Source organism: Acomys minous (assembly GCF_964271855.1).
Source record: "Acomys minous genome assembly, chromosome: 9".
Lineage (NCBI taxonomy): Eukaryota > Metazoa > Chordata > Mammalia > Rodentia > Muridae > Acomys > Acomys minous.
The window spans coordinates 115097399-115385756 of record NC_140490.1 but is presented as its reverse complement, the minus strand read 5'-3'; the positions used below and the strand labels follow the sequence as shown (position 1 = coordinate 115385756).

At 43.4% G+C, this 288358-nt stretch overlaps 4 protein-coding genes and 2 long non-coding RNA genes across 11 annotated transcripts in view; 4 read left to right on the top strand and 2 right to left on the bottom strand.

The window, feature by feature from the left end:
• TMEM19 (transmembrane protein 19) overlaps positions 1 to 17826 on the top strand; it is a 23092-nt gene extending 5266 nt beyond the window's left edge. For 3 of the 4 annotated variants that reach the window (XM_084795159.1, XM_084795160.1, XM_084795157.1), the window contains 4 exons: positions 9895 to 10032; positions 10365 to 10619; positions 14380 to 14589; positions 16424 to 17826. In XM_084795159.1, coding sequence (XP_084651285.1) covers positions 9895 to 10032; positions 10365 to 10619; positions 14380 to 14589; positions 16424 to 16587 — 767 coding nt within the window. In that variant the 3' untranslated portion in view covers positions 16588 to 17826. The remainder of the gene's footprint in view (positions 1 to 9894; positions 10033 to 10364; positions 10620 to 14379; positions 14590 to 16423) is intronic. The other variant, XM_084795158.1, reaches the window with a different exon arrangement.
• Positions 17827 to 38200: 20374 nt separating this feature from the next.
• RAB21 (RAB21, member RAS oncogene family) lies at positions 38201 to 70283 on the top strand. The gene is made up of 7 exons (XM_084795161.1): positions 38201 to 38630; positions 53366 to 53425; positions 54327 to 54434; positions 57811 to 57874; positions 60731 to 60785; positions 61350 to 61438; positions 68098 to 70283. The coding sequence occupies exons 1-7, from the start codon at positions 38478 to 38480 to the stop codon at positions 68238 to 68240; spliced, it is 672 nt and encodes a 223-aa protein (XP_084651287.1). The 5' UTR covers positions 38201 to 38477; the 3' UTR covers positions 68241 to 70283.
• Positions 68662 to 72514, bottom strand: LOC311604929. Its single transcript, XR_014781746.1, has 2 exons — positions 69665 to 72514; positions 68662 to 69608 (listed from the first exon to the last, which is right to left on the bottom strand). It is a non-coding gene; the product is annotated as an uncharacterized lncRNA (long non-coding RNA).
• A 32484-nt stretch (positions 72515 to 104998) lies between these two features.
• TBC1D15 (TBC1 domain family member 15) lies at positions 104999 to 160283 on the top strand. Of its 3 annotated transcripts, none has more exons than XM_084795153.1 (18): positions 104999 to 105120; positions 117065 to 117163; positions 118127 to 118201; positions 119818 to 119956; positions 124703 to 124913; positions 135683 to 135785; positions 137060 to 137110; positions 137391 to 137588; positions 138540 to 138668; positions 139148 to 139251; positions 140450 to 140544; positions 144283 to 144399; positions 151411 to 151511; positions 154624 to 154723; positions 155218 to 155315; positions 156213 to 156329; positions 156818 to 156904; positions 158945 to 160283. In XM_084795153.1, the coding sequence occupies exons 1-18, from the start codon at positions 105091 to 105093 to the stop codon at positions 159161 to 159163; spliced, it is 2073 nt and encodes a 690-aa protein (XP_084651279.1). In that variant the 5' UTR covers positions 104999 to 105090; the 3' UTR covers positions 159164 to 160283. The 3 variants fall into 3 exon arrangements, with proteins under 3 accessions (XP_084651279.1, XP_084651281.1, XP_084651280.1); XM_084795154.1 differs by lacking the exon at positions 104999 to 105120 and adding an exon at positions 105609 to 105630; XM_084795155.1 differs by lacking the exon at positions 137060 to 137110.
• A 2815-nt stretch (positions 160284 to 163098) lies between these two features.
• TPH2 (tryptophan hydroxylase 2) lies at positions 163099 to 275696 on the top strand. The gene is made up of 12 exons (XM_084795156.1): positions 163099 to 165001; positions 174098 to 174509; positions 177159 to 177308; positions 179856 to 180039; positions 180159 to 180259; positions 185642 to 185709; positions 207184 to 207380; positions 212986 to 213121; positions 237926 to 238052; positions 264455 to 264550; positions 274351 to 274484; positions 274610 to 275696. Exons 2-12 carry the CDS (start codon positions 174405 to 174407, stop codon positions 274782 to 274784), a joined length of 1473 nt encoding a protein of 490 aa, XP_084651282.1. The 5' UTR covers positions 163099 to 165001; positions 174098 to 174404; the 3' UTR covers positions 274785 to 275696.
• On the bottom strand, positions 184357 to 188883 carry LOC311604932. Its single transcript, XR_014781749.1, has 3 exons — positions 188727 to 188883; positions 187152 to 187328; positions 184357 to 184920 (listed from the first exon to the last, which is right to left on the bottom strand). It is a non-coding gene; the product is annotated as an uncharacterized lncRNA (long non-coding RNA).
• Positions 275697 to 288358: the final 12662 nt, after the last annotated feature.

Here is a 288358-nt window from a genome sequence, read left to right as displayed (position 1 = left end):
GACAGGTGGGATCGCTGTGAGTTCGAGGCCAGCCTGGTCTACAAAGTGAGTCCAGGACAGCCAAGGCTACACAGAGAGACCCTGTCTCAAAAAAAAAAAAAAAAGTGAGCTATCAGAGCTATCTATGACTGAATTTCAGCATTACACATCTCAGTAATTTAACATCTCATTGCAGGAGCAAATGCCTTTAGAGTAGCGTACACAGTCAGCTTCGTACCTCATGTGAACAGGTTAACAGGATTGCCTTCTGTGGACCTTGACCTCGGTGTTTCTGTGCTTGCATAAGTCTCCTACTGGCAGGGTTACTGGAACACTCTTTCTAAGGTGTGAAATGGAAGAGTAAGAAAAATAACTTGGGGCCTAGAGAGATGGCTCAGTGGTTAAGAGCACTGGCTGCTCTTCCAGAGGACGAGGGCTCAATTCCCAGCACCCACATGGCAGCTCATAACTGTCTGTAACTCCAGTTCCAGGGGATCTGACACCCTCACACCTATGCACACAAATAAAGTTAAATAAAAGAAAGAAAAAAAGAAGAAAAATAACTTCTGGAAATTGCTACCAGTGATCTCAGACAGCTCAGTTCAAACCTATTGTTCTAAGTTATTTTTAGAAGTGAATTAGACACTGACTTTAGGTCATCCTTCTAACAAGTATTTGCTGAGCACTTACTGCTTGAGCCCTTGCTCTGGGAACAGGAAATATTCAAGCTGTAACCAAAGGCAAAGCTTCGCTTCTCTGGGTTGTTTTCTTTACTTTACTTTTTATTTGCCTTGTTGTGTTTCTGAAACAGGGTCCTACTGTGTATCCTGGCCTCAAACATGGAGTCTTTCTGCATCAGCCTGCCAGGAACTTTTACTGTTCGGGACCATGGGCCATTAGATAATAAGTAAACAAAATGTATGACAATCTCAGATAACGCTGAAGTTTATGAGAAAAAATGAAAATATAATAAGCATGTGTGTTAGAAGATACAGGCATCCCCCCACCCCCAGATGTGATCCTACAGTTTTCTTTAAGAAGGCAATTTGAGTGCTAAGGATTGTGGCGCACACCTTTACACATGGGAGGCAGAGGCAGGTGGATCTCTGAGATCAAGGCTGACCTGGTCTACTGGACAGCCTGTCCAGGACAGACAGGGGTGTTACACAGAAAAACCCTGTTTTGAAAAAGCTTCTTTTTTTTTTTTTTCCGAGACAGGGTTTCTCTGTATAGCCTTGGCTGTCCTGGACTCACTTTGTAGACCAGGCCGGCCTCGAACTCACAGCGATCCACCTGCCTCTGCCTCCTGAGTGCTGGGATTACAGGCATGCGCTACCACGCCCAGCTGCTGAAAAAGCTTTTTTTAAAAAAGCAATGTGCCACCGGGCATGGTGGCACACGCCTTTAATCCCAGCACTCGGGAGGCAGAGGCAGGCGGATCGCTGTGAGTTCGAGGCCAAAGTGAGTCCAGGACAGCCAAGGCTACACAGAGAAACCCTGTCTCAAAAAACCAAAATAAAAAAATTAAAAAAAAAAAAAAAAGCAATGTGAACCAAACAGTGAGAATGGCCAAGAAGCAGTTCCAGGCTGACAATAGTACCTAAGCCCTGACTCACAGGTCTGACTTGTTCAGGTGTAAGAAGAAAGCACAGTCAGGCGAGCGGTAGGAAGCACGGGGAAGGTCATGAGAAAGAAAGCTGGAGAGAGCCGCCCGTGGTGGCGCACGTCTTTAATCCCAGCACTCAGGAGGCAGAGGCAGGCGGATCGCTGTGAGTTCGAGGCCAGCCTGGTCTACAAAGTGAGTCCAGGATGGCCAAGGCTACACAGAGAAACGCTGTCTCGAAAAACCAAAAAAAGAAAAAAGAAAAGAAAAGAAAGCTGGAGAGATAGGTTAGGCTGCCCTGTTCCATGCAGGCTAGTGTCCTCCAGTGAGGATTTTATCTCAAAGCAGGGGCGTTTCTCAGCCTCAGGTCAGAAGACTGGTATAATCTGCTTTGGCCAGAGTCCTTGAACAAAGCCTTCAAGGCATCAGGTCACTTGGATTCCCCCTAAATACTTCCGATAGGATAAAGATTAGTCAAGTTAGTCTTCCTTGAAGTTACCTGGATAGCCTTCAGAATGCTTCTGCCCTGTTGTCCTGTCAATACTGTCTCCCCTCTGTTTATACAGAAGTTAGTGTTTGTAAAGTTTCGTAAACTAGAGTGGACCGTCACAGAGGTACAATCACATGATTGGTAAAAAAAAAAAAAAAAAAAAAAAAAAAACAAGCACTAAACGCCAGCAAGGTCAGTGTGAATAGTGACCCTGCCTTCCTCCCTGTTTCTTGTGCGTCTTCAGCGTCTCAGCTGGAGGACATATCAGAAAATGAATGAAACATAAACACCAGGCAAACTCACTGGCCAGAGTACCTTCCCAGGGCCACGGCAAGAGCCCTAACACGTTATATCATGGGTCTAGAAGTAAAACGTTTGTGTGGCCGAGTCCTGTCCCATGTCCCCCCAGCCCCACTCCCCCAACCTTCCAAAGGAGATCCACACAGATGAGCAACTTTGACTTGCAGCACAGTGAACCTCACAGGCACAATAGGAAACCAGCCCAGTTTAAGCCTCCTCAGCCTGGGCCACAATAGATTGTGAGCAGTGATCATCAGCAAATGCAGTGACTTGAGGTGTTACGGTTAGAGAACAGTGACATCTCTCTACCCCAAGGAAACAGCTTGGAGTGTGTAAACATGTTTCCCGTGGTTGCCGTTGCTAGGCCAAGGTTGCTATGACAATACCTTTTCTTTTTTTTTTATATATATATTTTTTTTTATTTAATTATTAATTTATGTGTATTGGTGTGAGGGTGTCAGATCTTGGAGTTACAGTTGTGAACTGCCATGTGGGTGCTAGGAATCGAACTCGGGTCCTCTGGAAGAGTAGACGGTGCTCTTAACCACTGAGCCAACTCTCCAGCCCGACAATACCTTTTCTGTAGTAGAAATATACCATTGAACTGGGATAGAGTGAGGTCCACAAATGCCAGATGCAGGGTCCAGCAGGCAAACTGTCCGGATCTTTGTCATGTGATAATTCAAAATAACCACGATTGCAAAACTGAAGAGTTTGCCGTTAGCTAGAAAGTCCCCCACTTAGGTCCAGTGGGTGGTCCACCTCAGTTTCCACCATTCATCCCACTACACGGACACAATCGAATGGCACGGTTCCATTTGACAATCTCTCCAGGGTGAAAGTGGTTTAACAAGCTGGGTGTGAAGGGGCAGGCAGTTTACGTCACTTTTGTTGCACGTTGGAACTTGGATCAGTAGGGGAAGATTGAATTTGGCCACCCACCGGCTCGCGAAGGCCCCAGAGGATGATGGGTCTGGTCATGTTTCTCTGGAGGGTCTAATACTAACTATCAAGCAGCCTTCTGAAGGAGCTTCCCCGTGGTCTTGGAATCCTCAGGAAGTTAAGGGGATCGGACGTAGAGGAGAACCAATCAGAGTCCTCGTTAAATGAAGTTGCTCGTCTGGAAGACTTAGAAATATTGGTCTGGGCAAACAAGCAGCTGCCCACTCTCCCCGTGGGCATGGGTCCCTTTAGGAATCTCGCCCATCCTGACCTTGGAGAGGACTTTCTTTCTCACTATTCTGAAGAAACTGTTACCTTGGAGAACCTGGAACTGTATCTGAATGACAACCCAACCTTCATAGCTTTCCCTTTCAGCTGGCTCTCGGCAGCAGCTGTTAATCATGAGTACTGAGTGCTTCCTGCTCAGTCACCTTCCGCCTTCATTTGTCACTGGAGGGCCTTCCTTCTTTATTCAGGTTTTTTGTTTCTTTGTTTTTGTTTCTGTTTTTTCGAGACAGGGGTTCTCTGTTACCCTGGCTGTCCTGGACTCTTTGAAGACCAGGCTGGCCTCGAACTCACAGCAATCCGCCTGCCTCTCCCTCCCAAGTGATGGGATTAAAGGCATGTACCACCACTGCCAGGCTTTTATTCAGTTTTTTTTTTTTAATGTATACAGTGCGCATTAGATCACATTACAGATGGTTGTGAGCCTCCATGTGGTTGCTGGGGATTAAACTCAGGACCCCTGGAAGAGCAGACAGTGCTCTTATCCACTGAGCCATCTCTCCAGCCCCCTTTATTCAGTTCTTAAAGATGCTGAGACCAGACTGATCCAAATTGCTGGTCCCTCACAGTGTTCAGAAATAATTTTTTGTAGCTCTATTTATATATTTATGTAGATATTGATTGATATAAAGCAGATTTATAAAGACTGCATTATCTGGTAATGAGCAATTATACTCATTTTTTTCTTTTATTGAAAATTGATTTTTTTTCTCACATAATACATCCTGATTATGATTTCTCATCCCATCTGGATCTACTTCCTCTCTGTCTCCTCATTAAAAAAGAACAAGCTTCTAAGATATTAAAGGAAAATGGGGCTGGAGTGATGGTTCAGCTGTTAAGAGCACTGGCTGCTTTTCCAGAGCACCCTAGTTTAATTCCCAGCAACCACATGGCAGCTCAAAACTGTTTATAACTCCAGTTCCAGGGGTTCTGACACCCCACAGGCATCATGTGGGCAAAACACCAATGCACATAAAATACAAATAAATAAATAATTTAAAAAGCATATATAACAAATTATTTTAATTCTATAAAAATAAGGTAGAAGTTTTCATTTCTAAATTTAATGGATAGTCTTCTGTTATATAAGATAATATGACAGTTTGTTTAAAAATTTGGCAGCAAATTATGAAGTTATTAGTTTAAGGGACAAGGAGGATAGTTAGATATGTTTCTCTTAGCAAAATGTAGGCCAAAATTTTTCTTGCAACTTTTCATATACATTCCCCTTACCGGTTGTCAGGTGCTTACAATAGCATAGGCTCTGCAGGTACAATTTTTTCTTTAACTTATTTTGAAATGTAAATTTTAGATATTCTTTTCACTCAGAGTAAATATGGATTTTTGTTATTGGTTTGGTTTGGTTTGCTCTGTGTTAAGCAGTCAGGTGCAGAATTTACTCCCTCCATTTAAGAATTTGCTAGTTCAAATATTAAAAGATACTGTGTTCAAATAACTTTACAACCTGAAAGTACATCTAGAAATTTAAAATCCCAGTAATTGTATTTCTCTGATGAGCTCTGAAGCAAAATAGTTGAATGTAATCTTTGGGTGTCAGGTTTTTTGTTGTTTTTTTGTTGTTTTTTTTTGGTTTTTCGTGACAGGGTTTCTCTGTGTAGCCTTGACTGTCCTGGACTCACTTTGTAGTCCAGGCTGGCCTCGAAGTCACAGTGATCCACCTGCCTCTGCCTCCCGAGTGCTGGGATTAAAGGCGTGCACCACCAGGCCTGGCTACGGGTGTCGGGTTTTTGAGACCTTTCCAGAATAAATATGTTTTCTTAACTTTGGGGGACAGAAACATGGTCAAAGTTTTGTTGTTGTTGTTTAGGGGGTGTTCCCATTTCTGAAAGTTGCAGATACACAAAAAAATCTTGCAAATAAATAACACATAAAGATACACATTAGAGGTAATGCCTTAATACCATTTCTTGAGGAGGTTGGAGAGATGGCTCAGTGTTAAGAGCAATGCCTGCTCTTCCAAAAGACCCAATTCCCAGCACCCACATGGCGCTCACAACTGTCTGTAACTCCAAGATCTAACACCCTCACACCAAGGCACATAAATTAAAAATTAAATAAAATATTTTTTTAAAAATACCATTTCTTGAAAAAATAGTTTCTGAACAACAACAGCAATAAAATCTTTGGATCCCATCTGTTTGATCTTGACAGCTTTCTTTGACATTATGCTTGCTTTTCTTGGTGAAGTCAACAGGGAAAGGGAAATGTCCTGGCCTGTTATCAGGTAGCCGGAGTTTCGAGTTTCCTAGCATAAGCAGACTTCCTGAGAAGGCGGCTTCCATCCACCCTGATGTGGCTGTGCTTGCACAGTGTGCCAGGGGAGGGGGAGTTGCTAATGAGTCATTCATTACTTTGCCACCAGCAACTTGCCAGATAGTTTGAATGAAATTGGCCCCCATAGGCTCAGGATGTGCCACTACTAGGAGGTGTGGCCTTGTCGGAGTGGGTGTGGCCTTGCTGGAGGAAGTGTGTCACTGCGGAAGGGGGAGGCTTTAAGGTTTCAGATCCTCAAGCTAGGCCCAGTGTGGCACTCTGTCCTGCTGCTGTCTGCCTATCCAGTGTAGAGCTCTCAGCTACCTCCCCAGCACCGAGTCTGCCCGTGTGCTCCCACGCTTCCTAAGCAACTGACTAAATGTTGTCCTTTATCAGAGTTGCTATGGTTGTGATGTCTCTTCACAGCCATAGAAACTCTAAGAAAGACTAAAAGAAGGAAACACGCTCTTTTTTGGTTTGGTTTGGTTTGGTTTTGGTTTTGGTTTGTTTGAGAAAGTGTTCCTCTGTGTCACCTTGGCTGTCCTGGAACTCTCTTTGTACACCAGGCTGGCCTCGAACTCACAGAGATCCACCTGCTTCTGCCTCCCATCTGCTGAGAATAAAGGTTTGGCTACCGTGCCCAGCATGCCCTGGCTAGAAAACATGGTTTTTGTGGGTTTGGTTTTTTTGTTTTGTTTTGTTTTGTTTTTCTTTTTTCTTCAAGACAGGGTTTCTCTGTGTAGCCTTGGCTGTCCTGGACTCACTTTGTAGACCAGGCTGGCCTCGAACTCACCTTGATCCGCCTGTTTCTGCCTCCCGACTGCTGGAATGAAAGGCATGCGCCACCCCCACCCCTACACCCCCACCCCAGCCCCGCCTAGGAAACAAGTTCCTAATTTCTTTCTTTTTCTATCTTCTTTCTCTTTTTCTTTGAGACCCAGACTTTATATAGCTCAGGTGAATTTGCTCTCTAGCTGGGGATGAACTTTTTTTTTTTTTTTTTTTTTTTTGGTTTTTCGAGACAGGGTCTCTGTGTAGCCTTGGCTGTCCTGGACTCACTTTGTAGACCAGGCTGGCCTCGAACTCACAGTGATCCACCTGCCTCTGCCTCCCGGGTGCTGGACCTTGAACTTTTAATCCCGTCTCCATCTCTAATACTGAGACTTCAGGCGTTCATGACCATGCTCAGTTTTCTACTGGAGACTGAACCCAAGACAGCGTGCATGCTGGGCAAGCACTCCTCCACCTGAATTCTGTCTTCATCCCACTAACTTACCAAGTCCCTTTTCCTTCTTTCCTTTTTTTTTTTTTTTGAGACAACGTTTCTCTGTGTAGCCTTGGTTGTCCTGAACTTGATTTGTAGACCAGGCTGGCTTCAAACTCACAGTGATCCACCTGCCTCTGCCTCCCAAGTGCTGGGATTAAAGGCGTGTGCCACCACGCCTGACTACTAACTCCATTTTCAGTAGTAATAGCTAAGTTGTAAAGTCAAGCTACAAAAGCACGTGTGTTTTTGTAGAACGTTCTGGTGCTGTGATGGGCTGCTTCATCTGTGTGGGATAAACTTAGTAGACGATACATTCGCTAAGAACCAACAGTTACATCTCGTGTTTCTTTGGATAATGACTGCCACAAAAAAACGCATGTTCAGGAAGTAAATAGTGAATATTGACTTAAAAACCTTGGCTCATTTCCTAATCTTTTCACTCTATGAGACCTTTCTCTTTGGAGCTTTTCTTCCTGTAAGGATTAAAATGGAGCATTGATGTGAGGTATATCATAAAAGCTGGAAATAGTTCTTAGCACATGGCTGTCAGTCACTTGAACTTTCCATGTTACAACGTTCCTGTCTGTAGAAAGGAGTTATGGTTGCATACAGCGCTGAGTTATCAGGAGTTGCCCGTGTTCATGCCTCACACGCTGCCTGCCACACACCGTTTCCTTCCACTTTACTATTCGCAAGCCCGTGACATTTTTATTAATATTTGCCATACATATCGTGCTATTAGTGTACTTGTGATTAGGATGGAAGAGTTACAGAAGATCCAGATAGTTAGAGCCTTTGGTGACACAGAGATACTTAGTGTGTGGAGAGGACACGGAACATAAGGTATATTCCAAAGAAGCAGCCTCGGGACGGTGTTGGGGAGGGGGAGAGGAGGGGCTGGACTATATACAGGGGACTCAGTCCGCGGAAGTGCTGTCCGGTCCTTGTTAGCATAGCTCTGTTCTGTCTGATCATGGACAGCTTATTCGGCCTTTGACTTGGCCAAGTTTCAGTTTAATTTCATTGGCCTAACTATTAGACGTAAAGATTAAACCTTCGTTTTCTATAAATACTTAGTGAGGAGGGAGCCCGTGTGGCAGGCGCTTGGTTCTAGGCACTCAGGACATTGCGACATTGGTAGTGGCAAATGCCGTGGATTGAAATGCATTCATAAAACGTCCATTTCTCATCATGGAAGATAGATAACAAAGACAGATGTGATCCCGTCAGAGCCCTGCCCACCTGGAGGTGCTGGGAGCAGAAGACAAGGCCAGAGGCCTGGCGAGGCATCAGGGACGGCCAGCCCTGCCCGGCAAACTGTGATCTTACCTGCTCCATCACTGTGCTCAGCGCTGGCTCGTCTTCCTGAAGTAGAAGCCAAGAAAAGAGGCTGAGAGCCGTCGTAGAGATTAACTACCACTTTATTTTATTTTATTTTGTTTTTGGTGTTTTTGAGACAGGATTGACTACCACTTTATTAATCAGCTGAAATGTGGGACAGAGATATAACCCGTCTGTCCAGCAAGCCCTGTCCTTGTAGTAAGTCTATATTGAGAAGTCAGATTGCTACTAGACGCTGTTAGGATGAGCACAAAGTGTGAGAAACCTGACCTTAAGTCTGCAGGTTAAGGTCCCGGCCCTTTGGCAGGGCTCATCAATTGTGCCTCAGCTAGTAACGCCACTGGCTCCAATGCAGTGCTCTGAGGGAGCTTATCCTCCACGTGATGTCTGGGCCACGTGACATATGTAACCCCAGAGGGACCATAATGATCCATCAAGTTGCTCAAGGTGATAGGCATCCTGCGTGGTTTGCTTGCTTGCTTGTTTACGACAGCTAGGACTGTGGCCATATGCCTGGTCACTGCTCTTTAAAAAGTGGAGTGATTGTAACCAACAGTGGCAATGCCAAGAGAGGGAAAGGCCTTTAGAAGTGGCCCATTGTGCGACTGTCTTCCGGCACAGTCTCTCTTCAGCTGGAAAGAGGAACTAGCTCCTTGGAACCCTGAGTGTCCATAGAGCCCTTTACGCTGATATAACTCTGATGGTCACTTTGCTTGATTTTCTTTATCCTCATATCAAACACCTCTTTTGGGTTCTGTCTTTTTATTTATAGGTGGCTTTTTTTTGTTGTTTTCTTTTGGTTTTGGTTTTGGTTTTTCAAGATAGGGTTTCTCTGTGGAGCTTTGGCTGTCCTGAACTCACTCTGTAGACCAGGCTAGCCTCGAACTCACAGAGATCCATCTGCCTCTGCCTCCAGAGTGCTGGGATTAAAGGCATGCGCCAGCACACTGGCCATTTTTCCAGCTTTTATGATATACCTCACATCAGTGTTCCTTTTAATCCTTACAGGAAGAAAAGCTTCAAAGAGGATCATAAAGATGATGAGGTCAGCCTGATCTACAAAACAATTTCTGGGACAGCCAGGGCTACACACAGAGAAACCCTGTCTTGAAAAAAAGAAAGAAAGAAAGATCAAAATATGTTTGACAATTACCACTTAAAATAACGTTAGTTAGCCGGGTGTAGTGGTGCTTGCCTGTCTCAAAAAAACAAACAAAGAAACCAAACAAAAACAAAAAGCAAAATTTACGTTCAGTTTCCTGCTCAGTGACAACTGAGCTGGGATCATGAACATGTATTAGAAATGCATATCAGATTGTAATTTGAAAATAAATATTAAGATTCGTTTTTTCCCCAAACCATCAATTGGTGGGTTAAAGTTAATTCTTTGTTTGTATTTGTTTCTTCCAGGGCTGGTGGTTGGATTTATTTTGACCATTGCAAATTTCAGCTTTTTTACCTCTTTGCTGATGTTTTTCCTTTCCTCTTCAAAACTCACCAAGTGGAAAGGAGCAGTGAAGAAGCGTCTAGATTCGGAATATAAGGAAGGTAAAACTGCTTATGGCTGCCATAACTTCTCCTAACACAAGCTTAGATCAGAACGGCTCAGGCTAGAAGAACAGATGAGTTTTATTTACGAATTACTTCTGTTGCCTATTTCACTTCACTGTTTCTTTTACCACCGTAACAGAAAGCTGAGGAACCTTAGTGCAAGTCTGTTGTTAACTGTTCTGGCTTATTAATAGCAGTATGTAATGTGGACATATGCCTTGCCACTTTTTTTTTAAAGCTGTTACTCTTTTCTGAAACATAAAAATATATGTTCCTGTAACGTCAATTTTTATTTTCCTTTCTGTTCTCCATCTGCTTCCTGTGTCCAGGAGGGCAGAGGAATTGGCTTCAGGTGTTCTGTAATGGTGCCGTGCCCACGGAGCTGGCGCTGCTCTACATGATAGAAAACGGCCCCGGCGAAGTGGCCATCGACTTTGGCAAGCAGCACACTGCTTCCTGGATGTGCTTATCTCTCTTGGCTGCACTGGCCTGTTCTGCTGGGGACACCTGGGCTTCAGAAGTTGGCCCAGTTCTCAGCAAAAGCTCACCTCGGCTGATAACGACCTGGGAGAAAGTTCCAGTTGGTGAGTGTGTGTGTGTGTGTGTGTGTGTGTGTGTGTGTGTGTGTGTCATTCAGAAGCCAAGAGTCGGACTTGGGTGTCCTTTCTAAGGAAGCCATCCACTCTCTTTTTTGAGACACTGTCGCTTGTTGGCTTAGAGCTTCCAAGTAGACTTACTGGCTGGACAACAGGCCAAAGGGACAAACCTGTCTTATCAGAACTGGAATTACAAGCACATGTTACCACACCCAGCTTTTATCTGGGTTCTGGGAATTGAACCAAGGTCTTTATGCTTGCATGGCCATCACCTTCTGAGAGGGCTATCTGCCCAGCCCCAGCGAGTGAGTCTTGTTTTGAGTTTGCTAAATACAAACTAAAAACAAAACCCTCACCGGGCATGGTGGCGCACGCCTTTAGTCCCAGCACTCGGGAGGCAGAGGCAAGCGGATCACTGTGAGTTCAAGACCAGTCTGGTCTATAAAGCAAGTCCAGGACAGCCAAGGCTAACACAGAGAGACCCTGTCTCGAAAAGCCAAAGAACAAAACAAAACCCTCTTGAGTTAATGTTTTCCTTAAGAGCCTTTTAAAGGTTGTATTCAGTCTTCTTAATTGTAAAATTGCTGAAAAGACTATTAAATCAGTGGTATCTTTAGAGAATATTAATGAGACTTAGATACATAGTAAAGAAACGTAGAGATTGACCCCCAGGGCAATGGAAAAGGAAGAAAGAGGGATGATAAAGTATTGAGGACCAATTTTGTTTTTAAGGAAGTTTGCTCTCCAGATCTATGGATTTAGTCAACATTGGATTAAACATTCTTAAAGAAAACAGTCGTAGGGCCCTGGGAGATGGCTTAGCAGTTCAGAGTGCTTGTTCTTGCAGAGGACTTGGCTCGGTTTCCAGCACCAACATGGCGGCTCTCACCATCAATGCTTCCAGTTCTAGGGGGATCAGAGACCCTCTTCCAACTTCCCAGCTCCACGTACACCCATGGTACGCAGACATGCATGCAGGCAAACGCTCACAAGTGAGAAATAAAAAAGTTTAAATGGCAGGATGCTGGAGAAGTAGCTGAGTGGTTTAAGGGCACAGGTTGTTGCCCCCAGAGGACCCAGGTTCGATCCCCAGCACCCACCTGGCAGCTCACAACCATGTGACTCCAGTTCCAGGGGATCTGATGCCCTCTTCTGGCCTCATCTGCCATCAGGCACAAGGTGGTGCGTACATGTGCATGAAGGCAAAACACTTACACACACAAAATAAATCTTAAAAAAAGAACAATTTTGTCTCTACTGTGTTGAGGAATGTTAATTCAGAACATGGCTGTTCTGGTAAGAGATCACAAACAAAGACCTTCTAGGTCTGTGTGTTAGAGCTGGAATAGAAACACATCTTCAATCCAGGAGACAGAGGCAGACAGATCTGAGTTCAAGGGCAGCCTGGTATAGAGCAAGTATCAAAGCCGGCCGTGGTGGCGCACGCCTTTAATCCCAGCACTCGGGAGGCAAAGGCAGGTGGATAACTGTGAGTTCAAGGCCAGCCTGGTCTACAGAGAGTCCAGGACAGCCAGGGCTACACAGAGAAACCCTGTCTCAAAAAAAGAAAACGAAACAACAACAAAACAAGTATCAGGTAAAGGAAAATTTAGGTCCAGGCATGGTGGTACATGTCTTTAATCCCAAACCAAGGTAAAGTTAGTTTGTATAAGCACTCATGGATGCCCTACTTTCACAAGAAGAGAGAGGGAAGGGAAGCTACTTAAGAGGTCGTTTTACAGAGAGAGGAGGCAGTTTTTACCAGGACAGTAGCAGAGAGAGACCTCAGGTGAAGATGGAATAAGCCAGAAAATAAGAAGGAGCCAGAAGATTAGAGCAGATTGCTGAGTTAGATTGAGGCCAAGCAGAGCAATTCAGAGGCTGAGAGAGAAGCCAGATTAAATAAGTCAGCTGGGAGAAGAGTTTGAGCCAAAACAGCTGAGTTGAACCAGGCAGCCCAGAGCTCAGAAAGAACAGGAAACGGTGAGTTTATTAAGCAGTAATTCTCAGAGGCCAAGGTTAGATTGTATGGAGGTTAGAAGCTTCTAGGACTCAACCTAGGTTAGCAGAAGGAGGCAGTGAGCCTCCAAGATGACAATTGAGCCAGGAGAGTAAAAGTTACTTTTACCCTACTGTACACTTACAGTCCTTTTTTATGAGTAGTCACTAAACAATAGTGTATGGTAACTGTTTGCACTGTGTCCTGGCTGGTTATGTGTCAGTCTGACACAAGCTAGAGTCATCAGCGACATAGGAGCCTCAATAAGGCATTTTCTCAATTTAGTGATCGATGGAGGAGGGGCAAGGCCACTGGGGCGGTGCCACCCCTGGGCAGGTGGTCCTGAGTTTATAAAGACACAGGCTGAACAAGCCAGTCAGCAGCACCCTCCATGGCCTCTGCATCAGCTCCTGCCTCCGGATTCCTGCCCTGCTTGGGTTCCTGTCCTGACTTCCTTCAGTGATGAGCAGTGGTGCAAGAGTATAAGTCAAAAAAACCCTTTCTTTCCCGAGTTGCTTTTTGGCCATGGCTGAAACCCTAAGTAAGACACGTTCTATTAGTCATTTTTTTTTCTGAGACAGGGTTTCCCTGGAAGACTAAGCTGCACCTTGAACTCCTCCTGCCTTTGCCTCCTACGTGTTGGTATCAAAGGTGTGCGCCACCATGCCCAGTGTAGTAGTCATTATAAGTAATCTAAAGTATGTGGAAAGGAGGTTGTCAGTAGGTTATATGTAAATAGAATTATCTTCTTCTTTCATTCATATTAGGATACAAAATTTTGCATATGTGTGGTAGTCTCACTTCCTGTTGCAGTGGTAAACTATCCTGAGAAAAGAAACATAAAGCTGCAAGGGTTCGTTGGGCTCTCAGTTCCACATTACAGTCCACCATTACAGGGAAGTCAGGGCAGCAAAGAGCCTGAGCATCTGGTCACGGCACAGGCTCAGTCTAAAAAAGGGAACCAAGCCTCAATGCACGCCTCTGGTGTTCAGCTGGCTTTCTCTGCCCCTGTACAATACAGGATCCCTGCCAGGGAATGGCTCGGGTCCTCCTGCCTCACCTACCGTAACCTAGACAATCCTGACAGACTTGCTCACCACCAGCCTAACCTAGACAGTCCTTCATCAAGGTGCCTCCCGGGTGACTCTAAATTTTGTTAAGTTGACAATTAAGACTAGCCATCCCACCTCTGAGCCACCTCCCAGGCCAGAGGCCTCTTGGCTAGTAATTACAGCGTGATTTCACACGTGCATTATCTGGTAAAAGAGTTGATTTCACGGAAGTTGAGGATGGAATGGTGGTTAGCAGAGGCTAGGGAGAGGAGAGGGAGATGAGGAAGGGGTGGCAGCGGGGCTCAGCGGACCAGAGCCAGATTCCGGTAGTGCAGTCCAGAGGAGGTGGCCGAGATGGCTGAGGATAAGTACAGGGGTTTGGTTTTGTTTTGTTTTTGTTTTTGTTTGGTTTTTTTGGTTTTTTGAGACAGGGTTTCTCTGTGTACCCTTGGCTATCCTAGACTCACTTTGTAGACCAGGCTGTCCCTGAACTCCAGTGATCCACCTGTCTCTGCCTCCCAAGTGCTGAGATTAAAGGCGTGCGCCACCACGCTCAGCTGAGAGTGTTCTTTTCTTTAATTTCATTTTAATTAAGCATGAACCAGCATGAGAGGTGTTTTGTTTTATTTTGCTTTTCTTGGTGACCTTCATGTGCTGATCGCTAACCGGATTGATTTGATATGTGTTTCTCCTTCAGGGACCAATGGAGGAGTCACAGTGGTGGGGCTTGCCTCCAGTCTCCTGGGCGGCACCTTTGTGGGCCTGGCGTACTTCCTCACGCAGCTGGCGTTTGTGAATGAGTTAGACGTTTCTGCTCCCCAGTGGCCAATTATTGCGTTTGGAGGCGTGGCTGGGCTACTAGGATCAATTGTGGACTCATACTTAGGAGCAACAATGCAGTTTTCTGGTAAGAGAGTATCTGCTTTCTTTTAAGAAATGGGAAAGAGCTGGGTGTGGTGATGCACACCTTTAATCCCAGCATTCGGGAGGCAGAGGCAGGCAGAATCGCTGTGAGTTCAAGGACAGCCTGATCTACAAAGCAAGTTAAGGACAGCCAAGGCTAACACAGAGAGACCCTGTCTCAAAACACCAAAAAAAAAAAAAAAAAAGTTAAGAAATGGGAAAGAAATAGGAAAAACTTTAAAAAATGTACCAATGAATCCAACCCCAAGGGCTAGAAGTGACAGAGAAATCACCCTGTAATTTTGACTTGGATTTCTAAAGTCTAAGGAGCAATGTTTATAGCTTTGATTTTGAGCTGTCACCTAACCCTTGGGCAACAGGACAATTGGAGCGGATGGTTTTAGCGTCCCTCCTTCCGTCTGTTTCTGCCAAGTGCATTTGGTAGTTGTTATACTAGTCAGACTCCATGAGTGCCCTGCTTCCCCACAGCGACTAACCCTCACCCCAGGTTCCTGTTACGTTGCCCAGGCTGGCCTTGAACTCCTGGGCTCAAGGTCTGTTCCTGACTCAGTTGTCTTAGTAACTGGGACTATGGGTGCTCCCCATGCCATTAGGTGCCAGCATTAAGTTTTAGCTTACATGGGGACAGAGTTGCCTCAAAAGTTAGGAGTGTTTGCTGATCAATCAATCATAGGACCAAAGTCCAGACCCCAACACCCACGTCAAACTGGCTCCACCTCCAGCTGCAAAGGATCTCACTTACTCCTGTTGCATCCACGCATGCCCACACGTGTGCTCTCGAAGACAGACAGGCCCATGCTCACACACACAGTCTTTAAAAGAAATGGGTTTTAGTGTGCCTGTGTTTTATTCTGTCTGTGCTAACTTTTAAAATGCTGGAGTAGGTAGTGCATCGAGGGCAGAGACTAAGATCAAGCCCTTAACAGATGCAGGGTCCAGTGATGGCTCACCGTTTGCTTCCAAGCCAGCACTTGGCTGCGATGCCATCCTGTGGGCAAAGGGCCTCGCAGCCTCCTGAGGCCTCTTAGCCCTATGCACAGGAGTGCCGCTCTCAGGCTTGACCACTTCCCCCAGCCTCGGCTCTCAGTCCTGAGTCTTCATTACAGCGGTCCTTAACAGCCTCCATTGCAGCACCACCAGCCGACCCTGCCGTCCAGTTCTGAGGCTCGATCACATCCCAGCTGTCAGACCTCACATGCTGGTCCTAGACAGGAACCACTGCGAAGCCAGGACTTGTGTTTCTAAAGGAACTCCAGAGAGATGAGCGACTGCTACTGAGGTCTTGTAAAGTCCACCTATGCAGGAAGGCCTTTTATACTCAAAGTCGGTTTTGTTTTGTTTTGTTTTTGTTTTTGTTTTGATACACAGGGTTTCTCTGAGTAACAGCCTTGGCTGTCCTAGACTCCCTCTGTAGACCAGGCTGATCTTGAACTCACAGAGATCCACCTGCCTCTGCTACTACTTCCCAGCTATAATCAAAGTTTTAAAATGAACTCACAGAGATCCACCTGCCTCTGCTACCACTTCCCAGCTATAATCAAAGTTTTAAAATGTAGCACCATAAAGGCACTAAGAATCTTGCAAAGATTGTCTGCTCTGGAGGAAAGTGCTTCTCTTTTTTCTTTTTTCTTTCTTTCTTTTTTGGTTTTTCAAGACAGGGTTTCTCTGTGTAGCCTTGGCTGTCCTGGGCTTGCTTTGTAGACCAGGCTGGCCTCCAACTCCCAGGGATCCGCCTGCCTCTGCCTCCCGAGTGCTGGGATTAAAGGCGCGTGCAGTTCTTTATATCTTCCGCATCATTTGCTTCATTTCTGTTTCAGGCCTGGATGAAAGCACTGGCCTGGTGGTCAGCAGCCCCACCCGGGAGACCAAGCACATAGCAGGGAAACCCATTCTGGACAACAATGCTGTAAATCTGTTCTCCTCAGTTGTGGTGGCCCTCTTGCTCCCAATGGCTGCCTCTGGGCTTTGGCCCAGTGAATGAACTTCCTTCCCTTCCCAACTGGTTGATACTGGTGAGTCCAGCCAGATTTGTAACATGAAGGTCTTTTCTGGTGAATAATAAATTCACCAGCTTTGGGAATGCCAGCTCCTCCCAAAGTCTATTGTAACGGGATTTCACATCTTCCTTTCAGATCCTTTAAGACTGATTTTTTTTTTTTGAGAAGTGAAAGTGCATAAAAGGTATGTGCATGTTTTTCTTCCACTGGATGAAGCTTCTTAAACAATGGAGCAGTTATTTCCCTCTGTGGCTGGATGTTGAACTGAAAGGTCTGTTTATATGTTCTCTGTAAAAACGTTATTTTCTTCAGCTTCTGAGAACTGAGTGTTGACAATTTAAAATGGTTCCCACTTTTAAGGGATGTACCATTATGGGGGCTGGAGAGATGGCTCAGTGGTTAAGAGCGCCACCTGCTCTTCCAGAGGTCCTGAGTTCAATTCCCAGCAACCACATGGTGGCTTACAACCATCTAATGAAATCTGATACACTCTTCTGCATATAAAGCACTCATATGCAATAAATAAAATAAATAAATCTTAAAAAAAAAAAGAGAGAGATGTACCACTATGACAATTGCCCAAAGTTATCCCTGCTTCAAATGACATGGAAGCCCACATAAGTATACTATCCTGAGCTCCTCCCATTCTCTCTGGAGTCACAACCGTGAAAAATGCAGGCCTTTGTACCCCACACTTTAATTCCTCTCCCACTCAGTAGTGTAATTGTTTGGGTGAATTTATTTTTCATCAGATTAGAAAATATGGGGACAATTACCTTTTGCCAAAAGAAATCATATAAATGTGCACTTTCAGGATGTAGGGGTAGCTTGGTTATAGCACGTGGCCTCAGATGCACGGTGCCCTGGTGTGGCTGCCCAGCACGCAAGGAAAATCACCTTATGCATTTTTATCTTTGAAATACCCATATGACTCTGGTTCTGTACTGCCGTGTGGAACAGTTAAGGAGCCGCTGCAAAAATGCTGTAATTAGTTTCATTTTAATTTATATTCATCAGGGTCGGAGAGATGGCTTAGAGGTTAAGAGCACTGGCTGTTCCTTCAAACATCCTGAGTTCAATTCCCAGCAACCACATGGTGGCTCACAGCCATCTACAATAAGATCTGGTGCCCTCTTCTGGCCTGCAGGTGTTACATGCAGGTAGAACATTGTATACATAATAAATAAATAAATCTTTTTTAAAAATAAAATATAAATAAATAATCTATGTTCATCAACTTTGAACTTAATTTTGCAAGTGCCTGGAAGTGCTATGGCTTCTCACTGTGAGCCTTCTCAGCTGTGCGTCCCTGTAGCTTCGGCCTAAGAGAATTCCGCTTGGGACTGTGTTCTTCACCTGGTCTAACCATGTATGAAAGATGTTTCAAAGGAGTGGGTTATTAAATATATCCTAAAATTTTCCCTGTGTGACTTCCCTACCTTTCTTCTCCATTCCCGTTCTTTTTTTTTTTTTTTTTTTTTTTTTTGAGACAGGGTTTCTCTGTGTAGCCCTGGCTGTCTTGAACTCACTGTGTAGACCAGTCTGGCCTCGAACACACAGAGATCCACCTGCCTCTGCCTCCCGAGTGCTGCCCATTTCCACTCTTGACGAAATCAAGGGAGACATCCTTGAATAAACTGATACCAGCGTGAACACCACTTATTTTTAGTAGTGTCTACTGCTATAGGTTAGTGACTTAAAGCTTGGTTGGGTCTGGAGAGAAAATGAGCTGTTGACCCCCTTAGTCGCGAGACCATCAACTCAGCCAGCGCAAGCACTGACTTCCAACTTCAGGTGCCCCGCAGCAGCGCCTGGAAGTGATGTAGGAAAAGTCCTGTCTGTGGTACTGCTCCAGAACTGAGCTTTAAAGCTTTTCATGTGAGCGTGGTGTCCAGATTTTCAGACACTGTTGCCAAGGTGCCCTTTATACCAGGTAGGTCAGACAGCCATGCGCTCTCCTTGTAAGTGGCCTGTTCCACACTAGAGTCTTTTTTTGAAAACTCTGTTCATTGTCTAGTAAGGTTGAGAATGTCCCTTCGGAAGAATAGGGCTTCCCTTTTAGCAGAACAGCTACTAGCCAGAGTGCCATACTCGCCTAGTGTGGTGGCGCACGCCTTTCATCCCAGCACTCGGGAGGCAATGGCAAGCAGATCGCTGTGAATTCAAGGCCAGCCTGGTCCACAGAGCAAGTCCAGGACAGCCAAGGTTACACAGAGAAACCCTGTCTCAAAAAAAAAAAAAAGAAAGAAAAATTGTTTTCACAGTTTTTGAAAATAACATTTACAGGTACAGAATTGTTGTTCTGTGGTTTCTTGAATCCACAGATACTCACATATTTTTCCTTAGCATCCTTCCTTCCTTGGCCTGATTTCGTATCCCCAGGCTGGCCTTGGACTCACAGTGTAGCTGAGCATGGCTAGGAAGTCCTGATACCCCAGCCTCTACCACCCACAGGCTGGAATAGTAGGCATGCACCACCATGCCCAGTTCAGCATCTTTCATAATTAAATGTTAAGTCAACCTACGGTTCCTCTCTGCTGAGCTGGCAGTTGTATCGTGGGACAACATCCCAATAAGAGTACGTGCTGCCTGCCTGCTGTTAGGCATGGTGAAACGGTGATGAAGCTGGGTGTGGCGCTTGCTCAGCTCCTAAGGCCCTCAAGCGTAGCGTGGTGAAAAGCGTAGCAGACGGAGCCACCAGGAAAGCGGTAAATTGGCACAGCAAGTCATTTTGTTCTTAACCTTTCTCGTTTCTTTACCTAGTGCCCCCCGTGTGCTTTGTTGCTAGTTGCCATCTACATATGCAGGGTACTGGCTATAGAAATGGCACCCCACCTCAGTCACATCCTAGTCTAATAAAGTGAAAAGTCATGTGACATGAGGTGTCTGGAACTCTGTCATCATGTGCCCACAATAAGAACAGCTGCCTACTTCTAAGCATGCAGATTCTAGGATCTGTTCATCTGTCTTCCTGATGTTTTAGCTCATGTTCCAGGGTCATTGCAGTGATAATAAACCGTCCTAGCAATCACATCCCAGATGAACTGCAGCATACTGTAAAACCAAAACACACCAGCCAGGCATGGTGGCACATGCCTTTAATCCCAGAACTAGGGAGGCAGAAGCAGGCAGATCGCTGTGAGTTCGAGGCCAGCCTGGTCTACAAAGTGAGTCCAGGACAGCCAAGGCTACACAGAGAGACTGTCTCGAAAAACCAAAAAAAAAAAAAAAAAAGAAAGAAAGAAAAACCCAAACAAAACAAAACACACCGTGTAGCTTAATCATTCATTTGCTTACAGAGTATCTGTTACCTTAACTGCTACTGGTCCTGAATATTTTTAAAATACAGAAGAATTAAAATTAATTGTTGAGCCAGGTATGGTGGCGCACTCCTTTAATCCCAGCACTCGGGAGGTAGAGGCAGGTGGATCACTGTGAGTTTGAGGCCAGCCTGGTCTACAAAGTGAGTCTAGGACAACCAAGGCTACACAGAGAAGCCCTGTCTCAAAAAACCAAAAAAAAAAAAAAAAAGCCGGGCATGGTGGCACACGCCTTTAATCACACACTTGGGAGGCAGAGGCAGGCAGATCCCTGTGAGTTTGAGGCCAGCCTGGTCTACAAAGTGAGTCTAGGACAAGCTACACAAAGAAACCCTGTCTGGAAAACACACACACACACACACAAACTGCCCCACTGCTCACACGGTAGATGGGAAAAGGCATCTGGCTCACTCTGCAAGGGAGCTGATGTTTGTGAGAGGCATGGCCCGGCCCTCATTTCATAATATGCACAACAGGACTGAGAATAGCAGGGCGGTGCAGTTTCTTCCACAGCCTTGCAAAGGCGGGCATATGCCTAGCATAGCAGGTGCACTAATTGAGGACAGTTTTTGTTGTTGTTTTGCTTTTTTGAAACAGGCTTTCTCTGTGTAACAGCTCTGGCTGTCCTGGAACTTGTTCTGAAGACCAGGCTGGCCTTGGACTCACCAAGATCCCTCTGCCTCTGCCTCTGCCTCCCAAGTGCTGGGATTAAAGGTGTGTATCACCACCACCACCACCACCACCAGGCCTTGAGGACAGTTTTATAATCCTACCTCAAGCCCCTTGCTCCCTGGCTGACTCATCAGGGGAGTGCAATTTTACAGGGGACTAGAGCTTCTCCTTTCCTCTGTCATTTACACTTGTCATTACCCCCGAGTCCCCACATCTTATTTTATAAGCCCCAAAGTGCTGGGCGTATGCGTGTGGGTGGTCTGGGGCCATGCACCGGAATACGGGAATCCTGTCAGTGGCTGAAGCCTCAGAGAAGAATGACTCGCCCTCCCCTAGACACTGAGCCATCTGGATGGCCCCACACTCAGTCCATGGCTCGCCCACTGCCTGGAGTGGCACTACTAGGTGAGTATCAGCAGACCCTGACTGGCCCCAGCATTCCAGGTAGTGCCTGGGCTCTGGTGGACAGAGGAAGAGAAGGGTGTAAGAGATGTCAAGGGAAACACGGATACCGCGCTCCTCAGAGATGTGCAAGTCCGAATCATCAGTTGCCTCTGTTTCCCTCCTTGAATAGGCTGGCGGCTGAGTTCTCAGATGGGCCACTCTCTAAAGAAGGTGTGTTTTGTTTTGTTTTAAAGATTTTATTATTTTATTTATTATTTATATAGTACTCTGCCCCCCATGTGTGCCTACAGGCCAGAAGAGGGCACCAGATCTCATTATAGATGGTTGTGAGCCACCTATGGTTGCTGGGAATTGAACTTTGGAAGAACAGACAGTGTTCTTAACCTCTGAGCCATCTCTCCAACCCTAGAAGGCTGTGTTTTAAAGACTCCATTCGTGCTTCTGCTTGTCAGCATGATGGACTCCAGTCCCAGCAGTTTTAGCATCTCCACTGGATGGCGGGGTCTCATAATGACTTTGGCTTGGTGTGGCTTTTGGTCTGGTTTGATTTGGATTTTGGTGTGTCTGCTGGTTGAACCTTGCTATGTTGTCCCAGTTCCCAAGCTGGCTCGGGACTCCGGCTTCTTCCTGTCAAAACTCCCCCAAGTAGTTAGGGCTGCCAGCACTTGCCACCATGCCAAGCCATCTCTTTTTGTCCCGGTCAGACGGGTTTTTCCAAGTAACATGTCCTGGCAGTTTCTGTTGAGAGGAGGACTCCACATATCAGGCCGCTGGGAACTTAGGTAGATAAGCCTTTCTGCTCTCCCTTTACCTGGCACACAAACTGTCTGCTTCTTTGCTTCGCTCTTATGTCAGAAGCTCGGATTTCCACCCATGTGCTTGTTTGCATCTCCCCTACCACTTTGTACTTTCCTGAAGTAGAGATTGAAGAATAAAGCCTGAGGCCAAGCGTGGTGGCGCACGCCTTTAATCCCAGCACTTGGGAGGCTGAGGCAGGCGGATCGATGTGAGTTCGAGGCCAGCCTGGTCTACAAAGGGAGTCCAGGACAGCCAAGGCTACACAGAGAAATCCTGTCTCAACAAACCAAAAAATAAAAAAATAGAAGAAGAAGAAGAAGAAGAAGAAGAAGAAGAAGAAGAAGAAGAAGAAGAAGAAGAAGAAGAAGAAGAAGAAGAAGAAGAAGAAAACCTGAATCTTGCAGGCCGTTTTAGCTTAGTCTTCTGCTATGAGGTGGGTGCCCAGTGATCTGATTGCAGGCTATGAGAGAGGTGCTCTGTGAGTCTATAATTAGGTCTCAGGCTTGGAGTGAAAATCAGTTGGGTATTTCCACACCGAAATGCCTTGCGGGTGCCATAGCTGGGTACTTCCCTCACCCCCCTGGTCAGGTACTTGTTGGTAAAACACCAAGTACTTTAGGCCTTAGGAAAACAATTTCTTTTGAGAGAAAGCCTTATTGAGAAAAACAGAAGTTTAGGGCCTACTTCAAAAAAGTCCCATAGAAGGGGTTTTTCTCTGATCTTACACAGATTACTTGATATGGCTCATAGTGGGGGATTTTAGGAAACGTAGTTGTTCCCTTAAACATGGGCCCCCTCAGGAGGCTGTAATCCCAAACTAGTCTACCCTGAGCCTCTAATAATGAGTCAGTTACTGTGGCTTCTGCCCCAGGGTCTCTCCATGAACACTATGTTTCTCTATATCATGTGTCTTTCCAGTTTTCTGGGCAGCAGTTGGCCTCATGACATCATTTGCATGGTGGCGCACACTTTTAATCCCAGCACTTGGGAGGCAGAGGCAGGTAGATCGATGTGAATTCAAGGCCAGCCTGGTCTACAAAGCAAGTCCAGGACAGCCAAGCCTACAACAGAGAAACCCTGTCTCAAAAAACCAACCAACCAACCAACCATTTTTCAAAGTAATCTAAAAAGGCTATCAGTGTAAGGCTTTTGTTTTGTTTGGGTTGGGTTTGGTCCTGTAAGACAGGACCTCATGTAGCTCAGTCTGGTCTCAACTACCTCTGTCACAGGGTGTGACCCTGAACTCTAATTCAATTCCCAGGTTCTGTGATTACAGGCATGTGCCACGGGCCCAGATAAATTTTCACTTTGCCTAGCCTGTTCATTGTTTCAAGGATGGACATGATGACTTCCAAGTCACATGCCAGACAGGGAGTCACCATGGTGGTTTTAATCCTGATGTTACTGTTTATGAACTTTGTGGTAATGAGCCGCGGGGTCTGTGTGAGTCAACCTCTTAGTCTGGCGGAGGAATTCAGTGAGCGGAGGCGGCTGCATTTCTTTGGTAAGGAGCTGGCCGTGCTCCAAACGGTAGCGTAACCTAAAAGAAAGATGAGCACCCCTTCACAAAAGTTGAGCCAAAGCGCTGCCTCTTCTCTCCTCTTGTCACTTGAAAGCTAGCCCGCTTCAGCTTCTAATATCCTCTGCACTCGGCCATTTCTGGTTCCTAAGAACACATCCCATTAGCTAAATTCTAAACAGGAGACCATCGATTCAGTTTATAGCTCTACAAGATTGCTGTCTAGAGAGGCCTCACCTACTGGCAGTCTTCCTGCTGGGCGGAGTCCTGGGGAAATGAACACCGTGAGGACAGTCTAAGCTCTCTGGGTGTGTGTATCATTTCCTGTCTGCCCTCACTTTTAGCATCTATTAGGATTTGGTTGTTTGTTTTTTTCCACTTTCGCCACCTCGCAAAGGGCCCTCTTTCTAAACAGTGGAGTCAGGTTAAGTTCCCAGCCTCCCAGTACCTCACAATCAGGATCACATTTTAGCAAGTCCTGGGTGACAAGATCCAGCTACAGGCAAAGCTCACAGTTCCTAATGTTCATTTTACGTTAGTATGCAGTGAGGTCACTGGTGCCCCTGAGACTTGTATTACATCTTTATTTTACATATCTGTATTACTTTCTTGACCTTCTTTTTTTATATCTATAGTAGCAAATAATTTCTTACTAGAAAGTTAACTGGCCCGCAAAAACAGAAGAAATTAGCCTAAGCTCTGTCTTACTCCATTATTAATTACCTGGATAATTGGAAGCACCCAAAACTCACAGCTAGTTTCCTTATCAATACTACAAGCAATCTGGACCAGATATCAAAGATTCTTTTTAGCCGGGCGTGGTGGCGCACGTCTTTAATCCCAGCACTCGGGAGGCAGAGGCAGGCAGATCCCTGTGAGTTCGAGGCCAGCCTGGTCTACAAAGCGAGTCCAGGACAGCCAAGGCTACACAGAGAGACCCTGTCTTGAAAAACAAACAAACAAACAAAAAGATTCTTTTTAATGCTCAATATCTATTTTCAGGGTGCAGGGGTGCAGAGTTTTGCTATGTAGCCCAGGCTGTACTAGAACTCACAGAGACCCTCTTCCCTCTAACTAGATGTGCTGGGATTAAAGGTGTGTGCTATCATGTCCAGCTAAATTTCAAGTTTGTGTTTCTTTGTCTCCTGAAACAGGGTTTCTCTGTGTAATACTGGCTGTCTTGGAATTTGCTCTGTAAATCAGGCTGGCCTCCAACTCACAGAGGTCTACCTGCCTCTGCCTCCTCAGTGCTGGGATTAAAGGCATACGTTACTGCCCCCCAGCACCACCCAGCTAAATTTTAATATTTTAATCACTAACAATATTAATCTTAACAATTTTCATAAGCTGCATATAGGACATAATTAGACACAAGGCATTGAAACACAAAAAGAAGAGAAAAATTAATGAAGTTTGTAAATTACTAGGGATTAACAATTAACTCCATGCTGTGATAGAAACCCTGTGATTGGTTAGGATGGTTTGAATGGGACTGCCCCTCCATAGGCTCTGGGATTTGAACACCCTGTCCCCAATTGGTGGTGCTGTTGGGGAGGTTTAAGAGGTGTCACCTTGAGCCGGGTGTGGTAGCGAAAGACCACCTTGTGCGGGGGAGCTTGATTGTTGCCAGCTGAAGAAAACCCATGACCAAAACCTCTGACCAGTCTCTGCGGGGGGGGGGGGGGGGGGAGCTATATATAGGAGCCCAAACAGCAAGCAGAGGCTACTGTTCTGGACACTGGAGATGGTTTTGACTGTTCATGGCTCCACTTCGAGACGCTCCTAGAGAGAACTACTCGAGGGAAGGCTTCGGGGCTCCAGACTCTGGCTGAGGTTATGGTTGAGATAGGTTCCTGGAGAAGAAATCCTGCTAACTACTCCAGTTCCTTGGAACTGATATCCTTAAGGTTTCATTATTGTGTTCTTTAATCTCCTTTTCCTTTTGTTTAAGTTAGTCGTGTTATAAGGAAGGTACACTCAGTTAATAAGTTTATAATAAAATATAATTGTTAAGAAAATTGTGCCTACAGGGGGCTCTCTCTCTCTCTCTGCTTTGTGTTTGTGGCTCAAGGTGTGAGGGAGTTCCTGCAGCAAAACCTGCAGTTCACTGCCATGCCTTCCCACCACGACAGATTCTTTTGTTTTGTTTTGTTTTGTCATGTTTTTTCATGACAGGGTTTCTCTGTGTAGCCTTGGCTGTCCTGGAATGACTTTGCATACCAAGCTGGCCTCGAACTCACAGTGATCTGCCTGCCTCTGTCTCCCGAATGCTGGGATTAAAAATGTGCACCACCACGCCCGGCTCATGACAAATTCTTATCCCTTGAAACCTAAGTGAAATAAATAAACTCTTTTTTCCCATGAGTTGCCTTGATCTCGCATTTTATCACGGTAACAGCAAAGTGACTAACACATAGGTGTGGAGTTATTGTAAAAGAACCACGGTGGGGCCCGATTCTTTTTGTAGGATGCTGAAGTGAAGATCCCTGTCCTGTCGGGGTCTAGGGAGCAGGAGAGAAGGTGCGCTCAGAGGCAAGGGCCCCAGGAGGCAAGGCCCCAGACCCCGGTGAGCTGTACTTGGTTGTCAGAACTTCCAGGTCTTTCTCAGAGCAAGAGAAACTTCCAGGAAGCTTTTATCCACTTCCTTGAATGTGAGATGAAGCTCCCCTCTGATCTATCTTCTTTGCTCTCTGTTCTGCAGAACAAGCCTGCTGAGGAAGTGAAAGGGCTGTGGCTAATGCACCCCAGGGCCAGCCTGCAAACACAGAATCCTGTGTAGGGTGGGGTTGACGCAATGGCCTTCAGGACTGCCGAGGGAGTTTTGAACTCGTTGTTGTTGTTCGAGACAGGGTTTCTCTGTGTAGCCCTGGCTGTCGGGTGGACTTGCTTTGTAGACCAGGCTGCCCTCCAACTCAGAGATCCACTTGCCGCTGCTAGGATTATAGGCATGTGCCACTGTTGGAGGTTGGCCTGATGTATTCTGATGCTAGTTACTGCTTGCTGTCTCTGTGCCCCACATTGTACCTTGCCTAAGAGCCTAACCTGTTTGACCTATAAAAGGCCATCACACCTGGGCAGGGCGAATGGGGTAGGCATGGCTGAGGGTCCAGGGCTTGGGGAGGAGAAGAGGGAGACCAGAGGAGGAGAGAGGAAGAGGCTGCACCATGGGTCAGGTGGAGAAGCACATGGCCGGCAGGGATGGAGACTTGGCCCAGATGATGACAGTTAGCAAGTGTTTGGGATTATGGATGAGAGGTAGCTTGATAGAAATTATTAGAAGCAGATGGCATGAGATACCTGCCTCACTATGGGAAGTAATTTAGGGGGTTAATATCTGCCCTGCCCCAGGTTAACTAAGGCGATTTTAAAATATAACAAGTGTCTGTGTCTTGATTAATTGCTAGCGGGTTAGAAAATACTGCTGTAATAATAATTATAGGCCTAATAAGAAGCATTATTAGGCCATACTGGTAAAATGACTGCAACACACCACCATGCCCGGCTTTGAGTTTTGAACTCTTACTACCTTCTTTCTACTGTGAGATGTTCGCCCTCACTGGTTGAATATCAGGAGGCAAGATGCTTTATGAAGACAGAGCCAGGTGGGCAGCTGTGCTGCGGGAGAATGGAAAGGTGGACTCCAGATGTAACAGACAGTAACCAATACACAGACTTTGTTTTCTGTTTTCAAGCCAGGGTTTCTCTTGTAGTCCTGACTGTACTGGATTCGCTTTGTAGACCAGGCTGGTCTCAAACTCGTAGAGATCTCCCTGCCTCTGCCTCTGGAGTGCTGGGATTAAAGGCGTGCATCGCCATGCCTGGCAATACTTCCACTTTTTACAAAAGATTTATTTATTTATTATGTATACAGTGTTCAGCCTGCACAGCAGAAGAGGGCATCAAATCTCATTACAGATGCTTGTGAGCCACCATGTGGGTGCCGGGAATTGAACTCAGGGCCTCTGAAAGAACAGCCAGTGCTCTTAACCACCGAGCCATCTCTCCAGCCCCCAGCCTTCCATTTTTAGGAGGGAAATTTATGAAGCAAATATCCTTCCTGATAAGTGTTCTTAGAGCTTCCCAAACATGTAATTAATATAAAACCCCACAAGAGCAGGACGTGATGGCACACACCTTTAATGCCAGCACTCGGGAGGCAGAGGCAGGTGGGGTCTCTGTGAGTTCAAGGCCAGCCTGGTCTACAAAGGGAGTCCAGGACAGCCAAGGCTACACAGAGAAACCCTGTTTCGAAAAACAAAACAAACAAAAGAATCCGTGCAACGGTGAGGGAACTGAGGTGCAGAGTTTAACTAGTTTGCCCAAGGCTATACCACTGGGGAACAGAAGAGCTGGTATTTAAACTCTGGAGATCGGGCGCCAAAGTCTCAATTCTCACAGGGCCCATTGCAAACCCTTTGATCCTGATGTCAGGAGAAAAGTCCCAGCCTTCCCACTTTCACCATGGCTAGTGCAACTGTAGGAAAAACTTACTGCACTGTTCGTGGCCTTCAGAAAAAAAAAAAAACTACACACACACACACACACACACACACACACACACACACACACACACACACCAGACCTGAGTCCTAATAAGGTAAAAACCAAAAACAAGCAAAACAAAACAAAAACCCCAATAATTGAAGACGGTCTGTATAGTAGGAGCAGAAAGAAAAACCATGAACAAGATAATCTTACCGCAGTGAGAATAACTTGAAGATCTTTAATTAAAATTTTAATAAAATTCAAGTCCTATAAAGACAAATAACTAGAAATGTAAAAGACATTAAATCCTAAGCTAAATGTCGTGATAGCCAAATTGAGAACTTGATCTCTGTTGTGGCTTCCGAGGAACTTTCCAGAACAGCCTATTTTTGTTCCTCTTTTCTCCGAAAACATGATGTCCCTCAGAATGTTACTCAGTGAGTCATACTGCCCAGAGAAGTCTACCACAAAGCTGGCTTCCTTTCAGGGCTCCCCAGTGGGAGCCCAGCTGGGATTCGTGTGAGACTCCGTTTGCCCCAGGCATTTTCTGAATCACAGAGAAACCTTTCCATAGTACATCCTAGGCTTTCCTGCTTATCAGTAAGGAAGGCAATCTGCTTAAAACTCCACCTTTTGGTGTGTTCTCTCCCCAGACTAAGGTCATTGATAAAGCTGTAGGCACGGGTGTGGTGGTCAGAGGTTGCCGAATGCTGTTTGAAGTGGTTACATAGTTTCGATCTTTGTTATCCCCACCCCCCAGGGAGCCCCACCCCCACCCCATTGGTTATTAGTGATCTGCTTCCTAAAACTGGTGCAAAAAGCAGAGTGTGATCGGACAGAACCCTGGCATCTGGGTGAAGCGGAAAGGCTGGGTTATTGCAGGGTGGGGGATACCAGGGACTAATAGCCTGAGGGTATTTGATGGGAAAGCAAGAGTGACAAGCTGACCATAGCTAATGCCCCTGTGACCTGCGCAGATTCGGTTCTGCTTACGGGGACTGCGGCAACAGAGTGAACCGCGGAGCAAGGCTGCCCCAGCATCTGAGAGGAAGCCGTGGCACAATGTGAGCCTGCACTGAAAAGGAGGCCTCAGATCTAGGGACAGGAATGGGCAACACCCAGGAAGGACAGAACAGAACATTTTGCTGTCCTGAAAGGAATAGGGCATTCAAGGATGGGACCAATATCTCCAAACCACCGCAGGAGGCCACAGCACTGTCCTTCCGTCAAGATAAATGAAGAAAAAATGAAGCCACTGGCTTTTGGAAGTTTGGGGGGAACACGATGACCCATAGTGCTGTGGGGGGCAGTGGGGCGGGGTTGGGGGCTTGGGGAAGGGCTTTAAGCCATTTCCGGTGCTGTTGACAGTGTTTCCCACTACTAAGCGCATTATAGATGTTGATCGCTCGGCTATTCCTCTGTCACACCACCACCACCTTATCGTTGTAATATCGTCGTGTGTGTGTGTGTGTGTGTGTGTGTGTGTGTGTGTGTGTATGTGTGCATTAGATTTATTTTATGTGTGTGCATATTTTTGCATGTACACATGTCCGTTTCTGGTGTCTACAAAGATTAGAAGGGTCAGATCCCCTGGAACGAGAGTAATGGATGGTTGTGAGCCACCGTAAGGATGCTGAGAATCCAAATCCTCTGAAGAACAGCAAATACTCTAGCAGGTGAGCCATGGTCCCAGTCCTAAATATATTTCAGTTTTTATTATTTGTGGTATGTGTGTGCGTGTGTGTGTGTGTGTGTGTGTGTGTGTGTGTGTGTGTGTGTTGGGGGTAGTGGGGTGGTAGGAGAGGGAGAGGAGAGAGCCGTGCTCCAGTGCGGCTGTGGAGAGCAAAGACAACTTTCCCAGAGTCTGTCCATTTTCCACTACGATTCCAGGGATTGAATTCAGGCCATCAGAACGTCATGGCGCACATTTTTACATACTGAGCCATTTCTCCAGGTCCCTGTTTCTGATATTTTAACAAGACCTGTTTATTTCTGTTCATGTCTCTGTGTTTGTATCCATGTGGAGGACAGAGGACAAGCTGCAGAAATGGTTCTCTCCTTCCACTGTGTGAAACTGTTATTACTCTTTTCTTCAGGATTTTGATAAAATTTCACCAGTGAAGCAATGTGGGGTGGGCCATAAATTTTCTTTGTTTAGAGTTTACAAAGTATAACTCAATTTTATTTATCTGCTATAAGGCCACTCATATTTTCTTTTTCTTTTTGTTTTTTTTTCCAAGACAGGGTTTCTTTGTGTAGCCTTGGCTGTCCCATACTTGCTTTGTAGACCAGGCTGGCCTCAAATTCATAGATATCTACTGCCTCTGCCTCCTGAGTGCTGGAATTAAAGGCCTGCGCCACCATGCCCAACTTCATATTTTCTTTTTGAGTTAGTGCTAATTTGTATCATTTAAAAAAGTTTCTAAGGCTGGAGAGATGGCTCAGGGTGTCTTCTGCCTTTCCAGAGGATCTGAGTCTGGTTCTCAGCACCCAGGTCAGGTGGTTCCACCATCTGCAACAGCAACTCCAGTGGTTCTCACGCCCTCCTTTCTGGATCCAAACACAGATACATAATTAAAAATGGGGGCTGAAGACATAGCTCAGAGGTTAGGAGCACTGTCTGTTCTTCCAAAGGTCCTGAGTTCAAGTCCCAGCAACAACATGGTGCCTCACAACCATCTATAATGAGATCTGGTGCCCTCTTCTGGCATGCACGTATACATGGGGGCAGAGTACTGTATAAATAATAAATCTTTTAAAAAATTAATTACAAATGAAGTGAGTCTTAGGTAAAAATTTAAAGAATTTTTTAAAATTTAAAGAATTTTTTCATTTCTCCTGCCTGAAACAGCCCTCCCCGTGGGAGGAACAAGTATAATTGCTGTGAATTATATCTGCGTCTGTAACATTAGAAACGTGGTAGTCTCTTTGTCTCTATCTCCCTGTCTCTTTCCTTTTTCTGTTCTTTTCTCTTATCATGGCAGAGTCTTGCCAGGATGGTCTGAATCTTAAGTACTAGGATTATAGGCATATACCTGGCTTAATTTTTGAAAGACATTTTTCCACAGTAGAGAACTGTCTTAGTTTCTTTTCTTTTTCTTCTGTTGCAGCCGAGGAAATATTCTGATGAAAGCAACTTAAGGGAGAAAGGGTCTTTTCTGGCTCACAGTTCACGCTGGGCAGTCGAGGCGGCAGGAGCCGGATGCAGCCGGTTACACTGTATCCATGGTCAGAAAACAAAGAGCAGCGAGTGAACCTGTGCCAGTGCTCATCTGCCTTCCTCCATGCAGGCCAGCTTCCGGGGGCAGGGAACGCCCCCAGGACGATCTCACAAGAATCTACAAACTGAATAGTTGTTCATCACTTTAAAATCTTACTCTACTGTGTTATGGCCTGCATAGTTTCTCATGAGAAAAATGTCACTTAAAAAAAAAATTATTGGGCCAGGCAGTGGTATTGCAGGCTTTAAACCCAGAGGCAGGCAGATCTCTGTGAGTTCGAGGCCAGCCTGGTCTACAAAGGGAGTCCAGGACAGCCAAGGCTACCCAGAGAGACCCTGTCTCAGGGGGAAAAAAGTATTCTTCTAAAGAAACAACAAGTAATATCAGTTATTGGTAAATGGCTTTCAATTACTTAATGATTTAGCAAACTGTTTTTGATGCCTACAGAACGAAAAAGGTACTACAGGAGATGACGAGGGTCCGGCTCAGGTGTTAGGGTTTAGCATGCATCAAGCAGACAAACCTCTTACCTAGGCCCGCTTCTGCTGCTGTAATGAAGACCGTTGTTTTCATGGCCTGAAATACAGATTTGCTGTCTTACAGCTCCCTAAGAGAGTCGCCACGGGCTTTCCTGGCTGAAGCTGCCGTATAGGAAGGCCGCACACCAGTCTGGTCAACCCACAGACACACCCTTTTCCAGCTCCGAGGGATTGCCCACATTCTTTGTTTCATGGCTCCTTTCCTGTATCTTTGCGCTGGCTGGTGCCTGTGGACCACACTGCCCCCTGACATCACTGCCTCTCTCAGCCTCCCCTACGCACCCTCATGCTTACTACACTGGACCCTCCTGAATAATATCTCTATTGTAAGATGCAGCCATGAGAAAAAAAAAAAAAAAAAAAAGATGCAGCCATGAGGCAGGCAGTGATGGCGCACGCCTTTAATCCCAGCACTCGGGAGGCAGAGGCAGGCAGATCGCTGTGAGTTCAAGGCCAGCCTGGTCTACAAAGCGAGTCCAGGACAGTCAAGGATACACAGAGAAACGCTGTCTCGAAAAAAAAAACAAAAAAAAAAAAACAAAATAAATAAATAAATAAATAAATAAATGAGATCCAGCCATCAGGAGCCTTAGTCCCATCTGCACTTGAATTCCCCTCTACTGTGTAATCCGGAATTCACAGCTTTCTGGAATTAGGATGTAACTCTTTGGGCTGCAGAAAGGAAGCAGTGTTAACACCGCTCTCTACAGCAACCTGTAGGTGGATGACAACAGAAGATGTCTCACAAAGTAAATGAAAACGAAAATGCATGATGCCAAAATTATGAGCGCTTAGATGGATGTGACGTCTGTGACAGTAAATACATATAGCCAGCAAAACATTGAGATCTTAAATCGGTAAACTAGGTTTTCCTTTTTTTCTTCTTCTTCTTTTTTCTTTCTTTCTTTCTTTTTTTTTTTTTTGATTCTGTTTTGGATTTGATGTGGGAGGGGTGCACTACAACCATGGAGGCCATCTTGCTCGTCCTTGATTCTGATTTTTTTATTTGTTTTTTGTTTTTCAAGACAGGATTTCTCTTGTAGTGCTGGTTGTCCTGGACTTGCTTTGTAGACCTGTCTGGCTTTGAACTCACAAAGATCCACCTGCCTCTGCCTCCCAAGTGCTGGGATTAAAGGCATGCACCACCACACCCAGCTTTAGGATTATTTTCTTAAGAAATTGAAAAAAGAAGAGCTAACGAAACCTCAAACAAGCAAAAGACAAGAAGTAACAAATGGTGAAAATTAATAAAGAATTGAAAAATGATGGAGAAAAAAATGATTCCTAGAAAAAAAATTGACTAGACACTCCAACCAGACTAACCAAATCAAGAGAATGCAAAAGGAAATTAGCATCTGTACACACACACACACACACACACACACACACAAAAGAAGTATACTGAGAAAAGCCCTGACAAGTCCGTCCTTGTTTGCTGCAACAGAATTTGTGATGAGAGCAACTTCCGTGAGGAAGGGCTTATTTTTGTCTGAAGCTGAAGCGTTAGTCCATCATGGCGAGGTCTAGCTGCAGGAGCGTGAGGCACCTGGGCACACGGAGTCTCCAGCCAGGAACCAGAGCGAGGGGGACAGTCTTGCCCGAGGACCCTTTTCCTTGTCATTCAGTCTAGGACCCCAGTCCTGGAATGGAAAGTTTATTAGTCACTTTTCTCATTGCTATGACAAAAATAAATGACAAGAACAATGTACGGGAGGGTTTATTTAATCCATAGAGAACACAAGCCGTCACTGTGGAGAAGTCACAGCACCAGATGCAAGAGGCAGCTGGTCACATTGTGTCCGCTGTGCGGAAGTCGAGCGAGACAAAAACTATCCCCTCAGCTCCCTTTGTCCTTTCTAGCCAGTGTCCGACCCCAGCACAAGTAATGGTGCCCCACACTTAGGGTGGATCGTCCCTCCCCTGGAAATCCAGGCTAGAAATCTCCTCACAGACATGCCCAGAGATTTGTCTCCTATGCTGGTCTAGATTTGTCAAGTTGCCAACGAGTACCCATCACCGTAGTGATTCAGGACCAGTTTAAACAGGTCTCTGTATAGCTCTGATAGGATAGTACACATGAGTGAAATACCCCCCACCCCCAGTTTACCAGAGGACTCCTACAGCTGATAAACACCTTCAGCAAAGTGGCTGGATACAAAATTAACTCAAAAAAAAAAATTAAGTAGCCTTCCTTTATACAAATGATAAACGGGCTAAAAAAGAAATTAGGGAAACAACACCCTTCACAATAGCCACAAATAATATAAAATATCTTGGTGTAACTCTAGCCAAGCAAGTGAAAGACAGTGTATTAACGACAGGAAATGGCCCTCCAACAGGCTCCAGACTGACTCAGTAAAACTGAGTTCTCAACTGATTCCAGTAATTTAGAAACTCCCACTTTGCAACAGTGTTGCTAATAATCACCCAATAGGCAATATAGTGTTTCCATCTTAAGTAATTAGGTCAGTTTAATGCTCTGGTTACTTCAAAGTCGATTTAAGTTACTTTAGTGTGTCCAAGTGAAAGCAAGAATGAGAGGGGGAGCCCGGCATGGTGGCTCATGCCTTTAATCCTGGCACTTGGGAGGCAGAGGCAGGCAGTTTGCCGTGAGTTCGAGGCCAGCCTGGTCTATGATGTGAGTCCAGGACAGCCAAGGTTACACAGAAACCCTGTCTCCAAAAACCAAAAAGAGAGGGAGGGGGGAAACAGAGGAAGGGAGGGGAACACACAACACACAGAAAGAGAGAGAGAGAGAGAGGGAGGGAGGGAGGGAGGGAGGGAGAGAGAGAGAGAGAGAGAGAGAGAGAGAGAGAGAGAGAGAGAGAGATCCAAGAGATCCAAGGAGGCCAGGGGCATTGGATGCCTTGAGCTGGATTTACAAGCAGTTATGAGCCACCTCATGTGGGTTCCAAGAATCCAAGGGCCCAATCTCTGACCTTTAGCCACAGAACCATTTTTCCAAGCCCCTGAAAATAGATTTTTAAAGTGGCACATTTAAAACAAACATTTTGGAATCTTACTTTGTCCTTTTTTTATTTTGTTTTTTATTATTTTATTTATTTGTTTATTTATTTATTTATTTATTTATTTTGGTTTTTCGAGACAGGGTCTCTCTGTGTAGCCTTGGTTGTCCTGGACTCACTTTGTAGACCAGGCTGGCCTCAAACTCACAGCGATCCGCCTGCCTCTGCGTCCCGAGTGCTGGGATTAAAGGCGCGCGCCACCACGTCCGGCCCCTTATCCTCTTTTTAGTCCCTGACATATTTTAGAAGAAACTGGTAAGATCTGAGAATTCTACTGTTGAGTTAAATTCCTTCTTTGAGAAGAAATACTTTTCTCAGAACATCTGTCAACTTAGAGGTAAACAAATGGCTTAGGAAATGGATTTTCTTCCTCCTTCCATCCCCATGTCTCTAAGAATATTCTCTTTTTTTCTGAGAATATTCTTGTCTTCTAAAACTCAGAGGAAGATCTTTGACAGTTTCTTTGTTTTTATTCTTAAAGAACCTTGTCAGTGCTAAGGCAATCTGAAAAGGGTTTTGCCTTTCCTTGCTAAATTTTATTGAGCTGCTGGTGCCCTCTGGTGGTCAGCGCTCACACTTGCAGCTTAATTGTTTTTACTAGTGAGATGCAACAGTAAGCCGGAAGAAGCCTCTGAGAAGATTCAAATAGACTAGAATCTGTAGGTTCCTGAGCTGCCCAGGAGGGGATGATGCAGACTGGTGCCTGATTCTGATTGGAAGAAGAAAGGAAGGGGCTGGAGAGATAGCCCTGGGGTTAAGGGGCCTGAGTTCAATGCCCAGCAACCACATGGTGGCTCACAGCCATCTATAATTTGATCTGATGCCCTCTCTTGTTCTCCAGCCATACATACAGGCAGAGCACTGTGTACATCATCATCATCATCATCATCACCACCACAACAATAATAATAATAAATAATAAAATTAAAAAAATTTTTTAAAGAAGAAAGGATGTGTAATTCTGATTGATATTAAACACATCCACCATATTCTAATTCCTTACCTGTTGCCTCCCACACTGCAGGATGGACTCAGGAAGGAAGGAACACAGTCTTGCAGTGAACACAGGTTGCTGAACAACTGCACAAATGAAGGAAAATATTGATTCCTGTTGGGGTTCATGTTCGTCCACTGCCATTACTGTCTGTTTTTAATCACTCTTACTAGGTGCTTCCAATAGAGAACAATTTGAGAAAATTGCATCTACCAAAACCCCATAAGTACAAAAGAATTTCTGAAAATTTATGTCCAAAACATGGGGTCTTTTATAGCCTGAGCCTTCCCTCATCTGCTTCAGTTCGTCCATATGAATAAAGCATTACATTGCAGAGCTCAGGGAGGCAAATATTTGATAGACATGGTGCTAGCCCCGTGTGTCAGTTAGGGTTTCTATTTGTGTGACAAAACACCATGACCAAAAAGCAAGTTGGGGAGGAAAGGATTTATTCAGCTCGTACCTTCCAGATCATGGTCTATCATTGGAGGAAGTCAGGACAGAAACTCAAACAGGGCAGAAGCCTGGAGGCAGGAGCCATGGAGGGGTGCTGCTTACTGGCCTGCTTGCCCTGGCTGGTTCAGCTTGCTTTTTTCTAAAAACTGGGGCCACCAGCTCAGGGGTGGCCCTCTCCCATGAATTAAGAAAATGCTGCTGGGGCTGGAGAGATGGCTCAGCGGTTAAGAGCACTGTCTACTCTTCAAGAGGTCCTGAGTTCAATTCCCAGCAACCACATGGTGGCTCACAACCATCTATAATGAGATCTGGTGCCCTCTTCTGGTATGCAGGCAGAACACTGTATATGTAATAAATAAATAAATCTTACTGGAAAAAAAAAAAAGAAAGAAAGAAAACGCTGCATCGTAAGTCAGCATCTTCTCCATTGAGGTCCCCTCCTTTCAGGGGACTCTAGCTTGTGCGTCAAGCTGACCTAAGACTGTAGCCAGCAGAAGTAGTAAGGTAGATAATGTGATCTCAGGCACATTTATGAAAATATTTGTAAGACAATCTTATAGATGATTGATCCTAGATAGATATAAGTAATTTCCTCCTGCAATTTTCTAACTGCAGCCAGAGTAATTTTGTAAAAGGACCCGATAGCATTCTGTTCATGATTAAAGGCCATTTTTGAATTGACTCCTTGATTCCTTGTAAGTATCATCGTAACTTCTTTTCTTCTTCTCCTCCTCTTCCTCTTCCTCCTCTTCCTCCTCCTTCTTCTTCTCGTCATCATCATTATTATTGAAACAGGGCCTTGCTATGTAGCTCCAACTAGCTTCGAACTCAGAACGCAAAACAGGGTGGCCTTGAACTTAAAAGTGATGTTCCTGACTCTGATTTTTTTTTTTGTCTGAATTTTTGTCACACTTTAATTGCTCAATGTTGTGTGCTTCTTCCTACTTCATGCCTTTCTTTTTGGCCTAAGATACCCTTAACAAAAGGCAGCTTTTTCCAGGAAAGCTTTTCTGGTATGCTAACTCGGCATACCAAATATGTTTGCCAAATATTCTGAACCACTTCAAGTTAAAAGTATTCGTGCGTAATTGCCCATGTCTTACTTCCTTGGTTAAAAATGTAAGCTGAGAACAGAGATATTCTATCTAATGCAATACAGAGAATGACAATTAGTGGGCGTAGTCACACATTGGCTGCCTTTTTTGTTTGTTTGTTTGTTGTTGTTGTTTTGTTTTTTTGGAGACAGGGTTTCCCTGCGTAGCCTTGGCTGTCCTGGACTTGCTTTGTAGAACAGGCTGGCCTCGAACTCACAGTGACCCTCCTGCCTCTGCCTTCTGAGTGCTGGGATTAAAGGCGAGTGCCACCACGCCCGGCACGCCTTTTATTTTTTTTTAAGTTGAAATATAAAATAAGTCTGATGAAATAAAAGTATATCTTAAATGGCACCAAATTACAAAATTTCAGAAATACCGAGTTGCTTTCTTGGGAAGTTGTATCTTATGAAATAAAGTGGAGGCACAGGAAGAAAAATAAGCAATCAAATAAACCAGACCCATCATAGAAGACAGAAATCCCGGGGGAAGCAGGGCTTAATGATTTAAGAAACACTATTCATTCTTAGCCTGGCTTTTAGGGTTGGAAGCAGAGCTAGGTTAAGCCTTCTGCAATCCTTGGCCTTAAACCTACAGCCTACTAGGAATTCCACCGAGTGTGGTAATCGCTGATAAAGAAAGCACCCCATTGTTGGGAAATATCTTAGTGAGGAAGTGAGTAGGAGGGATGGAAGGATGTGGGAAGGTCTGGGTGGTCAGGGATGCCTTTCCGGTTTAAGCTGAGACCTGGAAAAAAGGGAAGACCTGGCCGTGTGGACAAATTGCAAAGTACAATTGCCCAGATTTGAGATCCCCATAAAAAGACTCAAGGGCACCTTGGCCTGACTGGCCGAGCGATGACCCCTGGTGTGAAGGCTGTCTCCTTGGTGAACACTCCTCGGGCAAGGTATTCTGTCCCACTTGAGCGGCGTCGGCTTCCACACATCATCACCCTAGGCTTCCCGGAGCACCGAGCCCATCTCTGTGCACACAGGAACAGGCCCAGGCTCCGCCCGCCGCCGGCCCCGCCCCCTCCCCGCGCCCCGCCCCCCGCCCGCCCCGGGCACGTGACGCGGAGTGTGACGTAGGAGGAAGGAGACGCCATTAGAGGGAGGAGAGGCAGCTCTCCCCTGGCCTCGGGTTCCTGACGTGGTGGTGGCCGGGGCCCTTCATTTCTGGGACTTTCTCGGCCCTCTCAGGCCTCGCCCGCGGAGGACGCGGTGGGCACCGGGCTCGGCGGAGCGTGAAGAGCCGGGCCCGGGAGGAGCGGGCGCGGCGGCGGCGGCGGCGGCGGCGGCGGTGCGGGGCTCGGCGCGGCGCTGGGCTCGGGCGGCCGGGCAGCGGCGGGATGGCTGCAGCCGGCGGCGGGGCGGCGGCGGCGGGGGGCCGAGCCTACTCCTTCAAGGTGGTGCTCCTCGGGGAAGGCTGCGTGGGGAAGACGTCGCTGGTGCTGCGCTACTGCGAGAACAAGTTCAACGACAAGCACATCACCACCCTGCAGGTGCAGACCCCGGGGGAGCCGGGCTGGGGACCTGCGCTCGCTGCTCTGCCTCTTGGCCTGTCACCCCCTCCTCCCTCCCTCCCTCCCCAGTGCCTTTCCCAATCGCCTCGGGGACACGCTGGCTCCCGGCAGCCTGTAGATGTCAAGACTGATTGCGGGAAGGAGAAGGGTAAGGGGAAGGACTCGGAAAAGTCCCCCAGTTCCCGGTGGACGCTGCGCAGGTCCGGGAGTCCCCCATCTGTCTGTGGGCTAGTTTTCCCCTTTGATGCGCTTCCGCTGGGGCACCCCAGGTGTTTGCACTCTGTGGTCAGGAGTGTCAGCCCGACAACCCCACCCCCCCACCCCCCCTTTGAGAAGTAGGAACTTAGCTGCGGATTCGAATTTGCGAACGAGGTGGTTTGTAACTTCAGAGTGTCCTGATGACTAAGTGTTGATGCAAGTTCCATTTTGTCCTGTTTTCAAGTAAATAGGAGTGGTAGAACAACCATGGTTGGAGGGTTTTTTTTTTTTTGTTTTTTGGTTTTTTTGAAACGACCGCTTGTCGGTTACGCAGTTTCATTGCAGCCGTCTGGAGTCTTAACGTGCGGGTCACTAATTCTGAGGTTCTACCCATGTTGAAACATCATGTTGCAAGTAGGCCTGCGGTTGGTCTTCAGACTGAAAACCTAGGCACAGCCGCTACACGTTTCGTTACTGTCCTGAAAGGCTGGCTTTCTTCTACGGTTAGGTTGGAAAGAGTGTTACAATGTAATTGAAAGTGAAACCAGGCCACTGAAGGAGCTGTGGTCTCCTTGTTCTCCTTTAAAAAAAAAAAATTAGTTTTCAGGTGTTAGAGGAAATGTATCTGTTAGTCTGAAAAGGCTTGTGGACTTGAGCTTGGCTGTGTGGGTTCATATCCTGCGTCCATTTATTGCTATAGCCCTGTGACCGTGGGTAAATTCCTTAAACCGGCGTATCCCTAGGTCTCTACTGCTACTGTAGCCATCATGACTATATCTAGTACACAGGGTTGTCAAGGTAAGTGTGGAAATGCACACTGCTCCGACTTGTACAATAGGTCTTAATTAGTAATTGTGAAGTGTGCTAGAACACAGACACCGCTGGAATGCATAATCTAATGGGTGTGACATTTGATGTTGGGTGCTATTATTAAACTACTGAGTGTAGAGTTTACAAAGATGCTCCGGTTCTGAGTCCATGTTTTATTTTTACTCTTCTGTTTTCAATTCTATATAAAGCATAGCATCTAGAGAAGTGAATGTCAGGGGACGATGCCCAAGTCAATGGCCCAATGGAGCCGATGCTCAGGCCTGACTAGATTTTGAGCAGTTGTGGTGCACTGCCTCTAGAGATTAATAAACAATTCGTTTTACACTTTCCTTTGTTCTACAGTGTAAGAGAAAAGAGAAAGTTATGGCAGTTAAAATCTTAATTGAAAAAAATTAATTTAGCTCTTCAACCTAAAAATTGCGCTTGGGAGTCCTGTGTGGTGGCACATGTCCTTAATCCCAGCACTCAGGAGCCAGAGCAAGCAGAGATATCTGTGAGTTTAAGGCCAACGTGATCCGAACAGCAAGTTCCAGGACAGCCTGCCTCAAACAAACAACAACAAAAATTGTGCATAGATTATATATTTCTAAGACATTCAGAGCTAAAAATGATGAAAGATGTTTTGGTTTTTCGAGAGACAGGGTTTCTCTGTGCAGCCTTGGCTGTCCTGGTCCCGCCTTGTAGACCTGGCTGGCCTCAAATCCATACCTGCCTCTGTCTCTGCCTCCCAAGTGCTGGCATTTACAGGTGTGCACCACTGCACTTGGCATTATGAAAGATTTTGAACTATGTGAAAGAAGCCACTTTGAACTCCACAGGGAAGGTGAAGTTATTGTGGATCTCAACATCAGTAGCATCCCTGTGGGTTTTTATATAACTCACTGTAAAGTGTCTGCATTACATTACAGAAGGGAAAGTTTTGTTGTATGCTAACACATGGAAACAACGTTTTCCTTCCTTCCTCGTGGGTAGCAGCTCACCTCAGTGCTTTCCACAGTGCTTTCCTCCCAGAGAAGGGTCATTTGTATCATCTATGAGACAACCTTGTGTTGTTTTAACTTCCAAAAGCAGGAGATCGTGCGTTAGAAGGTGGTAGGGGAATACCTAACAACCGACTTACCGTCTTAAAGTGCTGTGTATTTAAAGCGCTCTTTAAAACACTGTGTTTTTATTAAAAAGTGTATGTGAAACAAAAAATTTCAGGACTGACCAGAACCATAGGTAGTGAGCAGCTCGCTGTTCTCAGCCGTTGTTGAGCCACTTTTTTTTTTCTTTTCATTTTAAACATCTTACAAGCCACAAACTGGGCCTAAAGCTGAGTGGTAGAGAGCTTGCTAACAAGCCAAAGGCACTGGGTTCATTTGGAGGTGGAATGAACTGACACCATTGAAAATAGAAAGCTTACTATGCCTGGAGGTTTCCCAGGTCGTTTTATGTCTAGTGTCAAACAAGTTTTTCTCTTTGTAGAGCCAGAATCTGTTTTAGTCTTTGTTCTGCCCTCTGAAACTTGGATATGCGATTCCTTGAGATAGTTGAGATGGCTTTCAAGACCTCTAGAGTCTTGTCTTAGGTAAATAGCTCCCGTCCTTTAATTGGGTCTCTGGTGGCAGTTAACATCCATTCTCACACTGTTCTGATAGCCGGGCACTCAGAAGTCATCCTCTTGCCTTTGTTTCCCTTTCTTTCTTTCTGACACGACTTTCACTGTTGCTTAACTGATCTGAAACTCATGATCCTTCTGCCTCAGTCTCCAGAGTAGCTGGAATTGCAGGTGTCCTCCCTCGTGCCCTGCTGATGTCCTCCTTCTCTTAAAGTGGCATGCTTTGAGCTGTAGAAAAGAGGGATTCCAGGCTGGCTTGGACCGAACAGAGAGGTACAGGTTGTCACTTCCCCCTTCTTTTTCTGACACGGAAGCAGAAAAGATTCCGTGAGTTTCTGGGCTACTTGTGACATTGGTTAATACTGGATTTGCTGCCAACTAAGTATCTTTATCTTAGTTGCTTCAAGAAAAGCATATAGCCTTTATATTCTCTATGACTTTGTTATAAAGCATTATTCTCCAGTGTGCTTACCTGTTAAAGTTGGCTTTGGTTTCCACTGGTGTTAAAGCCTGCCACTTTTCTTTTCTTTTCTTTTCTTTTATTAATTTATTCTTGTTACATCTCAATGGTTATCCCATCCATTGTCTCCTCCCATTCTTCCCTCCCTCCCATTTTCCCCTTATTCCCCTCCTCTATGACTGTTTTGAGGGGGATTTCCTCCCCCTGTATATGCTCATAGGGTATCAAGTCTCTTCTTGGTAAAAGCCTGCCACTTTTATTTTACTGTTTTTTAGAAAGATTTTATTTATTATGTATACAGCGTTCTACCTGCACCTGCATGTAATCCATGCAGGCCAGAAGAGGACACCAGATCTCGTTATGGATGGTTGTGAGCCACCATGTGGTTGCCAGGAATTGAACTCAGGACTTTTGGAAGAGCATCCAGTGCTCTTAACTTCTGAGCCATCTCGCCAGCCCTTATTTTACCATTTTTTAAGGATGGAAAGGTTTTAGTCCATAGTTTGGTGAAACAGTCATGGCAGGGGACATGGTGACAGGAACTTGAGGAGGTAGCTGGTCACATTGCATGTACAGCCAGGAAGCAGACACAGATGAATTGTTAATATCCTTTTAAGACTCAATTTAATCCCCCTGCCAAAAAAATTATTTGGGCCCTTTTAGGCCAGGGTTCTTTGCTGGGTTCTGCAAAGAATGAGATGTAGAACCTACTGCTGTGTTAGCTGGTTTGAAATGTTCTCACTTGAGGCTTTCGTATTATCTTCAGTGTTCTCCTCAGTTAATATTGAAAGTCTTTGAAAAGACAGAGGAAGGGGGCCAAATGCAAAACTCCAGTGCACTCTGGGGCTCCATGGCCAGAGATCAGTTTGTCTTTAGCCCTGCAGTGTCTTTGGACTGGGTGTCCGCTCCCCCCACCCCCCATGATGCCCCTCCTCTTCTTGAGGGGAAACAGTTGCTAATGGAGTTTTCCTTTATGGGCTACTACATACAGTAGTCACAAATCCTTTAGCTTAGTGCAGCTTTGCCAATTATTCAGCTTCGGTGCTCTCCTAACCCAGTGCATTAGCCTTGCCCATACAGACTGTCATGGGATGCTTTGTCAGATGCTGTCAGATGTAGATAACAAAATACCGTGTGAGAGAGCAGCAGCCTGTTCTGTGGGGCAGTCGTGTGATGCGGTGGGGAGGAAGAGCAGGACTTGGACGTTAGAGTGAGCTACAGAATGGCCGTGGCTGTGGACTAGCCACCTGTAAGATGGGAGTGTTTCCTTTACGAGTCTCTTTAGCGTGGATTCCAGGGCAGGTACCTAGCCTACATGAAGCACAGTGTCTTTTCTGTTTGTTTTAATTATTTTATTAAGTATACAGTGTTTTGCCTGCATGTATGCCCGCATGCCAGAAGAGGGTACTAGATCTCATTATAGATGGTTGTGAGCCACCATGTAGTTGCTGGGAATTGAACTCAGGACCTTTGGAAGAACAGGCAGTGCTCTTAACCTCTGAGCCATCTCTCCAGCCCCCAGCACAGTGTCTTAAGCACTGTTTGGTTCTGGGGATCAAACCAGGGCTGCAGCACTACTCCCTCCCTCTCCTCCCTCTGTCTACTCTCTACTCCTTTTACTCTTCCTCTCTCTGTCTCTGTCTCCCTCTGGGGTATCCCTCTCTCCCTTTTCTTTTTCTCCCCATGCTCATTTAATAAACCTCATATAACAACAACAACAACAACAACAACAACAATGGCTGCACTAGGCAAGTACTGAGTTATAGCCCCATCTCTGATACATGTTTATTTAAGACATGTTGAATGTTGCTTACTGTTGAATGGATATCACATACTTAATATGTTTCTTTAATGATAACTCAGATAGGTAATGGGGATGTTGACAAACCCATATTGTCTTTGAGGAGTCGCTACATCTATAGGGTCTGGGAGGGGAGCTTTAGTCAAGCCTGAGTTCCTGAGTTTGGGTCCTAATACCCTCACAGCACTTGCCTGTAGTCCCAGTGCTGGGGAGCCAGATGTGAGAGAGTTCTGTTGGCTTGCTGGACAGTTCATCTAGCTGAATTAGTAATTTCCAGGCTCAGTGAGAGACCCTGCTTCAAACAGCAAGGTAAACGGGCTAAAGAGGTATCAGGTGTTCAAAGCCCCTTCTGGCCTGGCAGAGGATGGGAGCACAGTACCCAGCACTCATGTCAGGTGTCACAAATGCCAGTAACCCCTGATTCAAGGCACCCAACAACCGTTTCAGGCCTCCAGGGCACCTTGACAACCCAACACATACACACATACATACCTTCAAAAGGGTAGAGAAAGATAAAAGAAGACATCCAAAATTAACCGCTGGTCTCTAGAGCATGCACACACATGCATGTCCTGCCCCCAAAACACACAGAACGTGGTGTGTGTGTGTGTGTGTGTGTGTGTGTGTGTGTGTGTGTGTGTAGCTGATTATGGTGACACATTTGGATCTCAGCATTCTAGAGTCTGAGAGGCAGGAAGATAATGAGTTTAAAGCCAGCCTGGGTATAAAATAAGAATCAATCACTCTGTCTGTCTGTCTGTCTGTTCCTTTCCCCTCCCCTTCCCTCCTTCCCTCCCTCCTTTCCTCTCCTCCCCCCTTTCCCACCCCTCTTACACACAGACACAGGTTAGGAATATAGCTCAGTTGGTGTAAACTGATTGCGTTATTCACACAAGTTCCTGGGTTTCATCCCCACATAAACCAGACATATAGTATCTATCACAGGCCTGCGGATGGTGGAGATCAGAAGTTCAAGGCCCTCCTTGACTACAGACCAACCCTGACTGCAGACTGCTTCTCAGCAATAAGAGATTAATGGAAAAATAATATATATTAAAAATTAAAAGTATACTTATTCTAAAATATTGACTGGGATTGACATGTCTAGGATTCAAGGATGTTTGCTTGCTTGCTTGTTTGTAATCATGGTTTTTGTCATGTTTTAGTATTGCTGTTTCCAGAGCTTTGCCCTGGGTCCTTAACAGTTGTAGAGTAATTGTATAGCTAAGTTCTCTGGAACAGTTGAATTTATGGAGTCTCCTAGCTTTTTTTGTTTGTTTGTTTTTTGAGACAGGTTCTCTCTGTGTAGCCTTGACTGTTCTGGACTTGCTTTGTAGACCAGACTGGCCTTGAACTCACAGTGATCTGCCAGCCTCTGCCTCCTGGAGTGCTGGGATTAAAGGCGTGGGCCACCTTGCCTGGCTGATTTGAATCTTTAGTAAACTTGACACAGAGAAGAAAGACACTGCGTGGGAAAGTTAAATTGTTCCTATGAGATATATTAAGAAAATGCTGTTGACACTACAGACTTAAATTCAATACTGTGTTGGGGGATGGCGGTGCATGCACATGTGTGTGGACATGCCTTGTGCCTTTCTGGAGGTCAGAGTACAACGTTTAGGAATCAGTTTCTCCTTCCACAGTGTGGGTTCTGGGAATCAAGCTCAGGTCATCAGACTTGGCAGCAAGTACCTTTACCTCCTGAGCCATCTTGTCAGCTCAGGAACTGTTATTATTTTGTACCTACTGTGTGTTAAACATTGTACTAGCTGGGAATGTAAAATAAGAAGGCACTGTGCTATCAGCAGCTTCCTCTGCTGTTTGAAGGATTGCGTCATTTCCACAGTTGTCACCCATTTCCGTGGAGATTACTTCTGTTTCCTATGTGGTCTTTGTATCCTCCTGCTGACCACTTCCTTTTTTTTTTTTTCTTTTTTCCCTTTCCCAGTTGTACTGTGTGTGTTCTCATTGAAAGTACTTAGTGAAGATTATGCACCCTAATTTAGGCGACTTTTATCAGTTTTAACTAATCTATAAAAAGGAGCAATGTATATCATGTGCCCTGATCAGATTTTAACTGTGGGATACCTTTTGTCTAGTCCTTCAACTTTAGCTTAGGTCCCTGGCTTTCCTGCGGGGAGGGTTTGAAGCAGGGCTTCTCTGTGTTACCTTGGCTGTCCTGGACTTAGACCAGGCTGGCCTCAAACTCATAGAGATCCCTCTGCCTCTGCCTCCCCGAGTGCTGGGGTTACAGGCTTGTGCTACCATGCCCAGCGAGGTTCCTGGCATTTGACTAACAGGGTAATGTTTTTAGGATGGCTGAGCAGAGGCTGATCCTGGCAGCTGAGACAACTGAGGCTTCAGTGGAACTGCTGTGCCACTATTGTTAAGCCAAGGCTTGCTAATTGTACCTTCCCCTCTTCAGTAACCGTGGCGTTCGGCTTCTGCAGCTTTATGCGGTGTATCCTACACGCTTGTCTAGGAATCTTGTTTTTCTCTGAGATTGTTTTGAATGTGTGAATTTTTAAAAGTAGCTCTCAATGCCATGTGGCTGTCTTTTAGCCAATCCATTATAATAACTAACAATATTTAAAGTTATTATAGCTACATGAAGGTCATAGAAGATTGGGTATTCATTCATTCATTCATTCATTCATTTGTTAATGACAGTATCTTACCTAGTAGCCCATATAGGTCTCTAACTCATGGTTGTCCTGGTTCTGTCTCCTGAGTGCTTTGATGATTTTTGTTTGTTTGTTTGTTTTGGAGACAGAGTTTCTCTGTGTAGCTTTGCCTGTCCTGGACTCACTGGGTAGATGAGGCTGGCTGCAAACTCACAACATCCGCCTGCCTCTGCCTCCCAGAGTGCTGGGACTAAAGGCATGCGCCCACGCCCAGCGAGTGCTTTGATTATTAATGGTGTGGTCCCATTTTCAGGTTGGTGTTTGTTTCGTTTTTTAATTGAGAAAAAAAAAGTGGGGCTATAGACCAGGCTCAGCAATTAAGAACCCTGGCTGGCTGGGTGTGGTGGCGTGCACATATTTAATCCCAGTACTTGGGAGGCAGAGGCTCGCAGATCTCTGTGAGTTCGAGGCCAGCCTGGTCTGCAAAGCGAGTTCCAGGACAGCCAAGGCTACACAGAGAAACTCTGTCTCAAAAAATCAAAACAAACCAAAACAAAACCCTGGCTGTTCTTTGGGGGACTCTGCCTTGGGCCCTAGCACCCACATGATGGCTCACTAACGTCTGCGACTCAGGGCACCAGGGGATCTGACACCCCCCTCCTACCTCCAAGGGCACCAGACACTCCTGTGGAGTGTGTTCATGTGTGCAGGCAAAACACACATCGCATAAATGGTGTTCTTCTGTCTCGTGGTCAGACATTCCTAGCACGGAAGGATCTCACATCCGCCATTTTCTGCTTTGTGCTTTAATCTGCAGATTAGACATCACTTTTTTTTTAAAAACTTGTTTTTAGATTCTTTCTTGCGTCTGTTGTTTTGAAACAGGGTCTTGCTTTGCAGTCCTGCTTCAGTTTTCCTAGCTCCAGGATTATAGCATGTGCCACGATATGCCATTACTTTATGTGGAATAACTAACTCCCTGTGAAAGTCCACTTGGTACAATTAATTTGCTATTCGTGATTAGTCCTGGGTTTCTGAGACCTAACAGGTTCTGTCTGTCAGTCTGTCTGTCTCTGTCTCTCTCTAAGAAAAAGAAATGGAGAATGTAAAAATAGTGAAGAACAACGGTCACTTTTCTCATAGTTCCTTTTCTTTTTTTCTTCGAAACAGGGTTTCTCTGTGCAGTCCTGTCTGTCCCAGACTCACTCTGTAGATCAGGCTAGCCTCAACTCACAGTGATCCGCCTGCCTCTGCCTCCCTGGGTACTGGGATTACAGACATGAGTTACCATGTCTGACTCTGATAGATAATTTTTATTCTCTTGCTATGGAAGGGTAATTATATAAATTGCATATTTGAATTCTGTCCAATCTTAAGTTTGGGAGCGATAATAGTTTATCCTGAGGTCTACAGCAGTATTATGGATACAAAACAATGTGGTAAGTTCAGTTTATAGCCTAGTCAGCAAATAGAAATGGTCATATTTGCTCTTAATTCAGCACCGTGCTTTCAACAGACGGTTTATGCTTAGTGGAGGATAGAAAGAAGCTTGTAGACACAGTAAAGAACGTGAGCATTGACCAACAAGTTAGGAAAGAATCTCGTTTGGCATTTTATTTGTTCTTGTCATTTACCCCCTACAGTTCATGGGTTGTTTGTTTGTTTGTTTGTTTTCTTCATCCACTAGGTTTTGGGTAGCGGTAATAGGCACAGGTAAAAGTAACAACCTGAACTAATGAGATCGCTAATTTTTGATACCTCTAAAGTTTGGAAGATGAAATAGTTGAGATTAGAAGACACATGGGATACAGAGGAAGAGGGTGGAAAACATGCCATTGCTTTGGTCTTTGCTACGTTTTTCTACTCTCAGAAGGTTTAGGGAGGTGAGTTGGTGTCCAGGAATACTTACTGTCCAAGTGGAGACTTGCCAGGGTGACAACAAGCCTGTGTGGTTTTGGCTAGACAGCTTTGTGCAATGGGACAGGCGTGATGGAGTCAGGCAGGATCCCACCCACTGCCGCACCCATCCTAATTATCTGGCCTTGGCTGAGTCACTATTTCTATAAATCTTAAATTTATAACTGTAAAACAGGGCTCATTACCCACCTCAAAGGGATGCTGCAAGCACGGAGCTTGACACAGTCTATAAGCCCCACCCTCAGGCCTAGAACCTTGTGAGTTACTACCGTTGGGTACTCTACTCCTGTTCCTGCGGGTGGTGCTCGGGATGTCTTGAGGAGCTGGCGGGGAGGCACAGCCCCCTGGGAATGTTGCACTTGTTCTCAGCATGAGCAGGATTCTTAAGTCCATGACTGTGTCCTCTCGCCTTTGCTACCATGTAACAGAGTTAAGAAATAGGTACCCCAGGATTTTACAACTATAAAGGACGTTTAACTAATCTGGCCCAATTAAGCATATAGTTTTATAGACCTGTCAAGACTTTGGTTATTTGCTGCTATTCTGATGTCACATTAAACCTACAACTGTATTTTTTAAATTAATTAATTAATTTATTTATTTTATGTATATGAATACTCTATTTGTATGTACACCTGCAGGCCAGAATCTGGATCACATTACAGATGGTTGTGAACCACCATGTGGTTGCTGGGAATTGAACTCAGGACCTGTGAAGAGCAGTCAGTGCTCTTAACCTCTGAGCCATCTCTCCAGCCCTACAATTGTATTTTAAAAACAGTGTTTGCTCTTAAATAATACTTACAAAATACTGAAAGTTTAAAATGTGGTAAATTGAAATGAGTTATAGTACAGAAAGAACCGCTGCACAAATGGGGCCTAACTGGAAAGGAAAAGATGACTTTGGTAACATGCTTTACAAGTAGGTCCTGTATTTGAATTGTGATAATTTAGTCCATGGGTCAGCCAGGTGACTCGGCAGCTAAAGGCACTTATTACACAAGCCTGGCAACCCAAGGAAAGGTAGGAGGCCTTGTCTCAGTATCATATAAAGATACTCAGGCCATGGCATGTGTGCCCATACATCGTGTACACACAGTAAAAGTAAATGTAAAGTTTGGTTTATAATGAAACCTCTAGGAGCACACTTCTTACATAAACTCTGTTGTATCTTCTCCAATTTTCCTGGAGGTGTTTCTCTACACTGCTGCCTGACTGTTGAGAGTGGACGTTCTCTGCCTCCCTCCAGCCCCATATTAGAGCAGCGTTGGCTCGGATGTCAGTCGAGCAAGTTTGAAGTCTTGTGGTTGTAATCTGTTCTTAGACTACCTGGACTATAGCTCTTGCTCTGGGACTTGTGTGATCTAGGGCACAACAGTCCCCTTGAGTCTCAATTTCCATGCCTAAAATATTTGGGTAGTGATTATTTCTGACTCACACGGTGTTTTGAGAATTAAATGTTAATATTTGGAAAGCTTATTAAGTTTTATCTATTTATTTTAATCTAGAAAGACTGAATGAAACAAACGTAATCTAGCTAGTAAACTTATATCCTGAGAAGATAAGTTATGGTGCAAGACATCATCTTTTATTCCTTACAAGTGTAGAATAGAGAAATTCAGTTATTACATGTGAAGAGTGTAGGGGGCACAGAGAAGAGAACTTTGCATTCAGGGCATGGTCAGACGATAAGAGAGACCAGCGGACTTGCTGTGAGGCCAGGGTACCATAGAACCCTCAGAAAATGTGAACACAAGACCTACAAAGGTTTTCTGGGAGGGATATTGGCTGGCAGGGAAGAAGATAATTCTAAGATTGTAAACCTTAGAGATAGCTGGGCACAGTGGTGAGCCTGTAGTCATGGCCTCTGGGGAGTCTAATCAAGCCAACCTGTGGAGTATAGTAAGACCTTGTCTTTAAACGTGAGCACACACGCACACACGCACACACGCACACACTGGGCTGGGAGTTCGGGGATTCAGCTTTGGTGACTTGAAGAATGTGGTCAAAATCTTGAAGTTGGAAAGCAAAGTTTGCTGGGGAGATCAGTTAACTTAGTTTTAGATATTTGAAAAAGAATCTCAGAATTTGGCTAGGATTCAGAGATTGCATTTCTTCTTCAAGGCATTGATATTTAAACCATATTGGGAAAGATTGAATTCAGGTAAATTGTATAGATATAAGGAGCAAAGCCGAGTTTCAAATTAAAAATCACTTTCTTAGGCTGGGCGTGGTGGTGCACACATTTGTTCATTCATTCATTTACTTATTTATGGTTTTTTGAGACAGGGAGTCTCTGTAGCCTTGGCTGTCCTAGACTCACAGAGATCCACCTGCCTCTGCCTCCGCCTCTCGAGTGCTGGGATTAAAGGCATGTGCCCCCATGCCCTACAGTCCTTTTCAGTATGATCTATTTCACTTAAGCCATACTCAGTAATATAGCTTGGCCCCTAGAGGCAGCTGTTCCTGTGTTTATCACACCTCTGCCCTTTATCCTCTCTGTGGGCGCCTCAGCCAGGCTGTTCTTGGTTCTGATTTTCCTCCGTGTGCCACAGCACACTTGAAATCCACATTTCTTGTCCTTGCCAGAAACTAGCCGCACTACCTGTTTTGCCTGAGTCTGTGCTCTGTCATCCTTGCCTTGGCTCTGCTTGGTTTGGTCTTTAACTCTGTAGGAGTTCTGTTTTCCAGTCTGCTCCTGTCCTTAGTCCGACCTCCAATCCCATGGTCATTCTCTCACAAGGTAAACGTGTTCCCGTGCTTAACTGCTTCACACCCTCAGTCCTCTTTCTTACAGTGCTGCTTAGGGTGAGTAGATGTTCCCCTAGAGAAGGAGCTGCTTACACTCAGGAGTGAGAGAAGGCAAATGATTTAGTGGAATAGTTGTGTAAATGCCCCTGGCCAGCCTTTTGATAGAGTTGTATGTTCATGCATTTTATGAATATTCAGAAAGCAGTTTGTAATTTTTGACAGATACCTGACCTGTGTGTGTGTGTGTGAGGGGGGGGAGGATCTGGTATTTTTGAAACAGGTTTTATTTAATTTATTTATTTTTATTGGGCTTTTGAGACAGGTTTCTCCTGCCTCTGCCTCCTGAGTGCTGGAACCAGTGGAACAGGTTTTATTAAGGCCTACAAGAGGGTTAGAATGTGATTCATTTGGCAGAGTGCATGTCTGGCTTGCTTGAAGCCCAAGGTTTGATAATTAGCACTGTATAAGCCAGGGTGATTGTTGCATACATGTCATGTCAGCACATGGGAGATTGAGGCCGGAGGATCAGGAGTAGTTGAAGGTTGTCCTTGGCTACATGGTGAGTTTAAGGCCATCCTGGAATAAATACTGGAGGCCCTGTTTTAGAAGAAAATAAAGTTCATGCTCATAGGATCTTTTTTTTTTTTAACTTGCTAAGATTTACTTTATGTATGTGGGTGTTCTCCTTACATGTACATCTGTGTTTCACGTGCATGCCTGGTGTGCATGGAGGTCAGAAGAGGCCACTGGCGCCTCAGAATGGGAGTCATAGGTGGTTGTGGCTTCTGGGAATTGGACCCCATACCTCCATCAGAGCAAAGTGCTCTTAGCCACCAAGCCATCTCTCCAGCCTCTTCATAGGACTTTTCTGGTTTTTCGAGACAAGGTTTCTCTATGTGGTCTTGGTTGTACTGGACTCGCTTTGTAGACCAGGCTGGCCTTGAACTCAGAGATCCACCTGCCTCTGCCTGTGCCTCCCAAGTGCTGGGAGTACATGTGGGTCTTGGGGATTGAACTCAGGGTGGCAGGCTTAATGGTAAACACTATTATTTGCTGAGCCACGATCTAGGATCTTTTGATTTAGGCTTAGCTTAGTTATGCAGTCTCACTTTGGCATTAAGTGTGACAACTGGAGTTCTCCTGGGCGTGGTGTGGTTTAGGCTTCAGTGGCTTTGTTTATGGTTAGGAAAAACTCTAGCTGCTCCTAATGGAGGGATCGCTCCTTACCTTCCTCCTAATGGAGGGATCGCTCCTTACCTTCCTCCTGAAGCTGCCTTTTACCTCATCCAGGCAAGGCCTGAACTTGCTTTCTCAGCACTCCCCTTTTAGGTGTACTTGACAAGATCCTCAGTGTAACAAAAAACTGTGTTCTCTTTACTCATGTAGACTATAGCTGTAGACTATAAGTTCTTGTTGAAAGCTTGGGGCCATGTCCTTTGTTTTCTGTGACAGAGTTACATGTTAAACAAGTGAGTTACAGGCAATGTGAGGCATCTCAGGAGTCTTCTAGATATTCCTCTTCATCAGTGAATAAGGAAGATTATATTAAATTAAATGCTCTAGGGAAAAATTTGTTCCATTTTTAGAAAGGGAAAAAGGAATTAGAAAAAGCAAGCGCTATTATCTTGGTGTGTTTTATTATTTTTCAAAATGTGTGTGCATGTCTGGGTATGGTGGCACATGCATGCCTTAAGTTCCAGCATTTGGGAGGCAGAGGCAGGAGGATCACTGTGAGTTAAATGTCATGCTGGTCCACAAGGTGACTTCTAGGTGGGCTAGGGCACACAGTCTCACATTATTTTAGAATGTGTGTTTGTGTCTATTGTGTGCACGCATGTGTGTGTAGCACAATGTATGTGGGAGTTAGAGGAACCATTCAGATAGCATCCTTGGCTTCCACTTCCTCTGGAGTTGGTGTCCAGGGAGGCTAGGATCTTCCTGTTTTGAATCCCCATCTTACCTTAGGTGTGGCTTGATTGTAGACATGTATGCCACTGCTTGTGCAAGTGGGTTCTGGGAACAAGAATTCAGGTCATTATGCTAGGTCCTCACATTTACACGAGAAATGCTTGACCCATTGAGCCGTCTCCCAGTGTTTCTTGCTGTTTGTCTACCACCAAGCTACGTCCTCAGCTCTTCTTATAGGTACCCTTTTATAGTTTTGACAACTTGTGTTTGTAGAACAAATTCGCGTTTTCTCACAGTGTGAATATTTTTTTCTTTAGTGAAAATAATAGTTGGCCATAAATGAAAAATTCACTGATTGCTTTTTCTTTCAGACAACCTAAGTTTGATGCTGAGATGATTCATTTATTCTTTTTTTTTTTTTTGGTTTTTTGAGACAGAGTTTTTCTGTGTAGCCTTGGCTGTCCTGGACTCACTTTGTAGACCAGGCTGGTCTCGAACTCACAGCGATCCGCCTGCCTCTGCCTCCCAAGTGCTGGGATTAAGATTCATTTATTCTTGAATGGTTAGAATGAAGAACATTATTTTATGCAAAACATTGTTTAACATGTATTTCTTTTATTTTAGGCATCTTTCTTAACAAAGAAGTTAAATATTGGTGGAAAAAGAGTAAACCTTGCTATATGGGTAAGTATTCAGAAATCTTTTCTTTGTTTGTTTTGAGATAGGGTCTCTCTGTATAGCTATGGCTGTTCTGGAACTTGCTATGTAGACCAGGCTGGCTTTGAACTCAGATCCGCCTGCCTCTGCCTCTTGAGTACTGGGATTAAAGGTGCACGCCACTGCCTGGCTTCAGAAATACTCTAATAACTAACTCACTTGAAGAATAAGAATTTGCATTTCAGATTTGTTTTTAAAAACTAAATGTATTAATTTACCAAAACCATTTCCTTAATTTAAAAGTTCCTAAAATTCAGTTAAGAAATCTCTTTGGAGCATGGCTTTATATCTAAATATTGCTGTTAAGAGTTTCTCAGTTGTAGAAGGGACAGGGTGGGTGGGGCAGACTGCCTGCCATCCCTTCCTGCATGGACCAGGAATAGCTAATGGAGCGTAAGCATGTGTTAGCCAATGGTCCTGAGGTGTGCCCCCTTCTGTCTCTTCTGCATTCCGAGGATCCTCAGTTTAGGCCAGGGTCTGTTCCTGCCTGCTTTAGCCATGGAGCGCTGAAGTGGTCTTGCAGTGGGGATGGGTGATTGCCAAGGAGCAGGAGCTGGAGGAAGGATCATCGTGCATACAGTAAAGCATCAGACGATGCTTTTTTTTTGGTTTTTTGAGACGGGGTTTCTCTGTGTGGCCTTGGCTGTCCTGAACTCACTTTGTAGACCAGGCTGGCCTCGAACTCACAGTGATCCGCCTGCCTCTGCCTCCCAAGTGCTGGGATTAAAGGCGTGCGCCACCACGCCCGGCAGACGATGCTTAAATACCTGTAACTTGTTTTGTTTCTTTTGATACTGTTTTTGGGCTTGTCTCTGTAGCAGCCATATGCTTTTTTCTTTTGATCTAATAAGCATTTGCTCTTTATTAGGATACAGCAGGTCAAGAGAGATTCCATGCTTTGGGTCCAATTTACTACCGAGATTCGAATGGAGCCATTTTAGTGTATGATGTAACAGATGAAGATTCTTTTCAGAAGGTAACTGTTCACCTTGGGCAGATGGCTTGATGAGAAGGGCCATGAAGATCTATGTATTCATTTATTTACGGCCTCCCATTGATGTGTCTGCTTTCACCAGTGACTGGTTTATAAGTAGTAAAGCATACAGTTTGAGCGCAAGTGGTGGCCATTATTTATCAAACTATTTAGTTCATATTGCAGTACTATTGGTTTATTATGGCTTTCTCAAATATTAGAAAAAGGGAAGTAATTAAAGTTAAGCTTCAGAAAAATTTAGAGACTTTGGTTTTTACCTTTAAATAAAAACTACATGCACTAGATTCCATTGTCCTGGGCACCTAAAACTTGGTGCATCTTTGCATGGGCTCTTGTCCTCAAGAAGGGGAAAAAGTAAGAGCATACTGAAGTCAAGGACACCCCCGGGAGCAATAAGCTTTAGAAAGACAAGGTTGATTTTTAAAAATTATTCTTTTAGCCTCTCTTCAGATTTATACTATAAATGTACAATATTTCTCCTCAAGGCAGAGTCTCACTATGTAGGCCTGGTTGGGCTCTTTCAGAGATATACCTGCCTCTCCCTCCTAAGAACTGATTAAAGGCATCAGTCACCATCCTTGGCCAAATGTAGGATTTGTTTGTTTGTTTGTTTGTTTGTTTGTTTGTTTTTTGAGACAGAGTTTCTCTGTGTAGCCTTGGCTGTCCTAGACTTAGTTTGTAGACCAGGCTGGCCTTGAACTCACAGCGATTCTCCTGCTTCTGCCTCCCAATTGCTGGGATTAGAGGCATGCACCAACACCGCCCAGCTCAAATGTAGAATTGTAAAGCTTATTTTGGGACCAAAACTAGATCACCTGTGAATTTCCCATAATCATGATGAGTTTCTTATGTGACCTTTCTTGGGTCAGGAATGTGTAAGGGGGTAATTTGCAAGTCAGAGGCTTTCCTTGTATTGAGTTACAAGCTAATGCTTATTGAAATGACTTGTAGTTTAGTTTTGTTTCTGTTTTTCTTCTCCCCCCCCCACTTCATCCCCCACACTTGTCAATTGTACTGAAGCAAATAGAAATATATAAATTCTGTTTTCGATTATTAATGATTTGTGAAAATATCCCTGGGAGTTAAATATAACAATAGCTTGCTGATTTTATTTTATTTTTTTGAGTTATTTTGAGGCTGCTGTTTGATGCTATCTACCATTTCTTAGCTTTTTGCATAAAAAGCAGTGGCTTAACTGTTTAATTGGTTAAGAACAAGTTGAGTCTTTTAGGTTGAAAAGTGGTCAGTTACTGACACTGAACGTAGCCCCAAGCTTAGCATGCTGACTAAGCACAATGCCTCATCACCTCTCGTGGCTCTGTGGCTTGCCAGCAGATCCTGCACTCTCTGTTGTGACATTAGAGTCCCTCAGAGCTGTGCTGTAGTGGGAATTTGACGGAGGCTGGAAGGCCCAAAGGGCTGGTCCTTCTCCAGATGGCCCCGCTTCCGCTGGTCCTTTGCCTATATGTTCTTGCTTCATTTCGCACGGTAGTCTAAGCTTTTTATATGACCATTAGCTTCCTGTAAAAGTAGAATCCACCAGCCTTGTTAACCTTGAGTCCGCAGAGGTCACAGATGTCCCTCTGCCGTGTAACGTGATCAAACAGGTTATAGGACCAGCCAGAATTTCACCTGGTAGAAGGAGGAGACCAGCTTGACCTCATCTCGAATGCATGAGGCTGAAGATGAGGAAACCCATGGAGAATGATCTGATTGGGGATGCTAAAAAATGTTAAGACATGTATTGTGGGCTGGAGAGATGGCTCTGCCATTAAGAGCACTGGCTGTTCTTCAAGAGGACACGGGTTCAGTTCCCAGCACCCGTCGGGCAGCTCACACCTGTTCCTCGTTCTAGTTCCAGGGGATCTGATGTCCTCACACGGATGTACATGCAGTACACACCAAGTACACCTCACATGGATGTACATGCAGTACACACCAAGTACACCTCACACAGATGTACATGCAGTACACACCAAGTACACCTCACACGGATGTATATGCAGTACACACCAAGTACACCTCACACGGATGTACATGCAGTACACACCAAGTACACCTCACACGGATGTACATGCAGTACACACCAAGTACACCTCACACGGATGTATATGCAGTACACACCAAGTATACCTCACACGGATGTACATGCAGTACACACCAAGTACACCTCACACGGATGTACATGCAGTACATATGAAGTACAAATACATAAATGTAAAAACGACGACAACAAAAAGACACGGATTAGTAGATGGTGTTTTGTTTTTGTTTTTCGAGACAAGGTCTCTCTGTGTAGCCTTGCCTGGACTGGATCTCGCTTTGTAGAGCAGGCTGGCCTCGAACTCACAGCACCTGCGTCTGCCTCCCAAGTGCTGGGATTAAAAGCATGTGCCACCACCACCCGGCCAGATGTGTGTTTTTTTAAAAAAAATATTTAATTATTATTATGTATACAGTGCTCTGCCTGTATGTACACCTTCAGGCCAGAAGAGGGCATCAGATCACATTATAGATGGTTGTGAGCCACCATGTGGTTGCTTGGAATTGAACTCAGGACCTCTGGAAGAGCAGGCGGTGCCCTTAACCACTGAGCCATCTCTCCAGCCCCCAGAAATGTGTATTTTTAAAGATGAGTATATATGCTTTGTGAGACTTGATTGTGTATAGATTAAATTTCACTGTAAGAATTGAAAGCAGGTGTTCTGGTTTTCCTTTATCATGCTGGTTGATTGTGATTCCATTATTGTAATATTTAAGACTAGTATTGTTAATTCCAGTTTATATCCAACTGTGTCCAGAGCTAAGCGTCTTCCTTAGTGGACAGTCCTTGTTACTGGAATTGTCCTGTATCAGAGGTTCTCACCATGGAACGATGAAAATGTGGAGACATCTTTAGCTGGCACCATGGGGTTGATAAGGGCCAGAGATTCCCTTAAAATGTCACATATTACACACGTGTGACCTCATGACAAAGGGTGTGTCAGCCACACTGTCAATAGTGCCAACCTAAAGCTTTTGCCAGATACTAAGTAGGGAAAATGTATTTTGCCATGTACATTTCTTAATTTTTCTCCTTAAGTTTATAACATAGAAGTGTCTACTAGGAATCAGTTAGGGCTTGATCAAACAGACCATGGTCATAGTGTCCTATTCCAAAACGACTCTGTTACAGGCGTCCCAGTGCCAGGGACTGGGCTTGACAAAGTTTTGTTCTGGCAGATAGCTTTGCTTGGATGTATGAAAACTTTATAAAAATCTGTAACGAGAGGTGTGTTTTTATATACCTGTAGGTTTAGATGTTGAGGGACTACTTCCACTAGGATTTGTTGTCATGTTTGCTCTTTTGTGTACACAGGTAAAAAACTGGGTCAAAGAATTACGGAAAATGTTGGGAAATGAAATCTGTTTGTGTATAGTTGGTAAGTATCAGTACATGTTTGTTTCCTAAGACAAACAAGTCATTCTTTTAAAAAGAGATATGGTAGGAAGGAAGAATTATGACCATTTAGTTTTACTGCTTTAGACTGGGGTTAGTTTTCCCGGCAGACTCAAGCCCTATATTTCCAAGGCTACCCTGGGAGGCAGTGAGGGCCCCAGGCCTCCCTCAGCCTTTGCCTTTTCACCAGGAAGTTTAGCTTTAAAAAAAAGAAAGAAGAAGGAAGAGTGTGAGAACTGCTCTAAGAACAGCAGTGCTCTTATGCAGTCACTTCATGCGAGATTTCTTAAACCGAGAACAGCTGGACTTCAAGTATACAGACAGGTCATGGTCTGGGGTGACAAAGTAAAAGACCGCTAAGACCAATCTCAGACTGTCAGGCTTTCTCTTTGGGTCCCTTCGTCTTTACATTGTTTCTCTAACTTGACATTTACTGAATGGGGAAAGTGTACTCGGTAGACACTATGTCAGCGTTCTTATAGCCCTAAGGTTTTACAGGAAAGCACAGCCCTTGGCATTAGGGGGCAGGTGGAGGGGGCGGGCATCCTGCATACCCGGTGTCGAGCAGCTGACAGACGATGCTGACTCCTCCCTTTCTTTGTGGCTGATAAGACCAAGCTTGGAAAACTAGAATAGTTTTTTTTTGTAGTTGTTGTTTTTCCCTTGCTTGCTTGCTTGCTTTTTAAAGAGACAAGGCCAGGCAGGCATGGTGGCACAGACCTTTGTTTAAAATTTTTTATTAAAAAAAAATATATGTGTATGGGTGTTTTGCCTGCATGTATGCCTAAATATCTCATGTGTGTCTGTGCACCACGTGCGTGCCTGGCACCCGTGAATGACGTGGATCCCCTAGAACTGGAGTTACAGGTGGCTGTGGCCACCACGTGGCTGCCAGGCGTTGCCCCTGGGCACTCTGGAAGAACAGCAAGTGCTCTTCACCACTGAGCCACCTCTCCAGCCCTGAAGCCAGGATAGTGTAGTGGAGGACAAAAGACGGTGCTTGTACAGGGGAACTGAAGCAATGGAGTGATGTGTGTGTGTGAAAATACTGCTTTTAGTCCTAGGGACTTACTTATAACTGGAATTTTCTGTTCTTACATCTTGTTACCATTAGATTGGTAACTGTGTAGTCTCATACCAAAATATTAGTCTGAGGGAAGAGAAGAAAAAATAATTTGTTCCTTTTTTACTTTAGATACAAGGAATTTGTTCAGCAGAGATATTTGCGACAAACACTAGGGTATTAGATAACATAGGTGTTTGAGGCCAAAGTTGTAGTTAGTTATTAATGAGATTTGTGTGGCTTTGTGTAATATGTGGGGCCTACCATGTTTAGAGAGACTACGGTAGTAAATAACTGAAGGTAAAAAATTATTTTTGGTTTTTTGAGACAAGATTTCTGTGTGTAGCCCTGGCTGTCCTGGACTAGTAAACTTTGACAATCTGTACCAGTTATACCTAATTTAGTATCTTTAATTCAGAAGTTCAGCATTTTGGAAGGACCATGTTGCCTTATTGTGTCCTATGTTCTGTGAGGCAGCTTGCACATCAATTGCTTTGGCTCTCTTGTGATTTCACTCTGATCTTACTGAGCAGCCTGTTCATAAGGGCTCAGTCCCCATGGTTACTGTAACCCACCTGACACCAGGGGGTGTTTCTAGTGTTTGCAGGATAAAGCAGCTTGCGTTCTCTTTGATTACTGTCTAGTGTATTGACTCTAATATTTATTGTGTTAAATTTTTATGGAAAGAATATCATGTAGAAAGTGAAATTAATATAGTACTCAAAGCTGAGTGGATCTGTTCAGAGAGCAGAGTTCCTTGCTGACTTGTTTCAGCTTCCATCAGCTCACTCTCAGATTATTTGAGCTCTTCAGTATGGATGTTGAGCCTTGTATTCTCCATGATAAACATTTCATCCTGATCATGTGCTTTGTTTATTACTCTGTACGGTTTATTTTATTCTGTCTAGAAGGTAAAAACGGAAGAAGTGAAACTACTTGTTTAAAGTGTGCCTCCTTAGTTATTACCCACCCCCTATTCGTACCTGTTTGTTGTTTCTTTGACCTTTACCCCGAGTCTAGCCAATTTATCTTAACCCAGTCCAGTACTCAATAAGGGGTCTGGTTTGATTTTGTTGTTTTGTTCTTTGCAGCATCTTAATTTTGGTTCTGCTTGTTTCTTAGCAAAATCTTGACTTATCTCCATTGTTTAAGGAAAACTACACAATTTTAATTTTAAATCTATATGACATATATATACATATATACATATATATATTTCTAAAATATCACCAAAATTGTTTTCTAATTAATATACTTTTAGTCTCTCTGTGGTAGAGGACTATTTAAAAAGTCATACACTAAAATTTTTACTTTAACTTCATGTTATAAAGAAAAGAGTTCCCTTTTAGGGCCTAGGATGCAAGTATTCTGTATTATACTTAATTGTAGTTAATTATTGATTGGTTTTAAGTTGATTGAGGAATAGAGACTTTTTCTTTTTTCTTTTTAAAACTATGTATATATATGTTAATAAAAAAATCACCATGCTTTCTAGTCCCTGTTGTGACTTATATCAAAGAATTCTCTTTGGAAGAGATATTTCTTTGCTCTGACAGGCTGGAAGTTCAAGTGTTTACATTGGCTTGTTTGTAGGAGGCTGAGACAGAGGCCTTGACTGTGAACAGCCCTCATATCTTTGTGATTAAGACATTTAGAACTCTGATGGGGATTACTGCTATTTTTTAAAATAATTAGTTACACTTATATATTTACAATTGTCTAATTTTATTTTTAAAAAAACAATATTAAGATTAGTGTTCACTTTTGTCACACTAGGTAATAAAATAGACTTGGAAAAGGAGAGACATGTTTCCGTTCAAGAAGCAGAATCGTAAGTGCCACGCTTCCCTGTTCCTGTCGCGCCACCCCCCCCCCCAAGGCCAGCCCCTCACTTTGTGCCTCGATGGTTAGCTCACACCCATGTGCACCTCACGCTCATGGGGAGGCCCCCCCCCCCCAGGCCAGCCCCTCACTTTGTGCCTCGATGGTTAGCTCACACCCATGTGCACTTCATGCGCACGGGGAGGGCTGAAGTCTCGTTCTCAGGAAGCGAGTTTCCACTTCAAAGTGGCGGACAGCTAGCAAGACTAAGATATCAAGATATTCCACTTGCGATTTCTCTTGATTTCACTAAAAATGAAAGAATAATGTGAGAGAAAGCTAACAGGATTGAATGGCAGGGATCACAAAGATGTTTAAAGTATTTGAGTGTATAAAAATTTCAAATCCTACCTTTTTTTTCTTTCTGAATTTGATTCAATATATAGAGAAACTAAACAGCTAAATAGTCGTAATCTAACTAAAATTGGATAAGTTAGTAAGCCAGTAAAGGTAAATTTAATCACTAAAATTGCTATTTTAAGTATATCAATGACTGATTTTTTTTCTTTTTTAGGTATGCAGAGTCTGTGGGAGCAAAACATTATCATACTTCCGCTAAACAAAACAAAGGGATTGAGGAGCTCTTTCTTGACCTTTGTAAAAGTATGTATATTCACATTAGGACAGTTAAAGATAGCTTTAAAAAACTCTTACTGAGCTTCTAGCCAGGGTAGTGCCACACACTTTAATCCAAGCAGTAAAAGGCTGAGGCAGGAGGGTCTCTGAGTTTGAGGTTAGCCTGGTCTGCATATCATTGAATTTTTTTTTACATCTGTAGACGGCAGTACAGGGGAGGGGGAGGTGAGCGAGACTGGGGTGCATGATATGAAATTTACAAAGAACCAATTAAAAAAAATTTTAAAGCATCTCTTTCAGAGATGCTTATTAAAATAATCTATGAATAAAATGTATCTGGGACTTGATTCAAAATTATGGTAAAGACATGTAGAATGTGGGTAAAATGAGGGGATGGGGTTTTGTTAGGTTTCTTTTTTTATTTTTACATGTTTAAAAAATCTCATGTTAAGAGCTGGAGAGCTGGCTCAGAGGTTAAGAGCACTGGCTGTTCCTTCAAAGGTCTAGAGTTCAATTCTCAACAACCACATAGTGGCTCATAACTGTCTATAATGAGACCAGGTTCCCTTTTCTGGCCTGCTAGCTCACATGCAGGCCAAATACTATATAAATAGTAAATAAATCTAAGAATCTCATGTTAAAAGGTTTTCTAAAGAGAAAAAAAAATCAGGTTTCTTAACAAATATAGCCTGAAGTTCATTTCTCCTGTTGCCAATACCTTGGTTATATTTAGGAGACTGCTAGTCTATGGAATAATAGCGAGTGATTGTCAAGTAGCAGCCTTTAAACTTATGGACCTCATTCTATTGGGAATTTAGTGAAACTGGTTTTGCTGTCTAGGAAAAAAAATATGTACATGAACTTTGGAGTAGATTTTACCTTGAGACTCTGAAGTCATTCATAATTCCTTTAGAAGAATGGGGCCTCCTAGTAATTAACATTAGCATTACTTGAGAGCTCGGGGCAGTCCTACACCCACTGAATCAGAGTGTCTGCAGGCAGCAGGGTCTGTGCTGTAGAAGACCTACATGTGATGGTGGTGGGACCGCCAGGTCTAGAACCAGTGCTCGCTACAGCCATGAGAGGCTCTGCCCCACACTGGGACATAGGGCTGCTATAGCCTGAAGCTCACATTTCTACAAGCACCCAGTGTTGTGCTTACAGTTCTCCAATCACACTTCAAACACAAAGTTGTGTCAGGTACTAACCAGTGTGATTAGTCTCATGCCTTAGAAGTATTTAGAGTATTCTCCATATACTCACTTAAAAATCCTGTAACGTACAAGTACTAATGTAAATCAATTTCTTGTTTTTTGTTTTTGTTTTGTTTTGTTTTGTTTTGTTTTTTTGAGACAGGGTCTCTCTGTGTGGCCTTGGCTGTCCTGGATTCACTTTGTAGACCAGGCTGGCCTCGAACTCACAGTGATCTACATGCTTCTGCCTCCCAAGTGCTGGGATTAAAGGTGTGTGTCACCACGTCCAGTGTAAATCAGCTTCATACATTCTAAAGCATACCCAGAAATGGAGAACTTTAGAAGGCTGAATAAATAAGGAGAAACAGAATCATTATTTCATCTTATTACAGTGTCTGGCACACCCCAGCTTGAGCTGTGCCCTGAACACAGACTGAATTCTTACTGTTTTAAAGACTCCCTCTCTGGGGCCTGGCATGGTGGTACACGCCTTTAATCCCAGCACTCAGGAGGCAGAAGCAGGTGGATCTCTGTGAGTTCGAGGCCAGCCTGGTCTACAAAGCAAGTCCAGGACAGCTAAGGCTATGCAGAGAAACATTATCTTGAAAAGAAAGGAAAGGAAAACGGAGACATAACAACAGACACTAAAGAAATACAAAGAATCATAAGATCTTACTTCAAGGGCATATATGCCACAAAATTTGAAAATCTAAGGGAAATGGACGATTTTCGTGATCAATTCCACTTGCCAAAATTCAGTCAAGAACAGATAAACAAGCTAAATAGTCCCATTTCCCCTATAGAAATAGAAGCAATCATTGATAGTCTCCCAACCAAAAAAAAAAAAAAAAACAATGCCCAGGACCAGATGGTTTCAGTTCAGAATTCTACCAGACCTTCAAGGGTGAGCTAATACCAATACTCTTCAAGCTACTCCAAAAGATAGAAATGGATGGAACATTACCAAATTCATTCTATGAGGCCACAGTCACATTGACCCACATAAACCTCACAAAGACCCAACAAAGAAAGAGAATTTCAGATCAATTTCTCTTATGAACATTGATGCAAAAATGCTCAATAAAATATTCACAAAACAAATACAAGAACACATTAAAGATATCATTCACCACGACCAGGTTGGCTTCATTCCAGGCATGCAGGGATGGTTTTATATATGGAAATCCATCAATGTAATCCACCCTATAAACAAACTGAAAGTAAAAAACCATATATCATCTCTTTAGATGCAGAAAAAGCATTTGATAAAATCCAACACCCAGCCAGGCGTGGTGGCACACACCTTTAATCCCAGCGGAGGCAGGCGGATCACTGTGAGTTCAAGGACAGCCTGGTCTACAAAGCGAGTCTAGGACAGCCAAGGCTACACAGAGAAACCCTGTCTCAAAAAGGAAAAACAAAAACAAACAAACAAAAAAATCCAACATCCATTCATGTTTAAAGTTTTGGAGAGATCAGGGATACAAGGCACATACTCAACATAATAAAGGCTATATACAGCAAACCAATAGCCCAAATCAAATTAAACAGGGAGATACTCAAGAAAATTCCTCTAAAATCAGGGACCAGGCAAGGCTGCCCACTCTCTCCATATCTCTTTAATATAGTACTGGAAGTTCTAGCCAGAGCAATAAGACAACAAAAGGAAATCAAGGGGATCCAAATGGGAAAGGAGGAAGTCAAATTATCCCTATTTGCAGATGATATGATAGTGTACATAAGCGACCCCCAAAATTCCATCAGAGAACTCCTATAGTTGATAAACACCTTCAGCAAATTGGCTGGCTATAAAATTAACTCAAAGAAGTCAGTAGCCTTCCTGTAAGCAAAGGACAATCGTGGAAAACTACACCATCACGTAGCCTCAAGCAATATAAAATATCTAGGAGTTACTCTAACCAAGCAGGTGAAGGACTTGTTTGAAAAAAGTTTCAAATCTCTAAAGAAAGAGACTGAAGATGACATCAGAAGATGGAAAGATCTCCCTTGTTCGTGGATTGGGAGAATTAACATAGTAAAAATGGCCGTCTTACCAAAGCAATGCAATCCCTATCAAAATACCTACACAATTTTTAAAAGACATTGAAAGGTCAATTCTCAACTTCATAGGGAAAACCAAAAAAACCCAGAATAGCTAAAACAATCCTGTACAATAAAAGATCCTCCAGAGGAATCTCCATACCTGATCTCAAGCTGTACTATAGAGCAACAGTAATTAAAACAGCATGGTACTGGCACAGCAGTAAATCAAAGACCCAAAAATGAATCCACACACATATGGTCACTTGATTTTTGACAAAGAAGCCAAATCTATTCAATGGGAAAAGGATAGCATCTTCAACAAATGGTGCTGGTTTAACTGGATGTCTATATGTTAAAAAAAAAAATGCAATTAGACCCATATTTGTCACCACGCACAAAACTCAAGTCCAAGTGGATTAAAGACCTAAACATAAAACCAGAGACACTAAATTGGTTAGAAGAAAAGGTGGGGAAGAACCAGCAGACAACTTCCTGAACAGAACACCAACAGCCCAGGCCTTAAGGTCAACAATTAATAAATGGGACCTCATGAGGCTGAGAAGCTTCTGTAAGGCAGGAAACACTGTCAACAGAACAAAGTGATAGCCTGCAGACTGGGATAAGATCTTCACCAACCCTGCATCTGACAAAGGTCTAATATCCAAAATATATAAAAAACTCAAGAAATTAAACATCACCAAACCAAATAACCCAATTGGGAAATGGGGCTCAGAACTAAACAGAATTCTCAGCAGAGGAATATTGAATGACTGAGAAACTTAAAGAAATGCTCAACATCTTTAGTCATCAAGGAAATGCAAATCAAAACAACTCTGAGATTCCATCTTACACCCATCAGAATGGCTAAGATCAAAAATTCAAGTGACACCACATGCTGGCGAGGATGTGGAGAAAGAGGAACACTCCATTGCTGGTGGGAATGCAAACTTGTACAACCGCTTTGAAAATCTATATGGCGCTATCGCAGAAAACTGGGAATAGGGCTTCCTCAAGACCCAGCTATTCCACTCCTTGGAATATACCCAGAAGATGCTCCAGCTCACAACAAGGACATATGCTCAACCACGTTCATAGCAGCCTTATTCATAATAGCCAGATCATGGAAACAGCCTAAGTGTCCCTCAGTTGAAGAATGGATAAAGAAACTGTGGTACATTTTCACCATGGAATACTACTCAGCTATTAAAAACAAGGAATTCCCGAAATTTGTGGACAAATGGATGGAACTAGAAAGGATGATAATGAGTTAACCCAGAAGCAGAAAGACTCAAATGGTATATACTCACTTATAATTGGACACTAGCCCAAAAGGGATGTCCCATGAAAGTCTTCACTTAGAAGGAGATTGGGATATATGTGGGGACTTCCTATTGGAATTCTAGGTGAGAGAAGTATGGGAGAATGAGGAAATAGAAGGATCCAGAGGGTCCTAGAAACCTATAAGAACAACATTATGACAGGTGGATATGGGCCCAGGGGTTCTGCTCAAACTATGGCACCAACCAAGGACAGTACATGCAGTAAACTTGTAACTCCTACCCAGATCTAGCCAATGGACAGGACATTCAGCACAGTTGAGTGGAGAGCGGGAACTGACTTTCACATGAACTCTGGTGCCCCATATTTGACCATGTCCCCTTGATGGGGATGCCCAGTGGCACTCAGAGGAAGGAAACAGGCTATCAAGAAGAGACTTGATACCCTGTGATCATATAGAGGGGGAGGAAGTCCCCCTCAGTCACAGACATAGGGGAGGGGAGTAGGGTGAATGTAGGAGGGAGGGAGGATACAAGGATGGGATATGAATAAATTAATTTTTTAGAAGTCAAAAAAAGGAAGAAAGGGTGGTGGAGGCAGTGTGTGTGTGTTGGGGCGGGGGGATCACAAAAATCTCCTCTTCCTCTGAGGGAGAAAATCCCACTTAGCTCAGATTAGCCTTAAACTCTGTATGTAGCTGAGTCTGTCTTTGACCTCGATCCTCCTGCCTCCACCTCCCAAGTAATGAGGTCACAGGCACCTGCTGCCAGTGTCCCGCTGTTGACGTCATGGTCCATGTGGGTTGCGTGTTATTGTGTTATGTCTCACCATGTAGCTCTGGCTGTCCTGGGACTTACAGAAACCCACCTGCCCTGTCTCCTGAGTGCTGGAGTTAAATTAGTGTACCACTACACCCAGCTCATGTAGTTTACACTACGCACCATACAGAAGTATATTTGTCTCTTTTACATATACATATATGGTTTTTTTTTTTAAAGATTTAATTGTGTGCACACACAGGGAGGCCAAAAGAGATGTAGTCTTCCCTATCATTTCTACCCTTTTCCTTGGAGTTAGGAGTCTCTCTGAACTTGAAGCTGCATTTTTTTGGCCTGAGCCATCCTCAGTCTCCGTCCCCTTCAAAGCCAATAGGCCTCTATTGGGATGATGCCCTCTTTCCATGAATGCTGGACTCCAGACGCCAGTCATCGTGCTTTTGGAACAAGCACTCCTTGCTGAGCCATCTCTCCACCCTTTAAGTTCTTTTTATTCTTTCAAATGCCATTTGCTTTAAAATTTCCCCCTGAAACAGGGTCTCTCTGTGTAGCCCTGGCTGTCCTGAATGCACTTTATAGATCAGGCTGGCCTCGAACTCACAGCAATCTGCTTGCCTCTGCCTCCTGAGTGCTGGAACTAAAGGCGTGCGCCACCACGCCCGGCTCGCATTTGCTTTCATGTAATACTTAAGTTATTTTTAATTACACATGTTTGTGTAAGGATATGGGTGGGGATGTGCACATGAGTGAAGGTGCTGGGAGGAGGCCAGGACAGTTGTTGACTTTGGAGGTGGATGTTGGGTCTCCTGTAAGAGTGCTGGGCACCATTAACACTGAGCCGTCTCTCTCGCCCCTCAAATCCCGTTTTCCTAAGTCCTGTGCCCTAAGTGTAACCCTCTTAATGCTAGGAATAACTTGAACTTTAACCTATTTCTGATATCTTTGGAAAATCTCGTGGATTATACTTAGTGCACACAGTGTGTCTATTCAAACATAAAACAACTGTTTTCCTCTATTACTATTACAAAGAGCAGTGGCCATTATAATGAATGTGGGTGTCACACTTTCTAAGTTCTTTTGTTGTTGTTGTTGTATTTTGAGACAGGGTTTCTCTGTGTTAGCCTTGGCTGTCCTGTACTCACTTTGTAGACCAGGCTGGCCTCAAACTCACAGTGATTCGCCTGCCTCTGCCTCCCGAGTGCTGGCATTAAAGGTGTGCACCACCACACCTGGCCTAAGTTCTATTTTTTAAAACTGTTTTTCTTGAGTTGACCTGGTGTTCATTCTGTGCCCTTGAGAGACCGCTGATGGAAAGTTGGCTGTCCCAGCAGAATGTTGAGGTCGCAGAAAGACTCCGAGGGCTGTGAGTCCGCTCACGTTTGCTTCCTTCTTTCAGGAATGATAGAAACAGCGCAAGTGGATGAGAGGGCAAAAGGCAATGGCTCCAGTCAAGGTGGGGCTGCGAGGCGAGGCGTGCAGATCATTGACGACGAACCTCAAGCTCAGAGCGGCAGTGGAGGCTGCTGTTCTTCTGGGTAACTGCTCATGCCTCTGAAGCTCAGAACAGAGCAGAACTGTGGATCATTGCCCTGACCTTGAAGACTGCCATATTCCAAGTCACATCATTTTACCAATGGAGTTAGAGAATTAACAGTATTTTCAATTACGTTTATAACACTGCAGAGACCTTAAGTGCTAAACTTAGTGGAGTTTGTGACCAGAGAATGGGCATTTTCTACAAATGTTAACAAAGCAATTACCAATGGCCTTTCTACACATCTTTTTTCTTTAATGAGGAATAATATGCATGTAGAAAAGACCTACTTAAAGGCTTCATTTATATTCTTTTAAATCAGATCTTTATTTAATAACTTATATATGATGTTGGAATGGTATACATTTTTGCAGTCCTTTGTATTTTGTGGTAGTTTGAATTGTATCACTTCTAAACAGCATACTGTTTTGTTTTTGTTTTTTGATTAGCAGATACCTGAAGTTCTATTTTTGCAGGGTTTGCACAGGCCCCTAACTGTCTACTACTTTGATATAATCTATAAACATCCTGTATGCTGAGCTGATAAAATACATTGTAAATTACATATTAAATATTTTATCTGCTTTTACAAGCGCCAGGTGCAAAAGTATATACAATTGTCTTATTGATGACTGTAAAGTGAATTAACCGTTGGTGATAATAGCTAGGCTTTTTGACTCTGTTGTAATGATCATCACCCTCCTTCGCTTTGTCTTAACATGAAAGTGGGGTGTTTAAATTTTCACATACTTTACTTGAATTATTACTATTGTCACTTTCTTTTTTCTTTCTTTTTTTTTTTTTTTTTGCCTCTCAGTCTTAGTGATTGAAAAGCAGCATTTGCCTTTTTATTACTGTTATTGTTATTGAACACCGTTCCCTCTGCCAATCTTGTTTTAGAGCAGTTACCCGAGAAGCGTTTGAGTGGAGCCTGCCATGTTTCACACGTGCACCAGTTTTCTGTCGGGCTTCCCATAAGGTGGTTCACAGGCCTGAGAAGAGGGTCCCGGATAGGAGCCGCTGACCAAGGCTGTGTATAGAGGGTGTGAATGGCACCTTGCCCTCCTGAGGCGCACTCCTGCATCCCTTGCAGCCATGTCTTCTTGGTCATGCTTGTCAGGAATGAATATAGAAATCTGCATTTCACCTTATAAGAGTTATTCTGAGTTTCTGTGTGAAGAAGCATTTTGTAATGCAGTTTCAGCAAACACTGGAAAGATTTGTTATAAAATCATAATCTTGTTTATTTTGTAATTAACCCCACATTAGATTGTTTTTCTTTAACATTGAACTAAAATTTGTTTATTTAAAAAAGAATCAGGCACTGCTCACAGAAAAAGCAGATTGTGGAAATTAACATCAGTTGTTCTTGTCTAATTATACACACACACACACACACACACACACACACACACACACACACACACACACACACACACACACACACACACACACACTCTTTTACCCCGTTTCTGTCATGCTTGGTAAACTAGTAAATGTTGTGTGTAAGATAAGATGGACTGTCCCTGGATTTACTTCTTCTAGGAAGTAGAATATAGTAGCATAGTAAGCATTTCTGAAGACACAAACAAGGTGGTGATGGTCACTGAGCAAAGGCTACCACATTCTTAGGAGTAACTTTAGCCCTCCCAAATAGCCTGAAAGTTGAATGACTTCCACCTTACTATCTAAATAATAAGAATTTAATGTAGCATTGTGTTCTCGGAGCTCTCTCTTCAGATTATGTACTTACTGACCTCTTTGCTGTGCGCCTAATGATGATCAGAAGGGAAAGCCGAGGGAGTGAGCCACAGCTGTGTCCCGTTAGGGAGTGACTATGCTGTGCCCTGGGTTTCCTGTGAAGAAGCTGGTGTCCATGAACGGGCAGCAGAGAGCAGGAGCCACTGGAAAACGTGTCCCTACCCTCTGGCCTTTTCAGGAGTAAAGACTGCTGCCAATTCTACTGTTGTAGACAGGAAATATACTCTCCTTGTTGGAGTAGATACTGTTTTTACACTAGAGATGGAATTAAAATGAGTTCGACTTGACCGATGGAGAGCTATCCTTGAGTTTTTCACTCGGTTGTATCCGTTCCATAGAGGAGCCTGGGATGTACAGTTGCGGGTAATTGTTGCGGAGGTGGGATCTGTCCTGCCTCTTCTTTTGTCTCTTCACACATTTCACTCTTATACCCATGCTAATTCAGTAACAGGTGGGTGACGAAGCATAGAAGAGCTTAAGTTGACCGAGGTCAAAGAAAACTAAAAGGACCAGTCAGCGGCGAGGACAGACGCAGCCCAACTGTTTCCCTGGTACTTTTTCTGTCATGTCTCTGTGCTCCTGTCCTGATAACTGTGCTCTTAGGGGAAGGCACACGGCATGCTGTGTGTAGTTGCCAGGGACTCTCCACAGGTGTAGACATGTCACAGAACTTAAAGTTGCTCTAAGACAGTCATCAGTGTCACCGTTGTTATGTTAAAGTGACCGGCCACTGTTCCTATAGTGTCCTGCTGCTTGTTTTATGTTTATGTTTAAAAGGAATCCTTTTAAAAATGTATTCTGCAGCAGTTCGGGGGTAAACAGTAATCTGAAAAGAAAAGAGTATTATGTTATGTGAAATATCCATGCTTGTGTTTGGCGTGTCTCCTAAAAATACCCTAAAGTTATGATTGTTGCTGTGCCGGAATCTTTTCAGCATATCAGCCCTAATTTGTTAGGGGTTTCTTAGTTTAGTTTTCTTTCTTTTTTCCTTCCTTACTTTTTTTTTTTTTTTTGGTGTTATAGTAATGTTTATCATTAGGCCTATAATTATTATTAAAGCAGTATTTTCTAACCCGCTAGCAATCAGTCAAGACGCAGACACCTGTTATATTTAAAATAGCCTTAGCTAACCTGGGGCAGGGCAGATAGTAATCCCCTAAACTACTTCCCATAGTGGGGCAGGTATGGAATCCCTACCCAATCCCATGCCATCTGTTTCTAATAATTTCTATCAAGCTTCCTCCCATCCATAATCCCAAATACTTGCTAATTATCATCTGGACCAAGTCTCAATCCTGGCCAGCCATGTACTTCTCCTCCGCCTGACCCCGGATGGCACAACCTCTCCCCTCCCCTCCTCTCCTCCCATCTCACTTTCCCCCACCCCTCCCCCTCCCCACCACCAGTCCCCAGTCTCTCCTGGATCGCTCCTCCCAAGTCTCTCAGTCTGTTCAAACCCGGGAACCTTAGCCACAGCTATCCCATTTGCCCTGCCCAGGTGTAATGGCCTTTTATTGGTTAAACATGACAGAGACAGCAAGCAGTCATTAGCATCAGAACACATGAGGCCAAGCTCCAACAGTGCTCTTTTCTCCTTCCTCCCTCTCCTCCCCTCTCCTTGGTTTCCAGTAATAAAAGATACAGTTGAGGAAATAGAGATAGAAGCCACTTACATAAAGCTCTATACCAAAACAATCTTTATAAACACTTTGACATGCTTTTTATCAAATAGTTTCTAGATAAGGCAAGATACACATTATGTACCAAATAATTAGAGCATTTAAAAAGTAATTGTGAGAGGCAGGTGGATCTCTGAGTTCAGGGCCAGCCTGGTCTACAAAGCGAGTCCAGGACACCCAAGGCTACACAGAGGAACCTTGTCTCACAAAAACAAAAAACAAAAACAACAACAAAAAGTAGATTGTGATATAGTTTATTTTTTTTCTTTTTTTGTTTTTGTTTTTGTTTTTTGGTGGACAGCCTCTGCCTCCCAAGTGCTGGTGTTAAAGGTGTGCGCCACCACAGCCGGCTTGTTTATTTATTTTATGATATAGTTTAGAATTTTCTGTTTTATAAATGCTATCAGGCTTCTATACCATGGATCTTTAGTATTTATTTCAAGATAATGTAGGTGTCATTTGGAGAAATTATGTTATCTCTTGATGTAGTTTGATCCTTTATCTTCCAAATTTATCTTTGACTTCTTTGTGACTATTTTGAATCTGGACATAGTCTAGGAAAAGCAGTAGGTAGTAATGACCAATAGGAAGCTGGCAGTTGTATAGAAAATTACAAAGCACATGGTCCAGGCTTTTATAATCAGATCGTAAATTCAGAGTTGCATGTACTGGGTTTTCTCATAATATACATGGTGTTACCACACATGCTACATTTATGTCTATGACCTTTCTCTTTTCAAGAAAGCCAGTTACTTAGTTTTGAGCATATTTTTTCTGATTGCATTTTAGCATTATAATATCAAAAAGGGGAGTGGAACTGGCCTCAAACTGGCTATGTAGCTGAGAAATGGTCCTTGGGAAATCAAACCTGGAGCTTTGTGCACGCTAACCCTTCAGCTGAGTTTCACACCTTATCCCCAAATTACGAATTCTTTCACGAGGCCCCCGTTTCCAACAGAAATGCTTCTCTTCTATAAAGAGATACATTTGAGCACAGCTTGTGCTAACCTAGGATGTGTTGGGCGCCATCTTTGCTGCAAGGCCGTGTGACCCCCCTCCCCCTTCACAGCTCTTCTCACTTTGCATTTGTTTTCTTATTTTGTATGTACTTTGTGGACACCTGTAAGAGTCACTGACTTACGTAGGAATCAGTTGTCTCCTACCACACGGGTTCTGGAGATGGAACCCAGTTGGTCAGGTCTTTACTTGTTGATCAATCTTGCCAAATAGCTTGCCTTTTAAAGTTTGTAAATGTGTCTGGGTGTTCTGTTTCCATGTATGTCTGTGTGCTACATGCATGCCTGGTGCCCATGCAACTCAAAAGAGGGTGTCAGATCTTCTGGAACTGGAGTCACATGTGGGTGCTGGGAATTGAACCTGGGCCCTTCACAAGAACAGCTAGCCTGGGCTCTGTGATACCCTTCCTCAGATCCCATCCCCTGAGTGGAAGATAGTGGTTGACCCTTTTTTTAAGATGGGGCATCTCTCTGTACAACTGGCTATCCTGGAATTTGCTGTCTAGACCGGGCTGGCCTTGAACTCATGGATCCACCTGCCTCCCAAGTGCTGGGATTAAAGGTGTACACTACCACAGAACTGGAGTTGCAGGTGGTTATGAACCACCATGTGGATGCTAGGAATTAAACCCCAGCCCCCTGGAAGTACATTCCCTCACCACTGAGCCATCTCTCCAGCCCTAGTTTTCTTCTCCTCCTCCTCTTCCTCCTCCTCCTTCTTCTTTTGAGACAGGGTTTCTCTGTGCAGCCTTGGGTCCTGGACTCACTTTGTAGAGCAGGCTGGTCTCTAACTCACGGCGATCCACCTGCCTCTGTCTCCCTAGTGCTGAGATTAAAGGCATGCGCCACCACTGCCTGGCTAGATTTTGTTTTACCTTTTTTAATGTTTTTCTTCTGATTCCAGGAAAACCGACCCAAAAGAATCTTGTCTATTGGGTGGACTCATTAATACACAATTTAAATGCAAGTGACTGCTCAGAGTACGTCCTTTAAGTGTGTAAGTCCAGCAACTAGAAACCAGCTACAGTGCACATGCAGTTGATGACTTTGGGCCTAGGGCGTACTTGGAATATGGTTTCATTTGAAGGGTGAGGTGAAAGGGAAGGTACAGCTGGTGGGAAAGCAAAAGCAAGTATATGATTCTTCATGCACCAGGACTTCATGCTCTCAAGTTTCAACTTGTTTGACCCGAACCTTTCATATAAAATAAAAGATAAAATTCCCCTTTAAGATTTCTCTTTCCCACGATCCCTACTTACCTCTTAGAAGTAATTGGCAGTTTGGTTTGTTTGTCTCACATATCAAATCATGTGCTTGAACTTGACCTTTATAAAACTGGTTTCCTGAGTGCAGTTTCTACGTTGTGTCCAGTTCTATCCTCAGCCTGCCAGCTTCCCCATGAAAACCAGCTTGGGTGAGAGGCATGTACGTCCATGAGCCATATACCAGTGTCCGTCTTGCCTAGCCTTGCTTTTCCTTCCCAGGGCAGCACTGCTATTGTCAAGGCTGTTGCTCACATGAGTGTTACACACAATGTGTGTGCTTGAGGAAAAGCAAACGTATTGTTTTAGTGGAAATTCCAAAAGCAGGTGTGCATCACTGACTGTTTCCTCGTATTCTTTTTAAAAATGTTTAAAGGCCCAACTAATCTGACTTCTGTCCCTTTCATTTGAATGCCTTCCCTGTGTCAGTGTGTATTCAGCAAGGGACCCAGATGACCACAGTGCTTTTCTTTTTTAAAAAGATTTTATTTATTATGTATACAGTGTTCTGCCTGCATGTACACCTGCAGGCCAGAAGAGGGTGCCAGGTCTCACTATAGATGGTTGTGAACCACCATGTGATTGCTGCGAATTGAACTCTGGACCTCTGGAGGAGCAGTTGGTGCTCTTAACCTCTGAGCCATCTCTCCAGCCCTGTTTTTTTATTTTAGAAGATGTTTCCTCATTATTGCCGCACAGTAACCCAGAACACAATTCACTCGAGTCCAGCAGGCCTTTTTGAAGATTGTAACATAAGAGAGTTTGTGTATTTCTAAACTTATTTTCTATTTTAAAATGTGGATCTCATTCTTTCCTACCTGAATTTGAAGGCATTGGTCAGAAATAGTTTAACTGATCCCTGGGTTTTTCTGTTCATTGTCTAAAAGTGATTGTTATGTCTATGCATGTTTACCTGTGTGTTGACACACGTGTGAGTGGGTGTTGTGGAGACCTGGGGTTGACATTGGGTATCGCTCCCAACCTTACACAGCAGGAAAGAGTATCTCTCCCAGAGCTCACCAACTCAGCACCTTATGAGTTAACCTTTCTTATGATGCAGTATTTTTTTTTAATGCGTTTAAGGAGCTGAGGAGATGGCGCAGTGCAGAAAGCTCTTGCCACACAAGAACACAAGTGTTTGCGTGTTTGCTCTTTGGGGGAGGACCTGCAGTAAAATGCCTTTATTTTTCTTTAATGCTTTCTAGTAGCTAGATGTTGAGAAGTAACATAACTTACTCATCCTCATTCTTACTAACTGAAAAAACGGGAAATGACTTTAATGATGTCACTAAGTCCTTCAAAATGTGTAAGTCTTCTGAGGGGAAGCCCAGTAAGAACAAGACCTTTGGAGGACTTGTGGCAATGTCGTGGGCAAGGAAATGTTCCATCTTGTAAAAAGCGATTCTGCGGCTCTATTGAATCATTGCTTTTTTACAACCTGAATATGTTCCTTAACTGCAAAATTGGCATGAGTAAGTCCTCAGCATTAGAAGCTTTTGTCCAATAGTAAAGGCACAACATTTAAGAAGGACACTTTGGGGCTGGAGAGATGGCTCGGAGGTTATCCAAAAGGTTATCCAAAGGTCCTGAGTTCAATTCCCAGCAACCACATGGTGTCTCATAATCATCTATAGTAACCTGTTCTGGCATGCAGGCACATGTGCAGACAGAATAAAAATAAATAAATCATCTTTTAAAAAAAAAGCTTACCTCTCCCCCTCCACCTGCTCTACCCACTCTCTCTCTCTCTCTCTCTCTCTCTCTCTCTCTCTCTCTCTCTCTCTCTCTCTCTCTCTCTCTCTCTCTCTCGTACCCTTCCCCCTTCTCCCCCCATGCTCATTTAATAAACCTCATATAATATTTTTTTTAAAGGACACTTTACTGAAAGCTGTCAGACCACATTGGTAAAGGACAGGTCAGGTTTGAGTTCTAGGTTCTAGGCTAGCAAAGCTTAGCTTGTTTATCTTTGATATGTGGCCTAGGACTTTTTCTTTTTCTTTTCTTTTCTTTTTTCTTTTTTTTTCTTTTTTCTTTTTTTTTTTTTTTGGTTTTGGGTTTTGACTGTACAGCAAGTTCAAGGCCAGTACCAGGTGAGAGCTATATCTTTTCAAGTTGTTGGCCAGTGAGGTCTCAGGCCCCCTCCCCCAAACACTGCAGTCTATTGTGGCTGCTTTTGTTTACTCTCCATAAATTGATGGTAGGTAATTATTGATGAAGGCCACACACTTGTGTGACAGAACACGGGGAAAAGCCAGGCCAGTGCTGACCTGGAATCTTCACCTGCAGTAGCCAGCTTCATAGGGCTAGGACGATCTGCTCACGCTGACTTGGGAGAAAAGGAACCAACAACCTTAGCCAGCAGTGAGCCCTGTGGACTACAGTAATGAGTGCTCTGCTAAGTAGACATATTAGTAAACTGCCCCTGTGTGTTAGTGGTGGTTGCCTCCTTTTTTGACATAGGACCAGGCTAGTCTTGAGCTCACAGAGATCTTCCTGCCTCTGTCTCTGCCTTCTAAGTCCTGAACATTATGTGTGTGCCGTTATACCTAGCCTCCCCATGTTTTGTACACCCGAGATCAGCCCATCTCTCAACTCAGGGAGTTGAGGCTTCTTTTTGTAGTATATGAATGCAAAATCTACAATCAGTCAATGGCGGCGAATAACAGACTGGGGTGCTCAGCTCTAAATGGAACATCTATAATTTGACACTGTTATGTATACAGTCTTCTGCCTACATGTACACCTGCGCTCCAGAAGAGGGCACCAGATCTCACTATAGATGGTTATCAGCCACCATGTGGTTGCTGCAAATTGAACTCAGGACTTTTGGAAGAGCAGCCAGTGCTTTTAACTTTAACCAGCCTTAATTTGACACTTTAAATAGGATATTCAAGGCAAATCATAGCACATGTAAAGTCGAGTGACCTGTTAAGACATTCAGTATACATACAAAGAAATGCTAGAAAGAATCCCAGGTTAGACGGCCATCAGGAAAACAGGCTAAGCAGAAAAACAACACTGAGGCATAACCCCAGATACTGAACACTGTGAAGGGATGTGGACCTTTTAAAATACACAACTGAGACTTCTGCTACTTGTTTCATTTTCAGAACTGTAGTGAGGAGTCACGCTCTGGTAGTACTATGATCTCATCAGTCAGAAGTCCAAGTCTCATGTCAGGTGTGGTGGTGTTTGGTGGCTCACGCCTTTAATCCCAGCACTGGGAGGCAGAGGCAGGTAGATTGCTGAGAGTTCGAGGCCAGCCTCATCTACAAAGCAAGCGCAGGACAGCCAAGGCTACACAGAGAAACCCTGTCTCCAAAAACAAGCAAAAAAGTCCAAATCTCAGCTAACTGCCCACAATGGGATGGTTTGAATCTTCAAACCAGTGCATTTGGGAATATATGCCTCTTTTAAGAGTTTTAAGTGAGGCCAGGCATGGTGGCACATTGTTGTTATAATGAATGGAATTCCCAAATTATTCAGGCAGGTGTGGTAACACATGCCTTTAATCCCAGCACTCAGGAGGCAGAGGCAGGGGGAATCTTTGTGAGTTCGTAAACCAGCCCGGTCTACAAGGAGACACCAGGACAGCCAAGGCTGTTACACGGAGAAACTCTGTCTGGAAAAAAACAAAAAGAAAAAAAGAAAATCCCAAATTATTCAATTATACCAATGAAGACTCAGGAGACAATATGCTGGGGTGAAAACCTGCTAGCTCAGAGGCAGAAAAAGCACCCAGCTGACCTTCCTAGTCTGCTCATGTTCTGATGGAAAAGGCCCAAAGGGCTCACCCACTCAGCTGACAGCCCAGGAAGAAAAGGCCAAAGAACCCAGGCCAAAAGGCTTGTTAGCTCAAAGCTCAATAGGCCCCGAAAGCCAAAGGCCAAGGAGCTGAAGAGCTCGGGAGCTAAAAAAAAAAAAAAAAATGCCTTCTGCTTCTACACACTGTCTTAAATACCAGTCAACTCAAAGTCTTTCCTACTCTTTAATCCCTGTCAGCTGGTTTCTTCCTCCACCTCTTGACCTAGGGCTAACTTTATTAAATCCTGTGTGCAAAAAGCCCTTGGATTAAAGGTGTATGTTAGGGCTCAATCACGCCAAACAAAAGACAGGCTTTACAGTTCACAATCTCAGGGATCACTGTGGGATCAAATATTCTGCAACACACTGGTTCGCTGTTGTTCTCCACCATGTTCTGAGATGCTAGACATTGGGTAGATAGTTTTATCATAAAGCTCATTCTTTTCCTTCTGTCAATTTATCCAGCGATGCTAAGAGCAACCAGGCAACATCATCGTTTTCCTTTCCTACAAACTGCCAAAGCTTTACATACAGAATCACTCAATCTGCTGCCTCTCATAATTGGTGAATCAAGATAATCAAGTGGATTTGTGAATTATTTCACACCAGCGAGGCGCAGTGGCACACACCTGTAATCCCCACACTCTGGGAGGTAGAGGCAGGCAGATATCTGTAAGCTGAGAGCAGCCTGGTTTACAAAGCAAGTGCAGGACAGCTGAGGCCCAAAACAACAAAGTTCACACCATGGGCTTTCAGTACTATCCAAGCTCCCAGGAGAGCTTCAGTAACTGTAGGTGTCGGCAAATTGAAAATACTATTCCAGATACTTAAAAAAAAAAATTCATCCTTATACTCTTATTCTAGAACTGCTTCTAGATATTTGCATTAGTCTGGGTTCTCTAGAGGACTAGAACTTACAGATTGAATGTGTGTGTATATATATATATGTGTGTGTATGTGTGTGTGTGTGTGTGCGTGCGCGCTATGTATATAAATATATATTCAATCTATATGTACATAAATGTATGTATATAGATTGAATATATATTTATATACATAGCACATATATATGATTTATTAGATTGGCTTACATGCTGTGGTCCAGATAGTACAATAATGGTTGTCTACCAACAGAAAATCCAAGAACCCAGTAGTTGTCCAATCCACAAGGCTGGGTGTCTCACCCGGTCTTCAGTACCCATCAGAATGAAGAAGTAGGCTCTAATGCCAGTGAAGGAATGGACTTGCCATCGACATGTGTGGGCAAGCAGGCAAAGGGAAAGCAAGCTTCCTTCTTCCACGTCCTTTATGTAGGTTGCCCACAGGAGGTGTGGCCCAGATTAAAGGTGGATCTTCCCATTTCAAATGATTTAATCGAGGAAGTGGCCACCTCCTGTAGCCATACTGGACTTCCAGTAGAGGGAGGCGGTCATCAACCCACCTGGTCTAACTTGAGTTGCACGGCAAGAGAGTGCACCAATGACACCACTAAGAATATTCTGCTCTGCATGCAGACAGGAGGCTAACATCACACTCATCTGAGTGCTTTACCAGAAGCTGATGAATACAGATGCAGGGACCCACAACCAAGCTTTAGGTGGAGCTCTTTGAATCTCATGGAAGAGGGGGAGGACGGATTGAAAGAGCCACAGAGGCCAAGGACAGCACAAGAATACCTACAAAATAGACTAACCTGGACCCACAGGGACTCACAAAGACGGAACCACCAACCAGAGAGCATCCATGGGATGGATCTAGACCCCACACACATATGTAACAGATGTGCAGCTTGGTCCTTATGTGGGACCTCTAACAGCAGGAGCAGGGGCTGTCTCTGACTCTGCTGCCTGCCTTTGGATTTCTTTTCCCTAACTAGACCGCCTTGTCTAACCTCCAAAGAAAAGGCTGAGCCCAGTCCTACTTGATATGCCAAGGCAGGTTAATTCCCATGGGAAGTCTCCCCTTCTCTGGGAAGAAAGGGAGGCAGGGGAAAGGATGGGAGATAGGAGGGAGGGATTGGGAGAAGAGGAAGGAGGAAAAGTTCCAACCGAGATGTAAAGTAAATTGATTAATTAATGAAAAAAATTCAAGCTGGGCAGTGGTGGTGCACACCTTTGATCCCAGCACTTGGGAGGAAGAGGCAGGTGGATTGCTGTGAGTTCAAGGCCAGCCTGGTCTACAAAGAGACTCCAGGACAGCCAAGGCTACACAGAGAAACCCTGTCTAAAGAAAAAAAAAAGAATTCAAAAGAGAGACAAAGAGAAAGGAAGGAGAAAGACATTCTCACAGGTGGCCTTGCCATTTAGATTTCAGTTCATTCCAGATATAGTGAAGTTGACAACCAAGGACAGCCACCGTCACATTCTGCTTTTATAACTTGAAGGGCATAAAGAATGATTTCAATTTTGTGCAACTTCGGAGCTCCAAAGAGCCCAGCAATAGAATTTAATAACAATGGTCTAAGGTGTCTAAGGTACCGTCATCCATCAACGCTCTATCACTCAGTGAAGTTCTTCAGAAGAGCTGTACAGCTAAAATGCATTCCAAATGACCATGTAGACCAAGGATGCTGAAGAACTCCAAGGACAGAGCACAGTGTACACTTCCCGGTGCTGCATGTGCCTTCGAGTCATTTGGGCTAGGTAGCTCTGTGGTGCACTGGACAGCACAGTGGACTTACAGAGTCATTTAACGTTTCTGGACTGATATTGGTCCATACTCCCGGAAATACTGGCTGGGACTAGGGCCAAAACTGTATATAGTTTAAGATTTTTCAGATGGTCCTAATTGGCAGCTAGGGTTGAAGATAAGTAGGACAGGTAATCCTTGAGAAATGAGGTGGGCTACGTTATAAAACAGAAGCAAATCTGGTAGGAGAAATGAGTGTCCCAATCACTTAAGGCTCTCAGTAGAACTGGGCATGGAAAGTCACTGTGATTGGTTTTGTTGTTGTTGTTTGTAGCCATAACCATTAATTGGAGGCTGGCCGTGGTGGCGCACGCCTTTAATCCCAGCACTCGGGAGGCAGAGGCAGGTGAATCATGAATTTGAGGCCAGCCTGGTCTACACAGTGAGTCTAGAACAGCCAAGGCTACACAGAGAAACCCTGTCTTGAAAAACCAAAACAAACCAAAACAAAAACCGTTAACTGGCTCAAGACACATGAAGGACAGCAGATGAAGACTACATACTTAATGCTTAGTTTATGGGATTTGAATAACAGCTTTAAAAAAAAAAATCAAGAAAACATCCTTCCTTGAAGTTTTCTAAGAGATTAATTATCAACCAGTCTCAACCCTGAAATTACTTTCTGAAAGTAAATTAGAAAGAGGGCATGAATTTCGTTGGGAGATTGTGGTTCCACTGTTTCTTCTTATTAAATGGCACCCTGCTGTTCATGTTTCACCACCAAAGGCTAACTTTGACCCTTGCTCTGGGCTTGCCATAGTGAGCAATCTCGGATAAGTGCACATAGAACAATAACCTTTATAACAGCCACAAACCAATGCAAAGAAAAAGTCTTTCTTGAAATGTAGTTTTAAATTCGTAAAGTGAAGTTTGATACCTTGGCGTTTCATGGAGCCATATTACTTTTCCCAGAGGACACTGCCAGTGTTCTCTGATCCCATGATGAGTAAAGACAAGCACATCCTCCTGACCCTATCTCAGTCATAGGAGCAAATGTCGTAGCTATATTTTGTTTGCTAAAAGTTAAAGTTAAGTATGATTAATCAAAGGTTATATAATTTCAGTCAAAGGCACTTCATTTGTTTTTGGTATTCTCTTTATGAAGAATACATTTCAATTATAAGCACCTATGTAAAGAAGGACATATTTTAAGCTGGTTCATTGCAGAGAATAGCACTGTTTTCATAGACTCTATGGCAATTGGTCCCTTCAAATTAACTGGTCCCTGTACATAAATTGATGAAACAGTGTGCTACAAGAATTGCCTCTGAAATTCCCAAACAAAAGCATTACATGAATGCCGACTTTAACAGAAATGGCAATGGATGTTGCATTTCTTCTATGAGTGCCTGCGCTTTCTGTCATGATTTGTGTTCCTCGATAAGCTCTCTCCCATGCTTCACTAAATTCAAGTGTGAGGGGCCTTTGACTGTGTTCACTGTTGGCAATTTAGCATTAATTGTAATACTCCATAATCCAAATTGCAACCTGTCATTTCCAGTCAAACCGGGAAGATTGTAATTGTATTTTAGAGTTCTGCCGTCATTGATCATAGTTACCTCATTTGTGTTTTAATATACCGCGACGGATTTGTGAATGGAAATACAATCTTGTAACAAGCCAAGAAACAAGTATTGTTCTTGTCTCTAATAGCAGCAGAAAATTATTTCCTAACAGATGAAAAAGAGAGACAGTAAAATGTTAAAGGAAGGTTCATTTAAAGGCAGAAAAGCCACACACACACACAAAGACTTCCTATTTCTAACATACATAAACTAAGTAAAGCAGGGATTTTTTTTTTTTTAAAAAAGAACAGTTGAAAGGGTTATTTTGTTTTGTTTAATAACAGTTTCTCTGTGTAGCCTTGGCTGTTCTGGACTCACCAGGCTGGCCTCAAACTCACAAAGATCCTCCTGCCTCTGCCTCCCAGAGTTCTGGGATTACAAGTGTGTATCACCCTGCCCAGCTTAAAAGATTGTTTATATTTATTTACTGTCATGCAATGGGGAGTGCATGATCAAATGTGGAGGTCAGAGGGCACCTTAATTGACTCTCTTCTTCAACTATGAAGGTTTTGGGGGTAGAACTCACATTACTAATTTTGCTGACCAGCATCTTTACCAGTTGAGCCATTTTGTCTGTCTGACAACAGTTTTATTTTGATTTTTGAGACAGGGTCTCTCTGTATAGTCTTGGCTGTAGACCAGGCTGGCCTCATACTCAGAGATCTGCCTGCCTGTGCCTCCTAATGCTGGGACTAAGGGCGTGTTACATCACTGCTCAACCTGAGCATCTTTAAATACATTTTTAAAAAGATGTATTTATTTTTATTGCATGTGTGTGGGTGCTTTGCTGCGTGCCTGTCTATGCACCATGTGCACGCACTGTCTGATGAAATCAGACAAAGACTTCAGATGCCCTGGAACTGGAATTACAGATGTCTTTGAGCCTTGATGCGGATGCTGGGAATTGAACCCAGGTCCTTTAAAGAGTAGCCAGTGTTTTGTTTTTTTTGTTTGTTTGTTTGTTTTTGTTTTTTGAGACAGGGTTTCTCTGTGTTAGCCTTGCCTATCCTGGACTCACTCTGTAGACCAGGTTGGTCTCGAACTCACAGCAATCCTCTTGCCTCTGCCTCCTGAGTGCTGGGATTAAAGGCGTGTGCCACCACCGCCCGGCTCTAAATATTTATTTATTTATATGTATACAGTGCTCTGCTTGCATGTACTCCTGCAAGCCAGAAGAGGGCACCATATTACAGATGGTTATAAGCCACCATGTGGTGGCTGGGAATTGAACAAAGGACCTTTGGAAAAGCAGGCGGCGCTCTTAACCACTGAGCCATCTCTCCAGCCCCCGTACCCCGTAGCCAGTGTTCTTAACCTCTGAGAAATCTCTCCTGGCCATAAAAACATTCTTTAAAAATTACCAAATACTTTATTATTATTATTATTATTATTATTATTATTATTATTTTGTTATTGTTGTCATCATCATCGTTGTTGTTTTGAGACAGGGTTTCTCTGTGTAGCCCTGGCTGTCCTGGACTCATCCTGTAGACCAGGCTAGCCTTGAACTCAGAGACCTGCCTGCCTCTGCCTCTCCCAGTGCTGGGATTACAGGTGTGCGCCGCTGTGCCCTGCTCACACATAATTCTTTGAGTGGAACACACTTTCTACAGAGAGTGGGCTGAAGATCAAGTGGCCGGTGCTCTTGATACAGCAGTGGGAAACTTGCTCCAATGAAAGCTACCCATTCGATCGCACTTCAGCCAAGCAGCACAGCTGACCTGACACCCCTAGACAAGGAAAGCCTGCCTTGGTAGTTTTGTGGGCTCTGTTTCTAGGTTTAAGCATCCCAGCCATAATTCCTCTCATCCATACATCAATATGTAACTGAATCTTGTCCCCAAACGTCCTTACCTCTTACTGCTACAATATGAGACCGTAGTCTCCTGTCCTACTATGGATCTCTTTTCAAATTGTCAAATTTAATTACTTTGACTTTGTGTGTGTGTTTCCTGCATGTCCAGTGACTCCAGAGTCCAGAAGAGGGTGACAGGTCCCCTGGAACTATATAGATGGTATAGATGGTTGTGAGCCATCATATGGTTCCTGGGAATCAGACCTGGGTCTTCTGGAAGAGTAGCCAATGCTCTTAAGCACTGAGCCATTTTTTCAGCCCACGTTTTTTTTTTTTTATAGAACAAATATATCCATCAAAACTGCCATACTCAAGCCGGGTGGGTGGCGCACGCCTTTAATCCCAGCACTTGGGAGGCAGAGGCAGGCAGATCACTGTGAGCTCAAGGCCACCCTGGTCTACAAAGTGAGTCCAGGACAGCCAAGGCTAACACAAAGAGACCTTGTCTTGAAAAACAACAACAACAACAACAACAACAAAACCCAACAAACCAACAAAACAAAACAAAACCTGCCATACTCTCCTTCCCCCATTTTCACAAAACAGCCTGTAGATTAAGCGACGCCAAGTTAATTGCTAGCTCAGTAAAAAATGGTAACCAGTAAAGGGTAATGGTTTGATATTGGGATGGAGAAGCTATGGGCAGATATTACTAATTTGATTAGGTTATCAGAGTCCTGAATCAGATTGGAGAAAATTCATGTTTTAGTAGATTATTATTGGTAGAAACAGGAGAGTATTGAAGTCTATTGAAATCTTTTTTTTTTTTCTGAGACAGGGTTTCTCTGTGTAGCCTTGGCTGTCCTGGACTAGCTTTCTAGACCAGACTGGCCTCGAACTTGCAGTGATCCTCCTACCTCTACCTCCGTGAGTACTGGGATTAAAGGTATGCATTACCATGCCTGGCTAATATTGAAGTCTTTAAAACCAAATGCTGGCCTGGTAAATGAGAGGTTGTCCATTTAAACAAGCCATTGTCCCAAGATATGGCTTGCTAAGTTGTTCCACCTCAGTCCTTAACCCTGTTAACCTGAGGCTCACAGGGGGGTGTTTCCAGTCTAGACTCTTAAAAACCACAAATACAGGGCCAGGGAGGACTTTATCTTCAACTTGTCTTTGGAGAGAAGAAATGTTTCTATTTTGGTGTATAGGTATAACGAGCTCTTTTCTGAACAAATGAAAGAGAACACCTTTCTTTTCTTTCTTTTTTTTTTTTTTTTTTGTTGTTGAGAACATTTCAAAGAAAAGTGGAAGACAGATTAAGTTAATTTCTACTATTATAATAAGGTATAATAATATATGATTCTAATGACCACCATTTGAATATTGTTTAGTTCTGATGATTTTATTTCCTTTGTAGTCATTTCTACATTTTAAAAAAAATTTTCTACAATCAATGTATATTACTTTAGGAGTAGAAACAAGTTAATCACAGAGAAATTCTATTTCTCTCCATAGTTAATTTGCTCCCAACATTTTACAAAGATTGACTTCTTTTCCTATTGTAATTACATTTTCTGAGTGGTTACATATTTTAACTCTGAAAACATTTAGATAATGGAGTACAGAAGAAATTAACTTTCAAAACTGATGATAACATATCTGCTTTTCTTGGCATTATTACTCTTGCTACCAAACAGTACATAACATACATTAAGTGATTATTAAAAGAGGTTGATTTAACATACAAGTCAGAACATATAAAGAAACCAACCCCACTATGACTTTACCCTTGGACTGTCGTAGAAATGGTAGTGAAGGCATGAGATCACATCATGGAAAAATGAGACTTCATTTAAATAAGATTAGGCTAAAGTCTTTTATTTTTAGCAGCTCATTTTAATTGTTTCTTTATCAGGTCATTGATTCATTATATCCAGGGCAGATCGTTTCTAGTGGCTTCTACATGAGAGCAACATATTCTCAAATGGACTGAAAATGAAAAATCAGACCATAGCACCTGAAAAGGGTATTGTGCTTCATTTGTGCAATGGTAAAATTGGGACAAATCTTCTTCTTTTTTTTAAGTGTCTATATTTTATCAGTTGAAAGTAATGGGCCTAATGAGGCCTTACAAAATCACACACACTACTTGGGAGGGAGAGGCAAACGGATCTCTGTGAGTTCAAGGCCAGCCTGGTCTACAAAGTGAGTCCAGGACAGCCAGCGCTACACAGAGAAACCCTGTCTCGAAAAACTAAACAAAAACAAACAAACAAACACAAAACAGCAACAACAACAACATCACACACACACACACACACACACACACACACACACACACACACACACACACACACTTTCATAGCTGTATATGATGAGCTGATGAGAACACGTGGCCTCCCGATGCTTCTTCCTGCCTCATCCTGTCTGTGGGAACAGTGGCCAAGCTGCTGACTTCCTCCATGTACTGCTCAGCGTTTCTCCCAGTGTGCTTGATTCCCATGACTGTCAGCACAGTGTACTAACGCAGGGGGCGCTAACTAACAAGAGTAATGAGTAACTGAGTGTATATCTATATTCATTTACACTGAATATTTTAAACTCATTTGTTGATCATTCACACGTGTACCTTGATCATATTCACTCCCCAATCCCCCCCCACTCCTACTCCTCTTGGACATTTCCCACATTTCTTCTGCTTCACCTTCATGTCCTTTTTCTTGTTCATAACTTGCTGGGCTCAGTTAGTGCTGCCTGCTTGAGTGTGGGTTGGGTGGGGTTGTCCACTAAAGCACAGTAACCTACCAGTGGCCACGCCCCTGAAGAGATGACTTCCGCTTCCCCACAGGCTGTCAAGGGCCAGTAGCTCCTAAGCAATGGGTGGAGACTCCGTCTCTCTGTCTCTCCGTGCTGCGATGTTGACTGGCCTGAGCTGCTGTTAAGCCTTGTTCAGGTTATCACAACTGCTGTGAGTTTGTTAGTCACAACACCTGTGCCATGTTCCAAAGGCAGCATCTCATGGCCCTCCTTCCTGTGCTTTCACATTCTCTCTATATCACATGTTCCCTGAACCTTGTTGATACGGTTATGTCCCTTTATCCTTTTTAAGGCTGAGGACTCAAAAGTCACTTCTTCTCAGCACTTTGGCAGTTATGAGTTTTTCTTTTTCCTTTTTTATTTCTTTCTTTCTTTCTTTCTCTCTTTCTTTCTTTTTCTTTTTCTTTTTTTTTTCAAGACAGGGTTTCTCTGTGTAGCCTTGGCTGTCCTGGACTTGCTTTGTAGACCAGGCTGGCCTCAAACTCATAGCGATCCACCAGCCTTCCCAAGTGCTGAGATTAAAGGTGTGTACCACTGAAGGAACCAGTCCCCCCTCCTTAAGGACTCCCATTAAGGCCAAAGTCTGTAAATCTCCTCTGCTGCAGACTACTTTAACATTTCCCTTCTCTGCCAGTAAAACAATTCTGAGAGGAGCCACAACTGATAACTGACCCTAGCCACCTGCCAGGGCAGAGTGACCCAAGAGTTAAAGAAATACACTGTTTAGACCAACAACACAGCCAGCTCACCTCAAAAAAGTCCAAACTTACTCTCTACTAGTCAAGCTGACCAGCAAATGATCTATAACATACAGCATAACAACAGCAAATTAGGGGAAGCCAGGCCAAAGTTCCTACAGCCCCCTGTGACTGCTTCAACCAATCTTTTCCATACGTCAGCTTGCCCCCCCCCATTACCCAACCATGAAACACCAAGGCTTGTAGCTCCCTGCTTGCAGCTTTTCTGTCCAAATGCCAACAAATTACATACTGTAAATCTCACTTCTTTGTCTAAAACCTATAAAAAACCCTACACATGTGCTGTTCAGGGTCGCCTCACTCCGATGTGTGGGTTTCAGTGTACTGGAACAATAAACCTCTTGCTTTTGCATCGATCTGGTCTGTGTCTCTCACTTGAGGGCTTCCAGGAATAGACTCTCCCCGCTAGAGTCTTACACCACCACCACCACCCGGCCATGAGTTTTTTGAGTTTTTCTTAGTGCAAAAATAAGCTTCTCTGAGCGAGGCTGAGAGCGGCAGTAATCTATGGGTATAAACATAAATGTGTAGGTAGCACTTTGACAATATATCCACTAAGCAAAACAATGGTAGCAGTTCCCTGTGGAGAGTCTATGACTGTCCCAGTCAGGGGATTTGACTAGATTCACAGTACCAGGCATGGGACCCTTCCTGGGGAGCAGACCTCAAGTTAAGCAGAAAGTGGGTGGCTATCCACATAATAACTATGCCACTATTACACAAGGAATAACTTGGCTTTAATGACACAGCACTAAATAAACAGATTAGATTTCTCTGCATTCCCATTTTTTGAGTAAGATACCCAGAGCGATCCTGTCAAATGTTGGCTGGAATAAGTGGTCTTAAGTATTTGGGTACCTCAATCTCTCCGTGTTTTTTATAAAAGAAGGCATCAGCAGAAGCACTGGGCGTAATGCTTTAAACATACCCTACTTCTTGATGACTTTCAGCATAACGTAACATCGTAAGCCTTTCTGAAGTTTTTTTCCATTCTATAATCCTAGGAGAAATGGTGGTTTTCTTGTAGGAAAAGCCATCAGGGTTGAGGTAAAGGCTCCACAATAGCCATTGCTTTCAGGAGTGGGGCAGTAGCACATAACATGCCTGGCTCCCCAGATGTTCATCAGGGCTTCTGGTTGGGAGGTCTTCATGGCACTACTGGCCTCCTGACTCATACCTTCAATTCACACGTCACGTAAGTGAGTTGCTTGCCTGCACTTACACTTGTAGTAAGGATTTGCCCAAGATTTACCTAGTACTGCTCTCGGCTACCCTTCACCACAAGAAATATGATATCAGTGTATACGAGGAAGAACTGTTTAGCAAGGGGGCAGGACTGGGGGAAGCAATACCATGTGTGTTAATGTTTCAAACAGCATTAATTTCTTAAAGTAAGCCAAGTGTGGTGGCGCACGCCTTTAATCCCAGCTCTCTGGAGGCAGAGGCAGGCAGATCTCTGTGAGCTCTGGTCTACACAGCCAAGCTACACAGAGAGATCCTGTCTTGAAAAACAAACAAAACAAAGTGCTTAAAGTAGTGATAGAATTCCTTATGTGCTATACGTTTAGAATTTGGTGTAGAGTCTACATTGCAGACCCTTGGGTTTATATTATTTTGCCTTTACCGCATAGGAACATCTGGTATGTGGGAAAATAAACTCTTTCACTTAAATAGTTGGGTCGAAGACATTCTCCTCCCCTCCCCCCCCCCCCCACCGCCGCACCCCAAGGCATTCTTAAACTCCAGTAACAGAATGAGGTGTGACTGCTCCGTCTATCAGCTAATTGGATCAGGGCCATATGTGCTGTGTATCCTATCAGCTAATGGAATCGGGTTTCCTGGGTATTGCACCCCCTTTCTTAATGTGTGGTACTGACTCAAGGTTAGAGAAGTGATTAAGGAGAAGTACATTAATCATGCACGTGATCTTTGTGAAGTCGAGAACGCTCCTATACAATGCATAAAATGACTTTTGTAGGGAAACAAAAGCTGCCCAGTTTTGGGCAGAATGGTTACACAGCAACAGCTGTCCTGTTCAGGGATCCAGTTTATGCAAATGTTTTCATTGGCTGGTTTGTCTTCCATCAGGGCGAAAATGCTATAGATTCACACTAATATACTTCCTAAGCACTTCAAATAGCTTACACACTTCCTTTTTTCTTTGTTTATAGAAAGTTTAAAAGGACACTTTGAGTAAAGCTTGATACCATGGGAGCAGAGGAAAGTGTACTCAAGTTAGCAATGAAGCTGAAAAGGCACTAACTCATCCTGGGGACCTCTATGCTTGGTAGTGAAAAATGAGACACCTCTATTTCTCAGTAGAACAATGAGACACCTCTATTTCTCAGTAGAACAATGAGACACCTCTATTTCTCAGCAGTTCTATTTGCTGTGATTCAGAGAGAAATGGAAACATCATCGGATGAATAAGGAACTATTCTTGATGATTTCTCTCTTTCACCTCTAACCAGACTGAATCCCAGCACTGACGAAGGGAAGCGAAGACAAAGTCCTATTCCTAACCAAGATACTGATTGCAGTTAATATCTGGGGGGAAAGGAAATCAGTGTTCTCCCATGGAGTGACCCTGAACACGCCAACCACACTCCAGGCACGCCCCACGCTCAGAAGTAGTTGGGGAAAATAAAACTCTGTGTGTGTGTGTGTGTGTGTGTGTGTGTGTGTGTATGCACACATGCATGCTTTTTGTTTCAGTTTGCTTTGGCTTTTTTTGTCCGTTTTTTACTTGTCTGTTTTAATTTTCTCTTCCTTTTTCTTTTTTCTTTCTTTTTTTTTTCCTCCTTTAGAGGAAGAACTTGAAGTTGGGTTGATATGGAGATGGGAAGATGTGCGAGAAGCTGAGGGAGAAGAGGAACATGATCAAAATATATTGTATGAAAACTTAAATAAAAAGTATTTTCAGCTGGGCAGTGGTGGCACATGGGAGGCAGAGCCAGGAGGATCTATGTGAGGTCGAGGCCAGCCTGGTCTACAGAGTAAGTTCCAGAACAGCCAGAGCTATTACACAGAGAAACCATGTCTTGAAAAACAAAAACAAACAAACAAAAATATAAATAAAAAGAAATTAAAGAAAGAAATAAAAGTATTTTCACTCAAAATTTGCATATATATGTATGTACACACACACACATATACCATGCCCTAACTTTGAACTTTTAAAACAATTCAGCAGTACATTATTTTTGTTGTTGTTGTTGTTGTTATTGTTGTTTTATTATACAGGTCACAGTTCTGTCCGTGGAGACTCCTTGCCTGTGACTGTTATTCTGGAAGGAGGATTGTGTAGAATGAATCTCTTTCTAAAGCAGAAGAACAGAGGCGATGCAGACTTCCCAGAATCATATCCCTTAATGCACACCTTATTCTAATCCATTCGTTTTCCATATTCTAACTGAGGTCTTGCTTTAATCATCTCATTCTCATTTGAAGAAGTAATTTGATTTTTTTTTTGAAAAACTGTTTTATTTCAGAGTCATTTGTGTGGTCAGGAAACACTAATCCCTGAAATATTGTTACTGGAGAGGCACTGAACGCACTGTGGATCGACTTCATTACTGGACACCTGAGAGAAAACAGAGTCAGGCATGAGATAGGTCTTAGAAGGAGCCACCAGGGCTAGAATCTGTTATCAGAGGCCAGGAGAGAGACTCAATGTCTGGGCTCATTCTATGTTTGCCCTTTGAGATAGGATCCCACTATGTAGTCCAAGCTGGATTAGAACTCACTGTCTAGACCAGGAGGAGTTCAGCTTTGTAGAGGTCCTCCTGTCTCTGCCTCATGGATGTAGGAGGACTTTACTAGTGCTACCATACCCAGATCCAGGCTGCTTTCCTTCCTCTTTTTTTCTTTCTTTCTTTCTTTCTTTCTTTCTTTTTTTTTTTTTTTTTTTGATTTTTCAAGACAGGGTTTCTCTGTGTAGCCTTGGCTGTCCTAGACTCACTTTGTAGACCAGGCTGGCCTCGAATTCACAGTGATCCGCCTGCCTCTGCCTCCCGAGTGCTGGGATTAAAGGCGTGCGCCACCACACCTGGCTATATTTTTAAGTAGGTGTATGTGTGGGTGCATGTGTTTGTGTGGAGATATATAGACTCTGGCAGGATATTTGATCATACTGTGAATCCCGAGATTGTGCTGTTTACTGGAAAAATCTGTTTCTAGTTGTGGTGTGGCTCGGCCCTAGCACACACTTTTAATCCAAGAGCTTCCTGCTTGGATATTGTAAACAGGGTTGAATAAAGTCTGCCATAGGTCAAGAGGTGGAGCAAGCAACCAGTTGACAGGAAGTGAGCATAGGAGGGAAAAACCAGAAATCATAAGAGTAAAAGAGGATGGACAGCAAGCTAGATGCACAGGACGTAGAAGGGGGGGACGTTCAGTTTGAGGGGTTTGTTTGTTTCTTTGTTTGTTTGTTTTTGAGAGCCATGGCAAAGGAAAATTTTCTTCTTTTGGGATATTGGCTGAGGAGGAAGGTCAGCTGGGTGCTTTCTCTGACTCTCTGACCTAGCACGCTTTTACCATAGCATTTGGCTCCCAAGTCTTTAATTGTAAAATCGAACAATTGAGATTTTATGCATATATGTGTATGTATACATATACACATGTATATGTATACAGAAACGTGAGTGAAGGTGCCTACAGAGTCCAGGGGCATTGGATCTCCATGAATGTAGCTCGTAGCCGTTGTGAGTCACTCTACATGAGTGCTGGGAACTGAACTCAAGTCCTCTGCCACAGCCATAAGGCCTCTTAACCACTGAGTTACGCCTCCAGGCCCTGGGTTGACTGTTGAAGAACTGTTCCCTACCTGAAAAGGGTAAGCTTGTGGATGCGTAGAAGGACATCTGGGCTGAAGAGCCCTGCTAAGCAAAGGAAGAGTGAGCTTAGTTTGGAGTTGTTAAAACATAAGATTCTATGGGGAATGGTGGGAAACAGGCTGAACTGTTAAGACCAAGAAGGGACCTTGACTTACTCTCATAAATGTTGCCGGATCTTAAAGAGTCAATGACAGTCATGACTGATTAAAGTAAGGGCAAAAAGATCTTCTGCTTCTTTCTGGAGAAAGAAAAAGAAAACAGTAATTGGCTAGGTGTACATGGAAGTTGCTGCTCATTGCTGTGAGCGATGACAATGGTTTTGTATACAATGGGTTAATAGAGTACAGCTCTGCAATTGCATTAGAGTTAAGAAAGCTTTTAAATCCCAACCGTTCGTGTGGTTTAGCACATGTAGCGTGTTATTTACCCAACCTTCACTCTGTCTTCTTTGTTGTCCTATTTCTGGTGGTGAGCAACCACTTGCTGTAGGAAAAACTGGGTGCCTTTAGTCACAGTGTGTAAGTCTGGACAAGGCAAGGCTCAGCCAGAGTTCTACTCAGAATAGGAATGAGACTGAGAAAGAATTATGGCCAATGAGAAAATAAATAATTTGATTAAGAAATAGGCAGAGGCTGGGGGGGGGGGTGGTGGTAGCCCAGCACTTGGGAGGCAGAGGCACTTGGATCTCTGAGTTTGAGGCCAGTCTGGTCTACAGAGTGACTTCCAGGACAGCCAAGGCTATGCAGAGAAACCCTGCCTTGAACGCCCTGTCATCCCTCAAAAAAAAACAAAGGAAGGAAGAAAGGAAGAAAGGAAGGAAGGAAAGAAGGGAGAGGAGAGAGAGAGACAGAGAGAGAGACAGAAAGAGAGACAGAAAGAGAGAGAGAGAGAGAGAGAGAGAGAGAGAGAGAGAGAAAGAGAGAGAGAGAGAGAGAGAGAGAGAGAGAGAGATGGGGGGGGCAAAGATTGTAATACATATTTCCCCAAACATGACAAGAAATACATGTGACACTTTGAGTTCAATTTGCAACACTTCAAGAAAAAGAAAACAGCAACATCACTAATTGTTAAGAGACACAAAATTGTGGGCTGGAGAGATGGCTCAGTGGTTAAGAGTACTGGCTTGCTCTTCCACAGCACCCAGGTTCAATTCCTAGCACCGACGACATGTTTCTGTAACTCCTGTTCCATCTGACCCCCTCACAGGGTAATTCTGGCTAAAGTAATTATTATTTAAAAAAATAAAGGGCTAAATTCAGGGGTAGAATGCTTGCTGAGCATGCCTGAAAAGCTACATTCCATCCCAGTGCTGTCAGAAAAAATAAAAATAAAAAAAAAAGAAAGAAAATGATTGAAGAAGCCAGGCATGCCTATGATCTGAGCCCTTGGGATGTGGAGGCACAAGGATCAGAAGTTCAAGGTCATCCTTCGCTGCATGATGCCTTTGAGGCCATCCTGGGCTACAAGACATCCTGCCTTCAAAAACAAAAGTTAAGGAGTAAAGGTTAATAAAGATACACAGAGAGAAAACAAAAAGGAATTCTTGTTTATTATAGGTGACAATATAAGTAAGTTCAGAAATATAAATTATACTTTATATAGATAGATACCTATATGACAGTTCTTCAAAAACATCAGAATAGAATTACAACAGCACACACCTTTAACCGTAGCACGTGGGAGGCAGAGGCAGGTGGAGTCTGTGAGGTCAAGGCCAGCCTGACAGGACAACCAGGGTCACGAAGAGAAACAAACCCAGTCTCAACATCACCTCCCCACTCCCCACCCCCCCCAAAATTAAAATGGAATACAGAAATCTTTCTCTGGAGATTTACACTCTTGTACAGGGAAGGGAATCAATGGCGGCGGGGGGTGGGGGTGGGGGTGTGAGTGGACGGGTGGATGGTGGGGGGGCGGGGTGGGGGGGTGGGGGGGCAGGGGGGTGGGGGGGTAGGGGGGCGGGGTGGGGGGCATGGTAATCCAATGTGCTGCAGTGCGCAAACCATGCATTTGCTGAGCTCAATTTGTTTTTATTTGATGGAGCTTTGCCTCACAGTTCACAGACGTTACCGGTCTGTAGCGTTAGTATAGTATCTTTGGTATCAGGGTCGGTGTGTTGACTTTATGGGATGAGTTTGGAGGTACAAATCTTCTTTCATGTCTCTTGTTTGGTTTATGGTTTTGAGAGCTGGTGTCAGTTCTTCTTTCGATGTTTGGTAGCACTTGTCAGAGAAGACATATGGCTCTGGGGCTTTCCATTGTTGGTTTCCCCCACCACCCCCATGTAAACTTTCCTAGTTATTAGTCTATTTAGAGTTTTTACTTCATTATTTAGAATTTGTAGTTTGTGTTTATCTAAGAATTTGATCATTTCTTCTTTTTTTTTTCTTTTTGTTTTTGGAGACAGGGTTTCTCTGTGTAGCCTTGGCTGTCCTGGACTCACTTTGTAGACCAGGCTAGCCTTGAACTCACAGAGATCCACCTGCCTCTGCCTCCTGAGTGCTGGGATTAAAGGTGTGTGCCACTACCGCCCGGCTAGAATTTGGCCATTTCATCTACATAAAAATAAATTTGTTGTTGTTGTTGTTCATTTAAAAGTATGGCCTAACTAAGGCAGTGGTGCACACCTTTAATCCCAGCACTCAGGAGGCAGAGGCAGGAGGATCTCTATGAGTTCGAGGCCAGCCTGGTCTACAGAGTGAACCCAGGACAGCCAAGTCTGTACAGACAAACCCTGTTTCAAAAAACCAAAATCAAAAACCAAAACCCCCAAACAAACAAACAAAAAAAGCAAAACCAGAAAAAAAAAAAGTATGGCCTAATAAATGTTTATTATAGCTTGGAGAGATGGCTCAGAGGTTAAGAGCACTGACTGCTTATAATCGTGATGGTGGTATTTTTCTACCAATCAATAAAAGGCACAGACACCTGCTGCACTCTTTAGACTAGCCTTTGTTCACGTGGGCTGCATGGATGTTAATCCCTTAAACTACCTTCCGTTCTCTCCCGGACTCCATGCCGGCCATCTGCTTCTAACCGTTCCCATCGGCCTACCTCCCACCCAGAACCCTCCGTACTTGTTAATGCCGTCCATCTCCCCCCACACACAGGCCGCCACACCCTCTCGCCATCCAGCCTGTCCCGTTGGTTCCATTTCCTCCTCGGGAGCCCGTCCTTCCTCATCGAAAGATCGTTCTCTTCCCAAGCCCTCAAAAAGCACCATGCCTACCTTCCTCTGGTCCCTGCCCAGGGATCAGTATTTTTATTTGTCAAACAGGGAGGCAGGGTTAAACAGCAGTACTTGGGGGTAAGTGGGTAAGTGACAGTGTGCAGTGAGACGCATGGGGAGGGGTGGGGGGCAAGCAATTAACAAATACAGAGCAGCAGACCACACTGCAACAATGTTGGTATATAATTCTAGTTATTCCTATTTCTCTTCTGTAATCATTTTTCTTTCTGTGAAATCAGTAACATTCCATCTTTAATGTTTAGTTTTTATTATGTTGAATCTTCTGGTTTTTTGTTTTGTTTTGTTTTGTTTTTTGTTTTGGTTTTTTGAGACAAGGTCTCTCTGTGTTAGCCTTGGCTGACCTGGAGTCACTTTGTAGACCAGGCTGGCCTCGAACTCACAGCGATCCGCCTGCCTCTGCCTCCCGAGTGCTGAGACTATAAGTGTGCGCCACCACGTCCGGCTCTTCTGTTTTTTTTTTTAAGATTTATTTATTGACTGATTTATTGCATATGAGTGCTTTATCTGCAGAAGAAGGTATCAGATCGCACTATAGATGGTTGTGAGCCACCATGTGGTTGCTGGGAATTGAACTCAGGACCTCTGGAAGAGCAGGCGGCACTCTTGACCACTGAGCCATCTCTCCAGCCCCTCTGTTTCTTTACCAAACTAAATTTTGTGTTTTGGTTCGCTTTTATTGCCAATTGACAAAGAGAATAATCACCTGGGAGGGAGTTTCAATTGAGGAATTTCCTATTATCAGACTGGCCTGTAGCATATCTGTGGGCGATTGTCTTGACTGCTAGTTGATGGAGGAGGACCAGGTCTACTGTGGATGTTACTACCCCTACGTAGGTGGGCCTAGACTGCATAGGAAAACACAGTGGCACACACCTTTAAGCCCATCACTCAGGGAGGCAAACAGATCTCTGTGAGTTCGAGGCCAGCCTGGTCTACAAAGTGAGTCCAGGACAGACAAGGCTACATGGAGAAGCCCTGTCCTGAAAACAAAACCAAAAACAAACAAAAAAAAAACCCAAAAACAAATAAACAACAAAAAGAGAAAGCTAGTATGGGCACAGAGCAGAGAGCCAACCAGAGAGTAAATCAGTAACAGGCTCCTCCATGATTTCTGCCTCAGTTCCCTTAAAAAATTTTTTAAAAACTATTCCATACCCTTTTTTAAAATTTTTATTTGTTTATTTATGGTATATGAGTGCTTTTTCTGCAGAAGAGGGCATCAGATCACATTATAGATGATTGAGAGCCACCATGTGGTTGCTGGGAATTGAACTCAGGACCTCTGGAAGAGCAGTCAGTGCTCTTAACCACTGAGCCATCTCTCCAGCCCTCAGTTCCCTTTTGAGTGTCTGCCTTTACTTCTCTCAGTGATGGGCTGTGACCTGGTGGTATAAGCCAAATACTTTTCTTTTCCTTTATTGCTTTTGTTCATGGTATTTACCACACCAACAGAAATCAAACTAGACTTGCTTGTTAATAAAAAAAAATTCTTTTTTGAAGAACCAACTTCTGTTTTCATTAATTTTTCTGTTTATCACCACTTTAATCTCTATTTACTTCATCCTACTATCTTTGGGTTTAGTTTGACTTAAAGTGTAATAACAGTTGATTGAATCTGCTTCTTTCAAAATTAAATTTTGATCTCTATCAATGTGTGTACGTGAGTTGTATACATTTTAAAACATATATTTTCACATTATTACCTTTGAAGCCAGAATGTGTTTTATAATTACAATGAAACTGTGTTTTAATTTAATTGGTAGAGTTGTTTTTCTTTCTTTCTTTAAAGATTTGCTTGTTTATTACGTATACAGTGCGCTGCCTGCATGTGAGCAAGCAGGTCAGAAGAGGGCACCAGATCTCAGATGGTTGTGAGCCACTGTGTGGTGGCTGGGAACTGAACTCATGACTTTTGAAGAACAGCCAGTGCTCTTAACCTCTGAGCCATCTCTCCAGCCCAGAATTGTCTTTCTTAGTGGTATACAGTTAAGAGCAATTGTTCTTGCAGAGGACCCAGGTTTGGTTCCTAGCACACACATGGTGCCCACAATCATCTTTAACTCCAGTTCTGGGGTGTTTGGTTGTCTCTGACCTCTGCGGGCACCAGACATGCACATTGTGCACAGACATACATAAAAACAACACGCATACTCATAAAATAAATAAATCTTATTTTTTTAATGCAACTTCCTGTCAATGTGCTCTAACCTGCGTAACCTGTGTGAACTCTATAGCCCTTCTGTTGAGACCCACTTTAGTTCCTGGCATAACGGTGGCTCCTCTCTTAATACCTGCTGTCGCATTTGGCATATCAGAAGCCATTTTGCCTTCGAGTCTTCATTTTGACCATAAGGTAGAATTAATAAGTTCAGTTCTCAGGCTCTACCTGTCTGGGAGCTTAGATACCTTTTACTTACAATACTTGTTGAGCATTCTGCTCAAATTAATGATTTATGTTCTACTTAAACAGAACCACCACACCCTGCTATGCTCGTTTCTTTCAGAATGATGAGAAACTGGAAAGTCCCCAAGCCTATATCCCAGCCCATCAGCTTAAAATGCTTTATCTAGCTACCTGGACACTGTGCTCAGAACAAAAAACGATCTTCTCATGTTTAGCTGATCAAATTGATGAGGTGCTGCCTCCCCCTTGCTTCCCACCTGGTTACCTGGTTATGGTTTTTCTCATAAAAAGCCCGCCTTAGAAGCAGACCTATGTCACAGTTCAGCTCCTGAGTCCACAGTGTCCCCGGCCATGGGCAGTTTTGGGGTGTGGCATTAAACCATCACTATCTTACAGAGAGTGGTGCTTCAGTGGTTTGTGTGGCAGTTCTTGTATTATTTAGATTTGGTAGTCAATGTTACAAAGGTCAGTCCTAAGCTCTTCTTGAATTCTTGTCTTTATTCTGTTTCTCCAAGGTAACCACTTCCAAATTTTTAAGTTTCTTCTTCTTAGGTTTCTAAATTACATCATTATGTGCACGCGTGCAGATATATTGACATAAGCTCTCACTGTGTAGCTCAGGCTACCCTCAAGTTTGTGATCCTCTTTAACCTCCCAAAAGCTGGGACTCCAGGTATTTAAAGAAAGGTATCAAGCCTTGTATTTTCTTTTGGGTTTAGCTTTCCTGGAGTCCTCCACATTTGTTTCAATCCAGATTGCCCTTTTTGCTGATGGTGCATGAGCTGCCATGTAGACAACGCCTTTCCCCTTGTCCCCCATGCAGAAGTAATTCAGACTCAATCAGTAAAACCCACCGTTCCCCTTATGTCTTTTGGTTTTAAGTTTTGCATCATTCCCTCAGTTTAAAAAATATCTACATTTGGGGGCTGGAGAGATGGCTCAGAGGTTAAGAGCACTGGCTGTTCTTCTAAAGGTCCTGAGTTCAATTGCCAGAATCCACATGGTAGCTCTCAACCATCTATAATGAGATTTGGCACACTCTTTTGGCCTGCTGGATCACATGCAGGCAGAACATTGTAAATAAATAAATAAATAAATAAATAAGAGTGAAAAAAAAAGCCCTACATTTGAATTGATTTTTTTTTCATTTTTAACTCCTGAGAGCTCATTTTGGTTCCCTAAATATTCTTTTTTGTTTTTATTTTTGTTTTTTTGAGACAGGGTTTCTCTGTAGCTCTGGTTGTCCTGGAACTCACTCTGTAGACCAGTTTGGCCTCGAACTCACAGAGCTCTGCCTGTTGGGATTAAAGGTGTGTGCCACCTCTGCCTGGTGAATATTCTTTTTTTGTTTGTTTCTTTGTTTTTGGTTTCCCAGACAGGGTTTCTCTGTGTAGCCTTGGCTGTCCTGGACTCACTTTATAGACCAGTCCGGCCTCAAAGTCACAGAGATCCGCCTGCCTCTGCCTCCTGAGTTCTGGGATTACAGGCATGCTCCACGGCACCTGAGTACTCTTTTATCGCAAATGTAAGGGCTCCTTTCCTCCAAAGGCATTGGTTACAACCAAGCTCTTGTTTTGTAAATCATTTGCCTTAGATTGCTTTTTAGTTGGTTTGTCCTGCTTCCTTCCTTTCAGATGGAAGATTTTCAGGTTTGAGGGTGATCTGGCTATGACATCTGTTACTCCATTGATCATTAGCATTGATTTTGCCCATTTGGCGGCCAGCAAGCGTGTCCCGATCTTTCCTAACCACTCCATGAGCATCCCTCTTATAGGTCTGTATTTGGTGGAAGAAGACAACCTTCCCCAGCGGAGGAGGACGGCTCTCCTGGCAAGGGTATACAAGTAGCTGTGCTCCTCTGCTGGAACTCCCAAACACGTTCTCAAGGGCCAGGTTAAAGGTTTTCCTCAACTGTGTAATGGCTGTGCGTTCACATTTAAGTGGTGGGCGTTTCTGCGGACTAGCCTTAGTGGCTAAGGATGTTTGTTGAGAAGCCTGACGCCCTGAGTTCGATCTCCATGGTGGGCAAAAGCACAGGACTCAATAGGGACACCAGAATAGATTACTGGAGAGAATGGGATTTGTTAGAAAACTTACTAATGCCGCGGACATAGAGGCAACATATGGTGAGGTCTCCAACAAGAGTTCAGGACCCAGCTGGGCGGTGGTGGCGCACACCTTTAATCCCAGCACTCAGGAGGCAGAGATATGCCGCGGATGATGCCTTGCGCACTTGTTGGGTCATTTTGACAGGTATTAATCCTAAAAGCCCTTACTGTTGTGTTACCTTGATGGAGTTCTCAGAGAGGAACCCTGTAATCTCTGGTTTGTCAGCGAAATCCACGTTCTCCCCACGGCCCCACACTGATTACGCCCTAAGACAAAGTGTGCATGTAACATAGGCTGTTGTTAAGGGTTCAGGAGACGATGGACTCAGCGGAAAGGCTGGCGGGATCTGGGTAGAAGAAACATGGGACGTTCTGAGGCACGCGGTCCAATCGGGAACGAAGGTGTGAGCGAACGGAACGGAATGCTTCGTAAAGGGCAGGGCTTAGCTAGCTTGGTCATCACTTTCAGCTGATGGCGAGGCACAGCTGACTAAGATATTTATCTGGAATTGCATCTCTACTCAGCCATAAAGTAGCTTGTGACTTTTGAAGGTCGTTAACCTCTAAGAGATTTAATCTCTCCGACTGACAAACATGGGGAGGGCAAATCTTTAAAATCCCTCCTAGGTTTCGAGTTTCTTTAAGGAGTTTACCATTAAGAATTTTTTTTTCCAGCTTACCATTAGAAAATGACTTGTAGCTCATAGGGATGAACTCAGGAATATAGAAACTGAGTTGAAACTTTATGTTGTATGCTATCTGAAAAGATCTTCACTTGCTGTATGGACGGACATTATCTGTTTTTCTCTAATCTAGTAAACAGCCAGAACTGATAAGGAGCCACACTGAAATGCCAGCCTTGCTTCTTTCCTCTACCAGCAGACAGACAGAAGAAAAGCAGGCTCTCTTTACCCCGTGTTAATACATAAGTGTGCTAGTCTCCAACGAGGCATGAGATTTAGTTACTGAAACACTTAGTTACGTGTCAGTATATTCATTGAATAAATGAAAAAGTGTACTTTCTGGCTTCAGGTAGTTCACTGCATAGTAGATGGCAGTATTTCTTTTACAATGTGATACACGGAAACTGGGAAACTGATCTGGGATTGATGGATGGGTTGACTGCTGATGCCTGTTTTTAAGTAGTCCCTGGACTTGGGAATTATCCAATCTTTCAGCCCATATTCAAACTTTTCCCCCCTTTCAACCTAGAACTCACTATGTAAATCAGGCTGGCCTTGAACTCACAGAGATTTTTCTACCTTTATCTCCCATGCAGGGATTAAAGAGGGGTACCACCATGCCTGGATCATTCTGTTCTTAAAAAAGATTTATTCATGTATTATTATATATACAGTGCTCTGCCTGCATGTGTGCCTGCAGGCCAGAAGGGGCATCAGATCACATTATAGATGGTTGTGAGCCACCGTATGGTTGCTGGGAATTGAACTCAGGATCTCTGGAAGACCAGCAACTGCTCTTAATCTCTGAGCCATCTCTCCAGCCCGGCTCATTCCACTTTGAGTGGAGCTGTGCTATATGATTTCCAACCTTGTCAATTAGAACATCATATATTTTGCCTTACAGTGATTGGCTCAAGAACAGAAGTCATGGTGCAAGCTACTGCAATCTGTTACAGTCAGAGACAATTTTATAGTGGCTGGCCTTTACCTCAGTGGGTAGCAAGGAACTCATACCAATCCCCTTGCTTCAGCCTGTCTACTAGTCAGAGGAATTTTATGACAAAACATAGGGCATTTAGTGTTCCTCAGATTTAGGTTATAGTTAAAAAATTGCCCCAAAGACAGAGAACTAAGAGATGAAGCTAAAATTGTAAGACATGCCTAGTTCATGAGGATTCTTATATGTATGCTACGCTGAAGAATTTGGACTTTTTCCTAAGGAAAAGGAGCCATTAGGTGATTTTAACACGGGTTTTCATATGATTATATTAATGCTTTAGAAAAAACAATATGGGGACTGGAGAGATGTCTCAGAGGTTAAGAGCACTGGCTGTTCTTCCAAAGGTCCTGAGTTCAAGTCCCAGCAACCACATCGTGTCTCATAACCATCTATACTGAGATCTGGTGCCCTCTTCTGGTAGGCAAGCACACATGCAGGCAAACATTATATGTATAATAAATCCTTAAAAATGAAAGAAAGAAAGAAAAAGAAAAAATAGTATGTAATGAGGGAAGATGAAATAGAAAGCAAGGAAATGAATTAAGGTGACAGTGCAGTTGTCTAAACAACAGGTAATATGTGATCTGGACCATAAGGCAAGCACTGCAGACAGGGAAAAGGAATAAGTGTGTGTGTGTGTGTGTGTGTGTGTGTGTGTGTGTGTGTGTTTGTGTGTGTGTGTTGGAGGGGAGATTTTCACCATCTCTCCAGAAGACTTATTTGAAAGGTGTAACACGACAGAAACATTTCCCTTTGGAAATTGTATTAAAAATCAATCTCGACTTTCAGTTAATGAAAGAAAATGTTCAATGAATCGATTTTGATTCCTAAGATTCTGGTTTTTGTACAGTAGTTCATGGATCAGATCTGAAATTTTACATTCCTAACAAGCCAGCACGTACCTGTTGGTATTGTTGGTCTGCAGATGTCACTTTGAATAGAAAAGACTAACTACTTTTTACTTAAATAATATATTAATGTCTCAAAAAACTGGATTTGGGCTGGAGATACTTGGGAGTTATTTGGAGATCTTGACACCAGATGCCCGTGTAAGGCACTGCCAACGTTTGTTTGCAATTGTTGTTTTTAAGAAAATTTCAATTGTTCAATTTTACCAGTAAAGATTCAGGAGCCAGATGCTGGGGTGAAAGTTGGCTAGCTCAGAGAGGCTGAGAAAGCACCCAGCTGGCCTTTCTCCTCAGTCAACCTTCCCGAAGTAAAAGAGGATGTGCTCCTTAACCACATCATCTCAAAAACCCTCAAGCTAAACGTCCCTCCCTTCTACTTCCCGAATGTCTCTCTAGTGTGTCGCTCTATCCACCCTCCTGACTTTCCGCTATGTTTTTTCCTATGTGCACTCCCTGCCAACTGGACGCTTTCTCTGCCTTTTGACCTATGGTTGACTTTATTTAATCCTGTCCTGGATTAAAGGTGTTTGTTAGTGTGGAGCCAAATCACTAGAAGCAGGTTTTTCCAGTAAACACCACAATCTCAGGGTCATGCCTTGAGCCAGCATTTAGGGTACCAGAGAAGCGGCTTAATAAAGAAAAGTCATGCCGGGTGGTGGTGCCATACAGGCCTTTAATCCCAGCACTTGGGAGGCAGAGGCAGGTGGATCTCCATGAGTTCGAGGCCAGCCTGAGATACAGAGGGAGTTCCAGGACTGCCAGAGTGGTTACACAGAGAAACTCTGTCGAAAAACAAAAAAAGACAGGAAAAAAAAACCCAAAAAGAAGAAAGAAAGTCACAGATGAACCCGGGATGCTACATTTTCAATGAGATGCTTCCAGCTGGCAAACTTTTTATACACAAAAGAAAACATTACTGTCAGATATTTAAGACATAAGTTAAAAAAATAATTTTACAAAAACTGTCTCCAGAACTGTTAATGTGTTTGGTCAACATTATTATTGTAGACATTTATGACATTAGTTGTTTAAAAGTTAAAAAAAGTTTTAAAGTAACTACTACTACACTACCGATTATTATTTTCTTGACACTGTGCTAAGTTTTTCATAACATAGTGTTTTCCCCTTTAACCATGCTCCATCCTTCCGAGGTAGCAGAAAATCCAACTTTGATCATCATTAGGATTCCGTTTGCTACCCAAGTCCACTTCACTTGGAGAGGTCTAGTCTTTACTTACTGCCAATATGCCATGTGCTCTCACTGCCTTAATACCTAGCAGATGTGTAAGCAGATGTGTTTCCTGACTCAGTCCCTGCTGGGGCACAGCGGTCTTGGCTTTACTTGGAATCTCCGATGCTTAGTGCTCAGAATCCATACTGGGGCTAAGCATGTGTCTTCATTTAAGATCCCAGGACCTCCCTCACCGATTAGATTCCTGACATTTGCAGAAGAACCTGCTAATCGTATTTCCTTCTGTTCCACTTGGCTGCCACTTACCTAGGTAGCCTCAAAAGGCTATGGTTCTCAGCCTGTAAGGTGCTATTCTCGTGTGCTTGGGTCGAACAATACCTTTAACAGGGGTCTCCTAAGACCTTTGGAAAGCAGTTATTTACATTATGATTTGTAACAGTAACCAAATTGCAATTATGAAGTAGCAACGAAACTAACTATGGCTTTTAGGGGTTACCACAACATGAGGAAGTGTATTACATGGTCGTCGCATTAGGAAGGTTCACAGTGTGAATACAGAATTACCTCACTGGGTCCAGGTGACACCTGGGCGCTAAGAGACCTTTTCTTCTGTAACAGCTGTGCAAGAGTAGAGGCTGACCACTCTTTGCATTCCCCACAACCACTACACTCCCACTTTCTCCTTTACATGGCGAAGCGTGGGCGAATTTAGGAATTGAAATCATAACCACCAAGCTGTGTAGAAGCTCTGAACTACGTGCCTTGGACTCTGGAGCGATAAAGGGCGTGGTAATAGCCACAGTTCCTATAAAAATACCATGCAAAGGGTCATGCGTGAGAGGCAGCAACAATACTCATGTTCAGAAACCTCTAATATCAAGGGGAAAAGTCTCCGTGTGCCTCAGCTCCAGGGCTGGGCCTCAACGCAATTCCAATTTTACCGTAACTTATTTAAAGCAAGAAAGCCTGGGCAGCGTGTCCTGGGTCTAAATAAGGTGCTCCTTCCATCACATCAGAGAGATTAGGCGTCCCTCAAGTTAGAATTGCCACGCCCAAGCAAACCTTAACAGCAGCAGGCTTCAATTTACCAGCCTTTCAATTTAAAAAAACAAGGGAAAAAGAAAAAAGGACATGCGCAGTGCGGCTCCACAGCCCCACCCTCTCAGCATCCTCGCCACGCATGCGCCCTCCCGCCCACCAATTGCAGTTCCCGCTCGTCCCCGCCCCCTCTCCCGCCCGGATGTTATTTTAGAGCGGCCGGATGTTGTTGTGAGTCCGAGAGACACGTGAGGTCCGGCGACGTCATCACCAGGCACGCGCGGGGAACATGGCGGCGGCGGGCGTTGTGAGCGGGAAGGTGAGTAACGGCACCGGCTCCTGCGGCCGCTGCGGCCGCTCCTGCCCGGTGGCCTGCGGCCGGCGGGCGGCTGCCGAGCGGGGGAAGCGGACCGCGCCGGCGTCGGAGGTGGGGGCGGGGGGCGGCCGGTGTGCGACAGCGAAAGCGCTCCGCCGCCGGGTGTCAGCTGTCCCTGCGGTGCTGGGTGAGCCCGGCGTTGGGAGGTTCCTGCTCCCCGGCCGCGCAGGCCTCCGCGCTTCTGCCCGGCTCTGCCCCGGAGCGCGGACCCTTTCGGGGACCCCTGAGTCTGTTCCCCTCTCTTCCCCCTCAACCCTCCCCGTGACTCTAGTTCTTCAGCTCTGCTCTTCCGACTCCAAAGCCTTTCGGGGCGCCACCCTGGCTTGGCTCTCTTGTCTTCTTTCGGAGAAGGAAAGCGTCTAGTCACGCTCGAGAGGAGCTCTCAGCTGTGTTCTCAGGGCTTGGGGTCCTGTTGGGAAATTCCCCAGTTGGTTGATGGTTGTGAGCAGCAAGGTATGCCTCCATGGAGGGAAGTGGCGACTGGCATAGCGCTAGGCGTAACTAGAAAAGCGTTGGTTAAAACATTTTTTTATTTCTTAGATGTCATCGGGGGCGTTTCTGTGGGGGTGCTTGTCAGTGACACCCTCGTAGTGGGTTAGGGGCCAGCGTTAGGTGCGGAGATTTTTTTTTTTTAAGTTGCCATCCAGAGGGGCAGGTTTTGCGTAGATAGGGTTATCTACTTCATGACATGTACCTGGCAGCACTTCCCAGTCCTGAGTTATTTCGTAAACGTCCGTGACCGACTGGTAATGACTCAGAGAACACCGAGGAAGGTTTCCGTGTTGCAGATAGTTTTCTCTTCTTCCTCCAGTTTCATAAATGTTCTCCTTGCTGCGTTTCACCCCATTTTGAGTTATTTGGCAGCGTTTGTAGAGTAGCAGATCGGGCAGTGGAATAACACATACTGGTCTTATCTTCGATGTTGGTTGTGACCTTGGAAAATTGGGTAATTACGAGGTCTCTGTTCTGCGTCGTCGTTATCTGCAGAATGGAGGGGATGCCAGGCATCTGCTACTGGGGTGCTGAGGAGCGCACGAAGCTGAACAAGCGAGAGTGAGGACGCGGACATATTTGTGCTCTTTCGAATAATAGGTAGGGGCATCCTTAGGGTTACTCATATCCTTGCTGTTTTAGTCTTTTTGTATTTGAGGTGAATGCTAATCACCTCTTGACACATTACAAAGTAGAAAGTTATCCTTTGGTGTTCTTGCTTTGGGCTGATTCAGTCTAGCCTGGTACTTTCCAAGATGAGATCTTTACAACTTGAACTACACTTCTCTTTTCCAGTTTATTCATTCTGAAAAAGCCCTTGATAACGCAGTTTTGAAACCTAAGGTGCTCCCCACCTTACACCTTAATACCTTTCATAGACTGACTTCAGCGTAGCCTTGCATTTTGTAGCTCTGCTTTATCACCGTATTTGAATGAACGTTTATGTCCGTTCCTGTCACTCCACTAAAACTGTCTTCCTGTACCCCTCATATGGTATCCCCATAATCCAAAGTGTATGGATTGGCCCCTACTAAGTTCATTTCTGGCTTAGTCATTCTGGTGTCTTCATTCTTCAGTTGCATGTAAAACAGGCGCGAAGGCGTTGTGCAGCTTTGTTTTTTTATGGCAAAACTGTCATTAAAAATTTTTTTTTTTTTAGATTTATTTATTATTTACACAATGCTCTGCCTGCATGTTCAGGCCAGAAGAGGGCATCAGATCACATTATAGATGGTTGTGAGCCACCATGGGGTTACTGGGAATTGAACTTGGGACCTCTGGAAGCTCTTAACCTGAGCCATCTCTCCCACCCCAAAACTGTCTTTTTCTTTACCAGAAAGAGATAACCTTTACCCTGTTAAAAGAATCCAAACTGATTAACTCGCCATAAAATGATAGTAGCTTTATGGCTGTCCCCACTTAACCATCTTTTGTTTAGGCAGAGGGAATATGGTAGAAGTGAGTAAATTTTGTTTTGCTTTGTTTTTTTGAGACAAAGTGTGTAGCCCAGGTTGTCCTGGAATTCACTCTGTAGACTAGGCTGGCCCTGAAACTCAGAGATTTATCTGCCTCTGCCTCCCTAGTGCTGGTGCTATGGTCGTGTGCCACCTCACCTGACATGAGTAGGTAAATTATTAATCTCTTTCCTTCCAATCCAGAGTTCAGAATTACAGTTGTATATGTTAAACAGAGTCACAGAAGGTTCAGTTGTGCTAGTTCAGAAGGACAAGACAAACCCCACACCAAAGGAGTATAAGCTAGGCTGCCAGTTCTGAGTGCGGATGTCAGTGCTGACATCTAGCCCGCGGGTAATTGCCTACCACCGAGCCTTACTTTGCTCCGAGGGCCTGGGGGTGGTGAAGGAACTTAGTCTTTTTTATTCAGAATAGGAATAAAAGGTCATGGTCAAGAGCTTAGAGTGGAGCCAAATCTGTTTCAGAAACTGGCCTCTTCCTAGTGAGGCCAGCCAATTCATCTCTGTGCTTCTGTTTCCTTGTCTGTAGTAAGGTAACAATGCTGCCTTTATGTGGAGTTATGTGGAGTGGGGCCTGACCCATAGTAGATACTGGCATGTGTTACTCTTTGAATCGGTTTCCCTGTAGTCGATTGGTTGGATATGGCAGAATCTTAAAAGTTAGACTGTATTATTTTGGTATGGGTGTTAATCTCTTTTTCATTCTTATTTTTGGTAGTGAAAAGTACTGTTTGAGAAGGCGTAGTTTTGCCATTTTGGTTGGGAGCCTAGCTTTTAACAGCAGAGCTGTCAATGCAGCCCAAGAGGTCATAGAGGTTTTTGATGAAGAATAAATGTCATTATACTATGTCAGTGGTTAAGGAACTCGTCCTGATTACTTAGTTTCAAACCTGGCTCAACTGCTTGAGTTGTAGGACTTTGGGAAAGTTACTTGGCTTCCCTGTGCCCGTTACCCATGTTCATAAAGTGGTATGAATATATTGCCAGCATTGACCTGTAGTGAATTAAATGAGTTAATACTTGCAAAACATTTACAGTAGTTCTTGGCATCAGGCATGTGCTCAATAAACATAGCTGCTGTTTAACCGCTGTTAAGGAACATTGGCTTTGAATAGTTAGTTAGTCATACTGACACTTTTCTGCAAAGAAATAAAAGGCAGTGCACAAGTATGAAAAGATTATGGTTATGAAATAAGCTTTACTGAGCTACTATGTGGCCATGTTTTCTTTCAGCCCCAATAAAAACCTGGTCAACTCTTAAGAATTTGGGACCTGTGACAGAATAAAAGACTCCTCCCCCAATAAACTAGTTTGAATTTCGATCAGAAAACGTGGCTCTGTGACTCTTTCCCACTGTGCAAAATAAGTGAGATTGTGTAGTGACCCTATATCCACTGGTGAAAGGAAAATGAAGCCTCAAAACATCCTGTAATGTGTGTCAGTGCATAGCTGACTGAATGTGGAATACCAATACAGTGTATTGAGTTCTCTGATGGCTGCTCAGTTTGTGTGTCTTAGGTTTCGGTTGCTGTGATGAAACACTATGACCAAGAGCACTTGGGGAGGAGAGAGCTTACTTCATCTTACAACTCCCAGGTCACAGTCCAACACTAAAGGAAGTCAGGAAGGAACTGAGACCTCAGGAAAACTGCTGGCCCCTCCTGGCTTGTTGTTGAGTTTGCTTCCAGGACCACTTGTGCTGTGCACAATGGCTGGGCCGCGCATTCATTCACTAATCAAGAAAATGCCTCACAGGCTTGCCGACAGGCCAGTCTTTCTCAACTTGACAAAAAGAAACAAACAAAAACCCCAAACAACAAAACATATAATTTAAAAAAACCCCAACACTATGTATTTGGGTTTATTCTTGTGTATGCTGCTTTTTTTTTTTTTTTTTTTTTTTTGCAGTTTTTGAAAGTGGGATTGAGCCCGGCGTGGTGGCGCATGCCTTCAATCCCAGCACTCGGGAGGCAGAGGCAGGCAGATCGCTGTGAGTTAGAGGCCAGCCTGGTCTACAAAGTGAGTTCAGGACAGCCAAGGCTACACAGAGAAACCCTGTCTCGAAAAACAAACAAACAAAAAAAGGTATATAGAAAGTGGGATTGAGTTTGATTGACAGCCCTGGTTAGTTCTTAGCTATGTAGTGCAGAACCACCTTTTCCAGAGAGCAACCAAATGGGGGGGTGAGGAGCTGCACTGCATAGTGAGCTAAGTGGAAGCTAACAGTGGGTCCACCTCTGTTGTAACAGGGAGCAAGCTGAGTGACTGGAATGAAGCAGAGGAAGACGAGCATGAAAGTTTTGGCATCCTCTGCTGGTTCCAGTTCCATTGTTCTTCTGCAGATACTGAGCACATGTGTTCCCAGCTGCATCAGAGACGGGGCTCCGTCACACAGTGCTTGCTCTCGGGGTTTCTAGACTAGTTTTCAGAAGGCAAACACGGCCAGCTATCCTTTACCCTGTCTAAAGAAGATACGCAGTAAGAACGGGAAGTCACTGAGGGGATGATGTTTTCAGGGAAGTTTTGTTCTGATGACCTGTAGGTTGATCAGTTGTCTGTCATCAAGTTAGACTGTGAAACATTTCACCTGCACTTTGCTTAGGTCCTGACATTGTAGATAATCAGTGAAAAGAGCAACAGATAGAGAAAATGAGCAAGGGACCACTAACACCTACCATTTTATAACTATAAAATCCTACTGTGCATTTTCATTCCCTAGTTTTTAAAAAAATATAACTAATTATTTTCTGTTTTGCTTGGTGTGTGTGTGTGTGTGTGTGTGTGTGTGTGTGTGTGTGTGTGTGTGTCTGTCTGCCTGCCCTGGTTGGGGTTGGAGGTTGGAGGTGGATTTCTCTTTCTGCATTTACCTAGGCTTTGGGGATGGACCCTCAGCGTGTTAGGCTTGCATGGCCGCTATTTACCCACTGAGACGTTTCGATTGCCTTGTATTAAACAACAAAACAAAACAACTTATTTTAACTTTCAGAAGATGTATGTGTGTGTGTGTGTGTGTGTGTGTGTGTGTGTGTGTGTATGCATGCTGTGAGTGCCATTCGTACACCTAAAGGGCAGAGGACAACCTGCTGAAGTGAGTCTTCCCTCCACATCTGGGCTCGGGGGACCGAACTCTTGTCCTGAGTCTTGGCTGCAAATGTCTTTACTTGCTGAGCCATTTCACTAGCCCCTTGTTCTGTTTTGTTTGTTTTGTTTCATTTTGAACAACTTGAAAACATTATGAAATCAGCAATTACTCTATCAGAATTTGGTTTGAAGACATTTTTAATAAGAACTTACTGCATGGGTTAAAGTTGACCACATCTATTTTCTGCTAGACATTTTTTAGTCTTGTGAAATCTTTATGCTTTGAAAAGGTAAAGAAAATTCTTTTTTCAGTTATACATATTTTGAGATAAGCCATCACCATTTCATTTTAGCATTTAACATTTTTTGATATTATAATTACATCGTTTCCTCCTTCCCTTTTTTCCTTCCAAACCTTCCCATATACATCTTTACTCTCTTAAAGTCATGGCCCCCTTTTTCATTATTGATACATACGTGCATTATATCCATATGCCCAAGTATATAAATATAACCTGCTCACTCAGTCTGTGTGTTCCTTGTGTGTGTGCGCTTCCCTGTGAAGGACTTTCTCTGCCCTCAGCATTTACTAGTTGCTTGTAGTTCTGGGTGTAGGGTTGGGATCTCATTGCTTTCCTCATCTTCTTACTGGCCAGTTGTCCTCCTTCAGCCCCTGCTTAGGCAGTCCTGTTGGTGAGGCTTCATGGCTGCACGTTCTGACAGTCCTAGGAAATACAACCCCACAGCAAATGCCCTGGTCCTTCGGCTCTTACACTCCTGTGCTCTCTTCTAAAATGATCCCTGAGACATAGGTGTGGAAATGTTTTGTAGGTGTGTCCTCTGGGACTGAGCTCCACATTGTGCATTTTGCTTGGTTGTGGTTTTCTGTAGTGGTTTCTGTCTGTTACAAAGAGAAGTTTCCTTGCCAAGAGGTGAGGACTATGCTTACTGTGGTATAAGGACAGGTGTTTTTAGATTGTTGTTAGGGAGTATACTGGCTTAGTAAAATGGTGGTTATGGCTTCTCCTCCAAGATCAATGACTTTATATAGCCCTGGGTAGTTGGCTAGGTTTCCAGTACCAGGCATGATTTCCCTCTTGTTGAGTAGAAAAATATTCTTTAAAAGTTTCTGTTATTCTCGGGCTCAGAGGTGAAGCGCACTGCCTGCTCTTCCAGAGGTCCTGAGTTCAATTCCCAGCAACCACATGGTGGCTCACAACCATCTATAATGTGATTTAATGCCTTCTCACCCGCAGGTGTATTTTCAGACAGAGCACTGGGTATATATTAATAAATAAATAATTTTAAAAGTTACTATTATTCTTCAGAGTCTCTTGTAGTTTAAGTGGCCTTGAACTTGCTGTGTAGTGAGGGTGTCTTTGAAGATCTGTGCGCCTTCACATCCCAGATTACAGGCACCCTCCACCACACCAGGCTTATGTGGTTCTGGGGACAGAATCCCAGGCTTTGTGTATGCTAGGCACTCTAACAGCACACCAACAAAAAATATTCTTAGTATCTAGTAGATTTTCCTGTAAACTTTTTTTCCTTTAGATGAGATCTTTCTTAAACTATGGTAGTTAACGAGACTCTTAGAGGAATATACCCTTTAAATTTTTATGACATTCTGTAGCTTAGCAAGATTTGAATACCAGCTATGTGCTGTGTTCTTTGGGTATAGGCATGAATCACATAGTTGCTTTGTTTTATCTCCTTTGTTTACTGAGATATGATCTCATAGTACAGTCTAGTTTTGCAATTAACTTTTGAGTCTTGAAACTTTGATCTTCCTGTGTTCACCTCTCAGTACTGGGATTACTATCATGCAAACACTGGAATTTAGATAGTATTGTTTAAAATGTTAAAATTACATTTTATTTATTATTTTTCTATAGTGTGTGTGTGTGTGTGGTGTGGTGTGAGGGTGTGTGGCATGACACAGCGTATGTGTGGAGGTCAGATAACAATTTACATGAGTCACAACTTTAAGGAGGCTGTTCTCTCCCACCGTGTGAGTCTCTGGATTGAACTTGATTGCCAGGCTTTTTGTGCCTTTCCTTCTTGTACTATAATATATATGTAATTGCTAGTGTAAGAGAAGCCAATATTGATTAAGTCATTTTGTCCCCCCTCAGGCTGCTAGATGGTTTTTGTCTTGCTCATGTCTGGCTTTTTGCGTACTGATATCCTAATAAAGCCACAGACCTCCCTTTCGTTGAGGATTGCTACTCTCTCTGTCTCAGAGGAGCACTCAGGATTTTCAGCTCTCTGTCTACATAATCTCTGTACCAGTTCTGTCCCTGACTTTTCTTCCCCTTCCTTCCCAAAATTAAGTCACAAAAATCCTATTTTGGCTTTGTAACTCTCTTCCTGGCCATCTCCCTTTCTTGGTTCCTTCCGCCACTGACTTAGTTGAGTCTCTGCACTTGGATTGTTGAGCTGTTCATCACTGGCTGTAAGACAGTATGTAGGCCCATCATAGACACTCTCCTGTTAGAAGGGAGTGGGCTCTCCTTGTCTTCAAGATAAACTTCAAACTCCTAAAATAACTGTGAAGACCAGGCACCTGTGACTCAGATGAGGTGGAGGGGCATGGGGGACGGCCTTGTTTTCTTTTGAAGGGTTAGCAGAAATTGTGTGTAGAGAGGAGTAATAGAGAGTTTGAGGGAAAATGCATAGAAAAACACAAGATTTTCAGGAAACAGGTGAACTCAGAGTGAGCAAGGGCAGAAAGACTGTGTGTCAGGAGCTGTAACGCCGTGACAGAGCTGAAGGGCAGGGTCCAGAGGGGTTTAAACTGCTAAGATGTCTGTAAAGGTGAGTTGTAGCGCTGGTGGCTACCACACACCTCCCACAGGTAATTCCAAGAGGAGGGTGGAAGAATGTGAGCAAAGGACTCCAGATGTGCCGGAAGGCCAGTGTCCGGGAAGGCCGGCAGATTATAGTATGTAATGGGTCAGGCTGTCAGGGTAATTGACTGGTTGGGAGGTCTCAGCGGCCGCTATGTGAACAAGCCCACTGCTGTGCTGCACGTGCTCTCATTTCAGCTTCGTGAACGCGTGGTCTTAAATTTGGCAACGCAAAAGTGCATCTATTTCTGTCTGCCAAGTTGAATTTATCTGTGTTATCTCATTTTTGCTGCTTCGTTTTCACTTTTAGTGCTTAACCGAGGTCAGCAAGTTTGTAATAATCATCTTCTGTAGCCCTCAGGGTTCTTGTTTAATTATAATGATCCTCCCTCCCCCCAGCATTGGAGGCAGCAGCAGCTCATGAAAACCATGCTTGGTCCTGGACTTGATACATGGCTGAGGATGACCTTGAACTCTTCATCCTCAGCCTTCCAAATGCTAGAATTATAGGCCTGTGCTACAGTGCCTGGCTTCAGAGTAATTTTAATAAATTACCTGATTTACTTTCTTTGCTAACAGCTATTAATGTTAGTAGGACATCATTAGAAGTTTTATATATCACTCAACAGCTTGGGAATCTTAACAAATATTCTAAAAGTGTGTGTGTGTGTGTGTGCGCGCGCGCGCGCTCACGTGTGTTTGCACATGCTGTAACATATGTGTGGATGGAAACCAGAGGACAGCTCTGGGGAGTCAGCTCTCTCAACCAGGGGATCTGGGGCTCCAATTCCAGTCATCAGGGTAAGTGCTAAGCTTTCCCACTAGCTCCACCTTAGCAAATACTTACTTAGAAAGCCTCACTATGGAGTCCTTCTGTCATGGAACTCAGAGATCTGCCTACTACGGTCTCCTGAGTGCTGGGATTAAAGGCATGCCCTACCATGACTGGTTATTTATTTATTTTTAAGTGTTTAATTTTTTTGTATGCAATCTGTGCATCTTATATGCTTAATTATAACACCTCTGCAGTAGAACACAATAGGGCTAGGGGATAGTTGGGAAAATGTGTACAGATGCATCTTTTTTGTGCTAAATATTTTAAACTGGTTGAGTTCAAACTGGTTAAGAGGATGTAAAATAGAAATAGGGGCTTTATAAGTAGAGATGGGGCTTTATAAAATAGAGATGGGGGCTTTATAAATTGAGTAGCTGATGCCGATCAGTCACTTCTGTCTATCTGCCATCTCTGGTAGACTAATTTCTAGAAGTTAAAGTTATACCTTTGAAATTAGAAAGCTAAACATGTCTGCCTTCTACAGATAATACAGTATAGTTTATAATTTTGAGTTTTCTGACACATAGTTCTCTCAGAGTATTGAAGAGGAGCTGGCCGTTGTGGTATGTACCTGTGGTTTTAGCACTCTGAAGGCAGAGACAGTTTATCGTGGGATGTCTTATTTATCTATCTATGGTGTTTAAAGTTTTGTTGGGGATAGCAGTCTGGCTGCCATCTGTGGTCTCTTAAAGTCTGTAGTATATCTCTCTAGGCCCTTTGGGGTTTTAGAGTCTCTATTGAGAAGGTAGGTGTAATTCTGATAGGTCTGACTTTATTTGCTCCTTAGTCTTTTTCTCTTGCAGCTTTTAATAATCTTTTCTTGTCTTATACATTTAGCCTTTTGATTATTTTGTGCTGAGAGGGACCTGGTTTTTGGATCCAGGCTGTTTGGCATTCTGTGTGTGTTTTGTACCTTGATAGGCATATTTTCTTTATGTTTTTAGGTCAGGGATTTTTTTTCTATGATTTTTGTTGAAAATGTTTTCTGTGCTTTTGACTTTTTTTTTGTTTTGAGCTTGGAGCTTTTTAGATTTGAGATTTTCTTTGACTGATGTATCCTACTGCGTTTTCAGCGCCTGAGCTTCTGTCTTTCCTCTTTCCTGTCCTGTTGGTTAGGGTAGCCTCTGGTTCCTGTTCATGTTCTTAAGTTTTTACTTCCAGGTTTTCCTCAGTTGGGTTGTCTTTATTGATTCTGTTTCCACATTAAGGTCTCAAATTGTTTCATTCACTTCTTCTACTGTTTGTTTTTTCACAGATTTAAAAAATATTTTTAAAAGATTGGTTTATTGTTATGTATACAGTACACCTGCAGGCCAGAAGAGGGCATTTCATCACTTTATTGATGGTTATGAGCCACCATGTGGTTGCTGGGAATTGAACTCAGGACCTCTGGAAGAGCAGTCAGTGCTTTTAACTGCTGAGCCATCTTTCCAGCCCCTGTGTGTGTTTTCAAGACAGGGTTTCTCTGTGTAGCCCTGGCTGTCCTGGACTCACTTTGTAGACCAGGCTGGCCTCTGTCTCCCTGAGTGCTGGGATTACAGGTGTGTGTCCCCACCCCTGGCTTCATAGATTTCTTTAAAGGATTTATTCATTTCATCATAGAGGGTAGTTTTTACTTACTTGTATATTTGTTTTTGGTGCTTCCGCCACTTCCACTATGTGGGAATCCTCAGGGCCTGCTCTGGTAGGCTGTATTGGAGGCGTGCCGTCCTGGCTGTTACTGATTGTGTTTTTACCCTGACATCTAGGCATCTGGGGTTGAAAAGATTATAATTCGAGGTGCTGATCTCTGGTCTTATCTTTGTTGCAGGGTTTGGGGTGGTCTATTTCTTTGTTTATGTTTTCTTTCTGTTGAGTGTGGTCACTGTGTGTTGCCTGGTAGGAAATTGTTTTGGGGTCCTGATGGGTGTGGCTGCTGGGTGTAATGTGTTTCTGGGTGTTGGGAGCTGGCACTCAGGAATGGGGATAGGCCTTGGCGTGGTTGGGGCCCTGAGGGGCTCCAGGCCTGGGGAAAGCAGGGTGGGTGTTCCACTGGGATCTGCTTGGTCGGAATGGGGCCAGAGAGGGCTGGGCAAGAACACAGAGTTTTTTGCCTGCTAGGCAATCACTTATGCTTGCTCCGGCTCCAGACTGCAAATAGTTGAATTTATTTATACATCGGCCACGTAGCATTTAGTCCAACATAATTATTTTTGGTTTTTTGAGACAGGGCTTCTCTGTGTAGCCTTGGCTGTCCTGGACTCACTTTGTAGACCAGGCTGGCCTCAAACTCAGAGACCCGCTTGCCGCTGCCTCCTGAATGCTGGGATTACAGCTGAATAAATTGATTTTTACCCATCTGAAAAATAATTATGTATTGAAGCAAATTTTCTTCTAATTTATCTATGTTTGAAACTTACTTAAGTCTGTGTGGTATGTTTTAATATAGGTTGAACATTTCTAATCTGAAAATCCAGAATCTGAAATGTCCTCAAGTCTAAAAATATTTCAACACTGAGTTGACAGTATAGGTAGAAAATTCCACACCTTGACTTCACCTGCCTGGTTGCAGTCAAGATATGGCCACTCTAAACCTATAAGGTTATCTTCAGACTTTGTGTACTTAAAAGGCATATATAAAACACACAGGAATTTTTATTTATATGTGGCCCTGTTCCTAAAATATCCATTATAAATATGGGAGTATTCATGAATCTGAAATAATTCTCGTCAGAATCAGCCTGTGATACATTTGTATATGAAGTGATCAGACAGGTGTTACAAGAAAACACCTTGGGGACTAGAGAGATGGCTCAACAGTTAAGAGCATTGGCTGCTGTTGTGGGCGAATTCAGGTTCAATTCCCAGCATCCACATGGTTCACAGTTGTCTGTAACTCCAGTTCCACGGGATCTGATGCGGTCTTCTGGCCCCCACAGGTAGCAGGCACGCAATCGGTGCACAGATGTGTATGCAGGCAAGAAAGAAAAGGATACATCTCAGTTATTTTTGAGAAATGTTGAAAAAAAATATGACTAGAGCTGGGGTTCATTAGTAAAGTACTTGTCATGTGAGTGTAAGTTCAGATCTGTGCGTGTACATACACACATACACACTCAATGCACACAGACACCAAAGGGAAGAAGTTGTAGTATAATCTTGTTGTTGCTGTTTCAGATTATATACGAACAAGAAGGGGTATATATTCACTCATCTTGTGGAAAGGCCATTGACCAGGACAGCTTAATTTCAGGAATATTACGTGTTTTAGAAAAGGTAAGTTTCTGGTAAAATGGTTTATTTAATAACAGTTTATGATAGTGATTCCCTTCAGGGCTTTGAAGAAGAGTCTGATTTCATGTATAAGATAGTGTATATTTGAACAATTGTAAATTTAACATCAAGATAATGTTAGAAACAAAATACCTTGGGTAAACCAATAAAAGTCATGAACTGTTTTATTTTATTTTATTTATTTATTTATTTATTTATTTGTTTTTCTTTTTTTTTTTTTTAAAGATTTATTTTATTATTATGTATACAGTGTTGTCTGCTTGTGCACCTGCAGGGCAGAAGAGGGCATCAGGTTACACTATAGATGGTTGTGAGCCACCATGTGGTTGCTGGGAATTGAACTCAGGAACTTTGGAAGAGCGGGCAGTGCTCTTAACCACTGAGCCATCTCTCCAGCCCTATTTTTTTGTTTTTCGAGACAGGGTTTCTCTGTGTAGTCTTGGCTGTCCTAGACTCGCTTTGTAGACTCGCCTCGAACTCACAGCGATCCACCTGCCTCTGCCTCCCGAGTGCTGGGATTAAAGGTGTGCGCCACCATGCCCGGCTCATGAACTATTTTTAAATGTGTATGTAAAGCTGGTCTTAGCACTTAGGGAGGCAGGTTATTAAGTGTTATTAAGGCCAGCCTGGTTTACATAGCGAGTTCCAGAACAGCCAGGGCATCAGAGAGATTCTGTCTCACCAAGAAGAAAAAGGGTTATACAAAAACATTATAATAGTAAAACTTTTCATAACGAAAAATGATTAGAATTAAATCTCTATAACAATTACTGTTAAATGATAATGTAAGTGTTTGAAAAATACTAATATTTAAGTGCATAAAATTTTATTTTGCATTTAGAAGTAAAAAAATAGATGAAGATACAGATATAATTCATGGTTTCTTTCTTCAGGATATGCAAGTATTGATGAGTTGTCAATATATTTTATGACCTCTTTCTGTAGGATGCTGAAGTAATAGTGGACTGGAGGCCATTGGATGATGCGTTAGACTCTTCTAGCATTCTGTATGCTGGAAAGGTATTTAAAACACACAAATAGAGAACGCCGTTATGTTTTGTGTGTGTATGTGTGTGTATGTGTATGCTCTAATGCCCTCCCCTGTCTCGCTGCCCCCTTTGTGCTGGTACTCTTCCTTCCCTACAGTCGCCCCTCTCTCTGTGTGGCCTCAGGATCCCCTACCCCTCCCTGATCTCCCTCTAGTTACACACTCACACATACACACTCTCACGCTCTGTCTCTGTCTCTGTTCTGCATATGAAAGGAAATATGCAAGATTTGGATTAGGACACATTTTTAACTGTTGTATCTGTAAAGAATCTGTTTTAAGTAAGGTTGCGTTCACTTTTTTATTTAAAGATTTCTTTATTATGTGCACAGTGCTCTGCCTGCATGTACACCTGCATCAGATTACAGATGGTTGTGAGGCACCATGTGGTTGCTGGGAATTGAACTCAGGACCTCTGGAAGAGCAGCCCGTGCATTTAACCTCTGAGTCATCTCTCAAGCCCTCACTTTTTTATTTTAAAGGGCACAAGATACACAAGTCTGCCTGTAGGCATTAGGAATTAGCATACCATTGCGGTTTTTATTTTCGTTTCTCTAATGAGAGATATGGGCATCTTATCATAAGATTAGATGTCTATATATTATTGGAGAAATGTCTGCTCTTAAGTACTTTGCCATGTGATTGTCTTCTTTTTTTTCTTAAACTCTTGCAGACCTAGAACTCATCATGTAGACCATGCGTCTTACTAGCTCCTGTTTGTTTGCTTTTTTCTCTGTTTTGTATGAACTTGTAGAGTTGTTTTGTAGTCTGGATATTTCTTTTTTGTTTGTCCTAGACTCCCAGGCTCACTTTAACTTGTGTATAATGTTCTTTGTAAAGAAGTAGATGTAGCCGGGCATGGTGGTGCACACCTTTAGGCCCAGCCCTCGGGAGGCAGAGGCAAGTGGATCACTGTGAGTTCAAGGCCAGCCTGGTCTACAAAGTGAGTCCAGGACAGTCAAGGCTACACAGAGAGACCCTGTCTCAAAAAAACCATTAAAAAAAAAAAAAACAGAAGTAGATGTAGCCAGGTGTGGTGGCGCACGCCTTTAATCCCAGCACTCAGGAGGCAGAGGCAGGGGGATTGCTGTGTATGATGTATTGATAGTCTATGTATGTCTATGTTATATATTAGATATGTTATATATCATAAATATGTTGCTTTTTAGCTAGTTTTTATAGTTAGAAAACACATAATTTTGGCCTAAATAAATCACTATGATTATTTTCCATAAATGTCAAAATCTGGGAATTAGATGCTTTTTACCTCTTGCTTCCTCTTTTCATAAGAAGGCTGCCATATTTTCAGACATCACAACTCCGGGTAAAGCAGGACAATGAGGGAGCGAGGTGAGACTTACTGGGGCCAAAGCCCTGTAGACCCCAGGTTGAAGTTGAACATATTTCTTGGCACCACAACTGCAAAGAGGTTAAAGTGAGATTTTCTTGCTGTCCTGATCAAGATGGGCAAGGAGGGAAAGCTGGCATTCGTGCTGTCTGCTGCAGCTTTCGGATGTCATTCACAGGGCTCGGATGTGACTCTCTGGCAGGTGCTGGCTCCAGACTTCAATGTTTGTTATTGTTTCAGGACTCCAGCTCAGTTGTAGAGTGGACCCAGGCCCCCAAAGAAAGAGCTCATCGCGGGTCGGAACACCAGAGCAGCTATGAAGCAGAGTGGGACATGGTTAACACAGTGTCGTTTAAGAAGAAGCCACATACCAATGGAGGTGTGACTTAAATCTTTGAAATCTTAAACTGAACAGACACACAAATAATGCCCTAATGTTCCTCAGTCAGGAGGGGTGATCTGATCCTTCATTTGTGTGCACAGCTGATCCTGTCCTATTTTTATTTTTTGTTGTGACTTCAAAAGAGGATTTAAAAATCACCTGTTCTATTTTTTACTAATACCAAAATAAGAGGTACTTTAAAAGAGCAAGTGTCACACCCCTGTGTGACAGTGCACATCTGAGCTCAGCCCTGGGAGGCTGAGGCACGAGGACCCTGCGTCCGCGCAGCCTGGCCACACCGTTAGTTCTAGGCCTGGATCCCATAGCAGGACCCTGTCTCCGAAACAGCAAAACAAAGCACTCGGTGCATGCTCTTCTTAATGTAGGGCTTTAGAAATCATGTTATTTCCTCCTGAGGTAGCAGGGGGAGATGAAGTATACTGCTAACCCTTCCCGTGCACACTCAGGGTTTATGATTTTTGTAGCTTATTCCAGACTCTTCCATATGTTCAGTATTTATTCCCCTATGTATATTTAAATCTATATGTTCTGTGTGACTACAGAAAGAGCCAAGATAACAGTTTGGTATTGTACATGCTAGTTCGCAGCAGACAGATGGCACATATGCCATAGAATTCATCTGCTATGTTAAATGTCATCTAACTAGACCACATGTAGTATGGCTAGTGTATTATAATCACTTGTTAAAAAGTTGAGTGAGTATGTAGTTCAAATGTTTTTTTGTTTTATAGTACTGACTTCTTTGTGGTCTGTAATAAAAATATTTTCTTTCTTAATGATTTTGACCCTAATTTAAGAATCCATCTTTAACTGCTCAAGAACTAGGAGCATCTTTTGGGAGCACCTATTGTTATATTTTTACAACACTGTTCTTGAGTAAAGTTGGTTTTAATGTGTGGCCTGTGGAATCATTCTCATAGACAGAAGTTACACTTCATACTTCATCAAGTATGGAAATAGTTGCAGTGGAGCAGTAAATAGTAATTCATAAGCCTGGCATGCGGCTTTCTTGGGGTGGAGAGGACAGAGGAAGGCGCTGAGGCATTATGGATGCAAGAAGAGGCTCTTACCCAGCAGCCCCAGTGCACAGTGTCAGCTGAGACCCAGGGTGTTGGCATTTGGGGTTAGGAGGATGACTGTGTTCTTTACGTGGTTGTGATTCATGCATGAAAAATGATTTTGCTACTGTTGTTGCTTAATATTGTTGACTTGAAGTGAGTGATGGCAGGCCACAGGAATGAGCGCCAGCTTTCAGAATTTCATAAGCATTTCATAGATGAGAAACATCTGCCAATAAAGATCTCTTAAGATTTTTGGGTCTTGTTCATGGCTGCCCATTGAAATCATCTGCGAAGATTAGGTTTAAAAGCAAAAACAGAGCCAAGAGAGGTGGCGCACGCCTCTACTCTGAGCACTTGGGAGCAGAGGCAGGTGGATCTCTTGAGTTCGAGGCCAGCCTGGTGAGTGCAGGACAGCCAGGGCTTGTTACACAGAGAAACCCTGTCTCGATCACCCCTGCCCCCCCTAAAAAAACCACACCCACAACAAACCCACAAAAACAAAACCAGAAGGTCAGACTCTGGCCAGCTGGAGCTTGGGCATCACTAATTTCCAGAAGTCTTCAGGTGTTTCTAATGTGTGGTCAGGGTTGAGAGCTGTGCAGGTGTGTAGCTGAGCCAAAGCTGCTCATGTGATTTGTTACGGCGGCTTATGAAGCGAGGAGAATTTAGTTTGTAATTGTGAAGTGTTAAGGATATAAAAAGTTTTATCACTGCATTTAAGTATGCAGACAGTTGTGTTGTGGCAATGCCATGCCTGTGTATACTTTCACTGTCTTTTCCCTTTTTTCTAGTAGTTCTAAGGAAACACCTTTTCCTTTCTTGAGATAGGGTTTCATTATGTAGCCCTGACTGGCCTGGTACTTTGAGAAATCTGTCTGCCTTTGCCTCCTCAGTGCTGAGATTAAAGGCATATCCTATCGTGCCTGGCCTCAGAAAATAATTTCTAAGAAATTTAATTTCTTACATATTTTATAAAAATATTTTACTATCTTATGTAAGTGCTTTTTAGAGTTTTTATTTTACTTTCACACTTAGCTTTTATACTTTTTGCTTTGTACTCCCATCACCCCCATGATGTATAAAGAAAAATTAAAACACACCTTTAAAAAAAGTAGCTATGAAAGGTTTATTTACTTGGTACTTCTTTTTTTTTTTTTTTAAAGATATTTATTTATTGTATATGAGTACTTTATCTGCAGAAGAGGGCATCAGATCACATTACAGATGGTTGTGAGCCACCATGTGGTTGCTGGGAATTGAACTCAGGACCTCTGGAAGAGCGGGTGGAGCTCTTAACCACTGAGCCATCTCTCCAGCCCCTTACTTGGTACTTCTTAAGAACATTTAACTTTATATTTTAAATCCTTTGCTTTTATAACAGATTGATGTTTTGAAATTATTTACTTCCAGAAGAAGCAACTTTTGTGTTCTGGCTAGAATCCCAACCCAATAAAATGTCATATTCTTGATGTTAATTCTGTTCAAGACACATAGAGACCTAGTGAACCATTTTACTGTACTTTTTGGCTATTCATATTCCCTATCTCAGTGTATTGGAGATATATTACATGATCATTAGAATATTATTTTTTTAACTTTTGCTTCAAAGAGAAAGGACATTCTGAAATCTGGCTACTCTAAGGTTTCTACTGTAGCCATTTCTGTCCAGTTAGCTGTTGACTGCAGAACACCTGCAGACTACTTTTATGCTGACATGGCGTGAATATTTCTTGCATTTATTCAGCATGCTTTTGAGTACTTTATGTGTTCTGACCACTTCTAGTATTGGAGATGTACCTGGGAACAAAAAAGTTTTACGAAGTATCTTTAATATTTTGTGTAAATTGCTCTTGAAGCTTGAATTTTAATGGAAAGACTTGTAGATTGAACTTGTAATTAGAGTTTTAAATGGGGGGAATGTGTGAGGTGCCTTCCTTTTTAAATTACATGTAATATCTTTCATCAAGGGAAAAGCTGTATAAAGTGTTCTTAAAATGCACAAATTCCTCTCCTATAATATTTTTGTAAGGTTTTATTTTGTAATTTATAAGGTTTTATTGTAGTTTCAGTTGAATACAGTCATCTTTCTGTTTTTCTTTTATTGTATATCTAATTTGTCATTGCTGTCTCTCTTTGAAAATATTTCTAGTTTTTGCAAATAATTTAGTAGCCTGTCCTTTTTTACAGGCACTTAGGTGTGCACATACAGGTGGTAGAATGAGGTAAGGCAGGGTTGTAGAACTGTTCCTGCTGTTGTGTGAGCTGTCTGTTCTGAGTTTTGTATTACTGAAACACATGAGTGTGGTGCTTAATCTAGTAATGAGCCTTTAGATATGAGGCGATGCAGGTCAGTGTGTGCAGATAATTACTGTAGCCTTATATGAGAGCTTTCAAGTGGTACCTGTTAGAAAACCTTTCTGGAGACGACGGAGCTGTGGTATCTCTGCTTACATAGGAAGGTGACATACATGCAGGGAGCACCGGGTAATCTCTTTTTTGAACAAGTTTGTTTGTTTGTTTTAAAGACAGGGTTTCTCTGTGTAGCCTTGGCTGTCGTGGACTCGCTTTGTAGGCCAGGCAGGCCTCGAACTCAGCGATCTGCCTGTCTCTGCCTCCTGGAGTGCTGAGATTAAAGGCGTGCACCACCACGCCTGGCTCTTTGAACAAGTTTTGTAAGCATTCTGTGTATGATAAGTGGGTGGCATTCATAAAGACCTTGAATAATAAGACGGTATGATCTATCTTATTAAATAACCTTTTAAAAGGCATATTTTTCTTTTACATTTTAGAGACATCATGTTTCTGAGTTAAATTATGAAAGCAAAGTAACATATTAGAAATTATAAGTGGTAGGAAATACTTTTAGTAAGAAAATAATTTTTAGTTTTAGGATTTGTTTTTAGAGTAGTGTTCCTACGTTGTTAACAGTTTTGATAATGTTTGCGGATATAAGAGTTCATCATCTGCAGGTGCACTACGCAGTCAGAAAACACTGCACTTACATAGCTGTGGCTTGAATTGCATTTTTAATTTAGTAGAAACTTAGCTTAGTGGGGCTGGGTACGTGGTTTCATTGGTACAGTGTTTATCTACCATGTTGAGTGCACAGTGTCCTGAGTTTAATCCTCCACACCAAATAAATTGGGCACGTGGCGCACACTTGTAGTTTTAGCTTTCCAGAGATAGAGCAAGTGGACCAGACACTCAAGGTATCCTTGCTGCATAATGAGTTTGTTGTTAGCTTGAAAGACAGGAAAGCTTGTTTTCATTCATTTTAGTCTACATTGAGGTAGCTTATTTGAATTTGTTTATAATAGGACAATTTCTTCCCTCCCCGGAGACAGGATTTCTCTCTGTAGCCTTGGCTGTCCTGGCTTCCCTTTGTAGGCCAGGCTGTCCTTGAACTTACAATGATCCACCTGCCTCTGCGTCCTGATTGCTGGGATTACAGGCGTGCGCCACCGTGCCCGGCAGGGAAAGCTCGTTTTTAAAAGCAGTTTTTCTTAAATGTTGTTCTGCCATTTGTAATGACTATAGTAGTATGAGGGGTGTAGCGCGTCCCTGGGCTAAGCAAGCACCTGTTAGGCAAACATGATGAACATTGTGAGTGCCGTTAAAGAGATGAACAAAAAATATTTTGCCCCATTTTCTTGTTTTTAAGATGCTCCAAGCCATAGAAATGGGAAAAGCAAATGGTCATTCCTGTTCAGTTTGGCAGACCTGAAATCAATCAAGCAAAGCAAAGAGGGGATGGGCTGGTCATATTTGGTATTCTGTCTCAAGGATGACGTTGTCCTTCCTGCTCTGCACTTTCATCAAGGAGATAGCAAACTGCTGATTGAGTCTCTTGAAAAATATGTGGTATTGTGTGAGTAAGTACCAAATTATTTTCTACTTATTGAAACAGGCTTGTTGTATAATTGCAGGGCAATCAGTTTGTTCTTGTCATTGACCTGAGTACATACAAAGCCACCGGCAGCTGAAGTGTCTCTGCTGGTCATTTTGCTTAGGGGTTGAATAACATCTTAGTATTTTGAACCTAAAACCTTTTACACATTTATTAGCTTTTTACATTTTAAAATATATTCCATGCATTTATTGTTGTCATGTGCGCACATGTGGCTGAATGTGTATCATGGCATTCATAGGAAGGTTACTGGTCCTCTCTTTCCACCACATGAGTCCTTGGGATTGAACTCAGGTTGTCTTGGTTGGCAGCAGGGGCCTTTACACTGATACACCTTGCTGTCTCAATGTGTTAGGTTTTTTTTTAAAGGGAAAATTAGTCTTATTATATATAATTTAATGGTGATACCTCAGTAATTTTGAATTATATTTTTTTAATTTATATTTTATTTCATAGTTTTATATGTAAGATTGGAACTTTTAAGTCAAGCAATTTTGCATCCTTTTATAAAACTGTAAGTTGGACAACAAGGCCCTCTTACTTCGCAAAAGTCTCATTTATTCCCCTGCTGTATTTGGACACACAGTCCCTTTCTTGCTCTTATTCACAACAAACACTATTTTGGATGTCACTTAGAAGAGACTGTACTGACCACTTGATACTCAGTTGTGAGTAAAGCAGGCTGTTCCTGGAACTCAGAGATAGGTTGTCCTGAAGAACAGTGACAAGTTAATGACAGAACTGAAGAGCTGAGGTAAAGGAAGCATGAGCTTGAAGTACGGTGGGCTCCCCGGGGCTGGGGAGCGTCATCCAACGCGAGCTGAGGGCTTGCTGAGCAAGGAAGAGTGGTTGAACCGTTAGCACAAAAGGATGGAGAAATCTGGCAAGAGAGAGGATGTTTCGGTTGAACCACTAGCATGGAAGGAGGGAGAGATTTGGTAATACTGAGGACAGTTGAGTTGGAGTGAAGAGTAGAGATGTGTTACAGTCTCAGCTGTTCAGTATTCCAGGCCTGTGAAGTTTGCAGCAGGGACAGGATTTAGGTTACAGTCAAGGCCATGGTGAGCAGATGAGCAGCACGGAGGGGCCTACAGCCATGCCAGCAGGCTGTCCAGTCATCCACAGGAGCCCGGCAGGTAAGGCAGAGCTGTTGGATGAGTACTTATTGTTGGACTTTGTAGTAATCCCCTCTTCATGCACTAGTCAGGGCGGACTTTGGAGATGTAGGCTTAGCTTTTGCTTTTGAGACAGGCTCTTGCTGTGAAGTCTGAGTCCTCCCTCCGCCTCCAGTGTGCTGGGATTTTAGGTACACACCACTTTGGCTCAGAAGTAGGCTTAGTGCTTTGTTTTAAATGTGCTAGACTAACTGTACCCCCTGAAGAGGTGTCTACAGAAGGGCCAGAGTGGTCTTAGGAAAAATATTTGAAAGACGTAGGAATTGGAGGAAGAGCTTCTTAGTGCAATACTTCTTCCTATGGCCAATGAAACTCTGCCTTGTCTCTGCACCCCCCATCTCATTTCCTTGATTGCTTTTTATTCAGTGACACTTAAGAGCATATTTTTGTTTATTGTGCTGGCTAGTTTTATGTCAACTCGACACAAAGTAGTGTCATTTGGGAGGATGGACCCTCAATTGAGAAAGTGTCCTCTCCAGATTGGCCTGTGAACAAAGCCTGTGGTACATTTTCTTGATTGATGACTGATGTGGGAGGGCTCAGCTCACTGTGGGCAGTGCACCCTGGGCTGGTGATCTTGGTTGTGGTATAAGGAAGCAGGCCGAGCAACCTGAGGAGCAACCAGTAAGCAGCCCCTCATGGCCTCTGCACAGCTTCTGCCTCCAGGTGTGCCCTGACGGCCCTTTCCTCCAGGTGTGCCCTTACTGCCCTTTCCTCCAGGTGTACCCTGACTGCCCTTTCCTCCAGGTGTACCCTGACGGCCCTTCCCTCCAGGTGTGCCCTGACGGCCCTTCCCTCCAGGTGTGCCCTGACGGCCCTTTCCTCCAGGTGTGCCCTGACGGCCCTTTCCTCCAGGTGTGCCCTGACGGCCCTTCCCTCCAGGTGTGCCCTGACTGCCCTTCCCTCCAGGTGTGCCCTGACTGCCCTTCCCTCCAGGTGTGCCCTGACTGCCCTTCCCTCCAGGTGTGCCCTGACTGCCCTTCCCTCCAGGTGTACCCTGATGGCCCTTTCCTCCAGGTGTACCCTGATGGCCCTTTCCTCCAGGTGTACCCTGACTGCCCTTTCCTCCAGGTGTGCCCTGACTGCCCTTCCCTCCAGGTGTACCCTGATGGCCCTTTCCTCCAGGTGTGCCCTGACTGCCCTTTCCTCCAGGTGTACCCTGACGGCCCTTTCCTCCAGGTGTGCCCTGACTGCCCTTTCCTCCAGGTGTGCCCTGATGGCCCTTTCCTCCAGGTGTGCCCTGACTGCCCTTTCCTCCAGGTGTACCCTGATGGCCCTTTCCTCCAGGTGTACCCTGACGGCCCTTTCCTCCAGGTGTACCCTGATGGCCCTTTCCTCCAGGTGTGCCCTGACTGCCCTTTCCTCCAGGTGTGCCCTGACTGCCCTTCCCTCCAGGTGTGCCCTGAACGGCCCTTTCCTTCAGGTGTGCCCTGACTGCCCTTCCCTCCAGGTGTGCTCCAGGTGTACCCTGACGGCCCTTCCCTCCAGGTGTACCCTGACTGCCCTTCCCTCCAGGTGTGCCCTGACTGCCCTTTCCTCCAGGTGTACCCTGACTGCCCTTCCCTCCAGGTGTACCCTGACTGCCCTTCCCTCCAGGTGTACCCTGACTGCCCTTCCCTCCAGGTGTGCCCTGACTGCCCTTCCCTCCAGGTGTACCCTGACTGCCCTTCCCTCCAGGTGTGCCCTGACTGCCCTTTCCTCCAGGTGTACCCTGACGGCCCTTTCCTCCAGGTGTACCCTGACTGCCCTTTCCTCCAGGTGTGCCCTGACTGCCCTTCCCTCCAGGTGTGCCCTGACTGCCCTTCCCTCCAGGTGTGCCCTGACGGCCCTTTCCTCCAGGTGTACCCTGACTGCCCTTTCCTCCAGGTGTGCCCTGACTGCCCTTCCCTCCAGGTGTGCCCTGACTGCCCTTCCCTCCAGGTGTGCCCTGACGGCCCTTTCCTCCAGGTGTACCCTGACTGCCCTTTCCTCCAGGTGTGCCCTGACGGCCCTTTCCTCCAGGTGTGCCCTGACTGCCTTTTCCTCCAGGTGTGCCCTGACTGCCCTTCCCTCCAGGTGTGCCCTGACGGCCCTTTCCTCCAGGTGTACCCTGACGGCCCTTCCCTCCAGGTGTGCCTTGATGGCCCTTTCCTTCAGGTGTGCCCTGACGTCCCTTCCCTCCAGGTGTGCCCTGACGGCCCTTCCCTCCAGGTGTGCCTTGATGGCCCTTCCCTCCAGGTGTGCCTTGATGTCCCTTTGCTCCAGGTGTGCCCTGACGGCCCTTTCCTCCAGGTGTGCCCTGACGGCCCTTCCCTCCAGGTGTGCCTTGATGGCCCTTTCCTCCAGGTGTGCCCTGACTGCCCTTTCCTCCAGGTGTACCCTGATGGCCCTTTCCTCCAGGTGTACCCTGACGGCCCTTTCCTCCCGGTGTACCCTGATGGCCCTTTCCTCCAGGTGTGCCCTGACTGCCCTTTCCTCCAGGTGTGCCCTGACTGCCCTTCCCTCCAGGTGTGCCCTGACGGCCCTTTCCTTCAGGTGTGCCCTGACGGCCCTTCCCTCCAGGTGTGCCCTGACTGCCCTTCCCTCCAGGTGTACCCTGACTGCCCTTTCCTCCAGGTGTGCCCTGACTGCCCTTCCCTCCAGGTGTACCCTGACTGCCCTTCCCTCCAGGTGTGCCCTGACTGCCCTTTCCTCCAGGTGTATCCTGACTGCCCTTCCCTCCAGGTGTGCCCTGACTGCCCTTCCCTCCAGGTGTACCCTGACTGCCCTTCCCTCCAGGTGTACCCTGACTGCCCTTCCCTCCAGGTGTACCCTGACTGCCCTTCCCTCCAGGTGTGCCCTGACTGCCCTTTCCTCCAGGTGTACCCTGACGGCCCTTCCCTCCAGGTGTGCCCTGACTGCCCTTTCCTCCAGGTGTACCCTGACGGCCCTTCCCTCCAGGTGTGCCCTGACTGCCCTTTCCTCCAGGTGTACCCTGACGGCCCTTCCCTCCAGGTGTGCCCTGACTGCCCTTTCCTCCAGGTGTACCCTGACTGCCCTTCCCTCCAGGTGTGCCCTGACTGCCCTTTCCTCCAGGTGTACCCTGACTGCCCTTCCCTCCAGGTGTACCCTGACTGCCCTTTCCTCCAGGTGTACCCTGACTGCCCTTTCCTCCAGGTGTACCCTGACTGCCCTTTCCTCCAGGTGTACCCTGACTGCCCTTTCCTCCAGGTGTGCCCTGACTGCCCTTCCCTCCAGGTGTACCCTGACTGCCCTTTCCTCCAGGTGTGCCCTGACTGCCCTTTCCTCCAGGTGTACCCTGACTGCCCTTTCCTCCAGGTGTACCCTGACTGCCCTTTCCTCCAGGTGTACCCTGACTGCCCTTTCCTCCAGGTGTATCCTGACTGCCCTTTCCTCCAGGTGTGCCCTGACTGCCCTTCCCTCCAGGTGTGCCCTGACTGCCCTTCCCTCCAGGTGTGCCCTGACGGCCCTTTCCTCCAGGTGTACCCTGACTGCCCTTTCCTCCAGGTGTGCCCTGACTGCCCTTCCCTCCAGGTGTGCCCTGACTGCCCTTCCCTCCAGGTGTGCCCTGACGGCCCTTTCCTCCAGGTGTACCCTGACTGCCCTTTCCTCCAGGTGTGCCCTGACGGCCCTTTCCTCCAGGTGTGCCCTGACTGCCTTTTCCTCCAGGTGTGCCCTGACTGCCCTTCCCTCCAGGTGTGCCCTGACGGCCCTTTCCTCCAGGTGTACCCTGACGGCCCTTCCCTCCAGGTGTGCCTTGATGGCCCTTTCCTTCAGGTGTGCCCTGACGTCCCTTCCCTCCAGGTGTGCCCTGACGGCCCTTCCCTCCAGGTGTGCCTTGATGGCCCTTCCCTCCAGGTGTGCCCTGATGTCCCTTTGCTCCAGGTGTGCCCTGACGGCCCTTCCCTCCAGGTGTGCCTTGATGGCCCTTTCCTTCAGGTGTGCCCTGACGGCCCTTCCCTCCAGGTGTGCCTTGATGGCCCTTCCCTCCAGGTGTACCCTGCAGTCCCTTCTCTCCAGGTGTGCCCTGATGTCCCTTTGCTCCAGGTGTGCCCTGACGGCCCTTTCCTCCAGGTGTGCCCTGACGGCCCTTTCCTCCCCAGGTGCTTGTGCTCATGGATGTCTCTGTGTTCTACTCTAGAAAAGCAAGCTGTATAAGGGTAGAGCTGGTGTCTTGTTTTCATGTTTTCCTTATTCTACCCACAATGCCTAGTGCATTACAGATGCCAGTTAAAGGTGAATGAATAAATGATATGATAATTATGTTTGTATACTTTTGAGAGGGTAGTTATAAAAAGTACAATATTGGGACATAGATTTTTAAAAATTATTATTATTATACTAAGTGAGTTTAAAAATAGTAACAACGTAGGCAATTGAATGTGTGTAAGCAGCATGTGAAATTGTTTTCTGAATTTATCAACAGATGAGATGTAAACATAGGGAGGAGAGGTAAAAAAGCACATTCTCGGTATAAGATCCCAGAAGGAGGAGGGGCCTGGACAAGCATGCCTTTCACCCTCCTTACTGCAGCAGACAGCTGGCCAGGAAGGAGAGGCTTCAGTACTTACTTCTGTTTGAGAACGGGAAGTCATGAAGATAGTGTCTTAGATGTAGCATTGCTGCTCCTGGAAAGATAGCAGTGATGGCCCCTGCCTTCCTGATTTTGTAACATTGTAGAGTCAGTTTGCTTTGTTACTTTTTTCATTGCTGTGAGGAAATACAAGACAGAAGCAAATTGAGAAGGAAGGGTTTACTCTGGCTTGTAGTTGAGGGTGTGGTCAACACTGGAGAAGACATGGTAGCTTGAGCAGCTGACGTGGTGGATACGTGTGCTGAGCTCACTTCCCTTTTTATGATCCAGCACCCTAGCCCATGCAGTGGTCCTCCCCACAGTCAAGATGGCTCTTCCCACCTCAAACTAATCTAGATAACTGTTCACTGGTGTGCCCAGGGCCTTGCCTTCTAGATGACGCTGAATACTGTCATGTTTATAGTCAATATTAGTCACCATACCAACACCAATTAAGTAAGTGTAAACTTTCAGTTGTAATTGAATAAACCAGATACCTATGCATATGTAGCTTTATATAAAGGATGCTTTTTGCGTGCAGCAGTAACTGAAACTTGGTAAAGAACGGAAGCAGTCAAGGAGTGGGTACAGGGTACTGCATGCACATTGGGGGGCCGTGCATAGCACGTAGTGATGAGATCAGAGAAAGCCTGCCAGGAAGAGGCACCTGTGCCTTCTTGTTGGTTTTGTATTAGTTATTTTTCTCTTGTTGTGATAAAACACCATGCCCAAGACAGCTTACAGAAAAAATACATTATTTGGGCTTATGATTATAGAGAGTTTAGAGTCTCTATATATAGCTGAGCTGGGTATGTTAGCAGGAGCAGGAAGCCTAGGATTCACATCTTGAACCTCAAGCACCAAGCAGAGAATACACTCTGGATGGTGTGAGGCCTTTGAAACCTCAAAGCCTGTTTTTAGCTGTTAACTTCCTGTAGCAAGGCCACGCCTCTGAAACCTCCCAAAACAGCTTCACCCACTGGGAGCAGGGTGTTCAAACATCTGAGCCAGTGCGCATTCTCATTTCAATCATCATAGTTGCTCTTGTTAAATTTTATCATCCACCAAGATACAGCTTTGTTGATGGAGAAAACTGTTGTTAGAACTGATTATTTCAAAATCTTTTTCCCCCCCTTTGGAGACAGGTCTCTCTGTGTAGCCTTGGCTGTCCTGGACTCACTTTGTAGTGACCTTGAACTCACAGCAATCTGCTTGCCTTGTGCGCCATCACGCCTGGCGATTATTTCAAAATCTTACGCTTTGATCTCAGCCTTACACAATAGAGGGACATTTTGCTCTTTGTTTATGAATAGTATAAAGTATAAGATGATATGAGCTTTGTATTTTGGGATGAGAATGTGTCCTCTGTTTGCTTCTCTGTTAGAAATTATGCTCAACCACATCACATTTTATGGCTCCCAGACATTAATAAAGTGAATATAAGTAGCAGAAAAAAATTCTTCAAATAGTTACCTATATAAAAATTAATAAATTTGATCATCTGTCCGCATGCAGCGTTGTAGGGTGTCTTTCCAACTCGATTAAACCTATGCAAATACTGTCAGACACTCCACAGACCTTTGCTTTGTCTCCTACATGATTCCAAATTCCATTAACTTGACAAACAAGACTTACCATGTCATCCTAACGGTATTAACCCCTTAAGGATTGCTTTCCTACCCTGAGCAGGGCTTCCATATGGGCGAGCAAAGAGTGCCAGTGACCGTGGTAGACAGATGTATAAGCCAGAAAGATGCTAGGCCAGCGGTGTCCAATTTGCCATTTGAGGTTTGCTAACCAGCTTCTTGGTACTCGTTGTTTCCTAAATGGTTTTCTTACCCTAGATAACTAGTGTTGCTTTAATTGATGTAGTAAGTATTCTTTTACTTATTATCGTTTGAAGTGCTATATCCACTTGAAAAGAATATAGCAGTTAAACTGCAGACAGGAAGAGGAAACCACTGCATTACCAGCAGGTACCACAAAAACTTCTCTGAAAACTGAAGTTTGTTAGGATGTGAGGGAGGCGTTTGAATTCTGTTGAGTTATTTTCTGTTTCAGGCAGTGTTTTTCCCCAGTAATGCATGAGTATTCAACAGTAAAACATTTTTCTAAAAAAGCCAAAATGGTTGTATTATCATATTACCCCAGCCGTTTACAAGGTTAGTTCCCATAAAGTTTGTTGCTGTGAGTATTCTGTAACATTAATATTACGTGTATTATAGGTGTTTTGCCTCTATCTGTGTGTGTATATCATATGCATGCCTCCTGCCTGCAGAGGCCAGAAGAGAGGGCCTCAGATCCCCTGGCGTAGAGTACAGACTGTCGTTAGCTGCCATGTGGATTCTGGGAATCAAACCCAGGCCCTCTGGAAGAGCTGTGTCTCTGCAGTCTCTACATTGACTGTTTTCTTTAAATTCACTGTTGGTTAATGTTGACTGCAGTGCTTTTTCATGGATTTCATTAGTGTTGCATATTTACTGAATAGTCTCAGCAACAGGAGAGAATGGCCCCTAGTCCTCTCCGTGTACATGCTTCAGCTTTTACAGCTGCGGAGTCGCGGGGCTCATGCCGGGGCTGGGAAGGGCTTCAGAATTTTTAGGTGATATACTTAGTATTGCCATTCTTTTCCTCCTTAAACTTTTAGCAGGCAGTGGTACAGTTGCTGGTGCTGACATCATTTAAAGCTCACGTTACTGCTGCATTGAGTTTTAAAATGTTGATTAATGTTTGCATGAGAGGTTAGCTTCCCAGGATACATACTTTGAGATTAAATTGGTGTGATACCTTGGCAGTTATAAGTGTGTAGAAACCAGCGCTTTTCTAGTGAAGCCGCCTAGCAACCCTCTGTCCCATGTTCAGGGTCCTCCTTACCCCTTTGATACCTTCCTCCAGGGCAGCTGAGATTTAAGGCTCTTCAGAGTTTCCCCAAGGGTGTCTGTAGTAGCCACCAGGGAGTGTGCTGTGTGTAAGGAATCAAGTCTTTCTGCTTAGGGATAGGTTCTGTGGCTGCTTGCTTGTGGAATGCTTACTCTTTATCTTGGTCAGCTTGGTGGTCACTGAAGTCTGGTGCTGTATAGAGCTGGCCGAGCCCGGGAGCTGAGGGCGGCACGCTTGTTATCCCTCTCTACAGCACAGGCAGTGCTTTTGCTCTCATTTTTAGTTTAGATTTTAAGTAATTTGATGTTATTCAGTGTGAGAAACAAATAACTCCCCACCAGTAAATGCTGTCCTAGAACAAATAATTCCTACATTACTGGCTTTTCTGGTGCACTTTTAAAATATTGCCCAGCAGCGTGGCACACACCTTTAATCCCAGCACTTGGGAGGCATAGACAGGTGGATCTCTGTGAGTTTGAAGCCAGCCTTGTCAACAAAGCAAGTCCAGGACAGCCAGGACTATACAGAGAAATCCTGTCTTGAAAAACAAAAAGATTGGCCTATTATAAAGGTGACTTGCTATAAGAGACCCCATAGCTCTGCACTTTAATAACCTGTACTAATTTTAGAAAAACATATTGAATGAAAATGTATGTTTTATTTGTGCCCCCCCCAATCAAATGATTGGACCACAGTTGGTTTTGTTTTGTTTTGTTTTTTTAAAGCCAATAAGCTTTATTAGCTTCTGTTGCCTTCACAAATCCAGTGCTGTTCGCAGCTATGTAAGGGAAAGATCCTGTTTAGGATTTCATATCCCCTCCGACATTACTGCTCTATTCTGCTATGTTAGAATCAAGACAAGATAACTGTTATTAAAGATCTTATCTCAGACATTTGTAATAAACTAGAGGTGTATTGCCGCAGAAAACATTCATTTTTATTTTAAGCATAAGACATTTATAGATTTATTACAACTGCCTTATTAGGTCATAAGACAATAGAAAAAAGACTTGTTAGTTTGTCTGATTCTGAGGAATTAGGTATCTGTTTGGAAAGCACACTATTTATTCTGTGGTTACTAAGTGTGTAAAGAGACCTGTTTCTATAGCTTTATTTAGAAAACTAAAAATTGTGGTCATTGAAAGTATATCTCTAACTTTACCTATATAAAATCATATTAAATATTTTGGTATGTATGCATTTGCAATTATGATTAGTATGATTACGAAAGAACTTTCATATCTTGTATTTTTAAACATCTTGTAATACTAACAAGCTGTGGAACAAATCTGGAAATCATTTCAAAATGCGTGTTTCTTATTCTGTATATATTATATACTTGAATCCTACAGTTTTTGGTTTCATTTATTTTTATAACAAAGACATATATGTTGTAGCGTTTTCTATTTTAGTTATCCAGGAATTCAATTTCATTGCAACATAAACATCTTGGATTTCCCTAGAATAAAAACATAAGAATATATATCTGTTACGTAACATTTTAAGATTTTGATTGAGAGGTTTTAGTGGTTATAAGAGAACTTGCTGTTCTTGCAAAGGATGCAGATTCAGTGTCCAGAACCCACACCTGGCCGCTCACAGCTACCTGCCACTCTAGCTGCAGAGGGTCTTCTGCTCTGTTGGCACCAGGCACACATGAGTCCTACATATGTATGTGTAAGCAAAACACACACACACACACACACACACACACACACACACACTAAAAATAAGGGTTTGTTTTTGTTTTATTTTTTAAAGTTAGGCAGTGGTGGTGGCTCATGTCTTTAATCCCAGCACTCAGGAGGCAGAGGCCGATGGATCTCTTGAGTTCCAGGCCAGCCTGGTCTACAGAGTGATTTCCAGAACAGCCAAGGCTACACAGAGAAACCTTGTCTCAGAAAACAAAACGAACAAAAAACATTCAATATTTCATGCTTTCGTGACGTTCTCAAGCTTACATACTACTAGGTTTTGCTAATTGGACATTTATTAACTAGGAAACTTCTTGAGCTAGAGTTTGTTTTTGGTTAAGAAAAGTATGCACTAATAATTATTCAAGAGATAATTGAAGTATTGTAGTATTTTCTAAAAAAAAAAAACCAAACCCCTCTGTTTTAATTACAGGTCATCACAAGATAATAGGATACTGCTTGTCAACTGTCAGAATAAGAGTCTTTCACAGTCTTTTGAAAATCTTCTAGATGAACCAGCATATGGCTTAATTCAAGTATGTGCTTATAGCCCTTGATTGTCCCCTTTACAGGCCTATCAGTCTGAGTCTGTCGTTTGTAGTCCTCCTCGCTGGCTTCTCAGCACCCACAGAACAGGCAGGCTGTGTGGTCGCTGTGGCCTGGTGCTGTGTGATCTTACACAAAAGTAAAGGGACTGGAGAGATGGCTCATTGGTTAAGAGCACTGACTGCTGTTCCAAAGGACCCAGGTTCAGTTCCCAGCACCTACATGGCAGGCAGATCACAACTGTCTGTAACTCTAGCTCCAGGGGGACTGATTCCCTCAGAAATGCAGGTAAAACACCAATGTACATAAAACAGAAAATACATAAATTACAAAAACCAAAAACAACAAAAAGCCAACCAAAAAACACCAAAACAACAACAACAACCCAACCAAAAAACACCAAAAAGAAGAAAAAGTAATCTGACCTGGCAGTGTTGCTGCACACCTTTAATCCCAGCACTCGGGAGGCAGAGACAGGTGGATCTGCGAGTTTGAGGCCAGCCTGGTCTACAGAACGAGTTCGAGAACAGACAGGGCTAAAACAGAGAAACCTTGTCTTGAAAAACAAAAAGAAAAAAGTAATCTGAATTTTGGTTTCACTTCTCAGTAGATTGTGTGGGTATTTGTATTTGATTCCTCGAAATGTGTGTAGGATGGTCTTGCTTTGGACAAAACCATGCACTGCACACGTGCAGGGTCCCTGGTTGTTTTTATTCCTTTAATCACTTTAGCCTGTGCTTGAGTGCTTATATGTTTCTGGCACTTTTCTTTGACTTTAGGAATGTAAAGATTAACAACATAAAGTGGAGACTTCAGGAAGGAGTAGGACAAGAAGATTAAAATAAAAAGTTCTTTTGAGAGTAATGATTAATTAGTAACTGTTTTTTGTAAATATAAACAGCAGGCACTTTTGGCTTTAGAACTAACCTTAGGCCTAGTCATAGAACAGAAATTTGTTTTTGTTTTCTGAGACGGGGTTTCTCTGTGTAGCCTTGGCTGTCCTGGAGCTCACTCTGTAGACCAGGCTGGCCTTGAACTCAAAGAGATCCACCCGCCTTTGCTTCCCTGACTACTGGGATTAAGGGATTAAGGTGTGCCATCACCACCTGGCTAAGAAATGTTTTGATATGAGTAGCTAATATAATTTTATTGAAACATCAGCTCTTATCTAAATAAACAGCCTTTAAATACATATAATCAAACACTTTGTTTTAGTGTGGTAGTGCAGACTTGGACAAACATATCTATATATTTTTTTGTGAAGGCAGGACTGCTAGACAGAAGAAAGCTGTTGTGGGCCATTCACCACTGGAAAGTAAGCACTGTGTACATTTTTGTATGCAGACTGAATGAAACCTGCAAAGCATTTGTTGATCTTCAATTCAATCAGTAGTAGTAGTTTGTCATGGATGTGCTATTTTAACCAACTGGTTTAAATTTTTCTTTCTAGAAAAAAACCCCCCACTAAGATAATCATAGAACTTTAGTTCTGTTTTAGCTCTGATTGCCTTCCTTTTAAAAGCTTTGCTTTTTGCCACTCATGAGATAAATTTGTTCCTGATTTTAATAATGCTAATTTTTTTTCTACTACATAGAAAATTAAAAAGGATCCTTATACAGCAACCATGGTAGGATTTTCCAAAGTTACAAACTACATTTTTGATAGTTTGAGAGGCAGCGATCCCTCTACACACCAACGACCACCTTCAGAAATGGCAGATTTTCTCAGTGATGCTATTCCAGGTCTGAAGATAAATCAGCAAGAAGAACCGGGATTTGAAGTCATCACAAGAGTGAGTAGAGTTTGAAAGTAATCTAGTTCTTAACATTATAATAGTACATCGAAAATGAAACTCTGTTTTCATATCTAATTTCCTGTAGCCCATTGATTTGTCCTTGTACACCGTCTCGTCATTGATGTTGCATCTCTGGGGAGTGCTTCCGTAATCATGAGGAGGTTGTTTTGTGGAGGCAGAAAAGTGAGGGATGCTGAGCTTGCCTATGGCTGTTAAGTTTGCCTGTAATTTGCCCGTTCTGTGTAGGTGCCAGACGCAGCTCAGCACGACTCAGGGTTTTGTTCTCTTCATAAGTTGTTACTAAGATAGATGAGTTTGGGCCTTGAATTAAAGCAACTCTTCATAATAATCAACAATGTTTTTGAGTTTGGTGCACTTTTGGGCTTGCTTGTAATTATGAAATGGTAAATTTCTAAGTTGTGGAACTTAATTAAAGGCTTTATCTTTAAGTAGTATTTTTAAATTACCAGTATCTATTAATTGAATAAAAACAGCAGAAATTGCCAAGTGGAACTAATGAATCATGAATCAATTTTTAGAATTGCAAACTTCAATTTGGAAGAAAAGCTAATTTTAGAGTGTGATTAGTGGAATAATTAAATAATCTATCTCTTAATAATACACCATTTGATTTGAGGGTTTCTTAGAATTGATGCTGAATGGTTTCTACCTATGTAATTGAAAATCTAATTGCAAAACCTTTTTAATGACAAATACTTTTAGTCTGTGCAATTTCTGAATTTGTATCCTGGTTACTTATGTTCTATAGAAGGGGAAATGTGTGTGATATTGGCCAATAGAGCGCATTAACTTAAAACTGGAAGAGAAGGAAGGATATTAGGAGCGTGAGAGCTCACTCTGAGAAACAGCGTCTTAGGAGTTTTTGTACATGCCTTGATGTCATTTACAGGTGTGTGAGGAGTACTGTCATGTCTCTTCCTGTTCTAGATTGATTTGGGGGAACGACCTGTTGTTCAAAGGAGAGAGCCCGTGTCACTGGAGGAGTGGAGCAGGAGCGTTGACGCTGAGGGGAGACTGGTGAACGTGGAGGGCCTGAAGCAGATGATATTCAGAGGGGTACTGCTGCCCTGCGCTGACTGTCAGGGCTTGCTTGGTTTCGTCTTGACTTTTGCAGGAAGAATTGACTCTCATTTCTCTGATGAAAGATATTTTAAAGTTTCTGTATTGAGTGGAGGAGGGGGGTGTTTATAATGCCCCTGGGTGCTGAGCTTGGGCATGGCCAAAGGTCTAGGAGAAGATAATGGTTCTTGCTTTGTCTGTGGGTTGCATGAGGAGCCTTACAGGAGTATGCTGTTCTTACCTCTTAGGCTGAGCTCACTCCTCAGCCCGCCTTCTGCTGTACAGGCCACTGCGCTCTTGTTTATGGCAGTTTATCAGCTGCTACAGCTTCAGTACTTAGACATAAGAAACAAGGGGGTAGTCATTGAGTTGAATTCTTTGGGGGTATAAAACTCAAGTTTCCCATTCAAGTTTTGTGAATTTAAGGTATTTTTTTCTTTTTAAACTAATGTGATTAATATGAATACTTTTTTCAGGGTCTTAGTCATTCATTAAGAAAACAAGCATGGAAATTTCTTCTGGGTTATTTTCCTTGGGATAGCACCAAAGAGGAAAGAACTCAGTTACAAAAACAAAAAACGTAAGTGAATGATGGTTTTTTTATGTTTATCAGAGATATTCAAGTAACTCACCCATACAATTAATTTTTATGTGAGGATTCGGAGTAGACCAGGAAATGGTAGATCAATTAGATTTCATCCTTTCAACTTAAAAATTAGAAGCAGTGTTAAGTATTGCTTTGTTTTAGTGTATTTTAAACTAGAACCACTTGTTTAGAAGGATCTTGTCACGCCACGCTGTGAATATGTAAAACAAGGTAGAATAACTATTTACACACACGAAGTGTAGCATTCATCTCTGTTGGTTTATATATATATATTGGTTTTATAATTATGAAATTACAAAACTGGGCTAGGTGTGTATTTGTTATTTAAATTTAAGTTTTTTCATTGTGCTTATACAATGGGCACAAGGAAGAAAAAGAGTCTTGTTTTCTTATTCTTATAGAAAAAGACAGCTAACTTCCTAGGTGTTTTTTATGTCCACTTTCAGTCTAACCTTTGATTTGACACTTTAAATGCATATCCAATAATCTTTATCAGTCTCAGCCTTTCTTATATCTTTTTCTATTAACAAGTTTTCTAGTAAAAATTATAGGAAAACAACTTTAAAGTTGGGTTTAAAAAGTTATTTGGAAGCTGGGTGTGGTAGTGCACACCTTTAATCCCAGCAGGGAGGCAGAGGCAGACAGAGTGCCGTGAGTTTGAGGCCAACCTGGTCTACAAAATGAGTCCAGGACAGCCAAGATTACACAGAGCCCTGTCTCAAAAAAAAAAAAAAAAAAAAAAGTTATTTGAATTCTTGTTTATAATTATTCAAAAGCTTTAGTTGCTAAACTATTTAATAAGTGGAATAAATTTAGAAATCACTTCAATAATTGAATGTTTATGCTGGGTGGTGGCACACGCCTTTAATCCCAGCACTTGGGAGGCAGAGGCAGGAGGATTGCTGTAAATTCAAGGCCCGGCTGATCTACAAAGCGAGTCCAGGACAGCCAAGGCTACACAGAGAAACCCTGTCTCAACCCCCCCCCCCAAATTATTGAAGGTTTTAAAATGTACCTAAAACGCTAATAGTTAGGTTTATGTGAAAACATTTTACCATTGTGTATAAACTTACATACCATGAGCAACATAAATACTCTGATATACTGTGTATAGAAAAGTCAAGTAACAGTGTTGCAAACTGGTGTCCCCGGTGTCTGCTGTCTCTTGCAGTGACGAGTACTTCAGGATGAAACTGCAGTGGAAGTCTGTCAGCGAGGAGCAAGAGAAGAGGAACGGAAGGCTGAGGGATTACAGAAGTCTGATTGGTATGTTCCCATAGTAACTTTGGAAATGCAAGATAAGAGTAGATAAGATTACAGCAGCAAAATACCTGGTATGATATTGGGGTGTACGAGAAAATCTGGGTTGGGAAATGCATGTGCATCTAGCAGGCCTGTAAATTCAGCTTTTGCATTGTTTAAGTACCGATGTACTTTTCATTCCAAAAAGTGAATTAAGAAAAGATAATTTGCTTATTTTAAAAGACATCATTTTTATATTCCTCATGTAAGTGATGTTGTGCTTATTATTGAAAAGTTAGAAACTATAGATGACCAAAAAGAAAATACAAACTTTGTTTCTGCTCCCTTGCTTTGGTTTCTCTAGCTTTAACAGTCACACATTGTATTATCGCCCTCCTTCCTGTCTTTGAGATAGGCGCTCTGTGTGGTCTCGGCTGTCCGGGAGCTTGCTATGTAGACCAGTCTGTCCTTAAGCTCACAGAGTTTCTTGCCTGCCCCCTTTATTTTTTAAAGATTTATTTATTTATTATATACACCTGCTGGCCAGAAGAGGGCAGCAGATCACATCATAGATGGTTGTGAGCCACCATGTGGTTGCTGGGAATTGAACTCATGACCTCTGGAAGAGCAGAAAGTGATCTTAACTGCTGAGCCAATTCTCCAGCCTGATTTTCTTGCTTTTGAGTCATTTTTAAATGGAAAAATCTCAAATTTGAAAAAAATATTTACTAGGGAATAACAACTATTCTCTAAGAAAAGAGATACTTGATAGAGTTCTGTCACTAAGACTGTTAGGTTTAGTTCTGAAATACCTGGCCCCTGGGGTAAAAATCAAGTCTTTAGTTGTTGAAGGCTGCTTAGCTTGTGCTGTACACACCTGCCTGGCTCATTTCAATTCACTGTTTGTCTTACATACAGGGAAACGAAAGCATTGAGAACGTGAATGACTTGTCTGTTGTCATGTGGCCAATAAGCAGCGAGTCTAGTTTTAGTGCTCTTCCCCTGCCTTTTAACAGCATATTTTTTATTTTTGTATAGTGTTAGACCTTGGTTTCAAGTTTTTATATTGAATTTGTTTGTGGATGTTTATAGGAACATAAATACAAAGTTTTTTTTGTCACTCATGGCCACTACCACCCACCTGTAGAAGAGAGGGCTCTGTCACTAGCTGGGTGTGGCGGTGTGATCCCAGAGCTTGGGAAACGGAGGTAGGCAAATTGATTTGAATTTGCGCTCAACAATCCCACACCAGCCAGAAATACATAGCAAAACAGTCTTTAAAAACAAACAAGAAGTCCTCTAAATTATATCGAGAAAGCTCAACCTGTTAGTGATGAAGACAACCACTGCCCTCTGTTGGTAGCAATTACTTTTGACCGAAAAGCATATATTCCCTGGAAAGTAAATTCTTTACTCTGCTTAAGGCAAAAGCTTCGGGGTTCTTTGTCATGAGTTGTTTAAAGATTCCATCCTAAGGCACCTACTATTTCCAGTTTCAGCAGAAAAGATGACGTGTTTCCTTTCCCTTCTGTGTAGACATAAAATGCCCAAACTAGGAAGGATTCTAGATGGTAACTGGTTGACTATTTGAAGGCCCTTTACACATGCCGCGTCATCTTCCTGTAACACTTTACGCTGTGGGGACTCTGATCCTGTTACTTTTGTGCCTCGTTCCAGGTTAGCCTTGAACTCCTAATCCTCCCTGTCTCTACCTCCCACCTAGCTTAAAGTCTTTATGACTTGAATTGAGACATTGCTCACTTTAGTTGAAAATAAAGGTTATTGAATTGTTTAATCTGTCTAGACAGTCCAGGGCTTTTAAGCCCTTACCCCCACCTCTTGCCCCCGCCAAACAAACAAACAAACCAAAAAAAAAAGCAAAATCCACATGAGATAGTTGACTCACCAGGGCTTATTGGTCAGCCTGAGTTCAGTGAGAAACACTCCTTCAAATAGGGCTGGATGGAGAATTGGAAAAGATACCATGTACACATGCAGACATGTATTCATGTACACACCTCTGCATAGGAGGCTGTGAGTCTTCTGGATCATAGGAAGAAGATAGATTTAAGTGTGATGGGATGCCATGGGAGCATTTTAAGAGCATTGTATCGTTTTTGCTCCTATCTGAAAATGGATCGCATCAGGTTGTAAGTAGGTATAAGAAAGCTGTCTAAGACAGGAGTAGGATCAAGGAAGCTTGTTACTAGGAGGTAGGAGTCCAGGCAAGAGATGCTGGTAGTGCAGAATTGGAGGACCCGTGTAGTTGATAGAATTTACAAGAACTTGGTTATTCAATATTACGTGAAGTAGGACTCACGTTGTCGACCTGAGAAACCAGGTGCTTAGAACTGCCAGTTACTCAGATGAGAAGATCTGGACCAGAAGAGTAACAAGATCTGGGTTGTAGTTTAGTTGCAAGCACACTTGGCGGCTGCCTGCACAATAGTTCTAGAGGGGCAGGGGCAGATTGAGGCAGCTGCTAAAGTCCAGATGAGTGGCGACGGCTGCTTGCTGTAGGAGACCAGCAGCAGATAGACTTGTGTGGAGACTTGAAGAAACTGTGGTGTTCGTCCTGCAGCTCCTGGGGAGGGGGATCTAGGCAGAGGGGACAGGACAGTAAAATCTAAATTTAAGTGAGAAGAGAGAAGACATCACTGTGGCTAGAGTGGAGTTAGTTGAGTGCAGAGTGCAGTGAATTGGATGGGAGGTGAGAATTTTGGTTTCTCTGTGTTTTGAAGACTTAGTGTGGCAGTGGCAGTCAGGGGAAGGAAGGGTGAATGGCAGTTTTCGGGTGAGCAGCTGGAGAGACGGAGTTGCTGTGCTTTATTGCCTAAGGTGAGAAAAGCCAGCTGTTTGTGAGGGGCCATTTGGAATTCAGTTTTCTATACTAATTTTGACATAAATATTGGGTATTCACTAATTTCAGTTCTAGGTGAGGTAAGAGCTGGAGCTAAATTTAGGGTCACTAACATACTGCCTGAGAGACACTGAAACAGTGGTTTAGGAAGAAGATAAGATTTGCCAACCAGGCAGTATGTTTGGAAGAGGCCCTAGGGCTGAAGGTAGTTAAAGCACTTTTGTTTACACATGGGGACACTATGGAGAAAGCAGGAAGAAACAGACAAGAGAGGAGAAAGGACAGAAGGGTGGGGCTTCGTTTTGTGACTAGTGCTGAGATCATCAGAGAGTCGGATTATAAGGAATGCTTTGTGGGTGGTTGGGTGTGCCAAGATGATCAGCCTGAGTTCAGGAGGGAGGGAAAGGGGAAGACTTGGACACAGCACTTAAGCTCGGACAGACTTCTCTAAACAGACGGAGAGAGACTGACTGGGACTACAGACAGGAAGGAAGGTGTGGTTGAAAAGGTTGCTGTGAAGAGAAGGTCACGGTGGGGTGCTGTGCAGTAGAGACACTGACCAACCTGAGGAGGAGGGGAGGAGGAGGAGGAGGAGGAGAGGGTCACTAGAGCAGCTGGTGGCTGCTGGTGGAGCTCATACATAGAAAGGGAGGGCGTCTAGCCTTAGTCACTGTCAGAGAAGCTCATCCACGGTGTGTGTGTGTGTGTGTGTGTGTGTGTGTGTGTGTGTGTGTAAGTATGTGTGGATGTGTGTGGAAGGACTACTTGATGGGAATCAGTTCTCTGGGAAGTTTTCTTTAAAGCTTGACAGGAACTGAAATTAATTAGGAATTCTGTGCTTATTAGATAAAACTTTATACAAGAATCTGTTTTTTGAAATATGTGATGGTTTTCTTCTTTAGAAAAAGATGTCAACAGAACAGATCGAACAAACAAGTTTTATGAAGGCCAAGATAACCCAGGACTGATTTTGCTTCATGATATTTTGATGACCTACTGCATGTATGACTTTGATTTAGGTGAGTTTTCTAAAGTCTTGGTTTAAATAAAGACTCCTGTGTCTTTATTTTAGAATTTCATGAGCTGGTTTGGAAATGGTAATTACTTTAGAAGCCTGTAAGGCTGTGACGCCACAGGAGGTCCCTAGGTTGCCATAACAAGTCACAGGGGCACTGTGGAATTAGTTAACTTTTTTGAGAGACTTATAGTGACACCTTCAGGACGTCATTGTATTGGCTGAAATATCTTTAAGGATTTAGCATTTCTCTTGGTGAAGCTATGTGTTTGTAAGGCTGGGTGTTTGGCCTTGCTAGGATAAGTAAATACTACATAAAAACAAACGAGGGGCATGGATGACCATGGTGGTCTTCTGTCAGCCTCAGGCTTTGCGAAGTTCGAGAACTGGTATGATGCTCAGCGCGCTCTTCAGTGGACAGAGGCAGGCGGAGCTGAGCACCCCTTACCCGAATGGTTAGGCGCATTTTGGATTTTGATGCTTTTTGGATTTTGAGAGTTTATTTGGAGGTTCTAGCAGGGGAGTGAAGCTACTCAGATCCCCAGGACTGGATCTTCTCTGCTTAGAGAAGGTCGATGTCCTCTGAGTGTAACTTTCAGAAAGGACACTTGCAGAGAGGTAAGGAAGGAAGCAGGCACCACCCACCCGGCCAGCCTGATAGCTGAGTCAGCCTTGGTGAGTGACCACGGGGTGACAGATGCAGTAGCCAGATCTCTCTCACATCACACTTGGGATTTTGGAAATCAGAAAGATATCAAACCCTGAAACATTGAGCTTTTGATGAGCTCTTTGGAGGAAGTGTGTAAGTGGAGCTGCTACTTATTCTTGAAGATTAGAAATGTCTAGGAAAAAAATCAGTAAGTCATTAAAAATATGTTTGTGGACAAAGTTTGAGAACCATTGTTGAGGCTTTTCCTTTTGAGGGAAGATACTGATTAGAGCTCCTACCGAAAGTGAGTTATTAGGACTGGCATGTGAAATGCGACATCGTATAGGAAACTGTCTCGTTAGGGTTTCATTGCTGTGAGGAGACACCATGACCACAGCAACTTTAAGAAAAACATTTAATTGGGCCTGGCTTTGTTTCAGAGGCTTAGTCCATTATCATCATGACTGGAAACATGGTGGTGTGCAGGATGACAGACATGGTGCTGGAAGAGCTGAGGGTTCTACATCTCGATCCACGGGACTCATTGAGTGGAGCTTGAGCATCTGAGACCTCAAAGCTGGCTCCCACAATGACAGGCTTACTCCAAAAGGTCACACCTCCTAGTAGTGCCACTCCCTGTGGACCAAGCATTCAACACAAGAGCGGATGGGGGCCATATCTATTCAAACCACCATAGGAAGGGACACTAGAGGGGAGAAAACAGTAAAAATACTGTTTTGTTTTGAGACAGGATCTTGCTGTGTATTACTGCTTGGCTTAGAGCTTGACATGTAGATCAGGTTAGCTTTGGCCTTGAACTCACAGCAATGCACCTGCCTTTGCCTCCTAAGTACCACAGGGATGTGCCACCATGCCTGGCCCTAAGGAACTGATGTTTGTAAGCAGCTCTGGTGGTTGCCCTTTGTTATGGTTCCCAAGGCATCAGCCTCTTTACTGACACTATATTGAAAACTACAGAGCTCTCTTTGAAACACACAAGTGTAGCCAGTTTTATCTGCTGTTCCTCTAGTGAACCATACCGGACTGTTAAAAGTATATGAAATGACTTTCAGGTTATAAAGTGTTGTCATACTGGCTTTGATCTTAATTTTGAGTTACAGTAACAGTTTTTTGTGAAGAAGCGATGCTGTTTGTCCCACTTTATCAATGAAATGTATTGGTTCAGAAAAAAGTGACTCAAGGTTGAATAAGAAGGAAGCAGTTGATCTAGGGTGAGAGACTCTAACCCTCATAGCTGGCTTGTCTTCTTACTTTAGACCAGCAGTTCTCAGCCTATGGGATGCAAGCCTTTGGAGTTGCTGCTTGTTCTGCATAGCAGATGTTTACATTACGATTCATAACAGTAGCAAATTACAGTTACTGTATTAAAGCATCAGGAAGGTTGAGAAACACTGATGTATACCTTCAGCGCCCCAGTCCACATAAAAACGGTTTAACAAGTTACTACGGTAGAGATGAGGGTTGTGTTCTTGGGAACAGTGACACTCATGCATTCTCTCCTGGTGACAGTCCACATACGGCTCTGCGTTCTGCCAGGAATACAGCCTGAGAAATGTAGCCCCTTACCATCTCCTTGTGTCTATACCAACGCCGCGCTTTCTAGTCAGACACTTCAGGTACTTGAAACAGTGAAGGTTCCCAAGAATAACTCTGGGTTATTAGAAGCTAAAATAGCTGTTTTTGCGATCAATGGAGCACATTTCCTGCTCTTCACTTTTACTGTAACCTAGGCAGTAAACTTAGTCTTATGACTCCATCATACTGACTTGTTTTCTTAACTCACAGATAAGTAATGAGTAAGATCCGACTTCACAGAATTCAGTCTTGTTACAGAGAGTAGACAGTGGGAAAAAGTACATGGGAACTGAAGGAAGAATGAGCTTCACTTAGAGAGCACAGGCCCAGTGCTTCAGGAAGTGCCTGCCTGTCACAAAGGTGACCCTGAGTATTCAACAATATGTTAAGCTGTTCAGAATACTGTGTGCAAGAAGGCATTAGAGTGTATGGTGTTTTTAAAAATAATTTCTAACCTCCCAAATTTTTTTATTTTATATTTTAGTAGATAAATTTTAGTTACCTGAAAAACTGACCTGTGAGTAGACTGAAGATTTGTCACGTGGGGTGACACACACCTTCAGTCCTAGCACTTGGGGAGGCAGAGGCAGTTGAATCCCTGTGAGTTCAAGGCCAGTCTGGTCTACAAAGTGAGCCCAAGACAGCCAAGGCTACACAGTGAAACCTTGTCTCGGAAAACAACAAAACAAACAAACAAAAAAAGAAAAGAAAATCAAACTAGGCTGATAAGGAATGCTATTTGTCCCACGTGCCCATTGCTATGAAGGTAATTTTAGGGAAATAGTTTAGAAATTGAGGTACTGCTAATTAAGATGTACTGCCAGCCATAGTGTGGTCCAGGTGCAGGTGAACGCAGTAGTCGCCGGCCTCGCTCCTCCCTAATACTGTGTACACTTGTTCTACCCCACAACCCATGACTTGAAGAGCATCCTCTAGACGAGCAGGTAGTCTGAAGACGATGAGGATGTGGACAACTTGCCTCAGTAAGACTTACAGAAGAGATAGGATAGTGATCTCATGAGAGCCGAAGACTTACAGTATTAAATTAGCTTTTTAGAACATTTTATTCTTCATGGCTTAATTACAAAGCACTCCCCGCCCCCCTCCAGAGAAAAGATGTATTGTAAATCTTGTGAAAAGCACACTTAGTTTTTCTATCATAGACTACTCTGTCAGGCCCAGTAGAATCATGCTCCTTTGCCTGTGGAGAAGGCCACATTAGGTTTCCTTCATGCTGCAGCTGGTTTACTTTAACGCTGTCCTTTATTTCATTGTCAGTGCCAGATTGGAGAAACTCTGCTGGTAATATGTGAATCTTCTAACTTAGCTATTCCTTTCCTAAAACTGTTACTTACAAACATCTACATAAATCTGTAGGTATGTTTATATTTGTGATGTTCTCTTCTCTAAATGTCTTTGTCTGGAACTGTAGTTACTGGTCTTCTCTAGGAACCAGGTGTTCTCACGCTAATATGAGTAGCACTTTATTTTCCCAGAGGGTAGAGGTTAGACAGAATGTGGTAATATAGTAAGACTGTATGGATGGCAGAGCACAGGCTCACGGCAGATTTAGCTTTGCTCTTAAGAACATTGGTGGCTGGCTCTTCCAGAGGACCAGGTTCCATTCTCAGCACAGGCGTGGTGGCTCACAGCCTTCTGCAACACCAGTTCCAGGAGATCAGCTTCCTGCCCCTAGCCTCTGTGGTACCAGGCATACCAGTGGTGCACAAACACAGATGCTCACAAGTCACCAAAACCATAAAATAATAGTAAAAGACTCTGTTGTCTGAAAACCACTTGTAAAACAAAAAAGAAAATTGAGATGTTTAAAGAGTAGAAATAAGAAATTTGACATCTATGTGCAAAGTAAATTTAACACCTTATTTTTAAATGAAGAGTGTGACTTTATTTAACTTGTTATTGATTGTGGGTTTCACATGATGCACACTAGTCCCACTCATCTCTGCCCTGTGCCCTTGCAACCTCCCCCCAAAAAACTCACATACACTAACAAAAATAAAAACAAAGCATTAAAAAAAATCTCTCTGTGGAGGCTGTAGTGTGTCACAGTATGTCCTACGGTATACCCCTCTGTCCACCATGTCTTCACTTACAAAATGTTCATTTCAATGAGTCATTGGTCAGGTAGCTGGCTTCTGTGACACTATCAGTGCTGGGTCCATAACGGAACTCCGCTTGTTTATCCTACTGTTTCCCTGTGTCAAGATCGAGCAGCTTTGCATCAGCAGGGCTGCCCCTTCATGAACCCCAACAGTTCATGAATGGTGTAGATTTTGGGGTGAGCCAACTCAAAGCTCTAGATCTAGGCCTGGGTAGTCAGTTGGTGACCCCACTGGCTCTCCCTTATCTGCAGCACCAGGGCAAGCTCTCCAGCAGTGCTCTGGCTAGGCCATCCAGTGCCAGCATTGCAGGGTAGGGTCAGATCCCCTGCTCTCAGGCCCTTGGGGCCAGCTTATACTCACCCAGTTTTGGTGTGGAGTCCACTCTGCTAAGTGTTGTAGCCACCCAGGCCTGGCCAGCTTTCCCCCTCTCTCAGGGTTGATTTCTTCTTTTTTTGATTTTTCAAGACAGGATTTCTCTGTGTAGCTCTGGCCATCCTGCGTTCCCTTTGTAGACCAGGTTGGCCTCGAACTCACAGAGATCTGCCCAGATCCTCCCAACGTCCTGGGATTACAGGTGTGTGCCGCTGCGCCGGGCTCTGGGTTGATTTGTTTTTTCTTTTCTTTTCTTTCCTCTCTTTTTCTTTTTTAAAAGATTTTAATTGATTAATATTGATTTATTAATTATACAGAATTCTGCCTACATGCCAGAAGAGGGCACCAGATCTCATTATAGATGGTTGTGAGCCACCATGTGGTTGCTGAGAATTGAACTCAAGACCTTTGGAAGAGCAGCTAGTGCTCTTAATCTCTGAGCCATCTCTCCAGCCCCGAGTTGATTTCTTAATTTGCTACATGTTCACATAATCAAAAGACTTGTAGGGAAATAACTGAGAAATTGCTATAGTGCTGAGGAGAAGGTAGTTAAAGAGACAGCATTAGCTGCTAAGATACTAATAGGATGAAGCAAAGTTCCTAGCCTTGTCAGCCAGAGAACACAAGGGAAGAGTGTTTACTATTTAAAGGAGGGACACAGTTTTTGGTTCTGTCTGTCTGAGTTAGCCACTGAGATGCCTGCGGGACGTGCTGGGCCTTCTCTAGTTCTGCTTTGCTAGTAGTTAGTTCCTGGTACATTGGCCCTGGGTACTGTCTTTGTAATTTTTCTTCCTGGAATTTCAACAATTCTTTTCCTTCAGTGTTTTCTTTGCCTCCCTGCCTATTTCCTCTGCAGTGTCTGTCTGACAGGTGCGTTTCACTTTCTTCTGGACTATTTCTTTATCTCTTCTTTCTTAGATGTTTTGCATGTCTTTTTAAAACTTTTTAATTGGAATATAATATCATAGCCAGGTGGTAGTGGCACACGCCTTTAATCCCAGCACTCGAGAGGCAGAGGCAGGCGGATAACTGAGTTCGAGGCCAGCCTGGTCTACAAAGTGAGTCCAGGACAGTCAAGGCTACACAGAGAAACTCTGTTTCGAAAAACCAAAAAATAAAAATAAATGAAAAAAAATAGTCATTTCCCTTCCTTCTGCTCACCGTGACTCTGTTTCCCCTTGTTCCCTCTAAAGATCATGGCCTAGTTTTCTTTAATTATACTACTTATATGTGCATATGCATGTAGAGATAAATATTGAAAGAATGAATATGTAAATACAACCTGAGTGCACTCACAGGTGCCTGCCCGAGTGCGTATGTGTTTAGGGCTGGACACACGGTACTGGAGAAGCTAAGGAGATAGTCCTTGGAGGACTAATTCTCCACCTCTCAGCAGTCAGTAGTTGCCTGTAGTTCTCTGTCTAGGGTGGGGTCCATGGTGCTTTGTCCTTTGATGTTAGCGTGACTGCTGTTGCTGTCGTTGTCAGGATCTTGTCTGAGGAGCAGTATTGTTGTATCTGGAAGACACAACCTTGCTGCAGGCTTTCTGGTGCCCTGGCTCCCAGCACCTTTCTGCCCTCTTTTCAGTGGTGTTCCTTGAGCCTTAAGTGTAGGGATTATGTCATAGGTGTATCATGTGGGGCTGAACGCCTCAGTGCTTGCCTGTTCTCTGTGTTTTGATCAAGTGGAGGAGCTCCGTAATGGTCTCCATCTGCTCCAGAAAGAAGCTTCTTTGATGAGGGAGACTGCACCTGTTGCTACCCTTTCATCCATCCTTCCTTCCTTCCTTCCTTCCTTCCTTCCTTCCTTCCCTCCCTCCCTCCCTCCCTTCTTTTCCTCCCTTCTTTCCCTCTCTCCCTTCCGTTCTCTCCTTTCCTTCCATCCATCCTGGTTTTTTCAAGACAGGGTTTCTCTGTGTAGCCTTAGCTGTCCTGGACTCACTTTGTAGGTCAGGCTGGCCTCGAACTCAGAGAGATCCGCCTGCCTCTGCCTGGGATTACAGGTGTGCCCACTGCGCCCGGCGTGTTGCCCATTCCTGATGGTGATGCCTGCATCAAAACCTTGTAGCAGCCATGTACGTGAATAACTCGTCATTCAGAAACTACTGATCTTTCTCATACACCTAGATTTCTATTTTTTTTAATTTTTTTCTTCATGAATGTGGGTATCTACCAGTTTTTAGTCCACAGGAAAGTAATTTTCAGCTACATGATATGCATAAAAGAGCTCACAAGATTCAGGTTTTGAGAGACTTTCTTCCTCTTCCTCTTTTTAGGATATGTACAAGGAATGAGTGACTTACTTTCCCCTCTCTTATATGTGATGGAAAATGAAGTGGATGCCTTCTGGTGCTTTGCCTCTTACATGGACCAAATGGTAAGTGGAGGGTTCCTTCCTTTACTCAAACTGACTCTGAGGAGCTTTAGTTGTATTAGTGTATAAGATTGATTTTAATATCTAGCTGCTGTGTTGGAGCTTGAAATTCTTACTGCGTAATGTTGTTTTACACCCTCTCAATGACCTTTCAAGAGTCTGGGGAAATACTGGGATTGCTTTGAATATGAAAAGGTGGGTACTGTCTGTTGGTAGCACAGTAATTATTGGGATTTGATGTCAGTAGATGCTTGTGTTGTGTAGGAGAGCCGTGTGTCATCACAGAACATTGGTGAATAGATGAGTCAGTTTTGTGAACTTGATACTAGTTTCATATAGAAAGTTTAACACCATGCTAAGTAAATCTACTGACTTTCAGTGAATATCTTGGGTTTGTCATTTAATGCCTGACTTTTTTTCCACATGTCTCTCACAAATGTTGGGGTCTCAGGCACTTCCTTAGCATTCTGTTTCTTGTTATTTTCCAAGAAAGATGTGATCACTAGGAGTGTCTAAATACACATAGAGGCACAGCAGTGCTTTATCTGTCATGCTTAATATATCTTTGAGACAGTTTAGGACATTAGTACAGAGCCACTATCAACAGAGATGTAGAAGTCTCGTCAGGCAGTTAGAAAATGATGTGGGGTAGGTGAGTGGGTGGCTGGGGTGAGTAGACAGTGGCTTACATGCAGTGCACAGCACTAACCATAAAGTCACTGCACTGTTTAAACAAACAAGAAGTGCACTGGGTACTGAGTCTTTGTGGTGCGTCCTGCAGTGCCTCGCTGACTGGGATAAAGACCCTGACTCCAGCCCTGCAGTTCTCTGTCGTACACTTTACCTCCAGCCTTCAGGTGTGAGTGCGGACAGTGTGGCCCCTTTGTTCTGTCTGTGCTGCTCTTAATTTGCCTGCTTTTCTTTCCCTTTTTAAAAACCTTTGTTTTTTTTTTTTAATTTATTGTGTATATTTTGAATTTATCCTCACTTTTCTTAGTTCTTTTCCAAATGTATTTGATAAGATTTAAGTGTTTTTTTATTGTTAGTTTTATTGTTTAGTCGGTCCATGTTTAAATTAGTCCTTTGCTGGGAATTGCTTTCAGATCATTTGGGAAGGTGGTTAGTGGCAGGCACCTAGTCATATCACAGTCTTCCTTGCCTTTTTGACTGATTGATTGGCCTTCTTAGTTCCAATTACTCCCAAGTGCTCTAGATCCGAGGAGTTTTGTTATAATGGTCTGTACAACTGATGGTAATTTCATAAAAGCTGCCTATGCTCGTGTTTTTGTTGTTTATCCTCTTTTTGCCAGAACTAGTGTGTTCCTTGTGAAAGGATCGTAAAACATTATTTGTAGATCAAAGAATTTTCCTGATGCTCTACATGAGTGGTTCACCAGGCTTTTGTGGAATACATGAATCTTTCCCTGGTGTTTCGTTCTACTTAACAGTATACACGTCCCCCAGTTAATGTGAACATACTGTGTCTATTTTCGTACTTGTAATACTTTTCAACAAAACACCCAATATTTGCATATTCTAATTTATTGACATCTCAGATGCTAACATATATACACATGTGCATGTACTGGATTCACTTTGTAGATCAGGCTAGCCTCGAACTCCCAGAGATGCACCTGCCTCTGCCTCCCTGAGCTCGGATTACAGGCGTGATAACCACCTTGCCTGGCTACTGTTTTGTTTTTGTTTTTGTTTTTGTTTTTTTAAACAAAGCTTTCTTTCGAAGGGCAGTGTGTGGCAGTCAGAATGGCCTGCCAGTGGCTGTCTGTTTCGCTATCTAGGTTTATTCTCACTTTCCTCTTCCTGTGTTCGCAAGATGCAGTTCAGAGTCCTTTATTATCACCTGTTGTTTGCTCTCTTTTAGGGCCGAGCACTCTTTTTAAAAAGTGAATTTCTATAATTTTCTAGATGCTTTTTAAAAATAGCATGGCTTAATTGTATTGGTACTTCAAACCAACTGTAATTTTTTTACTATTACAGTGAAAATTCTGTGGATTGGTGAATTAATTTTGTGCTTCCCAATAGAACAGACTGAGGAACTGTATTTTAGAGGCTTGAGTTTATGTTTTAAACTGATTGCTTAATTCACTGAAGAGGAAGCATTATAATCAAGAATTGCTTCTAACCTGATAGTTCTGTTAAAGTGCTCTTACTGTACTATTGAAAAATGTGAAGGGAGAGTGTGAACAAGTTGGTCTGCGGCTTTTCCCAGGGCTTGGGAGGAAGCGCACCACATAGTGGAGGCTCCCGAGTTAAAGGGTCAGAGTGCCGGAAGGGCTCGGAGAGGCTTGTTCCTGTGCCTTTTCGGTCACTTGAGTCAGTGTTGACAGGGAATCTACTCAGTGCTGTGTGAGCACCTAACCCTTTCACTTCAGAGAAGTACGACATCTGTAGATAGTTAGATAGAAGCCTAGGACAGGCTCATGCACACCTTAGGTTTTTTTCATGAATCCACTTTTTCCAGTGACATTTTGAAATGTCTTGTTTAATACAAGATTTTCATATCTTCTCTTGTATTCAGTCTGTGGCAGTATTACATTATGTAGCCGTTGTGCTTGTGAGAAAACTGAGTGCATGACAGGTAGTGAGGTAGTGGTTTACTGTGGTTGTGAACGTGGCTTTGACTTTCCAAGTTCTCTGTTCTTAGCAAACCTAAAAAGCGACTAGTTCTTTAATATGAGGTTTGTGTTAAAGCTAAAATTAGTTTTGTTTCGTGTGCTTATTTGGAGGAGTATTGAGCGATGGAATGCTATGATAACTGGGCAGGTCCTAGAGCATGCACTCCTTGTTCTGAGCATCTTCTGCAGCGTAAGAAAGGATGCTCTATTGTCAGGTCTGCTGCCCCTGCCCCATATTCTTTTTTATCTAAATCAAGTCAGCAGAGGTAGAAAATAAAGCTTGTTTGAGGTCAGGGCCTCTTTTCTTTTTTTCTCTCTATTGATGCCTTAGCTTTTCAGCTGTTCTTGTTTATTTAACATAACTAGTACAGTAGAGGTGTAGCATTTATCCTTAGGTCATATTTTTAATTATCAGTAATTATGTATTTCGAAGTACTTACTAAATGTTGTGTGGTAATAATTATTATTTTCTTTTAAAGCATCAAAATTTTGAAGAACAAATGCAAGGCATGAAGACCCAGTTAATACAGCTGAGCACCTTACTAAGATTATTGGACAGTGGATTTTGTAGCTATTTAGGTAAGTTGAGTGAATACAGCTGTACACAGCAGGTTCTAGGTTAAATAAATACCTATACAGATGTATAGGAGTGGATTCCCTTGAACTGGGGTTAAGGATATGGCTATGAGCCGCTGTTTGGGTGCTGGGGCTAGAACCCAGGTCCTCTGTAAGAGCACCAAGTACTTATAACTGCTGAGCCATCTTTCCAGGCACTCGTAAAGACAAAAATGCTCCATTGCCTTCGCCTGCGGTCTTTTAAAGAATAGAACTGTTAAGATTACTTTGTGTAATCTTGTTATAATTTTGTCTTTACACACTCATTTGTTTGTTGTTGTTTTTTAAACATAAGTTACCGTATACATCTCAGTTGCTTCCTTGAATTAACAGAGTGTAGTCAGACATGTAAGGCTCCTAGTTTTGTAGATTGCATAGACAGATAGATGTGAGCTGGGGAAGGTTCCTCCGTTGTGATGTATTAGCATAAGAATAAGCCATTTTCCCCTTCTGTATAGAGTCCCAGGATTCTGGATATCTATATTTTTGCTTCAGATGGCTTTTAATCAGATTTAAGAGGGAATTCAGTTTTCTGGATATTCTTCGATTATGGGAGGTAAGTTCTTGCATGTTTTCTGTGTAGAGTTAAAGGATATGCTCATTTTCACAAAAAAACAAAACAAAACATGGAGATAGAGCCTGCCTTGGAGTGGGAACTTGAACTCTTTAAAAAACATGAGTTAAAAATATTGTTACCACTTAGCTGGGCTAACTCCTGAATCTGTGTTTACCAAATAGCCTGAAACTTTGAGGTTAATCGCCTTGTAATTAAATTCCTGAGATTGGATTAACTTGATTTATTCCTTATGAAAGTTAAGGCATTTCAGCTATGCTCCACCAGCATTGTTTGTACGGTTCTTTTTTCTATTAAGGAAAGATGTCATTAAGTACATTACTGGGGGAAATAGAGGTCTTGATTTCGCTGGCATCGCCCATATCTAGCGTAGAGCGTAGGATTGCTCAGAGTGTGCGTCCCTGCAGGTTTTGTTGGAACCAGGCATACTCGTCGTCTTCAGCTGTGATGTGATACAAGGTGTGAGCTGCTGACGGTCTAGAAGAGTCTCTGGCTGTGTTGGCTCCTGTACACTATACTTACACCTTTTTTAATTTGTAAGATTTAGTCCCTCCTAATTTTTCTAAGGACTGAACATTTGTTAAGTGAGAAAGACCAGAAAGTTCAGAAAAATATTGGAAGTGGGTCTAACCTTTACATTTTATGGCTGACCTTATGAGTATGGTCATTACTTAGGTTGCATTATCAGTTGTTGGCTGTAGTTATTTGAAGAGTCACACTGGAAGTATATCAAATATTAAAACTTCATTTTGGTTCCTTTGTAACTAAAGGTAGAAATCCTATCCCAACTAAGCATGTTTATTGCTTCAGAATCAGCATATATGAGGAAATAACTTAGAATTGACTTTGTTTGCTAAGTAACTTAATATGTTTTTATAGGTGATGTGGACTGAACTGCCCTGTAAGAATTTTCATCTTCTTCTGTGTTGTGCTATCCTGGAATCAGAAAAGCAGCAGATAATGGAAAAGCATTATGGCTTCAATGAAATCCTTAAGGTGACTCTTCTCTCGTGGTAGATCGTAGTACTCTGCGGCTTCTCCCTGGTCCTCACGCTCAGGACGGTTCTTTAGAGTGTTGTTGCATCTCATAAGTATTCACATTGTGTCCCTAACATCTGGTGCTGGACTGGCTCCCTGTGAATGGCGGTTTAGCAAATATATATTGGTCAGTTATTACCGAGTGGCTATTAAAGGAGGGAAAGTAAACTCAGCAAATGCTCTTTTATATAGTTTAGTTTTTAAAAACTGTCTTTTGCTTATGACTTTGAGATAGACACAAGATGGTTCAGTGATTTGTCTTTAAAACCTGACAGAATGTAATGAAAAATGTATTGGATTTTCTGTGGATTTGTAATATGTGGCTATTTTTATATTATGGGTAATATCTGCAGTGTGATATAATTGGTAATAAGTTGTTTATGTTGTAGAGCATAATAGAGTTTTCTGTTTTGATTATTGTTCTATTTTGTTGATTTTTTTTTTAGCACATCAATGAATTGTCCATGAAAATTGATGTGGAAGACATACTATGTAAAGCAGAAGCAATTTCCCTGCAGATGGCACAATGCAAGGTATAAAGTGTTGCAAGTAATTGCAGTATTTTTCAATCAGCTGAGGACAGATTTCCTTATAAGGAAAATAACTCAGCAAATTGAGACCAGAAACAAAGCTTTTATTTATTTGCCATTGTAAGTTTACCTTACTTAACTGAAAACAGTTGACTCATTATGCCAGATTGGAGACATTTAATTGGCAAAATGGCAAAAGTAATGAAAATATTTCTACAACTGGAGGCTGTAGATTTTAAGTGGTAGTACATTATCCAACTTAATGAATACAGAACAGGATCTCTTATTAAATATGCAACATCCACCACCAAAGATAGGTGCTAGTCAGAAGCAAATACCATGGATGGTAGTTTATTTTACTGCATTTTATCAGCCGGGTTTTTGTTTCTTAAAAAAAAAAAAAAAAAGACAAATTTGATGTTTTATATCTGAATTAAGCCAAATCATTATAGTTGGCTTTTTTTTCCTTTTTTTTTTTAAAGCTTTATCCTTAAGCCTAAACAGTTTTATTTTAAAATTATATTAAAGTTAAAGTAAAAGAGAAACTGCAGCTCTACTCTTTTACCTCTACTTCTGTCTCTACTTCTCTCCTCTCTCTCTCTCTCTCTCTCTCTCTCTCTCTCTCTCTCTGGGATACGCCTTCCCCCTTTCCTTCTCACCCCATACTCATTTAATAAACTCTGTATAACATAATAAAAAAAAAAAGTAAAAGAAAAACTCCAGAGTAGGCAAGTTGTAAATCCCAGCAACTGCTCAGGGGATGGGATAGAGGGGAAAAGGAAAATTGAAGCTGTTTGTCTGTGTGGAGGTCAGCAGCCGTGTGGTGGGGAGGGCGCTTTGTAAAAGGAGAAGGAATTACAAAGTATCAGAAAAGCAGACTTAGGTCCTGGCTGGCTTCAGGATGAAAAGGGAATGGGGGGCAGGGAGGAGTGTTGCACCTTTCTGTCTCAAGCCTCAGAAACCCAGGCCGACCCACAATTCATAGGTATGGATGGCCTTTTCATTTTTAAAACAATGTTTCAGCTTTGTATCACTTACCCCACCATGAGTCCAAATAGTTACTTAGTTTAGTGAGGGGTGTTTGTTGGGAAGCTATTCTGTTTCAAAACATTCCAGTGAGATGACTTTGAATCTTTAAGGATAAAAGGAGAGACTGGGTAAATTCTGTTAGGAAATGGGGTGTGGTGGTACAGTCTTGCAGCCCTGCCACTGGGGAGGTGGAGGAAGAGGATCATGAGTTCAAGGTCAGCCTCAGCCTGGACTACACGAGCCCCTACAAGTTTAATGACGTGTAAAGGCCAAAGCAAACAAGCAGCGGCAACAAGAGCCAGGAACTGCTTCTGCTGTAGTGTCATTCTGTTCTGTGATAAAACACTGACTAAAAGCAATTTAGAGCCCTGGGTTGGTTTCAGCTCACAAGTTACATTCCACCATCAAGGCGAGTCAGCAGGAGCTGAGAGAAGTCATGGACGACGTTGCTTCCTGGCTCACTCACAAGCTCATGCTTAGCCAGTGCGTCTGAAAGATTGTTTTTGTGCCTGTGTGTGTATCTGTGTGATGTGACACATGAGTGCAGGTGTCCTTGAAGGCCAGGGATGTTGGTCCCTTGAGCTGGAGTTACAGGCACAGCTGACTAAGTCATCTCTCCTGCCCCTCACCTAGCTGTCTTCTGCAGCCCTGGACCACATGCTCAGGGAGTGGTGTGGTCCCCAGGGGGCGGAGTCCTACATCAGTTCACAAGACCGTCTCCACAGATGTATGTGCCTGCAGTCAGTCTGGTCTGGGCAACTGACGGTCTCCTTCTCCTGTGACTTAGGTTGTGTCAGGTTGACATTTAAAGCTAACTAGGAAGATTGATGAGACAAAGTAGATGGCTGGGATTTTGTCTGGAGTAGAGAAAGATGGCGGAAGAAGAATGTGTGGCACTTACACTGCTGAAATGAACGTTGAGACTCTGAAATCAAGTTAGCATTAAAAGTTACTTTGTGGGTAGTTTTCCTCACTACTGAATAAGTGGCTTTATACTTGATGTTTCATACTCAGGAATTGCCACAGGCAGTTTGTGAGATCCTGGGGCTTCAGGACAGTGAAGTTACAACGCCAGACTCAGACACCGGGGAAGATGAGAACATCGGAACTGCTTGTCCCACATGTGCATTCTCAAGTAGCACTTTGCCCACCCTTGCTGCCAGTGAAGCCAAAGATGACAGCCCAGCACCGGCACGAGCATCCCCGAATGCCCGTAGATTAACACCTGCATGATCCTTTGTCTTACAGTTTTTAAGAGATAGTTTGTTGCAATTCCTTTTTAAGTACATGAAGGTGGACACAGTCTCGGTATTGATCATGCTTTACGTTTCATGGAAAGACAGTGTACTGATGTTCTTGCATTAAAGCTTTACAAAGTTTTAAACTAATTATTTTTGTAGTTACTTCTACCAAATAGCCTTTCCTTTTCAATAACATTCCTTAGTATTTTTATAACTAAATACATTTTATTTTGTTGCTGATGAACCGGGATTGGATAGATATGACAAAGTGGATGCTTTGGAAATTATGCACTTTGGAAAGCATTTGCTCTGTTTACTCTTTAGTAGGCTTTGGACTTGATTGAATTAAATGTTGAGCTTTTTTAGAGCATTCTGAGCTGAGAAGTAGGTTGTTACTCAGTGACAAAATTTAAAAATACAAACAAATTTGTTTTTTTCGATTGTTTACAACAATATTCAGCTTAAATATTTATGCTGGTTGAATGTGATTTAAATTAGAAATTTTTACCAACGCACTAACTATGTGGATAAAGAACTATTTCAACCCTAGCAAAGTGGATTGGCAGTATGTTTTTTTTTTACAAAGAACTTTTCTTCACTTGTATATAGACTATATATATGTACTATTTATGAGTTTGAGAAAGCATAGTCCTATTTTCTTTAACTGAATAAACTTGAGTATTGATTTATATAAGCTGATTCAACAAAATTAATACATGGCTTCAATATAAGATCTTTTTCAAAACTATTTTCTTAACAGAACATTTATTTAACGAAACTACATTCAACCCTGTCAATACCTGGTATAATTTAAAAATTAATCACTGTAACCTCACTTTACTAATAATGTTTATTATCTTTCCTAAGAATGCATTAATTGGTTAATCAGATCTTTACATTTTTATAAAATATTCTTTGCAGAAAACTTACGTCAAAAAATTTCAGGCACTGTCAATGAGTCTTAAAGTAATATTTTTTGTATATGAATGAAGCTGTTTTTACCATGCAGGTATTGCATGATTTTAAGTTCTGTGGAATCACCATAACAAATTCCGTTTTAATTGTAATTTGTTAACTCTTGTACATATCATTAAAATAAATTCCAAGCTGAAGTAGTGTTCTCAGTTAAATTACACTTAGACACTGCTGGCTGTTCATCAGAAAACTCAAAGTGGACCCCAGCATGTCACAGGCTTTCATTCCTGAAGTAGTCATTTCAGGGAGGTGTAGACGTGACAAGCACTCGCGTTATACTTGAAAATATTTTTCATCAGTATAAACACAGGCACAGTGTGTCTGAAGGACGCAGTTGTCTGAGTCAGGGATGCAGCTGCTGTGCTGTGCTCGTGTAGACCGTTTTTCCTTCCTTCCCAGGACGTAAGGGCACCAAAGGAGCTTTGCCCCAGCGATGGCACCAGAACCATTAGATGTGAGTTTTTAATATTGTGTTATCTCTGATCAGTTAATAATGAGTAAGGCCATTTAGAAGAGTGAGATGCTCACAAGCTCAGCATCTCCAGCCTTTCATTTCCTGCCAATCAGGAAATTGATCAGAACATCTTGATGCCCTCCTTGTTCTTCCTGGACACTGGGTGTTCGGACTTCTGCCTACGTAATACGATATCTACTTCAGATTAAAGACAAGTTAATATGTTTCATAAGTTGGATTTTTGTTAAGTTTTGTTATGAAACTGCTTGTTAAAATATCTTAACGGTATACATTTCTGTCAAGTGCATTTTTTTTCTATGGAAATGATAATGCATTAGAGTTGTTAAAGTCTTAGTTAGCCTACAGAATCCAGTGGGGGCATCATGGGTAAAGTCTTAGTTAGCCTACAGAATCCAGTGGGGGCATCATGGGTAAAGTCCTAGTTAGCCTACAGAATCCAGTGGGGGCATCATGGGTAAAGTCTTAGTTAGCCTACAGAATCCAGTTGGGGACATCATGTAAGCTTGAGCTATTGGAACTGCTACAATGTATAGCTCAGGTAAAGTTCTTGGCATAACCTTTGAAAAGATCATTTCATGTTCACAAATGTTCTATACCCCCCCACACACATAGACACACACACGTACACACACACACACACATATACACACACACACGTACACACACGTACACACACACACACATATACACACACGTACACACACACACACACGCACACTTAAATATCAACATATAGAAGGTGTGTAATGTTATGGTACATAAGGATGTTGAAATTTAGATAGCTTTTAATTTAACTATTTTCAATTTTTATATGACTGTGGGAAACAGACTTTTAAGAATCTATTTCCTGTTTCTAGATTTTTCATCTCTCTTGTACAGAAACTTTCAGTCTTGGTTAATAGAAACTCCCATCTTTTTCAGCAGTCCTTTTGAAAGAGTGGTTATCACTGAACCTTGGCAGTGCCCAGAGTTTGGATGAGTGCTGACTCTTACAGGGCAGCTCTGTACACCCATCCCTAGCACAGTTGTATAACATTACTCATGGTTTATGTGCTCGGGCATCCTAGCATGGACATTTTCACCTTTGATTTTTCCGATGATGTTGAAATGTCTTCTAGTTGAGTAGAGTTGAAACGGCTTGTGTGCATATGTGTGTGCTTTTATAGAGAAATTTTGTGATTTTGCAAAAGTATTTTGAGAAAACTTTCTCTAAAAGTTAAACACTGTAAATGATTTAACAGAATAATAGTATGCTTTATGATGATTCATGGTAATTTTATGTGCTGAACCTCGGTTAAAATATTGGGCTGTACTTGGACTGCATTATCAAAATACATGTTCAGTTTCTTCAGACTACTTACTGAATCCGCATCTTTGAAAGTAGCATTAAGAAATGGGTATCCAAGCAATCTGAGTTCCCCTGAAGTTAAAGGACACCATTGTTGGGTCGTTTTTTGTTTTTGTTTTTTAATACTTTGATTGATGGTCAGGAGTATTCTTAAGTTCTTAAAAGGTAATTTATTGAAATTCTAAAGTAGATTTGCCTTTTTTTTTTCTTCAGTAAGAAGTGATAGTTATCACAACCTTTTTTTTTTTTTTTTTTTTTTTTGGTAAGATTTATTATGTATACAGTGCTCTGCCTGCATGTACACGTGCAGGCCAGAAGAGGGCATCTGATCACATCACAGACGGTTGTGAGCCACCATGTGGTACTGGGAATTCAACTCAAGACCTCTGGAAGAGCAGCCAGTGCTCTTTAACCTGTGAGCCATCTCTCCAGCCCATCTCAGCCTGTTTCATGTAGATTATCCCCTTGATGGTTTTTACAGGTAGCAATTAAAGTATGCTTACATAGTATCTTCTTACACTCACATCTGAAATCTTCAGCATTCAGTCAGCCTACTGTTGTAAGAATTGCTTCATGAGAAAAGATACTTGTTTATGTTTCTGAAAATACGCGTTTAATTACACTACCTTGAAAATAACAGTGTTTATGACCCTCAAAGCTCTGCAAGAATGAAGTAATAACATAGGAAATGCAGGGCTAACAACAGAGGTGTAGCACAAGGGGAACACGAAATGACCCCTCACAAGAATGCTCATACACTCAGCAGGAGGACTGCGGGAAAGCCCGAGCGTCCAGTCGATGGAGAGGGACCAGCAGTGACCACCCTGGGGTACTCATCATTTTACTGAATGTTTTGCCCAGAGCCCTTGGGATTTCAGACAGAATTCTGTCAATTCCTAGTTCTCTTTTTATTTCTATTTTTCCCTGGTCACTCATTCTTTCAAACATGTCCTAACATGCCTGTGACTCAGTCTTCACCATTTCTCTGATAAGCTCTCATGGCCTGGATTTCTGGGATCTTGACTGTATGGCCTTTATTGTATCTGTTCTTGTTGGACCACAGCCTGTTCCCTCCCTCCCTCCCTCCCTCCCTCCCTCCCTCCCTTATTCCTTTTTTATTTTCTGGGACAGGGCTACTCTGTGTAGTTCTGGCTGTCTTGGACTCTTTTTGTAGACCAGGTTGGCCTCGAACTCAGAGACCTTCCCTGAGTCAGCCTGTTTTTTCATACCCATGATCTGGAGTTCATGTGTACATTGGATGTATAGAGCTTGCTTAGAGTCTGCTTGACTTGATGGAACCACACAGAGGACATCTTTCTGGCTCTTGCCTCTATTTCCCAGGTTGTTTTCCTTCCCTTTGGATGTCTCCTACCTGCCCATCAGCAGCCCTCGTTTTTTCTTCAGTGATCATTAACTAGCTGTTAGGTGCTTTCTTCCAAACAGCCCTTTGACAACTGTTTGCCCTGCCTGGTTTTTCATTCCCTCCTGGATAGGGTAGAGGTCTTTGATGCTTTTCTCCAATCACATAAGGACTGTCTCAGAACCAACAACATGCATGCTCCTTGAGACTTTATCACTGGGATTTGTCACCACTTACCATAGAACAAAATGCATGTGAGTAAAGACCAGAGCCTCCCACAGGAATTCTGAGCACAGCAGCTTAATCAGGTGGGTCTCACCCAGCTGTGGGTAGAAGAGTGTTGCCCTCTTCATTTCTCCTGGTTCTGTCACACTCTACCTAACTTTCTGAGAAATACCTGGTCCTCTGGCCAGTCCAGGAAATGGGAACTGTGGGCCTTCACATTTGCTGAAGCAACACCAAGCAAATCCGAAGGTGACGACTGAACTATCTGCTCATGTTTTGAGGTTCATGGTATAAAGTCTACGCCTTAGTGAATATAAGCATTCCTCTCCTGTGGTGATTGGGTTTTCCAGACTACCACAAAGATGAGCTTTCTGTCAGATAGTTCCACTTTTTACTCACAGTCAATAGTTGCTCACATTCAGCATTAGAGAATATATTGGTGATGTGCTGGATTTATTTGATCAGTTCTGCCAAGATGGTAGAATTGTACTCCCCCAGAAGTGACAGTGAGCCTGTTTCCACCACAGCACAGCAGCGAGCCCCTCCAAGACAACTCCAACATGATGGGGTATGGAAAGATTACTATGGTCTGGCTAGTCCAACAAGGGCTGTCTCCTGATGGAAAGTCCAAAAATCAATAGTTGTTAAATCCATGAGGCCAGAAAATCAAGAATGAATGTTGGGAGTGCAGGTGTGGTGAGGGTTGGCCGCCTCCAGTTGCATCTCAAGCATTTTTACGTTGGCATAGACATGTACAAACTGTTCTTAATGCTATCTGCAAGAATGCAGGTACTTAATTGCCGTGTTTGTGTCCACCAGTCTGTGACATTACTTGTGGGCTACTTTACAGCAAATCTGTCTTTTAGGACTAATGTGGAGTTGATGGTGCCATGCTTAGTGTTGAACAGTGGATAAAAGCACAGATATTTTTTGAGGTGCACTCTTGGGTTTGAGGCCCAGTGCAGTAGTTTTGTAGCTGTAAGCCCCATTTCCTCAGCTGCAGGTGGATGTAAAGCCCATTTCAGTTGTGAAAAATGAGTGCGGATAAAACTGTTTATTGTGGTGCCCAGCATGGTAGATCAGTAATATGTTATAATAAGATGGCAAATAGATACTACCACCATCTTTGGGCATTTTTGAAAATCTTTGTGCGTTATTGTTTTCCCCCCAAACCATACCATGCTGCCAATATAGCCTTGAGGCAATCTTCAGTTTGCCTCCTACTGAGGTCATTTTGACTTCAAATTGAAGTTGTGTTCTGGTTTGATGGAGCTCCTTCCCCACAGACTGGTGCACGTCACTGTCCCTGTACTCCAGTTTCATCTTGAAGCAGGCCTAAATGTGCTCACCTTTTATGGATTCTCTTTGTGCAGATGGTTATGAGAACACCACGTCTACCTCTTACTTTGCCTGCTGATGGAGTATGCTTCTCAACCCCTCCTCCTAGGTCAGTATAACACATTTTGCAAATACTTGCAAGAAAGGAAGCCCTGTCCCGCGATACCTAGGCATGACAGCAGTACACATTTTTAGTAGTGTGGGAAATGATAGTATTTTATTAGAGAACAAATTGATGCTTAAGGTTGTGGCCAGCTCTTTTAGGCTCTTGTGCTCACAGATAAGCACCCAGGGAAACCAGGAGTGCAAAACCTGTGGGTTGTCTTCTCAGAAGGAGAGCTGCATAACCTGTGTCTGCCCAGAAGGCTGGGAGGGGAGGTGGTCAGTAGCCTGGCCACCTCCTCGCCATCTGTGTGGCTGAGACCACAGCAGATCCCACCTTATCAATTGCTCACTCGATCTATAAAACCCAGCTTCATGGAAAACGTCACATGTACTTTACAGAGCTTCCATGTAGTCATGTCTTAAACTGAGTTGATTGTCACCAGGAAAATTTTTCAGCAAGTGGTACTGTGCTTAAATATACCCAGAATAAACTACTCAGTGTCACTCAAAAATTTGAGTGCCAGCTACTGAATCCTGTTGAACCTAACTGCCTTCTTAGCTGGCCTTGGTGGCTTCAAAATTAGATCAATTTAGTTGGGTTGACACCAAACTGGCTTTCTTGACTTAGTTTTAGACTGTACCGTTTCTGTACCTGAGTGGTTAATACAGCCTCAAATACTAAGTGCCCTTTGTTTATGTTTTCCTTCAACACGGTAGTCTTGTGTAGGCCAGAAGCATGAGTGGCAGGAATAAGCGTGCTGTCATAGATACTTTACTTTTTTGTAATGTGAACCACAGTGGCAGAAGTCACATGAGTGTAGTGTAACTCAGAATGTCTCATATGAACATGTGAGTGGCACATTAAACATAGTGATTAAGACTGTTGTGGAGACAGAATAGTGGGGTCTTCCCATGTCCCAAAGACAACTCTGACCTTTTAGCTGCCATGATTCTGCCTTGTTTTTTCAAATGTTCATTTGTGAAGTGTCAGATATTACTTCATTAACTACACATATGTCTGCTGTGGATGTCTGGAAAAGAAAACGATACAGAAAATGTGTAGAAGCTTGTGTGGATTTCTTATGATAAATCATTTCAGGTTTATTTTATTTTCTATTGTTAATGGGCTCTTAAAATACTAAACCGTGTGAAATAGGCTAAAAGGTTCCTTTAATAAAAGGAGTAGTTAGAGAAACTAGGAGTGGGTAGGGTTAATATTCAGCTGTTCCTGCGGAAGGTCCTGAAGTACACACCCCACAGGACCTGGGATTCGCATTTCAATGGAAAACACCAGGTACTGAATGTTGAGTTGGTGGGTATTAGAAAATCCTGCCTTTTCTATTGCCTTGTTCAGTGGGTTTGAGAGACACAGACGTGACACACTGGGATGCTGTTTGAAAATCAAGACAAGTTATTCGAGGAAAAACAGACTTTGTGGAATCCCAGCTTCCCTTTCAAATATCTCTATAGTCACATTGCATCCCACTCTCACATCTGCCTTTAAGTAACTTCATGCCTGTTTTATCCACTCTCACAGGGAGTTACAAGGAAAATGTCTATTATCCTAGTGGTCAAACCCAGGCCCTTACACATGCCTGGCGAGGTATCTTCTGATGGCTTGCACACCCAGCCTGACTTTCTCATGGTGACTTTGTGTTTCCATTTGCTTGCTTTCTTAGCCCAGACAGTGAAGGTGAGTGGCAACGAAAGGAAGAATTACCAAGTTCTCAGTTCTTGTTTTTACCCACAAAACAAATTAATAGGATGGGAAACTTTTTGTTGGGGACCATGGGCATTTCAGCTTCTCCTTGGTTCTCTTGGTTTACAATTGTTAATTGCTAATTTTTAATATTTATGCAGACCCCCTCCCCCCGGTCTTTGTTCTTACAGTCCACAGCTGCTAAGATACATTTCCATTTTACAGTGACTTAAGGGCTAGTTGATAGTATTTCTCTCACTTTTATTATTATCCTTAGTGACAAAAGATACTCCTGTTGAAAAGATACTAGCATACTTAACAAAAATTATAGACTCCTTGGTGCCAGGCTGACTCAGGGTGGATCTCTGTGAGTTCAAGGCCAGCCTGGTCGCCAAAGAAAGTCCAGGACAGCCAAGGCTACACAGAGAAACTCAGAAAAACAAAACAAAACAAAAAACCAAAACAAATTACAGACCCCTTATATTGTGTATCTCAGCCAATCGCCACTATGGCCATTCATGGTCACGTGGTTCTGTTTCACCTATAGGATCTTACAGTGGAGATCTTAACTGACAATATTTTACTTTGTTTCCCCCACTCCATTTTCTACTTCCTGGCCTCTTGATTAAAATCCTTCCCGACATCTTCCCTTGTGACTAAAGGCTTCCTGCTTACCAACTATAAAGCCAATCACCAATGAGACTGTATTTACATTTAAGAAAAAAAATTTCTGCCAAACATTCTTAGCCAGTGCCTGATTTTTTATAATTCTGGCATCTGGTTGAACGATGTATTTAACTGGCATCTCGAGGGTCCAGTATCCACCATGTTAAACACTTGCTACTCACTCTGTTTGATCGGCACAGCAGTTCATGAAGGTCTGATAATAGAGCGGCACTGAGACAAGTGTCAGAGCGGAAGTTGGAATGCAGCTTTATTAAGACCAGTATCCTATTTGTACAATACAATTTAGGCATCTATATTGCAATCAGGGCCACAGATACATGTGGCTTTCATGAAACTTCTTGTTGTGAGAAATTATCTTCCTCTGCCCACTTCCTAATTCCTCCCCGAATGGCAAGTTTCTAGCTGTCCAACCACGTGGTGGTTATTCGGTGCTCACTTCCATATCTGTGGGCTTCACTACTTTGATGATCACACCTTAAAAGATGAGCCTGTGTCACCAACCAAGGACAATATGTGCAGTCATCAAACCCCTACCCAGATCTAGCCAAGGGACAGAACATTCTCCACAGTTAAGTGGAGACTGGGAACTGACTTTCACACGAACTCTGGTGTCACATATTTGGCCATGTCCCCTTGATGGGGAGGCCTGATGGCACTCGGAGGAAGGATAGTAGACTACCAAGAAGAGACAGCATCATATTCAGAGTGAGGAGGTCCCCCTCAGTCACAGTCATAGGGAAGGGGAATGGGGTGAAAGCGGGAGGGAGGAAAGGAAGGATGCATGGGATGGGATAGCAAACAAGATGTAATATGAATTATTTTATTTTTCAATAAAAATATGTTTAAATTAAAAAAGATGAGCCTGTGCCTCTTTTCATCCTCTCCCCAGTCCTGACTATCCACACTCACACATGTGCATCACACATGTATGTTCACATGCATACACACACACACACACACACACACACACCACACTTGTCTATCTTTGAGATAGTATTGGCCACATTGTTATGTAGTGTGCATGTCATTATGACTTTTTAAGTGTAATTTTCAACTGAGTTGTTCCTCTTTGGCTTTTTTTCATCAAGTTTTTTAAAAATTTATATATTTTTTATTTGTCAATGTCATGAATCCAACTTCACACTCCACCAAGTATTCAAATAGGCTTCTCAGCAGTGAGTGTCACTGATTACACTGCTGTGTTTAGAACTCTCAGTCTTAGTGTCTGTAGGCAATGTTGCCCACACCATTTTGGGTATAGTCACATTCTCTGCAGTAGGCTTTCCTTCTTATCTGACTTGAAGCTAATTATTTGGTTTTCCACCTTGGAGTCCCAAGAGCCTCCAAATTCACCATGTGTACTTGCTTAATTATTCTCTCCTTTATTTCCAGCTGTGCCTGGTGCTTTGCCTTTTTCCAGAGTGTAAGCCTCTATCTACAAAGAAGAATCAGCTTGGCTGTCTACAATAGGGACAGAAGTAATAAGATTCTAACTTAATTGTTAATAGAAAAGCTTTATTCGGATCTAATTCCTTTAACATAAAATCACTTTAAAATTTCCTCACTGTTTTATTACAGCACCCCCAACATTTATTAACCACTTTTAAAGAATTTAGTTTGGTGGCTTTTAGTATGTCCACAGAATTATGTGATGGTTAGTCATGTCATCTTTGCAGAATCTAGGACAACCTGGCAGATGGGTCTCTGTGCATGCCTGAGGTGGGTTACTTTGGTTACATTAATTTGTGTGGGAAGATCCATCTTACTGTGAATGAAACCATTCCCTGGCCAGGGGAACTTGAACTTTAAAATAATAGAGAAAACAAGCTGAGTACTGGCATACCTTCATTTATCTCTGTCTGTTTCCTGGTTGTGAATACAGTGTGACAAGGCCGCTCTGGCTGCCTTGACATCTCTGCCATCATAGACTATACCCTTGAAGAGTCAGTTAATAAACACTTTCACTCCTAAGTTGCTTTTCTCAGAGTATTTTATCAGCAGATGAAACACTTGAGACAGCAACTATCACTGTTTTCAGTCCCTAAAAAACCCCACGGTACTTCTCCACTTCCACCGTTGTCTTCCCAGCAATCTCAAATCTGCCTTGTGCTTCTTTTATTGCTTCTTTTCACATTTGGCATTTTATATACACAAGATCATGTGGATATGTGGATTCATGATTCGTCATGCTTAGTTTTGTTTTGTTTTTTGCTTAGCACAATGTTTTCAACGTTCATCCCAGTTGTGATCTTCCATCAATTCAGGGGATTGTGTATCCCACTCCTTTGCACCACCAAGTGTTACTCAACTTACAATACATAATATTTTGCTTGCTTTCTCATCAATTGGTGACATTTTAATTATTTTTATGAAACATATTGCTGTGAGCAATCTGGTACAGGCTTTTTGTGGTTGTGTTTTCTCTTTCGGGGGATGTATACCCAAGAGTTCAGTTGTTGAATTCTAGCTACTACAAGTCTTAGGAAAAAAGAAACCACGTTACTTTCCACATACCTGGGGTAAAAGCTTCTGGGTCATACTGAGGGACCACCAAACCATTATTTGGAATGACTACATCACTTTACAGTGTCACAGGCACTTATTTTGATTCTAACTACCCCACTGGGTCTGAAATAGCATCTTATTTTTTATTTGATTTTTATTCCTCTATTAAGTATATATGTGTGTGTATATATATACAGGGTTTCTCTGTGTAGCCCTGGCTATCTTTTTGATCAGGCGGCCTCGAACTCAGCGAGCTACCTGCCTCTGCCTCCCTGAGTGCTGAGATCAAAGGCATGCACCACTGTGCCTGGCTGATATATATTAACATTTTTTCATGTGCTTGGTAACCACTTCTTTGGAGCTGTATCTATTAAACTCTTCATGTCGCTGAATTATAATAAGAGATCTTTATTCTGTATGAGGTACAATAGGTATTTTCTCCTATAATATAGACTGGTTTTTAAATTTTTACTTTTTGATCATTTCATAAATGAGTACTATACGTCATTTCCTCTCCAACTCCTCTCTTGTATCCCCCACTCCCTGCCAAACTTATGTCTGCTTCTTCTTTAATTATTACTGTTTTATGTACACACACATGCACACATGCATGCAAACCCTACTAAGTCCATTTGTTTTTGATTGTCTGTACATGTGATTGGGGCTGACCCATTGGGACTGGCTGACTCATCAGAGGACTCGTCCCAGCAGCCATTGGTTGTGTGTAGTTTTTCAGCTGGGGGAGGGTGTGAACATCTCCTCACCCACATTGGCGTGTTTCTCTATGAAGATTTGTGTAGGCAACCATCCTGCTGAAGTTTCATGGGTGCAAATCTAGAAGGTACTATCTAGCAGCAGGTATGCCAGTCCTCGGCTCATTATAATCTTTCTGCTATCCTCTTCCAGGGTTTTCTCTGAACCATATAAGGGTTGCATTATAGACGTGCCAACTGAGATCTTGTGCCATGTGATTAGTTGGTCAGATTATTATTTTCCCACCACATTATGTTGGAGCCTCTCTTGGAAAACCATGGCCCACAAATACAGTAGATTATTTAATAGCTATGAGACCTAGTCCATTTATCTATATGTCTGTCCTTATGAAGTGCCACACTCCATTTATTACTAAATTCATTGTGGATTTTGGAGTTGTCTTACGGACTGGACAACTCTTTCGTGGACTCCTCCGTTCACTCAGAATGCCAGAGATGATATGGAGCATTTAGGAGATCCTCATGTGTAAATGGAGTTGCTTCTCAGTCTATTGATAATTCAGCTTTTTTGTGTCCACAAAGTTTTTGGTCACTCTTATATTCCATTATTATGCTTCTAGTGTCCATTGCTGCTGCTTGTTAACTTTTATTACTCCTGTGTGCCTTAAGAAGAAAAGAACCCCTCTATGTTGCTTCCATCTATTTTTTAAGTGAACAAAAGTGGTTACAATTTCTAGTAGCCCCAATAGATACTTTAAATGGATTTAAATATTCTTTTGGGGAGGCATTTTAAAATAGCATTGTTCCATATAATTTATTTTGCTAGTATTTTTCCCTTTTTCCAACTCTTTCCAGATCCAACACTTCCTTATCCATTCTACTTAATGTTCTTTCCTCCCTCTCTGTCAAGCACAAACCCCAAGCTGAAAAGAAAAAAGGAGCAAAACAAAAATCAAAGATCAAAACAATAAGACAAAAATACCAAAACAAAAAAGCACACACACACACACACACACACACACACACACACACACACACACACACACTCACAGAGAGAGAGAGAGAGAGAGAGAGAGAGAGAGAGAGAGAGAGAGAGAGAGAGAGAGAGAGAGAGAGAGAACGTTTTGTGTTGGCTCACTGCTTCTGGGCATGGGGCCTGTCCTGGAGTGTGATTGATGTACCCAATGACACTTGATTAGAGAAAACAGATTTCTCCTTTCAGTTGCAAATAGCTTCTTGGCTAGGGGTGGGACTTCGTGCCCACTTCTCACTGGGCTGGATTTTTTTTGTTTGTTTTTTGTTCTTTGGCCTGGTTTGGATTTGTCCAAGTCTTGTGCATGCAGTCACAGTCTCTGTGACTTTGTATGGGCATTGGTCCTGTAGTGTCTGGGTGACACTGTTTCCTTGGAGACGTGCAGTACCTCTAGCTCATACGCTGTGCTTCCGTTTCTGCATTGATACCTTGGAGGAAAGTGTTTGATACAGACATGTCATTCAGTGCTGAGTGCTCTGGGGTGCCTCCTCCTCTGCTGTTTGTCTAGTTGTGGGTCTCTGTTTAGTTACCATCTACTGGAAGAAGGTGAAGGTTGAGCGATTCATGGTTCATGGTTACCAGTATTTTTTCCCCACTCCCTCCACATTTTAGCAGGGACAGTAGCCTCTAGATTTTTGTCCTTTTCACATTTCTGGTTCTTCTCATTGCATTGTTAATCTACCATCTTAATTCAAGCTGGTGTATTCTGGATGGTTTAAATTCAGTTTTATATCTTTAATCTGAAGTCTGCTTTCAAGGTACTACTGTTCTAAGATGCCACTATGTTTAGATGATTGCATTTTTGAAAGCCCCTTCCACTTGGCTCTCACAGGAAAAGGTGATAAAGTGCGATGCTATACAGTGTCTTGGAAATCTTGCCACAATCTAGACCTTGTTTTCCTTTTTCGTTTTGTCTCATGGGGGCATACTTGCCCTAACACTAGACTACATCATGGTTGAACAATAATGGCTCCCTAAACATTTTGTTATGTTGCTCCCTCTTACCTTAAATCATCTCTTTGCTGTTTTACATTGTCTACAACACTGTCAAATTCACTTTTAAAGATTCAGTTCAGACAGCTTCCTAAAGAGCCTCCAGACTTCATAATGTAGCACGAACCACTCTGCCCTTTGCTTTTGCTGTCTTCTGCAGTGAGGTCGATACCCTTTGTTCCACTTGGTCATGGGACAACTTGATTCTCTCAGGTGCCTGTGATGTGTTTGGGTCAGTGCTGTGTCTCCCGCTCCTTTGCATCCTCAGGATTCAGTTTCATATTTGTTGAGTTAAACATCTCTTCTATGCATGACCCTATAATCTGGTCTGTTGAGCCCACTTTTGTTTTCATTCTTCTTGTTTGGAGTAATTTAGGAGACAAATACAATACAATGGTGGAGAATATGGATCCTAGAGCCAAATTGGCTGAAGTTAGATCCCACTTTGGATATTCTTTGGAACATGCGAACCTTTGTTAATTTACCTAGGACTTTCATGCCTTAGTACACACACACACACACACACACACACAATGTCAGTAACTCCCTGTAAATGTTGTTATGATGCTGATAATTTTATGACCTATAAAACTGCACAGAAAATGTTCAGATCAGAAACTGACAAAAACTAAGCACTTAGCAGTGTCAACTCTAATTTTTATGGTTAATTCAGTTAATTTATTAATACTTGCTTTTCCTATTAACCTTTGAGTACTGGTCTTTGGAGGAAATACAAGCTGAATGATTATTTCTAGAGTCGAATCAAATAATAATCACAAACCCTCAAGTCTCTAAAAACAATTAGAATCCAATAGATGTTTTGAAGAATCTTCATTTTGTTTTCTATGTAAACAAACTGTATGTGTCCCAGGTTTTGTTTAATTCTTTAGTTAAACATGTACACTTGGTTAAAAATTTTCCATTCTTCAATGGATTGGCAAGCTTTCCTGTGCCTTTCTAAAATTGGAAACGTAAGGGTATAATTTTATCTGTGCCTGTCAAATTTCTGGATGTGATCAAGTCACAGATGGAGTGGGACAATCTGTAGCCACCGAAAATATCAAGGAATGACAGGTTTATGGGCATTTTGTTTTCATATATATATTTTTTATGTAGTGAGAAACATTCTAGAGGGTTAGTGTCTGAACTAAGTTCAAAGCCTGCATTTTTTCCAGTACAATAGCCAGAGTATCCTCCTACATAGAGACACAACAGGTTTGGGAAACAGATCTTTTGTACACATGCACAAACCTGTAAAGTTTGCACATCATAACGTGCCAGGTCTCAGAAAAGCCTTTCTTAAATTATTTTCTTACTTTTAGGAAGCACAAAGGCCTTAAATTCATAGTTACTTAAAGACTGAGTGTAGCCTTCCAGTAGCAGGCCTGAGAGTTAAAATGAGAGGACTGGGGTTTTGTGGCAAGGAGAAAAATAACTCTGAATATTGTTCCTCATCATCTCTTCCCAAAGAGCTACTCGACCTATGAAACAAGCAAACCTCATCATGAACACAGATAACCCCAGGCTTCAGATCTGTAATCTGACTGTGGCCATCAGCAACCAGAAATGAGTTTTTTTCTAATCAGCTTTCCATCAGTCCCCAGTCACTCATATAAAGGGACGCAGGGAGGGGAGGAAGCGCATTGCTCTTCAGCACCAGGGTTCCGGACAGCGCCCGGAGCAGGCTGCTACCACCGTGTTCTTCCTCCTCCATCTCTGCCAAAGGCTGCTCCTCTGGTCCCCCCTGCTGCTGAGAAAGAAAATTACATCGGGATCCATGCAGCCCGCAATGATGATGTTTTCCAGTAAATACTGGGCCAAGAGAGGTTTGTCCCTGGATTCAGCAGTGCCCGAAGAGCACCAGCTTCTTGGCAGCTTAACAGTGAGTATCGAGTATCTGGCACTTCCCAGTGTTCTCTAGGGCATCAATTGTCTTAACCTCACCATATGGGCACCTGCTGTAGAGTAAGCATGCGGTTCCACTCCCTCCTTCCCTGTAGTCTTGTCTCACCACCTCCCATCTGTCTGCCTTAGCTCTCCACAAGTAAGGCAGCTGGGCGAATTGCTAGGAGACAAACTTGCCTCAGGTACAAGGTGAAGTTTTTCTATCATGAAGAATGAAAGATTATGTGAACCCAATGTCCCAAATTCACTCCTCCCTCAAGGTATAGAACACTGGAAGGCCGATAAGGAAGATCTGGGAGAATGAATTAAATGTGTCTTGTTGGTTTCTTCAAGGCGTTACTGTCTCCTACACCTTCCTCAAAACTTGCCCTTAAACACAGGACTAATGTGTGTGTTCTTGAGTGCAGGTTTTGAGTGTAGTTTTGGAACCGGTGCCCTTCAAAGGTTCTCCTACAAGCCATGTTATCCCCCTTTTAAAGTTTGGTTGATGAGATAATGAAAAAAAATATTTTGCTTGTTTCAATATTTACAAGATTCATTGTGTGCTTGAAATACTGACAGAATAGTGTTTGTAAAGTTACCATGTTTGCAAAGGTTGAGACCCTAACTTGAGCAATAGTCGTGAGATTTAATAAACACAGTGCTTTTGTTTTACTAACATGCAATAAAAATATATCCAGGCTTCTGTCACTAAACATTTTAGGGGAGGCTTAGTAGTTGTCCTCCTTTCTTATCAACCAATTCCAAATCCCACTTGCCAGAGAAAAACTGGGTCTATTGGCATGGCTCCAAGTACTCTCATTCTACCCGTTACTACACAAATGTTGAAAATAGTCACATCAACTTTCTTAGAATGATTTAAATCAATTTGTGGAAATGAGGCCAAAATGTAAAATAGATTGTCTAACACTCAAGTGTCATGAATATTTGGATGAGATGTTACATTGAGGAATTCGGAAGTCATAATAAACTGCTAGGAGGAAAATGCACAACCCCCCCCCCTTCAGTTATGGTTAATGTATGACCCTTTCACACAAAAATGCTCCTTAGACACATGAGATATGGGTATTGTGTGGAGAGGAGGAAGCAGATGTTGGGGACAGGAAGACATTTGAGCTTTTAATGACTAGACGTACTGCCAAATGCCAATGCCAGCATAAATAATAAAATATCTATTCCTACATAAACTCAGTGAGCGAGGCAATCTTGATGTGTGAAAGTAAAGCCAGCAGAAAAGTAGAAGGAAGACAGTGCCAAGTCACTTCTCACTGGGTTCCACGTAAGTGTGCAGGTCTCATTTCCACGAGGATGCAGTAGACTGGTGCGGTTATGTGACCCCACCATTAGCCAGGGAGACAGCTCTCTGTCCATCTCTGTGCTCATATGAGATGAGTACAAGACAGACCATCATGCTTTTCATTGTCGGATGGGGTGTTTCCAGCGTGGCTTCACACAGGCTGCAGTGTGCTCTGGATTGCTAGAACCTGTAAATTTTGTCTTTAGCCAGAAAAAGCTTTGTTCTTGCTCAGTGTGTGCCTAATGCTTAACTAGCTGGTTCTCATCTTCTCTTCTGGCTTTCCGACCGCCTGTTTTATTTGTGGCTGAAATGTACCAGTCACTTTTTGGACTCAGTCTTCTACACTGGGCACACTGCTCTGTAGATTCAGACTGATGCTTTGAACTGGCAACGTGGGTCTCATTGCAGAAGTTATCCTAAAAGTTGTGTGCCCTGACATGCTTCAGGATGAAATAAATACTTTTGTCTTAGACGCTTTACTGTTGAAAAAAAAAAAGGTTTAGTCTTATACTTGGTATATTTAGTGATTAATATAGTTTACATATGAGACAACTAAGATGAATAATCAGATTTAATCCTTAAAAATTATCCAAAAAAGAAAGGGAGAAATTATCTATGTATAGTTGTTTGTACTCACTCAGTGGTTCTCAACCTGTGGGTTGTGACCCCTTTGGGGATCCCCTTTTCTCCCCAACTACTCTTTCACAGGGGTCATCTAGGACCATCAGAAATATCAGATGGTTACATTATGATTCATAACAGTAGCAAAATCACAGTTTATTTATTTATTTATTATGTATACAGCTGCATTTACACCTGCAGACCAGAAGAGGGCATTAGATTATATTACAGATGATTGTGAGGCACCATGTGGTTGCTGGGAATTGAACTCATGACCTCTGGAAGAGCAGCCAGTGCTCTTAACCTCTGAGCCATCTCTCCAGCCCAAAATCACAGTTTTGAAGTAGCAACAAAAATCATTTCATGGTTTGGGATCACCATAATGTAAGGAACTGTATGTATTAAGCATTAGTAAGGTTGAGAACCACTGTACTTACTGATAATCAGATTTTTACCACCATTAAAGTAAAGCAAACCTGACCTCCCTTTAAGTTAATTTTCTAGGCACCACCTTGAAACAGCGCAAAGAACATCTCAGCATAAATTAGACTAGTGCTTGAGACTGAGAGCTGAGTGCCATGCCCACTCCAGTTTGAGTTTGTGTGATGGGCAGGGGCTCCAGCATTTAAGTGGAATCACTGGACAAGTTAAATTATGGAAACCACTGGAATGTAATGGGTTTTTTTTTGTGCTTTTACTTTCTTAAAGCTAAGTAAAGCAATCGCTAGCAAAGACGAGGACAAGAAAAGCAGCAAAGAGAGCGGCAAAAGCGACGCTCTAGAGAGCGGCAAGACAGCTGTCGTGTTCTCCTTGAAGAACGAAGTTGGTGGGCTGGTGAAGGCCCTGCGCCTCTTCCAGGTAAATGCAGATCGCCCTCATGCAGCCTTAATGGTGGCTGCGTGCTTGCCTACAGGCCTGCGTCTGTCATTAAGGCATCCCTGAGTCCATTTCTGGGTAACGTCGTGAAAGGTTCGAAGGAACCAAATGCCACAAGGAATTTGCTCTGCCCAACAGTGAAATAAGAAGGCTCATGTGAACTTTAATTTGTTAATTCAGAGGTAGCCTGTTGGGAACCCATGCTGATTGTTGCCATGTGAGAAAGTCTGCAAACACACACACACACAAATACACACACACAAATACACACACATACACACACAAATACACACACACACATATAAACACACATACACTACACACACACATACACACATACATATACACACATACACACACAAATACACACACATATACACACATACACACATACACTACACACACAAATACATACATACATACACACACACACACACACACACACACACACACACACACACACACAGTGCTCCAAAATATCGAGTCTTTACCCTCCTTTGATTTGCTAAATTTGAGTGGTACACAAGTAATGAGGCCATATTTATTGCATAAAATGAGATACATGAACATAGACACTTATTCTCATAAGGCTCATTTCATGAGCTTAACAATGTGTGTTTTGTAAAGTGGAATTACTGTCCTTCCTTATATGTACATTGAAGTAGTGTCTTATAGAAAGGTATGGCATAGTCCCTGGCACAAATTCTTGAGTCCTAAATAAAGAGCTTGGGTGAGGAGGAATGCTGTGTTCTGATGCCGCCTCCACCTTGAGCAAAGACCCTTACAAATGCATTTTGTTAGGAGTGATGGCTGGTCGCCAGAGTTGTAAGATAAAGAAATCAGGTCTTCCTGGACCTGAGTTCTGCTGGGTTGGCTAACCATTATGTGGTCCTCAGTTCAATTTCTTCATTTGTAAAATGGCATTAACAGTAATTCCCACGTAACTGGATTGCTGGGATGAAATGACGTGAGATTGTTTTGGAAAATGCAGACAGGAGGCATTATTTCTGATGCCTCTGGATGATCACAGATGGGGAATTAACCTGATTCAGAAAATGTTTCCTTGTTCCCTTTTGGCCTTGAAGAAAGGATCAGGTACCATAAACAGTGCTAATGGAAATCTGTAGTAGTATTTTACACATAATTATGCCGTGTAGGACTGTGTCCATACGGTGCCCAGAGGCAAGCCAATTCAATTAGACAGCTGGGTGCAGTGGAAAAATCCCTGGAGAAGGGGTTCACACTTTGAATTTGCACTCTGCCATCAGCTAGTCACCGTATCTTAGCTAAACCACTTAACCCATTGGAACCTCAGTGCCCTGGTCTAAAAATACCTACTCTAATTCAACCAAACACTAAAAGCCCGAAGTGACACAACAAATGTGGAGTCTCTTGGGCCTTGAACTTAATAATAATCCCACTTTTATTATTAGCCAATTTATAAAATACAGCATTATTACAAAGCTCAATAAAAACAGAAACAGAACATCTAGGATTGTATCAGAAACTGCGTGACCTCCAGAGTGCAGTCCCTGACATGATGGGGCAGGCTGGGGAAAGGAGACCTTAGGCTACAATTATCAAAGGAGAAAGGTGCCTCAATGGGACACTTAAACCAGGCTTTTAAGCATTAAAGTTACCGTTATTCCCGGAAATGCTTATTACAAAGAGATTCACAAAGTGACGGCTGTGGCGTGTTGCCTTGTGGTGAAGCTAGCCTGGCAGATGCCAGAGGCCGTTCCTGTGTGTCCTACTTAGGGGCTACTGCTGCTGTGCTCTGCCTCTTCACTACACATAAGTTGGTCTCCTTTTTGCCTGGGAGATGCCCTTTTGGTACGCTGTTCCTGTTTCTCTCTCTTCTCCTAAAATTTGGGCTTTGCTTTGATCAACATTTTCCAAATCTTAGGCATTTTTTTAATGCCTTCTATTTTCTGCCTGCCATTTTAATTATTCACTTTTTAGAAAGAGTTGCTTCATTTTTATTTTTTTTGGTCTTATATAACAGGGGCTTGCGATGTGGCCTAGAGGAATTTGCAGTTCTCTGGGCTCCGTCAGTCACGTCTGAGTGTTGGGATTTTAGGCATGAGCCATCATGTCTGACTGCAAATGATTGATTTACTCTTAAACTTTATTTTTAAAAGTGAGCCTTTTATTACTGTAGCATTAAGCACTCGCATCTTGTGTTTTTAAAGAATATGAGAATACGCAATTTAGGATATTAAGTTATGGTAGCGTAGTGGACGGTCTCTTTGTCAATCCCATGGTAGCAGCGGGGTGTGGTCCTCCCTGGGAAGTGATGCCTACGATCAGGATGTATTTTACAGCGTCTTTTCTGTGTCTTCAACGCCCTCCCATTTTTGTTATGAGACAAGGCAACCCACTCAGAGGCATGACAACTTGCCTTTCTTAGTAGTAAAAATAGCAGCTGGAAGAGTTCTCTTGCGCTCAGCACTTGACAAGTGCACAAGACTAGTGTCCCATTCATTGTGACCGTAGTGTGACTTAGGGATATTACTCATGTTTCCACAGGAAAAACATGTCAACATGCTTCATATTGAGTCTAGGAGATCCCGGCGAAGAAGTTCCGAAGTTGAAATCTTTGTGGACTGTGAATGTGGCAAAACAGAATTCAATGAGCTCATCCAGTTGCTGAAGTTTCAGACCACCATTGTGACTCTGAATCCGCCTGAGAACATCTGGACAGAGGAAGAAGGCAAGGGTCTTTTTTTTTTTTCTCTTCTTGTTGGGCGATTTTACAGTCTGACAAATGCTGTAGCAAAAGGGAAAAATGCTATCTGTGAGCTAATATTGAACCTGCGCCATTTCCAACAGAACTCGAGGACGTGCCGTGGTTCCCTCGGAAGATCTCGGAGCTAGACAGATGCTCTCACAGAGTTCTCATGTACGGTACCGAGCTTGACGCCGACCACCCAGTAAGTGCTTAGCAGAATCCATTTCACCCGCCCTTTCCCAGCTCTGTCGCTTGCACTGTGGGCTGTGTGTGCTCTGACGCTTCAGTGTAGGGCCATTTCATGTTTATCCCTCGTAATCGAGAGCAGACTTGCAGATGATTAAGTTTCCCTGTACATGTGTTGGCTGGAAGGAGGCTAGAAAGATGGCCTTCCCACGTAGAGTTTATTTATAAAATGGTTGGGCAGAGGAGGAGACTGTACGCCTTGGGGAACATTTCTGTGGAATTAGACAGCCTAAAATATACTTTCAGATGGTGACCCTTGGAGGAAGGATGGACTGAAACTGAGCACACCTTTGGGAAGCTAGGGCGGACGGGATGTGATGGGGCTCGGTGAGAGAATAAGATTCTCGCCGTTTCCCTTGACTGGCGGTAGTTAAGAGCAGAGTTATGTCTTGACTTCAGTCTCAATGGAAAGGCAGGAGAGCTTTAAAATAGGGCCGTGATGGACGAGCGTCCGTTCCTGCATCTACTCTGAATCTGTCTACCACCGCTTCCTCCTCTACGCCAATAAAAGTGACCATCTTTAGAGAAATATGACACTTGGGTAAGCATTTCCCATTTTTTCTCCCCCACCCCACTTTATATCAGTTTTTATTTAACACAAGAGACCTGGAACTTCTTTATGGCCAGGATGAAGGACGGTGAAGTAAGCAATATACCCATTCATTATGAGCATTTTCCCCGCCCCCAGTGTCCAGGAGTGAGATCTGAGCAGATCAGTCATGCTTAGTGGAAGTCTGCGCATTATGAGGGCAGTGGCTCACAGAAGCTCACACTGCTTTAATGGAGAAATTCTGAGGGTGCGACTGTACCACTGTACTCTGAATAGGGCTACCTACATTTGAGCACAGGATCAGTAGCATTAGGACCTTGCTTTACCAATCCATACCTCTTCACCGTGAGGTCTACAACAAGTTCAACATGAGCAAGATTTCTTTCAGAGCAGTCATTTGGCATAATATACCAACTCAAACCAATTGAAATATACGGTTCAAATGAATGGTTCAACGCACCTAATATTATTGCGCTATTTGTTAAGAGCTGAAATAACGCAGACACGGTGCGTTGTATTTGCAGCATAGCATAAACATTCACAGTAATCCGTACAACAGCAAAAACAACAACAACAACAACAACAACAACAACAACAACAACACCCATTAAACAGTGACTTTAGCAATCATCCACGGGTTATCTTCCCTTTCCCTCCCAACCTCAGAGGGGCTGGAATGAGTACAAGCTGATTTAAATGAGCAGGAGGATGAAGACTGCGCACACTCAGCGGCTGACTTGCAGAACACACACAGCTGCTGACGCCTTGCAGGACGACCTTGGCGAGGCCCCTCTACTTCTGTACCTTAGGGTTCTTTAATGTGAAAAGCGGAGGTAAAAAATTCTTACTGGACCTCAATGGGGTGTTTGAAAGGCCTAGTTAATAAAGCAGCCGAAGGGCAATTTGGCAACAGGAAATGCTTAAATCCAGTAAGGAAATGCTGTATTAAACCATCCAGATCAATACTTAGACAGTTAAAGGAGCTTTTGAGAACCTCCCATTTCTAAAAGCTCCCTTAGCGTAGTTTGAAAATTACTTAACCTGGAGGAAGGAGTTCAGCCACTTGAAGGGAACCACCACAGGGGCCACTGACCTTGCTGTGAGCAAAATGCATTCCGACACCGAGTAAATTTTTCCATGCTTAATTTTATTCCATTACTCCTAATTACACCTGCTTTATGATACCTTCACTTATTTTCTGTGCAGCCACTTGAAATAATTGCAAGTACTTAGCAATCCCCTATGCCTCTTGTTATTTTCAAACCACGCATATTCGCTTTATAAGCACACCAAAGTATTCATTATACAAAATTCGATATTGGCAAGTTGGTGCCTCTGTAAGTTTTTATTTGTTGCGCATGGGAGGAGTTGTCTAAGTCCTTTTTATGTCTGAGAGTTCTCAGACAGACATGCGGACTCTTGCTGTGGGACACTTCAGGGAAGGCTTGGAGTATAAATCGTGCTGCCTCGAGAAAGTATTAAAAATATGTGCCTATGGCTCTCAAACTTTAATAGACAAAGAAACTGCCTGGGAAATGTTTTGAAAGATAGACAGTGACTCCCTAGGGTGTGAGGACAGCGACTCCCTAGGGTGTGAGGACAGCGACTCCCTAGGGTGTGAGGACAGCGACTCCCTAGGGTGTGAGGACAGCGACTCCCTAGGGTGTGAGGACAGCGACTCCCGAGGGTGTGAGGACAGCGACTCCCTAGGGTGTGAGGACAGTGACTCCCGAGGGTGTGAGGACAGCGACTCCCGAGGGTGTGAGGACAGCGACTCCCGAGGGTGTGAGGACAGCGACTCCCGAGGGTGTGAGGACAGCGACTCCCGAGGGTGTGAGGACAGCGACTCCCTAGGGTGTGAGGACAGCGACTCCCTAGGGTGTGAGGACAGCGACTCCCTAGGGTGTGAGGACAGCGACTCCCTAGGGTGTGAGGACAGCGACTCCCTAGGGTGTGAGGACAGCGACTCCCTAGGGTGTGAGGACAGCGACTCCCTAGGGTGTGAGGACAGCGACTCCCTAGGGTGTGAGGACAGCGACTCCCTAGGGTGTGAGGACAGCGACTCCCGAGGGTGTGAGGACAGAGACTCCCGAGGGTGTGAGGACAGCGACTCCCGAGGGTGTGAGGACAGCGACTCCCGAGGGTGTGAGGACAGAGACTCCCGAGGGTGTGAGGACAGCGACTCCCGAGGGTGTGAGGACAGCGACTCCCGAGGGTGTGAGGACAGCGACTCCCGAGGGTGTGAGGACAGTGACTCCCAAGGGTGAGAGATTCTGTATTTCTCGAGAGTTCGCAGTTGAGGCTCACACAGGATGATATGGGACCATGTGTTTGACTTGCCAGGGCCTAGCCTGGGAGAGTTTTCCGAGGCGTGGATCAAGGTCTGCTCTTCGGACACTTTATAAAAAAAAATGCAACCTCAAGGTGCTCCCCAGAGAGCCCAGGGAGGGAGCCTCCCCACCAACAAATTGGGGAGTCTGTGTGGGAAGGGATCTTCGGAAGAATCTGATGTGCTCCAAGTGTGGGAGAGATGTCTTTACTCTTCAGAGCTCACATCAGAACCTCTGGGGAAGTGGCCAGGTTTGAAGTGTGATTAAAACTCCCCAAGGGGTTCTCATATCACACTAGCTTTGAGCTGTTGGAGATGCCTGCTTGAGTGGCAGCATAAATTAAACTGGGCATATTAGGGTTCAAGCTGGGTCCTTAGTTCATTTAGATTTAATTTGGAGGTGGGGCTGTACAGGAAGCTCTCTCTCTGGGTACCAGGGTCACCAGATTTTTTTTTTTAACATATAAATATATAAGGCTGCCCAGTAAAATTGGAAAAATTTGTCATTGATCTGAAAATTGAAATTTAACTGGGCGTCTTGTATTTTAATCTGGTACCCAGTCCCTGGCCTCAGTTCAGAATGGATGGCCAAAACTGCGATGAGCCTGGAACGGCTGTCGCAGCTCACAGCTGCCCTACCCTCGCCAGTCTGCGGACGAGTCCAGGAAGCTCCGGATCCTCCGCGACATTTGTGTAATCACTGCCACTCAAGGCTAATGAGGCGTGATGAGCAAACCTCTCCTGCATCCCTGGAAAAGGTTGCAGGTGTTTGCCGGGGCGGAGAGCCTCGCGATTCTTCTGGATGTCCAGCAGATTATGATGCAGTTAGCATGGTGCCCAGCCTGGCAGGCACCAGGGAGCAGATGCTGGGGTTTGCATGGGAGCCTTTTCCCGCTTTTCACGGCCTCTTCTTTCATCTTGAATCGTGAATGTGCTTGGAGTTTCTTCAGCCTTCCCGCCCCATGTAGCCTGCTTTTACCACTGAGTGAAGAGCCTGCTTTGCAGCGTGATTCTGTCTGTCCTGTGCAGCAGGGGACCTTTCAAAACTTAGGCCAAAGACCCATTTGTAAATGTGTCACAAGCTTTGTCTACAGGCGTTTTAGGCTTTTACCAGCCAGCCCAAGAGCCTTAGTTTGAACAATGTGAATACTAAGCGCAAGGGGGAAAGTGCTGCTCACTGTGTGTGGGGTACCTCATTTTTACAGAGTCTTAAGTGATCTGAGGAGGGTTTTTCCCCCCTTTCGCTCCTCCATTACTCTTTCATTATTTCAAAAAGAAAGGTCTTTCTTCAGTTATGTCGGACACACAGCCTTGTGAAGGAAGATTCTTTGAGACCCATTCTCTTCCAGTTAGACAAGAGAGCTGGCCTGTTTTTTTTGTTTTTTGTTTTTTTTCTTTCTGAATCTGGGTTTCTTTTGAACATCCCACCTTGCAGAAATGTTTATATCACTTCTTCGATAGCTTAGACCCCATTGGACACCTCTTTTACTGTTGACTATTATGAGGCTTACACTCTTGCTTGTGTACTGTGGTTTGCGGCCTCTGCTTCCTGGTCATTCATGGTGGCACAGGTGTATACAAGGAAGAAGCAGACACAGTTTCCTCTGGCCTTTTGACGGCCTGAAGAAACAAGTCCAGAAAGAATTGGTTGTCTTTGGATGAAAAGAAACGGAATGTGAGAGGCCCTGTTGCCATGAAGACAGATCACTGAGTAAACCCAGAACTCCTCTCATGTGAACTGGGAAAAAAAAAAAAAAGACAGGCTCAGTGTTTAATTTCCCAAGTGGATGAGGCTAGATAAAATTTTTTTTGAATTATTATTTTATATTTTCGATCAAAATCCTGCAGTTGGTTTGGACACATTAGACTGAGAGTTCCTCCGCGGAATGAATGGCATTAGCTTGCCCTTGTAGATGAGGCTTTTCCGAGGGTTGCACGATGTGGTCATAAAGTACAGCAAAACCTCTTTACTTCATGCCAATTTGGGGATTTGATAACTACTCAGAGTGACCAAGTCTTTAATAAATGTTAACACGTATTAGTTATTTACTCGCAGTGATTAAAATTAGCTTAAATGTGCTAAGATGACCTGTTTTAATGAGGTGGGCTAAGATGAGCTTATTATTACGATCAATCACTTTTACATGATACTTGAGAACCAAAAGACACTGTGCAAAATATTAATTTGCTTAACTAAGCCACGCAGCCTGCCTGGCGGGAAGGTAAACTCTGGCCGAGTTCCCACACACCCCAAACTGGTAGACCCGAATTGAAAGGGGCTTTACTATAAGTACAGCTCACGTTTGCTTTTGTTTGTGCCATCAAGTCGGGTCATCTGAGGATAAGATTTGCATTTGAATTGAACAACTCAATAAACACCACAGTGATTTTCTTTTAGGCCTTCTGCAGCTAATTTTTCCGGCACTTTGTTAAATGGCTTAATCTCTTTTCTGTTTAAGGGATTTAAGGACAATGTCTATCGACAGAGGAGGAAGTATTTTGTGGATGTGGCCATGGGTTATAAATAGTAAGTACTGCATAACTCTCTCTCATCAATGGCTAGCTAGGAAAAACACACGCTGTGTTAAACAGACCTGTTCTCTCTTCGCTTTACCTCTTGCGGAAGACAGACCCCATTTCAAACACTCTCCAACTCCCTTGGCTTCAGACGCCAGCGCTGATGCTTGACATCTGGGCATAGCTGTGAAATAATGAGACCTGCGGGCCACATGCCAGGTGCCACGTTGACACCATTGCATCTGCAGCTCCGTTAAGGCAAAGGGGGCAGTAACTACTCACTCTGCGAGGCTGGGAGACCGGGCTCAATGTCCCATCTCAGTGCCCAATTTTCCCAATAAAAGGAGAGAAATTAGGCAAGAATGGGCAAAGGACCGCTGCGAGCAGCCAGCGTAGACACAAAACATGTTTGCTTTCCATGGAAAGGAAAAGGCCCTACAAGGTCCATTTGGGATGATGGAGGAGTTTCCTCCTCACAAAGCAGGGCTGAGAGGAGGACGGGTGAGGGCTGCGCAGTGCATCACGGATGGCTGTCAGGGTTGGTGGCAGTGTGTGTGACTGGCAGCATGTTTGCAGTATGGTTTGCCTGGAGAAATGGGGTGACTCAGGCAGACTTCCGTTCTCACTGGTGGAACTTTCAGACTACCACTTTCCTGTTTCCTGGTGTATGATCAGAAATATGAAGTTTGTCTTTTGAACAAAATGTAAATTCATGCCTGAGAGGGGAAAGATCTTTTTCTTACTCTAGTTGAGACTAGTTAAGGAGTCTAACTGGCTACAGGAGGCAAAGTTATTGCTGAGGATTTAGGATGTTATGTGTACTATAGAGAGCATCAGCGTTGCTCTTTTTCTAGTTCTTTCCTTCTGCCCTCCACCCCTCTTCTTTCCCTCCTTTCTTTTTTTTTATTTATAAAGATTTATTTATTAAGTATACAGTGCTCTGCCGCATGCATGCCTGCACTCCAGAAGAGGGCACCAGATCTCATTATAGATGATTGTGAGCCACCATGTGGTTGCTGGGAATTGAACTCAGGACTCTCGGAAGAGCAGCCAGTGCTCTTAACCTCTGAGCCATCTCTCCAGCCCTCTCCTTCCCTTCTTTGTTCATTCCCAACTTCCCTTCCTACTCTGAAACCTGTCCCTTCCTGGTCCTAAGGCCACAGCAACCTTCATCCTTTTGCCATCATCCTCATGGACACCATAGTTACAAAAACTAGAACTGCCTGGTGTATGCTTTTCTACAGTGTCTACTCTGTCCCCCATGCTGTGACTTTTGACATCGACACATGACTTGCCGTGGCCCAAGCCCAATCTCACCATCTGTGTTGCCCTGACACTGCTCTCAAATCCTCTGTCCCAGGGTAGCCCAGTCAGATAGGCAAGAGAAGACTCTGATGGACTGAAAGCTCCGTGAGTGGCTGTGGACCCTGAGCTAGGCACTCACTGACTTACAGACTGTCTTCGTGGAATCCGATCGTAGATCCTTGAGGGGACGTGGGGAGCTCATCCTTTGCGGCATGATCTGACCAGGATGGGATAAGAGCTCAATGCCAGTCAGTCTTTCCTCTTAGAGAAAAATATGTCCCAAGGAGCCCGGATAAGAGAGACATCGGCTTGACGGAAGTGTATCTGGAAAAGAGAGGGCAAAGGTGAGGTGTCAAAGTGTGAACGACTTTTTGCTTCTGTTACCTCCCCGAGGCTAAAAGGGTGACTCGGGACTGTGTCTAAAGTAGAACGCAGTGTCTGGAACAGGTGGGGGTTTCGTGTTGAGTGGAGAAAGACTGGCTAAGAGTGGAGCATCTCAGGGCCTGGTTTGACTTTGGAGTGCTGAGGGGAGAGTTTAGGCCCAAAGCGCTCAACTGTTAAAACCGAGTACAGGACTCTGAGCGAGGCAGGGAGCTGCCCACTCACCACTTCATAGAGACAGCCTTCACACTCTCATGAGACTCACAGAACCCGCTCTGCTGTCCTGGGGAGCATGAGAGAGGCTTCTTTCTCCTATAACATGGGAGGTCATGTTCTATCAGGGCACTGATTGGTGAGGTATAGAGCCGATGCAAGAGTGTTCACCCCAGAGAGTTCTGCAATCCAGAAACGTCACAACCTCCTCCTGGGACAGACTGTGTAGGCGGAATGACAAGCACTTTCAAGCTGCAGTTAGATGGTCTGAGAGCTGCCTCCCCCGTATCTTTAAGCCCCTTGTCTTTGAAGTGTTTCTATCTGACAGGGTGTAGTTGGGATGTAAAAAGAGGATGTATGTGTTGTGCTTGGCTCCATGCCTGGACCCTGATCAGGGCTCAGTGTGTCACTTGTTATTACTGTCTTCCTGCTATGCTTTGCTTGTTCATTAAGAGACTGTTGGGTAAACTGATTATTTTTGTGCTGACAATAGTTCTTTTTTTGTGTGTGTGGAGAGATTTCATAAAAAAAGATTATACTCCTGTTTTTTTGTTTTGTTTTGTTTTTTTATGTGTGAGAGAAGCTGTCAAGATACTGGCAACAAATTGGCAGTTGTCTTGGGTGCTTCCTGTGAGTGGATACAGTGAAGAAGTCACTCATGGGCTGTTGAACCAGGAGAACATGACCCCAGGACTTGTGCAAAATAGAGAGCAAAAGATTTCACTTTAACATTGAAATCCCTCATACTAGTAATGCCGTGGTTTGTCTGAGTTTGAGGATGGATAAAGGACAGCCCACTCATATGTGTATGTATGTGTGTGTGTGCATGTGTGCATGTGAGTGTGCATGTGTGCATGAGTGTGTGTGCATTTGAGTGTGCATGTGTGCATGTTTCTGAAAGTGTGTGTGTACGTGTGTGTGTACATGTGTGTGTACCTGTGTGTGTGTGTGTGTGTGTGTGTGTGTGTCCTGATAGGCTCATGCTTTTGGGCTCCCACAGCTGCTATAGCCAGGTGGAGCAGGGGTATAGACGCGCATTCCAAAGGGGCCTTGACTATTTCCTTAGTCTTCCATGCCTCAGGTAAGGTTCCCTTTTTGTTTACAGAAAATGAAGATTTGGTTTCTCACCGAGCTAGGTGGTCTGTAGTGCTGATGGCTTTGCGAATGGACAATGTTGAGATGCGCTAATGCCCCAGTTACTTGAAATAAACTCACTTCAGTGTAATTTGAGCAGGTTTGGCCCAAACCGGGAGTACAGGCCTGGGGAGCAAATGGTTTGAAATTACGGTAGTCTTGAAAAGTCAGCCTATGAGGGACCTGCCAAGAGTTTGAGGTCACAATTAGGAACACTGGGGTGGATGGGAGTGGGGAGTACTGGTCAAGAGGAGGAGCTGACAGAGGGAATAAAGGGAAAGGACACAAATGTGATTCGGAGCATAGCCTTGTAGCTCACAAACACACACAATTATAACCTGTCAATATCCAATGAAAAGTAAAAATAGGCGCTGTCGGCCATGGGGAGAACAATTTGCTCTTTGTGATTAGATAGATAGTGGACTTCCTGGTCTCTGGGGAGCAGTAGTAGGTACATGGTCAGAAATGCCAAAAGTAATGGAGTACAGATGTTTTGAGGGGTACAGGTGTTTTGAGGGGTACAGGTGTTTTGAGGTTGTTGAAGGAACCACAGGCTGTAGCCTGATGAGTCTAAAGGAGAAAGAGAGATGAGATACAGAAGAATATATATTAAAACCACAACCAAGAAGCCCTCTGGGACATTTGTGTTGAGTACTGTTGGTTTTTTATGATTGTCTTGAAAGGATAAACGGGGTGGGGGTGGGGGTGGGGGTGAGGGAGAGAATCAACACAAGCCGAGAAAAATGAAAAAATTCCACTCTATGATGAAAAAACAGCAGGCTCAAAGTCCATATTACCGTGAACTCCAAAGAGGTGAGGGAGCGGAAAAAGTGGCCGCATGCTGAGAACCGTCAATAGATGCCACTCAGGCATGGTGCTGATTGACAGTGCAGCTGAGAAACTTGATTGATCACCCAGAGGCCCGCAGCTGCCTGCAGACAGGCCCCTCCGCTCAGTGTCTGCATGGCTTAATTGCCTCACCAATAATAGCATAGGCAACAGTCATTAGTTCAAGTGTTATTCCTCACGGCAGACCTGGGGGTGAAGACCCAGTGGTACTAACCTCTGACATGCAAATCACGCGGTGTCCTCTCCAACTCAAATAAAAGAAATCTAGCGCAAAGCGGGGAGGGGTGTCCCTCAATGATGTGGTGGGAACAGACCCTTGTGGTCCCAAGGAAAATGGAAGTGTATGTGGGAGGCAGATGGCATGTGGAGGAAGAAGAAAATGGTGGGTTTGTTGGTGCAGTTCCTATGGAATCTGAACCTTCAGGCTTTCTGCCATCGGCATCTTCATATTAACCTGGTTACATTTCTACACTGAATTGTTGGGGAGTGAGATTGGGGAAGAAATCAGTAATACAGCTTTTATTTTATTTTTTTTAAATTAACCAGCAAATACATTTTTCCCCTTGGAGGCTGGTTTAATGATTATCCCTCAACAATGTGCATGCATATTTAATTAAATCATATTTTTGGTGGGGTGGTGGTAGTTATTTCAATTTTGTTCTCTGGGAAAGAGGGCCTCAAGCTCTGACTTTAATTATACCACTGTTGTTTGCTTAACTTTATCTCTAACAGTCGTATGATGCTGCCTTGATATCAGTGTGATTCCTCCTGGTTGAAATTGAGGTGACACATAAGCTCAGGCTGTTTTATTTTTAATACCTCCCTCACGCACACCCCGGGAATCTGAGAAGTAAATTGGTGGACAGCTGATGTCCCCAGGTAAGGTTAGCAGGAGGAGGTTAGCATGTCAGAAATTCCAGACCTAATTTCAGGTTGGAACCCCTGTCCCATTTCCCAATAAGACCCTTAGCAGCAAGTTTAAGGACTCTTGTAATTTCTTACATCTTCCTTCCTTCCTCCCTCCCCTGCCGCCACCCCCTCTTTTTCTGAGACAGGTTCTCTCTCCATGGATCCCTGGCTGTCCTGAAACTCTCTTCTACTGTAGACCAGGCTGGCCTCTCTACTCACAGATCTACTAGCTTTTGTCTCCTGGGTTTTGGGATTGAAGGCATGTGCCACCATTGCCTGATCTCTTCCATTTCTTAGCTTAAATTTCCTCCTCTACAAAATGGAGATTAAAAAAAAAACTGTTGCCTTTCGTCTGGGAGTATTTTGATGATTAAATGAAGCAAATAGGGCATTGCTGTATAATGTGCTTGCTTCATCGTTATAACACTTTGAGAAGTCAGCCAAAGTCATGGGATTTACACAGACCTGCACCACTTTGCAGGCGGTAGCTGTGTCTTGCCATTCTTTCTTTCTTTCTTTCTTTTTTTGAGAGGGAATCCCAGGTTTATTGTTCATCTATGATTAGTCTGGACACATTGTTCAGGATATTTCTGCCTCAGTTTCCCTCCTGAAAAATGGAAACAACTCTGGTGCTACATTATAGGGTCACTGAGCTGATGAGAGATGTCAGCATAGAATCATCTTGTAGGATGCTGCTCAGGATCTCCTGGGAGGACGGGCTGGTAGGAGCGGCTAGCTTCCACAGCTCCAAGCCTCCCGTCAGCCGCAGGCGGCCAAACCCTTTTAGTTCTGCTTGTTTGCTCTCTTTCTCTATTACCCTTGACTACAGTTTTCCTTCTTTTTTTTTTTTTTTTTTAAAAAGAAGATTTATTTATTATTATGTATACAGTGCTCTGCCTGTACACCTGCAGGCCAGAAGAGGGCATTAGATCACATTATAGGTGGCCGAGAGCCACCATGTGGTTGCTGGGAATTGAACTTAGGACCTCTGGAAGAGTAGTCAGTGCTCTTAACCTCTGAGCCATCTCTCCAGCCCTGACTAGGGTTTTCTTTATGTCTTGGATTCTGTGTGATTTTTTTTGCATGATAAATCACCCTGCTACCACATCTAGGGGCTTAAAACAACAGGCATTTGTTGTCCTGCACAACTGTAAGTGCTAAGAATTAGGACATAGCTTCGCTGGGTGGCTCTAGAGCAGGGTTTTAGACAGACCTGTAGTTATCCAAAGGCCCCGTAGGGCTGGAGGCTCTGCTTCTAGCATGGTTACTGCAGGGCAGTTGGCTGGAGATGTCAGTTTCCTACAATGTGACCTGTCTACCCGACCGCCTGGACATCTTCATGGTGTTGCAGTTGACAGCCCTCAAATCAAGCGCTCCAAGTGAGGGAGTGAGTTAAAATGTGAGGTGTCTTTTTATTTTTATTTTTTATTTTGCAGTGTCTTTTTAAGAAACTATTATTGTTATTTTTATTTAGACTGACAGGGTCTCATGAAGCCCAGGCTAGCCTTAAACTTACTATGTCGCGAAGGGTGACCTTTTTTTAATTTAAAAAAAATTTAAATTTAAATTATATTTGTGTTGTACATGTATGATTATTATGTATGGCATAGGTGTGCTACGGTTTGTGTGTGGAGGTCAGAGAATAACTCATCGGAATCAGTTCTCTCCTTTCACTACTCTGCCACGTGGATCTCAGGGCTCTTACTCAGGTTGTCTTGAGTATCAGGGCTTGATAACAACTGTCTTAACCTAACCTTGAAATTTTGAACCTCCTAATCTCTAGCTAGGCCTGCACCAGCTGTACCACCTCCCGGTTCCATGGTGCCGTCTGTAACCTAGTCTTGGGAGTGATACACTGTCATCCTGGCAAGATTCTTTTGGCTACACAGATCAACCTCGAGAGTGGGAGGGCTAAAGGTCAGGTTCTATGGGGACCATTTTTTGGGGGGTTGGTAGCACATCCATATAGCTTCTAATCCATTTCTTCTGGACCCTCTGTCATGGTGAGTGCTAATGTGTTATTAGAATGCTTCATGGGCAGAAAGGATCCCGGAGACAGCAGAGGTCGTGCACTGTCATTGAGAGTGTGTCCGAGCATGTAGAATGTGGAGTTCTTCGGAATTGAGTTTGAATTCCCACCCAACACTTTCAAGGACTGTGGCCATGAGCAGTGTGATCTCTTGGACTCAGTACTTTCATCTTAAACACTGGGTGTGATCTCTATCTTGTATGTTTGAGGGAACTCTCAATTGCTATCAGGGTTCAAGGAATAGTGAATCTGTGATCATTATTATTATTATTATCCTGTGTTAAATTGCTAATAGTTCTTTGATTCTACGTAATCAATTGTAAGCTCATCTAAAATACGCAAATGACCTTTTGAAGTGGTTGACTTAAGGAACTTCACTCTCTTGCTTTCCTAGATTATTGGAGCTTGTTTAAAAAAACAAAACAGGCTAGGTGTGGTAGTGCACACCTTTAGTCTGAGCACTTGGGAGGCAGAGGCAGGTAGATTGCTGTGAGTTCGAGGCCAGTCTGTTCTACAAAGTGAGTACAGGGCAGCTAAGGCTACACAGAGAAACCCTGTGTCAAAAAAACCAAAAAAAACCCAAACCAAACCAAAACAAAACAAAACAAAAAAAAACCTAACCCCCCAAAAAAACAAAAACAAAACAACAACAGCAATGACAACAAAACCCCAAACCAACCAACAACAAAACCCCCCCCAAAAAAACCAACCCTCCCTAAAACCAAATCAAAAAACCCCCAAACCAGCCAACCAATCAACTGAAAAAACCAACACCCCCCCAAAACCCCAACAACTCAAAAAACCCCAACAACAAACAAACAAAACATGTTTGCATGCAGAAACACCTTTTACTTTCCTGTAAATGCACATTCAACTTGCGTCTTCAAAACTGTGAGTCAAGGCTGGCATAAGGTTGTAGGGTTTGGCTTGGGACTGGGCAGTACTGTAGTCATTACTGACGGGCTAACAATGGGGAGATGGTCATCATGGTTGGCTTCTCAGCGCGCATGCTCAGGAATGTTCAGGCCCCTGCTACTCAGTTCCCAGCGAGTCTGCTTATGTTCTGTCCTCTAAGCTCTCACGTAAGCCTTTGAGGTAGATGCCATCATTACATTTTGTTTTGAAGATGAGGGGACTCAGGTTCAGAGAGAGCAAGAAAGTTACTAACGATGAGACGCCCGATCATATCACCTGGTCAAGCCCCAGGCATTGATATTTTAAGTCCCCAGAAATGGAGCGCTAAACTGAATAGTAGAATTTAAGTTTTTGCAATGCTGGGCAATATGCTGGCTGTCTAGAATGGCTTCCGAGAGGGGTCAGCCCTTTTGGGGAATATTTTGTAGAGTTAATTTATTTATTTAATTTAATTTTATTTTTTGATTTTTTGAGACAGGGATTCTCTGTGTAACAGCTCTAGCTATCCTGGAACTCGCTCCATATATTAGGATGGCCTCGAACTCACAGAGATCAGCCTGCCTCCGCCTCCCAAGTGCTGGTATTAAAGGTGTGCGCCACCACCGCCTGGCCTTTTGTAGAGTTTAAATGTCTGTCTTTGCCCAGAAAGCCACACCTTTTATTTTTCTTTCTTTCTTTCTTTAAAAGAAGTATCTGTGGCAACTTCCACTTGACCTAGCTACATGTTGAAAACAATAGCAATAGAAGCAAGTGATCTGGTATTTTAAAAAGTTATTTATTTCTTTACAGAAGTCTCAGCGCAGTTGAAATGCACAGTTCTTGTCAGAATTTAATTCACTCTAAGCCTTATGCAGTCAGTATTCCAATCAGCCCTGGCTACACAGTCTCTAATAGGTAGTCGGGAGACATCTGGCTCTACCCTATGAGCCAATCCTGTGCAGCGATTTTCCTCATCTATCTTAGATTGTGAGATACCTGCCCCTCTGCCCCCCAACAGCCAAGCCTTCTGGGTGGGTGGGGTGGGGGGAGGAAGGCTTCAGAAGCAATAGTCAGCGATTTGCCCCTAGCTGCTATCCCATTTATCTCATGCTTATTTTTTGATCTGTAAAATGGCACCCTTTGCGACTTGCCCTGTATCTAAGCACTCAGTAAAATAGAAACCCTAAAACAGAGCAACCCAAATGGAGACTAGTACGTCTGATAAATGCAATCAGCAGCCGAGCCGGCGCATTGAATTTGGGTGCAACTGTGCACAAGGCGCTCTGCTGCCCTGGGGAGAGGGAGGGAAAAGTTTTTCTTTTAGTGCAGAGTGTTGGTGACTCTAACCTCCTACCCGGAGCAGAGCAGAGGGGACGTGTTCACTATGCCCTCTTCCTTTCCCGCGCCATCAAATACTAGTGGGGTATCAAAACGAAGCTCACTAATACACACAGGGAGTTGTGAGTGCTCGGCTGGGTGCATAAACACAGAGCAATGGGTTCTGGGATGAACAGACCCGGACTTCCAGGCCGGCTTTTCCTTTCCCCGTCTCAGGGCTTTGAAATCTCATTCACTACACAGTTCAGCAGGGGGCAGTCAGCAGTTTCAAAAGGAAAGATCATCAGAGGCAAAGAAAGGTTAGTTTCTAGGCCAGGAGCAGTTAGGGCAGGGACTCAGGTGTCTGCATCCTGGGCTTTCTCTTTCCAGGTAGCTCTGACAGTTTAGCTTTGTGTCTGCACTGGAGAGTTCATTCCTAAGAGGCACCTGCAATTATTGCAACTTGCAGGGAGGAAAAAAAAAAAAAGTGGGGTGGCTCCACCACTCCACCTTTTCCAGAAATTTCAGTTGACCCTAGCATTTCTCATTTCATGCGAGAGGAGGCATGATTTATGGATCCTGCTTGGTTTCAGACCATAGCTTAAAAGAACACATTAGGAGCCGGAGTCGTGAGTGCCGCTTTCCCCGTTTTTAGATAGCGGAATCTTAATTGGAAACATAGCAAATAGAAAGCTAGGAAGCATAGGGACCGACTTGATTTGGGGGCTGCAAGATTTTAGTCTTTAAGTAATGATGTTCTCGGTAAGTTTTACTTGGCAAGTGGTCACCTTGATGGGTAGTGGACTATGCTTTGATGTGAGGAAAAGTTTTAACTTTTCCCTTTCTCTTTCTACCCCGCCCCCCCCCCCCCCTTGTTTTGAGAAGAGTCACCTTCGGAGCAAAGATGTGTTTCTTCCTTGCCTGGGCTAATTTTATCCCCTTCCATTATCCTTCATTGATTTGCTTTCCCAGGTTTTGAATGAAACTGAGATATATGTGGCTGTTTGGGTCCTTTTGCCTTCTGCATAAACACTAGTTGTTGATGCTTTAATTTCTCTGAAATGGAGCGGTAAATTGAAAAGTAGAACAAACCCAAATATTTGTAGTTCTGGGGTCATTTCCCTGATGACAAGGCTCATTTCTGAGGGAGGGCCACATTAGAGGCTCAAGAATGCTTCTTTCCTAGAATCTAAATGTCTTTGCCCACCAGGCCACCTCTCTCTCTCTCTCTCTCTCTCTCTCTCTCTCTCTCTCTCTCTCTCTCTCTCTCTCTCTCTTTATAATTGCACAGTGACTTCCATTTGACTTAGGTGGTACCTCACGCAGGGTGAGAAGAGCCACTGCAAGTAAATGACCTGGGCTTTTAAACTCTCCACAGTACAGAGTGAAAAGTCTGCCCTTTACTGATGTCTCAGCCTATTTCAAGTGCACAGTTCCTGCAAGTACTGAAATGACGCTAGGCTTTATGGGAGAATCATTTTCATGCCAAGTATTTCCCACTACCTGAGGTTTAGCTAAATGACTAAAAGGAAGGTAGCCTGAGAACTGCAAGGAAAGACAAAAGGGGAGATCGATTTGGAGAAAAGGTTTTGCTTTTCCATTTTCTGGGGGTGCTTGGTGGGTTTTTAGGTGTGTGTGAATGCCGCGGTGGGATGTTGTCTGATTCTTGCATGGCTCTCACAGCTGTGGAAAACATTAACTCAGTGTGGTCCTGTATCACTCACTGTCAGGGACAGAGGCTGCGCCAGATTCTAATGTGTTTCACAGCGAAAGAGGCAGGGATATTTTTACCTTAAAATGATTTCCATGAGCTCGAAGGATTCAAATTACTTCCAGCAGTCCTGTCCGAGACTTGAAAGGATTTATATGGAATGGGGGCTGTTTTGTTATTTCCAGACCTATTCCTAACCCTGCAGGGGAGTGATGAGATTTCATTCATTTTATATACCTGGAGGGAGGGAGTCAGCTACACAGAGTATATGGTACTAGGCTGTGGGTCCCCTGCTTTTCAAACAGCATCCTTTTTAGTCTTCAGTTTTGCAATCCTGGAAACAGAAAGCCAAGCCCCAGTCTGGGTACATGTTGGATATTCATCTTGCTCTGAGGTGTATTGGTTATGAAGGAGCCGTCCTGTTTGATGCCTGGCACCAACACCAGGTAGCTGCCAACCAACCGCCTTGCAACTCCAGTCCCAGGGGATCTGACACCCTCTTCTGTCCTTGCATGTACTTGCACACATGTGGTGTTTGTACATATACTCAGGGACACACATAATAAAATAATAAGTAAATCTAAAAAAAAAAAAAAAAGAGTGAGTTGTGGGGCTAGTGATGTTGCTTAGTTGGCAGAGTTCTTGCCTACAATGTACAGAGCCTGGGGTTTGAGTCCCAGAACTCTGTAAACTGCACAGGAGAGGAGGAGGAGGAGGAGGAGGAGGAGGAGGAGGAGGAGGAGGAGGAAGAGGAGGAAGGAGATCAGAAGTTGAATTCATCCTCAGCTATAGAAGGGTTTGACACTGGCCTGGACTATATGAGACCCTGAGCGAGGTAGGGGGAGGAGGGGAAGAGGGGAGAGGAAGAGGGGGAGGGGGAGGGGGGAGGGGGAGGGGAGGGGGAGGGGGGAGGGGGAGGGGGAGGGGGAAGGCGAGAGAATGGGATCTATAGAGCTGGGTTTGCCAGTTCTGAGTTCTTGCTACACCACATATGAATTGTTTGGCCTCGTTTTTCTCAACCATATACTGGGGATATTTGTAGTCAGTTTTCTATAAAATGGGCATAGTTTATGTTATATATCTGCCATATTGTTGCTACTGTTTCAGTTAAATGGACAGATGATAAACAAGTGCTATTGTGAACTTGTTTAAGGCCATGAACTGTCAAATTAACTATTGTTCTTCATCCACTACCAAAAAAAAAAAAAAAGGCTGTGGCCGCAGTTGGCGGCATTTAATTTTTGCTAGCCTGGTCAAGACAAACCAGGTTGAAGTTAGACTCTAAGGAAATCCAGCTGTGGGTGTCAGCATGTCAGAGGTCTGAGGTGGCCGCCTGCTGGTGATGACTTGCGAGTGTTAGGTCTCCTCTGTGTTGTGGTCTTGGAGCTTAACCTCCACATGCACGTTGGCCATGAGTGTGTTGACGGACGCCAAGTCCACATTGTTGCTATTGATATTTAATCCCGTGCTAGTTTTTGCAGATGAAAATTTCCCCTCTGTCGTGGTGAGGACCTCCTGCTAGGGGAGAAAATGGCATGAATCCCTGACCTATGGTGCACAGGACAAATAAAACCACACAGTTTCCAGGAGTTAAATCTCCCCTCTCCCGAGGTGCCTTAGGGGCCAGTGGTTTATTTTCATTATGTCTCTTGTAAAGGAAGCACCAATATTAACAACGCGAACAAAACAAAACCAACAATTTTGTTTGCTACCATATAAAAGTTCCTTAGGGGCCATAGACTCATTTACGAAAATTCATGTGCGCGAAATCCATTTGCAGAGGCAAATAAAATATGTGCTCACAAATGCTCTTTACCTGCTTGGCCTGAGGGGGTAGTTGAGAATGTCTGTGCCTTGCTGTTTATTCTCTGGTGTGGCTTAACAGTCATGGCCCGCACCCCTCCAGTTGCCTGATGCTAGACCATTTGAACCTACAGAACCTGGCATAACTCAGCTGGAGGTTAAGCTGCTACAGAGATTTGCCGGTTTCTCTCAATGGAAGATGTCATCACACCGTTATGTCCATGCCCTTGAAAGTATTTTGGCCCATTCACTCCTTAGGTTACCTAACCAGAGAAGTGTCTTTGTATTCAGTCATGTTTAGACGATCGTGTCTTTTGGGGTTTTCATATGTTGTTTTCTTCCCTGGTGAAAATTATGCCCGCAAGTGTCCAGGTGACAGTGTCTAGATGGGGCCCAGGAAGCTGTATTGAGAAAACCAGGAAAAAGAAACCATTGCGTGAAAAGTGAAGCGTGTATAAGGATCATCGGAAGTGACCAGGAAGCTTATTGGAATCCCAATGCCCCTAGTTGCATTTTCCATATACACATGTGTGTATATATATATATATATATGTATATATATATATGAGAAACACTAAATGGAATCTCATCATGTGTGCATGAATGTATATATATATATATTCATAAATATATATTGTTGGAGTTGGAGGAGGGAGAGGAAGGTATAGAAATAATGTAAATACAGTATTCATGTATGAAATTATGAAGAAACCAAAAAATTAAATTAAAATTGAACAAAGCAAATAAAACCTCATACATTGAAGAATCATTATGTTTTAATGAGAGATAAATTTAGAATACTGATATACATATATTACTGTGATTATTTTTAAATTACTGATTGTGTGTTAATTATGCACATTAGCTGGGTTCAGTGTGATTTTCAAACATTAGTACAGTACCAGTAAGTTGTGTATACTGACAAAATCCATTTTGTCTTCATCAAGGCTTCTTTGCTTTCAAGTTGGCTTTTTAAAAATTTTTCTAGATATGCCTTCCAACATGTGCTTCTTACTTCTCTGTGTTTGGCTTATTTCACTTAATAGTCTGTCCTCCGGTTTTTTGTTACATTTATTTACCTTATTTTATGTGTGTTAATGCCTTGTTTGCATATATGTATCTGCATGCAGTGTCCATAGAGGTCAGGAGGCGGCAATGGAGCTCCTTAAATTGGAGCTACGTACAGTTGTGAGCCACAAGGTGGATGCTGGGACTTGAACCTGGTCCTCTGCAAGAGCACCAAATGCTCCTAACTGCTGAGCCCTCTCTCCAACTTCATGAATTCTTGAAGCATAATTTTACCAAAACAAAACAAACAAACAAACAAACAACCCCCCCCCCCCCAATGCCAGGCATTTCTTATATGTCCTTGGAAATATTTTCTATTTGGCTAAACTGTAGTGGGTTCTTTATCAGGGTGTTTCTTTATCTGCCAACGTTTTCCATGTTCTCATATGCTCCAGCTGTTTTATTATCACACATCCACAGCTTCCTAAGTCGCCTGCACACAGGCGATATGGTTTCATGGGGTGTTATGCTTGATCACTGGCTGGCAGGAAGGATCTCCAGGAGCTTCCAAAATTCCCATTAGATTGGCATCACCTTGATTCTGAGAAATGTAATAAATGCTTAATAATGCTTAAAAGTGAGTGCCATGAACAGCAAATTAAAAATTATATTCAGCCAAAAGCAGGTGATTACAACAAGATCGGGAAATGACAGTCTTGCTGTTGTATGTTGTCATGTGCTTTCTTGGATAGTGAGGAGAGGGCTCCCGGGAGATTGTGCAGTAATCAGGCTGTGCTCACAGACACGTGTAGCAAACGACTCTCAAGAGTCAAGAAGAACAAAGGCGGGGCCCACTAGCCTTGAAGTTCCTGTAAACTTTCTCCAAAGGCCTCTCCAAACCCTCCGAGGACGACTAATTGCTAACGAGCTGCGAAGCTGATGCGTTTTCCATTTTATCTCTTTTCATTTTCCTTCTATAACCCTAGGTAGTAGTGTCAATCAAGAGAGACGTGCTCAGATGGGCAAAGAGAAAAGATGAGGACAAGATAAGAGGCAGAGTCTAGTCTAGGTAGATAAACAGCTCTTAAATAAGTGAGACATCTCCTGCCCTAAGGGATATGTAATGCAATGAAATAGAAAGATGAATTCTTTTCTATTTGCTTGTTTTTTTTTTTTAATCAGATTCACCCATCTCCTTAACCAATTCTCCAATTCCCTTCTGCTCTGTTTGACTCCTGCTTCTGAGAAGACTCAACTGTTTTCAAAGAGTGTGATTTGTGCTGTGTTCCCACGTCCGTGTGCATACACATTCCCTGTAGCCTGCCTTGTCTTCCATCGTTGAATAACTGAATGGCCGTTCCACACTGGGGTGCCTCAAGATAACACAGGCAGAAGAACACACTGTGCACTGGGAGGTTCTAGCAGCAAGGTCTCCACAAGGTGGCCCGGAAGTGTTACCACATGCAAACATATTTTGCAGTTCTCCAAAATTAGAAAGGAAGGTGTAAGAGCAATACCTTGCTCTTGGTCGTGCTGGAGAAGATCAAACAGTTAAGTGAAGGGAAGGCCTTGTTGCTTTTCCATCTGGCTGTAAAAAGACTCTGCACAGTTCTAGTCTCTGTGCAGTGTGAGCCCCGAGATGTCTGGGTCAAAACGTACTTAGTAAACGCCTTTGCTCTAACAAGGCCAGAGCTTGCACAGAATCGCTCTGTCTGTACCTGCTCACACCTGGTTTGTCTGTGCCTCTTTCAATCTTTTCTTTCTGTAGAGACAGGTAGGACTTCTAGAACTATTCCCTAGCTTCCAGGAAGAGTGGGATTTCTTTCCTTTCTCTTCCTTCCCTTCACCCCTCCCTCCATCTTTTCCCCACAGTCTGCTCTATGATGGGAACAGAATGCAGGCTTTTGTATATGCTAGGCAAGTGTTCATCCCCACCACTCCCTTTTTTTCATGTGTATATGTGAGTGTGTGTATGTGTGTATATATTGCCTGTTTGCCTGTGTATTTGTACGGGTATGTTTTGTGTGGGTGTGTACTAGAGTGAATGTGTGTCACGTAGGTGTTTTGTGTGTACATGTTTGTGTGTTTCTGCGGGTGTGTGAAGATGTGGACTTGAATATGTGTGTTATCTATGCACATGTGTGTGTATGTTTGTGTGCACATGTGAATGTGTGTGTGTGCGCTTGTGTGGGTGTGTTTTGTGTATGTTGTGTGTGTGCTTGTGTGGGTGGGGTGTTTTTGTGAGTGTGTGTGTGTGTGTGTGTGTGCGTGCATGTGTGAATGCATGTGTGTGGAGGGCAGAGGTTGGTGTCAGATGTCTTCACTATTTTCCACTTTAGTTTTTGAGACACGGTCTCTCACTGAACCCCTTGTCTAAATTAGCCAATGAACCCAGCAGCGCGCCTGTCTGTCCTCACGTTCCTCAGTACTGAGGTGGTTGTAGATGCTCTCCGCTCTGCCTGGATGTCCCCTGGGTCCTAGAGATTCAGGCTCTTATGCTTGCATAGCAGTCACTTTACTGACTAGCCCGTCTCCTGAGCCTACCTATGGGATTAAACACACAAGAGGAAAGACCCCTCTCACGGCTGTCAGTACTTCCAAAGAGAGTTGTCATCTGAGTCATCTATCTGGGTTTATCTTCTTTCTACTGTCAAACCTAAATCTCCGTGATGGCCATCAGCTCCTTTCTTGTCTTGTCCTCTCAATGCTGAAGGAGCCACAGCTTGTCATTCTGTGACAAGAGTGTAGAATCCGCAGTGAGTAAGAGCTATCAGGAGTCATGTCTGCTTTTCTGCAGAGAACTCTGGTGCTGTGAGTAATAACTGGGTAGGTGCCGAGAATCCCACAATCCCAGCTATCCTATAAACACGGTGGAGGCTCCCTAGATATCCAATTAAATATTTATGTATAATTAGCTTGTTGAGGAGTATCATATTGTTGGGATTTATAGCAGCACAAAATACTTTTATTTTCCTACTCGTTGCTTTCAACTGTGTCACGTCGGCTCCCACTTTCCTGTAGAGAAGCAAGTTCTTTAGCAACATCTAATTTCCTGTCATTTTCAATTATTACGAGAGTCTCACTTGGGTATTAACCTGGTCCTGTTCATTAAAAAAAATTAATCTCAAACTTGATTCAAAGAGCACCCTCTCTCCCCCACAGTTATTTGTATTAAACTTGTGTGGGATTTTATTGGTTTGGAGGCATCGTTGAGCCCAGGGTTCTGAAACACCTCCTTTCCTTTTGCCTCTGGTTCCTCTGGAGAGGTAGTGCCTGCCAGGTAGGAGGGAGGAAGCTAACATATTTTTGCTTTGTTTTTTTCTCCATGATTGTTAGAATGTCCAGGGTGAGCTTTAGACCCTACTCACTCTGGTTTGAACAGATTCTCTCTGAGGAGGCACTGTCTGTTGAGGTGCTGCTCTCTGCACCGTGCTGTACCTTGTTTTCTGAGGGCCAGGTCACGTTCTCCGTCACACTGCATGCAGAAACACGCTTTGCTCCTTTGGCCTTGTCAGCAGTCATACCCCTGATATGTCCTCTGAACCAAGCACGCTGTTGCTTGGACCTTGTGGTGCCTCTTCACAAGGGGTCAAAGCACCCAGTAGGGTCTTCTGTCTGTAAAGAACTGAAAAATAGGGCAGGTTTTCTTAGCTTCCTCTCATGAACAACACACCGGAAATGTTTACATTTCGCTGGACATTAGGCTGTACAGTCATATCAACCTTACGTTTCAGAGGACACATATCAAGAGGGTATCCTCTCCCCGTTCCCGTCACAGTGGACCACTTTCCCAGGCTTCCAAAATGATGGCCCAGGGACAGTCCCTTTGTGGTGGCAGTACAATGGTGGAGGTGTGGGCTTACTGTTCTGGAAAGGTTTGTCTTGGAAAGTTAGAAAAGCTTGACAGGAATTTAGCCTTTAGAAATGGTTGCAGGCAGTGGCCTAACCTTCTGACAGAGGGAAGAGAAAAGAACTTGCTCTTTCCATCCGACATTGACCCCTCCCAATCCTAAGCATCACTGGTTGGTTCCCTGTAAGACTGGCAGGTGAGGCCTATGCTTTGGTGAGCCAGGTGGTATAGGAGAGCTGGTTGGTGGTGAGGACCCGGAAGGCATTGCCTGACTCCAGATGTAGAGTGGAGAGTATTCAAGTCACTTCAGTGCTAATCCAGGGCAGAGCTGTAGGATGCTGAGGTAGGACTCTGTCATGCCCTCATCACAACACGTACCCATTGACTGGGCTGGAGAGATGGCTCCGGGACTAAGCACTGGCTAGTCTTCTAGAAGACCCAGGTACCTGTATGAATGTACCACATAAATGTCTGTAAATTCAGTGGTAAAGTATCTGATGCCCTCTTCTGGGCACCTCAGTGCATGAGGTGCACTGGATATTCATCCAGTCAAAATACTCATATGCTATTAAAATAATGGCACAATTGAGAAAGTGGAGAACCCCATATGGATGGCTTTATATACCTGGTGCCCCAGCTGCATGTTTGTTCTGTTGGGGAGCCCAGTCCTAACTCCAGTCTTATTAAGAGACTTACAGGAGTTTGTGAAAGTGCCTTATGTCCTCTACAAGGACACATACACTAATATTTCAGGCATGCAGACAGATGACATTTTCATATACCTATGCCTAAATACCTTCCTTTAATTTGGTATCTGGTATGAGCTGATGTCTAGCATATATTTTTAATCTCACAGGTGTAAGCAAATCAAGAGAGACTGCCGTTTTATGCCAGATAGTAAGCCTGGCTCCAAGATTGTAGACAATCCCTTGGAGTCCCACTTCTCCTGTGTATGAAATATGGTTAATGACAGTGTCTGCCCAAGGAACTGTGAGAGTCACAGTTGCTCAATGGGCTGATTCATGTGCAAGTGCCTTAGAAGAGCATCTTGCATGCAGTTGTCTCAAACTTTAGGTGTTAGAATGTACTTGTTGGGACTACACAGACAACAGCCATTTCCCTTGTTTCCTATATCTTGAGTGTTTTTCAAAAGATACGAACGGACTAAACTAGCCTTTTCTTTTTGATGAGGCTTTAAACTATTTAAAAGAAGGATCCAGAGCAGAGGTCCAGGTGCTGTGAGAAGTCACTCCTCAAGACTAGAGGGACCTCCCTTGGGCTCAGGGTACCGGCAGTCCTTTAGGCAACCATCATTTCAGAGAGCAGGCTGATGAGCTCCCCTGGGCGGGGCAGGCGTGCAGAAACAGATGAGCATAGCTGCCACTGCCCATATTCGCAAAGTTGCGCTGCAGGAAATTCAACTGTCAGGCCTGTGTGGTTCTCTCTTCCTGCCCTAATTTCATACTTAACTCTTCGTTTGTACCCTGTTGGCTGCATTCAGCTTGCCTTTGAAGTGCTTGCGTGTCTGCAGACGGATACTGAAGTGAAGGGAGAAGTTTGACCTAATGGTTCTTTTCAAATGGCTTTTCAATATTTCATTCATTGTTTCGGCCTCACTGCTTTTCTACCTTGTGATCATGCAGAGCTCTTATTAGATGTATTGGCTTGCCTGGCTCAGATTGATTTAGCTGAACTTCTGGATCCAGAGGCATCCCCCTTATGCGTTTATTTCTTGCATCTTTTCTATTTTTATTTTTTCATGTCAAGCTTTCATTCTAAATTCACCACCGGTATTAGGATTTAGCAGTCTTGACCTCCCTGGCAAATATTTGTCAGGTTGTAATTTTTTTTTTTTGTTACCAACAGCCAAATTAAAACAGGACCAGTCTTATTCTAATTTGGTCTGCATAAGCCCTACTTTTGGCACTTAGAGAAAGCAATTTTAATTTCTAGCTCTGTCTTTGGTATGTGTATCCCCCCATTTCTCATACATTTTAATTAAAAAAAAATAAACAATTTGGGGGCAGTAGAAACTACATTTGGACTTGAATGTTAAACAGAATGTATTTGGACAGGAACATAGGAATATGGAGAGGGCTGGGGCTGGGAGGCTGGGAGGAGATCTGTGTGCGCACCCGTTCGTATCCTATTACTCTTCAGTATGACCTCTAGACTGGTCCCATCTCCCTTAGAGTGCAGTGAGCCGAGTGGCAGGGGCCATCCTGCCTGAGGTGGGTGCCTGTGGTGATGACCTGCAGTAGTAGATTGCATTTGAATGGCCAGTTGGCGTGCATGTGCTCTTGGGCACGCATGCACACACTTGCTAACTTTAGGAACAGAATTTCTATTTTGGGGCGTTTGCTGGGCACATTATAATAGGTTTTATCAAACCTAATTTTATATATTCTTTTTTTTTTTTTGGACAGGGTCTTATGTAACCCAGGCTAGCCTGAAAGTTTATGTATCCGGGCTATCCTTGAACTTTGCTTTCTCCTCCTCCTCCCCCTCCACCTCCTCCTCCACCTCCTCCTCTTCCACCTCTTCCTCCTCCACCTCCTCCTCCTTTCTTCTTCTCTCCAACTATTGGGCTTACAGACTTACCTGGATCTAGGATAGATGTATAGTCAGATGCCAAATTCAGAGTCAAGCCCCTTACTCAACCTTGCAGAAGTACACAGCAATGGTTCCCTTAACTTATAGGGAACAGAGAGCAATGTCTCAGGCAACATTGGGAGCCATGTTCTTTGCTCATGGCTGCTGTCTCTTGTTCAATCAGCACTTCTTGTTACAATTTTATCAGGGAGCTCCAAGTCCTGTGTAGTCTGCGTTTGTCAGCTCAGGCTGGGCCCCCTCCAGGGAGCATTCCATGACAGCTCTGATACGAGGTGATCTGTCAATAGTCAAACACAGTCACCAGCACACGGCTGCTTATGGGCCCATAAAGAGAAGCTTCCAGAGCTACTTTACCCATAGTATCTATGCTGCATTTGAGATACTGTAGCAGAACTGTGACAGAGATCACATGACCGGTAAGCTTACAATATTTACTTCCTGGACCTTTGCAGGGGAACATCGTTAACACTCGTCTTGAAGTAACAGGGCTTCACATGTCTGCCTTTCACACATCTGACCTGCAATAAATGTTTCTTCTTTTGTAGTTTATGAAAGCCCTTTTCAATTCAGCACAGAGTTTTAGTATTTGCCAGATAGTCTGTGCACTGAACAAATAATCACGGAATTACACTTGGAAATTGGGGTGAATCTGGGCAAGAAAGAAAGAAAAAACCTAGGAAGCAATTTTATTTTCAACAGAGGACGTCCATTTGTTACTGTTGTCTTATGCTTGTAGAAAAGCCCCTCATAAGAATCTTGCTCGCAAACCACCTGATCCCAACACAGAACTCCCACCTGTTACCCATCTCAGCTTAAGAACATGACTCTCGGAACTGGGGAGATGGCTCAGAGGGTAAGAGCACTGTTGAACAAGCCTGAAGACCTGGCTCTGGGTCTCGAGCACCCACATGAAGAGCTGGAGGTGACTGCATGCCCGAAACCTCAGTACTTGGTGTGCCGAGGGAGGGGAAGATTGCTGAGGCTGGGCGATCAGCCAGCCTAGCTGAGAAACTGAGATCCAGGCTTAGCCGGAGATCCTGCCTCAACAGAATAAGGTGGAGCATGAAAGAGTAGGAAGTGAGAGTCCTCTTTGGTATTCTGCATGTATATGTGCAGGGTGTGCACACCACTGCACACATGCATACACATCCACATACCGCCCCCCCCTCCCCTGACACAAAGACAGACACGTATACACAAAGACCATATGTCTTGTCAAGTTTCTAGAATGTAGGTATGTCCCTATAAGGATCCAACTGTACACATGCAATTGAAGATTAGCATTTATTTAAGTATTTAAAGGAATCCTTCTGGGCACTTCATTGTTCCAGTGTGTATGTGTGTGTGTGTGTGTATGTGCTGTGTTTGTGTGTGTGTTTGTGTGTGAAACTTTGCTTGCATTAACATCAGACTATTTAACCTAGTGGTCTAAAGCTAGACTCACTAGTCTGTCTTCCTGCCTGCCTAGTGGCCAGCCCATCCCCAGGGTGGAATACACAGAAGAAGAAACTAAAACTTGGGGCGTTGTGTTCCGGGAGCTCTCCAAACTGTACCCCACTCATGCCTGCCGGGAGTACCTGAAAAACTTCCCGCTGCTGACGAAGCACTGTGGCTACAGGGAAGACAACGTACCTCAGCTGGAAGATGTGTCCATGTTTCTGAAAGGTAAGATGTGCAGGTTGCCCTTCTCTAGACCCTATCTCCATTCGCTTTTCAAGGACACACAGTGCACCAATTGCCCCCTTTTCTAAAAGGGAAAAGTAGTGGCTTATGGGGAGGAGCACTGACCCAACAATTAACCCAAACCACCAGTGGGAAGCAGAGTGGAAACTTGGCTGGAGAAATGGATTTGGCTGTTGATGCAGCTATGGGCTTGCTGGGGCCTTTCTTTGGGGCTTGCTGTTATAAATAGTAAGCCTCAAAGGACACCTGCAAAGAATATGGGCTTTGTGTGTCTTCCAAACACAAACTATTACTTATACTTATTTCTGGAGATCAGAGGTCTATGATCAAGGTGCTGAAAGGGTGTGCTTCTGTTCCATGTCCTTTTCAGCTTTTGGAGCTCGCCTGCACTGTTTGGGCCATGGCTTCTTCTTTATACTACCCTAGCCCTTAACTTCCATCATCACTTTGCCCTTTCTAACTCATTTTTCCACTTCCTTTTTTTTTTTTCTTCAAAGTTGTTTTGAGACAGACAGGGTTTCTCTGTGTAGCCCTGGTTGTCCTGGACTCACTTTGTAGACCAGGGTGCCCATGAACTTACAGAGATCTGCCTGCCCCTGTCTCCTCGAGCATGGGGATTACAGGCGTGCGCCACCTCACGGGGCAGCTCTGCTTCCTTCTTATAAAAACGTTTGTGCATTATGATAGGCAGATTTGGGCCCAGGGGTCCCACTCAAACTAGGCACCAGACAAGGACAATACAGGCGGTAAACCTTAAACCCCTACCCAGATCTAGACAATAGACAGAACACTCTCCACAGTAGAGTGGAGAGTGGGATATTACTTTCTCACACACTCTGGTGCCTCACCTCTGACCATATCCCCTGGACAGGGAGACCTGATGGCACTCAGAGGAAGGACAGCAGGTTACCAAGAAGAGACTTGATACCCTATGATCATATAGAGGGGGAGGTAATCCCCCTCAGGAACTGTCATAGGGGAGGGGAATAAGGGGAAAATGGGAGGGAGGGAAGAATGGGAGGATACAAGGGATGGGATAACCAATGAGATGTAACAAGAATAAATTAATAAAAAAAATAAAATAAAATAAAATTAAAAAAAAAAAACGTTTGTGGTTTTAAACCCTAGCTGGATAAGCCAGGGGACTATCCTCATCTCAAGGACCATTGCTTGATCACATCTCTCAAGTTCACTTTTGCAAGTTAGACAGCGATTGCAGACAGGGTGATGAGGATGTGGGCATCTTTGGAGGACTGTGATGTCTACCTAGCCTATCATTGTGTCTACCTGGACTCTGCCAGACTGCTACGTCCAGCTTTGTCACACTTGGCATGTCTAGCCTTTTCATTCATTCCGTTTCTTGCCACCTCCGTCCCCAAGCTTCTCTCCCGTTTACTGTCCCACCCATTGCTTCCACACAAACATCCCTTTCTTAAACCTTACCTAAAATATTACTTTTTCCCCCTCACAAATTGGCTTAGGCACTCTTAGTGACTCTCCTTACTAAAAAACAACAAACAAACAAATGGGGAGGCAGAGGTGAGCAGATCTCTGAGTTTGAGGCCAGGACTGTACAAAGCAAGTCCTGGACAGTCAAGTCTACACAGAGAAACTGTGTCTCAAAAAACAAACAAACAAAACCAAACTGGTATTGATGACATTGTTAAGGGTAAGGCTAGGTTAGTAAACATTTTTGAGTTTTGTCATCCAAGGTAAAAAAAAAATGTCTAGGAACTATCCAGGCATTTACATATCCATTTTACTGTGTACATTAAAAAGAACAAAAACTATTGCCCTGATAGCAACAGGATCTCAGTTTAGACTCCCCCCTTTGCTCTGGCGAATGCGATATCCATCAAAAGCATTCGTATAATGAGACATATAGAGAATAGCGTAGAAAACAGAATTTATTACACAGTAAAGCCAGGTACACCCTCAAAGGATGGGAATGGATAATGACAAAGGGGGCAATATTTCAATCTGCATTGTGCATAGGTTTTACATTATTTCCAAATTCTTTAGAACACACAGCCTTTCCTGTGGGACTTTGCCGTGTCTGTTTGATTGACAGGCCTGTTTGGATAGGCTCTTACAGGAGGGGACAATGGTGTGTGCCTTTGTTCTTCATCAGAACGCCTCCTGCTAGACAGAGATCTGACAAGGTTGAGGCCTCCTGGGGCCAGGTTAGACAGATATCTGCTGACGACCTGGTGTGTTTAGGAATTTCCCGGCTCCTCCCAAGGAAAGAGAGATGATTCAAATCCCATTCCTTTGATAAGAAATTAGACTCCTGCTGTCCAGTTCTTGGTTTATAGGCTGTTGACTGAGAGGGACGTGCCTGAGCCTCATGTCTTCCAGGCTGACTACTATCTCGCTCCCTACTGAACACTAGGGCACACAGACCCAGGCCAGGACACACAGACATAGGCCAGGACACACAGACCCAGGCCAGGAGCCAGCTTTGGACAAGCATGAGCTGTTCAGCCTGTGAGGCACCGACCCAGCTCTCTAAGCGTCTTCCGTTGCATCATCCTGCTCATATGATCTGCTCTTGCTGTGAGCTCTTTATACATTTGCTTAAGCTCCATCCTTTGATTCTTCAAGATTCATGCCAAGTTCTGTGATTCCTGGCCCTGACAGCTATTGTGACTCCACCCTGTGCTTCCATTCTAGAGTCTATGTGGATCGGGGTGCATAATAGTCTTATAGCTGGGACCCCCCACCCCACGAGAGCCACAGCTAGACCTGACTGTGGAGAAGGAGCCTGGATGTATACACTATCTACTACACTCCATTTGTTACAGAGGAGGAGAGCTAGAAAGCCAGCGATCAGCATCACCTAATTAGTACCTGGCTGCATGGTGTGCTCCGCGGTAGTTCAGATAGACTGCATTCTCCCATAAACCCTGCTGCTCACATTCCTGCCTCCTACGCACGCAATCCACACGTTTTATAATGGGATTCATTTCTCATAAATAGGACTCACGTTTTGCTCTCTTGTTTCTCAGCCTTAGTCATGAGTACTAGCTCACAAGTTAGGTTTTTTTTTTTTTTTTGGCCATATCTGCCTCCCAAGTTGCTATTTTCACGTGAGCCAGTGTAGAGTTCAGTTTGAATCACTCCCTGGCACACAGCAGAAGCAAGGCAAGTTCAGGTGCGTGGGTTTTAGCTTCTTTTAATTGGCTCATTAAAAGAATAAACAGACCTCAGTTATAGAAAGCAGAAACTTCTAGACCAATAATATATGCAAAGTCAAAGTTCTCAATGTCAGAATTTTATAGTTTTATAATTTGCATAAAGCAAAGTCCAGAGCTGTTAATGTAAAATAAAAGACGCTCCACAGTACTCACGCTCCACAGGTAGGACGCGCTGCTGCAGCTGATGTGAGGGAAGAAGGGGGGATACACGTATCTTTTTGGTACTCAGGGGAACAATCTGAGGTGGAAATCCTCGGCATGAACATAACGCTGCTGGAGGCATGGCTCCAGGGAAGCTGGAGAGCACCATTATTTCCATGTTGGCACCAGGATTCCCAGGATGCATTTGTTTTATGAACTTAGTTGGCTTTGCCTTTTCTTTTCTTCTTCTTCTTCTTCTTCTTCTTCTTCTTCTTCTTCTTCTTCTTCTTCTTTTTTTTTTTTTTGCTGTTTCCAACCGTCTAGAGGTGCTGTCCCCATGAGTTGGCGATTTCAGAATGGGGGCCCTGTACAGTGCTCGAAGCAGCGGGTAAGCCCTCCTGGAAACTATGTTAAGAGAGATGAGCCAGAGCCAAAGACAAGAGGCACATGACACCATTGTGAATGAAATCTAAGATGGTGGAATATAGAGATCAGTGGTTACTGAGGTGGGGGTGGGGACAGACACACACACGGGAGACATCTGTCAGAGGGTACAAAGTCACAGTCATGCGCAGTGTCTAGAGCTCTAACTTGTAGCCAGATGATTATGGCTGGGCACACAGTGTTGTATAATGGTGATTTTCTAAGAGTAGGTTTTTGTGTCACTTTTACCACATACACGGAACTATGCAGACATGGGTATGTTAGGTGACTTTATCAACCATTTTGACTGTGTATATGTCTGTAAAAACATGGTTTCCCGTTAGGTAGAGCATGGGGAATGCTGTGTAGGAGGGGAAGGATGGATTTGTAGGAGTCAGAGTAGCTCAACAGAACTGCCCACAGAATCAGCCAACCAGGGCCCATAGGGTCCCAGAGATTGAGGAGATAGTCAGAGAAACGGCATGGGCATGACCTAGGCTCTCTGCATATATGTTATGGTTGTGTAGCCTGGTGTTCTTGTGGGACTCCTAACATTGGGAGTGCGCACGCGTGTGTGTGTGTGTGTGTGTGTGTGTGTGTGTGTGTGTGTGTGTGTGTGTGTTTGTGTGTGTGTGTGTGTGTGTGTCTGACTCTTTTGCTTGCTTTTGGGACCCTTTTCTCCCTACTGGGTTGCTTTGTCCAGTCTTGATATGAGGGGATGTGCCTAGTCTTATTATAACTTGACATGCCGTATTTGATTGATATCCCTGGAAGGCCTGCTGTTTTCTGAAAGGAAATGAGGGAGGAGTGCCTGAGGGGGGAGGGGGGTGGGAGAGAAGGTGAGGGTAGGGACTGGGAGAAGAGGGAGGGCAAACTGCAGTTGGGATACCATATATGAGAGGAAAAAAAAAAGAATGGAAAAGTTTTACATTTTAAACACATAATTTTACTAAGAACAACCATACTCCCAAGATGAGGACAGTCAATAAAACGACCACTTTAAATTATAATATTTCAATAAAACACTATTTTTTTAAAGTAAAATTGAGACCAGTGATGACTTTCAGATTCACTTAGCTGATGATAACTTGAGATTTTACTGTATTCTTATTTTGTTTCTTTCTACCCTAAAGCAATATAGTATGCGGTGCTTCAGGACCACTTCACATCATAGCAAACCATGCAATAGCACAAAAGGCAATGATAGTGAATGATGTTAGGAGGCACTTACACACACACAAAAAAACCCCACAAAGGAAATGATTCTGAGACACTAGTGGAGGTGTGACAGCGCTGGTGTGCAGAGTGGATCCCCAGGGGGAGGAATTGGGTGCATGTAGTAAGCATCACGCTACGTTATAATCTTCTCCTACGTGTTTCTTATCCTAATTTGGCTCCTGAATTTAATTCCCTGAAGACATCTCTACCCTTCCTTTTTAACGAACATCTTGTTCCTCTGGAAACCACCGCTCATGAGCACATATCAGTCACCAGAGTCCACAAATGTGATGTCTGTTAACAGATGTCATTCACTCACCGGGAGCTTCAGAACCCAGATGACTTTGTTTCTGAAACATCCTTACAAATAATTGAGACCCTAAAATTTCAACACGGGTACGGACGCATTACTTAATGACTGTCATTGCCAAAGACTTTTGCCAAAGGGTAAAGGCATGCACAGCAAGTGTCAGAAATGGTAAACGAGCTTTTAGTTCTTAGGGGATTGTTAAGAGAAACAATGAAAATCTTTATGCTAACGACCCATGTGTGGGCCCTCCAGTCTTGGGGTTCGAATTTAGTTTGCTCTTTTTCACTTATCTCTTTAGAGCGCTCTGGCTTCACAGTGAGACCAGTGGCTGGCTACCTGAGCCCAAGAGACTTCCTGGCTGGCCTGGCCTATAGAGTATTCCACTGTACCCAGTATGTGCGGCACGGCTCTGACCCCCTCTACACCCCAGAACCGTGAGTAATGTGTTCAGAGCTAAGATGCATGGAAGTCATGGCACTGTAAGATGGTCAACATTTATTTGACTTGATTTCATCTTCTTAGCAGTGAGAACCACAGCACTTGTCTCGGGGAAGGGAGAGCAGGCTGGAAGATCAACATCTTCAGCTGGTACCTCAGGCCTCTGATAGTCTAGCTTGGGTCAACTCTCTTACTTTACCATGACACTAAGTGTTCTGCTTGGGCCTGTCTCCATTTCTGAAGGGAAACAGCAGCATATAGCCAGGACACATGTGCCTCTTGTTAGGAGGCTCTGCTTGGATTCATTTGGGAGGGTGAAGCATAAGATTTTCTATTATTCTTATTATTATTCTTATTATTATTAATTATTATTATTATTCTCAAACTCAGAATTCCATGATATGCTCCTTCTGCAGTCTTAGCGTCTTGAATGTTCTCCCACCACTCATCACGTCTTCTCTTCATTCTTAACTCTTCTTCACCTGTCAGCTTTTCCTTAAGACCCATCTTGGGGCTCACATCTCCATTCTCTCCTCTCCAATGGGAGGGGCTAAGAGTAGACAGATAAGCCATAGGGTTGTTTCATATGATGACGTCATAGGTGGGCAGTGAGGCTGAGGGTGGGGACTGTGAACCCCTATATATTAAATAGCCCTACCACAAATGGGATTTTACAATCTCCAAGTGTCAGATGTCCTGTATTCTACTCGAAATACTTGAGAGCATAATATTTATTGGGAAACACCCATGTGCTCGGAACATTTGGGAATGAGACAACATCCTGCTGCCCTGAGCTGATGGGATGGGGAACAATGGTTAATCAGTATGCAAACAGACAGGTAGTAGTTGTCACTAGCACCAATGAGAGCACCTGGGAAGGCAGATGAAGCAGGTGGAGGATATGGAAAACCAATTGTTTTACCTTTTGCTGAGGATCCCCAGGATGCCCCTTGGCAGATGACACTAGAGCAGAGATCTGAATGTAAATATTTCAGGGTAGCAAATTCCAAGCCAGAAGATCAGGGAAGGAAAGACCCTGAGACTGGGAGCTGCCATGGTCGTTTGCCTCCCTGGGCTTCACTCAGATGAACGCCTCACCCCAATCTTAGGGTAATTTCTTACCCGCTGTTCTCCAAGGCACTCAAGTTATCACTTTGCTTATGATGCTGTTTTACTTGACTAAGCGCATGATTAATGGGCTGCCAAGGTCTTCACTGGGGAGCAGAGAGCCCTCGAGGTCTAAGCAGTTAAGTGGCTGATAACTGCGGAGGTGGGCAGGGATTAGACTGAGTTCCTGGAGTCCCCTTCCCCCTCCTAGGCTGGCATGAGCTGCTGGCCAGGTGGGTCCCTGTAGGGTCACTACATTGTTTTTTGTTGTTTTTTTTAAAGCGCTGTTCAGCTTCTCTGAAAGTGTTTCAGGGTAAACAAAGGTTACTTATAGGGCTCCAGACATTTGGAAAAGAAATGCTTCTTAGAGCGGAGTGCTCAAAGGAGCATTGTCAGAGTTAGAAAGGCAATCTCTAAATCTAGCCCAGAGGGTTTACAAATGGCCCTGTTTACAAATAGCAGGCACTTTGTTAGCTCTCTTTGAATAACTGGCCCTCCTGAGACTGGTGATAGCGTGCCAATAGGTATGCAGAAAGAGAGCGCCAAGGAATGAGATTTTAGCCACAGAAGTCTATAAAATTTGGGGATAATGTGTTACATTTTTTCACCAAAGTACTTTCAGCCAATTCATTCAGCAATATTTATGTGCAGTGTTAGCAGGGAGATACAGCTGATTTTAAGATGAATAAAATATAGTAGGTTCTTTCTTTCTTTCTTTCTTTCTTTCCTTCTTTCTTTCATTATTTTCTTTCCTTTTCTTTTTGACATTCTGGCAGGGGCAACAGAAGCACAAATAATCAGAAAAGAGTTTGTTTAGGGTTACTGCTTGGGTGTGTGCAAAGCATTAGAGGACCCCAGAGGACAGAATCATTCAGAACAGACATGAAACAGGATGGAAATCGAGAGCGGGGAACAGAGAGCTCATTTTTTGGATAAGGCCTGATGGAAAGAGAGAGAAGGTGTCTTTCCAAGTCCAGGGAAGGAAGAGAAAACACAAAGCTGTGGGGCACGCAGAAGGTACAAGTGAGCAGGTTTCATAGACCAGAGTGGCTAGGGCACAGCTTATGTTAGAGATGATACCATCAGAACACATCACAGTCATTTGTCAATGAGAGATGAACAGGCTTTGGTTGTGTGGTAGGCACTGGGGAGCTATCCAAGGTCCTGAAGCATGATCAGCTGCAGTTGTTTGCAAACGATGATTGCGGGCTGCAGAGGTTTGCAGAATAATCAGGAAGAAAAGCAGCCAGGCTGCTCATAGGCACCGCATCAGGTGCTCAGACAGGGAAGGTCAGCACAATAGTGAGAGAGTGTGTCTATTTGATGTTCTCTTAACCGCATAGGAAAAGGCTTAAAGATAATTTGTGACTGTAGTTAGCGACAAGGAGAGGGAGGGTCTATTGTAAAGTTTTTATGGAGAATGCAAATGGTTTGTTATTTCTAGCAATTATTAAGAACATCAGAATAAGACCAGAAAAGGAAACGAGGATTCGGGTTGGAATATGCTGTCCTTGAGACATTCAGGGTTGGGATTTCCTGATAAAGGAAACCTTAGTTCTGGAGTTCAGAAGTGAATTTGAAGATTGTATTATAAAACATTGACAACTTGAATTTTTTATTATCTGAAGACTTCATTCAATGTATTTTGATCGTATTCACCTCCATGTGTCCCCAGAACTCCTCTTAAATCCATCCCCACCCCCTCTACTTCCCTAACTTTGTTTCTTCTCTGTCTTTATAACCTAAGTGTAATTTGCGCTGCCCAGGTCTTCCTGTGTCTGGGGGGCTATCGGCCAGAGCATAGCTGGTATACCAGAGGTTACACTCTTACAGAAAGCTGACCCCCCCAATTGACTGAAGATGACTTATGAGCTCCTTCCCCCACCATGTGAGAACGTTGATTGTCTTAACTTTGTGAGTGTGACTCCAGGTACCATGACCTCATGGTACAGCAGTGCTGTCATGTTCAGAAATACTGTTTCACTTCTGTCTCTCCTGACTTTTGGAGAACTTTCCTTCTTAAATTACAGGAGTCCTGTGGACACACAGGCAAGGGGAGACCGAGTCAGGGCATAGAAACTGGGGACTCACAAATTTGGTGTTTTTTAAAAATCAACTTGGGTTTTGGTTATGGTGTCTATATATGTGTATATGCATGTTTGTGAGTGCATGTAGGTGTATATGTGCAAAGGACAACCTTGGGTGTTATTCCTCCTCAGGTGTCATCTACCTTGGGATCCTAATGCTAGTGTGGGAAGGTTTTAGGGATTAATCTGTCTCCTCAGCCTTAATTTTAATAATATTTATTTTTAAAAAATCATTAGTTAATAAAAACACTCAATACATATACAGAGCACAGGATTCAAATGGTAAACTGCAAACAGTGAGTTCCTTCTCTTTTTCTTGAGCTTAATTCACTCTTCTCCCTCGGCCACTCCTGATACTGGTTTCTGTTATATCCTATCAGAAATGTGCTATGCAGAATAAATTCTCCACAGAGATGCTTTTAATCATCCCAGATCACAAAACTCAGCCTCTTCTTAGCCACGTGGTTTGAACCCGTAAAACGCTACACCAGAAGTGCCCTTTGCTGCCCAACCACTTTCCCAGGCATTGTCTTTATAATGAAATCCCATTTTCTCAATTGAAAACCATCAGGAGGGCAGATTCTCCAATTTGTGAGGTTCAACTCTGCTCCTGTGTTTGGTGCCTGTTCTCTGCCTTTAAATTACAGCCCCAAATTGTTGAACTGTGGTGGTGGAGGGAACACTAATGAGACAAAGGTGAGCTGTGAAGGTCCACACAGAAATGGGAAGGAGAGCAACAGAAAGACATTATCTGAAAAGGACTATTTTCTCTTCCAGTCTAGGTAAAATATATTTTGCTATCACAACTTTCAACATATATCTTTTAAAACGTATTTTTCGCTTATTTATATTCTTTCCTCTTTAAAAATATTTTTATCTTATTAAATTTTCTTTTCAAGACAGGATTTCTCTGTGTAGCCTTGGCTGTCCTGGACTCACTTTGTAGCCCAGGTTGGCTTCGAACTTACAGCGATCCACCTCCCTCTGCCTTCCGAGTGCTGGGATCAAAGGTGTGTGCCACCATGCCCAGCTTATCTTATTCATTTAAAAATATTATTTTATTTTATGTATATGGGTGTTTTGTCTGCACAAATGTCTGTATGTCATTTGTGTTTCTGGTTCCCACAGAGGCCAGAAGAGGGCATCAGATCCCTTGGAACTGGAGTTTCAGATGGTTGTGAGTGACCAAGTGGGTGCAGAGAATCTACCTACCCATGCTCTCTGCAAGAGCAACAAATGCACTTAGCTGCTGAGCCACTATTCCTCTTCTACCTTTTTCTCAGCTTCTATTTTTATGTTATTGAAAAATTGATTTCATACGATATATTCTGATCCCATTTTCTCTTTCTCAACTCCTCCCAGATGCTCCCTACTCACCCAACTCCATGCCCTTCCCTTCCTTTTCCTTTTTCTTTAAAAAACAAATAATAAAAGACAAACAAAAAACCACACACACACACACTCACACACCCCTACAACAAAATCTGAAACCTAAATATGCAAGCAAAGGACCAATAAGACCAGAAACAAACAAACAAACAAACCCCAAGCAAAGCTGTATTAGACAAAATGCTTACAAAAATACCATTGAGTTCATTTTATGTTGACCATCTTCCTGGGCATGGAGCCTACCCTGACGTGTGATTAATATATCCAATGAGACTCCATTGGTGAAGACTACTTGTCTTTGCAAGTAGGTATCAATTGCAGATAACTTCTTGCTTAGGGGTGGGAGTCCATGTCAGTTTTTCCCTCTTAGCCCTAAGAACCTGTCTGGTGTGAACTCATGAAGGCCTTGCGAATGTTGTCACAGACCCTGTAAATTTTTATTTGACTCAGCCCTATTATGTCTGGAGGACACTGTTTCCTGGGTGTCATCCATGTCCCCTGGCTCTAACATCTTCCTAAGTCATCTTATGCATGGCTTCTTTAGCCCTGGGGGGAGCATATGATGAAGATGTCCTATTTAAGATGGACTATTCCAATGTCTCTCACTGTCTTCACGTTGCCTAGCTGTGGATCTCTGGGTTACTTCCCATCTACTGGTGATGGCTGGGCAAGGCACTGATTTATGGGAATAGCAGAATGTCACTATGAGTCATTTTATTGCAAAGTGTTGTTAGCAGAATAATGATAGTGGCTTTCCCCCTAGGCCCATGCCCTATGTAGTTTCAGGTTCTTGGCTGCACTGACCATGTCAGGCATGGGTTCCATCTCCTACAGTGGGCCTGAAATTCAACCAGAGAGTGACTGGTGCCACTATTGCACCAGTATATCTCACAGGGAGGTCAGCATTGTAGGTCACAGTTTGTAGCTGGGTTGATGATTTTATCTCTTCTCTGGTCACAGGCAGAGTACATTTTGTTACCATTAATGCCAATCAGTAAGGACGAAGCCTCTAGTTAGGCACAAGATTGACTTCTCCATGTTCAATGAGATATATAGGTGCTGTCCTAAGTAACAGCGCCTTAACATCAGTTTGTGGAGAGCCACCAATAGCCTTGGCAATAGCCCGAGATGTTTGAGGGTTTCTATGGTCCTTCTTTGGCCAACAACTCAACTAGGTATGGCCATTCCTGGTGGGGTAAGGTGTCTAGTTGAGGCATTCTCCCACCCCTATTATTTGGTGGCTCTATTTAGATTTCCATCCTATGTCTATACATTTTAGGAAGCTTCTTCAGTAACAGGTTTTCACATGGGCTCTCAAATGGCACTTGGTGTTAGTTGCCCTTTTCCATATTCCCTTTCTTGTCCTTCTCTTCTCTCTCCCACCTGACTTAACCCTCCCAGTCTGGTCTCTTCATGCCAGTGTCTCTCGGTAGCAATGCACTCTATTTCCCCTTCCTTGGGAGAACATCCCCTTCCTCCTAGTCTCTTACTAAGTGCCTGACCTCTGTGGTCATATGGATTATAGGACAGATTTTGAACATCCCTTCCACTTTTTTTCTGAGACTGTTTTTTATGTAGCCCAGGCTTGTTTTGAACTTCTTATATAGCCAAAAGATGGCCTTGACCTCCAAATCCTTTTGTTTCACCATTCCCCCAAATGCTGAGTAATCTATTTATTTGAGATGGGGTCTCATGTAACATAGGCAGCTGACATTACATTCACTCTGTAGCTCAGAGTGACCTTGAACTTCTGATACTCTTGCCTTCAGCTGCCAAGTGCTGGAATTACAGACATGTATTACTATGCCCAGGTCTGCATGATGCTAGGGACCAAACCCAGTGACTCATGTAATGCTAGTCAAGCAGTCAACCAACTGAGCTATACACCCAGACCCAGATTTTGCATTTTAAAGACTCTGAGTTCTTTGAACTTGGGCAGACAGTAAGACTTGAATTCAAAAAGCAATGGCTTATTGGAGTCTTCCTTGGAAGGAGTCTTTCTAGCCTGTAGTGCTGTAGAGAAGTGTAGTGAGCTGGTGAGTCCTGGGTTTTCTGTGGGGGTAGATACTTTTTCATGTGTTTATGCCTGGATTTAAGAAAACTCATATAGCAGAAGTGGAGGGATATTTGCTTTTTGTTCATAGAGCAGTGCCTGAGGCTACAATTCTATACCTCAGTGTCAGCTAGTTGCATGCTTTGATCAGCCGTGATCCCAAATATTGCTGTGATTAATGAAGTATCAATACAAACAAATGGTTTCTTTTACAAAATATCAATTGATCAATTAAAAATTATTTTAGCAAGATCATTCCTCTTACACAGTGGCATGAGAGAGAAGGGTTCAAAATGCCAGCTTACAGGGACATATGAGCATAGTCCAGTGTGTATACTGACAAAACGAGATTTGTGATGTCCTCCTTAAAGCTTTCTGGTCTGATTTTCATCTGTGGACTTTGCCATATTGTACCTCTGGCCACTCCATCTTCTTTAAGAACAGATTTTTTTTTGCTACTTTGTGGCTGCTGCTGTTGTTTTATATAGATAAATATGTTTCAATTTTACCAATGAAGACTCAGGAGCCAGATGCTGGGGTGAAAACCTGCTAGCTCAGAGATGCATAGAAAGCACTCAATTGACCTTCTTACTCAGCTCATATCTCAGAGGAAAAAGCCAAAAACTGAAAGACAAAGAGCTTGGTAGCTCAAAGCTCAAAAGGCCCTTCTTATCCATGCTGCCTTATACACTCTGAACTCAAAATTCCCGCTACTATTTAATTACTGTCAGCTGGTTTCCTGCTCCACCTCTTGTCCTAGGGTCAACTTTATTAAATCCTGTGTTCAGAAAGCTCTTGGATTAAAGGTGTGTGCTAGGGCTGGCTGAACCACACCTTAATCACCTATTTACAATAAACAGAACGTTCTTGGGTTAAAGGTCTGTGTTAGGGATCAATCATACCAAACAAGAAACAGGGCCTTACAGTTCACCATCTTGGGGTTCACAGTTGGATCAAATATCCTGCAGCAGAAATGTCCTGTGTGTTATAAGATATTTAGGGCCACTGGTAGCCACCCCCATTAGCTGTCAAGAGTATCTTTGTTGGACACCCATCCCATTTTCAGATACCTAAGCCATGCCCTAGAGTGTAACATTAACTTAGATTAAGAAACACTGCAAGAGAGTAAGAAATCTAACTCTGTCATTGACTAATGACTGCGAGCCTTCTCTTCAGAAGCCACCAGTCTTTGTCTTTTTCCTAACATAAAACCCTGAAACTAGCAATCCTTCAATTAACTTTTGTTAGTCTCCTCTTACATATAGATGAGAAAGTCTGATCTTATCAAACCATTAACTAGCCCCTCTGAGACAGACAGAGAGAGAAAGAGAGAGAGAGGAGAGAGAGAGAGAGAGAGAGAGAGAGAGAGAGAGAGAGAGAGAGAGAGAGAGAGAGAGAGAGAGAGTCAATCTTTTTTGAAAGGCAAGCAAGGGGACTAGAGAGATGTCTCAGAGGTTAAGAGCATTGTTTGTTCTTCCAAAGGTCCTGAGTTCAATTCCATTCAACCATATGGTGGCTCACAGACTATCTGTAATGAGATCTGGTGCCTTCTTGTGGTGAGCAGGCACACATGTGGGCAGACTACTGTATAAATAATAAATCTTAAAGAAAAAAGCACCCTTGAGGCAGAGGCAGGCAGATCACTGTGAGTTCAGGACACTGTGTGTCCTGGTCCACAAAGTGACTCCAGGACAGCCAAGGCTACACAGAGAAATCCTATCTCAAAAAACCAAACCAAACCAAACAACAACAACAAAAAAAATAAAGGCAAGTAAGGTGGTTCATTTTGGCTGGAGCCAGTTTCTTGAAATCCTTTTGGATCCAGCTCAGTTTCAGCCTTCTTTGAAGACTTTCCTAGTGAGAGTTAGATGTCTCTACAACACTCGGCCTTATTTCTACCTTAGCCTTTACAACATTGCCTGACAATCGTTTGCTCATGCATCGATTTGCTCTATATCTCATGACCAGTTGGCAAAGGTAATTCAGAGATGGAAAGAGTCAGACTTAATGTGGAGTGGATCTCCAAACCTGGTGTAGAAAGAGAAAAGTGAGTGGAGAGTGCTCTAGCGCATGGGCGCAGTGCCTCCAGGAGATGCCAGGGTTGAGATGTACCCAGAAGCTCAGGCCTGGCTGTTCTGTAGAAAAGTCAAGGTTGCAGGTCCAGATGAATCTCAGCGACACTCTGGGGGAGTAGCACCCTTTCTGAGTGGCTGCGGTTCTCATATGTCCTTCACCCTCCCCCACAGCTTTGCTGACCTCAGGGCCTGATGCTGGCCATGCCTCCATGCATCAGACATTTTCACATGTTCAGCATCTCCAGGAAAGCCCAAGAAACTTCAATGGCAGCATTTTCAATACCAATAGAAGCTATGAAGCTAAGTCATTTGGATCAGAGTATCCCTTTTTTTAAAATAATCACACTTACTAGGAATCAATCCAATATGTCCATTTGCTTTACTTTTAAGATGATAGTCATAGATGAAAAGGCAGCTATTATGGAGCTGAGGAAGAAGAGCTGAAGAAGATGTGAAGTTTGCCTCTATTTCCCATTAGAGAGAAAGTGGTGGAGGCAGGGTAAATAGAGGGAGACCAAACTGTATATCACAGGTTGTTAAAAATGTACTTGTTTTATCCTTTGGCAACTAACTTTAAATATTGTTGTACCTAGAAGGTAGAAAAGATCTTGGCCTGCCTTACAAATAAATCACCTCATGCTATGTTCAAAATCATATCCAAGCTACTTTAAACATTAAGAAAGAAATTTAGAACAAAGTTGATGCTTGGCAATTTCTGTCAAGCATTTTGATGTAGGTGTCTAAGGGTCTGTTATGTCAGTATGTGTGGGGTAGGCTGTCTTAGTTACTCTTATGTTGCTGCGAAGAGACACCATGACCAAAGTAATTGATAAGAGGAAGCATTTATTTGTGTGCTGTCTTCTTGTCATTTCAGAGGTTTAGTTCATGACCATCATGGTGGGGAGCAGGGAGACAGACAGGTATGTTGAAGAAATTACATCTTATCCAAAAGTTGGAGATATACATACATACATGCATATATACATACATTACAGTCACACACACACACACACACACACACACACACACACAAAGAGAGAGAGAGATACAGAGACACATAGAATCAGGAAGAGAGAGACAGAAAGTCAAAGAGATGGGAGACTGGGCTTGACATGGGCTTTTGAAACCTCAAAGCCCATCCTCAGTGACACACCAACTCAGCAAAAGCACCTCCTAATCCTTTCCGAACAGTTCCACTACCTAGGGGCCAAACATTCAAACAAATGAGCCAAGTGGACCATTCTCATCCAAACTACCACAGTGAGTGACACTGAAGTAGGTGGGAGCTTCTTCCCCACGGAAAAGAACTTAGTCAGGGAAGTAAATCCACTTCTGGACTTGTCTGTAAAGGCTTGTTGAGTTGGGAGTTGACTCAGTTGAGGAAGTTCTTGAAGTTGGAGGGAGGTATCTTTCCCCCTTCCTTGCTCAAGGAGTTTAGTTGGGTCTGGCCTCTGATAAGGGCTTCTGGTCTTAGAGAGACATTTGTCTTTTCACTTGCTCTATTGATTCTACTCCTCAGTGTCAGTTTCAGTCCACTTTCTTCCCCTGGGTAATTCCTTCTGGTGGGATTGTGGTCTGGATTCTTTGGAGTTCCTGTAGTCTTCTTTAATGTATCCTGTGCTAAGTAGACATTGAATACTGGCAATTTCATTTGCATGTGTCCATTTACACGTGTGACTCGGTAGAAATGCAGGGTTCAAGAAAACATCTTCTCCTGGGCTCATGATCCATTCCTATATTAGTTATTTTTCGGTTCCTGGGGCAACTAATAGAAGAAAGGTTTTGTTTTTGTTTTTTGGCTTATGGTTCCAGAGGGATAAGTCTGTCATGGTGGGGAGTCATGGCAACAGACATGGTGGCTAAGGCTAGGGCAGAATGCGGAGGGTTCACATGCTTCACCATAAGTATTGATGTGGAGAGCAAACTGGAGACAGTGTGAGTCTTTAAAGTCTGAAAGTCTACCTCAAGTGACATACTATCTCCCCCGAAAGTGCCACCAACTAGGCGACCAAGTGTTCAAATGCCCAAGACTATGGGAGACTTTTCTTGTTCCAATCACTACAACACCACTCCTGAAATGCTGCATGGATTGACTGAGGTCTAACACAGGGATATTAAAAAAAAAAAGGTTCCATTTCCCAGATCACTGCTACGTATCTATCTATGTAATAATATCTAGTCTTGTTCTCTTCAGTACAGGCTGAGCCTGCCCTGTTCTAGATTTCTGGGTTCATCACCTTGTGCCTTCTAGACAGGGTGGAAGTCGCAGCTATAGTCTGACCTCCTAAATCAGTTTCTGTTTCTCAGAGAGGAGCAATCAGAATTTAAAATACAAACATTTTCAGCCCTGTTCTCTGAGTTCAAGTCTGTGCAATTTACTTCTCCAGAAGAGGTCTCTTCGCTTGCTCTTTAGTGCTGGGATAAAATGCCCACCAGACAACTCAAAGAGGAAAAGGATGATTTTTCCTTGTGGATCACAGTTCATTATCAAATGGAGTAGGGTCAGGAACTCAAAGAAGGAACCTAGAGACAGGAGCTGAAGCAGAGGCCATGGGGGGATGCTACCGGCTTGATCCGCACGGCTTGCTCACTTTGATTTCTTGTCCCATGTAGGAACACCTGCCCAAGGATGACACTGCCCCCTTTCACGTCAATAATTCATCAAGAAAATGCCTTACAGAATTGCCTCCAGGCAATCTGATAAGAGACATTTTTTTTTTCCAAACTAGGTTCTTCTTAGACACCTCTAGTTTGTGTCATGCTGACAAAAAACTAGCCAGAACAGGAGCCATTGGCAAGGTGAAAAAAGGAGAAACATAGTTGCCCCAGAAATTTCTTTAAAAAAAATGTCTTAATGAAAGCCTTAGAAATTTTAGATTTTAGTTTATATTTTTAGATGCTGTGTTTAACATATCTGCAATACAAATATACTTGATACAGCATAGCATATGCTCATTAAATCAAGGAGCTATATCTAGGGCTGTGTTGAGACAATCGCTCCTTTGGCACATACTCATGGGGCATAGTTTCTGCCCTGGTGCCATCACTTGTCAAATCAAAATCAGCCTTTGACCATTAAAAATAAGCCACAATGCTGTAGAGGAACCCTGCAGCATTTACTGCCACAATACACCTAAATGCATGTATGTTGAACACACTCTTTCTTGCTCACAGTTGAACAGGCACAATTAATGCTAGTTTTAAATATAACTGATTCAGAGTTAAAAAAACAAACAAACCAGGCTTTGCAGTTAGGTGCATTTTTTTTTCTTGTAATCACTGCTGTGTTTCTATTTTACAGGAAAAATAAAAGTGAATTATCTCAGGCCATATTTTTCATTGTGTCTAAAGGAAACGAGTGGATTTTAAGCCTTTGCTTATTACAACAGAATCCTCCCAGGGCTGGTGGAAGATGTGGTCTGTTTCCTCTTTGGGGGGCTCAGACATAAATTCTTGTTTGTTAGGTGTACACAGGATTTCACGTGTACAAAGGCCGGCTGGTCCTCCTGCTAAGTCGGTAACAAGAACACAAATACGATACGATCTCGCTTTCCCATCTTTCTCTCCTGGGGACTCTTGGTCTTCACAGTGGTCCACATGAACCCTGGTCACCAACAGTGTTTTCAGGATAGGTCTTTCTGAGATCATGTCTGGCCTTGGTCTTAATGTGAGCGTTGCATAGACGGGCCTGTGCCCCAGCTTCCTTCCTCCTTCCCAGAGGATTCCCTTGCTGTTCAAGGTTGCAGCAGTGATTCTGTGTTCTCAGAAAGCCCCTTTGTCTGGTCTACCTTTCCTGCTTTCTTTTGTTTTGTTTTTTTAAACCTAGAGCTTACAGGCCCAGTGAACTGTTCTCCCTTAGAAGAAATTTGATACACCCAGGGCCAGTGAAGATGGTAGAGCCTTGAAAAATATTGACTTCCTTTCTGTCCTTGAATCTTAGTGATTTCAACAGCCACTGCCAGTGCCAATTTACCTATGGCATCAGGAATGACACTATTTCTATCAATAAAAAACATGTACAGTTTATGTGTCTAGAAACAGTGCCAGATACTCTAAATATTGAACATGAAGGAATTCATTGAAAACTCAAACCTACTCGAGTTGTTTTGAGTTTACCAATAGGGAAATGAGGCAGGGGAAGGTTAAATAATTTGCCCATGGTAACACAGTTGATAATAGGGAAGCCAGGATCTTGTCTGGGATGATGATGATGATGATGATGATGCTGATGCTGATGCTGATGCTGATGATTATGATTATGATGATAATGATGATAAATTTAACAATTAATAATAATTTGTGGATTTATCCACTATGTTTTGATAAATAAACACAAAAACTCAAAACTTCCACATATGTTGAAATTGAACAGTTTTCTCTCAAAATTTTAATTATAAAGTTTGCACAAAACTTAAAAATGACTTTTTTGGGGGTCTTTTCTGAATTCTCTTGCACCTATTGGAAAAACTAGCTCTGCGCTTTCCTTTTTCTTGGCCCAATTACTAAGCTTGATAGAAAGTGGCCCTCTCCTTTGATCCTCATGGAGTTGAAGCTGTCCCCCCCACCCCCATTTATCCTGATGAGGCAAATCTCCTGTCACTAGAAAAAAAGACAGAGGCATAGCACCTCAGGACAGCTTGCTTAAGCCATAGGAGACCGCCTTGCTCTGTCTGCAGGCAGAAGCATATAGGTCTCCAGGCCCTGACATCCAAGTCCCACCATCAGCTCTCAGTGTGACGCTGGCAAGCCATTTAACCTCCCTGTGTGCGGCATGATGAAATAACGCTTTGATCTTTGGAGAGAAGAAAGCTTGACATAAATACCAAGTAGGTCCGCTCATTCTCTTTCCCTCTCAAACGCACGTGGAGACTGATGTGTCCCATAAGATCCCACAATATTCTTATTGGCAGGGTGATATTCCTAGGCAGAAGCTCCCAAGTTTTGTGAAATGCCTTGTTTTGTGAAGTGCCTAAAAGCAAACATCCCTTCTGCCCAAGACTTTTTACAGAGCCTATTGTCCCAGGAGCACTGAGAACTCTTCATGGTACTACGTTCTAGTTAAAAATTCCTCTACAAAAAATTCCTCTACATTATTTAAAGCCTGTGTGCCTTGTGGAACCGAATTTGTGTGTTAAGTGCCCACTGGTACCTGGGCTCTTTGAAGCTGCTGTATATAGTGACTTGTGATAAAACCCTAGCCCCTCCCTTTCTCTTCTCCTTTTAAAGCTGATTCTAAGCAGCAACCCTCTCATGTCCCCTGCCCTACAGCAAGGACTGTCATCTAAGTGTGATGCCCACAATCCAAACTCAGCACTCACAGGCGACCACAGCTGCATGAAAACTCATATTCCCTCAGCAAGCGGGAGTCAGGGAGAAGTTCATTATGCGTCTTCAGGTGTAGAGGATAGCGGTGACCAGGGAGCATTTTTTCCCCCAGAAATATTTGCATTTTTAAATTGAAAGTTCAGAAGAAGACATTCAAAATGATTGAATTCTAAGGAAAAAAAAAAGAGAGAGGTAATCACTATCCAAGCCTTTTCACTGCCGTGTGAAGAATGACATCCTTGGCCAGGCCCGTCACGGACACTGCCACCAGAGGGAAGGAAAGGGAGCCTGATGTCCTCCCACTCATCCTGTCTGTCTGGCATCCGTCCGTTCACTTTGGAGAGGTCTGCGAGACTGTCCCCGTTTTACAGATGGTGATTCTAAGGTTCACAGAAGTCAGGTAATTTCCCTAAGGTCGCACAGCTAGAAAAACAGCAGAGCCACGATTTGGTCCAGAGCCCTAATGTGATTGGAAAATTAGGCTCAAGTTTCACTTGGATTCACCCTGACACGGAGCAGTGGAGTCTCTCCACCAGCTGCTGTGTTCAGTCCAGTTCAGCATTTCTCATGTGCGGGGCTTGTCCACCAAGCACTAGCTACTCAAAGGGAACGTGGCACGCACGGCCTCTAGCCTGGACACGCTCACAGCTCCTTCGTGATAAAGGACTGAGAGAGCAAAACTCATTCGAGTATGAAAACTGAGACATAAACTCAATTTAATGCAATATGAGCAATAATATTTAACTTATGGAAACTTATGTTTTCAACACATTGTATTTCTACATTTCATACATAAAGATGTGTGGAGGAAGGGACTTATAACCTCTGTCTTTCTAGATGAGACAATTCTAGCTTTCTGTTGAGCAATATGGTAAAATGAGCCTACTGACACTTATTAAGTGAAACTAATTAGGGCTATAAATGAAATATTTGGTTGCATTAGGCACATTTCAAATGTTCTGTAGCTATACTGCCAAGCGGCCATTTCACTGGACAGCATAGACGGAGGGGCCTGCATATCACTGCAGGGTGTGCTGCCACTGGACAGGGCTGTCTGAGTCATTTGCCTTCATGGGAATGTGGGGGGCATCAGCCTAGAAGATGACTCCAGAGCATATGCTTTTTAAATTTTATTTATTTACTTTTAAATGTCCACCACCAATAATGTAGTGGTCTGAGTGAGGATGGCGCTATAGGCTCATGCTTGAATACTTAGTCCTCACTTGGTGGAACTATTTGGGGAGGGTTAGGAGGTGTGCTGTAGTTGAAGGATGTGTGTTGTCACTGAGTTCAAAGACCCATACAGTCCCCGCCGGCCCCCCCCCCCCCCCCGCCTTCTGCCTGTGGGTCAGACGTAAGTTTCCAGCTGCTGCTCCATCACCAAGCCTGCCTCATGTTCCCTGGCAGGATGGCTGTGGAATCCCGCCTCCCAGATTACATGCTTTCTTTCATAAGTTGCCTTTGTCATGATACTTTGGTAAGCCAATACCAAAATAGCTAAGACAAACAACATTTGTTTTTGTGGCAGATCGCACACAGGGTCTTGTTGATGCTGGCCAAGTGCTCTACCCCTGGGACAAATCCCCCAGCTCTCAGGAGACATGCTCTTACACAGCGTATTTTAGTACTACCTTAATTTTAGTGAACTGGGAGGGGATTTTAAATCTCCTTTGCTTTTATGAGGGACATGAAATATTCTAGAAATAGAGGGCCATTAGTGACATGGAGGGATTTTCATTGCATCCTCTAGCCTTTGGAATAACGGCAGCTATTTCTTTTGTTAGAAGAGAGTTAGTGCTTTCTGGTCACTGCGCTTTCTGGGTAGTCACCATAAGGTAACCTTTGCAAGGTATTTTACTAAAATTATATCTTAGTTACTTTTAAATTTTGGTTTCTAATATAGCACCTGGCTATATGAAGTGCATAACAAATGTTTCTGGAATAAGAATGGTTTTAAGTTTTAAGAAAGATAGAGCCAGAGGATGGCTCAGCAGTAAGAGGACCTGAGTTCAAATCTCTAGTACCTCTTCAAAAGTGGGCGTGGCTGTACATAACCCTGGCCCTGTGAGGAGCAGAGGGAGGAGGATCGCTAAAGCTTGCTGGTGAGCCAGCCTAGGTCCAGGGTTAGTGAAAGACCCTGCCCTAAGGAAATGGGTGAGAGTGACAGAACAGGACAATGGGTGTCACCCTAGGCCTCTGCACATGTACATGGACACACACACACATACACACACACACACACACAAATACTTCCAGACACATAGACACACATAGACACACAGAGAGACACATATGCACACACCACCCACACAGAGACATACACAAACACACACAGAGATACACATATACAAAGAGACACACAACATACACAGAAAGACACACATTCACACACATACAGAGACACACAGAGAGAAACATACACACAGAGACACACAGCATACACAGAAAGACATACATTTACATCACACACACACACACACAGACACACATACACACACAATACACACAGACACAATACATGCACAGAGACACATATACATACAACATACACATGACATACACATACACACAGAGACACATACACACACCACACACATACAGACACATAACATGTACACACACACAGATACATACACATACAACACACACAGATATATAATTACACACACATACACACAGAGACATGTATATGCACACACATAAAGAAATATACATACAGACACACACACCACACATACATAGCATACAGGCATATAATTACACATATACGCAGATATACAAAACACACATACATACAATTACACACACATACATACACATACCCACAGAGACACATACACATACAACACACACAGACATACAATTACACACACATACACACAGAGACACATATATACGCACACATATAAAGAAATATACATACAGACACACACACCACACATACATAACACACAGGCATACAATTACACGTATACACAGATATACAAAACACACATAACACACATACATACAATTACACACACATACACACACATACCCACAGAGACACATACACACACAACACACACACAGACACATAACACATACAGGCATACACAGAGACAGATACACGTACAACACACATAGACATACAACTACACACACATACACATATACACACACCACACAGACATAGCACACAGACATACAATTATAAACACAACACACACACACACACACACACACAGGGGTGGGTATCTGTAATATCCTCCACATTCTCAGAAGAATATAGTGAAGAATAGGATTGCTAGAAACCCTTTTGATTCCTAGGGGTGGAAAGTAAAGAGTTCCTCCTTGGCTAGGTGTGAGTGTTCAGCTTTGCAGAAAGAGGGCCACATTTGTGTTTGTATGTGCTTTGATGGGTGTATAGAGAAGGTTACCTGAAGAGCCACCAGAAAGCTTATGTGGGCTCCATCTTATTTGTTGGTTTCTCAAGACAGTTGCACATAGCCCAAGGCTAGTCTTGAACTCACTTTCTAGCGGAGGCCGGCATTGAACTTCCGACCTTCGCAAGTGGTGGGCTATGGTGTGTGCCACCAGGTCTGGTCTTATGGTAGGTTATTTTAAATCCAAACTAAAGAAACTCTCTGGCTCCCTAGGACAAGTTGCCTCAATAACAAATTAATACCCCTGTTAGCATCTCAGTGCAGTGAAAACAAAGCGAGCCTCCTGCTGGCCCGTTGTCCTGCACCTGGCTGCCTGTTCTTCCCAGTCTCTCGCTTTCCCCAGCAACGTCTTGTGAAAGCTTAGGATCCCAGCTCACCCTCCTGCGTCTTTCCATCAGAGCTGACTCCCTCTCCTCTCCCTCTTATCTCCTTTCCTTTCTTTTTTATGATTTAGTGAGTATGTTGGCTTCTGTCATGTAGAACAAACAGAGCCTGCAGAGAAGCATTTAAAAAGGCGGAGGCATTGATTTGGGTTGGGGGAGGCGACAGGCACCATTCACTCACCACCCCTTAAAGCTTTAATTTATGGCAAAAATAAAAAAGCAGTTGTTCAACACCGAGCAAGAGGAGTCAGCTTTGAAAACTGATAAGAGGAGAAAAATGCCAGACTCATTTTGAATTTGAACCTAACCATCAGGACCCCTATTTCCCTGCAGCAAAATGATCGCAACTTTCTTAGAATGATTTAAGAATCCCCCGAGACACTTCGCCCGGCCCCTTTGTGGGCCTCTCTCAGCGGCTTTCGAATCCTCCTAACTGGGCTTATCAGGGAAGATTCCAATTTAGCGAAGCAAAAGTCTAGTGTCTGATATCAACGCTAGCCTTTTTTTTTGAGACATGATGTTTTACACTGCTAACAGTTTTGAAAGGCAACAGAGAGCTTTTGTGTGAAGGGCTCTGAAAAGCAGTATTCAGGAGAAAATGCATCAAAGGAAGTTGAAAAAAAGAAAAAAAGAAAAAAAAAAGAAAAGAAAAGTTTGCTGATGTAGAGATTAGAGGCAGCCTGTGCTGGCAGGCACAATTATGACCAAATAATTGAATCTTTTTAAGACAGATAAGATGAGATAAAGCAATAGTTGTCATCTCCTGACGGGAGCGGTTCATTAGATACTATAAGGAGTCCCGCTGTGGAACTACTACAGGGGCCATAGTCCGCTCTACAGGCACCGCGGCAGTACGACAGGGTGAAGTGTCTCCGCTTCAGCCCCACAGACCTTTTTTTTCTTTTTCTTTTCTTTCTTTGTTTTGTTTTGTTTTGTTTGTTTTTTGAGACAGAGTTTCTCTGTGTATTCTTAGCTGTCCTGGACTCACTTTGTAGACCAGGCTGGCCGCGAACTCACAGCGATCCACCTGCCTCTGCTTCCCGAGTGCTGGGATTAAAGGCGTGTGCCACCACGCCCTGCAAGTCCCACAGACCTTAATTTGCAGGAAGGCTGGGGAGCAGCCTCGCCAGGCTCCGCTCCCATACTTGTTCCACCCCCTGGAACCTCTCAGACTCCAAGAAAAGGAAACGGACCCTTTCATAGCTAACGGGTTCTTGTAAAAATTGTTTCAGATGTTTGTTTTGTGTGTTTGAGTGTTTTTTGGCAACATGTATACATGCGCACAACATACGTGTCTGCTGCTCACTGAGGCCAGATGTGGGTACCCTCGGACTGGAGTTACAGAAGGTTGTGAGTTACCTCGTGGCTGCTGGGAACTGAACCCAGATTCTCTGCGAGAGCAACAGATGCTGTTAACTGCTGAGCCAGCTCTCCAGTCCCTAATGAATCGTCTTTGTTTGTTTGTTTGTTGTTTTTTTTATTAGAAATGTTGAAAATCTTTCTTTGCTCATTGGTTAAAGTGTCTCTGGGTGCTTTCTTCCTTGGCTGCACATGCCTTTGTGGAAGAGAACGGGAGTCGGGTGATACAGTGTTTATTTTAATATTCCTCGAGCCCCAAAGGATAATAAGCTTGTTCTTGCCTTGAACTATTGGACCTCAGAGCCTATGAGAAGGTTTTCTGCATCCGTATTTTCATCAGGAATCTTTCTCAGGGCTCCTGTATGGGGATGAAGCTGAGTCGAGAGCACAAAGTAGTGAAATATGGCCTGGTCATTTCTACCCATAACAGAGCAGAGGGGAGTCCTGGCATTCTGTTAAGGCTTCCGTTGGATAGCTTGCTTTAGGCTTTCATCTTTAATGGAGCAATGTAGCTCATTCTGCTTCATTATGACTTGTTTCTTCCAAATTCATAACTTCTTTTATCCTACGCACCCTTTGTTTACCTCGTCACTGTGATGATCTTAGCGGTTTTAAAGTTGGGTAGTGTGTTACTGGCTTCGGACAATGATACCGTAATTTAAAATCCAAGTCACAGCTCTTTCCCACCGAGGGGAACTAGTTCTTCTGTGGTGTTCGTTGGCCTTCTTGAGCTTTCTTTCTTTTTTCCTTTGCAGCTGCAGACTTTTGCTTTACTTTTAAGCAACTTTTCAGACTCCATTCTTACCTGGGTACATGGAAGACTGCCCTTCTATGCCAGACTTTTCAATTTACAATAAATAAATTTACAATAAAACAGGCTTTTGCGTTTATTTACCCTAAGAAGCAGTTCCTTTTTACAGCCATGACTTACTCTGTTACACTGTGGAGCATCTAGCATGGCACCTGCCTTGCTACAGTATTCACTGTAATTGTTTCTCTCCTTTTGTTTCCCAAGGTTTACTGATACCAGGCTAATACCAGGCTCAATATTTTTTCCAGGTGTTAGATATCTGGTCTGATGTGTAGTTATTATTGCTGCATTTCTTCCAAGATCAGAACGGGGTGCTTTTGTAATTTCATCAAAGGCTAATATGGGCGTGCCCAGTGTTTTCCTTGGTAGGCCACTTGACCTTAATCCCAGCATTGGTGCAGACTGTATGGATGAGACCAAAGAGTCCACGCAGGGAAGCGTTAGACGTGACCCCGGACTGAGTGCGGGTGGGGGAGGAATTAGTTTCCTGTTATTCAGTCATGGCATTTCATTATTCTCCAGGATCACGCTGCAGCTTCGGTGGAAATCAACTCAGCACTCCCCACGTCATACAAGCACCTTGGCTCCAGTTCTCTGCCCCTGCCCTTTGTGAGCCTAGCCTCTCATGGCTGAGCAGTCTCTCCAGCCCAGCATTAGCTGTTTGTAAGCCTGCTGGGAGACAGCCCGGTGCCATTAGTGGTGAGAACGGGTCTCTGCTCTGGCTAGGTCTCATTTTCACCTGGGGAGCTTTAAAAAATGATTTTCTGGTCAATCCAAGGAGGCCTGATTGAACTGATCATAAGTGAGGACAGGACACTTGGTATTTAAAAAAAAAAAAAAGGCCCCTTAAGTGACTTGGGAGCGTGAAGCCAGGGAATGGCAGAAAAAAGATTCAGGGCATGCTAGCTATGACTTTCATTATGCTAAGTATGTTAGTTATACTCACTGTCTTCACTCTAAAACATAGCCTTCTTCCTCACTTAGGCTGTATCTGTAAATTAAAACAGCAGAAAGCGGAAAGAATACAGCTTTGAACCAGAAGAATTTCAAGTCTTTTTTTTTTTTTTTTGGTTTTTCGAGACAGGGTTTCTCTGTGTAGCCTTGGTTGTCCTGGACTCACTTTGTACCAGGCTGGCCTCAAACTCACAGCGATCCGCCTGCCTCTGCCTCCCGAGTGCTGGGATTAAAGGCGTGCGCCACCATGCCCGGCTAGAATTTCAAGTCTTATCTTTCTTTTACTAAAAGTATAACCATGGTTAAATTCACTCAATTTTAGTTTCCTCCATTGATCAAAAGAATATTATAAAGCAAGGGAATGTTACATCATTAACATGACACCAAAAACCTTAAGCACTTTACCCAAGCCGTAAAGCTTCAGTACATTTTTGGGCACGCATGCATGCATCCGTGCATGTGATTGTGTGTGTGTGTCTGAAGGCCAGATGTTAAAGTTATTTTTATATAGCTGCGTTTATTTCTCTTAGTTTCTCTTTTAACCTGGCTGTCACATAAATAACTGAGACTCTTTTATATTTGTTTATAATGAGCTTTACAACACAATCTTGAGCAGTTTCAGTCTGTTCTTAACTGTTCTTATCCTGACTCCACCTTTGGCAAAATCCCACATTACTTGCTTTCTAGTCCTTTCTTTGCTCCAGCTGAATCTTCTTCATCTCTCCTGCAGCTCTGCCTGTGGCTGCATCCCCTACTTCCTCTTCTAACTCCTCCTCCCCTACCTGGCAGGAAGTCCAGCCCCATTCTCTCCCCTGTTCAGCCATTCCCTGCAAGCTGTTTTACTGGCACACAAGGAGCCAATTGGGGAGCAGAATTAATAAAACACTGAGATAGGAGAGTCTCAGAACAAGGCTTATAACCAGATATGGGGGATACAGAAATCAGCATTTTAATTACACAATAACCTTATGCCAACAGCCAGAGGTTAGTACAGGGCCACTCTTCTCTGTCACTAACCACCTGAGTTTTTGGGACAGCATCTCTCATTGAACATGGAGCTCACAATTCTGGCTTGCTAGTCTCCATTCTCCAGATCTGGGGTTATAGATGCCAGGCTTCTTACCGGGGTGCTGGGGCACACAACCTCGAGTCCTTATGCAAGCATCCTAACCACTGACCCGCATCCCCAGCCTCCTCAGTGTAGTCTTGCTTGCCTCGTCCTTGCATAGCTCTAGGGATTTGGGCAGAGTGGGAGTGAAGAGAAAACAGACAGATGGAAGCACAGAAGCTGGAGGAGTTGCGGTACCACGGATGCTCAGTGTGTTTGTTACATTGTGTTGAACAGAGGGGCGGGGCTATTACGCACCCACCCTGGTCTGTCTCTGACATTTTAGGTCAAGGTTGGTCCTGTAGCTTGAGTAGTGAGAACAAAGTTATTGGTTTGGGTGACATCATCTGTTTCACATGTGTGTCAAGATCACCATTTACCATCATTCACTCTACAGTTATCTGACTTTATCCTTGCAACAGAGGTGGCAGCACTAGCGTTTTGGTTTTATAGCACCTATGAAGTGATACATTTCAGGGGAGCACAGGTGAGTTCAGAAACATCTTTCAATTACTATGTAACCTATTAGGGTTTAAAAAAATTTTTTTTTGATCATGAGCATAAATCTTTATGCATCTCAATCCATGCTCAGAGAGGCATGGGAAAATAAATTTCAATGTAGCCTGGTACCAGGAAACAGTTATTTATTCAGGACAATGACTTAGGAAGGCAACTGCTTTATTCAGTTGTGACACATACCCATCCCTTGCCCACTTACCCAGCTCCAAATGGAAGTGTAAGCAAATGAGAACATTCCCAGGCTTTTCTTATTTCCAGGAGCATGTGCCGGTCAGAGAACTGGGAGACTCATCCAAGGTCACGTCTCAAAGGAAGTGTGCATGCCCCAGCAGATCAGCTCTCAGGAAATTGACTTTATTGGCAAGAGATATTCCTCTGGTGTTTATCATTGTCCCATAAAGCCTAACAAGGGCGCAGAACAATTTAAGGATGAGCACCAGATTTTCAAAATCATAAGGGGCCGAAATGTTGGCTTTGCTGCTATTATCAAAAGACAACAAATTCAGTTTAAAAACTGTAATTAGTTCATTTGCAAGCAACCCGCACACCCGCACACACAAACACACTCTTAATTGGCTTTTATTTGTGATCCCTGAACGGGGCCTTAAAACCACAGTAAGTCAAGGCTGCAAGGTGCTCCCGAGAATGATTATGCAAGTGACCCACAGGGAGAGCTTAATTGATGCTGGCTGGGTGATTGTCTTGTTTGAATTAGCCAGCACCTGTGATTGAGGCTGAGCTGCTGGGATCAGCTAAGACTCAGCTACTTGTTATAAGACTTTACTCCCAAGTTAGGCTTTCAGTTACCAAACTAGGCTGCAGTTTGTCACACAGAGACTCCATTTCAAAGGCGTCCTCTGCCCAAATTTAATTTAGCTTATTACTACCTATGGCCGAAGATCAGCAAGCTCCCTCTATTACAAGGGCCAGATAGCAATTATTTTAGAATTTGCAGAAATATGATCTCAATTACAGCTACTCCACTCAGCAGTTGTTGACAAAAATGACTGTAGACAATACATAGATAAGTGGGCCTGGGTGTGTTTCAGTCAAAAAATGTTGCTTACGATATGGCCAAGTTGGGAGTGATTTAGTAGTATTCCGATCCTGAGCTGCAGGATCTCACACCAAGACGTTCTATTTCCTAAGGCCGCCTGGAGGACGGCGTGATGTAACATGTAAGACAAACACTCTGTGCTCAGTATGTAGGGACACTTGAGAACAAGCAGCTTCCCTTGTTCTGTCCAAGACAGTAGCTCATGCCTGTGGGGGAGGCGTCCTGCTGAAAGAAGCAGATCTGGGAAGATTGCAAGCTCCAGGTCTCTGTTGGCTATTGGCAGGGCCATGCCTCCAGAAAAGTAATGGCCTTTCTTGTGCTATATTAAAAGTATTATATTCCAGTCAGAGGAGATGGCTCAGCTGGTAAAGTGCATGTCTCTCAAGGGAAGAGGGTCTACATTTGATCTCAGACACATATAAGTCAGGTTAGAGTGCTGAGCAGGCAGATGGTGCACAGTCCTAGGGCTCAGTAGCTGGGCAGGCTAGTCTACTGGGTGAGTTCCGGGCCAGGGAAAGACCCTGTGTTATCATTAAAATATATTTATATAGAGAGACTTGATGGATCTAATATGGAGAGATTTATTTGGGGAAAGGAAAGGGGAGAGAAGTTAGGGCCTGCATGGGCCATGAGGGTATGGAGAGAGAGAGAGAGAGAGAGAGAGAGAGAGATGGTGGGAAGGGAAGAGAGACAGAGGCAGAGACAGTGAAAGAGAGAGCAACAAGGTGGTGGGCTGCTGTATAGCTTAAAGGCATCTGGCACATACCTGGCGACAGGTGATGATGTCAGAGATTGCTAAGCAACCTAGAGGCAGGCTAGTGGATCTGCTTATGAACTAACACCTTGTCTCAAAAGAAGAAAAAAAAAGGTGCGTGGTGCATGGCACCTGAGGAATGACACCCAAAGTTGCACCTGGCCTCCGTAGGCACATGAACACACGTGCTTTCTCTCACATATGCTCATGCCTTCCTCATGAGTGGCAAATCATCCAACGTAAGCTATCGCTAATCACAGGAAACATCTCCATTTCAGGTTTGATGGTAATTATTTATATAGCAAGGGTATACTTAGGGTTTTCAGTGTTGTTGTTCAGGCGATAGTAATGTTTCTTACGTAACTTGCCTTTGTGATTTCTTTTTCCCTTGCAGAGATACCTGCCATGAACTCTTAGGACACGTTCCTCTGCTTGCAGATCCCAAGTTTGCTCAATTTTCACAAGAAATAGGCTTAGCTTCTCTGGGAGCCTCAGATGATGATGTTCAGAAACTAGCCACGGTGAGTTAATTTTCAACTTAAAAAAAAAACCCTAATTATATGGTGATATAAAGCTCGTGGCTATTGACTGTGTCTCCTAGGCTAATGTTCTGGGGAGAGCATGACTTCACCGAGACTTTGATCTCATTTTGCAAAAGATAATGAGCTCTTGGTTTATTAGCTACCAAAATATGTATTTTAGTCTTCTTGTTGAGAGGTTAGCTGGGTAGATATAATGGTATTTTAGGCTTGGTAGCCTTGCAATCACTGTCAAAATTAGTCAGCTCAGCTACTATGAAGCAAAAGCAGCCATAGATGATACATAAATGAGTTGGTATGGGTGTATTCCAATAAAACTTCATTCCCAAAAGCCGGGGGCGGGCTAGATTTGGTCTATAGGCTGTAGTTTACTGAATCCTGTGGAAGTATTTGTCATAGTAAAAGGTGTACATCTGTGGCAGAGTAGAAATTGCAGGTGGTAGTATTTCTTTGACAAGTTGTTATGGTTATAATCAGATATGATTTGAGACAGCAGTAAGAAACTCAAGCTCAACAGTCGTTGTGAGTACAAACTGAGAAAAAATTGACTAGATAATTCTGTTATCAGGAAAGTTCTTCCCCAGACTAATGATGCAAGAGGAAAAGTAGGGTTGGATGTTGTGTTTGAGATGTTAACAGATCAAATCTGGAAAGCGTATGCATCTTGCTTTTTCCTTATTTCAGAGTCTAGGATTAGAAAGATGTTTAGGAGCCTCACTGACCTGCACGCACAGAAAGCGTAAATGAATATAGCTATCTGGTGAGGAAAGGAGGTCTTCAGTTGAGTGTGTTTGTCAGTTATATATCAACAACAAGAGATTTTTTTTTCCATGCTGGGAGATGGCTCAGTAGGTAAAGTACTCAGTATACAAGCATGGGGACCTGAGTTCAAATCCCCAGCACCCAGCTATTAGCTAGTGCATGCATGTGCCTGTCATCCCAGGATTGTGATGGTGGTGATGAGAGACAGATGGATCCCTGGAACTTGCTGGTCAGGAAGTCTAGCCAATCAGAGAGTTCTGGTTTCTGTAAGAGTCCTTGTCTCTAAAAATAAAAATAAAGTGGAAAGCAATAGAGGAAGATGGCTAATATTGACTTCTGGCCTTCCAAGCAGCTATGCATACGATATATATACACATGTGTATACTTGTATGTGTGTGTGCACGTGTATGTTTACATGTGTGAGTAAAGACTCAGAGGTCAGCCTCAAGTTTTGTTCTTCAGGCATTATCATTTCTGAGGGCGGTTTTTGTGGGTGACCAGTGTTATAGAGAACAACAAGGAGACTTTTATATAGTTTAAAGCATAGGCCTTTACCTGGGCCAGATTCTCAGCTACTATCTAGACTTAGCCCGACTATTCTTGCCTATGACCCGCCATGTGGCTACCTCTCTGCTCCTGCTCACGTTTGTCTGTTCTCTTCCTGTGTTTGCTTCCAAATCTCCTGCCTTTGCTTTCTTCTCCTAGCATCCCTCTCTCTCTCCCAGAAGTTCTACCCTCTACTTCCTGCTCCAAATATTAGCTACAGGATCTCCATGACAACCAACCAGCAGCAAGACAACACGTGACACATCTCTTAGGTTGCCTCTAGGGATAGAGGAAGGATGCACATTTACAGAATAGAAAAACCCAGTGATGGGCAGTAGAAACACCACTACCAACTCCTGCCAGCACTTAGCTCTCTGTGGGCACAGAATTAACAGTTGAAAATACAGAGACACCCCTTCACAATGCGAGGTAAAGTAACCCCAACAGGATCTCTCATTGGCCTGAAACTCATCAAGTAGGGTAGCCATGGCTTGCCCATTTTTACCTTTCCAGCACTGGGATTACACACATGTAATACCATGCCCACATCTTTCATATATTTATTTATTTTATTGATTTTATTCTTAATTATATATCTATTTACTTTCATTATTTATTTTTACTCATTATTATTTATTTATTGTCTATTTTCATTATTTATCTATTTATTTTCCTTTGAAACATAGTTTCTGGGAGTGAGCTCAGATCTTTGTGCTTCTAAGACAAGCACTTTATTGATTGAGATGGCTCCCAGCTCTCTCCTAAACAAAACAAAACAAAACAAAACAAAACAAAACACCTTGTCTTTCAGTGGGTCTTCTGTTTTCTACTTTTAAAAGAAAGAGATGTGGGAACTGTGGAATATATTTCTCTCCTAAGAGAAAAGCCAATGTAGAAGTAGATCCACTTTTCATTGATGATAATCTTCCCATTTCAAGAACCAAACAAATGTTTTTAATCCCAGGGCTCAGGAAATGGAGGGAGGTGGATCACTGTGAGTTCAAGGCCAGCCTGGTCTCTATAGTTCCTGGTCTATAGAGTTCCAAGGCAGCTGGTGGTGTCCTAGAACAAACAAACAAACAAACAAAAACAAAATAAACAAATAAGCAAACTCTATCCCCCCACGCATATAAAGAATAACATATTCACACTTTCTGAGAACTAGGGCATGGCTAGCTCTGGGGCATTATTCTTTGTTTCTGCTTTTGTATTTTCTAGGGCTAAATACAATACTTATAATTTGAAACCTTTGTTTCAAGGGCAAGCGGGCTTTTGGGATAAGAAAATTTCTTGGTATGCTTTTAATATCCTTGGCTGTTCACAGTCTTAGCTCCATGAGCTAAAACACTTGGAACTGGTAAAGTTCATTAGGCTGTGTTTCACATTCCTTTGTCTTTTTCTCTCCCTCCTTTTCTTCCTCCGATGTCTTGCCCCAGAAAGACTGGGTTTGCTTCTGTTTCTGTGATTAAAAAACTCATGAAAGCAGCTTGGAGCACAGAGCCTTTCCCCAGTGTACACTTACTGATCACTGACTATTGCGGGACATCAGCGCAGGAATTGTAGAGAAATGCTGCTTACTGGCTTGCTTTCCATGGCTTGCTCAGGTTTCTTATACAACCCCAGACAGCCTGCTCAGAAGTGGCAGCTCTCACAACGGACTGGGACCTCCCACATCAATCATTAATTGAGAAACTATCCCATGAGTGGGCCCTGGGGCCAGTGTTAGGGCCGCAACTCCTCTTGGATTCTGAGAGCAGAATCTAGAAAAGACTCGAAATAACCCCTGACAGGTGAGGGAGGATCAAGTGTCCACTGAGAACAGCCTGCCTGAAATCTTGTAGTAGTTTTGACTGATTAAAAAAGCAGAGTGTAAGCTTACAAAAGACTTTAATGCAAAACGTTTTGAGTCTCCACCAATGTAGTAGCGATGTGCCTGTGTGCATGCCTGTGTGTGTGTGTGTGTGTGTATGTGTGTGTGTGTGTGTGGAGTGATACCCACGCCCCCTGTACAGCTTGGTTTTCTCACTTCTCTTTTATTGATACTGCCTGACTGCCCATCGCAAATCCCTCTGACTTTCTGTTTCTTACAAGCCTTGCAGTTTCAATTCTTTCTAATTTTGTAAGTCGGTTGTTCACTTTGAAGTGTGCCAAACCAAAGAAGGGTCTGGAAAAAGTTGTCTGTGTGATGAGGAGAGCTCGGAGGAGGACACTCTCACTGTGATAAAGCTGGTGACATTCATGAAAACAGGGACACAATTGCTGTTGGCATCCAGAGCTATTGCCCTTCTCTCAGTTAACGTGAGCGGGGGAAAGTACTAGAAGCTTGCTCTTAGACGACAACACAGATTCCAACCAGACCACTTCAAAGTACAGGCTGGATACGTAGCCTGCGGATAACATGCAGATGAGTGACCTTCAAGCCGCACACTGAAGCTAGGAGAATGAGTGAGTGACTTGTAAAGACCTAGGCTTAACAGTTCGAGTCTCGCTGGCAGGGGCAAGAAGAGGGGCTGTGGAGAGCTGTGGCCCGCTACACCTGATGAGAAAGGAGCCATCAGTAGTCTATTCCACAAACTTGTTTGCATCAAGTCCCCCGAAGAAGTAATAGGTGAAAATGAGAGATGAGGTGGTACCAAGAGAGAAAGAGCCACACAGAGGACAGATGGAAAACTACGGCCATTGCTGTTTATGCAGACCTTGAGACAGGCTGTATTATTCCTATGCCCTGGGTGAGACTTATTAATGCTTCTGTTTATATAGTGCCCATTTTTCCTTGTTTATAGTGAATTTAAGCACATATATATATAAAAAAAAAAGAATTATGACTCATGGAAGGAGACACTTAATAACTTTCTGGGATGCACTGTCAACAGATCTAAGGAGAAGAATAACATCCACTCAGACTAATTGGCACTGCCAAACTGGGTTTCGTCTAAGGCTGCTTTCGGATACATGGGCCTAGTTTCCAGAGGGTTCAGGCTGCGTTGCCCATAGACACCATCTCCTTGCTAAATTTCTGCCTGGTATTTATTTTGACATGTTAATAATGCTCAGTTTCGAGAATGAAGCTATCTCTGCTGCTTTTTACGCCCCGAGAACCATTTAAATGAGCCTCTTTTGTACCTAAGGAAATTGATGACGATGCTGGAGAATGTATTTCGAATGCATTGTTATACATGTAAATAATTTGCCCTCTGGTGGGTAATGAATGAGGCCATTCGTCTTGGCTGCTGGATTCTTTTCTTACTCCTCATAGCTGTCCCAGGTCTGTGTATGACAGATATGCAGAAATATTTCCAGTAAGGGCTACATGGCATGTGTTGTAATTTTGAGATAAACGATTTGCCATTTCTGGTTAAGGTGGACTTAATATGCTAGTGTGCCCATTGGGTTTCTAGACTTAGGTGCCTTCAGTGGCCAAGTAGGTAGCAAATACTATGAATCAGCCTGATATAAGTTAATAAGGAGCATCGGAAACTGTGGAGAAGTGGGGAACATGCATTGTGCCTAAAGGCCTTTAGATGCAGAATTAAGACAAAGCAGAAACTGAACTATAGCGTCAAAGTGGCCAGCCTTCATTTTGGATGTGAATTTTTTTTGCACTAGACTACACCATAGTTAAAGGACAAGAGCACGCGACTCATCCTTACATTATACTGTTTATCCACAGTTATGCAGTTCTGTTTGGTAGACAACAAAAAAATTTGGTTTTTCTAAGAAAAGATAGCTACTACAGTAAAGTATCTTATTTGTGTTGAAAGGCAAGTTTATTTGAAAGATAACTTAAACATTTTTTTGTGTGTGCTTGTGTCCATGTGCACATGCACATGTGTGTGTGTGTGTGTGTATGCGCGCGCGTGCTAATGTTTGGCTGCCTAGGTTAGTACAGTATGAAACTCAGAGAACAGTTTATCTCTCTTTCTACCGTGTGGGGTCTGGGGATCAAATTCAGGTAGTTAGGCTTGAGGAAAGTGTGTTTTGCCAGCTGAGCCATCTCACGGGCCCTGAATTTTAACTTTAAACGGTCATAAACACAATTTTCATACATATATCCTGAGCATGTTTCAACTCATTTATGTGAAAAAAGCAGGGCAGCCCGATGGTAATCGGACCAAGAGCAACTCCAGGAACTGAGACTTTATGGGCACAGAAAGAGAGAATCCCACAGTTAGATATAAAATGGTTTATGTTTCTGTGGGCAGTAAAGCCATAACTGCTTTGTTCAAGACAGAGTCTCATGTAGCTCAGGCTGGCCTTGGATTTACTATGTAGTAAATTCTCCACCAAATACAGGCCCAGGATCTCCTGCCCATGGACTGATCCTGCTCACAAGTAAGGCTGATCTCGAACTCCTCATCTTCTTGCCTCTACCTCCTGAACTTCTGAGATCATAGTAATGCGCCACAGTGCCTGGCCTAAGGCCACAATCTCGAGGTTATTTTTTTCTACCAGGAATAAACCATTTGCAGGCCCAGTGAACAAATACCAGGACAAAAGCAGTGGACAGGAGGAGGGATTTATTTCATGTCACAGGTCAAGGTCACAGCCCATCATGGCCGAGAGCCAAGGCAATGGAAGATTGAGACAGGGGTCCCAATAGTGTCTACACTGTAGAAGTAGACTGAGCATGCGTGTTTGCTAGCGCTCAGCAGCTTTTCTCCAGCCCAGGATCTTCTTCCCAGGGACCGTCCTGCTCACAGTTAAGATGGGTCTTCCCATAGCAATTAATACAATCGAAATAATCCCTTATAGATGTTCTCAGAAGCTAACCCTCATCTAGATAATCTCTCCCAAGTTGATTTTCCATCTGTCAATTTGACAACAGTGACCTTTGCAGTTTGGTAGCAGAAGGAGCCGGTGACATGGAGGAGAGGTGGGGCAGTTAGTTACACAATGCTTCAGTAGGTCTTTCCGAAACTACACAGTAACCTTTCAGCCTCATCTGTCCATCCTGGATCCTTTCCACGTGAGCGCTAGTGCTATAGGGTATCCTTGTCATTAACTGTCCTGCCTCACAGCCTGAAAAGGGACCTTTGCAACTACAAGAGCCACACACTGGTTGCTTTGTATCACACTAACCTTTCTGTGAGACCAGTTACTCATCTGCAGAGTGACACGCAAGCAGAAATATACCGACCGAGGGAACTTAAAAACCAGCTCTAGAAAAACACACACGTCCCTTCCTCCCAAAGTTAGGATATATAGGGAGGAGTGTGTCGGCAAACTGCGCACCCCATCCTATGATGCAGTAGGCTTCTTCTGTCAATTCAATCCCCCCACCATAAAGGCATTTGCAACAGACCGAGTGGTACATCATCTGTAGAAGAAGCGATCAATATGGACACAGATGTTTCCTAAGCAGAATAAACTGCCAGCTGGAATTTTCCGTCTCTGTAGGGTTTTAGGCCATCCATTCGGTTCTGCTGACCCTGAGACATGCTTACCTTCATTTTCTGATTGAAGGGATTTTATTGTGGGCTCTCGATAATGCTGATGAGAGGAGAGCCTTAGACAGGGTGATGGAGGAATAAGCAATCTCTCCCAGGATATGTTCCCAGAATGCCAGTCTCATGAAAAAGCAGCATCCATGGGCACAATTTGGGAAACACCGAGTGAACAAAAAGCTCTGCTTTAAATCATAGGACTTAAAAAAAAAAAAAGAAGAAGAACCTTTAATAAAATAATATGCAAAGGGAGTCTTCCTAAGTGATAAAAAGTTAATTTTCTAAGCTTGCCACATTTTCTCCATTCTGAGATGCCACCGACTGCAACACATACAGCTAATTTAGTAGTAAGTTTCAGTTTGTTAGTGTAAGGGGGAATTTCAGCTCGCAAACGGTTTTGAGATTGAAAGATGAAGGTCCATCCTGCAAAAGCTAAAGTGTGAAAAGACTGAACTTGAGAATGAGGAAGAGACCTTTACCAGCAGCCACCTTTACTGAATGCATATTACCATCCTGCCTTACTAATGTTCCAAGAAGCGTGGCTTAGAAGGTAAAAGTCTAGACTGTCCTTGGAAATGGTAGGCTTCATTCTAAGTAGAGACCTGACCATCAGCTAAATTATTTTTCTACTAAAATCAACAGGATACTAGCAATAAAGAGTTTTGTTTGTACTTTCCTTACCAAACAAATACTTTGTTTCTAGAGTAGCTTGCACAGATTGGTGCTTTGATGGACATCACCAGATTGTTTCAATTCCTAAGTCTAACCTGTACTTTTCTTTTTTGTTGAGAGCAGTATTGAAATGTATACTCAGTCTTGAGCTAAGAAGCAACTGCAGCTCACAGTATAAGTGTAATTCTAAGGCTAGTCACAGTTTATGAAGCTCTTGTTGATATTTCCTGTTTGCAGAGCACACCAGCTTGCTTCCCCACATACCTGATTGTGGGTGGGGGAACTTTGGATGCTGAAAGACGAATGTGCAGCTGTAGTTCTTCCTGAGCACGGTGACATTAAGAATGACCGCTTTAGTGTCTTTATAGGAAGTCTGAATAAGCCTCAGGCTTACTTCTCCCGTGTCGAGTCTTTGAACTGGCTCAGCTGTTTGAATCACTTGATGCAAAGCTGACAAAGAGCTAGAAGGGATGCGCTTTTCTATGTCCTTAATTGAGATGTTTGGGTGAACGATCAGTTTGTATGTTATTACTAAGGAACTTAATTAAAAGTTAATAATATCTATTCCAACTCATTACACTCACTTTTATATCTGCTGTGCATATAGAAAAGTGGAATCATTTGGTAAGCAGTGCTTTACTTCTTTAACTAACTTGTTTTCATTGTCTTTCTTCATCGCTCTTTTTCTATCCAGATGCCCCGAGGCCATGCTTTCTTTGGACTAATTCTCTTCTGAGAACATTTAATATTATGGCCAAGGCTGCTTTGTTCTATCCCTTTGTGTTTTACTTATGATGTGTGGTGTTGCTCCATTGAGAAGTGTTTGTCATTGATTCATATTACAAGAGCCCTGCATGGCCAACCTTGTTCAGGAACAAATCTATTTGTAGTGTGAAATCGTTGTACACCTTAGTAACTCAACTCTTTTCTCGGTCATTTATAACTGTATCCTAGGGGCCTCCCAGAGCCATCATAGAACAAATGAGAACAGAAAACAAATACAGACCACCTAGATTCTGAATTTGGAAAGACAGAGCTGCTGTTGTAACCTTGTCCTCTGAGCTCTGAGTCTGCCTGCTCTATGCCAATATTAGCTTGTCCCTACACTACCCAACAGTGAACAGCTCCGTAGACCTGGATGAAGGGGGTATTTGGGATTTCTGGCAGGTAGCTTAGGAAAATCTACCCCTGTTTAGCTTTCCTTTCTCCCCAATCCTGGGGATTGAACCCAGGGCCTTGCCCTTGCCAGGCAAGAGTTCTACCCCATGATCTAAATCCCTAACTGAGGACGGGATTTTTCTACCCTCACACTTTCCTTTTGAAGGCTCAATATTGGAGTCTGCCGAAATAAAATCGGAGATTAACATAAGACGAAAGCATATGGACTTATTAATGTGCACAAGTATAGGAGTCATACTTAGAAATTCAAAACAGCAAAGCGAAATACTGATTTCTGAGCCCCAAGTGCAGTAAAAGGCATGGCACAATGGGTGAGGCTTAAACTTGAAGTTATCACAGGTGGGGTTGACTACTGCTGAACGTGTCCTCAGGTCAGGCACAAATTCGGTTACCTCCTTATGCTTCCGAAGCTTTCAGTAAAACAGGAGTATGATTTTATCACCTGGTAGGTGACAAAGAAGAAATGAGATAACCTGCCCTTGCATCAGGCGCCGTGACATCAGTGGTACCCTACTCGGGCATGGCTCTACTTAGTTATCATCATTTCCTAAGAAGTCCTAACGAAGAACCACGCTGTTAGTTAAAGAATTCTAAAGCCACCTCTGGGCCCCAGTTCCTCAGATTGAACTGTGGTTTAAAAGTCCTGACGCTGAGGTCTTCTTACTTTTTTTTTTTTTTCTCAAAGAAAGTTTGAATGCATTTATCAAGTGCGGGAGACTTCTGCAGTCACTTTAATTTCCATGCAGATAACGCCGGAGAAAGAGGTTTCTGGTCTAAGTACAATGGCGTAGGCTATCAGGATTTTAACTTGCATTAGCAGAAATATCTGTGGTATAATTCCATTTCCAGCAGAAGCGGAGAGAAGATGGTTGGCATTTTTTTTCTTTATGAGCTAGAATAGTGGAGGTGAGGTTATATCAAACTATAGGAATTTAATTACCCCATTCCAAGAATAGGGTTTTCAAATAAAGGAGTCAAAAGGATTTTCAAAGCCATTCTTCCGATCTGTGATATGAAAACTCAGGGTCCATTTAGGAGATGTAAAATGTATCACTGTACGTTATGAGACACTGGGATGAATGGTAGCACCATAAGACGTGCAGCGTGAGACTGAACACACAGTGATTAAAAACCTCGTTGCTTGCTCCTTAGAAACACCACAGTTCGCCTGGAGTTTGCATGTTTGTCGCGGTAAGGGTGGTCATCTATGGAGTAACTCTTGTGGGTGGATTGCAACTTCAGGACAGGTTTTTTTTTTTTTTTTTTTTTTTTTTTTTTGAGACAGGGTTTCTCTGTGTAGCCTTGGCTGTCCTGGACTCACTTTGTAGACCAGGCTGGCCTCGAACTCACAGCGATCCGCCTGCCTCTGCCTCCCAAGTGCTGGGATTAAAGGCGTGTGGCACCACTCCCAGCCCCTTCAGGATAGGTCTTACAGAAGGCAGAAACACTGTCATTTGAAAACTTAAATCTGGACGAGGTGGCAGGGAGACCTGCAGTTCGGGTTGGAGGGAATAAATCACCGAGTGGAGGGAGCACCATTTTTCTTCCCAGGGCTTGAAAGTCTGTCCTTTACAATGTCCATAAAAACCTCCTCCTCTCAGAGGTGAAGGGGGTGGGGTGGGTGCTGGCTGTCCTCGTGACTCCGCTACTGAAAAGCCTTCACAAAAGGCACCGTTTCTCCTTCTTATTATGGGAGTGGCACATGCTCGTTATGGAAAATTAAAAAAAAAAATCGACATGGAGAAAGAAAAGAAAACACAGGCCATTCCTAATACCACAGCGGCAGTGGCCACACTTAGCGTTTTGGCATCTAGCCTTCACATTTTCCTGAAAAGCCATTTTGCCACATCAAATGGGAACTTAATGTAAGTGACTGCTGCCTCTGGAGGGAGGAGGAATGAGGTGTTCGTCTATTTATCAGATGCCTGCGCTGCCTGGAGAGATCATATCTTTCCCATCCCAGAATTGGAGAGACTCAGGGAAACCCAGGCCTTATAGCCTTCCACTCGGCTAAGCTGCAGTGTGGTTTTGTGACCATCACATGTGGCTGATGACTTCTGCTGGTTTGTTTTCACTTTTTTTTTTTTTTTGCTTTCTAAACAAAAATTAGCCGACACTACATATTTATTACGAACCTGGTTTCCATACATATTTTGTCAATCTTTACTTCTTTCATCAGTCATGTTCCCATTAGTAAGTGATAATTTGTACAATTTAATTAGTCTTCACCTCTTCACATTGTTCCCTTCTTTGAGTCAAACCGTAAACATCTGTCCATTGCTAGGGACTTGTCAAGGTTCTCAGTAGCACTTGCTCCCAAGATGCTCATCCTAGGGATGACATGGGAATCCACAAAGTAGAGTGGCCTCTACTCTTAGTTTCTCGAGCACATCCATCTTGGGGACCAGCAAGTAAGGCAAGTGTAGTGTGGTAGGTAATTCAGAGTACAGGCATTGGGGCCCAAATCTAGGCTTTGTCAATTACAGACTGGGTACCTAAAAACAAAACATTATTTATGATCCGTGCCAAAGAATGGGAAGGCAAACTTGATCCATTGGCATCAGAGTCGGCATAGGGGCACTGTGGCAGGCTTTGCAATAAGAGGTAGCTGGGCTCAACGTCCAATACAACAAAGATAAATGGGACCTTGTAGCCAAGGGCAGAAAGGTAATGGTCATTGCATAAAACAGTCCCTAAGAGAATCCAGAGGAATAAGGAGGTGTTCTGGTTAATTTGATGTTATGGGACTGTTGCTGAGCTTGCCTGGGAGATGGCGGGAGAGAGGAGCTAGTTTAGATTCTGGGAACGGGGGCATCTGGCTATATCAAACCAACAAGTTTCTTGCTAAAACTGGGTAAAGTAGACTAGAACATGGATGCCTACAAGCCGAGGCCTGGCTGGAAAAGACCACACAGTCTGGCCAAGGAGTGAATCTTAATAACATCTCCGGCGATCCAATGTCATTATCTTTAAAATGAGACTAATAGTACTGTCTAATGCCATAGAGATGTTGCTGAATCTGTGAGCTAACGCACCGGGGGAGCTTCTTGGCACAGTGGCAAGTGTGAAAATAATGCCAGCTAGTCCATTTCATATCACCAGGCTCTTAGGCATCCAGGTGCCCATGCCCAGTGAGGACTCACACACAGGGAGGGCCCCTGGAGAGTTACTGCTTTTGTGCTGTGACCTTTGGGTAATCGAACTTTCAGCACCCCCAGCCTTGCCTTTCTGAAATGCAGACCGCGTTTCAGTTTATTTCATAAGAGGGTTTTAGATGGGGCCCGGCCCGCTATTTTACAATGTAAAGTGTTTTATCTATAAATAATAGAAGGAAGGCCTTGCCTGAGCGATGTCAGGCTTCTCCCTGGAGACGGAGGAGCTGCCTCTGACTTAATGGCACACCTCCCCTGAGCAAACACGGAGAAAGGCAAGTCACAGGAAACAGCTTGGGAAAATAAATGAGGAAATATTGTTTGTGCCAGAGAGCGCATGTGAAATATGAATTCCTGATGACACTCTCTCAAGCAGATTAGAAGTGATGCAGCCCTCCCCTAAAAACCAAACAAAGCAGTGCACTTGGGGTCTCAGAACTTGGCTCTTCATGAGCTCCTGCTTCTGATACCTGTATCCAGGTGTTTGCAGTCTGGACGGAAGAGGGCTCAATTTAATATAAAACTGTAAGAAGCAGCTGCTGGATGAGTGCCAAAAGAGGTCGTTTGTTCTGGTCTCAGATGCACCTTGGCTTCATCTCCACATGCGCACACATGGGTCCTCTGCTGATGAAGTACCTTTAATTGGTTTACTTTAGAAACACTTAAATGCTAAACTCTTACAAAGGGTTTCTTTCTCTTCCTCCTCCTCCTTCTCCTCGTTCTTCTTCTTCTTCTTCTTCTTCTTCTTCTTCTTCTTCTTCTTCTTCTTCGTTGCTTACTTTTTCCTTTCTCAAGTTTAACTAAGAAGTCTTAATTCTCAGCCAAGATGAAGTCAGGGCTATGGCTGGTGGAAGGGCATTGTATTCTGATTCTTCACAATGGCATTCTAGGCCAAAGAAGCTGACTTGCAATCTATGCATGTATGTGTTTCTGTAAATATATTCTTATATATATATATATATATATTCTTGCATCTTGCTTAAATACAAAAAAATTGCCTGCATTTACCCAGAAGAGGGTATCACACAAATGCCCAGGTTCCCAGATGTCCCAACAGAGCAGCCTCAAGGCCATCTGATGGCTTCCTGCAGAGGGAACACTGGCTGGAGCTGAGACACTTCTGTCCCACTAGACAGAGCTCAGTGTAACTTCACAACCATTCTCCACCCATCAAGCAAAAGGGAATGCCAGGGGAGGGCTTGTCATTTCAGGCAGCCACAAAACATCAGCTCTCCTTCCTGGTAGCCAGGGAGTTTGGCAAATTGATTTTCAGAAGACTTCAGAAACATCTCAGGAACATGGTATTCTTCATCGTCTCATGAATTCTCAGCGATCTAGAATTAATCTTGTGGCTGTAAAATAATGCATCTAAATCAAATGCAAACATGTATTGCTATAGTTCAATGCTTCGTCTATTTTATTTTGTGCTATGCAGCATGAGTTTTAAATTATAAAAATGGCGCATTATACTTCTGACCTAATGTCATTTGTCATAATCTTGGTTTTCTCGAACTACGCTCTTTGCAGTGTTCTTTCTCCCCAGGAAGGCCCAGGTGGCTCAGCTTCTTTCACACCTGGGTTAAAGCATGTGTTTTCCACTGGCTTCCAGCATGGCTGTACACTGTGATACTCAGCTGATCTAGGGGTCACAAAGGAAGTGAGGCCACCTAACCCAGAGCAATCTATAGAAGGAGGACTGTGGACAGGCTGCACAGACTACCTGTTCCAGTGCCATGAATACCACTGCCAAGAATTTTAGTTCCAGTGTCCCGCAGTGTTTGTCCCACTTTGGGAACAGAAAAAAGACAGTGATGCAGAGAGCAAACCACACAGAGGTAGAGGTCAAGGTTCGCCTGCGTATCACCTGGCTTTACTGCTCCTTAAAGTTGCAGTGCTACTCAACTTGAATCTCAGTTATTCTGTCTGTAAAATGCAGGACATAATAAGAGTTTAATAGCTGGTTATTTATGTTCTTTCCCCTGTTTTGTAGACAAAGAGCCTAAGGCACAGTATTGGTAAAAATAACTTTTCTCAGGTTAATATGAAGGCTGCCCTTGAACTGTGGTCCTCATGTCAAAGTCAGTGTGCTCAGACTCCCAAAGGATGCTATGGCTACAGTGGCTTCCTCTCAGGGCTGCTGTGAGCATGGCGCAAAGTGCTCAGCACAGCGCCCCCTGGCGTGTGGGCTCTGCCAACTGGTGGTGATTATTTTTAGAGACGGGGAAGCTCAACTGAGGTTGACTGCTCTCTAGACTTTCAATTACTGTTGACCCTCATGTGACAGGCACTCGGGCTCATGGGTGCCTCTTTTCAACCCGCTCTCCACATACAGATGGTTGGTGTCAAGCGTGAGTGTGAGAGAGAATGATGGTTGTGGTGCTGGGCAGTGACTAGAAAAGAAACGGGACCTCATTAATAAAATCAGGAAGTAGAGGCTGATCAAGGCAATGCTGAGGGCTGCTTTTCCCTGCTAAAAATATTCGGTCCCCCCTCCCAATACAAGTTTTCACATATGTAACAATCTTTTAGATTTCCTGGTCTTGTCTGGAAAGTAATCAGTGAGTAAGTGTAAGGTTGTTCGCTCTAATGTCTAGGAGGGTGTTGCTTTTAGTAATGCAGGGATAAAAATAAAATGACCCTCTTAAGATAGTGGCTACCCACAGCTCATTCAGAAGTCAGTAAAAACCTCATTTTTTATCTGAGTATTGGAGAGCTGACCTTTAAAATCACCACATCTGGGGAGAATGCATGATTTGATGCAGAGCATTTTGGGGGCATGCCTAGGGATGGCTGGCTGCGGGTATGCTCATCAGTTCTCTTCTCCTTCAAGGAGCACAAAATTGCTTAGGTTATGAGTCAGTTCCCAACCTGTAGCAGGTGCTTAAGTGCATCTTCTGTGCCAGGAAGAATAAGCACATCTATAGATTGGATGCTGATCCATGCATCTGGTAAGAAAATGATGCAGGCATGTAGTTTGTGTGTGTGTGTGTGTGTGTGTGTGTGTGTGTGTGTGCTTATGATAGAGTGTGAGTTGTTTGAGAGAGTGTGTGAGAGTATGCGCATATGTAAGAGTGTAAGTGTGTGCGAGTGTGAGAGTGTGGGAATGAGTGTGTGTGTGTGAGAGAGAGAGTGAGTTGGACAGTGTGTAAGGGTGTGTGAAAGAATGTGAATGTGAGTGTGTGTGAGTGAGTGAGTGTGTGTGAGAGTATGTGATTATATGAGAGTGTGAGTGTGTGTGGGGGAGTGAGTTGGACAGTGTGTGAGTGTGTGTGTGCGAGAGTGTGTGAGTGTGTGAGTGAGTTTGGGACATAGCGAGTGTGTGTGTGAGCGAATGAATGTGAGTGTGTGAGAGTGTGTCTGTCTTCATGGGAAAGTAGTCATTTCAAGGCAGCTGGTTGTGTAGTGAGTTCAGTGCAAAGCGATGTTGGGAATGCTTTAAAATCAGAGCCACATCCTGTGAATTTCTGTGCTATAGAGATGTTACAGTGGGGCTCATGCACCGCATCTAGGGTCCAGGAAGCAATATTGCAAATATAAAACTAGCGTTTGATTTGTAAAACTCGAAATAACCTGCAGGTTCGCAGAGCATGAGGAAAAGCCTATGTGTATTCATAAGATGCCTTTTAAAGAGCCGTGGATGTTGTGGGATGCGGAATGGGATGATGGACATCTAAGAGAGTCATCTCCAGGAGAAAATAGCATCCCTTTGATCGTGTGTGCTAGCATCAGCTGAACAAAGGTCTGGGCAGTGAGGCTGACAGAAATTCCTTGTATATGCTAATTCTGAACAGTCGGGACTAGGAGGCACTTTAGCACCTGAATGTGTTACATCATAAACTCCTCCATACTCTGACCAAGGACTGTTAGCATTTTCCCGGGATAGGCTTCAGTTGGCTCCAACCTCCAGAAATAGCGAACCGAGAAACTTTTCCCCTGACGTTTTCAGACGAGGATCCAGATGTCAGAATCAATGAGTTTTCAGAGTCACTGCTTGTAACGAGGAGACCAGAAGTCACTTAAACACCAGGCTGCTGAGCTCCGGAGCTTGCATAGGCAGTGCCTGCCAATTAGCCTCAAGCCATGGTGCTAAGGGCCTGCAATGCACAGGGGTTGGCTGCGGCAAGGAAACCAGCTCCTGCCTTCCCCACTGGCATGGGGGCTACTCTCAAGGAGAAACACTGAATGAGGTCAGCAACCGGTATATCTATTACTGAGCCTGTAAGTGAAAAATCTTATCCAAGGGCTACTGTAGACAAATCCTCATTTTTCTCTGAGTCTGTAATATTAGGAAAATTGGCTGAGATTAGTGACTGTTATTCCAGGCTGACTGGTGTTAGCTTTGTAGGCATGTGTGGCTGGACTTCTTACCTTCCATATTTGCTGAGTACCTACTGTGTGTCACCTAAGGGGGTAGGGCAGATGGTCAACAGACACAATACCACAGGAAGACAAATATTCCTTGACTTCAGGAAGATTAGTGTAGCGGAGGGGACAGGCTTAATGAGCAGTGTTTCCAGTATGACTCCATACTAGGAATGCTATCTTGGGGATATCAGGAGACTAGCAGGCATTTGACAAAGGGCTGTGTGTTGACAAAGACATTCCAAGCAGAGAAAATATAGGGTAAAGATCAAGACAGAAGCAGGAAGGCCAATCTGTACAGTTGCCACCAGTTTGAGGATAACAGAGTAGGAAAATGATGATTTGGTGGCTGGGGAAGGCATTCACAGGAACATGGAGTCTTTTCCCACACCTGAGTGAACTTTGACCTTTACTCCAGGGCAGTGATACACTGAAGAGGCATGATTGGGTCACCACCTGGCCATTGTCATCACAAAGCCCTTTGTTGAATTCCTGCTAGTCTCCAGGTTAGGTGGCTCTCCTCACATTGCCAACATAGCATTCCTAGTGCTGAGCCTCCAGTCTTTGACGCTGAGCTCTGGGTGTGGGAGTGTCCTAAATGGGTCTTGTCTGAGTCAGATGCACCCATTGCTTAGGTGGTCCTGATGTTAAATAAATGCATAGCATCCCCATTAGCCCTTTAGTGGGTGGAAGAATCCAGGGATATTTCTTTCTTTTTCTCCTTTTCATTAAAAAATAGCATTAAATTCTGGTGTAGGCACAGTAAATGCTAAATAAGTCAAGTTGCCTTCTTTGAAATGGAAAATTTTCTCAGATAAGCGAGAGATGAGGCAGTAAAACTGAAATGACCAGAGGGCTCTTAAAAAAAACCATGCACTTATTCCAAAAGGCACAAAAAAGACAGGAGGAGCCACAGTGACTTAAACACACAGGAAAATTCCCAGTAACACAGGGCGCTGAAAAACCGCCTATGTCGTCGTATTCTTCAATAAAAGTTGTTTTCTGCTGACGCTTTTTTCCCTCTTTAAGTGTGCCTCTTATATTTGATGATCAATTTTCCACAAGGTTTGCCATAATGCTTCCTCAGAGCTTAGGACCTCGCATTTTAATTCATTCAATGAGTGCTTGCAACTAAGGCAATATTTGTTGTTTTCACAACTTAGGGTCATCCGTAGCTGACGGAATGGCACTCAAAGCCAGGCTGCCTTTTTCTTTCCACTCTGGTTTCTCTGCTTGGCTGGGGGAGGGCTACTGGCAAAAGGAATGACTTTTTTTTCTCCTTTACCTCTTCTGCCTCCTCCTCTTCCTCCTTCCCCTCCTCCTCCTCCTCCTCCTCCTTCTCTTCCTCCTCCTCCCCCCCTTTTTCCCCCTCCTTCTCTCTTTGAGACATAGTCTAATATATCCTAGGATGGCTTTGAATTCACTATGTAGCTATGTAGCCAAGTCTGGCCTTGAACCTATGATCCTTCGGTCTCTACTTCTTCAGGGTCGGCATTACAGTGCACATTTCACGCCTGGTTTATGTGAAGCTAGGGATAAAACCCAGGGCTTTGTGCATGTTGGGTGGGCACTGTAGCGGTGAGTTACTCCCACTCCCTGTTTTGTTCTATTTCTTCCTGGGATGCACCTTTGGGCTCTTGTCAACCCTCCTGATACCTCAAGTCTCAAGGTTCTGTGGGAAGAGCTGTGTGGCTCTTTCCAGTGACTGCCTTCCTTAAAGCTCATCTAGAAACCCACTAACCCTTCAAAGTCCAACAAAGCCTTCAACTTCTCCCAGACACAAGACACCTAAGCACCCATAATAGAGTGATAGCTTAAAGGAGAATCAAACCCAGGAAGATTAAAAATCATTATTATTAGTCTTTTTTTCCTCATCTGTATTATGCCATCCTTGAGGACAGAGAAATCTGCCCCCACTGCAATTTTAGCTGAAGGACAGTATAATAGAATTTAGCCCCCCTCCCCCACAGTTTTTGGTTTTGGTGTTGGAACTGAATCCATGGCCTTGTGAACATTAGCCTCCTGCTCTGCGTCTGAGCAGCATCCCCTGGGCCTCCTCCCCAAATTATAAGCTTTGTCTAAAACGTGACCTGCCAGTGCAGTGACAATTTTTATTTCTGAGATCCATTGTAGTGCTGGGGGATTACCACACTGGGCCAAGTCTGATACTGTTTCTGTTACTTTTACACTTTTATTTTAAGTAGCAAGCCCAGCAAACTCAGAGCAAACCAGCAAATCATGCAGAACTCCTTTCTTTCAACAAGGCAGATTCCTGGGGGAGATTTCCTCTTCAGGAACCTTTGCTGTGAGGGGAGAAGGACTGGGCAGCCATTGCTACCCTAGTGTGATTTGGCTTAATGTATGACTCTTAGGAGTATTTAGAGTTCAAAGGGTTTAAGCAATGACAACAGATGTGTTGTGGGACATGGGAGGAAGTGGTGTGCTGTGGCCAGGGCAGGGAGACCTACCTGGCTTAAATAACACAGCCTTTATTTTCACCTTTGTTTCCGGTACTTATTTTTGTTGTGCTAATAGCTCAGTTTTAACCCTTCCCGCTTCACCACCAGGCACCATCCTTACTGTGATTTAGTCAAGCTTAAGGAATTTAGGCCAAAAGTAGGAAAGCATGCACTGTTTGAGACCTGAGAAGATGCTAAACTTCAGACTAGCTAGGGGTGGGTGCTGGGGTCGTGGGGTGGGTGACCTAAAGGTGTGTGGGAGGAGCTGGTGGTGGCTGTCTCTTTCTCAGACAACCTGGCAAAGCAGTACACTGAGCAAAAGTAGAAACATTTTAGCAAGTACTCTGAAAGGAAAGTCTGTGGCCAACGAGCCTCTTCACATGTTTCTATCTGTTCTGACCAGATGGCCCCTGGTATTGGAACATCTTTCAGAGGTATTCCTTCTTTCTGAGTGTTGTCCTTAGCCAACCATTGCCAGCACCACCCTGGAGGACCCACTTCTGCAGGCACCAAGCCTTGGCCTGTTAGCCACAGAGAAGTGATAGTGGTGGAGGCAGACTCCACAGAGGACTACAGGAAGATGGATTTCCAACGGCTCCCACGGAGTGAAAGATACTAGCCACTTATACCCCTGGAGCTATTTCAGCACTAGGCCCTGTCCTGCCAAGGATGGCTGGTCACAATACCTGGGCGTGTGGAAGCTCAGTCACCCAGGAGGCAAGGTGCTGCTGGATCTGATGTTGGAAGCTAAAGTTTGATTCATAAGTAATAGTTTCAGAATTTTGGGTCCTGGCTTTCTCACTTAAACAGTGTAGCTGCTAACTTCTCTGTCTGCTTCACTAGCGTGTGGAAAGGCAGCTTGTATGCGAGTGGCCGTGTTGATCAGTGCTAGGTTCCCAGTCAGTGCTTTGAAGCCATAGGTACATTCTCCTGTCTAGTGATAACTCCAAGTTTGGGAGCACTTTGTTATCCAGTCACTGGATACCATGCTCCTGTGTCTTTGGGATCTTCCTCTCTTCTTGTGTATTGTTCTTGTTCTCTTATGTTGGGATTTAAGAGCCCGTGACTAAGTTTGTGAAGAGAGCTGTGTGGAAGATAAGGATGCCAAGGACTGGGATAAGAGCGCGAAGGAGTCTCCTATAAGCAAGGAACTTAGTGCACAGCCTCTAAAATGTCACAGTTTCAGTCAGCTTCTTTTCAGCTTTCTTTGTGAGCTTCTTACTTCTTGCCTGGATAAGTGGATAATAGGATTCTAGATGTGAGATGGTATGTGTGACTATTAAATAAAAATATATGTGACTATTATGCAAGAATAAATTTTTTTTGGAAAGGTGACAGAAAACATGTCACCCATGTTCTCTCATCTGCCTAGGAATTTGTTAAGTGACATATTAAGTTCTTTTCCTAGAGAAGGAGACATAAGTAGCATTCTTAGCCTAGAAAATTCCTATGCACTACTTTAGCCCAATTCATTAGTACAGAAGGAGTCCCAGAAGATTCCAGAACATACAGGGCATTTTAAAAGTCAAAGGCAGAGAGTCTCTTCAACAGGGAAAAAAGGACAGAAAGTGTCCTTTCCAGCAAGTATTCCACAGTGAAGCTGGGCTTCTCTTTAACTGGAATATGTGATCACAGCAAGACTTTTAAGATTTTAACCCCAAACATAAGGACAGTGTTGAAGAGAGACCTTTTTCAGTCACCACATGAGACCATTCTGTATTTTGTTGGCATGATTTCAGATGGCTGGACATGGTTTTTTCCAACCTTTGATCTGGGCAGACCTGTTTTGAGAATGGTGTGTTACCAGCAGTAACCTGAAGATGGCAGCATTGTGCGACCTATCTGTTTTCCCCCAGCATTCTCTTAGGTGTGTTCCACAGCCCCTTGGATTTCAGATTGTCACTCAGGCTTTCTTTTCTTGCTTAATGACTGTGCATGTAAATGACTCTGCTTTTCTTTTATGGCAGAGGTCCTATCTATCATTCCTGTTTTGGTTTTAAGCTAATGATTATATGTAATTATATTCAAATAAAATATTTACAAATAATTATATATCACCACTGCACATAAAATTTAGAATTCATGAACATCAGTGTTGATGAAAAGTACCCTTCAATTTGGGAGGTGTTAGTTTTACTATTATTATTATTTGTTTCTGTTTAAAAGACATTAGCGGCCAAGAATCAGCAATTCTCTTTTGCAGGTGTTTTTACAAGGCTCAGAGTGTTTTTTTTTTCTTCTTCACCTTTTGCATATTTATTTTGTGATAATAGGTATGATATTTGTTTGGAAAATCTCAAGGGAATATATTATAGATCCACATCTGGAGAGTTCTATGAGGAAGATAAATTAGATTTTCTTAAAATTTCCAGAAGCAATTAGCTATCCTTGAACTCTAAAGACACTTTTAGGGGTCATTCAGTTCAACTGTAAGTTGGCTTTGAATAGAAGGCCAGGCGGTAGACACGTGTGGCCAGTTCCTCTCCCCAGTCAGTGGTGGTGGTTTACACTGCTAGTGAAAGTGAAATAGCATTCCTGGCAAGCCCCTAATTCAAATTTTGCCAGCACGTGAGTTTTGGATGCGGTTCAGCATTACTTATTACCTGTCAGCCACACACAGAGCTGGAAATGGAAAAGGGTCTCAGAGCGAAAGGTCTGGTTCTATGAGGAAGGCAGCCTGCCTGCAGAAGCAGCAGCCAGGGGCTTTTTTTTTTCTTCTGATGAACAAAGGAAGCCAAAGAGAAAGGTGGGCAGACGAGGGACAGATGGAGCCGTGTAAGGGCACAGCTTTTGGAGGGACTCCCAGGTGAAGTAAGGGGCCAGAGAGCACTGGAGCCATGGGAAGGATGCACAGGCCCTTCCCTTGCAGGCCATTCTGTTTCTAGAAGCACGTTAGCTAAAGACACACTGGGTAATGCATCACTCAGCGCTTGAGTCTTTAGTCAAACGAACACAGGCCTTTTAATTCTTGTTATAAAGTCAGACAGAAGGCCAAATCCAGGGGGAGACAGGAGAGTTGCCTCAGAAGCCCTGTCAGCCTCTTCTGATTCGGGTGACCACTGTGGCCATGCATTCCGTACACAATGATGTAGTATAGGGAAATTAAAAATACACTTAACAACAGTTGCCCTGAGTGCTCCTGTAGCTGAACTCCATCAGTGTGTTTTGGATGCCTTTGAACATGACCACACATTTCCCCACAAAGTTCTCTGTGTTCAACACAGGGGTCCCAAGGAAGTTGCGTTTTGAGGTAAAAATTCAGGATGAATCAGAGATGCAGAAGAAAGGAAGGCACGAGCTTCCAGGTTCCTTGTTTTAGACTTTCATCTTCCCGTCACTGCGCTGTAAAGGAAAACCACACAGCTACTAATTTTTTATTTAGAAGCCGTAAGCGATGGCAGATGCTGATGTCTAGCTGTAATACACTGAGCTCTAGATCTTAGTGCCATTGTTTGCGTCCTGGGTACATCGCCCAGCTTCCTCAGCTGAGGTTTTCCGTTTTGTGAAGTAGAAGGGTTGCGTTACCACGTGCCTTGCAGGCTTCTTTGTGAACATATGAGGACTTTGCTTCACCGTGTGCACAGTTGCCTGGACAAAGAGCCTTGAGGGCTTTACTTTAACTTTCGACACATTAGTACCTCTTATTTGGTCCTTCTCATGAGACCTCAGTGAGGTTGACTTCTTCTCTTGTCCTGATATCCCACCCTATGCTTTTCTTCCCCTGAGGTGCTGAGGGCAGATCTCACTCAGTTTCAACAAACAGAATATTACTAGGGATGCAAAGCCACCCCTGGTTGGTTTATAATAATTCCTGTAAGAGCTTGGTGAGTATCGGTGGGTAAATAGTGACTGGGTGAACGAATGAGTCATAAGTTAGATTTGTGTGTCTACTATGAAGTAAAGGAAAATGAAGCCATCAAGGCCCCTGAGTTGTAGTCTCGCATACACTTCTTAGCTTCTGGACTGTGACTTCCATTCATGGGCGCATTCACCTAATCTACAGAATTTTCTAGCAAGTATTTAATACCAGGCTCTTGTCTAAATGCTGAGATTTTGCAGTGAAGAAGGAAGCAAGGCTCTGGTCCAGTCATGGCTCACACTGCTGAGTGACACAGGCAACAATGGAAGTAACAGTCAACGGACAGGATGATGTTGGGTGGAAGATGCCCTTCCTGTGACAGGTCAGACAGACACGAAGCATAAAGCATGACTACTTTTGTGGTCAGGGGAGTCCTCTATGACTGGATTGACATTTAAGATGCAAGTTTTCAAACAAACCAACTTCTGAATGAGACGTGGAAATGCAGAGAGAATTCCTCCGGCAGCAGATGGGCATGGTTGCAGAGACCCACAGTCAGACATTATGAGGGAGAGAGAGAGAGAGAGAGAGAGAGAGAGAGAGAGAGAGAGAGAGAGAGAGAGAGAGAGAGAGAGAGAGAGAGTCTAAGTTGGAGATCTCCATTGGATCCTTCCCCTTGGAGATCCTTCCTCCCTGCAGAAGATGAGGAGGAAAGACTGTAGGGGTCAGAGGGGATGAGGGGCACCAGGAGAACACGGTCCACCTAATCAACCACTCAAGGCTCACATGAGCTCACAGAGACTGAAATGGCAAGCACAGGGTCTGTGTGTTATGGCTTGTGTTCTTGTGAGACTCCTAACAGTGGGATCAGGTGTATCTCTGACTCTTTTGCCTGCTCCTGGGACTCTTTTCTCCCTATTGGGTTGCCTAATCCAGCCTCGATATGAGGGCTTTTGCCTTGTCTTATTGTATCTTGCCTTGCCCTGTCTGGCTATCATCTCTTGGAGGCCTGCTTTTTTTTTCGTCCTGAAGAGGAAAAAGAAGGGGAGTGAGTTTGGAGGAGAGGAGAGGTGGAGGAAGCTGGGAGGAGTGGAGGAATGGGAAACTGGTCGGGGTATGTTTTATGAGAAAAGGGAAAAATAATGACCACTCTATAAATATCCAGGGAGAAGAGTGTACCTCCCAAGGGACTAGCAATTACAAAGGCTCTGAAGCCAGATTAATTTACATTTCCAGGGGCATTAGAATGCTAGTGTACATTTTTTTTTGGCCAGAAAACACATGTTCTGATGTAGCTTTAAAAGCATCATGGGGAACTGGGCATAAAAATGTAGTCAATAGGGAAATTTCAAAATCCAGTGTGAAGTTCCCTGCTGTTGTAACTGTATAGAAGTTCACTGAGGTGACAGACATCGGATTTTGGTGTGTGATTTTATTTTTATTTGCAAATTCTTTATAATAAGGTTTTAATTAAAAAGCCACTGTCTTAGGGGTTCTGTTGCTGCAATGAGACAGAGTGACCAAAAGCAACTTGAGGAGAGAAGGATTTCCTCAATCTTACAGCTTGTAGCTGCTACCTAAGGAAGGCAGGTGAGGAACTCAAGGCAGGAACCTGATGCAGCAGCCACGGCAGAGGAGGCTTGCCTACCGGCTTGCTCTACCTGCTTTGCTCAGTCTGCTTTCTTATAGCAACTAGGACCTGCCTAGGAATGGCACCGCCCACAGTGGGCTGCGACACCATCTGCAATTAACCTACAGGCCAATCTTAGGGAGTCATTTTCTCAATTAGAAGACTCTTCCGAGATATGTTTAGGTGTGTGTCAAGTTGACAAAACCAAGCAGCACAGCCACTTTATGGAGCTGCAATAAAACAAAACAAAACAAAACAAAAAACAAACCGACAAACAAACAACAAACAACAAAACAAAACAAAACAAAAACCCCTGAGGTGGGGCATTTTATTGGTACCTAGACTAGTGCTCAGCATCCTGCAACACAGGACAGCCTCCCCAAATGAAGAATGATGCAAAGTGTCGACAGCACTGCAATTTCTTTTGCTTTTAGAGAATAATACCTACGGCATAGAGTTTATACTTCAGTGTGGAGAGACAGATTAAACAGTTTATATCGTGTGTAAAAGCATTCTAGGTGATGTAAAAAAGCAGCATGCTGTAAAACAGAGAAAATGTGGGACAGAGTAAGAGGCATGTTCATTGGTGGAATGACTATATTTTTGGCTTCTCTGGCAACTGAATCAGGAAGGTGGCCTTGTGTGCGGGGGTGAAGCCCCATGGCTTGGAAGTGTCCAGTCCTCTGGGGTGTAGCTCAGTTATGCAGAGCATGGGCCCACTGCACCTCGGAGGTTATCCCTGCATTAAACAGTAAACAAAGCCCTTGAGAACCAAAGGACAGCTCAACCTCTGGATAAAAATAGAGCAAGCTGTCATGGGCTAGAAATTATAATTATTTTCTGCCCCCCTTTCAGGAGTGTTGAAATTCTCCTCTTTCTCAACACCTTCAGTGCCCTAGCACCACGGACGCAGGACAGCGCTAATTTGATTCAATTCTTATTACGTGTTGCTAGTTTCTCACTTCTCTATTAGAGCAAAAATAGTGTGATTTTAGCCCCTCACAACAGCATTGTGAGTTTTATGGATGTGCAGACTTTCCCCCCCCCCCTCCAGGTTGATTTCTTGAAGCCAACTGAAGAAGTTGCAGATTTGATTTACTTACTTTTTCTCCTCTTTTACTGTTTCTTTGAGAGTTTTGTATAATGTGTTTTGATCACATTCTCCCCTTCTCAAGCTCTTCCCACATCCCAAAGCACCTAATTGTGTCCTTTTTGAAAAAAAAAGTATGCATATACGTGCATATACACATTCACGTATTAGTATCCATTTAATCTTTTACTAAAAACATGCTGACACTATAGTTTTGATAGGTATGATACATATATACATATATACATACATACACACATATATGTGTCTCTGTGTATGTGTGTGTGTGTGTGTATGTGTGTGTGTGTGTGTGTGTGTTTGTTTCTTTTATTTCTTCACTAAACATTGGCACCTGGTAGATTTTCAACAAATGGCATGAAAAATATTTATTTATTTACACATTAGTTTGTGTGCTTTCTGTATGTTTATGTGCATGGGTGTGCTTGCTCATGTGAGGACCAGAAGTTGATGCTGGGTGTCACTACTGTTCTCTGTGATTCCCCACCTTCGTTAATGAGGCAGGATCTCTTGCTGAACCTGAAGCTCGCCGTTTTCCTAGCTTCACTGACCAGGGAGACGCTGGCACCTGCCTGCCTCCCCTCGTTCTGGGGTTACAGACCGTGCTGCCATGCCCGGCTTTTATGTGAGTGCCAGGGACCCAAGCGCAGACCATTGTGCTTGTTCAGGACACGCTTTACCCACTGATAGTAAATGTCTTCTGAATGAATAATCAGATTGAAAACATAGGTTTGAGATGATTGGATTGCAACACACTTTCCCCCCATATTTTCTTGAGCGTATTTATGCCACTAAAGCTCGATTTGGCCCGGCCAAGTGCCATATTCTTGTTGGGTATCACTAAGATGTACTCATTCATTTTTAATTATGTGGTTTTTATTTTTAAAGTTATTGCAGCAAATGTGATCTGCTCCATAAAGTTTCTGAATACAGGAATCAAAAGACTCCTTGCTGTTTACATTTTTCCTATATTCTTTCAACTTAAGTCAGGATTATTATTCGGGATATTGCCTTAATCATAAAAAAAACTTGCAAAAAATCACGTGCTGAAATTAACTAGAAGTTCATTGTGATATCTAAACCAGGGCAGTGTTATTAAGCGAGAGAATGAATTACAACAAATATTCCTGATTTAAATTTATTAAAAAATTTAAGACAATTATGGGTAGTGCAACGTTTTATTTTGGGTTCTGTTTTATTCTGTGAAGGAGCTTGTTGGCCAGCATAATGTGTGTGTCCATCTTTTTCTTCTTCTTCTTCTTTTTTTTCAGTGCTACTTCTTCACAATCGAGTTTGGCCTTTGCAAGCAAGAGGGTCAACTGCGGGCCTATGGAGCGGGGCTGCTGTCCTCCATCGGGGAATTGAAGGTATGAAGCTGTGAATGAAAATACCCTTCCCCAGGCAAACTGGTTCAAGGTCATAGAAGATATTGATTTGTTTGTTTGAGCATTTCTGCTCACAGCTCCCATACATATTTAATACAGAGGATCTGGCACCTCAGATGTGGGTGCTGACCTAACTTTTTGCACCTATGAAAATGGGTCAAGCCACCCTGAGTTTGTGGTGTGATTCAAATGGATGAGCAGCCATGTGCCCAAATCAACAGGAATGGCAAATGTATGCTCAAGTGCGGGGAAACAAAAGGCTGGCCTCAGTTTAGTGTTGAGAAGTGGGCAGTGGGTTGACAGGGGTGCTCATCTGCTTGTGAGCCTGCCTGCCCTTGCTGCTCGGGTTCCTGCCTCCTCCACGGCTCCCTGGACTCCCCAGCTTCCATCTCTTAAAGAGGAAGTGGAGATTATTCCAACTTCCCTAGAACTAATGTAGATTAAAATATTTGTGCATTAGCTGGGTGTTGCTGGTGTACGCCTTTAATCCCAGCACTCAGGAGGCAGAAGCAAGTGGATCTCTGAGTTCAAAGCCAGCCTGGTCTACAGAGTGAGTTCTAGGACATCCAGGGCTATATAGAAAAGCCCTGTCTCAAAACAAAAACAAACAAAACAAAAAAACAAAACAAACAACCCCAAAAAACCCAACCCCCAAATCCCCCCCAAAACAACAACAACAACAACAACAACAACAACAACAACAACAACCTTGTGATCTAACAATTTAAAAGAAAACAAGCTGAATAAACATAGTGTCAAAGAGGCAGGCTATATGTATGAGTGATGCTTAGAAGTTGTTTTGTCCTTAAATAGTAAAATAATCATTTATTTGGAAATAGTGGGCTCTGGAACATCCTGATGATTTTAACATTCTAGCAAATTTTGATGCATGTAGAAGGCAGAATGATGTGCAGTCTGGAAATCATACTGAAAATAGCTTAATCTTTCTTTGATTGTTTAGACTAAGAGCAGGATTATAGACTAGCTTATGGCGTTCTCTTCAGCACTGATTGCTGTTGTACAATACAGGTGGGAAATGTGTTGTTACTGGGGTGATTTGCTTATTTGTATTCTCGAAAGATGCAATCTCACTTCAGTTTTATCGAGTCTGCTAGTTTTATAATTTCATTAATTAGATAATTTATTCAATTCCTAAAAACCTCCGCTTACAGTGTGCCACGTACCATGCCAGAAACTGGGAGCCAAAAGATGGAAAATGATGAATTCAAGGAAAATAACACTGGGAGCTATTGAATTCTTACATAGAGTGTAGGGCTTTTGTACACATCAACACAGTCCCTGTAAGAACCTGATGTCATTATTGTTAGAGATGAGACACTTGATGACATAAAGCCATTACAGGACCTGTCTAATCTACACAGCTAGTGTGCTAGAGCCACACCCAAATGCAGGCAGTGTAGACCACAGGATCAGTGCTCTGGATTCAATAGCCTGAGGCTCTTATTATACAGGACTTGACATCTAGTGCCAGACAAACAACCAGGTGGGTAATAGAAAAAGAACAACAATGTGTCTAGGACGTGCTAGGCCATGTTTGAGAAGGCTTTCTGAGGATCCTATCCTGCTTTTTACCAGGAGACCCCAGGAACTGGGATGGTGGATCAGGAAAGAATAGGGTGCACAGATGGGCAGCAGACCAAGGGAGTGGGTAACAGCTGGGCTTCAGTTAAAGCCCTGAACATCCTGGGAACTTACTAAGGCTGGGTGTGGCTAGAACAAAGGATAATGGTTAAACTAATGAAAACTTAGTATGTGATGAACAATTACAAATGTTCTCCATTGTGTGTGTGTGTGTGTGTGTGTGTGTGTGTGTGTGTGTGCGCGCGCGCGCATGCGTGATCAGAAAGTAATTTTGTGAAATTGGTTCTCTTTCTACCATGTGGCGCTGAGGATTAAACTTAGGTTGTCAGGGGCATATAGCAAGCCCTTTACTTGCTGAGCCACTTTGCTGGCTCTTTAAGAAAAAAAAAAGTCACCAATAATACACTTAGTTGTTAACCTTAGTGCCGTGGGCAAAGCCTACAGCGATAATATGACATCGTATCCTATAAGACCATACCCTCAAAGAGTGCTTCTTGCTTCCCCTGAAAAAGAAAACAAAACCTCTGGGCTACATCGATTTACATTCTATTCAGATGATTTATAAATTATTCTAGGAACAAAAGAAACAAATCTCTCTCATGACCCCCAACTTTTGACAGGGTCTCCTGGTCTGGTTAATGAGGCATGTGTAGGCAGCATTGGGGTGAATCTGTTGTTTTTGTTTCTATGGGTGTGGAAAGAATTATCTGGAAATGGAAATCAGCTAGAAATATGTACAGCAAAGGGCATTGTCTGCCGTGAAGCTTCCTGTTCAGGTCCGTCACCTCTGGTCATTAGCATTCTTCCATTTTCAGATTTCAACACGCCAGCATCCCCGTGATCGCTGTTTTGGACCATTTTTACAATTTAGATGCTCTTTTCTCAAGAAATACCTTCCAACTGTTCACAGAGAATGCAGAACACTGGCATTTATCCTTAGCAACCCCTCTCTCCATGTCTGTCTTGTTCCTGTAAGTGCACGGAACATTTCACAGCTCATTTAAATACCTAAACAGTTATGCTTGCATGTGTGTGCATGCGTGTGCATAGGAGTGCAGATGCTCACGGAAGCTGGAAGACTCCCAGGTGGTCATGAGCTGCCCTCCCATTCTGAGAGAGCAGCAGCGAGCATCCCTAGCTACGGAGCTGTCTCCCCAGTCCCCTGAACATATTCTTTTTATTTTAATATGAAGAAAGATACTAAGGCCCTAGGCCCAATGTAGGGATAGCCTTATTAATAGCACTATCATAATTCTTGTGCAAATATTCGTACAGTTTTGAATGAAGTTATCTATTGCAGAGTTTTCTACTGCTCCAACTGATGTCCAAATATAGGCCCCTAAGTCGCTGGGGGCCTTGGTATAGTCTTCATAACTTTTATCTAAGTAGCCACAGCTTACTTTTTCTCTTGGAACATAAAACTTCTAAGATTTGTGCTGTAATTTTCCTGAGGGCGAAGATGTTGCTCTCCAGAGCTGGCCAAGTGTTTCCAAGAGCGGAATGTGTAGTTTGAAGGAGGACTTTGATTTTTTTTTTCCCTCATAAAAAAAAAAAAGCACTTGACTTTATTTTGAGACATGAAAATAAAGCAACTATGGGAAAGCTCATAAAAGCTAGCTAGCATAAATTTGATTAAAAACCACCTCACCATGATGGTTGGCATACTGGTAAGGACTCCAAAAGCCTGTAAAGATGGGCCTTTTCTACATGTCCTGTCATGGCAGAGAACAGTTAACCATGAACTAAGTCACCTGGGAAGTCAACTTTGAAAAGCAGATTGAAAATAGGATAAGTGGTGGCCTTTTACTGCCATCTACCCTGTGTCTTTCATGTCATATTTTTTTTTCTCCCCAGTCTACAGTTGATCTAACAGTATAGTCATTATTTTTCATTTACTAATTCCTTCCTCATTTATTCACTTTCTTCAACAAGCTCAAACCTGACAGAGAAACAGAGCCTTGCAGGGAAGTCCCGAGAAAGGGATTATCATGTTAGAGAACCAACTGTGAAGGTTGCTCACTTCAGAAGTGGTGTTCGTTATTTCCCCTTGTCATCTGGCTAAAGCGACACAAGGAAGGGAAGGTCTCCTTTGGCTCACGGTTTAAGGAGAAGCAGGCCATCACCCAGGGAAGGCACAGCGACAGGAGTGACTGATGACTACGGTGGAGGGAGATGGTGATGCGCCTTGCTCACATCTCCCCAGCTGACCCAGAAGTCAGAGCAGTGCTGGCCTACAGCTCTCAACACCACTACCTAGAGATTCACTTCCTACGTCTAGGCTCAACTTCCTGAAAGCGCTACACCTCCCAAAACAGTGCCACCACTGGAGAGCAAATGTTGAAACTCACGAACCTATGGAGTTTGCACGCTCAAACTAGGATAGGTGGAAGGAAATGATAGCTAATGATGAAGTGTGCATCTTGCCTTTAAAATATTAATCAACTTCAAAGGCAAAAACAGCAGTTTCTACTCTTTTTTTATGGAAGAGTTCTAATTCTCTGTTCCCTTCAGGGCAAAGACTTGGTGGCCTTCACTCCTACTCTATAGTAATTGCTTAAAATTACACACACACACACACACACACACACACACACACACACACACACACACACACGTCTCTTTTTCTTTCAGGTTTAAGGATATTTGACTGCCTGTTTTTGGCTTTAGTTTTAGGATGCCCTTGCATTGTGAATTATTGTTTTACCCTTAGATAGCTATTAATCAGCATTCTCCAAGCAGTTTTCTATTTATTAGGATCATTTGTATTTATTGCCACTTCCGGCAGTGCTGGGGATTACTGCCAGGCTGTGGAGAAAAGTCTTGAGGGCCTTTCAGGTTTTCTGAGGTTACCTGGAAGGTCAGTGTTGCTGTAGGTAACGAACACCACATATGGACTCAGCTGCTGAGCTCCCCATCCTTACCAGGGAGTCAGATGGCTCAAGACTCCTTTCTTTAAGAGGGGACTGTTAGTACTGACAGAACAAATGCTGAAGGACTGTGGATGGAGATCCTGAGCTATGTCTGCTGAAGAGGGAGGCTGCTCCCTGCCCATGCAGGGAAAGTTTAGCATCACTGAGCAGTATTAAGTGTGGTGAGCCACTGCTGAATTTGGCAATAGAGATATCGATCCAATATAGGCATGGCTTTAATTAATAGCATTACCATAATCCTTTATGTAAACATCCTTGCAGTTTTGAATGAAGTTGTCTATTACCTTGAAATGTTTTACACCGTTGCAACCGTTGACCCCGTTTTTCTGGAGGCTTTGGCAGGCACAACTCATATTGTGCCTGCTTAGAATGGTGAATATGCAAGCGAGGTTCAAAAAGGTATTACTTACATGTATGCATAGGGCGTGCATACATAATCAAATCTACTTATTTGTTGTTGCTCCGGCATGGGAAAAGGTGACTGTGGTGTGAGCACAGGAGTGTTTGTACTGTGGTGTGAGCGTAGGCATCTAGGACCCAAGCTACCTGTAAATCTGACTTCACACTTGAGATATTTTTTTCCCCAAGTTTAACCAGTCCTAATATAGAGAGTGAGGATCACAGGGTTTGCATCTCAGATAGTTGAGGTGATACCTGTGTGTCACTGCAGAAAGGGTGTTTGAGAGGATGGAAGATGTCAAGCTGATAAGCCAGTGTAGCCTCTAGTGCAGTCTGGTCTTACAAGTCTCAAACTGGGACCATTCTTTCCCAACATTTTCTAGACCCCGGGGGAGAGGGAGGCAACGCCTACTGAGCAGCACACGTGACACTAGTAATCCTCCCTGGACTGAGTTAGGAGTGATAACCACATATGTCGAGCACTTCCCGTGCTGCCCACTTGCGTGCATTTCTCATTGAATTCTGACCACAACCTTCGCTTATCGAATCCACTAGCTGCCCTCAAATTGTATAGGAAGGAATGGAACCAAATTTAAACTCCAAAGAGATTTAGATGTATACTCTGACTTGTCTTATGTCATTACCTTCTGGCAACCGGAGGTTTTTGATGTCAAAAGGATATTTACAAAGGCTAAAATGGAAAAGAAGTCCCTACTTATTTACAGGAGCCAATTAGTTGGTGCCTGGCACCCGTGTGGGGAAGAGTGCCATGGCTATCCTCAGGACCAGTCGGAGAGGCTGCTCTGATCAGTTTACGCCAGCAGAGTGGAGGGTGCTATGTATTTATGGGCCTTGTTAAAACCACACTGCAAATCCTATACTTCAGTTCTTGTCTTCTTGAAAGAAAGAATTCAGTTGAGAAACAGCCAGATCAAGCAGGCGTTTATTCAGCAAAGCAAAGTGAAGATACTCCAACGGGAGACAGGAACAGGGCACCTCAAAGGGAGAAACTGAAGGGGGAGATATGAATTGATTTCTCCAGAAACTTTGATGAATATTTATTTCTCTCCTTTTATGTGTTTTCCTCCCATGATCTTGAAAAGACTGTCAGTGGGTGGGGTAGGGTGGGGTGGGGTGGGGGTTCAAAGCCGTGGCGATGCAAATGACATTTTGCGGAAGCCAGCATCTTTTGAAGACGCAGACTCTTTGTTAGTGTACATACATGATAACTGGGCTGTCAAGAAGCACAGCTTCCAAGGGCCAGCTGCAGTTTTCCTAGGTCACTTCATGCCTAACTTTGTGCCTATCCAGGTTCAATATGATTTTGAGACAGCCGCGTTGAGAAGGCAGGAGTTCTGGCTCCAGTTGTATACCCCTCCCTTTAGCACTATGGAGGAAACCAGAAATGGTTAGTTTAGATCAATAGCTCTCCACTTGTGGGTCATGACCCCTTTGAGGGGTCAGAAGACCCTTTCATAGGGGTTGCGTAGCAGATATCCTCCTTATCAGATATTTACACTATGATTTGTAACAGTAGCAAAATTGCAGTTGTGAGGTAAAAATGAAAATAGTTTTGTGGCTGAGGGGGTCATCATAACATGAGGAACTGTATTAAAGGGTTGCAGCATTAGGAAGTTGAGAACCACTGTTACAGAGTGTTCAGATAGGAGCAGATGACTCTTAAATGTTCTTGCATTTTCGCAATGGCTTGAGCATTATAAAGCTCCTCTTTATAGAAAATCAAATTACTTCTTGAAGGCGCTAGGGCTTAATATGGTTAACACTTCAGAAAAAAATTCACCATAGAGTGGACAATATTCACGGAGATCTCTTCCTTAACATACAGGGGAGAGCGTAGTAGCTGCTTCCCTAAAATGAGGCAATTTACAAGAACAGAGATAGACTTAAGAAACCCAATTGGTCAGTGGCTTTTTGTGCCCAAGGAGACATGGATGCTATTTTATATCCCTTGGAATTTATGGGAACGTTCAGAAATGGAGACCTTGTGGGCAGCATGGATGTTGCTGCCAGTCACCACAAAGGTGAGTTGGTTGCCAGGGGGATGAGACTACTTATAGATGTGGGCATCTCATTCATAGGCTGCACCCTCAGCACCAGACTCTTTTTTTTTCCAGCATAACTCATGGCTATTGTTAGTGTCCCCACATCCATCAACAGACAGGAGGTAGCCCTGCGCTCATATTCCATTGGTGGAGAGGCCTCTGTGACCCAGAATGTCACATACAGTTCCTGAGAATAAACCAGAGTTCTGAGCACTTGAAACAGTAAGCTTCCTGCTGGGTCTGTGTGGTGGTTTCCTGTAATCCCCACACTTGGTAATCTGAGGCAGGGAGATAGGGAGATGGTACTGGCTAGCCTGGGCTACATAGTCTTAGAAAAATACCAACCAACCAACCAACCAACCAACCAACTGGCAACCAAAATCTAGTCCACTCCCAATTTTCACTTGAGTATTATATTGACTAAGTGCCATATCATATATATTACCTAATGATTGTTGCCTTAAGCTGTAAGCTGTGTACTCAGTGGGTTTTCCCCTTGAAGTCTAAGACAGGGCACCCTGTCCTCTGAGGATTTTCTCAATCTACTCTAATCCTCTTTTCTTGCTAAAATGAGCAAATGGAGACATCTGGAGAGTTAGTGAAACAGCCACATGATGAATGTTTCAGAACCTACTCTGTTTTCAGTCATTGTTGAATACACACGTTCTGCAGATGCCCCGTGCACACACTGACTGGCTGCTAAAGTCTTTACAGCCATCGGGGACTTATGAGATTCACTGATGACGTTCCTTTCCTTTTGTGCGCGTCCTCAACTCTGTAAAAAGTGTTTGGCTCAGCAGAGATGTCCCAAGGATCCCCGGCTTAATTGTTTTTACAGCCTTTGCTGCTACCAGTCTGCCTCTGCCTCCCAGTGTAGGGAGTGGAAAGAGAGTAGAACACGGAGGACACTGAGTTAGCCAGTGCCCTTCCTTCAGTGTGTAACCATGGATGAATGGATAATTTGAGGAACACACATCAGTTAAATGTAATCATAGTGTACGGCTGCAAAGAAAGCAACTTCTAATTCTGAAAGTCACAGCGAGCCAACAGGAAGCCAGCTCTTTGCAAAGGGGCAGTAGCTGTCATCAAAAGACATTTTATTTTGTAAAAGTGAAAAGTTGTTTGGAAAACGTGGACAGGATTTTTTGGTCCTGTGGAACCAAACTCCCCTGACGGTCGCTGCGCTGTGTTTATAGACATACTGACTTTCTGCTTCAGAATGAAGTTGCTCTGCAGACCTGAAACAGAATGAGTCTCTCTGAAGGTCCTCTGCATTGCACGATTCATATATGCATCGATCTGGACAACAGAATGTTGTGGAAAACAAATGACAAGCCCTTTGTCCCCTTCTGCTCATGTCAGGACGGCTTCTGAGTTGCATTTCCAGACACAGAAAACCATGGCCTTCCTCACTGTGGGCTGTAGACAGTCATGTGCACTTTGAAATTGTTGGAGAGAATGCACCAAGAAGGTGATGGGGCGGGCTACTGGTTTGTACATTTTCAAGAAATGCTCACCATTTGGTTGAGACAGCAGAGAGGCAGAGAAATGCTTTGGGTGAGATCGAGAAGCTGCATTTGATAGCATTTTTTAGAACCATCCAGCCTGAACGGCTCCCTTAAGGGAGTGGACAAACAGACACATCAGCAGGCAGGCTACAGCCTCTGTTTTCTTACACTCAGCTCAAGGCAATTTCTGCTATCCCCTTTTTCTTCCCCACCAGTGGAGCTACCTCCTCAATTAAGAACGAGATCCACAGGAGTCCAGACAGTTCAAAAACACTTATGTCAGAGTCGCCTTGGTTGCCTTAAAAATACTCATTTCTGGGTTTCATCTAGACTTACCAGATAGAATGAAGGCCTGGCTATCTATGCTTTCACATACCCGCCCCCACCTGCCCCTCCCAATAACTCTTCTGTACGTGATGGTTCAGAACCATCCATGGAGAGTCTAGAAACAGGCAGATGGCATGTGGTAAGAAATGACCGTTAGCTTCCACCATCACTGAATTTTTCTTGATGACCTAGTCATTCAGGGTCCATTGCTGTTCTTTGTGCCAGGCACGTGGTGAGCTAAACGGAGCCAGCGATGGCCCAAAGAGTAATTATGCTGGCTTTCCTGTTTTTCTAATGCCTGCTTTGGGTTTAAGTGTAGCTATTAATATTGGTTCTTTGCTCCCCAATGGACAATATTTATTTGTTGCATATTGGTCTGCTGTACTTTGTGGAGGGTAAGTGGGTGCTCCACAAGCATCCTCCAATATACAGGTCCATCCCAGCCTCTGTCGATACACACAGTACCTGGACTCAAAATCTCCCCCAACGAGTCCACAAATAGTTCTGCGAGAGTCTCAATTACCTTTCCACGCAGGTAATTATTACTTCTGCCATTTAAGTGAAATTTCAGCACATTGCTTATAGAAACAAATTTAGGAGCATATTTCTCCTGTACCTGCTTCTATTCATAGTGTAGGTTTAAAATTCCATTTGTGTCAGGGGATAGCGCTAAACTGTCCTTCAATGCAGATTTGGCTGATAGTATATAAAAATAATAAGGTGAGCTCATTTTCTCCTTCAGCTTCTCTAAGAGACTTAAAAAAGCAAAACAAACAAACAAGCAAGCAAGCAAAACCCTTCCCTAACACCAATTTGCCTGCCACAGGGAGGGTTCTATGTGCCATAGTAGACTAGTAACTCGTTCTGTGGATTACTGAGCGAGTACGTGTGATGCCACGGCAGTTTGGAAACCTTATTATGGCCTTGAATGGATTCTATGGTATGTTTTACAGCACGCTCTTTCTGACAAGGCATGTGTAAAAGCCTTTGACCCAAAGACAACCTGCTTGCAGGAATGCCTAATCACCACCTTCCAGGATGCTTACTTTGTTTCAGAAAGTTTTGAAGAAGCCAAGGAAAAGATGAGGTAAACTTGCTTTCCTTCATTCTACAGAAAGTAACTTAAACGTCTCTAGCTGTTCCTTCTGTCTGTCTGTTTCTTGTACCAGTGGTGGTTGATTGTGTGCCCTTCTATTTTCACTTATTCTACAGGGACTTTGCAAAGTCGATTACCCGGCCCTTCTCAGTATACTTCAACCCCTACACACAGAGTATTGAAATTCTGAAAGACACCAGAAGCATTGAAAACGTAGTGCAGGACCTACGCAATGATTTGAACACGGTGTGTGATGCCCTGAATAAAATGAACCAATATCTGGGGATTTGATGTCTGCAACTAGTGTTGTCAGCATGAGCTTTTGGGGGGGATTAGCAACAATTTAGTCAATGTTATCCAACATCAATAACTTTCTGTGTCATGGTTGGCTAGTAAGCATGTAGTTCTATATGGCTATACCTCTGTGTAACTTATGGTGTTAATATCCAAAAATGCTGTAAGGAACCCATGCAGATTACCATTCATCATCTGGAAGATTGTGAATATATTTAAACATCTCAAACATATTTGACATTTCTGATTAGTGAACAACCTGCGACCTAAACAAACATGTGTGTTTAAAATTTGTAACAAGCGTTCCTCTCGGCGTTCTAGTGGGTGACCTTTTCTTCCTTGGACCTGAGACTCTCCTCTGTGTGCATTAGATAAGATCAAAATAGTAGTGAAGTAGTTTTTATTTTCAATAGACTCAGTGTTATTTGAGATAAACTAGAGTTGCTCCAAGCTGTTCATCACAGCAACACAAGATTTAGTACTCTACATCAGAAACTGTTCACGAACGCGGTGGTTGGGATGACTTTGGACTGAGTATTCACACAATGCGTGGAAAGAAAACTTTCTGTGAACCGGATATGTAGGTTGCACTGACCTTGTTGGAACTGATTTGTGGCAAGCTTCCCGAGGTGTTTTGGAAGGAAACACTTTGAGAATATCCCGAAAGCTTAAACAGAAGAGGAGAAAATCTCAGAACCGTGAATGTATTGTTGGAATAAAATGAATTATCATCTCAGGCATTGACTCATTTCTCTAGACTGGGGCCCCTGAATACCACTGGGATGTAAGATTTTGAACCTGAGTCATAGAGAAACAAAGGGGTTTGATTCTATTTGGCACAGAGAGGCGAGCAGCAGTCATCATCCATTTGACTTTCCTGTTGGACTTCTGTCAAGTCCACCACAGCGTACACGTGTGTTTATGTGTTGACACAGAAAAGAAAATGACTGCTTATAAAACTAATGCCTATCAATAAACAGAAACTTGCCTCCAGCAGGACCTCTATTATTTCATCTCACAGCTCTGCAAGAGGCTCTATCCATGGAGAGTGGCCCTATTTTCTCAAAGTCTGGGCAACTCTGGGTAAACTATAGTGATTCTCCACAAATGCCTGGTGACCCTTGCTATAAAAGATAAAAACAAAACAACAAACAAACAAGCGTCTAAGTGAGCAAATGGCGAACTGCCGACTTGATTAACTTAATCTTCTGATGGGTGCCCTCCCTGAACAATTCCCCTGAGTCTGTTGTTTGGGAACTGGTACAGGAATTATTATGGAGTAGGAGAGGATGGGAACAAAAGTACAGAAGACAGAGACAGAGACATGACTTTTAAGTTAGTTACTTAAAAAAATCTTTTGACAATGAATTTTTACATATATATCTACATTACTACACCCAAATAAAACAAAATACATACAGCAAAAGAACCACAAAACATTCGGGAATTACATTCATTTTGCATTCATAATGTTTTGGCTGTTTGTATTTGGCAACCCTGAAGAAAACAATTTCCTATCTTGCCGAGTCTAATATCCTGAATTTAATTCAATATCTATCATATCTCATCTCCATCAACTTAAAACATCTCTCTAGACCTAAAGACATCTCAATCCCCAAACAACTAGGTTTAATTGTGACACTCAACTATTTGGTCTTCGACCCCATCAGAGACTTGAGAAAGAGTAAAATTAATTACCTGAGTAAACAGGAAGTGCACGCTAGCAGCTTCCTAATTTAATAAGAGAAAAAAATGACAGAGATAGTTTGCTGCCTGAACAGTCACCCATAGCTCTCTAAAATGTTGGAGCATCTTCAGCCTTCTGACCCAGTATATCTGACAGACGTATTTGTGAGGCAGGAACCATTGAGGACTTGCTTACCCTGTCTTGGCAGAGTTTGGCCGTCGACTCTGCCTGCATCCAAAATTGCCCCTTTTTAGGCAGAATTCTGTTTGTGGTAGAAATGAGGACATTTTGCCCAGTGGCTTGTTTGCCACATTTGAAGCCATCTCCATAAGGAGGTTCTTTGATGCTCATCATCCTCTTTGAGGTAGGCTGGGTGTTGCCAGGAGTTAACTTGTTTTGTTGTCAAAGAATCATTAAAACAATATAAACACCCTTAAATGCCATGTTCTGTAGGGCTGTGAGGCTTTTGAAGACCTTAACTATTTTACCTTATCTGCCTATAGAATCATACCTATCTGTTACATCTAGGTATGTAGATATATATTCTTGTGGTATAAATAGACTAGTAATTGAAATGACCATGACTTGATCAATTGACAATTAACTTGTCTAACTTACTTATCCTAAACAGCCTGAAGTAGCATTTTCAAAGTATTGGAGATAAACCTTGTATTCTACTAGAGTGGTAAGGGTACAATACCTCACAATAGGATCTCTCTATCTATCTATATATCTATCTATATCTATCTATCTATCTATCTATCTATCTATCTATCTATCTCTATCTATCTATCTATCTATCTATCTTTCTATCTATCTATCCATCCATCTATGTATCTATGTATCTATGTATCTATGTATCTATCTATCTTTCTATCTATCTATCTATCTATCTATCTATCTATCTATCTATCTATCCATCTATCTATGTATCTATGTATCTATGTATCTATCTATCTATGTATCTATGTATCTATGTATCTATGTATCTATCTATCTATCTATGTATCTATGTATCTATCTATCTATCTATCTATCTATCTATCTATCTATCTATCTATAACGTGAGTGAGGTACAATCTTAAAAGTTACTTTTTATTACTGTGGAAAAAAGAAAAACCACAGAGACCAAGGAACAAAGTGTTTGAAACAAAGTGTATAAAACAAAGTGTTAAATTGGGGTTGTTTCACCCGATGGTGAAACAAAGGGACGGTGGCAGGAGCAGCTGAGAGCACAGGTTTTGAACTGTACACAGGGGGCAGAGAATGCTGTGAGTCCTTTGAACAGAGCCTGCTCCACAGTGACACCTCTCTTTCCACAAGGCAAAACTTCTTAATCCTTCTCAAACAGTTCCATCAACTGCAGACCAAGTATTCAAACAGATGAGCCTGTGGGGGCCGTTGTAATCTAAGTAACCCCTTTTGCTCCCTGGCCCCCATACACTTATAGCCATATCATCATTCAGTGAATCCAACTTCAAAAGGCGCCATAGTCTTTTAGTCTCAACACTGCTCAAAGGCCCAAAAGTCTAAAGTCTCTTCTGACATTAAGGCACCTGCTATAAAATCATGAAGCAAATTACAAACTACTGACATACGTTGGCATGAAATGTACATCACCATTCCAAAAGGGAAGATTTGCAGACGTAGTGAAACAATACTGGGACAGTAAAACCACCACCCAGCTGGGACACTCCAACTCCTGGAGCTCCATTTCTGATGTCAGAGGGCTCAGGTGGCGCCGCCCTTCAGCTTTGTTGCCTGCAGTATACTTCTCTCTTAGGATGGTTCCACCCCTTGACTGTAGCTCTCCTTGGAAGATGCCTCACAGCTCTGATATCTACAACATATTGGGGGTCTTCAACTCAATGCACATTTTACTTTCACAGTTTCGTTTTGCAATGGCCTTTCATGCCTCCATGAATGGACATCTGTGCCACATATGTTACCTGGCCTCAGTGTCCTTCTGTGACCTTGGAGGGAGACTTCATGATCTCTTTGCTCATTTGTATGCTATGCCTTTAAATCCAACACCACAGAGATGAGACTGCCATGTCTGGCTACTCCTGGGATGGAGCCTGGCCTCCTTGAGTCACATCTGCCACAGCTTTTGTTTGTTGATCCTCTGTAGGAGTGGACAATTCCTTAAGCCACACTCTTCACAATTTGGAAGCACTTGTTCCAAGGGTACCTTGCTCTTTATTCCAGTGCAGATTTGGCTCTTGTTAGTGAAGCTAATCTCTTAACAGTTAACAAGCTTTCGATGCAGCATTAAGCATGCCGGGGTCCCTTTCATCTCCAAACTGTACATTTTGGATTTCTTTTTGCCCTACTTGGTCTTTTTCACTGTGTACCCACATGAGAGTGTTCACTCAGAACTATGTAACAGAATCAACATCAGGCTATCTTGAGATCTCCTCTACTAAAAATATTAGTCCAATGCTTTTAAATTTAGCCCCGAGCAAGTTCTTAAGAATGGGTGGAGCTGGGCAGTGGTGGCGCACACCTTTAATCCCAGCGCTTGGGAGGCAGAGGCAGGTGGACCACTGTGAGTTCGAGTTCAGCTTGGTCTACAAAGCGAGTCCAGGACAGCCAATGCTAACACAGACCCTGTCTCGAAAAACCAAACCAAACCAAATCAAACTGAACCAAACCAAACCAAACCAAAAAAAGAGTGGAAGGGAGCCACATTATTTACCAGAATATTACAGGAATGGCATCTAGACCAGTTGCTAACATTGTTCTTATCTGAATCCTCTTCAGCTGGGCCTACACAGTCCATGTAACTTTCAGCACTACTGTCTTCCAAGTTCTTCCTAGCTGGACCATTAAGCTCCACTGACATCAGTCAATTGCGTTTCTAGTCCAATGTTCCAAGGCCTTCTACGTCCTCCCCATCCCCTCAAAAAAATGAAAGCGTGGTCATGTCAGTACTCTGTTCCTGGTACCAATTCCTATATTAGCTACTTATCTGTGCTGTGTTAAAACACTATGGCCAAGGCAGCTTAGACAATAAATTGCCTAATTTAGTTGAACAGCTGAGAGTACACACCTTAAACATCAAGCAGGCGGCATAGAGCACACTAGGAATGGCAGGAGGCTTTTGAAGCTTCAAAGTTGACCCTATGGCATGTCTCCTCCAAGAAGGCCACACTTCCCTCCCAGATACTTCCACCAACTAGTGACCAAGTAGTCAAACATATGAACCTATGGAGGCTGTTCTCATTCAAGCCAACACAGTTAGAAACCTGCTTGGGATGGAGCCTTGGGCAATTTACAAGGATGTCCTTTTTAGTAGCACATAACATACAATTTAAAATCAATTAAGATTCATATGTGGGGCCTATTATTGGCCAGAGAACTTAGTTCTCAATATATGGAAAAGAAACATAAGAAAGTTCAAATACATATCAGTGAGAGGTCAAACTAAGATGAACATTCAGGGTCCTAGAGCACATCTCATAGGTTATTGGCAAAGGACTTGCTTAGCAAGTCTGAAGGCTTAGAGTCAATCTATAGCACAACAAAATAAAAACCAGGGCAAAATAAACACACCAAAGACCACCACCACCACCACCACCAACAACAACAAAAAACCCTTCCCACAATATAATAAACAACTAATGCACAGAGGAATGAAAATTTGCAGAAGCTTGAACACTGGTTTCATAACTATAGAAACTCTGTCCTTTCGGAAGTATCCTTGGACCATCTAAGGCCCTGTGAAGATATCCGCTACAGCATGTGAGGATCCTGCAGCTTGTTTGCTACTCTAGGTGAAGGAAAAAAATGTCCTGGAAGGTTACTGGTGGCAGAGAAATGATAAGCAGAGAAACAGGGTACCAAGTTCAGAAAGCTCCAGAACGATCAAGCAGTTGTAGATTTTTCAATAGTTTTATAAGGTCATTAACACACTTTCTCATACCAGATTTTCACTCTCTCTAAAGGGCCCTGAATATTCCTTGATAAATAATAACTCGGAATAATAATCTGGAACAATAAACACTAAAATGTTTAGAGTAAGTTGCTGAATTTTCTTGGAAGCGAAAATTGGCAAAGAAGTCCTAAATGTCTGACATCGCTGCTGTTTCTGTGACTGACTATGGTTTCAGACACAAGTCCTGAAGAGTGGTTTCTTTATTCTTTTTGATAAAAAAAAAAAAAAAACAACAACCCAGACAGACAAGGAGCCATAAGTAGCCAGTGAACTGTTAGCTTGAAGATCTGTAAAAGGACAACTTCTTAGTCAAATGCACTTGAGGGAGAATTACATTTAATTGTAAACAAGTCCCATAGACAAAAATAGCACTTGAGGTGTCTTCTGCTTGGCTGATTGTGAAATCCTCAGTTTTCTTACATGTGCAAAAATCTATTTTGTTTTAAAAATAGAAGCGCTGCAAAGTAAACAGGCTTTCCCACAGAGCCTACATAGGTACCACACAAGGAAGAGAAATCAAATGATGCTTTTTAGATTTGCTCTCCATTCGGAATAGCAGAAATCATGTTTTTCACCCTGTGAAACAATGGAATCATGATTTTCATTTGTTGCAAGCATTTAACATGTAAATGTCATTACAGCTAATGGCGGAAAAAATCCTATAAAATTTAATAGCCATTATAGGAAAAGTGTTGGCTGAAAAAGTCCTCGGGTGGAAAGAGTACAACAAAATGATCACAGGCAAGCTCTGCTCTGTCATTTCTGATACCTGCTCTGGGCTGTCATTTGTCTCAATTATGCCTTGTGACTTTAAGCTAAATTAAGTAGATCCAAGGGCAATTATAAATTTAAAGACACTTGCTCACTGTCATCTCACAGTGAGTCATCATCTCATTTTGGCATTGCCTTTGACTTCTATAATCAGCTAATCAGAAATCAACGCATGTTTCATAGCAAAATCAAGTTTCTTATGTGTTACTATTTGCAAACGATAGGCAGAAAATCTGATGTGTATAGGCTAAATTTTGAACACTTTTGTATGTTATGAGACAAGGTATCCAGTGTATTCCTGAATAATCTAATCTGTGTTTACTTGAAGCAGTAACAATGCAATGGAATGTACACAGACACACACAGACACACAGACACACACACACATACACACACATATATCTTTTAAAAGTATGAAAGTTTGACTAGACTTTTAGTATTTTTCTAACACAGTGCAAGGGTTGTGAGGGGGGGTTAGCTTGATTTTATTTGTTTACTGTGTAATTTAGAAATAATGCTTTAGAGGGACTCTATATCTGTGCTTGTCTTACTTGCACAATAGTAAATGGGCCTGATTCTAATAAATGTAAAATATTGAAACATTTACCAACATAAAGAGTCTAAAATGAAAAAAAGAAGTGTGCTTTAATGTAGAAACAAATAGAAATTCAAAGTTTCATTTTCAAGTGGAGTCATGGCTCACATCACCTCATTTTCTTCATTCGAGGAAGAAAACATTAACACAAGATGCAGTTGTCCTCCGATTCATTTGGTCTAATTTCCAACTTCTAAAGCGCCGAGCCCTGACGCTTCCTCTCACGAATCCTGTCTGACTTATAATGAAAAAGAAAGCAGCCTAGAGTTTTCTGGTGTGCCTCAACCCTGCCCCCTCTCCCCGCCTCCCATTTTTTTTTCTTCTTCAATTTCCAAAGACAGTGTGTTAGCTTGAAAGATGATTCTTATATAGATTGCCATGTTGTAGGAAGAGACAGAATTAGCACTGGGGCACTGCTATTCAATATTAGGTTTGTGTATTTAAAAAATAACTGGTGATTAAAAAACACTATTTAGTATCTCAAAAAAATTTGCCCCATTGGCTTAGAACATAGCAGGATGTGTTTTGAGACATGAGGATGGAGTGGGGAATAAGGCAGAGGAGGTTTATACACACTTCAGATTTTCGTTCGAGTGAGAAAGACACAGGTAAAGAAGCCAACCCATGTGATTTGAAACGATGACGCCTTTTATGAAGAAAGTAGCCACTGTGAGCTGAGAAAAAGTAATGGGCTTTCGTTAATGTTCTCTGCCTGTTGTGAAGACAAGTCTTCTTGATGAGCGGTAAGGACCAGGCTTATATGTGGGGATCAGGCAGAGATTTAGAGTGTAGTTAAGGATTGTGTGGGTTTAGTGAAGTAGTGGCTGTCTCTTCTCCAAGATGCATTATTTTGCTAGCACTAGGCCAGATTTCCAGTAGCAGGCATGCTTTCCCTACTGGTGAGCTGATCTTAAGTCCAAATGGAGAACTGTTGGTTACTGCCAATGCATGCACGCCAGTGTTGTACCCTTGGAGTTACTGTGCCGGCCTGCTCATTGTTGGGGTTCATAGGTGTCATAGCTGGGTTGGACTGTTGGCTGCTTCCCTTTTTTGAAAGCTTGCATGGCTTTTACAGAAAACCGCAGCAAACCAGAACCCAGAGTTGTGGACCCAAGTCTCAGTGGATATATCTACAAAATTTCTCCTGTATCTAAGACTTATGGAACATTGTGGAAGAAGGGGGAGAGAAGATTGTACAAGCTACAGGTTCTGGGAGTTTGCTGTGAGACTCTGTCTCCTAGTAGTATCAGAAGCTACACCCGTAAAGTGTCACCAACATGACTGCCTAAACATGAGCCCAATACGGACAACAGTAGACATACCGAAGTGGACAGGGGAAATCCCATGAGGCCTCAGCGCTACATGGAAGAACCACAGGCAACTAAGAAATGCTGAGAGTAGGAGGAACAGTCTTGCAAGGAGAAGAGCACATTTATTTGTTACCCAATACCAAGGGGTCAACCTTGAAAAAACACAAGTGACATGACACAGATTGAGCAGGTTGTATTTAGAAATATATATGTATATACACATACATATGTATATGTAACCACAATTAATAAAAAGGACACCGTGAGTTTGAAAGAGAGCAAGGAGAGGGTCTATGGGAGGGTTTGAAAGGAGGAAAGGGAAGGGAGAAATGACTTAATTATATTAATCTCAAAAACAAAGGGAATAAAAGTAATGGGGGGAACAGATACTAAGTTAACATGAGCTTGCCTGAAGGTGACATTGGACCAAGAACCGTGATATCGGAAGCCAGGAAGGAAGAAACCGTGAAAGGAGCATCCCACGAGGAGGAAGGCAGTCAGGGGACTGGAGTGGTAGTCAGGGCACGGGTGGGATCAATGTGAGCTAAGGCGAACTCCACAGGAGTCGGGGACACGCTTAAGGCGGTGTCACACGGAGGGCTGGGAGGAAGACAGTGACAGGACGCACTGTATATGAAGAGTTTACTAGCACTGCTGCGAGGAAACGAACTGGCATGGGGTAAGAATCCAAACAGCAAAACCGATTAGGAGGTCATTGTCGTGTTGGGTTCCGGCAGTATCTAGCCGGATCTAAGTTCTACACTTGTGTGATGGGTGAGAAATCCCAGATGAAGTTGGACCAAGTGGCACCTGGGTTAGTTCTTATTTGGTCAGAAAAAATCCTTCATCTAATGAGATCCTTTGTCTTTCTCAAATTCTTAAAAATGTTGACAAAAAAGCATGGTGTTGAAATTTCCCTGGACAGCCTTAGAAAAGCTAGGCTGGGGAAAAAAAAAAAGACATGTTCCCTGTGTAATTCAAAAACACTGATGACAGAGTATGAATTAGGAAATGGTCATTGTTGAGAAATGTGGACAGTACTAGTATATAGAGTAATTTAGGAGAAGAGGAAAAAAAACCCTTTTATCTCCAGGCAAAGTACATATTACACACAGTCCATCCACCCTTGCCATTTCTACAGGAGTGTACATGATTTTGTTAAATCTATTTCCACGATTTCTGCTGCCTCCTGTCTCCCCATATGCATGTTTTACACACTCTACAGAGGGCTCATTTGCTGTGTTCCTCCTCTCTCCAAGAAGGATGGGCCTGCTGTAGCAGCTGGAAGTATATTTCCTTCTCTGGGAAGATTGCAGTGAGCCTGATGTTCAACCCAAGGGCATCTGTGGTTGTGGCGCCTGCAAACAGCATTCTCATAACCCAGCCTGGATACAGTGTTTATAATTGAACAACAAAGGCATCTGGCAGATGTGGGCAGGGTAATTTGAAAGCTAGATGGCACAAAGAAATCAAGTTCATTTTCTGTCAAAATCAAATCTTATAAAAATGGATACAAAGCGAACCCCCCATTATTTAGCTTGAGAAAGAAAATTCTAATTTACAGGAAGATGACGTGAATATATGCATTCCTGTTCACCCCTTCAAGGTCCTTTCAGCCTCTTCACTTCTTAGCTTGTTCACGTCCATGGAGCCAGCAAGATGCTGAGTCAGGAGTCTGTTATTCCCAAAGGTTTGCAAACCACTGAACACATCTAATGTACAGCTTGCCCAACTTTAGTGAACAGCTATCTTCACAGGCGTTAATGAGGCCAATTATTGGCAACTGAATCCGAAAGTGGAGAACACATTAGGTCTGCCACTACAGCAGCTATTTGTTTATCGGAATTGATCGAGGCAAACTCCCTTTTGATCATTACATCTGATTGATCGCCGCACGTGGCGTTATGAAAGAATGAGGTTCCCAAATCGGATAGCTACTGGGAAGAGAAATCTCTACCTTGCAAGGGCAGAATGCATTTCCTTGTCCACCTCAGTGTGAAAGCCTAGGCACTAAAATGGAATAGATCCTAATTAGTCTCTTTACAAATCTCTAAAACTTTTTGGTCTTTCCTGTAGAGCAAACCTCAAAAGAAGCCTAGATTCCTCCCCTGCCCATGTAGAGTCAATATCAAAGGAAATAAGTGACATGGTAATATGCACTGCCAAAAAATGAATGCAGACAGAGCAATCCTGATTTGAAGTGGCAGTGGAAAGCATAATTTGATTCACCCAGCCAAATGATTGCTGCAAGTACAGATCATCAGCAGGGCCCACTCCAGGACATTTGAATTGGTGATCAGCTGACAGCTAATTGCCAGCCTGAGTTTGCCTCTTGAGCTACTGCCTAGAAACAGAGGAAAAAAAAAAACCCATCACTCCTGCAGACACCTAGCTTAGATGGAGGCCTTTTCCATGTTGGAAATATGTCTCTTTGGGTGTTTGTCTCTCTGCTTTATACCATCCAGTTGTAGTGTACCTATCGGACTCTTTTGTCCGATAACTACACCCCTATTTTTTGGAGACCCCATGGCAATCCCTTTGTGCAAATTTCCTTATGGTTGCTGCAGGAGACACCCTGGACAAAGGCCACCCAGGGAGGAAAGGGTTGGTTTGGCTCACACCTCCTCACCACAGCCTATTGTCTAAGGAAGCCAGGGCAGGCTCTCAGGCAGGAACCTGGAGTCCGGAACAGATGCTGTGGAGAAGCGTTGCCTACTGGCTGGCTCCCATGGCTCACTCAGCTTGCCTTTTTTTTTTTTTTAAATGCAACTAGGGACCACCTGCTCATGGTGGCACAGTATGGGAGTGGCACTTTCCATAGTGGGCTGGGGCCTCCCACATCAATTCATAATCAAGAAAACACCCCATAGCCAGATGTAATAGTTTTTCCAGCTGGAGCTCCTTCTCAGCTAGGGTGACATTGGTAACATCTAACCAGCCTAGCTCCTGTCTCAGCCTCTGGACACCAGGACCATGCCACCGTGCCACCATGCCACCATGCCACCATGCCACCATGCCACCGTGCCTGGCCCTGTATGTTTCCTTTTGTGATTCCAACCCCTGACTCAGTCCATACCTTGGGAAGGGCAGATTCCATCACTTAGGCCTAGATTTTGACCAGAGTTTGGTTAATGCCCTATGTTCTGCTTACAATGACGGGTTCAGGGCTAGCCATCCTCAGAGGTGAGGAAGAAGAACAATCTTTTCTGTGATTTAAGGGTGGCAGCGTGAGCCTGCACTTTACACAGATACCCATATAGAGAAAGTAGGACCAGTTGCAAAAGGCCAAAATGTCCTTTTTACCTCTAATTTGGGGGTGGTGGTAGTTATAACATAATCACAACACTTCTCCATCCTTTTCATTCATCCAAACCCTCCCATTCACCCCTCCTTGCTCTCTTTCAAATTCATGGCCTTTAAAAATTATTATACATGTATATGATATATATATGTATATTCATGTATGTTGTTAAATAGAACTTTCTTAGTGTGCATAGTATTACTTATATACATATTTTCAGGAATTACCATTACTGATTTTTTTTTTTTGACACAGGGTTTCTCTGTGTAGTCTTGGCTGTCCTAGACTTGCTTTGTAGACCAGGCTGGCCTCGAACTCACAGTGATCCACCTCCCGCTGCCTCCCGAGTGCTGGGATTAAAGGTGTGCACCACCATGTCTGGCTCATTTACTGAATGTTTTAGTGACACTGTTAGGTTAATAGATTGGCCTGAGGTGTGCTTTTGGACTTGCAAAGTCGGGGAGCCCCGTCTCCCCTGCTCTCATTTCCCTGCTCGCGCCTGTTACTGGCAACAGGAATGCGGTAACACACAGAATAAAAGCTTGGGAGACAGTGCGGATGCCTTTAGATCTCTTCCTTCGGGTTTCTCTTCTTGCTTCTGGGAACTGCACCTTCCTTGAAAAGTTCTATTTTCCTTTTGGCTTCGTCTGTTCCACGGAAGTATGTGCAGTCCGGCCTGCTTACTCTCCTCCGATTCTGAGAATGATGGGACATCTTCTACTAAGTCGTGGCCAGCAAAGCGGCTCAGCCAGAAGCGCTTAACTAGGCTGTAGCTGATAACTTGAGAGATCCAGTACGCAGGTTGTTGATTTGCCCCATGGAAAAGAAAATATCCAAGTAATTCAACTTAAACCAACAGGCAGCTTTAGTAACAGGGTAGAACTTTTTACTGTTGCTGGCTTTCTCTGCAGTTTTTCTGTAGGAGTGACCATCTTCAAATTTATACTGTCCCAGTGCTGGGGAGATGGCCCAGTTGATAAAGTGTTTTGTGCCTAAGTATCATGATCTGAGTTCTGTCCCCAACACCTACAGAAGGGCTGAATACTACAGAGACAAGGGGGTCCTTGGAGCCCACGGTCCAGTCAGCCTAGTTTATGTAGTGAGCTTTGGCTTCAGTGACACCTGTCTCGAAATATTAATGTCTGGTCTCCATGTGCATGTGCATATGTGTGCATGCTCACCCCCCCCCCCATGTGCACACACGACCTCCCTCCACCCCAAACTCTCTTTGAAATCAGGCAAACGGAAGTTCAAATTCCTATTTGTGTTGCTTTGGTTACTAACTCAGAGAGTGCAGTGGTTTCATCGAGTCTTCCTAAACCTGTGTTTAGTTTTCTGGAAGGTGGGAGGTGACGTACATCATGTTTGCAGAATTAGCATAAAAGGTAAATGCATACTATTCAGTCACTGGTCGCTAAATGATGGGGCTGCTTGTGAGCAATGCTTTGCTAGGCAGTTTTGTCATTGTGTGAATATCACAGAGTGTACTCACCTGTTCATAAACCGATGTGGTGTTATTAGTGCAATCAAGAAATATTGTAAACACAACACAAGATGGGGGAGTCTACCCAGCTCAATGCAATAATTCACTATAGTAATGGTTTTGTTTGTTTGTTTTTGTTTCTGTTTTTTAAATGGGAATGCCCTTCCCTTAGTTAGCTTTTGCTGTCAACTTGATGCAGCCAAGAGACATCTGAAAGTCCTAATCAGATTGCCTGTGGCCATATGTGTGCGGGTACTTTCTTTTTTCTTTTTCTTTCTTTCCTTTCTTTTTGAGGGGGAGGTTTCAAGGCAGGTTTCTCTGTGTAGCCTTGGCTGTTCTGGACTCGCTTTGTAGACCAGGTTGGTCTTGAACTCATCAAGATCCCCTGCCTCTGCCTCCTGGAGTGCTGGGATTATAGGCTTGCACTGCTGTGCCCGGGTTGGGGTATTTTCTTAATTACTTAATGTAAGTATGCCCAGCCCACTGT

Excerpts from the sequence above, each read along its gene's own strand:
- RAB21 (XM_084795161.1), top strand. The coding sequence starts at position 38,478 with ATGGCTGCAGCCGGCGGCGGGGCGGCGGCGGCGGGGGGCCGAGCCTAC. Across the intron at positions 54,435-57,810 it reads ATGAAGATTCTTTTCAGAAG|GTAAAAAACTGGGTCAAAGA; the intron begins GTAACTGTTCAC and ends TTGTGTACACAG. Across the intron at positions 60,786-61,349 it reads TCCGTTCAAGAAGCAGAATC|GTATGCAGAGTCTGTGGGAG; the intron begins GTAAGTGCCACG and ends TTTCTTTTTTAG.
- TBC1D15 (XM_084795153.1), top strand. The coding sequence starts at position 105,091 with ATGGCGGCGGCGGGCGTTGTGAGCGGGAAG. Across the intron at positions 118,202-119,817 it reads GCATTCTGTATGCTGGAAAG|GACTCCAGCTCAGTTGTAGA; the intron begins GTATTTAAAACA and ends TTATTGTTTCAG. Across the intron at positions 137,589-138,539 it reads GATTTGAAGTCATCACAAGA|ATTGATTTGGGGGAACGACC; the intron begins GTGAGTAGAGTT and ends TTCCTGTTCTAG.
- TPH2 (XM_084795156.1), top strand. The coding sequence starts at position 174,405 with ATGCAGCCCGCAATGATGATGTTTTCCAGTAAATACTGGGCCAAGAGA. Across the intron at positions 174,510-177,158 it reads AGCTTCTTGGCAGCTTAACA|CTAAGTAAAGCAATCGCTAG; the intron begins GTGAGTATCGAG and ends ACTTTCTTAAAG. Across the intron at positions 213,122-237,925 it reads CCCCTCTACACCCCAGAACC|AGATACCTGCCATGAACTCT; the intron begins GTGAGTAATGTG and ends TTTCCCTTGCAG.